Source organism: Schistocerca americana, chromosome 5 (assembly GCF_021461395.2).
Source record: "Schistocerca americana isolate TAMUIC-IGC-003095 chromosome 5, iqSchAmer2.1, whole genome shotgun sequence".
Classification (NCBI taxonomy): Eukaryota; Metazoa; Arthropoda; class Insecta; order Orthoptera; family Acrididae; genus Schistocerca; species Schistocerca americana.
This window is the reverse complement of record NC_060123.1, coordinates 678,108,573-678,389,146: the sequence shown is the minus strand read 5'-3', so window position 1 is coordinate 678,389,146 and position 280,574 is coordinate 678,108,573. Positions and strand designations below refer to the sequence as shown.

At 39.8% G+C, this 280,574-nt stretch overlaps 1 protein-coding gene across 1 annotated transcript; it reads left to right on the top strand.

Moving 5' to 3' along the window:
- Nucleotides 1-115,392: 115,392 nt before the first annotated feature.
- LOC124616052 (mitochondrial potassium channel ATP-binding subunit) lies at nt 115,393-228,766 on the top strand. Its single transcript, XM_047144286.1, has 14 exons — nt 115,393-116,018; nt 132,589-132,910; nt 140,297-140,455; nt 163,331-163,476; nt 170,539-170,614; nt 182,971-183,111; nt 183,188-183,346; nt 201,141-201,344; nt 201,552-201,671; nt 201,771-201,874; nt 210,270-210,444; nt 211,157-211,335; nt 221,309-221,456; nt 228,573-228,766. The coding sequence occupies exons 1-14, from the start codon at nt 115,978-115,980 to the stop codon at nt 228,666-228,668; spliced, it is 2,070 nt and encodes a 689-aa protein (XP_047000242.1). The 5' UTR covers nt 115,393-115,977; the 3' UTR covers nt 228,669-228,766.
- Nucleotides 228,767-280,574: the final 51,808 nt, after the last annotated feature.

The window sequence follows — 280,574 nt, the reverse complement described above, 5'->3', positions numbered from 1 at the left end:
AGCTTTACTTCCGCCAGTACTTCGTCTCCTACCTTCCGAACTTCACAGAAGCACTCCTGCGAAACTTGCAGAACTAGCGCTCCTGGAAGAAAGTATATTGCAGAGACATGGCTTTGCCACAGCCTGGGGGATGGTTCCAGAATGAGATTCTCACTCCACAGCGGAGTGAGCGCTGATATGAAATTTCATGACAGATTAAAACTGTGTGCGGGACCGAGGCTCGAACTTGGAACCTTTGCCTTTCGTGAGCAAGTGCTCTACCAACTAAGCTACCCAAGCATGACTCACGCCCTGTCCTCACAGCTTTACTTCCACCAGTCCCTCGGCCCCTACCTTCCAAACTTCACAGAAGCTCTCCTGACAAACTTACAGCACTAGCACTCCTGGAAGAAATAATATTGCAGAGACATGGCTTTGCCTCAGCCTGGGGTATGTTTCCAGAATGAGGTTTTCACTCTGCAGTGGATTGTGCACTGATATGAAACTTCCTTGTAGATTAAAACGGTATGCTGGTCCGAGACTCGAAGTTTGGAAAGTAGGAGACGATGTAGTAGCGGAAGTAAAGCTGTGAAGATGGGGTGTGAGTGGGTGCTTGGGTAGGACGGTTGGTAGAGCATTTGCCCACCAAAGGCATACGTCCCAAGTTCGAGTCTCGGTCTGGCACACAGTTTTAATCGCCTTAAAAGCGTTCTTGACTAACATCAACTCACCACATCCAATCTCAAAGGTAAACAACCTTACGACCTACACATTTTATGTTTAAAGCAAATCTGATTTGCATCCCCATCCATCTCAAGCGACACGCACAAAGTTGAATGTACATCATCTTTTAGATGTAGGAGCACACTTATCAACTTTCGTTTCTGTCGCACAGTTCCTTTCTGGTGATGTGATTTTTTTATGTGTCAGTGTATATCGAACAACGAAATACATAGAACGACGAAATACATCGAAAGCAAGGTGGCGGAAGATATGAAAAGAGCTTAGTGCATTGACAAGTGAACCCAATCACGAACCCGCCCGGCGGATTATTGTCGAGGTCCGGTGTGCCGGCCAGTCTGTGGATGGTTTTTAAGGCGGTTTTCCACATGCCTCGGCGAATGCGGGCTGTTTCCCCTTATTTCGCTTCAGTTATACTATGTCGGCGGTTGCTGCCCAAACACTTTCTCCACATACACGTACACCATAATTCTCTATCACGCAAACATTGGGGCTAAACTCACCTGGTGTGAGACACTCCTGGGGGGGGGGGGGGGGGGGGGTCCACTGTGGGCCAAACCGCACAATAACCCAATAACCCTGGGTTCGGTGTGGGGCGGCGGTCGGGTGAGTGGACTGCTGTCGCCTGTTGTGGGGTTGTGAACCACTGAGGGCTACGGCGGGGACAAAGCCTCTCCATCGCTTCTAGGTCCCCAGTTCCATACAATACAATACAAATCCGCTGCAGTCTCGAATTCCAATACTTTTATCTGTGTAGTTTACAGTCTTGTTTCGACGTCTGTTGGGAATATGGAAGGCAACGAACATCAATTTCAGGAACTGTGGGAATTGGAATGGAGACAGCTGTGTGAAAGTTGGTAAGGAAGGTGTCAGTGCTGATTTCCCATTTCATTTGTGTTGTGTGCAGTGTCATAGAAGGTCTCTTCTAGGGAAAAACACGTGGTTTAATATTGTAAGATGACCATCGAAAAGAGTGTTGCGTTACTCTCGTATTCCTATCGGTGGACAAAAAAAGATAGTTGAAGTAGACGAATTGCATATACAAGAAAGGACGGCAGCTAAAAAACGAAATTTAACACATGTGGAACATCAGTAACGTTGAAAGGGAATCTCAGAACTCATAGTTTAAGCTTATTCGAGCGGCAAGAAAACTTTAGTGTTTCTCGTAAAGTAATTCATCTTGCCTGGGACCAAAATGATAACATATGGCTTTAAGCCCTACAACAACTTGAAGAAAGAAGGATTGAAACATGAATTTGTAAATCATTCTGTGGTATTTGTCTCTTTTGACTATCCACACGGCCACACACAGAATATAGAGCATTTGTGGAAAAAAATGTGGAGTCATCCATTAAAAGAGAGGGCCGATCGGGAGACAAGGACGAACTGTACCTCTTCCAACATCTGCACTTCCACAGTTTGCGGTTACATGGGAGAATTCTAACTTTTGAGACTCACCCAATATTCCTCAGAGACATATCTGGAGTGTACCTAAGTTACGGGAAACAAGGATTTCTTCCAGCGGCATATACAATCGGCGGAATAGTCATTGAAGTTGAAGTGGCTGATGAGTAAAGTAACTGAAATTAGCACTTTCCTTTGTAATTAATATTAACTTAGTAAACGTTCGTATCTTGTCGTCGCTCTTGTAAGCATAATAAACAGTATCTATATCAATATCTTTATCAATGTTGTCAGGTTTTTCAAAAATAATAGAAAGGATAATGTATCATAGACTATACAAATTTCTTACTAAGAATAGAATATTGATTAATGTGCAAAATGGTTTCCATAAACATAAATCAACTGAAACAGCTATCTTCAATTTCTTGCAACTAGTTGTAAATTCAATAAATAGAAAGGAATTAAATTGTGGATTGTTTGTAGACTTATCAAAGGCTTTTGATGTCATCAAACATAAGTTACTGCTAAGGAAGTTATATGACTATGGGATACGTGGAGTTGCCCACAAATGGTTTGAATCATATCTGTCGGACAGGTATCAGAAGGTTGAGATAAGCCATGCAGATATTCATCAAGATTCGAGAGAGTTTTGTACGGAGTACCCCAGGGATCTGTATTAGGGCCATTACTGTTTTTAATATTTATTAATGACCCACCAAGTCAACTATCTCAAGCAGAGGCAGTACTGTTTGCTGATGATACAAGTTTCTTTGTTAAAGCAAATAGTGATGCAGACTTACAGGAAAAAGTCACATTAGCAACAGACGAAGCAGACAGATGGTTTAATGAAAACAGACTCATTGTGAATGCCAAAAAAAATGTGGATCAACTTCAGACACATTACAAATAAAATAAATACTAACCTTACAGTAGAACTGGGTAAGTGTAAGACTGAACAAACATTATCCACTAAATTCTTGGGAGTATGGTTTGATGAACACTTAAGATGGGAAAAGCATGTAATATCATTGAACAAAAAATTAAGTCTAACATGTCATGTACTTAGAATGCTTAAAAGCTCACGTAATATTAAAACAGTGTTATGTGTTTATTTCTCATTCATGCACAGTTTATTAATACACAGTGTACAGTTTTGGGGGAACAACAGTCTAACAAAACATTCATTTAGACTACAAGAGAAGGCAGTCAGAAGAATAAGAGGTATAGGATATAGAGACTCTTGTAGGCATGCTTTCAAAGAATCAAAAATCATGACACTCCCATCCTTATACATATATGGAAGGATATGTTTCTTAAAAGAACACGAGGAATTTTCTACATTAAACAGAGAATTTCACAACAACGAAATGAGGAATAGGAATGACTTCCACAGAGAGATTCATAAAACAGCTATGTATCACAAAAGTGTACTATACCAACCCAAAATCCTCTACAGTGCTCTCCCCAAAGAACTAAAAATAATACCAAAACTGTACATATTCAAAGAGAATTAAAAAACTTGTTATTGAGCAATAGTTTTTACAGTATTGAAGAGTTTACGAATCATTGACAATAAAAGCGCAGTTAACATTTCCCTGACATAATGTATATGTGTAATTGCTCACATTTAAATACTTGCTGTTTCTATGAAAGTGTGAAACAGTGTTAATGTAAGAATGGAAATAATCTTTGATGTGAGAATCACTAGCTCTTTTTTTTGTATGTTGTTATCCTACTTGTATATTTTTATGTTAATATTCTATAGTTCTATTAAAATTGTAATGTCTAAGTGACAAGTAAATTCAATTATAAATTTTCATATACATGGATTTTAAATTGTAATGTTTATTGAGAAGTCCTATGTCATTTTGATGATGTACTAGAAGGACGCTAATAAATAATTGAATCCACCACAAGAGTCGCGCGGTCGATATATATCGTTCGGAGCATGCACATTCGATATGCAGCCTGTCTTGAAAATTATAGTGAAAAGTGTCTAAAGCTGTCAAAATATTATCTAATGATCTATACTTTGTCTCAATTGATAAATAACAGGCTGGCCACAGTGGTCTAGCGGTTCTAGGCGCTCAGTCTGGAACCGCGAGGCTGCTACGGTCGCAGGTTCGAATCCTGCCTCAGGCATGGATGTGTGTGATGTCCTAAGGTTAGTTAGGTTTAAGTAGTTCTAAGTTCTAGGGGACTGATGACCACAGATGTTAAGTCCCATAGCGCTCAGAGCCATTTGAACTATTTTTTTGATAAATAACAGATTTCAGGAGCATTACTTACCTTCAAGAAATCCTCCTTCAGTACAGTATTGTGGGGATGTAATACCATTGGCCCTACTCCCCAATACTATCGCTGCCCTACCTCATCAAGAACAACTGTAACTTTGCCAGAACAGTTCTCTGTAGTATGCACTCTAAGCTACACGCGTTGTGTATATGCTGTGAGAATAAAAGTAGTCATAATAAGTGACAGGAGTGTGAGTGATTAGTAATCGTCGTAATTACCACGCCCCCTCTCCACTACCAACCTTATAAATAGTGTGTTTCAGCCTGTGATACATGCCACAGTGCTTTTAACACTTGCATACAACAACTAATCACTGATACCTTCCTATTTAAATATCCACATATATAGTTTTAACAAGTGCTGAAAATTATAAAATACAAAAATGGAATATTGCGTGAAATACAGAAATCACGTACCATATATCACAGGACGTGTCATATGCTTATACATAAATGCGACACTGAGATTAATATATGTGTACAAGAACAAATCAGTAGCATTTCCATTTAAACGAGCAAGTATGGAATGTTAACAAATGACGGAAAGGGTGATACACCAAAACTAAACACTGTGGAGCTGTCAAGTATAGTGCCTAATATATGGGATGCACATTTTTTTAGTCATCAGTCTTCTGACTGGTTTTATGTAGCCCACCATGAATTGCTCTCCTGTGCCAGCCTCTTCATCTCAGAGTAGCACTTGCAACCAACGTTTCTCTCTGCATTCCAATCTCTGTCCTTCTCTACAGTTTTTGCCCTCTACAGCTCCCTCTAGTACAATGGAAGTCGTTCCCTCACGTCTTAACAGATGTCCTGTCATCCTGTCCCTTTTCCTTATCAGTATTTTCCACATATTCTTTACTCTCCAGAACCTCCCATTCCTTACCTTATCAGTCCACCTAATTTTCAACATTCGTCTGTAGCACAACATCTCAAATGCTTCAATTCTGTACTGTTCCAGTTTTCCCACAGTCCATGTTTCACTACCTTACAATGCTGTATTCCAGACATACATTTTCAGAAATTTCTTCCTCGAATTAAGGCTTATGTTTGATACTAGTAGGCTTCTCTTGGCCAGAAATGCCCTTTTTGTCGTTGCTAGTCTGCTTTTGATGTCCTCCTTGCTCTGTGCGTCTTTGGTTGTTTTACTGCCTAGGTAGCAGTATTCCTTAATTTCATCTGCTTCATGACTATCAATCCTGGTGTTACATTTCTCGCTTTTCTCATTTCTGCTACTTCTTATTGCTTTTGTCTTTCTTCGATTTACTCTCAATCCATATTCTGTACTCAGATTGCTCGTTCCATTCAGCAGATCATTAATTCTTCTTCACTTTCACTCAAGATAGTAATGTCATCAGCGTATCGTATCGTTGATATCCTTTCATCTTGAATTTTTTATTCCACTCCTGAACATTTCTTTTATTTCCATCATTGTTTCTTCGATCTACCTCTTGAACAGTAGGGACGAAAGACTACATCCCTGTCTTAGACCCTTACCAATCCTAGCACTTCTTTGTTGATCATGCACTCTTATTATTCCCTCTTGGCTCTTCTACATATTGCATGTTACCAATCTGTCCCTATAGCTTACCCCTATTTTTCTCAGAATTTCGAACACCTTGCACTATTTTACATTGTCGAATACTTTTTCCAGGCCGACAAATCCTACGAATGTGTCTTGATTTTTCTTTAGTCTTGCTTCCATTAACAACCACAACATCAGAATTGCCTGTCTGTTGCCTTTAACTTTACTAAAGCGAAACTGATCATCCTCTAACACGTCCTCAATTTTCTATTCCATTCTTATGTCTGCAACTATGCTACTATGCATGAGCTGTTAAGCTATTTATGCGATATCTCTTGCAGTCTTCAGAATTGTGTGGATGATAGTTTCAGAAAGTCTGATTGTACATAGCCAGTCTCATACATTCTACACACCAATGTGAATACTCGTTTTTTTACCATTCCCACAATGATTTTAGAAATTCCGATGGAGTCTTCTCATTCATCTTGGTGTTATGGCAATGTTTCTTGAAGGACAGAGTTCAGTCAAGGGTAACATCCAGATATACTGGTGTTGAACAATGCTCCAGTCGTTTGCCTTGCCATGTAATGTCCAGTTCCCGCCGAGATTCTCTATTCTTCAGGTGCAATGCGTTTACCTGAGTCTTGTTGGGATTTGGCTTTAGATGATTGGCTTGTAGTAGGAGCCGAGCGTATCTAACTCTGAAGTCAACTTTTCCTCTAATTCTTCAAACGTCTTTCCTTGAGCAGGAACTGCAGTATCGTCAGCACAGGTGAAAAGCCTGAAATTTTCCGTTATGGGCTAGTTATTACTGTAAACACTGAAGAGCACAGGGACGATCACACTGTCCTGAGGTAAGCCATTCTTTTGTATGTGCCATCTGCTCTTCTTACCATGGAGAGAGACTTGGAATCTTCTGTTCTGCAGGAGAGTACCAATAAGGGATGTTAGTTGGTAATCCTTGGAGAGTTGGTAAATTTTCCTCAGCAATTTCTGGTGGTTGATAGAGCTGTATGCAGCTATTAGGTCGACAAAGGCAACTCCTGTTATCTTACCCTGTTCGAAACAATCTTCGTTGTGTTGAGTGAGGTTCAGTATCTGACTGCAGCACGACTTTCCAGGTGGATAGCCAGCTTGTTGAGGGATTACCTTTTCTCCGAGGATGCCTCTAATTTGGATAAGAATAAGACGCTCGAAGACCTTGAAACAGTGGCATAACAGTGATACTGGGCGAAAGATTTTAGTGTCGTTTGATTCCTTACCAGGCATAAGTAGTGCAACCACACGAGCTGTCCTCCAGAGCTTGGGACTGTATAACCTTATTACACATTCATTAAAGATTCTAAGCAGCCATTGCAGAGTGGTATGGCCAAACTTCTTGATCTGTTCTACTTTGATCTCATCGATGCCAGCAGCTTTGTTCAATTTCAAGGTGGAGATGGCAGAGTCTAGTTCATCCAAGGTGAATGGTTCTAGGAGGTTATGGTTCTCGCATCCTGGGGTTCGTTCCAGTTGCTCCTATGTACTCCGACCTTTAGTCTTCCCATTCATTAGTAACTGTGTTGCAATCTGGTCTGTTGTTATTGCAGAGATCTTCCTAGATTTCGGTGGGTCACCACTCAGGTTTTCCAGGAGATTCCAAGCCCGCCTACTATTTAATTTCATGTCAAGGTTCTCTACCAACGAGGTCCACTTAACTTTGCGATTTGCTGAGATAGTTTGCAGCAATTCCTCACCAACCCCGATAGTGTCATCAGCAAATGGGTCTACCTCGAAAAGGTCTTTGTAGTGGTTCATTAGCTGTTTGCTGTCATCAGTCAGTCCTCGTATGTAACTTGTTCTACATCCTCTTGGGATGGTCCTTCTTGAAACCGTCAGAACGCGCTTGACAAAGACATCATACATCTCAGGTTGCAGTGGAATCTTGGCAATCTCTGTGTTGGCCTCGATGGTGAATCTTTCCCAGTCGGCCTTCTGAAAATTAAATCTTCATATGAAAGGCACCTCCTGTGGCATTATCATGACATTCACTGTTCAGATTGCAGGTCTATGTTGCATGAATGGGATGGGCTTACCCATTATCTTGACACAGTTCCAAGCTACTTTTGATGACAAGAATATATTATCGGGGTTGTAGCCTCTCCTCCACCGACCACTATTGAAGGATGCTGGAAGCTTTGGGTCAAGAATTAGCAGAAGATCATGACTCTCTGCCCAGGTCTCTAGTTTTTCACCATTGGTACCTGAATTTGGGTATCCCCATGATGTGCTTCGGCAGTTGTAATCGCCAAGGATGAAGTTTACGTCCTGGTAGTTAAAGTTGTTAGGTGCTTCAAACGTGAAGTCGACGCTTTGAGGCTTGTATATAGAAGTAGCGCAGAAGTGTGGCATATATACTGAAAGAATCTCGATGTCATCCCTCTCGGTCAGCGAAGTTAATGTGATATTTAGGTTTGGTCTGCTGAAAACGGGACCATTCCAGAACAAGTTCCATGCCTGCAATTTTGGGGCGATGGCTACTGTAGCCTCAGTTAGTCTCTTGTACTAAAAGAATGTCACATTTCTATTCTGCACATAAATCAGCCACAAAGGTCTCTTTGGCACACGAAAATCCCTCAGTATTTATCGAGATCATAACAAGCGATCTTAAAAAAGACCCTTTAGGAAGATTACTACTTCTGTGTTGACTGGTGGTGGAAGAATCAGCCGCTGCCAATGTGCAACGTTGCTGAGGGTGCGCCCGACTGTACTGATTTTTCATTGTGTAATCCATACAATCTTTGGGGAGGCTTCTCGCTTGCACAACAAATGTAAACGATTATGATAAATTGGTATCATGTATTGATGTACAAATTTGTTTGTAATATTACTACGTAATCGCTTAATCCAAAGGAAATTCATTATCTGTTTCATCAGTGCAAACAGTAAAACATAGTGGGATGTCTGAGTTGACAAACAATACTCTTCTGATGAGCTGTTTCGGAAGATTCATTCCAGGAGATTTTAGTTTCATAAGCAGTTACTCAAAGGAAAATCTAAAAAATTACTAGAGGCAGGAAGACATGCACAGTATGATCACAGGTTTCATTTAAGTAACTGTTTTAAATATTTTGTGGTAGTATAAGGTATGTGTCATGTTATTTGAAATTCAAATATACTTCACTTTATGCTGTTTAGTTGTCACATTTTCTTAATAGAAAAACCAACAGGTAAAAATTAACATGACAGTCTGAAAGAATGTGAAAAACATATAAGGGTGTTGCAGGATAGGTTGTGCTGAGAAATACTCATCAAGAAAAAATTGATACAGTGCACCATTTTTGAGTTAATTAGCAACGAAACTAGCGAGTTGGCTGTTTCATGCACAAATTTAACTAGCCCACCAGAGATGGGTCGCCAAATGCGTACATTTGATTTCCTAAAATTGAACAAGAGAGCTATACAAAAATTGAACTCAAGACAGTCGTAAGGATTTAACCCAAGCGAGAGACCGAGCAATCTCATCTATTACCATCTACGCTAGGAGAACAACTGATACTATTTATATCTGATGGGTCACTCGAATCTGTGTGAGCAGTGGCCCAATTGGCTAACTTCAATGCCAATTAACTTGGAAGTAGTGCAACATGTCGAATTCTTTCTTAACATTTATTTCTGAGCACAACCTATCCTGCAACACCCATACAAGCTTTTCAAACTGTTTGTGACACCTTGTATATGAGAGCAAGGTATGAGATTAGTAGAACACAGGTTTATTTGACTTTTATTCAGCTGAACTGTGTAAGGAAATAAAAATTTTACAGCTGTCAACCTTTAATCTAGTTTGAATTTTTGGATTTCCTTCCACTGGTAATCTGTGGTAAGATAATGAATCGTTTATTACCGTATGATACTACTTGTCACTTACTACAATATTATGCACATTTTCACACATGTCAGTAAACCTTTTAATCACAACTTCTGCAAGTCACTCTTCATTTCTCTTACGATGATCTTGATCTTGATCCAGCATTCTTCCATTACGATCTTTCCTTAAGTGAATAACGTGACAGACTGGGGAAAATTCTTCGAATTGCATCTTCACTTCACTTCTTGAAAATGCTTCACATAGACCACATATCTCCTGGATATTATCCAGCCTTTCCTCAGGGTTATTCTGTGTGTGTTTGTATCTGTTGAGAACCAGAATATTACAGTGTATCACCTCTGTAACAACTGTCTGCACATCCTGGGACAACATATTTGAATGGCATCTAAAAAATGCTGTTTAATTACTTATAATACTGATGTACTATAACTAATGCGCAAAATTTTGCTAACCTATTACATCAATGGAGGTGATCTGTGTCCTCACTCTCTCGCATTATCTTTTGATAACTTTTCAACAACAAAAAAATCAGTAAGAGAACTCGCCTTTATAGACAGATCAGCGCTCTTTGGAAGTCTAGGGAAACGTTTTATCAGGCTTTACACATCGTACAACAACAGGAATCAAAACGATCACAATCAGCATTTCGCTAAATACACTACTACATCTGTAATAAGTCGTCTTCACGAGATTGCCACTTGTCATTACTCCAGCTTGGGTACAATCAGCTGACATCATGTGCACACACCACATTTTGAGCGATTTAATGCACACAGAGACATTTCAGCAAATATCTGCAAGGACAGATTGTTGCATATGGACAGACCTCTGTAAGTAATGATTCTTTTATACCATGCTGATTTATTTATTTATTTGTATGTGTTTCCATTTGATTTCATTATGTACAGACTGTACAAATGTAAGATAGGACAAGTCGATATAGTCTAATGTCTTGAAACAGTTAGCCTACATATCACAATATAAAACGTCAAAATGGCAATAATGATCATAACAATGATAGTATTAATGATAGTAATGCTGCATATATTTTTCTCTCAAATTATGTTTTGTTGTTGAAGTTATTTACACACTTTTAACTCAAATGACTACAGGGCAGACATACAAAAACGTATGGTGTATAGAATACATTCAAACGATTACAGTAGATATATACAGGCAACAATATCTTTCCTCATTACTTATGCATATTCTCGTCTACATCATAAAATTCTGTTTCAGATTAAATATTCGTTAAGAGGTGGATGTCTTTTCACTTATACTAGACTCTTAGGAAAGGACTTTACCAATTGGACACCTGGGTAGATGTGTAGGATAGAATTTGAAGCATTACATAGACAGACTCACGTAATTTTATGTAAATGTAACGCCACGAAAACGATGGAAAGCATAAAAATACATACTAATCTTTTTTTACTGTAAATAACCTCATATCCAAATAACGTATCTACATTAATTTTGTGAAATATAGTTATAATTTCATAAATAACATCTCAGGGATATAGTGACAGTCAGCCTGCGGTTGACTGCAAGCGACTATACTTTTTTTTGTTTAAGAAAGTAAGTGAAGAGCGTTCCTACTCGGATCCCTGTCTCTCTTGCCTCTTAGCTTTGATACTGATAGGACGCACTATAGCTGCATTACATGTGTATCAGTATGTATGGACAAATCTGATGTGAACGACATGTATTAACATTGGAAGCATTTGTGATTAAATTATTGTAATTTAGTGAAGTCTCATGAGCTCTCATTTCAATAGTTCTGCCAATAAATGTAAGATACATAAAATACTTTAATGTTTTGTTGTTACAGCCAGTGACTGATACAAGCTTAATGGATCATGGTGTGGAGACGCAATGGCTGAATACAATTAGTATTCTGCCATTTACTCATTTGCAACTTGCTACAGAGTCCCTGAGATTGATTGGTGATCATCTCAAAGCGTTTGCAAACTTGAATGCAAGTGCAGAACTTTAAATGATCTGGTCACAGTTTCCAAGCTAAGGTACCATTTTCCCTGCAAACAACAGGTACCAGCCCCACAAAAATGAGGGGGATATTAAAAGATGTAATCTTCTCTAAATTTTACAACATTTTTCTAGAAGTCTATTTGGCCACCAACAAAAATGCATCGATCATCAACAATGGCCGTCTGCTCAAATTAATTTTAACAGTTTTCTTTCCAGCAATTACCTTCAATTTCTATTTGAAACCAAATTTTAGTAGTGCTGTGTGGTCAGATGCGTCAGGTTGCCGATGCACAGTGACCAATTTTCGTCTAAAGCAATGTGCTGGTTTATTCGTTTGTATCGAACAGGAGGCCAAAAGTGTTTGCCACCTCTCGGCCGGTCGGCGATGACAGAGTCGAGGCGCATGACCTGCAGTTTTTCTCAAACAATTTTAGGTAAACTATCTGGTAAAAATCTCCATTTTTGCGTTACTTTTTGCTTTATATGTCACATTCATTATTTCTCAAAACATCTATTTTCCAAGTCATTAAGAAAAATTTCAGACAAGATGCTTGATAAACTATTACCCATCACTAAGATATCGCCAAATCAGTGAATTTTTCCATTAAAGGTACAGAACCTGAAATTAAGGCTAAATTGCAAGAAGTCTAATAACTCTACAATCTCACTTCCTCCCATTGTTTTACATATTAGTAAATTACATTTAATTATTTGTGATGTTTTGTCAACTGCTATATTCATGAACTTATTTGTCACATCACAGGAAGCGCAAATTGTATCATCTGAGATATCCATATTGCATATCTATATTGGATGCTACTATTAATGTTGAAAATCTTGTAAAATTTTGCTTATGTTTTTTTATCAAGTATGTTATTTAGTTCACCATTGGGAGCATACTCATTGCTATTAATAAGTCTTACTTGTCATATCTGTTTACTTTTACCAAAGCTCTTTCAGTGGGAATTTTTGGCTTCATTAACTTTAATCTACGTTTTTATAATGGGTGAAACAGAAATTAAGAATCATCAATTTATCTGTTTAGCTCCAGTTGGAACTTATTGAATGCATCTTTACTAACTTTGTTTGCCCATTCTGTTTAGAATAATGCATTTTTTGTCAACATAATTTTTCTCAAAGAGTAATATTGTTATGTTACTCTTATCAGCTTTAATACCTAGAGTTTCCAACACCAGCAATTTCCTTTTTATTCAGATGTTTAACGATCTTAAATTCCCACATATTATCACTATTTGCGGTTGATGCTTCATGTATGTCTTTGCTTTCCTCATTTTTGGTTAACGTGGCAGTAGTAGAAACTGCTATTACCTCAGAAATCATTTTTTATCATCTTGCTTGGTTAAATGGTACTTCAAGTTATGTTGAAGTCCTATTTATAATACACCTATCTCTCTCTTTTATTGAGCTATCTATCTCTTAAATTTATATGCTTGCCATAAAATTTGTGTTTCAGACTCAGTTGTGTTATCATTAGTCGAGAATTGACACAGGTTATAAAATTTCTTATGATGAATACTATTACAACTGATACACAGCGCTTTTATCCCTACTTAACACTTCATTAGCCACTGTGCTGCACTGTGCTGGAGTTAGCAACTTACCTAATTGAAAATTTAGATTATACAAAGGGATATTAAGTTCTTTAAGTTTGTTGCTTCTCTGATCTCTGCTTTTATCCAACTTATCTTCACTTAACATGTAATATGATGTTCGACAGGTTCTAGATCTGGACTCCTGCACATCTTGGAATGAGATCAGGTTGTAAGCGATCTTTTAGGGCAAACAGCGACTGGTGAAATTAAGCATGTGGGACAGCTACAAAACGCAGTCAGTATTTTTTATTGATGGATTTTGCTCAGTTTAAAAAGAGCATCCTCAGAAACTACTGGATTTTTTGCCATGGTATTTACAAAATGTTACAATACGGAATACTAAACTGACAAGATAGGAAAAATTCCATTTATAATATTATAACTTACATTCAAAATAATTGGCAGATTATATTACCGACATCAGAGATTAAGTTAGTTATACATCAGTATTTGTAACGTTTAAGATCATGCGCATCCAACAATAGCATAGTACTTTTTACTGAGTGTGTCAAAGTAATACATGAACACTAATGCAAAAAGAAAAACCGCAGCACCAAGAAAGAGTTTTGCAACATTAATGAAAGTTGGTAGGCGTGTTTCTACATCTGAAAGATGTCTGTTTGTGTTTCATGCAAGTCACAGAAGAGTGGCGCTAGTAGCACTACTATGAGGAAGCAAATCAGGTTTGCTATAAACACACACTTTAACTGTTGTGAGTGTTAGTTAACCTTGTGATTGGACGTGGTAAGTTAATGTTAGTCAAGAATGGCTTTAAGGTAACAGAGATGTCACTATCAACACCTCACTGAACTTGAATGAGGTCGTGTAACAGGGCAAGGAGAAGCTAGGTAAGATATTGCAGAAAGAAGTAAGCACAGCTCACAGCCATCTACAATAAGGGTAGCATAAGTGACACACAAAACTACTGTTCAATATCCTTGATATCCATTTGTTGTAGAATCTCAGAACACAGTCTCAACTGAAATGTAATCAGGTACCTCAAACATAATGACCTCCATCTCAAACAGAATGGATTCTGAAAACATCAGTCATGCGAAACTGAACTACTTTTCTCACATCGCATCCTGAAAGCGGTGGAGCAAGGCACTCAGTTAGACGTTTAGTTATATTTTATTTTGATTCCTAAAAGCATTTGCCTCTGTACCATACTTATCAAAAGTATGATCACATGGAGCACCCAGTGAACTTTGCGACTGGACTGAGAATTTCCTGCTAGGGAGGACATATGTTGTCTCGAATGGAGTAATTACACAAGAAGGAGGAGACTTCAAGTGTGACCCTGGCAAGATGGGACCCTTGCTTTTCATGTTGTATATTAATGAAGTTTCAGAAATTATCATCACTAGCAATGTCAGAATTATCAAAGATGATGCAGTCATCTATTATGAAGCTGGAAATAACTGCAAAAAAATACTTCAAATTGGTGCAAAGATTGGAAACTTACTTTAAAAGCACAGAAATGTAAAACTGTACATTTCACAAATGGGAAAAACATAGTAACTGATGGATACAGAATCAATGAATCTGTTAACTCTCACAAATACTTAGGATATGAAGTGGAACAATCACAGTCAGTCATATGTAAAGCCCTGAAAGACTTCAGTCCATTGGTAGAATATTAGGAGAAATGCAATTAATCTACAAATAACACTGCTTACAATATACTCATACAATCTATCCTTGAATACTGTTAAAGTGTGAGGGAACCATACCAAATAGGACGAACAGGGGATATCGATGTATACGAAGTAGGGCTGCATCAATGGTCATATGTTTGTTTGACCCATGGGAGAATGCCACAGAGAGGCTGAGAAACCTGTACTAGCAATCACTTTGAGGACGGAGACTATACGATGAAAATCTGCTACGAATGTATAAAGAACTAACTTCAAGTCGTGAATCATGGACAACAAACATAGCTCTCACAGGGATCGCGAAGACAAGATTTGACTAATTACAGTACAATGAAAGATACCTTTTGCATTGCACTTCCCAGTGTTTGCAGAGTATGGGTGTAGATGCAACTGGTGCTAGACTGTTGACAATAACATAATACAGGCACCTATGTATTCTGACACTAGACCTATCAAGGGAAATTCTGTTGTAACTGTAGAGCAATTATAATATGATAATGCATTCCTGTATAGCTTTATATACACACCAACATATTCGCTGATCATAAATCTTCATAGTCAGATAATGAATACCTAGGCATCCATTTATTAATTCAAGCATGTTGTCAAAACTTACTCTAGGTAGCGTGTTACAAGACATGTTCTTCAATGTGCAATAACCCAAACTGGTGTAAACATGATACAAAAATAGCTGACAGTGACAACCGAAACCGATAATATGCGAAATCTGACAGTAAATTACAAAACAAAAAATTTCATAGCGAGCCAAATAAACCGAACTCCACGCAGCGACATCATAAAATGCTTTCCAAAGATTTGTTCGTTAATTGCTTTTTTCAATAACAACCAAAACACAAACTAAAGTTAAATTGCATTGTTCAACTCACTTCACGTTGTTTTTTCGCTTTTGAAACTCACCCTCTCTTCATCGAGTATTGGACATCCATATACTTCGTCAAAACCATCAAAGCATTCAAATTCCTTCGCAATATTACCTACGTCCAACCATTCAAAACCAGTGCGTTCCTGCAATTGTTGGCAAAGTGTTGACTTTCCAACACCAGGAGTCCCTGTTAAAAACAAAACAAACTGTGTAGTTTCCTAAAAGAGGTCAGTTTTGCTAATATAAGAAAACAGTGACACATACCAGTGACAAGTATATTAGGCATAGCTCTCTTTTCATTAGCCATAGTAATTATCTTTTCGAAGATTTATTGCTATTTCCCTCCAGAACACAAATGCGTCCACATAGAGACACATGTACTAAAACTACATAAAAACAAATCCTCTGTTACGTCACGCAACACGTGCGTGAAACCAATGCAAAGATAGTATAATTAATATACAGATTACTAGAGATAGTGATTGTTCCATGCATAAGGACTTTTTCCTAGCCATTTTGTTATGGTAGCCTCATTGAAAATATTAATTGAGTATCTAGACGCTAGTGCAGATTACGAAGACGCGGAAATACGTAGTCGTTATTTTCAATGGAAATTTACCACCCAACGGTCTGTCTGCATGAATGTCTGCTCAAGCCGCTACGTGTCGTGTGTAAACTTGGAATTGGTTGGTTGAGAAAACTCGCTAAAATCTGTGAGTATCAACGGTATTTGGGCAGATAAATCGGGGCGTGTGAACAGAAAAGGCCGCAAACCTGAAGCACGAAACGTGCCTCTCATATGTAAGCTAATTGTGCGCCGTCGATTTTAAAGTGGCAAATACACGTCAGTGATCTAGAAAGTTAATATGCTGAAATGTTTTGGAGTCATACATGTTTTCGGAACATTAAGAGCAAGGAATACAGCGATCGACGTAAGAAGGCAGCTACTCAAATTTTTTAACAGAGAAAATACGAGTGGTGCACACTACGCCAAACAGGAAATCGCTAATAATAAGAATAAAATTTGTTGCGGACAGTTTAGTGCAAAGGGCTAAGCAAAATAACGAAATCATAATACAGTACGTGATTCCTAACAAGGGCGAATTAGAGTTGAACTGTAGAATGTACTATCACAATACTAGAACTTCCTAGATATTCTATGAATCCATAACGGAGGTGTACATTCTGCAGTAAAAGTTTATAACTGGTTGCTGATTGACTTCAGACAGAGAACTGAAACACCCATCTCACAAACAAATTAAACTATAGTTAATTAACCACACCTCTAACTTCTTAGAATATACTGACTTGCAAATGGGTAATTTCCAAGAAGCGTTGCTTATCGAACGCGCAGGCGCCGACCGGTATACACTGATGGAAAAAAATCGCAACACTAAAAAATTATTAGCGTAGAGTAATGAAATTTCGGAAATACGTTTGTCTACATAATATATTTAAGTGACTAACTTTGCAAGATCACAGGTTAATGCAAGTGCGAGATAAGACACTGCAAACTTGAAATGCTGGTGCATTAATAACCGGTGAAAACGCCAGAACTGGATTCAAGCATGCAAACGTGAATGCATTGCCTTGTAGTGGTGCCGGATGTCAGTTTTTGGGATGGAGTTCCATGCCTGTTGCACTAGGTTGGAGAATAAAGGGACAGTTTATGCCGCTTGTGAATGACACTGGAGTTGTAATCCGATGGTGCCCTTTATGTACTCAACTGTAGACATATTGGTGGTCGAGCAGACTGATGCAACATGCCGAAACTGTGTAGACCATGTTGAGTTACAACAGCGTTATGTGAGCGAGCTTTCACCCTGTGGAATGAAGCTTCCAGGCAGATTAAAACTGTGTGCCGGACCGAGACTCGAAATCAGGACCTTTGCCTTTCGTGAGCAAGTGCTCTACCAACTGAGCTACCCAAGCACGACTCACGCCCTGTCCTCACAGCTTTATTTCCACCAGTCCCTCGGCCCCTACCTTCCAAACTTCACAGAAGCTCTCCTGCGAAACTTACAGCACTAGCACTCCTGGAAGAAATAATATTGCAGAGACATGGCTTTGCCTCAGCCTGGGGTATGTTTCCAGAATGAGGTTTTCACTCTGCAGTGGATTTTGCACTGATATGAAACTTCCTTGTAGATTAAAACGGTATGCTGGTCCGAGACTCGAAGTTTGGAAAGTAGGAGACGATGTACTAGCGGAAGTAAAGCTGTGAAGATGGGGCGTGAGTGGGTGCTTGGGTAGGACGGTTGGTAGAGCATTTGCCCACCAAAGGCATACGTCCCAAGTTCGAGTCTCGGTCTGGCACACAGTTTTAATCGCCTTAAAAGCGTTCTTGACTAACATCAACTCACCACATCCATCTCAAAGGTAAACAACCTTACGACCGACACATTGTATGTTTAAAGCAAATCTGATTTGCATCCCCATCCATCTTAAGCGACACGCACAAAGTTGAATATACATCATCTTTTAGATGTAGGAGCACACTTACCAACTTTCGTTTACGTCGCACAGTTCCTTTCTGGTGATGTGATTTTTTTATCTGTCAGTGTATATCGAACAACGAAATACATAGAACGACGAAATACATCGAAAGCAAGGTGGCGGAAGACATGAAAAGAGCTTAGTGCATTGACAAGTGAACCCAATCACGAACCCGCCCGACGGATTATTGTCGAGGTCCGGTGTGCCGGCCAGTCTGTGGATGGTTTTTAAGGCGGTTTTCCACATGCCTCGGAGAATGCGGGCTGGTTCCCCTTATTTCGCGTCAGTTATACTATGTCGGCGGTTGCTGCGCAAACACTTTCTCCACGTACACATACACCATAATTCTCTATCACGCAAACATTGGGGCTACACTCGCCTGGTGTGAGATACTCCTGGGGGGGGGGGTCCACTGTGGGCCAAACTGCACAATAACACAATAACCCTGGGTTCGGTGTGGGGCGGCGGTCGGGTGAGTGGACTGCTGTCGCCTGTTGTGGGGTTGTGAACCACTGAGGGCTACGTCGGGGACAAAGCCTCTCAATAGTTTCTAGGTCCCCAGTTCCATACAATACAATACAAATCCGCTGCAGTCTCGAATTCCAATACTTTTATCTGTGTAGTTTACAGTCTTGTTTCGACGTCTGTTGGGAATATGGAAGGCAACGAACATCAGTTTCAGGAACTGTGTGAATTGGAATCGAGACAGCTGTGTGAAAGTTGGTAAGGAAGGTGTCAGTGCTGATTTCCCATTTCATTTGTGTTGTGTGCAGTGTCATAGAAGGTCACTTATAGGGAAAAACACGTGGTTTAATATTGTAAGATGACCATCGAAAAGAGTGTTGCGTTACTCTCGTATTCCTATCGGTGGACAAAAAAAGATAGTTGAAGTAGACGAATTGCATATACAAGAAAGGACGGCAGCTAAAAAACGAAATTTAACACATGTGGAACATCAGTAACGTTGAAAGGGAATCTCAGAACTCATAGTTTAAGCTTATTCGAGCGGCAAGAAAACTTTAGTGTTTCTCGTAAAGTAATTCATCTTGCCTGGGACCAAAATGATAACATACGGCTTTAAGCCCTACAACAACTTGAAGAAAGAAGGATTGAAACATGAATTTGTAAATCATTCTGTGGTATTTGTCTCTTTTGACTATCCACACGGCCACACACAGAATATAGAGCATTTGTGGAAAAAAATGTGGAGTCATCCATTAAAAGAGAGGGCCGATCGGGAGACGGGGACGAACTGTACCTCTTCCAACATCTGCACTTCCACAGTTTGCGGTTACATGGGAGAATTCTAACTTTTGAGACTCACCCAATATTCCTCAGAGACATATCTGGAGTGTACCTAAGTTACGGGAAACAAGGATTTCTTCCAGCGGCATATACAATCGGCGGAATAGTCATTGAAGTTGAAGTGGCTGACGAGTAAAGTAACTGAAATTAGCACTTTCCTTTGTAATTAATATTAACTTAGTAAACGTTCGTACCTTGTCGTCGCTCTTGTAAGCATAATAAACAGTATCTATATCAATATCTTTATCAATGTTGTCAGGTTTTTCAAAAATAATAGAAAGGATAATGTATCATAGACTATACAAATTTCTTATTAAGAATAGAATATTGGTTAATGTGCAAAATGGTTTCCATAAACATAAATCAACTGAAACAGCTATCTTCAATTTCTTGCAACTAGTTGTAAATTCAATAAATAGAAAGGAATTAAATTGTGGATTGTTTGTAGACTTATCAAAGGCTTTTGATGTCATCGAATGTAAGTTACTGCTAAGGAAGTTATATGACTATGGGATACGTGGAGTTGCCCACAAATGGTTTGAATCATATTTGTCGGACAGGTATCAGAAGGTTGAGATAAGCCATGCAGATGTTCATCAAGATTCGAGAGAGTTTTGTACGGAGTACCCCAGGGATCTGTATTAGGGCCACTACTGTTTTTAATATTTATTAATGACCTACCAAGTCAACTATCTGAAGCAGAGGCAGTACTGTTTGCTGACGATACAAGTTTCTTTGTTAAAGCAAATAGTGATGCTGACTTACAGGAAAAAGTCACATTAGCAACAGACGAAGCAGACAGATGGTTTAATGAAAACAGACTCATTGTGAATGCCAAAAAAATGTGGATCAACTTCAGACACATTACAAATAAAATAAAAACTAACCTTTCAGTGTAACTGGGTAAGTGTACGACTGAACAAACATTATCCACTAAACTCTTGGGAGTATAGTTTGATGAACACTTAAGATGGGAAAAGCATTTAATATCATTGAACAAAAAATTAAGTCTAACATGTCATGTACTTAGAATGCTTAAAAGCTCATGTAATATTAAAACAGTGTTATGTGTTTATTTCTCATTCATGCACAGTTTATTAATATATGGTGTACAGTTTTGGGGGAACAACAGTCTAACAAAACATTCATTTAGACTACAAGAGAAGGCAGTCAGAAGAATAAGAGGTATAGGATATAGAGACTCTTGTAGGCATGCTTTCAAAGAATTAAAAATCATGACACTCCCATCCTTATACATATATGGAAGGATATGTTTCTTAAAAGAACACGAGGAATTTTCTACATTAAACAGAGAATTTCACAACAACGAAATGAGGAATAGGAATGATTTCCACAGAGAAATTCATAAAACAGCTATATCCCAAAGAACTAAAAATAATACCAAAACTGTACATATTTAAAAGAGAGTTAAAAAACATGTTATTGAGCAATAGTTTTTACAGTATTGAAGAGTTTACGAATCATTGACATTAAAAGCGCAGTTAACATTTCCCTGACATAATATATATGTGTAATTGCTCACATTTAAATACTTGCTGTTTCTATGAAAGTGTGAAACAGTGTTAATGTAAAAATGGAAATAATCTTTGATGTGAGAATCACTAGCTCTTTTTTTTTGTATGTTGTTATCCTACTTGTATATTTTTATGTTAATATTCTTATAGTTCTATTAAAATTGTAATGTCTAAGTGACAAGTAAATTCAATTATAAATTTGCATATACATGTATTTTAAATTGTAATGTTTATTGAGAAGTCCTATGTCATTTTGATGATGTACTAGAAGGACACTAATAAATAATTGAATCCACCACGAGAGTCACGTGGTCGATATATATTGTTCGGAGCATGCACATTCGATATGCAGCCTGTCTTGAAAATTATAGTGAAAAGTGTCTAAAGCTGTCAAAATATTATCTAATGATCTATACTTTGTCTCAATTGATAAATAACAGGCCGGCCGCGGTGGTCTAGCGGTTCTAGGCGCTCAGTCCGGAACCGCAAGGCTGCTACGGTCGCAGGTTCGAATCCTGCCTTGGGCATGGATGTGTGTGATGTCCTAAGGTTAGTTAGATTTAAGTAGTTCTAAGTTCTAGGGGACTGATGACCACAGATGTTAAGTCCCATAGTGCTCAGAGCCATTTGAACTATTTTTTTGATAAATAACAGATTTCAGGAGCATTACTTACCTTCAAGAAATCCTCCTTCAGTACAGTATTGTGGGGATGTAATACCATTGGCCCTACTCCCCAATACTATCGCTGCCCTACCTCATCAAGAACAACTGTAACTTTGCCAGAACAGTTCTCTGTAGTATGCACTCTAAGCTACACGCGTTGTGTATATGCTGTGAGAATAAAAGTAGTCATAATAAGTGACAGGAGTGTGAGTGATTAGTAATCGTCGTAATTACCACGCCCCCTCTCCACTACCAACCTTATAAATAGCTTTGCTTATGCTGGATGTGATTTCACTCAACGCTTGTTTCGAAACTGCAGTAAAGAAATGTAGATTCTCAAACCTTCTTGCTGATCACAGGACTGTTAATGTCACCATCGGTGGCTTATGTGGAAAAATTGCTGTTCTCAGACAGGTATTTTTTCGTATCACACAAAAAGTCATGAGTGTCGAAAGGTAATTATATTTTCAAATCCATTCACAAATAATTACGCCAGTCGTCGGCTTCGCCCTACGCCTCTGGAATTAAATTTAGTTCAAAAACTGCCTTCAATCAAGCAGACATTATCTAGACCATTTTGCCACACTATAGTAGAATATCCTCCATTACAGATTTATGCATAAATGAAATAAAATTTCACGTTGTGAGAGCGCAGTCACTTGCCAATGGAATTTCTTTTGTAGACCAATGGATGGTGGGTAAGCTGTACTCTACACACGGCGGGGCCTTCAATCTGATACCCCTGTGCTGCTGTCAAGTAGATGGCCAGATTCACAGAATGGGAACTCCCTGCACATTAAAAACAAGTGTGTTTCAGCCTGTGATACATGCCACAGTGCTTTTATCACTTGCATACAACAACTAATCACTGATACCTTCCTATTTAAGTATCCACATATATAGTTTTAACAAGTGCTGAAAATTATGAAATACAAAAACGGAATATTGTGTGAAATACAGAAATCACGTACCATATATCACAGGACGTGTCATATGCTTATACATAAATGCGACACTGAGATTAATATATGTGTACGAGAACAAATCAGTAGCATTTCCATTTAAACGAGCAAGTATGGAATGTTAACAAATGACGAAAAGGGTGATACACCAAAACTAAACACTGTGGAGCTGTCAAGTATAGTGCCTAATATATGGGATGCACATTTTTTTAGTCATCAGTCTTCTGACTGGTTTTATGTAGCCCACCATGAATTGCTCTCCTGTGCTAGCCTCTTCATCTCAGAGTAGCACTTGCAACCAACGTTTCTGGCTGCATTCCAATCTCTGTCTTTCTCTACAGTTTTTGCCCTCTATAGCTCCGTCTAGTACAATGGAAGTCGTTCCCTCACGTCTTAACAGATGTCCTGTCATCCTGTCCCTTTTCCTTATCAGTATTTTCCACATATTCTTTACTCTCCAGAACCTCCCACCTTATCAGTCCACCTAATTTACAACATTCGTCTGTAGCACAACATCTCAAATGCTTCAATTCTGTACTGTTCCAGTTTTCCCACAGTCCATGTTTCACTACCTTACAATGCTGTACTCCAGACATACATTTTCAGAAATTTCTTCCTCGAATTAAGGCTTATGTTTGATACTAGTAGGCTTCTCTTGGCCAGAAATGCCCTTTTTGTCGTTGCTAGTCTGCTTTTGATGTCCTCCTTGCTCTGTGCGTCTTTGGTTGTTTTACTGCCTAGGTAGCAGTATTCCTTAATTTCATCTGCTTCATGACTATCAATCCTGGTGTTACATTTCTCGCTTTTCTCATTTATGCTACTTCTTATTGCTTTTGTCTTTCTTCGATTTACTCTCAATCCATATTCTGTAACTCAGATTGCTCGTTCCATTCAGCAGATCATTAATTCTTCTTCACTTTCACTCAAGATAGTAATGTCATCAGCGTATCGTATCGTTGATATCCTTTCATCTTGAATTTTTTATTCCACTCCTGAACATTTCTTTTATTTCCATCATTGTTTCTTCGATCTACCTCTTGAACAGTAGGGACGAAAGACTACATCCCTGTCTTAGACCCTTACCAGTCCTAGCACTTCTTTGTTGATCATGCACTCTTATTATTCCCTCTTGGCTCTTCTACATATTGCATGTTACCAATCTGTCCCTATAGCTTACCCCTATTTTTCTCAGAATTTCGAACACCTTGCACTATTTTACATTGTCGAATACTTTTTCCAGGCCGACAAATCCTACGAATGTGTCTTGATTTTTCTTTAGTCTTGCTTCCATTAACAACCACAACATCAGAATTGCCTGTCTGTTGCCTTTAACTTTACTAAAGCGAAACTGATCATCCTCTAACACGTCCTCAATTTTCTATTCCATTCTTATGTCTGCAACTATGCTACTATGCATGAGCTGTTAAGCTATTTATGCGATATCTCTTGCAGTCTTCAGAATTGTGTGGATGATAGTTTCAGAAAGTCTGATTGTACATAGCCAGTCTCATACATTCTACACACCAATGTGAATACTCGTTTTTTTACCATTCCCACAATGATTTTAGAAACTCCGATGGAGTTTAGACTATTCCTTCTGCCTTACTTGATCTTAAGTCCTCCACAGGTCTCTCATTTTTTGATTCTAATACTGGATTTCCTATTTCTTATAAATCGACTTCTGTTTCTTCTTCTATCACATCAGACAAACGTTCCACCTCATAGAGGCCTTCAATGTACACTTTCCACCTAACTGCTCTCTCCTCTGCATTTAACAGTGAAATACACACTGCACTCTTAATGTTACCACACTTGCTTTTAATGTCACCAAAGATTGTTTTGAATTTCCTATATGCTGAGACATTTCTTCCGACAATGATTTATTTTTCGATTTCTTCACGTTTTCGTCCAGACATTTCGTCATAACTACCTTGCACTTGCTATTTATTTCATTTCTCAGCGATTTGTATCTCTGTATTCCTGAATTACCCAGAATATTTTTGTGCTTCCTTCTTTCATCGATCAGCTGAAGTATTTCTTCTGTTATCTATGGTTTCTTAGCAATTACCTTCTTTGTACCTATTTTTTCTTTCCAACTCCTGTGATTGCCGTTTTCAATTCCTCTCCAGCTGTACTGCCTACTGAGTTATTTCTTATTGCTGTATCTATAGCCTTAGAGAACTTCACGCATACTTAGTAATTCCTTAATACTTCTGTATCCCACTTCCTTGCTACTGATGCTACCTCACTAATCTCTTAAACTTCAGCCTACTTCTCATCACTACTATATTGGGACCTGAGTCTATATCTGCTCCTGAGTACATCTTACAATCCAGTATCTGATTTCGGAATCTCTGATTGACCATTATGAAGTTTTACGGAAATCTTTCCTCATCACCCAGCATTTTCCAAGTATACTTCCTCCTCTTGTGATTCTTGAACAGAGTATTCACTATTACTAACTGAAATTTATTACAGAACTCAATTAGTGTTTCTCCTATCTCATTCCTTGTCCCAAGCCTATATTCTCCTATAACTGCTTCTTTTACTCCTTCCTCTAGAACTGGATTCCATAGTCTGTGCATATATAATATGTTAAAACACTAATTTTCCATGACAACAAATGTTCATCTATTCATTTCCGTGTCCGGTCAGCATTTCCAGAAGGTAGCAACTCCGATGGCCTTGTTGTTTCCCCTGATCAGATCCTGTGTTGTGCAGGGTTGTTCAAGTTAAGGACAAATTACCTGGTGGGTTGGGTTTTGTGTATCTCTATCAGCTGGAAGAATGCCCCATTTTCGCATGTTGGTCTTGCAAAGAGGAACGCCCACCCTAAGACGATTGAGCGATCTCTAGATAGTGTAGGGTAAGTCATTTCCTTCCTTCCTTTACAGGGATATCAGGTGGTAGTTTGCTCTTCCACCTGGTGATGCAGTTAGACTCTGATGTTCCCTCTAGTGGTTGACTTCTGGCGATGAAGCTCTCTCCTGACTTCAGTCGATGGGCTACAGCCTGATGATCATGCAGTGGATGTCAGGGATCATAAGTTTGCTTAGCCCGTCTACATCAGCAGCAACAGCCCTTCTAATAATAGTGGGAGCTATTCCATCAATCGGGTAGATTTTATCGACTGGAGTTGGCTTCATGCATCCCAACTAGATTTGGACGGTCTCATTGATTGCAATATCAACCTGTTAACCTGTTTGGTGCGAGTGGATGCACTCCACACAGCTGTAGCATACTCTGCAGCAGACACACCCAAAGCAAGGGCCGAAATTTTCAGGATGGGTGGACTTACTTTCCAGGTGGTGGATGTGAACTAACTTTCATCTTGGTGTTATGGCAATGTTTCTTGAAGGACAGAGTTCAGTCAAGGGTAAGATCCAGATATACTGGTGTTGAACAATGCTCCAGTCGTTTGCCTTGCCATGTAATGTCCAGTTCCCGCCGAGATTCTCTATTCTTCAGGTGCAATGCGTTTACCTGAGTCTTGTTGGGATTTGGCTTTAGATGATTGGCTTGTAGTAGGAGCTGAGCGTATCTAACTCTGAAGTCAACTTTTCCTCTAATTCTTCAAACGTCTTTCCTTGAGCAGGAACTGCAGTATCGTCAGCACAGGTGAAAAGCCTGAAATTTTCCGTTATGGGCTAGTTATTACTGTAAACACTGAAGAGCACAGGGACGATCACACTGTCCTGAGGTAAGCCATTCTTTTGTATATGCCATCTGCTCTTCTTACCATGGAGAGAGACTTGGAATCTTCTGTTCTGCAGGAGAGTACCAATAAGGGATGTTAGTTGGTAATCCTTGGAGAGTTGCTAAATTTTCCTCAGCAATTTCTGGTGGTTGATAGAGTTGTATGCAGCTATTAGGTCGACAAAGGCAACTCCTGTTATCTTACCCTGTTCGAAACAATCTTCGATGTGTTGAGTGAGGTTCAGTATCTGACTGCAGCACGACTTTCCAGGTGGATAGCCAGCTTGTTGAGGGATTAACTTTTCTCTGAGGATGCCTCTAATTTGGATAAGAATAAGACGCTCAAAGACCTTGAAACAGTGGCATAACAGTGATACTGGGCGAAAGATTTTACTGTCGTTTGATTCCTTACCAGGCATAAGTAGTGCAACCACACGAGTTTCCTCCAGAGCTTGGGAATGTATAACCTTATTACACATTCATTAAAGATTCTAAGCAGCCATTGCAGAGTGGTATGGCCAAACTTCTTGATCTGTTCTACTTTGATCTCATCGATGCCAGCAGCTTTGTTCAATTTCAAGGTGGAGATGGCAGAGTCTAGTTCATCCAAGGTGAATGGTTCTAGGAGGTTATGGTTCTCGCATCCTGGGGTTCGTTCCAGTTGCTCCTATGTACTCCGACCTTTAGTCTTCCCATTCATTAGTAACTGTGTTGCAATCTGGTCTGTTGTTATTGCAGAGATCTTCCTAGATTTCGGTGGGTCACCACTCAGGTTTTCCAGGAGATTCCAAGCCCGCCTACTATTTAATTTCATGTCAAGGTTCTCTACCAACGAGGTCCACTTAACTTTGCGATTTGCTGAGATAGTTTGCAGCAATTCCTCACCAACCCCGATAGTGTCATCAGCAAATGGGTCTACCTCGAAAAGGTCTTTGTAGTGGTTCATTAGCTGTTTGCTGTCATCAGTCAGTCCTCGTATGTAACTTGTTCTACAGCCTTTTGGGATGGTCCTTCTTGAAACCGTCAGAACGCGCTTGACAAAGACATCATACATCTCAGGTTGCAGTGGAATCTTGGCAATCTCTGTGTTGGCCTCGATGGTGAATCTTTCCCAGTCGGCCTTCTGAAAATTAAATCTTCATATGAAAGGCACCTCCTGTGGCATTATCATGACATTCACTGTTCAGATTGCAGGTCTATGTTGCATGAATGGGATGGGCTTACCCATTATCTTGACACAGTTCCAAGCTACTTTTGATGACAAGAATATATTATCGGGGTTGTAGCCTCTCCTCCACGGACCACTGTTGAAGGATGCTGGAAGCTTTGGGTCAAGAATTAGCAGAAGATCATGACTCTCTGCCCAGGTCTCTAGTTTTTCACCATTGGTACCTGAATTTGGGTATCCCCATGATGTGCTTCGGCAGTTGTAATCGCCAAGGATGAAGTTTACGTCCTGGTAGTTAAAGTTGTTAGGTGCTTCAAACGTGAAGTCGACGCTTTGAGGCTTGTATATAGAAATAGCGCAGAAGTGTGGCATACATACTGAAAGAATCTCGATGTCATCCCTCTTGGTCAGCGAAGTTAATGTGATATTTAGGTTTGGTCTGCTGAAAATGGCACTACCATATTTATAATGGGACCATTCCAGAACAAGTTCCATGCCTGCAATTTTGGGGCGATGGCTACTGTAGCCTCAGTTAGTCTCTTGTACTAAAAGAATGTCACATTTCTATTCTGCACATAAATCAGCCACAAAGATCTCTTTGGCACACGAAAATCCCTCAGTATTTATCGAGATCATAACAAGTGATCTTAAAAAAGACCCTTTAGGAAGATTACTACTTCTGTGTTGACCGGTGGTGGAAGAATCAGCCGCTGCCAATGTGCAACGTTGCTGAGGGTGCGCCCGACTGTACTGATTTTTCATTGTGTAATCCATACAATCTTTGGGGAGGCTTCTCGCTTGCACAACAAATGTAAACGATTATGATAAATTGGTATCATGTATTGATGTACAAATTTGTTTGTAATATTACTACGTAATCGCTTAATCCAAAGGAAATTCATTATCTGTTTCGTCAGTGCAAACAGTAAAACATAGTGGGATGTCTGAGTTGACAAACAATACTCTTCTGATGAGCTGTTTCGGAAGATTCATTCCAGGAGATTTTAGTTTCATAAGCAGTTACTCAAAGGAAAATCTAAAAAATTACTAGAGGCAGGAAGACATGCACAGTATGATCACAGGTTTCATTTAAGTAACTGTTTTAAATATTTTGTGGTAGTATAAGGTATGTGTCATGTTATTTGAAATTCAAATATACTTCACTATATGCTGTTTAGTTGTCACATTTTCTTAATAGAAAAACCAACAGGTAAAAATTAACATGACAGTCTGAAAGAATGTGAAAAACATATAAGGGTGTTGCAGGATAGGTTGTGCTGAGAAATACTCATCAAGAAAAAATTGATACAGTGCACCATTTTTGAGTTAATTAGCAACGAAACTAGCGAGTTGGCTGTTTCATGCACAAATTTAACTAGCCCACCAGAGATGGTGTCGCCAAATGCGTACATTTGATTTCCTAAAATTGAACAAGAGAGCTATACAAAAATTGAACTCAAGACAGTCGTAAGGATTTAACCCAAGCGAGAGACCGAGCAATCTCATCTATTACCATCTACGCTAGGAGAACAACTGATACTATTTATATCTGATGGGTCACTCGAATCTGTGTGAGCAGTGGCCCAATTGGCTAACTTCAATGCCAATTAACTTGGAAGTAGTGCAACATGTCGAATTCTTTCTTAACATTTATTTCTGAGCACAACCTATCCTGCAACACCCATACAAGCTTTTCAAGCTGTTTGTGACACCTTGTATATGAGAACAAGGTATGAGATTAGTAGAACACAGGTTTGTTTGACTTTTATTCAGCTGAACTGTGTAAGGAAATAAAAATTTTACAGCTGTCAACCTTTAATCTAGTCTGAATTTTTTGGATTTCCTTCCACTGGTAATCTGTAGTAAGATAATGAATCGTTTATTACCGTATGATACTACTTGTCACTTACTACAATATTATGCACATTTTCACACATGTCAGTAAACCTTTTAATCACAACTTCTGCAAGTCACTCTTCATTTCTCTTGTGATGATCTTGATCTTGATCCAGCATTCTTCCATTACGATCTTTCCTTAAGTGAATAACGTGACAGACCGGGGAAAATTCTTCGAATTGCATCTTCACTTCACTTCTTGAAAATGCTTCACATAGACCACATATCTCCTGGATATTATCCAGCCTTTCCTCAGGGTTATTCTGTGTGTGTTTGTATCTGTTGAGAACCAGAATACTACAGTGTATCACCTCTGTAACAACTGTCTGCACGTCCTGGGACAACATATCTGAATGGCATCTAAAAAATGCTGTTTAATTACTTATAATATTGATGTACTATAACTAATGCGCAAAATTTTGCTAACCTATTACATCAATGGAGGTGATCTGTGTCCTCACTCTCTCGCATTATCTTTTGGTAATTTTTCAACAACAAAAAAATCAGTAAGAGAACTCGCCTTTATAGACAGATCAGCGCTCTTTGGATGTCTAGGGAAACGTTTTATCAGGCTTTACACATCGTACAACAACAGGAATCAAAACGATCACAATCAGCATTTCGCTAAATACACTACTACATCTGTAATAAGTCGTCTTCACGAGATTGCCACTTGTCATTACTCCAGCTTGGGTACAATCAGCTGACATCATGTGAACACACCACATTTTGAGCGATTTAATGCACACAGAGACATTTCAGCAAATATCTGCAAGGACAGATTGTTGCATATGGACAGACCTCTGTAAGTAATGATTCTTTTATACCATGCTGATTTATTTATTTATTTGTATGTGTTTCCATTTGATTTCATTATGTACAGACTGTACAAATGTAAGATAGGACAAGTCGATATAGTCTAATGTCTTGAAACAGTTAGCCTACATATCACAATATAAAACGTCAAAATGGCAATAATGATCATAACAATGATAGTATTAATGATAGTAATGCTGCATATATTTTTCTCTCAAATTATGTTTTGTTGTTGAAGTTATTTACACACATTTAACTCAAATGACTACAGGGCAGACATACAAAAACGTATGGTGTATAGAATACATTCAAACGATTACAGTAGATATATACAGGCAACAATAACTTTCCTCATTACTTATGCATATTCTCCTCTACATCATAAAATTCTGTTTCAGATTAAATATTCGTTAAGAGGTGGATGTCTTTTCACTTATACTAGACTCTTAGGAAAGGACTTTACTAATTGGACACCTGTGTAGATGTGTAGGATACAGTTTGAAGCATTACATAGACAGACTCACGTAATTTTATGCAAATGTAACGCCACGAAAACGATGGAAAGCATAAAAATACATACTAATCTTTTTTTACTGTAAATAACCTCATATCCAAATAACGTATCTACATTAATTTTGTGAAATATAGTTATAATTTCATAAATAACATTTCAGGGGTATAGTGACAGTCAGCCTGCGGTTGACTGCAAGCGACTATACTTTTTTTGTTTAAGAAAGTAAGTGAAGAGCGTTCCTACTCGGATCCCTGTCTCTCTTGCCTCTTAGCTTTGATACTGATAGGACGCACTATAGCTGCATTACATGTGTATCAGTATGTATGGACAAATCTGATGTGAATGACATGTATTAACATTGGAAGCATTTGTGATTAAATTATTGTAATTTAGTTAAGTCTCATGAGCTCTCATTTCAATAGTTCTGCTAATAAATGTAAGATACATAAAATACTTTAATGTTTTGTTGTTACAGCCAGTGACCGATACAAGCTTAATGGATCATGGCGTGGAGACACAATGGCTGAATACGATTAGTATTCTGCCATTTACTCATTTGCAACTTGCTACAGAGTCCCTGAGATTGATTGGTGATCATCTCAAAGCGTTTGCAAACTTGAATGCAAGTGCAGAACTGTAAATGATATGGTCACAGTTTCCAAGCTAAGGTACCATTTTCCCTGCAAACAACAGGTACCAGCCCCACAAAACTGAGGGGGATATTAAAAGATGTAATCTTCTCTAAATTTTACAGCATTTTTCTGGAAGTCTATTTGGCTACCAACAAAAATGCATCGATCATCAACAATGGCCGTCTGCTCAAATTAATTTTAACAGTTTTCTTTCCAGCAATTACCTTCAATTTCTATTTGAAACCAAATTTTAGTAATGCTGTGTGATCAGATGCGTCAGGTTGCCGATGCACAGTGACCAATTTTCGTCTAAAGCAATGTGCTGGTTTATTCGTTTGTATCGAACAGGAGGCCAAAAGTGTTTGCCACCTCTCGGCCGGTCGGCGATGACAGAGTCGAGGCGCATGACCTGCAGTTTTTCTCAAACAATTTTAGGTAAACTATCTGGTAAAAATCTCCATTTTTGCGTTACTTTTTGCTTTATATGTCACATTCATTATTTCTCAAAACATCTATTTTCCAAGTCATTAAGAAAAATTTCAGACAAGATGCTTGATAAACTATTACCCATCACTAAGATATCGCCAAATCAGTGAATTTTTCCATTAAAGGTACAGAACCTGAAATTAAGGCTAAATTGCAAGAAGTCTAATAACTCTACAATCTCACTTCCTCCCATTGTTTTACATATTAGTAAATTACATTTAGTTATTTGTGATGTTTTGTCAACTGCTATATTCATGAACTTATTTGTCACATCACAGGAAGCGCAAATTGTATCATCTGAGATATCCATATTGCATATCTATATTGGATGCTACTATTAATGTTGAAAATCTTGTAAAATTTCGCTTATGTTTTTTTATCAAGTATGTTATTTAGTTCACCATTGGGAGCATACTCATTGCTATTAATAAGTCTTACTTGTCAAGTCTGTTTACTTTTATCTAAGCTCTTTCAATGGGAATTTTTGGCTTCATTAACGTTAATCTACGTTTTTATAATGGGTGAAACAGAAATTAAGAATCATCAATTTATCTGTTTAGCTCCAGTTGGAACTTATTGAATGCATCTTTATTAACTTTGTTTAGCCCAATCTGTTTAGAATAATACATTTTTTTGTCGACATAATTTTTCTCAAAAAGTAATATTGTTATGTTACCCTTATCACCTTTAATACCTAGAGTTTCCAACACCAGCAATTTCCTTTTTATTCAGATGTTTAACGATATTAAATTCCCACATATTATCACTATTTGCGGTTGATGCTTCATGTATGTCTTTGCTTTCCTCATTTTTGGTTAACGTGGCAGTAGTAGAAACTGCTATTACCTCAGAAATCATTTTTTATCATCTTGCTTGGTTAAATGGTACTTCAAGTTATGTTGAAGTCCTATTTATAATACACCTATCTCTCTCTTTTATTAAGCTATCTATCTCTTAAATTTATATGCTTGCCATAAAATTTAATTTGTGTTTCAGACTCAGTTGTGTTATCATTAGTCGAGAATTGACACAGGTTATAGAATTTCTTATGATGAATACTATTACAACTGATACACAGCGCTTTTATCCCTACTTAACACTTCATTAGCCACTGTGCTGCACTGTGCTGGAGTTAGCAACTTACCTAATTGAAAATTTAGATTATACAAAAGGATATTAAGTTCTTTAAGTTTGTTGCTTCTCTGATCTCTGCTTTTATCCAACTTATCTTCACCTAACATGTAATATGATGTGAGACAGGATCTAGATCTGGACTCCTGCACATCTTGGAATGAGATCAGGTTGTAAGCGATCTTTTAGGGCAAACAGCGACTGGTGAAATTAAGCATGTGGGACAGCCACAAAACGCAGTCAGTATTTTTTATTGATGGATTTTGCTCAGTTTAAAAAGAGCATCCTCAGAAACTACTGGATTTTTTGCCGTGGTATTTACAAAATGTTACAATACGGAATATTAAACTGGCATAATAGGAAACATTCCATTTATAATATTATAACTTACATTCAAAATAATTGGCAGATTATATTACCAACATCAGAGATTAAGTTAGTTATACATCAGTATTTGTAACGTTTAAGATCATGCGCATCCAACAATAGCATAGTACTTTTTACTGAGTGTGTCAAAGTAATACATGAACACTAACACAAAAAGAAAAATCGCAGCACCAAGAAAGAGTTTTGCAACATTAATGAAAGTTGGTAGGCGTGTTTCTACATCTGAAAGATGTCTGTTTGTGTTTCATGCAAGTCACAGAAGAGTGGCGCTAGTAGCCCTACTATGAGGAAGCAAATTAGGTTTGCTATAAACACACACTTTAACTGTTGTGAGTGTTAGTTAACCTTGTGATTGGACGTGGTAAGTTAATGTTAGTCAAGAATGGCTTTAAGGTAACAGAGATGTCACTGTCAACACCTCGCTGAACTTGAATGAGGTCGTGTAACAGGGCAAGGAGAAGCTAGGTAAGATATTGCAGAAAGACTTGGAAGGAATGTAGCTGCTGTACACGACTGCTGGCAACAGTACTCATTAGAATGTATGGTCGCAAGAACAGTGGGCTTTGGATGGCTACGTGGCACTACCGAGTGGGAAGATCATCATGTTTGGCTTATGGCTCTGGCTGGCACCACAGGGACACAATGAACTGTTACACATCGGTTACTTCAAGGGAAACTCCGAGCCAGACAACCTCTAGTGTGCATTCCACTAACAACAAAACCAACCGCCATTTATTACTTCAATGGTGTCTGATGAAAGCTGGTTCTGCCTCAGTGCTAGTGATGGCCATATGTTGGTTACAAGGAGACCAATTCAGGGTCTGCAACCAACCTGCCTGATTGCTAGACACACTGGACCTACATCTGGAGTTATGGTCTGGTGAGTGAGTTCATATGAGAGCAGGAATGCTCTCGTGGTTATTCCATGCACCCTGATGGCAAAACGGCATGTAAAACAGGTGATTTGACCTGTTGTGCTGCCTTTCATGCCATGCATTCCACAGGGTGTTTTCCAACACGATGACGCTCGCCCACAGAGCGCTGTTGTAACCCAGCATGCTCTACAGAGAGTCGACATGTTGCCTCTCCCTGTTCGAGCACCATGTCTGTCTCAATCGATCTTATATGGGCCGTTGTCGGATGACAACTCCAGTGTCATCCACAAACAGCATTAGCCGTCCCTGTACTGACTGACCAAGTGCAACAGGCACAGAACTCCATCACACAAACTGACGTCTGGCACCTGTACAACACAATCCACGCACATTTGCGTAATTGCATTCAACATTCTGGCAGTTACACCAGTTTTTAATATGGGTACCAGCACTTCACATTTGCAGTGACTCATCTCACACTTTCATAAAGCTGTGGTATTGAGATGTTAGTTAGATGTGTTACCTAGACAATTGCATTTACGAAATTTCATTACTCTACGTTAATTATCTTTTTAGTGCTGCGATTTTCTACAATCAGTGTGCATTTTAATTTAATTCACAAAAAACAGTTTGATTTAACTACCACATTGTTATCAAACTATGGTAAATAATTGCCATTTGTTAGTAAATACATTTCAATTGATATAGAAAATATAATTTAAATGTGAAATGTCGGTTTTATGGGCATATATATATACAATGAGTTGACACGAGTCATGGGATAGCGATATGCACAATTACAGAAAGTGGTAGTATTGCGTACAAGAGGTATAAAAGGGGAGTGCATTGGTGTAGCTGTCGTTTATGCTTTGGTGATACATCCGAAAATGTTTCGACTTGATTATGGTCACACAACAGGAATTAACAGACTTTGAACGCGGAATGGTAATTGGAGCTAGTAGCATGGGACATTCCATTTCGGAAATCGACAGGGAATTCAGTATTCCGAGATCCACAGTGTCAAGTGTGAGCCGAGGATACCAGATTTCAGGCATTACCTCTCACCACAGACGACACACTGGCCAACGGTCTTCACTGAACGACCAAGAGCAGCAGCGGTTGTGGAGAACTGTCAGCGCTAGCAGACAAGCAACAGTGCGTGAAATAGCCGCGGAAATCAATGTAGGCTGTTTGAGGAACGTATCTGTTAGGACAATGCGGCGAAATCTGGCGTCAGTGGGCTATGGCAGCAGACGACTTTGCTAATAACACGACATGACCTGCAGCAGCTCTCCTGGTCTCAGACGACTGGAAAACTGTGGCCTGGTCAAATGAGTCACTATTTAAGTTGGTAAAATGGGGCTCGAGTGTGGCGCAGACCCCACGAAGGTTGCCAGTAAGGCAGTGTACAAGCTGGTGTTGGCTCCATAATGGTGTGGTTTGCATTTACATAGAACAGACTAGGTCTCTGATCCAACTGAGCTGATCATTGATGGGAAATGGTTATTTCGACTACTTGGATACTGTCTTCAGCCATTCATGAACTCCAAGTTCCCAAACGACGACGGAATTTTTATGGATGACAAAGCGCCATGACACCAGGCCGCAACTGTTCGCAAATTGTTTGAAGAAGATTCTGGACAATTCGAGCGAATGATATGGGCACCCAGAACGCCGGACATGAATCCCTTGAACATTTATGGTATATAACCGAGAAGTCAGTTTGTGTACAAAATCCTGCACCGGCGACATTTTCGTAAATATATAGAGGCAACATGGCTCAGTATATTTGCAGGGGACTTCCAGCGGCTTGTTGAGTCTATGTCACGTCGAGATGCTACATTACGCTGGACAAAAGAAGGTCCAACACGATATTATGAGGTATTTCACGACGTCTGTCACCTCAATGCGGATGCGTCACTCTTGCATTTGCAGTGAACGCCATGTAACATGGCTGGTGAAGTTTGGATGCGCAATAGCACAGGTACTCCACAAGACATGTTGACCAATCGTAATCAGACAGATAGTGTGCGCCAGAGTTTATTCTGTACTGTGCAGAGCGGTTTTACAACTGGTTTTAGCATTCTACGTGTCATCTTCCAAAAGTTATTTTGAAGAATTTGATCAATAAGAGTGGAAAACGCAAATCTCACGCAGTATTACCAAAGCAGGCTAGAGAAACAGTGTTTCGTGTGTATCAGTCCTTAAGAGGGAACTGAAAGCGGTATCCGCGTCTAGTCACGAAGTACCTCCCGGTGTTGCGAAGTGCCAAGAACGAACAGCTGAGGCGAAAGGTATCGGGATGAGAACTGTTCAGCGGACCACGAGTGATGCCAGTGCATCTGCTGAAGCGAACGAATCACCTATTTCTCCTAGTTAGTGCCGAAATCGAAAGTGATCTCGTCGATTTCATCAAGAGTGTCTTACGCTGCAAAAATGTGACATTTATAGCAAAGGTGAATTCCTATGCCAGATAAACTATGTTCGTACATGAAAGAAGCCGACAATTTCAACGGGAGCAGGTCTACCGTGCTCAGCATATTAAGAGAAGTAGGATTTAAATATAGAAAGATCAATGACGGAAAAAACTACTCTTGGAGAGAAGTTACGTTGTAGAAGCAAGAACTGCTTTCTTGAGAAAAATACAGAGATGAAACAACCTAGATGGAATGTACATGAATCAGAACCATTCAACACCAATGTGTTGGAAGACAAGTGAGCATGTTGGAGGGCTGCAGGTTCCTTCGAGCAAAGGGAGACACCTTTTTGCGCATCCCGCTGGTTCTGCAGAGACAGACTTCATACCAGAAAGTAAGTAAATTAATATTTAAAGTATAAAAGTCGACGCATTCAGATGACTACCACTCTGAAATTACTTCCGCTGTCTTCAAGAGGTGGTTCGTACAACAGCTACTTCCATACCTGTCAGGTAATTCTGTTATTGTCTTGGACAAAGCAAGCATGCTTTCTGCTCAAGTTAATAAGGGTCCTACTACATAGGCCATTAAGTATGAAATTATTTCATGGCTGTCTTCACGTCACAAAACAGGGTAGAGTTATTTGTGCTCGTTAATGTTTAAAAGCTGTACTGTTTTTTTTGTGTATATGTGGGTGTTCATATTTTTCTCGCCATGGCTTTTCCTGTCTGGGATTTGAATATCACACAACAGATAAATAATAAAAATTGTTAATAATAGTATGTAATCAGTTTATACAAACTTTGCGCTTTTTATACAAGCTTTACGCTGTTTGCATAAGGTCCAGTCACTGTAAATTGACCATGATTTTATGGTAAATATCGGACTTCGTAGTTTGAATAATTCCAAAGCTTTGGTTCGTACTGGACCTTGATATAATTTGTAACACGAAACCTTTAGCCGTGCCAAGACGCCGTTTAACTGGAACAGTAGCTTGCAACATAAATGAAACACAAGATTAAATAATATTATTTTATTCACAAGATGTTATACTAAATTGGATAACACAGACACTTACATTAATTCTGTTGCTGTTTGCAACTATGAGTACGCCTAGTGAGATTGCGTCTCAATATATATAATAATGGCGGTGTGTCAAAATATTATCGGCTTCCAGAACAAAAAAGGTGCCGTCTTCTCGGCAAGACAACTGAACCGCGTAATTATTCTAATGTTTCAGCGGTTGCACGCCACAATAGATACAACCGCTTATACTAATTAACATCTTATGTATTTTTTAATGTATGTTCTGAACTTACATCTACGTTTTTGCTATATATCCACGCCCATCCTACAAATGTGCCTTTAAATTTCCCCCTGAATTGCGAGGCGAAAGGACGCACCTGCACGCGAGCAATACACCCTAAAGCACATTCAGTAAAGTATTTACATACATATTCAAATACAATTCATGGTATACATCAGGGGTCTCCAAACCTTTTAGTCCGCAGGGCACATTGACTCCTCCACAAAGTCATAAGGGCCAAGATCAAGCACCCTAGCACTCCATGATCACCGTAATGTAAGGCTAAAGGAATGATGGCAAAAATGAAAGGTTGTGGGAATAGCTAGCACTGAAACGAACTACGATGTTTATTTAATTACATAATTTTGATTGGTGGACGTACCTGACCGAAATTCTGGCGAATTTCACCGACAAAACAGTATGCCACTGCACATTCTTCACGAAAGCGTCCTGCAAAGTTAACGAAATCTCAAAGTCATTGTTAGCAACACTATTACTGCAAGACGTAACAGAGGTAGAGTACGTCAACGCATTGTTATTTCAAGCGGCGCAACAATAAGTTTAGTTATGTAGTCTTGTAGCGAGTAGCAGAGCCAATGTCGCGGTGTATTGGTCGCGATAGGCCTCGAAACTCAATTGTTGGCAGTTTAGGTACCACCTCAAATATTTTGCGGGCTGGATACCGGGGATGTCCGACCAGCTAACGCGGGACGATTTGACGGCCCTCGCGGGCCGGTTTCGGCCCGCGGGCCGTAGTTTGGAGACCCCTGGTATACATTATTTGAATGAGACGCGTGCGCCCAGAAGATTTCAATGTTGGTATTGCGGCTGCTGCGCATGCTCAGTCGCGTGTATTTCAGTTTGGCAGAAGCAGTTAGTTGAACTCGCGATATGGTGATCACAGTTTATATATATATAGTTCGTGCGCACAAAGCCCGGTCCACACGCAACGATCTGTCCGCGCAGACATCGATGCAGATGTCTGTACACGTAAAAGATCGCTGCAATTGTGATGTGTTCACACCACACAAACCGCAATCTACTACTCGCCCGCCAACTGTCGGTGTAGAAAAGGAATAGCAGTGGGAAGCGACTACGCTCCCCGTAAACGTCAAATATTTGATTCAGTTATTTTGAAATATAGAAATGGAGGAAGTTCTGTTGTGGTCTGTGTTCGCAACTTGTGATGCAAAAAACATTCACACCGACCGTAGGAAACAGAAAGCGGTCAAAATGGTGTAGACAGTGGCTGCTCAAGCGAAAGCAGTTTTCTCACGTAAATTTACTGCGAGAGTTGCAGGGCGAACCTAACGACTGGCGAAATTATTTGCTGATGGATGTCGAAACTTATAATTATCTCTTAAAGTTTTTAACCCCTCATATTATGAGAAAAAATACTTGTATGAGAAGGGCAATTTCTCCTCATGAACGGCTGGGGGTAACATTAAGCTTCCCAGCAACAGGAAGGGGCTACAAGGATTTGGAATTTTCAACTACAATATCGAAACAAGCGTTGAGTGAAATAATACCCAACACATGTGAAGCTATTTGCGTTGTCCTGAAGGATGAGTTCATGAAAGCAAGTCAAGTAAATTAAGTCTGTCAAGTTACAGATAATATTTTTGGTGTTGTAGGCGTGTTTAAAACACAGTAGGCCTATATTATTAGAGATTATATACCTACATGGCCAATGAGCTATGGTTTACTTTGTTTCTGAGTAGGCATTTTCAGTTCGCTACTGTGTAGAAGCAACCTGTTACAAACTTTTGTTCCAGGATACAAAACTCATACACCAGATCTTCTAGATTTCTGAACTTTGGATAACTCTTTTCGGTAAACAGTTCGCAACGAATTTTTTTTATTACTGTTTCTCTGTTTGCCGAGGCGTCAACTGTCCGCGGTTTTTCAATTAGAGCATTGTATGCTGCTGTCTTTTTGTCTCGGTCACCATATTCTTTACTGTTAATCTTCCACAAACATGGGTGGTTTCTATATATTTCAATGAATTCACTTACAAACTTACAAACTGACGAGTATCAGCTATTTCAATGCACTGTGCGCACAAATACAAACACTAGACTGAGCAAACAGCTGTTTCGCGCCAGATTCGCGGCGATCTCCGGTCCACACGCTCCAACTTGTCTGCACAGATGAGGTTTGAACTCACAGGTTTGAGAGGTTTTGCTCAACCTCCAACTCCAATTTCCAGGTTTGCACACACCTCAGGTTTGTGTAAATCTTCTGTTCACACGCAACGATCTGTCTGCGCAGATGTGATGTGCGCAGACATTTGCGCAGACAGATCGTTGCGTGTGGACGGGCCTCAAGACATCACTGTGACAGGACATTCCAAGAAGTTTTTTTACAAAAAATATGCACTAACATCTGAAACAAGTACAATAATTTTAAAACTACTACATACGTTGAAGCAAAATACATTTCATTATTGGTCATTGTCCCTCATGGAAAGTATAACATTTAAAATGTCTTTCAGTTTCAGATTAGCTGTCGTTGTACGACGTGTCGTCCTTTGCAGTTCATACACGTAATACGTACAATAATAATGCAAAGGTGAGCATTGTTTTAGTAGTTCCCCTAACGTAAATGTTATTGCATATCGACGTCACTGTTCACAGATTTGACAACCGATATGTGGGCATGTTCACTCGTTACACTGTTTATTTTTAGTGATAACACTGTTCTTCCTAGGACTTGCGTCGCATGATTGAAGACCAAGGGATTTCCATTCCACAACATAAGTCTCGTGAAGGCATGGATGTAAGACTTCGGACGGCGAACTGCTGGCATCGATCCTCGATTTGTCCAGGTAAGAGTGGCCGTCGTATTCCGAGAACACTACATTCCCTGAAGTCCCATCCAAAATTCCTCCTACCGTGGAGTTGTCTTCAATGCTTTTGTGCGTCGCGAGCGTAGGTCCAGTGGTTTACCAGTTCCTTATATTGCACAGTTACATCGTGGTAAATGTCATTAATAGGCGGTGCACTATAAATGTTGTTGCACTTTACATGCACAGTTCCATAGCGCTCACAGTTTATTCTGGCGAAGTACAAAGAATGTTTGTTATCAAGTTTTTACATAAATATTTTATCGCGCTCATTCTCATAGCGATATATGAAGAATAGTTTTAACAATTTTGCACACATACTTCATCGCGGTTAAAGGCATTGCGATGTACGTAAAATGTCGTTAAAGCAGTCTATTTCACATAAGTCTCAGGGTTTTACACACTTTGATACATATTGCAAAATCTGATCAGATTTATATACCAACATATTACAGTTTGCTGTTCATCAATACAGATAATTACAAACAAATATATTAATTACATTATCAGTTTATACAGAATACAAATATTTACATAATTTTACAGTCATTACAGATTTTTGAACCAAATTTTGCATTCGCGCAATGATGTCACCTGAAATTGGAAAGATTAGACACAACATCTAGATACATCAGCAAGCAAGTCGAAGCATACATATACCAATGGACAAACGTCTAGATTCTAGAATCAAACCTACGGAATTCTCGCGTTACGAGTGTGTGTAGAGTGTGTATACGGCCTTGGCTCCACATAAACATGTGTTATGCAGTATGAAGTGCATTTAATCCGTTCCTAGGCGATAGCGTTTGGTTGTCGTGTGGTTTTGTGTATACGTCAATCAGTCATGAATAGTTCTTGACTGACGCTACAGTTAGTCAATTATGTAGTCTCAAAAATATTTTCATCGGACGTGCGTAAATGTCGTCATAACATTTGCGTTAAAATTTAGGCTGATGTTGTTTATGTACGTTCGGCGAAGTAGAAATCTCTTCTTTCTTCTTCTGCTGCTGGCTGGATCAGCTGAAATAAAATTTTTATGGTGCCTTATTTCATTGCAGTAGTACTGCGAGGCACGTGTATTTATAAATGTACACTTTATTTAATCATTACTAACAGATATACGTTTACTGCTTAGAATGAAATACTCTGAAGTCTCCATGAGCGTTAAGTTCAATGATTCTATTTGTTTTTGTGTTCTACAACAGGTATGCACCCGGATGCGTTATGTTGACAATTACATATGGACCGTGGTACAGCAGACGCCACTTCGCTTACAGCCGTTTTAGTGCAGAAGATTTTTGGTGAGTACACAATAGTACTTGCATCCCTACCTTGAATTCCTGCTTTCGCTTAATAGTACTAGAGTAGTATCTGTTTCTTGCATTAGCATGCTGCGTCAACGTGTTTAGTACTTCTCTTATCTTTTCATCGTGCGACTGCTGCTGAGGTAATAGCTTCGGCAGCGGATCGCTCCACTCATTTGATTCTTTGCGATCGAACATAAGCTCGTTAGGTGTATAGATTGTGTCGTATATACTCAGGTTGTTGTGAACTTCTTCAAATAGTGACAAATAACTTACCCAATTAGAATGCTGTGTAGGTATACATGTCCTCATGAATCTGTTCAGTTCTCTGAAAATTCGTTTAGTAGAATTAGATTGTGGGCTAAACTTAGAGGTAAATACGCTCTTAATGCTATTGTCCTTTAAGAATTTTCGCCATTTGTACCCTGTGTAGTACATGGCGTTGTTAGATAAAATTGCCTTGGGTTTTCCCAAGTGAGGAATGTAGTCAAGTGAGAATCGTGTGAGGATTGCGTTAGCAGTTCCAAATTTTATCGCGTACAGCTTAATATGTTTATAAAATATGTCATAAAATGCTAAAATATACTTCACACCAGCACTGCTTGCTGGATGTGGACCACTTATGTCCGTACTCAACAGTCTCCAGAGGTTTTCTGGGTAGTTTCTGGGTAGTATGAAATGTAGATCTGTCTTTGAAGATAGGTCCTGAGGCTTAGATTTCTGACAAGATATGCACGTTTTAAGTACAATGTGAATTTTTCGTCTCATATTAGCGAAATAACAATCCGTTCTAAGTTTTGCAAGGCACTTTTTCGTTCCATAAAGTCCCCAAACTAGGTGTGTGTGCCGGATTAACTTGTTTTCCGAGTCCTTGGGAATACATAAGCACCAGTTAGAGCCATCAGGATGACGACGATAGGATAACACGTCATTATATAGAAGATAACGGCTATACAGTGCTGGTCAGGTTGATCTATGACTAAAGTTCTTACCTTGTTTCAGTGTGGATCAGATTTTCGTAAAGCTGCCATATTTCTACACAAATCAATCTAATATTGGTAATACCGTTTATCCTGCATTGGGAGTATTCTGTAGTCATTGACATTACAAAGATCAGTTTTATAATTATCTATATCTTGTGGAAGATGGGACAACGCATCAGCAATGTTGTTGTCTTTATCTTTAATGTATACAATCTCAAATGAATAATTCTGCAGAGATAAAGCCCAGCGTGATAACCTAGGATGAACTAACTTATATGTTAACAAAAATGTCAGATTGCAAATTTTTTATTTATATGACCGGTTTCGGTTCATTCAGAACCATCTTCAGATCTGTAAAAATAATGATACTAATTTACTATTTCACGGAAGCAAACCTTTTTCATCCTATCTAATCAACATCAAATGTACCAGAACGTACCTGATATTTCAGTTACAGGAGTAACCGGTCCAAATCCAGCAACTTTCACATGCTATGTCACATAAAATTGGTTGGCAGGGTGCACGTCATTTGTTACATTCCATTTGCACATACTGTATTCGGTAGATCTTTTTTTATATTAAAAATACTTAATTAAAATATGTAGATGTCAAGGTTAAAATCTATAATGTCAGAATTAAAAAACCTTAAAATTATCATTTCTATACAATCTAAAAAGCATAGGGCGATTTATATATCTATGGTGCTGGTGTGAACTTGTTTTCCTCTACGGCCTGCTTCCGTGGTTCCCGCCATTTCGGTGTTGTGCCGCGGTCCGCTCAGTCGTCTGATGTCCATCGCCGCGGGCAAGAGGGCCGCACAGGAGGGCCCCGTCAACGACGCCAGGCGCAGCTCGCGTCTTCCGGCTTCACCGCGCACCATCTCTCATCCCTCGGCCTGGATCTCCACACGCAACAGTTGTCATCTTAGTAGGTCGACATAAATGGTAAAATAGGCATTATGATTGAATTCTCTTTGCTCGTTGTGTAATAGTGTTATAATTAATATAAATGACGTGCACTCTGCCAACCAATTTTATGTGACGTAGCATGTGAAAGTTGCTCGATTTGGACGGGTTACTCCTGTAACCGAAATATCAGGTACCTTCTGGTACATTTGATGTTGATTAGCTAGGATGAAAAAGATTTGCTTCCGTGAAATAGTAAATTAGTATCATTATTTTTACAGATCTGAAGATGGTTCTGAATGAACCAAAACTGGTCATGTGAATAAAAAATTTACAATCAAGACGGATTTTAAGTAACATTATAAAATCACTGATTGCTGTTATCCCATAAGACATTATGTCTGTTTTTGCAAAAAATGTCAGAGCTTGGTGATCTGTATAAATTTTCGTGTGTTTACGGTACAAGTAATAGTTGAACTAATTCAACAGCTAGACAACAAAAAGAGTTTGAAGTTCAGTGGTTGAATAAGTGCGTTCACAGTCACTTAAAGTACGGCTTGCAAATCCAGTGATTTTTACCTGTTCCTCTTCTCCATTCTTAACTACTTGAAATACGCAACAAGCCCAGTCAATGCATGACGCATCACATGTCACATAAAAATTTAAATTGAAGTCTGGATGGTCTAAAATGTTTGAATTCACCAATGCGAGCTTAATGTTATTTAGACCTTGCTGGCACTGCTCAGACCAGATCCACATCTGATTCTTCTTATGTTAATCTAGGAGATGCTTACTGTTCAATAGTTGTTGTGACAGGAAACGTTGAAAGAAAGAACAGAGTCCTAGAAAAGACTTCAGTAGCTTTTTTGGTGCGAGGACTAGGAAAATTCCTAATAGCGTCCAACTTACCTTGATCAGGGCGTATACCTTGTGCATTAATTATGTGTCCAAGATACCTATTCTCACTACAAGCAAATTTTGATTTCTTTAGGTTAGCTGTTGCACAATCCTGTGCAAATTTAACCAGAATCATTTTAAGGGTGTCAAGTTGTTCATTCCAAGTCTTAGTAGCTATCAAAAGATCGTCGACATACTGTGTAATAATCTCAACTAACTCGTCACCAAGCACAGTATCCAAAGAATAATAAATACGCCTGAACTGACGCTCAATCCGAAAGGAAGAACACAGAATTGATATGTTCGCACCCCGAATATGAAAGCAGTATGTTTCCTGGAATCAGGTGTGATTGCGACTTGCCAAAACGAATTTGTTACGTCGATCGTGGAAAAGTACTTAGCATTTTAGTAATTGTTCCTCTAAATTTTCCGGTTTAGTACGTACAGGCAGTATAATTTTATTTATGGCACGTGCATCCAACACCACTCTAATGTTTCCGGTATGCTTCTTGACAACAAGTAATGGACTACAGTATGGACATGTAGAAGGTTCAATGATTTTCCTCTCTAACATCTGTTAAAGTGCTTGCCACACCGCAGGTCGTTGAGACAGTGGTACATTATAGGTTTTGCGATAGAAAATTCGGCGAGGCTTGTCCTCAATTTCATAAATATATGTGAGCCGTGGTAAAAATTGCTGTTTTGAAGGGCGCGCTGCAGCGCGTAGTGTGAAGCAGTCGTCCTCCGTTTCTGGCGGTGGCGCCGCTGTGGCAAACGCAGCTTTGGTGTCTCCCTCTGGTGGGAAAGGGGAAAGGTTGCCTGTTCACGTGCATTTAAGGGGCGCTATGAGCTCGCCAGTCGGTCAGTCTGGGTCAGTCTTTCGTCCCCAGCTTGCTAGTCTGATTCTCGTCCGCAGTTGTGAGGCAGTTAGTGTCTGTCTGTCGTCCACAGTGCTAGTATGTCTTCCGTTCGGATCAACCATTAAAGCCGGCAAAATGAAAGTCTTTCCACTCCGCCAGTAAGCGCACTCAGCGAGTGGTCGCTCGTTCGGGGCTTTGTTCCTGCATCTGACTCCGCGCGTTAGGCCGCCAGTCTGCTTGAGTTTGCTCAGGCAATGGTCAAGGCGGTTGGATCTAACTGTCGGTCGGTTGCGTACTGAGACACAAGATGACTTGTCCGTCTTGGGCATCGGCGCATGTGAGGTCGCCACTTGAGTCCAGTGAGCCGCGCCATACAGCGAGGGGGTAGTGGCTTCGCGGCCGACACGAGAGCAACAGGAGTCAACCCACGACATCGGTCTGGCCGGTGCGAGCTGCGACGCCGTGAGACTGGAGATCGGCGCGCCTCTCTGCGTTCGTTGAAGCGGCTGGCTGCGGACGGTTTGGGAGAGCGATTTGGGGTGATGCGCCAGGTCTTCTCCAAAATCGCAGTTTATTAGAAGTAATGTAATTGGTGATATGTTGTTTCATTTACTTGTTAAATTCTACTTCTATTCTTGGTGAGGTCACCAGCCGTTTTGTTTTGTGGTCTTGCCACCATACTTCTCCGTTTACCCACCCGTGGGAAGGTGGTTGTTTATGAATTGGGTGGTCCGTTTTTCCTTTGTGGAGTAGGGGCGGGTTAGAGCAACCTACGGTTCGGGTTGTTTGGTAGTCTTCTTATCAATCTACCGTACGTTAGTAGCTGCCTCTGTCATGTTTGTCGGATTTGGTGTGTTAACGAATTTATTGCTTTGAGTGTAACGGCCTAATTCCTGAATTATGTTTTCATCTTGCCTATCATCTTGAGAGGCGGTATCTGTGTACTGTAGAGCATGTTAACTTGTTTCGATGGGCTTTTATTTAAATGGTCATTTTAGTATATAAAGTTGCCATGCTTCCACCGTAAGACTTTTCTTAGAAGTTAAAATCAAGTTGCACCTTCAGTGGCAAAGTTAATATTTTAATTTTAGTGTTTTGTACCATTTCCATCCCTCCTACAGGGTGTATAATTTGTGTGCTTGTGTGAATAGTTAAAACTTTTAGTCTAAAGTTATCTGGTGTGTTGCAGATTTGCGCCAGTGTAGTCTTTCAGAGGTTGTTGTGAGCGGTCGTAACTACGGCCGTGTCAAAAGGAGCGGCAAGGTTCTCAGCCCGAAAGCTCATACAGTCAAAAATTTGTTGCTTTCTGCCTCTGAATAAATTGTAACTTGATATTTAGAGGGTGCTTTCTGATTATAATTTTAAAGCTGTTTCTTTTTTTAAAAAAGGATTTAGGCACCATTAAAGTGAATAAATTACCATTTGTTAAAAAGGAATTTGCTTATGATTTCATCAGTTACTCCCTGGCAACTACTTCTATTCTTACATAGTGTGATTAAATGTGTTAATGTTCTTGATGAACCGCTAGTAAATAAAATAAATTCTTACGAATATTCTTTGAAAATAAAACACCGTTCAATATGTCTTAATGACACCTGGTCGTTTGGTAAAGACCTGCTTATACTTAAATATTGCTTGATAAAGCTCACTGCGTTCATCACCAGTAATAGCAGTAGCTTTACTCAACTTATGGCTAATCAGTGTTTTCAAGTCATCACATTCTTTATCAGGTGCGAGTGCCTGCATGCTTGTTTCGTCGCTCTCTTGGGAAAATTGAATTTTGTACCCTGTACAATACTTGTCATGTTTGAGAGTCCTGGTATCCAAGTCAATCGTATTTTCGCTGCCATTATGTCTAAGGAAACATTTACGTTTCGAGAAGTCAATAATACTGTCCTTCTCACATATTATATCTAAGCCTATAATACAATTAGTAACTAGGTTCTGGACAACGAGGAATGGCCATTGTACTGTTCCATTACCTATCTTAATGGTCACAAAAACCTGTTTCGTAACTCTACTAGACTTATTACTTACAGCAGTTAAAATCTTACACTTTTGAACAGGAACCTCTGGTACAGGTTCAAATTCAGTAATTTTCTTATAGAAATTATACGACAAAATTCTTACAGCCGCTCCTGTGTCCAAAACAATACTGGCTGGAATACCTCCTACTGTATCATTTGTTGTAGCTGAAACTATTTCGTTGCCAGATGAACGACATTGAGTATTTTCTTGCAGTAGTTCATCAGATAAGCTCTCATCATGATTGTAGCGTATAATAACAGTGGTTACTGCTTAAAAATATTTGCTACATAATCATTGTGTTATTCATCTGTGGGTCTATCAAAGAATGATGTGATATTGAAGTCACCCCTCAAACCTTCTTCAGCCACGACCTGGGTCACAGTAGTAACTGTTCTTAGTTTGACATCGTTGTAATTAGTGCAGGTGATGATACAGGCGGAGGTGGAGTTTCACTTGACACTTCTATTATGTTTACATTAGGGTATTGTGTATTCCACTCTCCAATCCGTTGTGGCTTTAGCGGTTGAGCACCTTGACTTACCTGGTGATTGGTGGGAAAAGCCCAGTTTTGATTTCGTACCGGCTGTGGCAGTATTTGCCAAGGACCTGTGTTGATGTTGTACTGAGTTGGTGGACCAGTACTTTGGCGCGTATTACCGTAGCTGCTCTTCCAGTTTTGCTGTTTATTATGTACAGGCTGATAACAGTTTCTGTTTTTGTTCGAGTTTTTGTTGTTTCCGTTTGTGTTATTTCCATTACTATTGTTGTGGCGCTTCTTGTGTGGGTTGTCGCTCGTTGTTTATGATATGTTATGATTATTGTTTATAATGATGTGTGTCTACTGGTGTTGGTACTTGTATTGGTTTGCAGAAGGAAGGTGTTGATTCTGCTGCGCTACGTAACTGTCAGCGGCCGGCGCTAGTATTAGGTTGGCTAGCCTGCGCGTTTTGTATGCCAATGACGTACACATTGTGGTAGTGATGGGCTAAACTGCGATTTTCCGATATCAGTGATTTCTGTGAATGCTACTTTTCAGTATCTGTTATTCTTAACTGTGATTTGTCGCAGTTAAGAGTCGCAGTTAAGGAAAATAGGTCGTGTATCCCTGCGCCACTGCTATTTCTGCTACTTCCGCGATTTCTGCTACTTCTGCGACTTCTGCTACTTCTGCGATTTCTGTTATTCCTGCGATTTCTGCGACTTACCACCGTATGAAAAAGTCACATCTGTCAACACAGAAAATTGCATCTCAACAAACCTGTCATTGGCAAGTATGTTTTACGTTTTTTCTTCCGTTGGCTTTAATTTTGTATTAAAGGAATAACTGTGAAAATATTAATAGTGTAATTAATATGTAAGTAGCCGTACAGTACCGTAATAGTTCTTATTTAGAAAATGAATTCTAACATATTGTTATGTTCGCAGGTACCTGAACTACATTTCATTCACTCGGTAAAGTGATAACTCAAAATATCATTGTCAACAGATCTGAAGAAATTGCCACTGCGTCTTTAGACCGTTTTCGTCAGATGAGAGGTTAGTTTCTAAGCGTTTCGATGGACTTAATTACTTCAGTGAGATCGTTCTTGCAAATGTGATATTCATTATAGCAAATATTAGCAATCTACTCTGTCAATTACATTGCTAGTAATTAATGACAGCAAAAATTGTTTAATAATCCTTGTGTTTTTGCAGACACAGTTCTGACTCTGATTACTGATTGCTGTACGTATCTATCCACATCAAGGCTGTTTTTGAGAGAGACTCGTGAAGATTCAAGACAGCTCTTAGAGGATTTGCAGTTTAAAAGTGAAATAATTGTGAAATAAGTGTGTGAATGATTAAACTGTGTTTTATTGAAGTTGTTGTGCGATTTTAAAGGAATAATAAATGTCAAATACAGTGAGTTAATAATAAAAATCTCATTTTCCACATGTTTAAGCCGTCCTATACCCATAATTTTCCGCCACTTACTTATTGGTAAACACTTGTTGGAGAGTGACATGCCGCCCCACTCCCCCCCCCCCCCCCCTTTCTCCACAATCTTGGTCTTGGTGTGACACTGACCTGTAACATATCCCGAAGTCTACAATATGCATTTTGAGGCTGTTGATATGAAAGTGGGAAGTACAGATCTTCCAGTTAAATCAGGAATAGCTTAAGTGCATTACTTGAAAGTAACACAGGAAAAGCTTACTTATGTAGGTGGTAGTAGTGTCGGCAAAAAGTTCTTGCGTGTGAAGTTGCCATGTAGAACACCAGGTGCAAAACTTTTCTCCCGAGTCTTGAACTGTGTCGGAACAAAAGTGAGGCATTCATATGACTGTTTTCATTTCTCTACACTTATACAGATGTCTGAGTTCTGCTGTGTTAACATTGCAAAGCCCTGTAGGCATGTTGAGTAATTGGAAGCAGAATCAAACACATTTGTTACGTTACTTGATATTTTCAGGAGAAAAAGGCAATGTTGTTTCTTATTAATATAATACATTCACTGTCACAGCAGTATTTGACCAACCATAACTGATGCTGAATGTGCATGTCGTCATATAATATGAAGGGCTTATTTCAATAGTAGTACAAGTCCATTACCTCCACTTTTCTGTCTATAATGCTTCTGAAATTAGTGATCCAAACAAACATAAATAAAGGTTCATCTCTAGCAATGAGCCATATGCTTGAATATTTCTGGTATCTCAAATGCAGATTTGTCAGCGCTCATTTAACTTTACGACTCTGTATCTCAAAATGAACAAAAATGGACTTGTACCACTATTGAAATAAGCCCTTCATATGCACACACAGCACATCGATCTCGTGAGGCACAAGGCTCTCATAACGAAGTACGTACGTCGGTCAATAGATGACACTAGGAAAAGTATGTTAACTGCGCTTTTTAGTTGCTACTTGCGACTCTTAGTTGCGATTTGTCACAGAAATCGCAGTTTGCCTCGGTAGCGAATAGCGTAGTATGAACTTTGCTCAACAGATGGCAGTGCTAACTGCGGTTTTTAGTTGCTACTTGCGACTCTTAGTTGCGACTTGTCACGGAAATCGCAGTTGGACTCAATAGTGTATCGCAGAAATGGGCGTAGTACGAACTTTGACCCACAGATGGCACTGTTAACCGCGCTTTCTAGTTGCTACTTGCGACTCTTACAAGGGAACCATCCCCATCGCACCCCCCTCAGATTTAGTTATAAGTTGGCACAGTGGATAGACCTTGAAAAACTGAACACAGATCAATCGAGAAAACAGGAAGAAGTTGTGTGGAACTATGAAAAAATAAGCAAAATATACAAACTGAGTATGTGCAAGATATGCAACATTTAGGATAGTGTGAGTTCAGATGCGCTGTGGTCCTGTGATTAACGTGAGCAGCTGCAGAGCAAGAGGTCCTTGGTTCAAGTCTCCCCTGGAGTGAAAGTTTTAATTTTTTATTTTCAGACAATTGTCAGAGTTCAGGCACCCACACATAATCAACTTCGCTCTCCAAAATTCCAGAACATGTTCAGATTTGCTTGGACATATACAAGATTTGACGGTCTACACACAGAAAAATTTGAAAACGTTAAAAACTTATGTTTTGACAGAGCACAGAGAAAACTGCGACTGTGAAACTGTAGCATTAATTTGTTGCAGTTTATGTGACACACTCTTATGTTTTCATCACTTTTTTGGGAGTGATTATCACATTCACAAGAAAACCTAAATTGGGCAAGGTAGAAGAATCTTTTTACCCATTCGCCAAGTGTGCAAGTTAGGTGGGTCGACAACATATTCCTGTCATGTGAAGCACATGCCGTCACCAGTGGATATAGAATATATCAGACGTGTTTTCCTGTGGAGGAATCGGTTGACCTATGACCTTGGGATCAGATGTTTTCGGTTCCCATTGGAGAGGCACATCCTTTCGTCTACTAATCGGTTGGTTTTGCAGTGCCGTAGCAAAACACAGACACTAAACTTATTGCAGTTAACAGAGACGTCAATGAACGAACGAACAGATCATAACTTTGCGGGAAAAAAAAGAAAGTAAAGTTTCACTCGAGGGAAGACTTGAACCAAGGACCTCTCGCTACGCAGCCACTCACGCTAACCACGGAACCCCAGCGCTCTTGTATCCATACTATCCATGATGTTGCCTATGTTGGCCATGGACTACTCAGTATGTATATTTTGCTTATTTTTTTCATAGTTCCCCACAACTTCTTCCTGTTTTCTCGATTGATCTGTGTTCAGTCTTTCAAGGCCTATCCACTGTGCCAAATTACTAAATCTGAGGGGGGTGCGATGGGGAGGTTCCCTTGTTAGTTGCGACTTGTCATGGAAATTGCAGTTAGACTCGATACCGTATCGCAGAGATGGACGTAGTACGAACTTTGGCCAACAGATGGCACTGTTAACTGCGCTTTTTAGTTGCTACTTGCGACTGTTAGTTGCGACTTGTCACGGAAATCGCAGTTGGACTCCATAGCGTACCGCAGAGATGGACGTAGTACGAACTTTGGCCAACAGATGCCACTGTTAACCGCGCTTTTTAGTTGCTACTTGCGACTCTTAGTTGCGACTTGTCACTGAAATCGCAGAAAGCAGTGCTAAATTCGACCAATAGATGGCTCACGTCTTTGAATATGAAATACTACTTGCAACTGCTAACTGTGACTGAAATCGCAGTTAGATTCTGTAAAGTTGCTACTGTGATATCTGTGACTTCTCAGTCACTGTGATTTCTAACAGATACGCGATTTCCTGCCCACCACTACATTGTGGCAGCTGTTTTGCCGTGCGGAACGTTCATCCTCATATAACGTATCAACAGAATCAAGCACAGACAGAAAATATTCTGCATCATTGTCTGGAATGTGCAGTAACTTCTCTTTCATGTTAAAAGGCGATCTGGCTTTTAGTGCACGGAGTATACCGTGCGTAGCTATAGGTTCATCAAGAAAGTGGGTCATATTCAAATATTTCTCAAAATACCGGCGCAAATTGCCATGTTTACCATTGAAAGGCTCTTATTCCACGATCTTTGCGTAGACGTTCTTGTACCGACTGCGACCAAAATTTGGCCAAGAAAGCTCTTTCAAATTTCTTAAAAGACATCATAGTCGCCATTGACTGTATAAAATATTTATTTTACTAATGCAATTACGGCCTTATGGCTATTTTCAAGTAACACTGCAAAAGTTACCTAAGCACAAAAATTCAATAGTGAAGCACAGGGTATATATACATAATTAAGAATAACATTTCATTAAGAAAGTAGTTCAATTATAAAAATTGGTGAGAAATGTACATTACTTAAATTCTGTCAGAATATAAAACTACCTGACATGAGTACATATCGGCGTCAAAATGCAGCGTTTTGACTGTGAGAGTCCCACAAGATCCGATGAATACGACACTTATTACATCGTAATATGTTTTTAAATATGTACTGGCGTCAAAATGCAGCGTTTTGACTGTGAGAGTCCCACAAGATCCGATGAGTATGACACTTATTACATCGTAATATGTTGTTAAATATGTACCGAACTGTTGATGTTACCATCGTTCTAATAATCTATCACACATACAAGTTCAGATGCACTGACAACATGTGGAACTAAGTCAATTGGCGCGAAAATACAATTACTAAAGATACTGCCTGTGCACGTAGCAAAGATAGTGCACAACAAGGATACAACTTATAAGCATTATATCTTAAAGTCTTTTCATCTGTGAACATCAACAGCTTTCTAAATAGTGCTATGATTATAACGGACAGTAGGATAGGATGGGAATATTTATTTATAACATAATAGAGGATAATACGTGTGTTATCTGTTAATAAGCTCTCACATTGACTTAAGTGCTCGTAAATGAGATGAAGACAGAGCTCTGATATATAATACTTTGTATGTGTATAAATTTTACGAATATGTATGGCGTAAAACGCTCCCCAGCAATCCAATTCACTGTGCAGCACCACAAATTCTGACAAAACATCACAATGCCTCTACACCTATACAGGATGCTTCCTTCAACCAGGCTCTATTATAGCAAACAGGACTAATTAAATATGTATACTATTCCATCGAAATTGTTTAAAATGTTTTCGATAAGTGTCTAAAATAACAGTACAGTTCTATGAATTACTGTTGAAGTAGATTGATACAATAAATCACATTCTTCGGATACAATAAAATGTCGAAGCTACATTTCATTTATAAAACATACAAAAATAAAATACATTGGAGTATGCTTTTCTTCCCTCGTTATAGTCCATAAACTTTTCTTTACAGTAAAATACACTAGGATTACTGATACAATTTGTTACTTATGATTTAAGACAAAACTGGTCAGATATATCACATAAAAATTGGCTATCTTAAAATACATAAAATAAGAGTTTAGATACATTGCAAGTGGTAGCGGATATGACATTACTCAGTTACTAATATAATTTTGAAGTATTTAAATTTTTTTTTTAAATTTTTTTTTTAAACCTCGTTTACATGCTTGTCTATACAAAATGTCAGGGTGGTAAACTCCCATCAGATGTCAAGGTATTATTTGTACATAAAATGGACTGGAAATTATCTAAAAATCTTTTATTTTTTAAATCAGTTTGATCATTAAGTAGGTCATTGGGACGATTTTTAATACAGTTGTAAATCTCTATTTCTTCTAGAATATTGATGATTCTACTTTTACACACAGTATACAGTATTTATTTTTAAGGGGTGAGTCTGTGTTGTTGACCATATGTTTATTCTCTTTCAAATTGCTCATATGTCAAGCATCTGTCGGCTTCATTATATGCCCAGACAGCTGCGTCACCTTGGATGTAACCTACAACGTAAGACATTCTCTTTTGGTCACTCCATGGTCTTGGGAACGCATTTCTAAATGCTTTCAGAAAAATTGCAGGATATGCAGTACGTTTTCCTGGGATGAAAGGTTGAAATTGCCGATGTTTAATCAGACTTTCTTCTTCTTTGGCACTGTAATGTCGATTGCTTTCACTGTAATTATTGTAGTGATCGACTGGTGAGTGGAAAGGAATGTACTACCCATTAATGTCGCGATTGTAATTAGGTGTCATGTGCACAGGTGTGAACAGTTGTTGCTCTGAGGTGTGTGTTGTGTACGGAGAATACGTGTCATACATATATTTGTTTTCATTACCAAAGCGAGCACTTTGATTATTAGTATTAGTACACTCCAGTCGTATGTCATCGTTTAGTTGTTTCTGTCGTGCTGGGCTGTATTGAGCTGCTGTGACATGTTTGTTATTTTAAACAAATTGCCAGCCGGAGTGGTCGTGCGGTTCTAGGCCCTACAGTCTGGTGCCGAGCGACCGCTACGGTCCCAGGTTCGAATCCTGTCTCGGGCATGGATGTGTGTGATGTCCTTAGGTTAGTTAGGTTTAATTAGTTCTAATTTCTAGGCGACTGATGACCTCTGAAGTTAAGTCGCATAGTGCTCAGAGCCATTTTTAAACGAATTCGGCTATGGTGTCGTGCACAACCGTCGGTAATTTTTGCTCTATATATTGGTCGAACCATTTATTTTTCTGATCGATCCAGTCGTGAAATTTTTTATTTATGTTGGCAAAATGGTTGTCAGTGTGTAGTTGCAGTTTGTCTGTAAGTTTTTTTATCCGTAGTGTTAACTGTGCCTTCAGTTACAGTAATGCGTGTTTTTATTGAGTCATGAACTGAAGGACAAGATTTCACTTGAGTGGCAACAGCTTCGCATGTAGCGCTTAAATGTTTAACTTCAGTCTGAATATCTTTTACGTCTTTAGTAGTTTTTTCTGCTGCAAGTTCAATTCGGAAAATTTTGAGTCAAGTTCGGACACTTGGCCGCTCAGTCTCGCGTTAATCTCGTCTACTCTTACACACAGTGTCGTTACAAGTTTTTAGTGCTCTTAATTCAGCCTTAATCTCGTCATGTCACGTTGTTAAAACTGTCATGTGTTTGTCAACGTCTTTTTTGTTTTCAGTTATTATATACTGATAACATTTTGTGCGTCGGTGTCTTCCTTGTTTTTAGTCATTTGATTATGTATTGATGTCATGTGATTTTTGTTTTCAGTCATTTGCTTGATAATAGTGTCAAACATGCTGGCAATATTTGTCAACTGAAATTGCTCTGCCCCCGCCACGTCGTTTGACATGACGTCACGGACAAGAATGTGCTCTGAGGTGGATTTAGCTATTTGACTAGTGGTCGGTCTATTTACAAGATTTCCATCACTAGGCATATTAACTGCTGATTGTTAATATTGTAGTCACCTCTGGAATTATTGTCACTGTTTTGTCCATATCCAAGTTGGATTCGGTTTGCGTCTGTTGCCTGTCGTGTTCCATTTTTGCTAATTGTTCACGCGTTAACAACATGCTACACGTAATGTATATCGCAAGAAAAATCTTTAAACACGTTTGAGAATGAATTCATGAAATTAATTTCGTATAGCCAGCAATATTGGCTTAACTGAGCAAGAATTACCATCAATGGTGAAAAAATTAACACTCATATCTCCTTGCCATTTTGCATTGCACATGATACAGTTCGTGAAATGGTATGACTGTATTGTTGTCCGCCCCGATAGCTGAATGGTCAGCACGACAGACTGCCGTCCTAAGGGGCCCGGATTTGATTCCAGGCTGGTTCGGGGTTTTTCTCCGGTCAGGGACCGGGTGTTGTGTTGTCTTCTTCATCATTTCATCCCCATCCGGCGCGCAGGTCGCCCAATGTGGCGTCGAATGTAATAAGAACTGCACCAAGGTGGCTGCATCTGCCCCGTAAGAGGCCTCCCGGCCAATGACGCCAAAGGCTCATTTCCATTTCCACTGTATTGTTGCAAGGAACTGTAAGATAAAAATAATTTGGAATATGCGATCTTGCGAAAAATGATTGCTACGGTTACGGAAAAAAGTTGGGAAGCAAACTGGAATTACTGAAAGCGCTTGGACTGCCATGATAATGTAAAAATGCACATTGGATTCAAGTACGCAGTGTAAATTCCAGGTTCCATTATCAATTTCAATGGTTCATCTTTTTGTTTGGTCTTACAAATATTCAATGGCAATGGCTCATCAGATATGATCCCATTATTCATGCAACAAAGAAAAGCAATGTAGCAAATACAATAAAAGAACCAGACACGAAGTCACCAGTTTGATTTTCCTCGCCGTGGCTTTTCCTGTCTTGTTTTCGAATATAAGACAACACATAAATAATAATTATTATTAATAATAGTTTGTGATGAGTTTATATAAACTTTGCACGTTTGACAATGTCTTTTTGCGTAAGGTCCGTTCGTGGTAAATTGACCGTAATTTTATGGTAAATATCGTACATCATAGTTTGAATAATTCCAAAGCTTTAGTTCGTACGGGACCTTGATATAATTTGTAACACGAAACGTTTAGCCTTGCCAAGACGCCGTTTAATTGGAACAGTAGCTTGCAACATAAATGAAACACAAGATTAAATAATATCTCTGTATTCACAAAATATTATACTAAATTGAATAACACAGACACTTACATTAATTCTGTTGCTGTGTGCAACTATGAGTACGCCTAGTGAGATTACGTCTCAATATACAGTTTGTCCCATTTATCTTGACCAACCTAAATAACTGTTCGTCCAGACGCAAATTACAAAATATTTCAAGCAAATGTTCTTTTCCGTCATGGGGACATCAATCAGCATGACTGCCTTCGTTGTAGCTATGTTTTTTTTTACAAAGATATGAACAGCGGTATGATTTTTTTTAAATGGCTCCCTGTATTTTTTATTTGGTAATTCATTTCCTCTCCTAAAGACCTACTGAAATATGTATCACAGTGTATCATTCACTGAAACACAACTTTATGAATTACTTTATTAATTACATAACACGACACTGACTTTGAGCCCGGGATCACAAACTTGTCTACAAATGAAAACCAAGTAAAAACATAACACAAAACTGACTTTGACTCTCCTGTACCATTGCTGAGGAGTAGAACATTCAAAGATGCTCAAACTGGTGACCCTGGACACCAGTTCACTGGTGCACTCGTTTAATGAAAGAATTATTTACTGCTTCCGTTGTTGCCTGCTGAAGAGAATTACAAGCAAGCACGATACGTTCCTGCATGTCCCCTGAAGTTGTTGGAATATCGCGATAGACAACGTCTTTAGTACATACCAAAAGAAAAAAGTCCAGAGGATGAAAATCGGGAGACCTGTTCCTCCTCGACCAATCCATCTGGCAGGATACCTTCGGTTCAGAACACGACGTGCACGCAAGGCATTATGTGCTGGGCATTCATCGTTTTGATACCACATAAGCATTCTGGTTCTTAGCGGCACTTCATCCAGAAGAGGAGGAAGAATCCGTCTGAGGAAGTTGGCATACGCTGTGCCGTTTAGACTACCGATGATGGAATAAGGGCCAATAATTGCAGTAACAAGCATCCCACACCAGACGTTAACTCTCCATTGACGCTGATGTTCCACCTGTGTAAGCCATCATGGGTTATTTCTGGACCAATAATGCATGTTCCTTGTATTTACCTGTCCTTTGTTTGAGAAGGAACATTCATCAGTAAATAGAACATTGGAGAAGAAATTCGAGTTGGCGAGGATTTGCTGCTGTGCCCACTGACAGAACTGTACACGATTCTGGAAATCATTCCCATGCAATTCTTGATCTAAGGATGGAACTGGTAACGTGTAAGAATACGATGTACACTGGTGTGCCAATCTCGTGTCCAAGCTGTAGCGTGCTCACATGTGGATTCATAGCAACGGATATGAGAGCAGTAACTTCGGCAGCTTCGTCTGTGCGAGTGCTACGACAATTGCGTTGCCGTGGGGTGAAACTTCCCGCTTCCTGAAGTGTTGCAACAAGACGAGAAAACATTCAACGGGAAGGGGGGTTCTTGTCAGGATATCGCTTTCTGTACAGGTCCACTGCCCGTGTAGCATTTCGCCTACCTTCAACAAAAGAATGAAAGAAATGTTACGTCGATGCAGTTTGTAGGAAGGACAGCCTTTCTGTCTGCCTACTCTACACAACAGTATCTAAAAGGACTAAACTGCTGTACTAAATGTACCTGTACATAAGAAAACAGTATTGCAATTACTGTTCTGGTAACTTACTATCCCCATAGATGAATAGCATTTTTACCTTCTCTTCGTTGGTGTACTTTCTACTCACTCAGCTCTTCAACTGGTTGACGGAATGACTGGCGTGCATTCTACTTACGTTTGCATTTGTCCTCTGTCAACGTCAGCACGTGGATGTGTACCATTACTCCGAGTACCTGCACTAAGCGCTTGGAGTGTCATTGTCACTGTTGTGTTATGCAACTAATAACGTTGTGTTTCAGTGAATGGTACACTGTGATACATTTTTGAATAGGTCTTTAGGAGAGGAAATGAATTACCAAATAAAAAATACAGGGTGCCATTTAAAAAAGTCATAACGCTGTTCATATCTTTGTAAAAAACAAAGCTACAACGAAGGCAATCATACTGATTGATGTCCCCCTGACGGCTTAAGAACATTTGCTTGAAACATATTATAATTTGCATCTGAACAAACAGTTATATAGGGTGGTCAAGATAAATGGGACACCCTGTATATAATCATGGCGGTGTGCCAAAATATTATCTGCACAATGGCAGATATGCGTCCGACCAGGACGGTCTCCAGAACAAAAAAGGTGCCGTCCTCTCGGCAAGACAACTGAACTGCGTAATTATTCTAATGTTTCAGCGGTTGCACGTAACAATCGATACAACTGCTTATACTAATTAATATCTTATGCAGTTTTTTAATTTATATTGTGAACTTACATCTACGTTTTTGCTATATATCCACGCCCATGCTACAAATGTGCCTCTAAAGTGTGTAGATTCGTTGTAGCGTCAACGTGGTGTATTTTACGTGAGTGTGTGTACGAGTCACTGTACAATATGTGTGAGTACACTTGTGCTGTTAATAATAAATCGTAAGATCACATGAGGCTATGTACAACATATGCTCTACAACTTCATTCTACAGGCAAATAACTTTATCTTTGATACTGTTAAGGCTAACTATATTCAAGTGCCCGATAAATAAATCACATTGGAGTGTCTGTATAGACGTACTCACGACCTTCATGCGGCCCAGTGCATTTTACGCATTTGAGCGGCAATAGTACAGTACCTAGCTACTCGCCCTGCACTTACCGCGAGACTACCCGATCATGGTCTTGCATGAGGAGTCAGAAATCCCCATGATATGGGATCGCATAAAACAGACCGTCCGACGGTCAGTAGCACTGACGGCAGACCACCTGGTGGCCCGACTGTTTCGGCAGTGACATAGGCAGTATACAAACGCGCCAATGTTCCAGACGCAAAGGGAACAAACACAATTATTAGGTCAATAAAACACACTTAGAGGGAATACAGGAACAGTTACACAAAACGTAGCCCGTACAAAAGGAGATAGTAAGGTCGGTCCTTTTAGGGAAAGAGCAGGTGAGCAGGTGTAGACGTAAAGTAAATTACGAGGAGATCTGTGTGAAGCACCTTAATCGTATACTAAGGGTTGCACTGGAATGTCATTTAGAATGAATAATAATTTATAGTTTCGTAGGTTCGCGTGGAGAAACACCTTTTGCATGGTACACTTATTATTATTAATTCAAAGTTTTCGTATCTGTGAAAAATCTCTTCACTTGAACAAGAGATAGCCGTGATACTGCAACTACAATAATCTGTTTTGATATCGATACTATCTTTGCAAAATGAATGAAATTAACTTGACTTAAGTCTGTTTGTCCAAGAAATGAATTGTAAACCATGTACTTTTGGTTTTATGCCACGTAATATGGGAGTAATTTAAAAAACAGAATCTGCCGTCTTCCAAATGGCTGCCAACAATGCTAATTACAGCTCGCGCTGTACTGCGCTTTTTTAATCTCTGAACAATGCACAATTAATTTTTCAGACATGTGGGGATGCTAATGCTACTGAAATAAGTGGTTTGGTTATCAATAAGATCATGTATTTACCAGAAATAAGTTACAAGATACATACTTCTTCATCCACGTCTTTCACATAATAACATTCAAACCAGAGTAAAGTGGTTATGAAAATGTATTTCTATTGTTTGCATTGTTCTCTCTTTTTCACACAGAATAACAGTTCGTTTTATTATGTAAACATTTCATATCAACCATAAATAAATGATTCTCGTTCTAGAGAGCCGGTACAATGGCCCCCTGGAATGACTGGATCACCATTATTTGAAAACTTGCGGAGAGGCATTTCACACGTAATATCCATTGATTACTCACATCACGGTTTGTCACACATTTGTCAATACAAAAAGTAAAGTTGATAACGCTATGTTATGTGAACAGTCTTACATCAGTTGTGGGTTCGTAATTGTACTTGTTTTAACTAGTTATTAATTAATCAGTTCATATATCGTTTACAGATACACAGTTTCACATTTACAGTGGTTTTACATTTGCATCTTCTTTAAGCAGTAATCAACTAATCAGTTCACCAAGCATTGTTAGTTACAAACGATTACATTAGTTGTGTGTTCAAAATTGATTTAAAAAGATCGTCAGTTAGTATTTAACGCCAGGTATTACAGAATGTTTGTGTATTTTTATTTGCTATTACTTGGGAACTATATTAATGACACTATGTTAATAACTCTTGGCCCATTTCTCATTATACTACTGCAACCAATGGAAACAGTCTGGTAAAGTTTAACATTTTCCAGAAGAATACTTGTTAACTCCCCCATTCAAGTTGCAGGCAGCAGGAAAAAAATCGAGGATGACAAAAAAAGTTAAGCCCAGAGTCTGTTTCCATCTGAGCAGTCACACAATAATTGCCAATTTAGTTACCGCACCAAACTAGGATAATAAAGTTGTTAACAATGTTTTCAAAATTCACACTACGAATTTTTTTAAAAAACACGACAAACAAATACATATTTCTTAAGCGAAGTCATTGCAACAGTTTTCATTAGATTATTCTTCGGATCTCAAGAATGCAGATTTGTGCAATAGTCTTTGAGAAAGTAATGGGTAAACAGTTCGTGTCTAACAGGAAATGATGGAGAATTGGTTTTTTACAATGATGCGTCTAAATACATTAAGAGCCTCTCCTTTGGGTATCTGCATTGGCGATGTTGACTCAAGGTACAGGAAAAGACACTCGTAGATCGTCGTGGGTTGGCCGGTGAGCTGCGATGAAGGGAGGACAGGGCCACCACCTCCATCGGTCAGCTGTTGCAGCCGGTTCCGCACCACGAGACAATCAATTCTTTCTGTGGCGCGAGCCAATCTTGTCCCAGGTATTGTTCCCGTGGGAAAATGAGTTGTTACCGACACTGCATTAATACACTTATCAGCACTGTTGATTGAGCTGAAAAGAGTCATGATTAGTTTCCACAGTGAGTCTTGTGTGTGTGGGTAATGTTTTTGTGTATAGTATGAGCAATTGCTCAGTCCAGTATCTCTTACATTTCTGGGTTGTAGTTATTTATTATTTTAATTTACCTACAGAGAGCATTACTTTCTTCCCTGTCACTGCTCTTCATGAGCCTGCACTGTCTGTATACACTATGGTGATCGTTCATTACAGTCGTAAAGGTTTGTAGTGCTTTCAGAATTCACAGTTGGCACACCTGACATTGCAGCGTTCAGGTGACACAATTACAACTATCACTCGTTGCTTGACGAGTAAACACACTCTGTTTCAAATCGTATAGCACAGTTCCAGGTTTCATTTACATTGTACATATCTATAGACGTTTAAACTAAATAAATTCGTGAATTACGAACTGAATATCAGTGATTGGTGCATCAGTCACTCGCATGTTGTTATTACGCAGTTTATGTTCCTCAGCGTCACTCACACTGCAATCACTCGCACAGAGAGTTGTTATAGTCTTAGCACAGGTTCATTCTCACAGTCTTTTTTTTCGTACTTAGAATGTCCTTTTTGATTATAAGTTCATATATCTTACACGATGAAAAGAAACACTATAAGCATTTTGTTCTTCAAAGATCGTTTGCACACACAGAATGTAACCTATATCTGAGATTCACAGTTTTTCATTTACAACATGTTGGCCGGCCACTGTAGTCGAACGGTTCTAGGCGCTTCAGTCCAGAACTACGCGGCTGCTGCGGTCGCAGGTTCGAATCCTGCCTCGGGCTTGGATGTGTGTGATGTCCTTAGGTTAGTCAGGTTTAAGTAGTTCTAAGTTTAGGGGACCTCAGATGTTAAGTCCCATAGTGCTTAGAGTCATTGGAACCATTTGAACAACATGTTGTTTGCCGTTACTTTTGACCACTTCAGAAAGTAACTAAGCATGCATCAATGTTGAAAAGCTGTGGGTTTACAAGCATTCATACAAATAACCTTTCGAAGTCTGGAAACTTCTGACAGGTGTCGGCGATTTCAATCACCCACGATGTTGCGTCGCCAGTTGTGAAAGAAATCACTCCACCTTTCCTCTCTGACAAAGAAGCAGGCAGTATATTCCTAACACTCTTAATGAAAATTACAGGATGTACCGTCTTTTTATCTTCCGAGAACGTCTGGAATTATCTGTGTTTTATAAACGACTCTTCATGCTTTATATTCTCCAAGGCTGGCACCGCAACGGCAGCAGCTGTCGCGCCAGCAATGCGATCGCCACTGCTCGTATTGTATCTGCCAACTTGATTGCGGGTTAAAGTCTCGCAATGTGCAGTGTTAATGGGGCTGTTACCGTACAGTTAACTAGTATTTGGGGTTTCATTAGGTTCTCTAAATCTGTTCTCGTTAGTCTCATGGCCCACCATAACCACAATTTGCTGTGTTTCACGCCTGTCCTGTGGCAGTCGTGCATTAAGGTCATCTTTCTTGCGATTTACTGCAGTGTCGCAGTAACTTCGTTTTCTATTTTCTTGTCTAGATCACTGGACAATTCGTCCATAGCCCTAGTAGTGTTTTTTTACCTGGTCTCCAAGTGTTTGGTGAGCTTCTTCTAGTCTGTTTACTTGCGAATTCAGTTCACTTTCTTTACTAGGCAAATTGTTAATTTGAGTAACTAGTTCTTCCTTTTCTGTTCGTATTCTATCCATTTCCTCCTTTATATGGTGCACAAGCATCGAGAACCTTGTTTAATTGTTCGGTTAGCCAACTATCTCTTTCGAGTTCACATATGCTTTCTCTTTCGTCTCGTTCCTGTTTTATTCTCTCTTTCAAGTCTGGCTTCTGCAGCAACAGGGAGAGGAAACCATTTCGTGTTACCTAAGTAACAGGACCTGTTGCTTCGGCTTGTGGTGTATTAGTGGTAGCGTCAGCTGATCTGGCTCTTGTCTGTTGTTCCGGTGTTCCCACATTGGAATCAGACATCTGATTAACTATTCTATTATTCGGTTTCCGAAGTCTGGAATTCGAGATCTCATTATTCTCTGTTTCGGCATAAACCAACATACGAATGTTATTAGTTTCCTCTAATTCTGTCACGTTATCTCCCTCTAACCTTTGTTTCCCATGTTGGATACTTAAGCATACTATGCACAATACACAAACACAATATGAGAAACAAGGAATATTAACATACTGAAAACACCACAATAATCTAAATCAAAAAATAACTCGAACTACTAATCTCTACTCTATGGTGATCAACTACAAAAGTTTACGAATAGATGGGTGTGAAGCTCTTTAATCGTTTACTCAGGTTTGCAATAGAATTTCTTTTAACATGTATAATAATTTATAGTTTTGTAGGTTCGCGTGGAGAAACACTTTTTGTGTGGTACACTCCTCATTAATTCAAAGCTGAGTACTCTATTAATTGTGAACAATTCGTCGCTTGAACAAGTGATAGGTGAGAAGCGACAGCCACAAGAATCAGTTTTGATATCGATACTACTCTTTTCAAAATAAATTAAATTAATTGACTTTATTCTTTTTGCTCAAGAAATGAATTGTGAACAATGTAGTTTTGGCTTTACGCCACGCTATATTGGAGTAATCTAAAAAACAGAATCTACCGTCTGGCGAATGGCTGACAACAATACTAACTGCAACTCGTGCTATACTGCGTATTATTAATCTCTGATAGATGCACTATTAATTTTTTATACATGTAGGGATGTTAATGCTACTGAAATAAGTAGTTTGGTTATCAATAAGAGCATGTATTTACCAGAAATAAGTTACAAGCTACGTATGTCTCCATCCATGTCTTTCTCATAATAAGAGTCTAACCAGAGTAAAAAGATTATGAAAATCTATTTCTGTTGTAGTCACTGTTGTCAGTACCATTACTACAAAGCATAGATTCATTATCACGAAATATCGATATTGCTTTTCACATACATCGCAGTGATGTAATTAATATTTTTGTGTACTCTTATGCACGCAGAATAACATTTCGTTTCAACCATAAATAAATGTTTCTTGTTCCCAGTGGACCAACAGAAATCCTAAATATCACACTCACAAGAAAGATAAATTTGCAATACAACATGGTCACCGAGAAACCAGGTTACCACCGTATCACTACCACTACAATCCTATTGAGCTGGTATGGACTCAAGTTAAAGCCCATATCGCAGAAAGAGGTAGCACCTTCCAGACTGTTGATGTCGACTCACACTTGAATCAGTGAGCAACGAAACCATTTCTGCATGGGCAAACAGAGTCAGACATTAACAAACGGTACAGGGAAAAGATTGTAAAAACGAAATCTACAGAGACTCAGTGATGGAGCTTTTTGTAATTAATCTTCACAATTATGATTCGTCTGAGTCAGACAACGAGGCTGAAGACGATGTTTTGGGCAGACTTTGTCAGTACTGCTTATTATGGGATTTAAATATGTATCGAATAGCTACAGAGGGGCCGAACGGAGACACCTCTGCATGGGGTCAGGATAGCAGCTGGTAACCTGTGAATCGTCTCTGATGCTAGTAAAACATTGTCAAAGTTAATTATTTATTAACAACGTTTATAGTTGTTTTAATTCACACCGGCCTTGTAGCTGATGCCTCATTCAGCTTCGTATTGGATCCTTACTGACGGCTGCTGAGTCACCTCCTCCTCTGCAGGTATGGGCAAAGAGTGAGTGAACTCGCGCCACAGCACGCTGCCAGCGCGGCTGTGGTCCAGCTGCTGGAGTGTGTTCGACCCCATTCCGAATTCTATGTTGACCGTTGATGACCCATCTGTGATGTGGTGTTGTCGGAAGTCGTGTGGTCGGTCGATCCCCTTCTTACTGGCCAGGGGGGTTTCAGCATTCAGAGGCGCCGACGAATTGAACAGGAACGTGGACTCCAAGAGGCTCTGTTTCTACACTGAAGTTCGGTGCTGTCAGCAATCCTTGATGTTGTGTTGTCGGAGGACAGTCAGTGTCTCCATCAGCAGTGCCAGGCAACGAAGTTCTTTAGGGGAAGACTATCGTGTCAGGTCATCTTTGGCTGCTTAGTAGACTGTTCTGGAGTATCTAGGACATAGATTCGTTACAGTATCGTAATCATGGAATCGAGTGCTACCACTGTGAACCCCATCTATCCCAATGATCAACTCTTTGAGAGCTGGAGATCTCCAATGTTTAAAGGGAGCTGAGTTTATGACGCGATGCTTGGTTCGTAATGACAGCATGTGTCCATCTTATTCTGCTATGTTCGCTTAACAGGCTCTTAACTGCTGTGGAGGTTCTCTGATACTGGCTCTAACGAAACAGGTAAAGTTTCTTTCGACATCTCTTACGAGGTAACGAATATGTGTGTTACATTTCCATTTGTTTTCTGTTGGGTGTGAATTTCTGTTGAGCTCATCCTCTCTCTCTTGACACGGTATTGTAGCGTGTTGAGGCCTGACCCAGTTGCGAAATATCGCTTATTTCCTGGTTCTATCTCTCGAGCCTGGCATGGCTGCACCTTGCTTGTAGCAAGATATTTGACTTTTTATAATTTTTTCTAATTCCCAACCCCTTACTGTTCTGTGCCATAACGCAACTTAAATCTATATTGTGTAACTTGAGACTAGCTTTTCTTTGATGGTAATGGAATCATAAAAATATTTTAATGCCTTATGCAGTTTCGTTGTGGACTTTGTTTAAAATTTGTCTTCAGTCTTCAACAGTTTGTTGTGAACTCTGTTTTAAGTTTGACTTCTAGCAGAAAAATTCTCTTGTATTTATGCTTGTCAGACTACTGTCTTCACTTTTGAAAAATTAATTATTCAATCATTCCACACGATATGTCAGTGATAAATACCCTCTTCAAAAATTTGTGTTGGAAAGTTTATCGAAATCTGTCCTTGGGTTCCTCGTGATTAGTGCCAACAAACAATGAGTGGAAACTTGATTATATTATGTACAGCAATGACTATAGAAGCAATGTCGGTGACAGTTAAAAATTACTTGTTAAAAGTGATGTGTAGAAACAGAAAAGGCCCTTTTTAGACAATGATTTTTAATGTATGACAGACCTTTTAATATTTTCTGAAATCATTAGGGAAAGATAAATAAATGTTCCGCAGTTTTTGCTTATTACAATCAGTATTTTCTTGCACTGATCACGGATATGACAAGCAGTGGGCAGAATTGCCTATTATTGTTGTCACCGTTCATCCTGTTACCATGTGTTGTTATTTTTTTACATCACATGTTTTCTAAAGTCCCCTACTTTATAAGCACATCATTTGATGTGTGACCTTGCTCAAAAAGGCATAAATCATCGCACATGTCAGCTTTCTTGTATACATAGCTAATTTCAACGATGAGCAGTCAGTAGCCAACTGCTGAGTGGAGAGCTGCTAACACACAGTCTTTCTACACTGCAACATACGTTTCCCCCACTACTACTAACTGCTGACTGAGCAGAAGTCTTGAGTCACCTGCGAAGTTATGTGGAGTACACTCTAGGCCAAAATTGCATTGTGTTGTAATATCTATTAAAATACATCTTTAAAAACACCTAAAAATTTATCTTCAAAAATACAAATTTAAAAAGTACATTTTGAAAATACTTCTGTATGGCTAAAATAGCAGGTAGTTAAGATCATGTCTTCCCTGCTTATCTATAGTGCTTTATTGAACAGTTGGATGAATGACTGTAAACTGAATTCGATCTGTTCATTTAATTCATTTTGCAGTTTCTCTTCTTTTTTACAAAAATTTCTAATTCTTCCAAAAAGTTAAAAAAGTACTTTGTGGATATTTTTCTTACAATCTTGAACCTCTGCTAAAATATGAAACAATGGACACTCCTGGTTGCAGTGTCAACAATGGAAATGAAAATGAGCATATGGCATAATTGGCCAGGAGTCCCCATGCAGGGAAGTTCGGCCGCCAAGTGCAAGTCTTATCTCAGTCGACGCCACATTGGGCGTCTTGCGCGCCAGTGATGAGTATGAAATGATGATGAGGACAACACAACACCCAGTCCATAAGAGGAGAAAAATATTCAACACAGCAGGGAATCGAACCTGGGCCCACTGCATGGGAGGCAAGCACGTTACCACCCAGCTAAGCAGTTGGGCAGTGTCAACATTGTACGGAAACGATAGATTGCTATTACCATAAAGACGACATGGTACGTCACAAACAGGCACAATTAAAACGCACATACTCATTAGTTTTTGACCACAGCCTTCATCAGAAAAAGAAAGGGAAACACACACCATTCATTTGCACAAACAAGCACGTCTCACACAGACATGACTGCCAACTTCAGCAGCTCGAACCAGAATGTAACTTTCATGTAGAATGTAAGCAGAAATCTGGAGGTGGCAGGGAACGGGAAAGGACAACAGTTGGAGGGGAGGGGGGGGGGGGAGAGAGGAGAGGAGCACTGTCTGGCAGAGTGTTGTGTGGGGCCTAGACTACGAACAAGAACAGTGTTGGGACGCTATGGGGCAGAGAGGTGGGGAAAACGAAGCAAAAAAGGAGATGAGCGATGAAGGTGGGCAGTTGTGTTATCAGAGGGTGGCGCACAAGGAGGATGGAAGACAAGAATAGAGAGGAGGTGATATACAGAGGGATGGAAACTGTTAGTTGGAGGGTGTAGGAACAGTATGTTACTGTAGGTTGAGGCTGATATAATTTTGGAAGCAGAGAATTTGTTCTAACGACAACTCCTATTTTTACGCTTCAAAACAGCTAGTGGTAGAGGGAATGATCCAGATGATTTGGATAGTGAAGCAGCCATTGAAATCTAAATTGTTACGTTCAATTGCATGTTGTGCCTCAAGATGGTCTAGTTTGCTCTTAGCCACAGTTTGGCAGTGATTGTTCATCCTGGTGGACAGTTGGTTGGTAGTCATACTATAAAAAAAAAGCTGTGCAATAATTGCAACAGAGCTAGTGTATGACATGGCTGCTTCACAGGTGGAATGGCCTCTGCTGGGGTAGGATGAGCCTGTGACAGGACTGGAATAGGAAGTGCTCGGTGGATGGATTGGGCAGTTCTTACACCTGGGAGTTCCACAGGGACATGATGCTTGTGGCAAGGGGATGGGATTGGGAGTGGCATAGTGATGGACTAGGACTGCTGCAATCATTGCACAGCTATTTATACTGGTGTGACTACCAGTCACCTGTCCATCAGGATGTACGGCCACTGCAGAACTGTGGCCAAGAGCAAAGTAGATGACCCTGTGGTACAACATGCAGCTGAGGATAATATGCTTGAGTTCTATGGCTGCTTCACTGCCTAAGCGATCTTGACCCTTCCCTTTACCACCAGCTTTTCTCAACTGTCCAGATATGAGTTATCCCCACAACACATTCTCTGCCCCTGACAATATCTTGGCCTCTACTTACGGTAACATACTGTTCCCACACCCTCCACACAACAGTTTCTACCCCCGTTGTCCATCACCTCCCACATTTTCTCGTCTCCCACCACATTTGTGTGTTGCCTTCTTCCAACACACGTGCCCATCTTTCTGTGTTCCTTGTGTGCTCCATTTTCCCTACTTTCCTGCTCCACAGCCTCCTGAAACTATGCCTGTTGATGGTCTACTCCATGCACCCTCTGCTAGACAGTGTTCCTCTTTCTCCCCACTTGCACACTGCCAGCTGCATTCTGGTCTGAGCTGCCAGAGTTGATAGTCACATATGTGCGAGTTGTGCTTGCTTGTGTGAATGAATGGTGTGTATTTCTCTTCTTTTTCTGATGAAGGCTGTGGTCTCAAGCTAATGTGTAAGTGTCATCTAAACTATGGTTAGGTGTCTTCAAATGTTCACCTAATACTGTATGGTTGGAATTTAAATTGGAATGTTCTTCATAACGTATTTTTAGACAGTATTTTGGTTTGGCCAGTATATGTTCTCTGAGAATTTTGGCAATTTATTTTATAAAGGCCTGCTCCTGAATTAAAACATGAACTCATGCACATTCTCCTTGTGTTTTAGCACATGTCTGAGGGATAGGTTTTTCTTAAAATGAGACATTAACCTACATCTTGGGATCTCACAATATGGGTTTTATAGTACCATTATATGTAAGTCTGATATACCATTTATTTTCTACTGGATTGCCTGTATTCTTCTGTTGCTTTCAGTTAATATTTTTCTTTATAGTATGGCACAATTTCGTTACATCACGTTCATGAAATTGTTCTTTATTATTATCCAACATGCAATGTAAAGAACTTAGATCTTGTTGCCACAAACAGGCCAGATCTTATTGCTGGCGTCATTGTAGGGAAAGACATTATTGATCATGATGTCATCATAGCTGACTATAGTTACAAAAGTTAATAAATGAGTCAAGAAGGCTAGAAGAGTGTTTCTGTTAGAAGGAGCAAATAAGTAGTTGTTATCATCTCACTCAGACAATGAATTGCTACCATTCAGTTCCAGTATGATGGACAAAGAGGAATTATGGACAAAGTTAAAATAGATAATAAAACATGCTCTAGACAAGTATGTGCCTAGTAAGTGGATTAAGCACAGAAAACACCCACCATGATTTAGCAACTAAATTCGAAAAATGCTGAGGAAGTAAAGGCTGTTGCACTCCCAATGCAAAAGAGAATGTGCAAATGATGATAGGTAAAGGCTAGTGGAGACTCAACCGTCCGTGAAAAGATCTTCGTGCGAAAATACAACAACTACCACTGTGATACCTTAGCAAAAGATCTGTCTGAGAACTCAAGAAAATTCTGGTCCTCTGCAAAATCTCTAAGCAGGTCTAAGGCTCCATCGAGTCACTCATTGAGAAGTCTGATGTTGCAATTTAAGATAGCAAAATGAAAGCCGTAGTTTTAAATTCCGCATTGAAGCAGGAAAAACGCACAAACATATCATCATTTGGCCATTGCACGGAGTCTTGAATGGATCACATAATAATTAGCATCCATGGTGTAGAGAAATAACTGAAAGAGTTGATAACAAAGGAGTTGCCAGGTCTAGATGGAATCCCAGTTCGGTTTTACAAAGAGAAGGCTATGGCGTTGCCTCCTTACTTACCTTGATTTATCGTAACTCTCTAGTACAGTGCAAAGTCTCAGGCTACTGGAGAAAGGTGCAGATGATTCCTGTTCATAAGAAGGGTAAAAAACGAACACACAAAATTATAGACGAGAATCCTTAACATTGCTTTTCTGCAAAATTCTAGATCATATTCTGAGTTTGAATATAACAAATTTCCTAGAGGTCAAAAAGCTTATATCCACGAATCAGGGCGGTTTTAGAAAGCATTGCTCATGTGAAACTCAGTTTGCCCTTTTCTCACATGATATACTGTGAACTATGCATGAAGAGCAAAAGGCGGATTGCATATTCGTACATTTCCGAAAAGCATTTGGCACAGTACTCTTAGTATATACTGTTAATGAAGGTACAAGCATGTGGAATAGGCTCTCAGATACATGAGTGGCCTGAAGATCCCAGTATGTTGTCCTTGGCGATTAGTGTTCATCAGAGACAGGGGTATCATCAGGAGTGCACCAGGGAAAAGTGATAGGACCGCTGCTGTTTTCTGTATACAGGAATGGTCTGGTGGACAAGGTTGTCTGCTGATGATGCTGCGGCGTATGGGAAAATGTCAAATATGAGTAACTGTAGGATGACAGAAAATGAGTTGGGAAAAATTCCTAGTTGGTGTGATGGATAGTAGCTGCTTATGAATGTAGAAAAATGTAAGTTAATGTAGGTGAAGAGGAAAAAGAAACCCATAATGTTTGGATACAGCATCAGTAGTACTCTGCTTGATACAGTCACATCGTTTGAACACCTGAGCATAACATTGTGAAGTGATATGAAATGGAACGAGCACGTGAGGATTGGGATAGGGAAGGCGAATGGTCGATTTTCGTATGTTGGGAGAATTTTTGGAAAGTGTGGTTCACTTGTAAAGAAGACAATGTATGGGACACTAGTGCAACATATTCTTGAGGACTGCTTGAGTATTTGGGATACACACCACATCGGATTAAAGGAAAATATTGAAGTAATTCAGAGTTGGTCTGCTAGACTTATTACTGGTAGGTTCAAAGGAAATGCAATTGTTATGGAAATACTTCGGGAACTGAAATGGGAATTCTTGGATGGGAGGTGACGTTCTTTTTGAGGAACACTACCGGAAAAATTGAGAGAACTGGCATTTGAAGCAAACTGCAGAACTTTTCTGCTGCCGCTAACATACATTTCGTGTAACAACCACAAAGATAAGATACAAGAAATTAAGGCTCATACAGAGGAATATAGATAGTCGTTTTTCCCTCGCCTTACCTGCGAGTGGAACAGGAAAGGAAACGACTGGTAGTGGTGCAGGATACCCTCCGCCATGCATTATACAGAAGCTTGTGGAATATGTAGATGTAGATGCAAATGTAGATATTTTCGATTATCTGTAATTCTGTAACTCTTTCTTCCTCGGTGAATGGTATCTGTAACACTCTGTGCAAAGAATGTTTTTTGTGTTGGGTTGGATAAAACATACAAAAAGTCTGAAGAGATTAAAGAATCTAGAATATCTAAAGCATTTAAAAAGTCTGTAGTATAAAGTGAAATTATTTTCAATGTTTAGAAAAATGTACAATAACATAAAACAACATAGGAAAATGAATTTAATTAGCTGTTATAAACACGAATTATATTCTACTGAATTCAATAAAATTGTTTTATGTACTGACAATGATAAAATATTTATATTAGAATGTGGAATAGATATTTTACCTAATGGACATAATAAAATAAAAGAATTTAATCCAAACACTGAAAAATAAAAAAGTTCTGATCAGTTTTTTAATATTTTTGGCGATGAGCTAATTATTGATGTGTTTTCAAATTCATTCTAGAACAAATTTTCTGCAGTAACATTCGACTTCTTCACAAAATTTTCGTTTATATTTTTGATAATCAGCTTCTGTGCACTCTTTACAATGTATATTGTTATAACAAATTAAACATTTTTTCCTTTTTGGGGGAGTAATACTACATTTATGAATATAGTTAGAACAATTTTTTACAAATTTCACGAATATATGTTTTGTTATACCGGTTTTTAACAATCTCTTTCATACATTCTACATTATTATTTATGTTCACTGCCTTTCTTTTTTACACATTCAATGCAGTCCATTTTTGAGGGTATATTCTTTGCTGTTATTTTTGTTTCTTTTTCGTGTTTACACAAGGGGAAAATCACTTTAATTGCACTTTCCATTTATAAATAAAAATATTAAAAAATAATAAAAACATAAAAATAAAAATTTATATTAAAAATTTTTCTAATAACTGAACTTATGCATAGACCTTGTTAACAATATGCTTAAATATAATGATAAATAAGTGTAAAATATTATTGATGATAAACCCATGATTTTATACAAATCAGGTTGCTGATATTTTAGGCTATGAATGTCCTTGGGATGCTATAAAACTTCATGTTAAAGAAAAAATATTGTTCATCATATGGAAATTTCAACAGTGGAAAGACTCCACTATCTAAAAAAAATTCATTGTCTTACCAAATTTATCAATGAGCCTTGAATGTTTTCTTTAGTTATGAGTTCCACATTGCCTTTTGCTGAAAATGTCCAAGATTAGGTTTATGAAGAAGTTTATCTTGAATTCATAAATAGGGTAAAAATAATATGAAGAAAAATATGAAATCAAATACATCATTAAAAAAAATTAAATAATTCAGCTAATACTGCTAAATTTTGAGACAAAATGTGTTTCCACCCGATCCAAATCTACAATTAAAAGCCATCTTTGATTTTTTAAAATTATTTGATAGTAACTATATTTATAATTATTATGTTACTGGATTGAAAGCTAAAAATCTTCAAAAAGAAATAAATACTTTTGAAAACAGTCATTCAAACTGCAAAGTAATGTTATGACTTAATTATGATCCTAACTCGATAAATTTATACCAAAGAATGAAAGAAAGATTGAATATTGTTAGTAGTCGCACTTATTTCAATATTTTGGAAAACTGATTGATGACGTACATTGGCGTCCATAATTAAAGCAACAAAGAGAAATTTTGCAAGGATGTGTTTATTTTGCTACAAAACAGTATAAGCAGGTGATAGTAAAGTAGAAACAATGGAAAGAATATGGCTTGTTAACGACTGCAACATACATAATGGTAGCCAAAAAGTTCTTCATTTTGTAATGGACTTGTACACACAATCTGACAGTTGGTTAACGTGCTCAGTATGGGGTGCAACCAAATCTGGCAGCAATAAATGCCTGATAACCACAGGGCATGCTGTGAATGATGTCATCAACCTCATGTTGAGGCAATAACAACTGGAGCTGCTCACTAATCATGGAGAGTGGTTGATGGATACTGATGTGATGCGACCTGTCTCCCTAGGCATCTCAGATGTACGCTATTGGATTAAAATCAGTACACTGAACATGCCATGCCCTGCAGAAACAACACAGTTCTTCGCCCTTTTTCTCATGTGAAGAATCTGATGGCTGTCTTAAATTTGGTAAATTGTCTTCAAAAAGTTATGTACTAAACTTTTATTTTTTACCTTTACTTGATTTTATTTTGTGCTATTGTATGAGCTTAGTAGTTTTATTAATGACTCTAGAGAAGGTTCTACTAAATCAATAGAATTTTAAAAAATATAATATTTCAAAAGATGAATTTTTGCTAACTAAAGTCAGAAGTACATTTAGTTCTAAATAATAAATGTAAAATTATTCTTTCATATCACATGCTAAGAGATTATTGGATGATGAAGATAAACTGGAGACTCTTATTGGTTTAAAATTTATGTGTAGAGGTAAAAAACAAATTAATATTTGTTCTCAGCATGTTTTCGATTTGCAAAAAGAGATAGGAATTTTTTCTACCTCAATTTCTTGTTTCCTTATTTATAATTTTTTAATTTATCAATTTGTACCATTTGGTATCTCTTAATTTGAATCACATTGTTATTACTGCATTAGGAGTGGGAAGTTTTTTTGGTTTTGAAAAACAACAGATCTAAAAATTGCATTCTTTATGTCTGGGAAAAAATTTTAAATTTGATTTTTGTTTCCTGGTTGTTTCCTGGCTTAGAATCCCCATTGGATAACTACTTAGAATCATGAATAAATTTTCAGTGCATCACAACTGATACCTTCTCAAAGAAGTAAGCTGACTTTCCCCACTGAGGCAGATATTTGTTACAAAACATGCTTTATCTGCACCATATCTCTCTAGCAGCTCTTGCTTCACCCACATCCTGCATCCCCATTTAAAATCAACCAAGTTAAAATGTGAACACTGTACTCAATGTCTCTGAATCACTTGATTTCTGGATGGCCTGCTTGCAAACTTACTGACAGAAATGGGACTACTTTACACTGTGAATGTTTTGTGTCTGAGTGCTACTTCTACTAATAATGAAAATATTAATATGTGAACACTGAAAATTGAAGTAACTATTTGTAATATTAATTATGTAAGGTGGCCAAAGGAAATTACTTGTATAATTGAAAAGGTGCTTTGCCATAGATCTGCACAAAACAATCATGTGTATACATTGGCTTTAAGAGAGGTAGCAGGAAGTAGAGAAACATACATGAGAGAAATTCTCCTCTGCCTCTCACACAGCACCCAACTTGAAACATGAGTACCAGTCTGGTGATATTGCAGAAATGAATCACAAGAGTAACAATGTTTCTTGAACTCGCATCTTGGGGCGTTCATGTTTAATTGTTGCATATGTTTCATTTGCAGTAACACATGTAAACAAAGCAGCTACAATGCCATAACTGCTAAGCAGTTGATGCTCTTAGGAGTTGAACACAAAACATCATAGTAATGAAGCCTACCAGAGCAACAGAGGCTGTACATAATGTTGTTTATTGGCGTCGTTTTCACTTGCTTTTGTCTGAGAGTAAACGAAATTAACTTGATGTTTATTTGCTGCACTTACAACAAAATAAACGGATTTTAAATCTGTGAATACATATGGCATATGCCAGTCCTGTTTCACCTTCTGAGTTTCAAAGAAAACAATTCCCAACTATTCCTGCATTTGGGATTACCATCAACAAATCACAGAGACAAACGTTCGAAAACATTGAGATTTTATTAAGGCAACCATTTTTTAAACATGATGAGTTACATATTGCATCAAGCTGAGTTCAATCTTTCGATGGTTTGAAATTTTTTGTCTGAAAATAGCGAACATGCTCATTTAGCGAATAATGAAACAATATTTACGATGAATTTGGTTTGTACTGAAGTTTTGTGTCATTAAATTGTAAAATTATTGCTCTCACACATCTTCTCCACCCTCTCAGCAAGTAAGAACTAAAAATCTGCATAGTTTGCAGGTAGAACTAAGAATCTGCCCATAAATAAATTACTATTAATTATATAAAATAATTTGACTTTTGGTACTTTTTAAACACAATTGGTCGAATTTCGACCACATGTGAAACTAGTAATAATTCTACAGACTTGGTCCTACAGCAGTATAATAGCAATTATATAGTTGCTGCTGCATTGTGGTGTCAGTTTGGTTATCATTATAAAGTCGATAATGAGGCAATTTCTGTTTCATTGTGGGAGCTACCTACAACTTGGAGAAGGCATTTTTAAGATATATTTAGTCATACATGATGTATATGTCTCCATTTTACTGTGGGAGATGCATGGTAAAAAGTACAAAGTATGTATGTAATGGGTGGGCTGTGGGAAGAATATATTTTTATACAACTATTTTAGAAGCTGTAAGGTCCTCCATATTGTATCACTTGTTAATGATAGTATTTTTAAAGAAAATTATTGGTCTGTTGTTAACTTATGTAATCAGCATTACAATGGGCTGGGTTGTTTGGGGGTAAAGGCCAAATAGCGAGGTCATTGGTCTCATCGGTCTAAGGAAGGATGGGGAAGGAAGTCAGCTGTGCCCTTTCAAAGGAACCGTCCCAGCATTTGCCTAGGGCAATTCAGGGAAATCACGGAAAACCTAAATTAGTATGGGCAGCTGCAGGATTGAACCATCGTACTCCTGAATGTGTGTTAACCACTGTGGCACCTTGCTTGGTAATCAGCATTACAGTCTCATGAAATAGTGATTACAGTAATGATGCTTTAAAAATTATTTCCTTTCATTATCGAAACACAATCGAAGCCTCTTCTTTTTTACCCCACAGAAAATATCATTTTACCCTCATGGGGTTGGGGACTACAATGCTGGAGGAGGAGGCCATAGCACATACCTTTGAAATTAATGACACTGAAGACTGCACAGTAACACATGATGCCATACTTCCTTAAGTGGCCCCTAGACAGTCAACAGCATTGAGAGTGTTTCCCTGATGTGCAACAATATTGAGATTTAGAGGGTGCACAATAATACTGAGAGCATCAAAAACTTTGAAAATATAGTGCACTGCCTGGAAATACAGGGTGGGTCGAAAGGACTACAGCTTTCGAATAATACAGAACTCTATTGAGATAACAGAATCGGTAGAAGTGTCATTTTGTAGAGCTCAAGTTTCACGTAAATGTGCCAAGTTTCATTTTGGTGCGACGTGACTACCATTTGTGATGTGGGGAACATCCCAACAGTTATCAGTTTCTACCTACATTCCTTACAGCAAATCGGGTATAACTTGTGCAACAGCAACATACATTCGATTTCTCAAATTTTCCAGGTTGGCTAAATTGTTTGGTAAGGGATGAACATAAACACGGTCTGTAATGGAACTCCAGAGAAAGATATCTAGTGGTGTCAAGTCTGGGCAGCGAGATAGCCATGCGACTGGCTCCTTGCGGTTAATCTACCGATCTGAAAAGCTATTGTCGAAGAAACCTCGACCTTCTGTGAAGAAATGAGATAGTGCACTGTCTTGTTGTTAGTAAATCAACCCATTATGTCGTCTTTATCGATCAGTGGAATTAAAAAGTTTCAAGCATATCCCTATACACAATATCAGCGACGCTTCTCTCCATGAAGGAGAAACGCCCAACAGACTTTCAGATCGTTAATGGTTGCAAAACACATTTACTCTGGGGCTGCCATGGACATGTTCCAGGATTGCATGCGGATTTGACTCGTTGCTGAAGACTATTGTGTTCAGGAATGTCTCGTCGTTCTCTAACTGATGCAACATTTCCACACTGAAATCCCCACAAGCAGCCATATCTGGATCACTGAAGTGCCGTGCCATTGTGGATCGGTTTAGTTTCAAGTATAAATATCTATGCAGTTCACTCCACAACAGTCTTTTGTCTCATGAGACGTAGATCACACTGATTTTTCTGGACTGCGGGCAAAAATCTCTCACTAACCTGTTCGACATAATCATCAACATGTGGGCGATATGGTGACTTATCATATCACAGTGAACAACCCGTCTCAGCAAAGTCCTTGTGCAAAAAGTAAAATGTACTCCTTCTTGTAGGTTCTTTATCGTATTTGGTGCGATTTTTACGCCGAACAGTTGTTGCAAAGCTCGTTTCATGAAACAGTTGCTCTCTGTACATATGTTAATGTTTGCTGAAGACGAGCTAGATTTGATGATCTGCAAACCAATTTCGATTAGCACAGTTATAATACATGTAAATGTTGGTCCCTCCATGTAGGACGAGTTAGAACAACCCACTCTCGAAGACATATGAGCAACTTTGTTTCCATTCTATATACTGTGCTGGATCGATGCAAGATGCCAATCTCCCTGCAACAGTGAACGAGTTCCGCACCTGGAGGAGCCAGTTGGAGGCAGTGGGAGGGGGAGTAGAGAGACGATGTAAAGACGCACCCAGCAAGCATCACTCAGTCACCAAGAATACTTAAAAATGGCAGAAAGTCGGTTTGCGAAATATTGCATCTTTTAAACGACGTCAACCACCTGAGTATTTGAGAATTTCCTATGCTTCGAAAACCTAAAATCATACACAATTAATATCAATTGATGCTATGAAACTCTTTTACAATGTAAACAAATAAGTTAGCTTATAGGATTACAAGGCCCTCATTCATTGTTAGGTTTGTTGTCCCTATTAACTGAAGTACCATAGATGCTGCGTTTGTTTGCAAAGAATGTTTTTGTTGTTGGTTTTCTGTTTCTTCCATTTCAGATGCAGTGCAACATACTCCTGCAGACAAAGGATTTGCTTTTAACCTAATTGTGATGGTTATAATGTTGGCAGGTTATCCTGTGCTCTTACTTTATACCTTTTAGTGGTGCTATATAATGTGCTCTTGCCTTCTATTTTTATTTTTTGAGGGTCATTTTAGATCAAAGTTTCATTATTCATCTACATCACTGACTGACTTATAGTGCACTTTGTACTTTTTGCAGTGTAATGTAAGTCATTCATGCATTTTACACTTTTTAATACTATTTTTATTTTCAGTATTTTTTGATCCTTAATGTATTTATTGTGCATGCTGCACTCACATTGTTAATAACGTATTTTGTGAATTCCTTTCCAATAATATACCGAGCAAAGTGTCTACTTGAGTCTTAATTTACTGGACTCCAGAGGACTGTGGTTTATTCCACACCCACCCATCCTTACTTGAGTTATCCATGGTTTCCCCTTGTCAGTAAGTTGTATGCTAGAATCGTTGCTTTGATTAGGCCTTATTGTCACCTTATACCGTCCTACTTTGTTAATACTTTTGTGTATATATTATTTCTGTTGCTTCTGAAATCTCAGGTACTACTAAACTAAATGATCTATGCATGAATAATAAGTAAATCTAAATAAATAAGTAGTAAGTGGGTATGCCAAATGCACTTGGCATGTTTTTAATACATTGGAATAGAACGAATAACATCTTCAACTTCAAAAATTTTTATTGACCAGTTAGCTGTATAACCTTTTACAAAATTTCCTTTATGTTCGATGAGTAACTTTATCATCAAAATTATAGTTAGGTTTATTATTAAATACAAAGACAGTTTGGTTATAATTTTTTCATTAACTTCTATTGGCTTCATTTTGAATGTTGAATGCTTTGTATTATTGTTTTTCAACTAGTTCAATCTATTTATAATTATTTTAAAGAGCAAGTATTTTCCATATTTTTCTTTAAGCTTTCTATTAAATCTATACAACAATGCATTTAATTCTGTAAAAGTTGAATAATGATAATATAATATTTTTCATATATTCCTGAAAATCTTTTTTATAGAGTTTATATGATTATCTGTTACCATTATCTTTGCTTAAAATTTTTGCAAAAGTTCCTGAAATATTTTTGCTAGTTTTACGTGTAAGTGGAATAGACCAAGCATATTATGAAAAAACATTGATTACAGTTCATATATATTTATATAAAGTATTTATTTCTGAAATTGCTTTCAATTTAAGAGAATCCATTTTTGATAGATGAGCTTGCTATAAATCATCTATAGCTAGAGAGATTACATTTCTTCTTTTAAAATTTTTTCTCGTCAGTTTATGTAATTCATTAGTAATCTCTTCACGAATATTAGGGGTGAGAGATTTGCTCAGCACTTCACCTACACCATTTCTTAATGAATTTAGTCTTTCTAGTTTTACATATTGCACAAATTCCTTCATTCTTTGTCTTCCATTTCTTGTTGTTCTATTTGAATGTGTCATTAAATTTTTTATATTTTAGATACCAAATATAATCCATTTATATAGATTAAAAATTCACATTAAATTTTACATTATTTCACTAAATAAAATTATATTTATGTGTATAGGTAGTGCTTTAACTATTTTTTTCAGTCCTACAATTAGAAAACTTGATTTATTTTCTATTATTGACTGATTAATATTATTTATCTCACACTGCTTAGCACCTCTTACTGCAATATAAAAGTCATTAAATTGTAGTTTTCTGTCTGCATCTTTTTCAAAAATATATTTTTTTTCAGTGTGAAAACATACTGAAAGCCACATTTTTGTAGTTCATTTCGCAAGTTAAATGTAAATTCAAGTGCTTGACTACCATATACCTTTCTTTCCAGTGCACTCCATTTATCTAAAACATAATTAAGAGTTGTGTTGCTGCTATATATCTTTTTATGATAATCCTCAATAGCACTATCATAAAGTGTATTTCTTTTGTTGAATTGTGTAGAATATTTTCGTATTCAACTTTTGTAGAAAGACTGTTTCGTCGCAGACTAAGTTGCTGACTAGAGTCAGCAATACCTGACACAAAATCTGCTTTAGCTGAAGAAAACTCATTTTCTAGATATTGATTGGTAACTGCACATAACTATTTACAGGATCTATTATATCTACGAGTATTCCACTTTAAAAATCAATATAACTTGTAGATGCTTCAAAAACGTTACTTAATGTTTTGGAAATTGCTTAATTACACTCTATTTTTTCATCTACTACAAATTTTAATTCTGCTTACATATTATAAAAATTAATTAGATTATTGTTGAAGTTTTTAGTTAAATTTTTTGTTTTTTGTTTTTTTTCCTTTTTTAATACTTGATTGAAAACCTTTGGATTCTTATTCCAGTTGTTTTCTGATTTTTTTCTGAGTTTAATTACTCACCGATACTGCAGCTGTCTTTAGACTGTACCTTAGTTCCAAAAATGTCCATTTATTAGATTCAGCACATGGTAAGACAGAGATTTAGGAACCAGGCTGTAAAGGTCGGACGTTATAGAGATGGGACCTGGATAAACTGACTAAACCAGAGGTTGTAGAGAGTTTCAGAGAGAGCATTAGCGAACAATTGACAAGAACAGGGAAAGAGATACATTAGAAGAAGAATGGGTAGTTTTGAGAGATGAAATAGTGAAGCCAGTGGAGTATCAAGTAGGTAAAAAGACGAGGGCTAGTAGAAATACATGGGTAACAGAAGAGATATTGAATTTAATTGATGAAAGGAGAAAGTATAAAAATGCAGAAAATCAAGCAGGTGAAGAGGAATACAAACGTCTCAAAAATGAGATCGTGAGGATGTGGAAAACGGCTAAGCAGGGATGGCTAGAGGTCAAATATAAGGATGTAGAGGCATATGTCACTAGGCGTAAGATAGATACTGCCTACGAGAAAATTAAAGAGACCTTTGGAGAAAAGAGAGCCACTTGTAAGAATATCAATAGCTCAGATGGAAACCCAGTTCTAAGCAAAGAAGAGAAAGCAGAAAGGTGGAAGGAGTATATAGAGGGTCTATACAAGGGCGATGTACTTTGAGCGCCTGAAATGTGGCTGACCAATAGGTAGCATGGTCTTCCCCCACCTCGACAGAGGTGCGAGATGACCTAAAGAACGGCCATGTTTCAGCATTCTGGTGGTGGATCTTGTGTTGGTAAGACATGTCTTAGGTGTGCTCCGTAAAGACAAAAGAGTGGATAGAATGGTATGCATGTGAAATACTTAAGAGTAGTTTGGAATAATAATTTCTCTATTTCAGGAACTTTTGTGGGGAGAATTAAATGTCAGGCAGGTAATATTAAGAGGATCGCAGTAATCTTCGGAAGTGACCAACGGTCACAATGAAACCATGTGTAGCAATAAGTTGAAATACTTCCGAGTGCTTAAGTTAAGCTGAATTACTAGCGTGTGTACTATAAGTCGGAAATATTTAAGAAATGGCATGTGCAGGACTTGACATTAGAGACGAGTACTTCCACGTGGTGAGTACTGTGTGAGTCTCAATCTGTGTATGAGACAAAGGATAAAGAGAAGTACTCGTCCATGGTATCAGTTGAGGACTCGCGTGTGTAATGAATATGTTCTTAATACTACTTTGCGTGTTATGTTTCCGTGTGACGCTTGATTCAAACTATAATACTCTAAGAGAGAAGCAAGGTGAGTCAGCCGTCTATTCAGCAACGCCACTTGGCTTGCATTGCACAGGAAGACGTGCATATATCCTCCAGAGTTCGTAGTAGGAAAGGAAAGTTACAAAGTGGGGCAGTGTCGTGTGAAACTGGGATGAATATTAATTGAAGTGGGAAAGCTGAAAGTGATGGGATTATAACGTTGTGACTATTCTTGGTGTTGTATTGTATGTTGCCAGTGTGATGTATTTCATGTAATTTAAGTATGTGTGGTTTGCATGGGAGAGTAGCAAGATAGGTTCAGAGGTAGTGGGTTATGCATGTTCCCTTTGTACCGCTCAGTCTGGAGGAGATTTTCGTGATGATGGGTGTGAGAGTCGAAGTGTAAGATACAGAAAAAGATCCACCATCCTATCCAGAAAGTGCACTGTAGCGTTAAATAATTACGAGACCATAAGATAGAGAATCACCAATGTAAAGCCATGCCCACTGGGCGGAGTTTCTCATGTGTAATTCTTGTAGAAAATGTAATGGTGTGTTTAGGTTATAGATTTTATCGGAATAAAAAAGATAGTGAAAAGAAAAAGATTGGTGGCCTTTTCCTTTGAACAGTATGTTGTCCTGATATCCAGAATTTATAGTGTGTGCCCCATTCATATTCAGTGCGATGGCCATGTGATGATCAAAGCTGTTGGGTAAGAAAAAAAATGTGGTATTGCCAGTGTGTAGTGAACAGTCAGAGTTGTGTAAATTACTAACAGTCAGAATAGCGTTATCCGTTTCCGTTGTGTAATATGCAAACAGGAGAATAATTTGTAACTTAATTGTGAGTACTAGAGCTCATTTTACTTGATAAATAAGAATGAATCCACTCGCTTGGCAGACCACTCATCTTGCAGGGCTGACTGCTTGATGCCACAGTATGAGCAAGGTATGTGGGTGCCTCTCGTAATTTCGACCCTGCCAAAATTGTACTGTTAGGGTCTGCTGTTAAGATTTTTTTTTTTGATGGGATTTTTCAAGATTTTTACGTATATTGTGATAGCGCTAAGGAGTTTCCAATTTCTTTCTGGATTGGTGAGGATTTTTTATTTTTTTGTGTAATTGATTGCTACGTCGTCCAAGGCTGGAAGATTGTTGTATAAATTTTTTTTTGCGTAATGTCCGTAGTAACTAGGTCACAGTCGAAAAGTGTAGTCACCATGGAGAATAGTGATTTGGGGGTGAACGTAGCTGTGCAGCAGGAAGTAGGTGTCGACCTTGGGTTAATGAGCGAGAATGGCAAACACTCAGAAGGTGCTGAATTGGTCAGTGGACCGCGGCTGGGTGATTCTTTAGGCGGCGGGCCTTGTCCACAATCGGGGGCTTTTCCCGACGACGCGGGCGAGCCAGGACTAGGTCAGGTATGCAGTGAAAGTGTAGCTACCCTTAGTGAAGCTACAGTTTCTCAGGCGAATGAGGTGAGTGCACCGAAAGTAGCAAATGACAATGTGCTACTGCAGTTTTCACAGAAGATGGATAGAGATAATAAGGAAAGATTGGAAGCGATGGATAAAGATAATAAGGAGAGAGACTGAGGAAAGATTGGAAGCGAATAAGGAAAGATTGGAAATGATGGATAAAGATAGTAAGAAAGATTGGAGGCAATGGATAAGGGAAATAAACAGGCAATGAGGAAGCTACACTCAGTTATTGATGAGCGACTGTCCGCAGTTAATAATTGGTCAGATGAGGGGGAGAAGACTCTGGGTGCGTTGAAGCAAGTATGCGACGCCGTGAAAGAAAAAGCCAATAATTTGGAGGTATGAATAATTTTAATAGAGAGTGATATTTCAGAATGTAGGGATGTGTTGCCGGATGAGCGAATCAAAGAGGTAGTGGAGGACTTACTTGCAGATAAACAAGGGGCATTAGACAGCGTGGAAGCTCAAGTCACCCGGCAGGAAGTGGCGCTAAATAAACACAGGGATGAAGTTGCGAAGGTAGTGGTCAGAATGAATACGATTAGCGCAGATGTAGAAAAGATCAGTATAAGAGGCGAAACAGGCTCTGACAGTACGCAGCAAGATGCTTATGCCGACCAGGAGGAGATACAATCACTATTACAGTTTAAAGAGGCACAATTAGAAATGAATAGGAAACATAGGGAGGAACTAGCACAGTTGCAATTAGCGTGCAGTAGCGAAGGTGAAACACCACCAGGTAGATTGCAGAGGGAGAGTGAGATAATTCAAAAAAAGAAAATAGGCAGAAAGAGGAAGACGAACTCTGAGAGTTAGAAGAACGGTTGTGTCGGATAAAACAGGTGGCAAACCCAACTGGCTATAGTCCAAGGTCGGAAAACATAAATGCGGAAGAAGAATGTAGGAGGCACTTCGTGTTGGTACAAATGTACACTTGTTTTCCGGATCCAGATAACCACCAACATCCATGCCTGTGGCTGTCTCAATTTCAAGATTCATTACCTTCATCGTGGGGACCGCTCCTCAAAATGAAGTTTGTGTGTAACCATTTGAGGGACGAGGCTAGAGCGAAAATGCAGGAAGTTATTAAAGACTGCAGTAGCTACAAGAAATTTTGAGACAAGTTTTTAAATGAATTCGAAAAGTAAGCAGGACCAGGTTAAGCAAAGCATATTCATGATGCCAAATTGTAACGAAGGTGGTGTAAGAGATCCAGTGGCGTGCTATCGGGAAATGCTGAGACGAAATAGGTATTTGGATGTGCCATACGAACCTGGGAAGCTCATTAGGATCTGTATAACGAAGTTGCCAGTGAAATTGCGCAGAGATATAGCGACAGCAGGCAGAAGCTTAGACGATTCTGCGTCATTTCAGCACTTGTTCCAGGAACTGGGTAATGAGAGCAACATTGTGAACGAAGACACGACTCATAGGTCAGACAGAGTCGAGGATAGGAACGGCAGAAACTATCAGAGTGACAGGAGAGCATGGAATCAAAGGAATAACGGAAATGGAAGATGGCGAGGAAATAGGGGGCAGAATTCATGGGAATATCGACCGTCAAAGCGGGAAAATAGAAGATGGGACAGAGATGGAAGAAGAAGGGAATGTGAAAATGATGGGTGAAGAGAGGATAGGCAGTCATTCGGTTCACGACAGGATAATCACTGTCACAATGACGGAGGGACAAGAAGGTGACTACATGATAGAGGGGTACAAGCCAGGACTATTAATGATGTAAATATTAGGTATATCGATTATGGAAAACTAAGGGAGAATCTATTAGAGGAGGTAGGAGATGTGGGGAGTGAAGTCCACCCAATAATTAGCGTAGAAATAAATAATATAATCGTACCATGTGTCATCGACACAGGCAGGGTAATGAGTGTTTTGAGGGAAGATGTGTTTAAGTGTTGTAGTCTTGCAAAACCATGGCCAACGTTGCCATTTCAAAGGAAAACAGTGAGAGGGGCAGTTACAGGAAAGGGAATTGAGGTGAAGTTACAAGTACAGGTAGACTTTGTGTGCCAGGCGAAGAGGTTTAGTACAGTGTACATGATTGTGTCGTCTCTAACTATTGAAGGGATATTAGGCGTTAATTTTTTGAATCAATATAAAGCAGTCGTTAACATGAGAAATGGTTCGATGGAGTTGAAACGAGATTCGGAGGAAATTACATTAAGATTCGACGATGGCTTGTGTGCCAAGGATAACGCACACTTAGCATTATGTCTGGCGGTAAACTCCGGTAGACAGGCACAGAATATGGGGTTCGAACAAGAGAAGAAGGAAATTCATAAATGTTTGAAGGAGGAGATCAGGGAGAAAATCTGGCATTTACGAGGGGCCACGGTCTATGGAGAATTGCAGAAAATTTTATACGAGAATAGGAAGGAATTTAAACATGCTGCGGGCACAAGAAGAAATTTTGTGTATAAATCCAAGGTCAAGCCTCATAAACAGTTTAGGGCCCAAGAGTACCCGATACCTGTTGTGCACAAAGAAAGAGTAGACGCTGAGATCGAAAGCATGCTGGAACAAGGGATTATCGAACCAGCATCCAGCCCGTACAACAGCTCCTTAGTCTGTATTGAAAAACAGGATGGGTCAATTAGACTAGTTTTGGATGCAAGAAGGATTAATTAGATAATACAGCCAGAGACAGATCGGCCACTCACACTTGACGAATTGCTGCAAAGGTTTCACGTGATCAGAGTTCTCAGCTCAGTTGATTTGAGAATGAGTTTCTGGCAGGTGGAGTTAGATAGGGGGTGTAGAAAATACACTGCTTTGTTGTGCTACGGGAAATCGTATCAATTCCGGAAACTACCATTTGGGTTAAATGTATCATCCGCGACATTCATCAGAGCGCTAAATACTGTCATTCCTAATGAAATAAAAGATAAGGTAACACAGTACCTGGATGATGTCCTGATAGCAGAAAGAAACTGGGAAGACCACAATAGAACGTTAAGCATATTGCTCAGTGCATTGGAGAGACATAGGGTAACCGTGAATTTGGGAAAGTCAGAATTTGGACGAAAAGAAATCGAGTTTCTAGGTAACATTGTGACACCAGAGGGAATAAGACCAAATCCATACAAACTCGAAGCAGTCAGAGATTTTCCGGTGCCAAGAACAAAACGTCAGCTACAGGGTTATTTAGGATTAATCAATGTTTACAGGAGGTTTATTAAGATTGGGGGTGCAGCGTCACCCAGACTATGTCAGCTGTCTGGAAAGAAAACAGTATGGAATTGGGATCCTGCCGTGCAGGAAGAGTATGAGGAGTTAAAGAAGGCACTGCTATCGGCACCTCTTCCCGGGCATCCAGACCTAGGGAAAGAGTATTGTATGGCCACAGACAGTTCCCGTAGTGGACTTGGGGTAACATTGTTCCAAGAGCAAGAGCAAGGAGGAGAAGTAATGCAACAACCTATTGCATTTGCGAGCCGAGTGCTTAGCAAAGCTGAGAGAAATTACACGGTAACTGAGCTTGAAGCTTTGGCAATAGTATGGGGTTTTAGTAAGTTTAGATACTATTTGTATGGGAGGCATACTAAAATCTATACTTACCACAAGTCACTACAGTTTCTGATGTCGGCCAAACTTAACCATAGACGACTCGCTAGGTGGGCACTCTATTTACAGGAGTTTCAGTTTAGTCATGTATATTCCTGGGCCACAGAATATAGTGGCAGATGCGTTGTCAAGGAGCCCAGTAGGTCATGGTCAATTCTTTGATGAGGAGGTTAACGAGAACAGATATGACGTATTGTATATGTAGGGCGTGCCGTTCGAGGAATACTTAGGGGCGGTACTCACAAATATCGCGAAAGAGCAGGATAAAGATGCGTCATGGAGAATGGTGAAGGACAGAGTTAGAGCGAACTTAGATGCCAATATAGCGCGCTTCTATACAATTCAGAACGGGGTCCTTTTCTACCGTAGAAATCCGAACACACAGGACTGGGTGTTGTGTATACCAAATGAAATAGTCAACAAGCTGATCTGGTACACGCACCTAAGTTACGGGCATTACGGGACAAGGAAATGCTGTAAGAAGTTAAGGGAATCAGTTTATTTCATTAGTATGGAGAGGAGGATCAAAAACGTGCTTGGAAGCTGCAAATTATGCCAGAAGGCAAAATCGTTAACTATCTCATGCAAATCACCGCTTTTTCCGATAGTGCCAGGTAGATTGAGGGAATTCGGAGCAACAGATTTGTTTGGCCTGCTACCTAAGTCAGTGCAGGGATATAGATATGTTTTAGTAGCAGTGGAATTGGTGTCAAAGTATGTGACTTTTACCGCATTGAAACGTGCGACGGGAAGGACAGTAGCAGCAGCGATCGTTAAAAACTTTTTGCGAGAAGTAGGAACTGTAGAAAAGTTCATAGCTGACAATGGACCACAACATAGATCCAGACAATGGGTAACCACACTGAAGAGAAGAAGGATAAAACCGGTGTTCATATCCCGATACCATGCTGCAAGTAACCCCAGTGAAAGAGTGGTAAAATAACTGGGAAAGTTGTGTAAGATCTATTGCCATAGGCAACATAGAAGTTGGAGTATTTTTCTCAAAGATTTTCAGGACATCCTCAATGGATGTCATGGACCATGACCACATGGAGCAACTGGTTTATCACCAATTACGGTACTAAAGAATGAACCACCACCAGATCGAGTCAGGGAGCTGGTAGATTTTCTGCGATCAGGAAAGCAGAGGCACACAGAAATTGTCAAGATTGCGATAGAGCGTATTAAGAAGGCAGCTAAGGATAGGCAGGAGAAGCAGAAAGGAAAGATCCATAAGATCGAATTAGCAGTAGGAGACAAGGTTCTAATTAAAACTCATCGATTATCAAAGAAGCACAGATTCCTAACTAGCAAATTCTTTACTGTGTATAGTGGACCATTCAGAGTGAGGCGGATTGTCCATGAAAATGCTGTACTGATTGAGACGATCAAGGGAAAACAATCTCGTGGGCTTCATCACATTTCTAACATCAAATTATGGAAAAGTTAAGGATAGATCGAAAGTAGGCAAGTTATGGTAGATAGTCAGTGTATTTATTTATGGTGTGTAACGTTGTGCAGGGTCAAATCGAATATAAGAATTTTCAGGCGGGTTGTCAGGAAGTATGACGGAATAGACTGGTCGAATGAGTCATGAACAGGAGTCGACAGAGTGGTGTATGTACGTATTTTTTGTCATATGAATAAGGATCAAGCAGAAACGACGTGGGTGTGAGAGTCGAAGTGTGAGATACAGAAAAAGATCCACCATCCTATCCAGAAAGTGCACTGTAGCGTTAAATAATTACGAGACCATAAGATAGAGAATCACCAATGTAAAGCCATACCCACTGGGTGGAGTTTCTCATGTGTAATTCTTGTAGAAAATGTAATGGTGTGTTTAGGTTATAGATTTTATCGGAATAAAAAAGATAGTGAAAAGAAAAAGATTGGTGGCCTTTTCCTTCGAACATGTTGTCATGATATCCAGAATTTATAGTGTGTGCGCCATTCATATTCAGTGCGATGGCCATGTGTTGATCAAAGCTGTTGGGTAAGAAAGAAAATGTGGTATTGCCAGTGCGTAGTGAACAGTCAGAGTTGTGTAAATTACTAATAGTCAGAATAGCGTTATCCGTTTCCATTGCGTAATATGGAACAGGAGAATAATTTGTAACTTGATTGTGAGTACTAGAGCTCATGTTACTTGATAAATAAGAATGAATCCACTCGCTTGGGAGACCACTTATCTTGCAGGCCTGACTGCTTGATGCCACAGTATGAGCAAGGCATGTGGGGTGCCTCTCAACGGTTGCAAAATACTAACACAAATTCTTGACAGGCGAATGGAAAAACTAGTAGAAGCCAACCTCGGGGAGGGGGGGGGGGGGCGTCAGTTTCGATTCTGTAGAAATATTGGAACACACGAGTCAGTACTAATACTATTACTTATCTTAGAAGATACGGTAGGTATAGGCAAAAGTACATTTCTAGCATTTGTAGATTTAGAGGAAGATTTTGATAATGTTGACTGGTATACTCTCTATCAAATTCTGAAGGTGGCAAGGGTAAAACACAGGCTATCTACAAATTTGTACAGAATCCAGATGGTAGTTATAAGAGTTGAGGGCACAATAGGGAAGCAGTGGTTGAAAGGGGAATGAAATAGGGTTGTAGGCTACCCTGATATTCAATCTGTATATTGAGCAAGCAGTAAAGGAAACAAATGAAAAATTCATAGTAGGAATTAAAATCCATGGAGAAGAAATAAAAACTTTGAGGTTCGCCAATGACATTGTAATTCTATCAGAGACAGTAAAGGACATGGAATAGCAGTTGAACAGAATGGACAGTGTTTTGAAATGATGGTATAAGATGAACATCAACAAAAGCAAAACAAGTATAATGGAATGTAGTCGAATTTGGGAATTAGATTAGGAAATAAGACACTTAAAGTAGTAGATGAGTTTTGCTATTTGGACAGCAAAATAACTGATGACTGTCGAAGTAGCGAAGATATAAAATGTAGACTGGTATGTCAAGGAAAGCGTTTCTGAAGAAGAGAAATTTGTTAACATTGAGCATAGATGTAAGTGTCAGGAAGTCTTCCCTGAAAATATTTGTATGGAGTGTAGCCATGTATGGAAGTGAAACATGGACGATTACTTTAGACAAGAAGAGGATAGAAGTTTTTAAAATGTGGTGCTGCATAAGAATGATGAAAATTAGGTGGGTAGATCATGTAACTAATGAGGAAGTACTGAGTAGAACTGGGGAAAAGAGGTATTTGTGGCACAACTTTACTAGAAGAAGGGATCTGTTGGTAGGACACATTCTGAGGCATCAAGGGATCACCAATTTAGTATTGAACAGGAGGATGGAGGGCAAAAATTGTAGAGGGATTCCAAGAAATGAATACACTAAGCAGATTCAGAAGTATGAAGGTTGCAGTAGTTATTCGGAGATGAAGAGGCTTGTACAGCATAGAGTAGCATGGACTGACGATCACAACAACAACAACATCAACAATAGCATTAACTTATCATTATCTGACAACAGTTTTAAAACGAGTATAGACAAATGATCACAAATTACTTCATAAAAATTTTGTACCCATTGTCTATTACAGTACAACTCACTTGGGCCAAGATGTTTAACTACTTCGTCAGAAATACTTCCTCCAAATGAATCAAACACATTTGTTCTTATAATAACAGAACCAATGTGAACAAGTTTGATCAGATGTACCTAAATTAACTGTTCTGGATTCATATTCTCTAGGATTAACAGGTAATCCGTCAATCATAAAATCACAACGAAAGAATCTGATTTTTAATTGTTTACGAAGTTTTCAAATAAAAAATTACTTAAGTCATTAGGATACATATTAATTCTTTTTTGCACTTTTTTTATTCCAGCACCAGCATTCTTGTCCATTGCTAAATTATGTCTTCTTTGTTCTTCTAATTCTTAAACACCTTTCTTGTCCATTACTGCATTTGCAATACCAGGTGCTCCATCTACTAGTGAACCAATAGATGTTAAATATATCAATGGTGCCAATAACAAAGAAATACATCTTTCCTCATGGTTTGTTAGTCCCAAACTTTCTTTCTTTTTTGCTAGGTTTTCGATAGTAACTTAAACAACAAGTATACCTAATGTTATGAGTAATTTACAATCAGCTTTTTATCTCTCTTTCCTTTTCTGCACCACTTAAAAATTATTAGTACTACCTAAGTGGCCATTATTGAATTTAATTTTGATTGATTTTGTCTTAGTTTACCACAAGGTAGTAAGGTATAATCAAAGGTGAAGTTATCCATTTGTATAGATCAAAGTTTTGTAAGGATTAATACTTTTATAGTTCCCAAACATTATCATGAAGAACCAGGCCCACACCTAATTATCTTTTTCCGTACATTATTCCTCTGACTGCTGTAAAGGCTAATTTTTCTTCAATTGGTGCATCAGAAGCATGCATTCTTTATTTTGCAGCTAGCTGAAGTTCTTTGTCTGCTTTGTGTCCTGTTTTTAAATCTGTATTATCTTGTAATGCAAGACCATGTTCTTTGCAAGCTTCATCTAGTGGATTTATTCCTTGATCACCTCTTGCTAAACTTTCTTCTAATATTGTTCCTGGACTGCAACAATTACCAGGGAGATACATTTCGTATAGTAATTTATTAATTATAGTGTTAACTAATCTGTTTTCATACTTCTTATTTTTCCAAAATGTCTCTGGCAAATTATTTAAAAATATAAAAATGTGAAATCCCTTTTGGACTGTTGATGTTTCTGTTATTCCCGCTTTTTTATTACTACGATTTTTATTTCCAGCTAATTCTGCTAATAACTGCTAATTTATGGATTAAATCTCTGACATCAATCATCCAAATGTATTCAATTGGTTTTCCTGTATATTTTTAGTAAATCTTCGCCTAGTTTTTCATCTTCACATACGTGTAATCTACTTCTGTTTTTGAAAATCATCATCTGTATTTGATTGTAATCGTCAGACTATTGCATTTGATACCTGTACTTGATTTGATTTTATTTGGATTCTTTTCAGAACATAATGCATTTGAATGATAAAACATATCTGTGTAATTTGATAAACATCCGATTTTTCATGCATGTGATCAATAGTAATGTGTTTTTTACTTAACAGATTCCTTTGTCCATCTGTACCTTCATATTCCTTTCCATTGACCGATAACTTATCGCCATCAAATTTTACTGATTTATCACCAATATATTTAAATATACCAACAGCCTTCACTATGGTTGATATCCTTGAACATTCTTGCATTTATATTTATTTTTCTAAAATCATTCTCATTTACTTTTTTAACAGCACCCTGAGCTTGAGCTATCTTTTTTCTATCTTTAGCCTCTTCCTCATATTTTGTCAATAGATCTTGTATTTCTGATTCACTTAGCACGTAGTCTCATTGGCGGCTTATAAAATAAATAAAATAAAATAAAATAAAATAAAATATTAATTATTTTTATCTGTATGATTGGCTCTCCTATGAGTCGTCAGGTTTTGATTATTCGGTATCAGACGCTTGACAATGGCTTTTTCGTAAAGGCAATGTTACTCGTACTTGACCGTGAAATAAAACTGAAATAATCGGACTTCGTAATTAAATCCATTCCAAAGACTGCTGCGGTAGGTGCGGACTCATAAACTAAATCTCAATATTACAATAATTTGCCAGCCATGCCAAAACGTCGTACAGAGGTGATTGTCTACTAAACAAAAAAAATTACACAGTTAATTAAATCAGATATATTCAATGAATAAGCCTACAGTTCATAATCCTACTTACTTTTATAAATATAAATTCTTTACAGAATCGAGTGCCTAGTATGGTTGCAACTCGCAGTAATTTTCTATATCATGAAATATGGCGGTGTGCCAGACAATAAACTAAAATACGTGCTTCTCGCACCACTTCAACGAGAGCTCTTCCCTTTTTTTTTAATCAAACATACGACTAACGAAAATGTACTTTTGTTTTATCAGCGACACAGCGCTGCAGTTGTGTGCCATAGGCTTTATTTATTTGTCACTGATTATTTATTTAATTAATATCTCGCGTTTCCGAGGAAACTCACGCTCGGCATGCAAATGTGCCTTTATATTGCCCCCTGAATTGCGAGGCGAAAGGACACACCTGCAGGCGAGCAATTCACCTAAAGGCACAAGAAAATCTAAGTTATCTACAACTATTTACATGACTTACATTATACTGTATATTATACACAAAATTTGAATGACGCGCGTGCGCCGAAAAAGTTCTTATGTTGGCAAAACAGAGTGCGCGCATGCGCAGAAGCGTCTGTGTAACTACGGCACTGCCGTTATTTCGTAAATTTAGATCACGCGGCACAGTATTGCAGTTCATATTGTTCGTGTGCGCGCGCATTTCTTAGTCGTTGCACAAAGAAAATATTCCACCAAGATTACATATGAAGACTACATTCTATGACAGGTAACTTAGTTTTAAAATTACAATATTTGTTATAATACAATACAACTTTAGATTGTTGAATGTTCTTAGTTACATAGCATTGCAATGAAATGCTTCAAAGAAAAATGTCCGTATTTTTCAGGTGCGTTGACCTATACACATGGTGTCGTTATCACAGTTCATATTCATCTGCTGCACAATAATTTTTTACAGGTTAGTATCGTCGTGGTAAAGTTTTTTTGATCACAGTAACATCGTTGTATAACAACGTGATTGATACATAAGCATGTCCATTTCCTATTTCCATTATAGTCGTTGTGATGCAGTTCGTTGTGACAAAAAGCATTGTTTATTACAGATCACACGTGACCCGTCGAGTAATTAGTCCATATGCAGTTCGTTTTCGATATTCCGTGGAAGCTTGGTTGCAGAACCTCGGACGGCACATAGCTGGCGTCGATCCTTGGACAGTCCAGGTAAGCGTGTCCGTCACATTTCGAGAACATTTCATTCCCTGAAGTTCCAACCAAAATTCTTCCACCCGTCGTGTTGTTTTCTGGACAGGCACTTTGTGTCCATTTAATCCAGTTAACATCTTGAAGTTGGGTACTGTAGTAATGTCACTAGACGATGCACGAATTATTCACTTCACATTTTCAGTTTTTTGCTGAATATAGCTCACCTAAATGTTCGTTAATGTCCGTGAACAGAGGTTCACTATGCAATGTCTTTTTGGCACTCGTTTTGTTCAAATTTTTACATGATACATCAGTTTAAAAAATAAGTAATTATACATACACACGTCACATATTTTCTTAGCATAAACATAATACAGTTGCACATAAACATGTTTACATCATCATTACATAGCTATAGGTTATTACATTGTGTCACATTTGATTACATGAATTGCAGATATTTACATCCTCTTTAGCGGTTTTGCTGGGATATTATCGATGTTTTTTGTGATGTCATCTGAAATTAAGATAGGTTAGACACAACATTCATTACCGAGCGAGGTGGCGCAGTGGTTAGCACACTGGACTCGCATTCGGGAGGACGACGGTTCAATCCCGTCTCCGGCCATCCTGATTTAGGTTTTCCGTGATTTCCCTAAATCGTTTCAGGCAAATGCCGGGATGGTTCCTTTGAAAGGGCACGGCCGATTTCCTTCCCAATCCTTCCCTAACCTGAGCTTGCGCTCCGTCTCTAATGACCTCGTTGTCGACGGGACGTTAAACACTAACCACCACCACCACCACACAACATTCATTACATCAGTAGGCAAGACCAGGCGTTTTCACTACTCAATAAATATTCAAAATAGTAAGAGACGGAAAACTGTTCGATTCCTCGCGTTTTTTGTGCGTGTGTGTATAGTGTCTGTGTGGCCTTGACTACTGATAGATGCTTTTCGTGTTGAGAGATGTGCGTCTAATCTATTTCTCAAAGTAAAAGATCGCTTCACAGATGACGTCTGTCAGTTCGTCAGGTGTCATACCAGGTCAGTGGTACCTACAGTCACAAATGTTCCGTGAAAAATTTATATATCATTCACTGCTACGTAATCATAAATTTTACTTTAATATTCAGTCTTCTCGGTGGAGCCGCGGCGTTGAAAGAAAAGTTCTTCTGTCTTCAACTGCGTCACTGGAACCGCTGAAATGAAAATTTCTATACTACTTATAATCTATGTTGTAATTTGTTTTAGTTCTTGCCACACAGCAGGTCGTTGAGATAACGGTACGTTATATGTCTTATGGTAGAAGATCTTGTGAGGCTTAACTTCAATCTTGTACACATACGTGTTGATAACACCTAATCGTTTGGTAAAAACTTGTAAATATTTGGATAACACTTCCTGTAGTTTTATACGTTCATGTACACTGAGAGCTGTAGCTTCACTTATCTTATGATCAAGCAATGTTTTCAAGTCCATTAGCTCTGCGTCAGATGAGTGTGTTTGCATGTCTTGAACGTCTTTGTCAAGTACTAACTGAACCTTGTACCCTGTACAGTGTTTGTCATGCTTTAGAGTTCTCCTGTCCAAATCAATAATAATTACACTGCCTTTATCATTTAAAATACATTTACCTTTGGAGAAGTCTATAATGCAGTCCTTCTCGCTCATAATATCTATTCCTAATATGCAATTTGTCACAAGGTTTTGTACAACCAGGAATGGCCATTGTACGGTTCCATTACCTATTTTAACGTTTACAAAAACTTGCTTCGTAACCCTACATGACTTATTACCTAGTGCAGTAGTTATTTTACAGTTTTGGGCAGGAAACTCAGGCACAGGTTCCAATTCACACATCTTTTTATAAAAATTAAAAGATAAAACGCTCACAGCTGCACCTGTATCTAGGATAATAGTAGTTTGAATCCCACCTACTACACCAGTAGTGGATGCTAAAACAATTTCATTTGTGTTTAAACGACATTGTGTACTGTCTTGTAAAAGTTCATCTGATATATTGTTATTGTGGTTGTATCTTATAAATAAAACAGGTAGTTTTTGTTTAGAATTACTCGGCATATCATTATTCTGTTGTTCAAGTGTGGTGTCAAATAACTGATTAACATTGAAGCCGCCCCCCAAGGATTCTTCAGCCACGACCTGGGGCAAAGTACTGACTGTTTCTAGTTTGTTGGATTATCATTTGTACTAGGTACTGACACAGATTGAGGTTGTGCATCAGGTGTCATTTCTATTATATTCACATTCGGATATTGCCTATTATGATCTCCAAACTTTTGCGGTTGTTGTTGCTGTTGCGCATTATAACTTACCTGTCGGTCGTAAGGTATGCTCCAATTTTGACCTGGTGGCTGCTGTGGTAAAGCAGAGTTTGAATGAAAGTACTGATCGTTACGAGTCCAACCTTGATGCTGTCTTGGCTCGTAGTTATTATCATTTCTATTTCTGTTTGTGTTTTTGTTATTACCTTTGTATCCGTTGTTACCGTTGTAGTTATTACCGCGGTGCCTTTTGTATGGATTGCCGCATGAAATGTTATTACTGTTGTAACTATTGTTCGTATTGGAATACGCGTGTTGATTTTGATTTCCGTACTGAGACGGCATGTGAGTTTGCTGTTTTTGTTGTACCGCGTATCCAACTGTGGGCGCGCCAGAATTGTGTTGGCAAGCCTGCATGTTTTGCATACCACTAGTGTAAACATTGTGGCTGCTGTTTTGCCGCGCGAAGCGCTGATCTTCAAGTAACATGTCAACCGAATCTAAAGCTGTTAAAAAATAATCTGAATCGTCATCCGGGATATGTAGAAGTTTTTTCTTAATGTTGAAAGGCAATTTGGCCTTCAACGCTCGGAGTATATCACGTGTTGCGACTGGTTCGTCTAAAAAATGTCCCATGTTCAAGTATTTTTCAAAATATCTGCGTAAGTTACCATTTTTACTGTTAAAAGTTTCAGGTTCTAAAATTTGTCTCCTGAGTCGCTCCTGGACGGATTGCGACCAGAATTTGTTCAGAAAGGCACGCTCAAACTCTCTGTACGTGGTACATACGTCAGCTTGACTGTATGCCCAGACAGCTGCATCGCCTTGGATGTAACCGACAATATATGAAATCTTTTTCCGGTCACTCCAAGTGCGTGGAAATGCGTTACTAAAAGATTTAAGAAAAATCACCGGATGAATGGTTCGTTTCTCTGGGATAAAAGCCTGAAATTGCCTGTGTTTTATTAAGCTTTCTTCTTCCTTTGCATTATGATATGGATTTGTTCCACTGTAATTACTGCAATGCTCAGTTGGCGAGTAATTACGATAATGTTGCTGTGGTTTACCATGATAAAAGCTTGTGTTTGTGGTTGCACGTCGTGGTATGTGTTGTAGTCGTGGTGTGTTTTGTTCTTGTGTGTTTGTGGTGTGCGGTATGTGTGCGTCATACTCGAATGTATATTGGTTTCTGAACTGTACATTTTGACTGATATTTTCGTTACATTCAGACTGTGGTTGATCGGTGAATTGTCTCATGGGTGCAGTGACGGATTGTACTGCGTCACTAATCAGCTGTTTGTTATTAGTGATGTATTCCGCTACGGAGTCGTGCACAATTGTTGGTAAATTTTCACGTATGCATCTATCAAAATGTTTGTCTTTGTTCTCTACCCAATCATGAAATTCTTTATTAATATTTTGAAAATGAGCTGTGGCATCAGATTGTAAGATGTCAGTCAGGTGTTGTTCAACATCGTCAAATTTATTCTGCACGTCAGTAATTCGTTTTTCAAGGTTGTCGTGTACTGAAGGATATGTTTGAATTTGTTCAGTAAGAGCTTCACACGTGACATTAAGGTTTTTTAATTGTTTCTGTAAAAGTGCTACGTCATTTGTAGTCTTTTCTTGTCTCGTATTAAGCTTGGAAAATTTCGTACTGAGTTCAGTCATCTGTTCGGTCAGTGTGGCGTCTATAAGTTCCACACGTTTACACAAAGTGTCATTACATGCCTTGATTGCTATGAGATCAGATTTAATTTCGTCATTTTGTGTCTTTAACTGTTCATTTTGTGTCTTTAAGGTTGCCATGTTTTCCGCGTTCTGCATCCTTAAGGTTGCCATATTTTCTGCGTTTTGTTTCATTAGCATTTGTAACATGTTGGCAATGTTTACTGTTTGCAAGGTCTCTGCCCCCGCCGCGTCATTAGACGTGACGTCATGTATTAACATGGGCTCTGACTGAGACTTTGAAATTTTTGTGGTGGACGGCCTATTGTCAAAATTTCCGTTGACACTTGCGTCAATATTTGATGTATCGTCACTACCGGTTGCTGTCGTAAAGTCATTTTCTAACATTTGTCTCTCGTCCGAGTCGGATTGCGTCTGAATAGTACGTCTTTGCTGTTCCATTTTTGCGTATTGTTTTCTAGTTATTACCATGCCACACGTGCTATATATTTCAAGAAATTAATGTTTGACACTGGTTTTAAAATAAAATGCAGTTGAGCATGAATCGGTCGTAGCAACAATGGCTGTCTGTTAATTTAAAAATATAAACTGAATTTGAGATTATTGGTAATGGCTGCTGGCCATGTTACATGATATCGTACAGAAGTCGGCCATATTGTACACTCGTGTATTGGTATTGTTGCATACGTTATTGTTTAAGGAAAAATACTGAGAATGGAATTTATCACTGAAACTGTTATGCGGAAAAGAAACACTACAGAATTTTACTGAAAAGCTAATACACTGAATTATACGTCTGGTCAAGCCTGCTAATGCAAAGATGCTGCGTCTTACCTTATTATGCTGGAAGCTTCTTTGCGTCTTCCCGCAAAATTTTATAATTGGCAAATATCTTCTGATTTTTTTTTATTTCTCATATAGTCAAGTCCAGGACCAGAAGGTTGATTTTTCACATGAAACAAAGAGAACAATGTAACAAATGACAAAATAACAAGTCCGACACGCAGTCGCCAATATAAAATAAATAAAATAAAATAAAATATTAATTATTTTTATCTGTATGATTGGCTCTCCTATGAGTCGTCAGGTTTTGATTATTCGGTATCAGACGCTTGACAATGGCTTTTTCGTAAAGGCAATGTTACTCGTACTTGACCGTGAAATAAAACTGAAATAATCGGACTTCGTAATTAAATCCATTCCAAAGACTGCTGCGGTAGGTGCGGACTCATAAACTAAATCTCAATATTACAATAATTTGCCAGCCATGCCAAAACGTCGTACAGAGGTGATTGTCTACTAAACAAAAAAAATTACACAGTTAATTAAATCAGATATATTCAATGAATAAGCCTACAGTTCATAATCCTACTTACTTTTATAAATATAAATTCTTTACAGAATCGAGTGCCTAGTATGGTTGCAACTCGCAGTAATTTTCTATATCATGAAATATGGCGGTGTGCCAGACAATAAACTAAAATACGTGCTTCTCGCACCACTTCAACGAGAGCTCTTCCCTTTTTTTTTAATCAAACATACGACTAACGAAAATGTACTTTTGTTTTATCAGCGACACAGCGCTGCAGTTGTGTGCCATAGGCTTTATTTATTTGTCACTGATTATTTATTTAATTAATATCTCGCGTTTCCGAGGAAACTCACGCTCGGCATGCAAATGTGCCTTTATAGGCTCCCATATTGTTTAATTTGTGGTATATCACCAAATTCTTCCTGCTGATGATGATGTGTGTAAGGAACAATTTGTTTTTCAACTTTTCTGTTTTCTTCAATAGCTTTCAGCACATTATCATCTAATCCTTCAATCCCTTCTTTAACTTTTTCAGTTGCATCAATAACAGGCTGATCTTCCTGTTTATATTCTTCATATTCTGTTCTTGGTTCTTTTTTCCAAAACTTGGATCCTTCGTTCATCCTTCAATATTTTTTCTGTTTAGGTTAGCTTTATTAGCAGCCGCTGGGTCGTATTTCGAAAACATTTACAAAGTGCAAAAAAATTAATAAGATGTATTCTTGTGTATGAACTTATAAAAATTAATAAGATAGTGCATTCTGCTTATACACTTATCAAATAAAATAGCAACAACATGTATCTGGTCAACATTTAGCTTCTTTGCTAGCCCATGAACAATTAGTATAATGTTTACCAATTTTTTCTAATCTTTCATATTCTATTGTAGAGTCAATTAATTCTTTAAATACATTTGTGTGTCTAATTAAAATACTATCATCACGGTCTAATATATATGCAATATCATCCTTTAAATAACTCATTTAATAAGGAAATCCTTTATACAATATCTGTGTTTTCCTTCATTAGGTTTCCTAGACATATCCATTGTAAAAATCCAATCTAATCATTCCAACATTTACTGCACATTTCTTTAAAATCATCAAATTTTAAATCACCACCAACAAACTAATGTTGTATGTGATTTACATTTGTCTCATATTGCTTAAAATATTAAAAAAAATTAGATTATCACTTGCTATTTGTTTTGATATTTTTGAATATCTCTGAGTAAAATAAAAACAATCTGTTACTTTATGTCTTCATCTAGTAAAATATTCTCTAACAACATCTTGATTTTCAAGCATGAAATCATCAAATATTACAAGTGAATTATTTTGGTATTGATCTAGTGATCATTGTTTTCAAGAAACATTGTAACATTTTCATTATTTTTATCTTCAACTTTTTTACACATTTTTTTAAAAAATTCATGTTAATTCGGTTGATCTAAAACATTTGAATAAACATACAAGTGATTTATCTTATTCTAATTCAACCATCCGGGAGCTAGAATATAACTGTCAATCATTGATGTTATCTTTCCAGAACCACATGTGTCTTTTACAACACATTGAACAGAGTTAGATAAAAGAAAAGCATACTGTGTTTATTTCTTGTTTTCTATAGAATTCTTATTTTAGATTCCATCTGAAAAATTTTATTAATATTTAATGAGTTGCCTATTTCACATTAGTGGCAAGTCATCTGTTCTAATAAAAAGACTGACTGTACAATACAAGAAACTCTTAATAATGTTGTACTAGTTGGTTTTATACACCATTTCTAACTCCAAAAATTACACAAAAAAGAATAAACCATATTGTGATGGATAAACTACAGAAATTCCTGTTGACCAATAGTCTGCAAAGCTTGGAAAAATTTATTCATGCAAAGAAATGAGATATTCAGCAGATGAAATTTTAAGTAGCATTATCATTGATATTAAGTTATATATAAATATAAACAAATAATATTGGAAGTGTGTTTGGGTTTAGTAGCCAAATTATTGAAGCTGATGAAAAAGAAGTTGCTAATGATGTTACTAAACATATTCCATTCAAATTAATCAACATAAATTTTATTTAAAGTGGAGAGGGGAATACAGGAAAGGAAAGGGAGGGTACTGCTGTCAGCTGCATCAGGACATCTGCATCTCGAATGAGTAGCGATGAGTGAAAATGTGCACCAGACTAGGATTCGATCCCAGGACATCCTGCTTACTACGACACAGCCTTATGAACTGCGCATGCCTCATGGCTGATTCCCATTCCCATAGAACATGACCTATCTGCTGTCTCTGTCCATTCCCGCCATGTTTGCTCTCTGATATTCCCACAGGAGGCTGGATGTATTTGTGCATCCACACTGAGGAAGGTGGATCCATTGCCCAACTATGCCAATCAAATTATATGAATCTGTGGTGTCTGTTCTTTCAGACATGTCCCCAACAGGATTCCTTTCTGAAAGTGACAAAAGGTTTCGCTGATATTTTGTCCACTGTATATAAAGGAGTAAATAATGATTCGGAATCTCAAATTCTTTTTTACATTAAAGCTACTGCACTCAAAATACCAATTATTTTCAACTAAAATTGTATTTCATTCTATACAGATTTTAATTAGTGCACTCAAAATTGGCTTGATTTTTATATGTAGTAGTAAGTGGGTATGTCGAGCTCACTTGGCATATTTTTAATACATAACCTTTTTATGATTTAATTAAATTAATTATATTATATTATATTTATAAAGATTTATGTACCAAATTTTTTATCAATATTGTGTAATATAATATAAGTAATTTAATTATTTCATAGAAAATATTAAATAAATAATAATAAAGTTATTGTACAATGTTATTGACAATGTAACTGAGGCAAGGTAGGACATCAATAATATTGCACATTATTATTGTGCAATATTTTTGTCTATCTAGGAGCTGCTTTTAGATGGCAACTGGCACCATCACCATGGCATTGTTTAGGAATTTAAGAGCTCGGATTGGCGCTACTGTGCCCCTCGACACAGTGTGGTCTACGTGCATAGAGTGTCAAGAATGCTCTTTTAGCAGCCTGACCAACAACCTATACAAACAAATTTACCTCTTTGAAGGTGATACAGTTTAGTATGTCGTGACAGAATCGCTAGCTGCTGTGAGCTGATGTACACACGCCAGGTGTCGAATTGTTCACATGCCACCACCAGAACTGCTACCTTTTCTTTGGTTTAACGCTCCTTGATTAATATCATTTTCCTTGACTGTTGTTCTTAGAGCCCAATTCTTTCTAATTTTCTGAGACACTTCAAGTACTGTTGTTAACCTCTCAGCTGCTAAGGAGTACTGATGTCCATATGAGATCAAGTGTGTTCTTCCTTGTGCGTTTCCTTCCTGTGACATCGGAATTTATCTTATGTACACTCCTGGAAATTGAAATAAGAACACCGTGAATTCATTGTCCCAGGAAGGGGAAACTTTATTGACACATTCCTGGGGTTAGATACATCACATGATCACACTGACAGAACCACAGGCTCATAGACACAGGCAACAGAGCATGCACAATGTCGGCAGTAGTACAATGTATATCCACCTTTCGCAGCAATGCAGGCTGCTATTCTCCCATGGAGACGATCGTAGAGATGCTGGATGTAGTCCTGTGGAATGGCTTGCCATGCCATTTCCACCTGGCGCCTCAGTTGGACCAGCGTTCGTGCTGGACGTGCAGACTGCGTGAGACGACGCTTCATCCAGTCGCAAACATGCTCAATGGGGGACAGATCCGGAGATCTTGCTGGTCAGGGTAGTTGACTTACACCTTCTAGAGCACATTGGGTGGCACGGGATACATGCGGACGTGCATTGTCCTGTTGGAACAGCAAGTTCCCTTGCCGGTCTAGGAATGGTAGAACGATGGGTTCAATGACGGTTTGGATGTACCGTGCACTATTCAGTGTCCCCTCGACGATCACCAGTGCTGTTCGGCCAGTGTAGGAGATCGCTCCCCACACCATGATGCCGGGTGTTGGCCCTGTGTGCCTCGGCCGTATGCAGTCCTGATTGTGGCGCTCACCTGCACGGCGCCAAACACGCATACGACCATCATTGACACCAAGGCAGAAGCTACTCTCATCGCTGAAGACGACACGTCTCCATTCGTCCCTCCATTCACGCCTGTCGCGACACCACTGGAGGCGGGCTGCACGATGTTGGGGCGTGAGCGGAAGACGGCCTAACGGTGTGCGGGACCGTAGCCCAGCTTCATGGAGACGGTTGCGAATGGTCCTCGCCGATATCCCAGGAGCAACAGTGTCCCTAATTTGCTGGGAAGTGGCGGTGCGGTCCCCTACGGCACTGCGTAGGATCCTACGGTCTTGGCGTGCATCCGTGCGTCGCTGCGGTCCGGTCCCAGGTCGACGGGCACGTGCACCTTCCGCCGACCACTGGCGACAACATCGATGTACTGTGGAGACCTCACGCCCCACGTGTTGAGCAATTCGGTGGTACGTCCACCCGGCCTCCCGCATGCCCACTATACGCCCTCGCTCAAAGTCCGTCAACTGCACATACGGTTCACGTCCACGCTGTCGCGGCATGCTACCAGTGTTAAAGACTGCGATGGAGCTCCGTATGCCACGGCAAACCGGCTGACACTGACGGCGGCGGTGCACATATGCTGCGCAGCTAGCGCCATTCGACGGCCAACGCCGCGGTTCCTGGTGTGTCCGCTGTGCCGTGCGTGTGATCATTGCTTGTACAGCCCTCTCGCAGTGTCCGGAGCAAGTATGGTGGGTCTGACACACCGGTGTCAATGTGTTCTTTTTTCCATTTCCAGGAGTGTATTATGGCTAACTTCCAAGAACATCCAAGTGTATTTGTCAGAAGGCTAATCTTATAGAAGTTTAACGGCACAATACATTGGGAGAAAGACCAAGTCACTGATAGAAACAGTACCTTTGCTTTCTCAGCTCCCTGTGTATTTACTGTCAATGTGGCCGCAGAAGCCAGTGCTGTAGTTCACCCAAGTGGATACCATCTTTCTCTAGGCAGTAATTACGGAGGGCTCTACTATATTCGTGACTGTGGTAACCCAGCTAGACTAAAAATTTGTTGCAGAAATTAAAGATGTAATCACAAATCCACTTGTGAGAGATGTTTATGAAAAACTAAAGACAAAACTGATCTGCAGAGTGTCCCCGTTGCAAGAGGAACATATTTGCCAAGTTTTAATGCGAGAAGACGTAGGTGACAGGAGCATCTATCGAGAAAAGCTGATATTGGTACAGTGCCTGATAGCGTACTACATGATTTGTGAAGCAGCCAACTACCTTCTCAGGTGACAGCCTATTGCATGACAAACTTACATGGCCGTGGACGTAGGGGCTAAATTAATGGACAAGAGATTTGATGTGATAATTCCTGCATCAGTTAGCCTAGTGAGGGTGTAAAGTAACAACTTGTCGTCACCAGGGGTTTCGCGCACAGATTATAATGTTCTAGCTGACAAGGTCGATATGCTGATGAGACAAACTGGTGAACTGTTGGCCAGTCAGGACCACAGCAAAGACAGAAACTTCTACTGGAGGCACTTGACAAGCCACTCTTCTACTGCTTCCTCAACCTCTGGGGCTGACCACCATATTGTCTGTTAGTAACACAGAAAATTTGGGAATCAACTGTGTAAACTACAATGTTGTGTGCTCACCAAAATGCCAGCAGCAGTCGGACTTGGGTGCATCGACCGGTTGCACAATTATGTTGTGGCACTTATTTATCAGTAACCATGAGTCGGGGCAAAGATACATAGTGGACATTGGATCAGACCTACACATATGTTTATTTCAGCACATACTGCTACACTGCAAGCGACTACCAACCGTTTTCTGCCTGAGTGCAGTTAATAATTCAAGACAATGACATACGGAATGCTGCATATCAAGCTTGACCCTGGACTACGACATGACCTAGCATGGGATTTTACGATCCTTCATGTGTCGGAACCAACAACAGGAACAGTTTTCCTGGCATATTACGAGCGGTTGCGAGACATCGCGAACGCAAAAGTCGTAGACGGCGTCAGCATCTTGTCATCGTTGGGTTTTCGAAGGAACACAGATACATAAATGGCCAGGCTCATAAGAGCCACAAGCGGCATGTACACGCACTTACTGCAGAAATTTCCTGGCTTGACATGACAAGCTTGGAGCGCCAAAACAGTTGTGTCACGACACACTGCACTACATTAAAACTATTGACGGTCCACCTGTATCCTGTTGACCTAGACGTTTGACTCCAGACCGCCTGCCATAGAAAAAGCAGAGTTCGATGGTATGTAGTGTGAAAGTGTTACGCAATCGTTGAGTAGTCCTGGTCATCCCCACTTTATTTGGTACCCAAGAACTGCGGTGCATGGAGGCTGTGTGGAGGAGATTATCGAGCCCTCAATGCCAGAACGGTGCCAGATCGTTACCCTGTACCCTTGCTAATATATTATAAGTACTCACTGACAGGTGCGATCTTATTCAGCGTCATAGATTGTGCCAAGATGTACGCTCATGCTCCTGTAGCCGATGAAGACATACCGAACACGACTATAATCAGTCCGTTTGACCTATTTGTGGGTTGTTTCATGATGTTTGGGCTTCATAATACAGAACAAACACAGCAAAGGTTTGTAAAACCTGTGCTACAAGGACTCCTACATTGTTTTGCATGCCTGGACGACATTCCGGTTTCCTCAGACTGACCAGAACAACATCAATGGCATCTAACTGAGGTGTTTCAATGATTAAAGCAGTACAGCATAGTCTTGAACACCACTAAGTGCATTTCTGGTGAGACAGAGATCAGCTTTCTGGGCGATAAAACCTCATGGTCAGGTTCACTAGCGTTGCCTGAGAAAGTTGAAGCTATGTTAAAACTCCCATGACCAAGCACTTTTAAAGCATTGCATCAGTTCTTTGGTATGCTTCATTTTTACTACCGACATCTGCCACATGCAGCTGAGTTGTAGGAACCATTAACAACTGCGCTCCCTGATCCAAAAAGCAAAGGCAACTCTACATATACACCGCAAGCCATTGGACGGTGCATGGCGAAGGGTACCCTGAACTACTGCTAGTCGTTTCCTTTCCTGTTCCACTCGCAGATAGAGTGAGGGAAAATCGACTGTCTGTATGCCTTCATATGAGCCCTCAATTCTCGCATCTTATCTTCATGGTTACTTATGCAAAATGTATGTTGGCAGCAGTAGGATTGTTCTGCAATACAGCTTCAAATGCTGGTTCTCTAATTTTTCTCAATACTGTTCCTCAAAAAAAAAAAAAAGTTGCCTTCCCTCCAGGGATTCTCATTTGAATTCTCAAAGCATTTCCATAACACTTGTATGTTGTTCAAACCATCCAGTAACAAATCTAGCAGCCTGCCTCTGAAATGCCCTTGTCTTAATTCACCTTGTGTCATCCTTCAGTCACTCATCTTCGACACCTTCCTGTTCACTATTGTATCATCAGCAAACAACCACAGATTGCTGCCCACCCTGTCCATCAGATCTTTTATGTATATAGAAAATAACATCTGTCCTATAACAGTTCCCTGGGGCACTTCTCACTATAACTTTGTCTTGGTGCTCCTGACGATAACCTTGTCTTCGATGAACACTCGGTGTTGAAGATAACATGCTGGGTTCTCTTACTTAAGAAGTTTTCGAGCCATTCGCATGTCTGGGAGACTATTCAGTATGCTCACATCTTCGTGAACAGCTTGCAGTGGGGTACCATACCAAATACTTTCCAGAAATCTAGAAATTTTGAATCTGCCTGTTGCCCTACCTCCATAGTATATAATCTATCGTGTGAGAAACGGACAAGCTGAGTTTCACATGAGTGATGCTTTCTAAAACCATGCTGATTCACAGACATAAGTCCACAGCTCGTGGACGTGCCGTAGCGTTCTCGCTTCCCGCGCCCGGATTCCAGGGTTCGATTCCCGGCGGGGTCAGGGATTTTCTCTGCCTCGTGATGACTGGGTGTTGTGTGTTGTCCTTAGGTTAGTTAGGTTTAAGTAGTTCTAAGTTCTAGGGGACTGATGACCATAGATGTTAAGTCCCATAGTGCTCAGAGCCATTTGAACCATTTGAACCACAGACATAAACTTTTCGTTCTCTAGGAAAGTAATTATACCTGAACTCAGAATATTTTCTGCAATTCTGCAGCAAACCGATGGTAAAGATGTTAGTCTGTAATTTTGCAGGTCCTTCTTATATGCAGGGGTCACCTGTGCTTTTTTCCACTCACTTGGGACTTTGCACTGCGCGAGAGATTCGCGATAAGTGCAAGCTAAGTAAGTGGCCTATGTTGTAGAGTGCTCTCTGTAAAACGGAATTTGGGATTCCATACAGACCTACGACTTATTTATTTTCAACTCCTTCAGCCTGTTTCTCTATGTCAGCAATACCTATTACTATGTCCTCCATATAGAAGTCTGTGCTACTTTCAAACGATAGTATGTTTGTACGATCCATCTGAGTACTTAAACACAGAATTTCAAACGTTGCCTTTCTTTTTGCTGTCTTGTATTCCAATGCCAGACTGGTCGGTGAGTGACTGAATAGAAGCCTTCGACCCACTTAGAGATGTTATGCAGGATCAGAATTTTCTCGGGTTCTTGGAAGGAGTTTTCACTAAGGTATGACAGTGTAGTTACTGTATGCTCCGCATAAAACTGTTTACTGTATTCGAGCCTCGTTCAGCCTTTACAATCCTTCCCCCTCCCCCAACACTTCCTTCCATTATCAAAGTGACGATCCCTTGATCCCTCAGGATTTTTCGTCAGTTGATCTTTTCTTTTAGGCAAGTTACGCCACAAAGTTATTCTATCAACCCGTGAAATCTTCAGCATTCTTTTCTAGCACCAAAAACTCTGTTATTCACTTCTTATCTGAAGTGTTTATTGCCCATGATTTACTTCTGTACAAGGCCACACTCTATACAAATACTTTCAATTGGGACTTTCAAATTTTTAAACTTTTATTCGATGTTAACCAATACCTCTGTTTAGCAAGACTTTTATTGCTATTGCCAGTTTGCATTTTGCATCCTCTCTACTTCCTTGGTCCTCAACTTTCTTTGTTGATTTGCGGACAGAAGATTTTCTACCTCAAGGAAATTTCTTGTATTCGAACTGAGAATATCTTCAAGAATTCTGCAGCACACCGATGTTAAGGATGTTGGTCTGTAATTCCTTTTCCTGTAATGCCTTTTCGTATGTGGGAGTTACGTGTGCTTTTTTCCAATCGCTTGGGACTCTGCGCTAGCTGATAGACTTACGACAAATCCAAGGTAAGTAACTGGCCAATGCCGCAGAGTACTCTTTGTAGAGCCGAACTGGAATTCCATCCGGACCTGGCAACTTATTTGTTTTCAACTCCTTCAGTTGTTTCTCTACACCAGGGATGCTTATTGCTATGTCGTTCGTAAAGAACTATGTGCTACTTCAAACCAGGGTATGTTTGTATGAATCTCTTGCGTAAACGATTTCTTAAATGCGAAATTTAAAACTTCGGCTTCCCTTTTACCATCTTCAACTGCTACACCGGTCTGGTTAATGAATGACTGGATGGAACCCTCAGACTCACTAGTGACTTTACATAGGACTAAAATCTCCTCGGGTTCTTGGCCTGGTCTTTCGCTAAAGTATGATGGTGGTAGTTGTTGCATGCTTTGCACATAGATCTTTTCACAGACGCACAAATCTGTAATAACTGTTCCTTGTCGTCATTTGTGCATTCTCTTTTGAACCTAGAGTGCATCAGCCATTGGTTTCTCAGCTTTTTCCGAATTTCGTTGCTGAACCACTGTGGGCCTTCTCCATCCTTAATCCACTTATGAGGCACACATTTGTCCAGAGCACAATGTACAGTATGTTTAAACTTTGTTCATAATCTCTCTATGGCCACCATACTGGAACTAAATGATTGCAGATCATTATCTAAGTGAGATACTAACAAGTGCTTATCTGATCTTTCTAGTAGAAACACTCTCGTAGCCTTCTTGACTGACTTATTAACTTTCACAACCGTAGTTGCTATGATGACATTATGGTCACTAATGCCCATCTCTATCACAGCACCATTACTAAGGTCCGACGTATTTATAGCTACAAGGTTTAAGACATTTACATTGTGTGTGGACTGCTGAACTAGCTGTTCAAAACAGTTTATGGAAAACGTGTTCAAAAGTACTTCACACAACTGTCTGTCTGCACCCCCTGCAGTGAATCCATAGATGTTCTAGTCTATACTCTTGAGGTTAAACTCACCTCCAACCGGTACTGCATGATGTGGGCATTTAGGTACTAGGGACTGTAGGCTTTCTTGGAATGACTCCAGAACTGTCACAGAGGAATCGAGTGACCAGTAAAAACATCCAACAATTAACTTGGTTTCACCTAGACCTGTTACATGCTACCGAATAACTTGACTGTCACACTCAATTTGAACCTCAATAGACACGACATTTTTGTTAACTACAGTGAAAACTGCCACTCCTATGGCGTCTAATCTGCCCTTCCAATAAATGTTCCTTGAATTGCTAAATACCTCAGAGCTTTGTATTTCGGGTTTTAGCCAGCTCTCGGTCCCAAGAATAATTTCAGCGTGAGAACTTCCCTAGAGGGCAGTGAATTTGGGACCTTTGCTACAAATACATCAACAATTTACTGATGTAATTTTCATCATCGAAATGTCTTTAGTCTGAATATGGTCTGATGTCCCCATCAGTGTATTGCCTGGCGAGTACTTTTTTTACAGTATCTCGGACTACTGCCTAGCCTAAAAAACCCTCATGTGCACTCCACAAGTGCTCTGCTACTCAACCATTCCTTGCTTAGATAGCAAGATCTCCACTTTCAAGGCAGTCAAAGAAAGCATAGCAGATACTGCACTACTAGCTCATCTTAATCCAAATGCTCCCTTGACATTAGTGTTCAACACGACCCAGACAATGACTGATGCAACACTGCAACAGTGTTGTGATGATGCATGGCAGCTGCTACTTTTCTTCTCACAAAACTATTGCCATCACAACGAAAATGAAGAGCCTGCAATAGAGAGCTTCTGGCAAGCTATGAGGCCATTAAATACTTCAGACATCAACTTTAAGCCAGAAAGTTCAATATTTTTACTAAACATAAGCCAATGGCGTATGCCTTTCGCCAACACAACATCAATTGTTCATCTCAGCACTACAATCAGCTGGTCTACATAGCCCAGTTTAGCACAAATGTGAGGCACGTCTCTGGGCTAAAAAACATCATAGCTGACTACCTTTCCTGTGTTAACAGTTGTTACAGTCACTGCTGATCAACTTCACTCAAGATGCGGCAACACAAAGGACGAACGAAGAACTACACAGTCTGCATGAGGATTCATCTTTGGCATTAGACATCCACTTAGTCGTTGTTCCAGTAGCTGAGTCAAGCTGTATTGGGACATGTCCAATGGTAAAACCTGTCCTTTCCTGCCTCAGAAATTTCTAAGATGTATGTTTGGGAGCTCACATAATCTGTGCCACCCTGGGGTCTGACCAACAACTCGCCTAGTCTCTAACCATTATGTGTGGCCGGGCATCTATAAAGACTGCCGGGAATGGACACTAATGTGCGTCAAGTGTCAACCCAGCGAAGTTAACCACCATGTGCATGCACCAATATGAGACTTTCTGGATACAACTGCTCACTTTACGCACATCCATACTGATAAAGTAGGCCCTTTGCCTCCATCCAATGGCCAATGCTATATATTAATGATGATCGATTGCTTCACCAAATAGCTGGAAACGATAACGTTTCAGCAGCCTCTTTAACTTCCGCCTTCATATCCATGTGAACAGCGCATTTTGGATGTCCTCTGCATGACACAATGGACCGCAGATGCCAATTCGACTAGACATATTTACACAGTTTAACAAATTCTGTGACACTGTACACCATAAAACCACAAGCTACCACCTTGCCAGCAACAGGATGATAGAACGCTGGCAGTGTTCGCTGAAGGCTATGTTCATGTGTCATAATTCAAACTTGACCAGCGTTACCACTGATCTTGCTTGGCCTGCGAAGCACGTACGAACTGACCTGGTCTCGTCATCAGTTCAGCTAGTTTATGGAGAAACACTACAACTACCAGACGAATTTATCGATCCACAGGCAGTCCACATTGTTGAAATCAAACACAGAGATTTCGTTGCTCACCACAGGAAACGAATCATTCAAATCCAATCGAGGCATGGCACTTCACCCCCCTATGTGCACCATGAGCTACAATCGTGCACACACATCATACTACATGCATATGGAGTGAAACCAGCATTGACACCTCCATCCACACACAAGCCCTCACCACATAATTGGCAGAGGCGAAAGAACCTTCAGTGTTCTTGTCAACAACAAGCTCTATGCTGCATATGTATTCCAAGAAGAACCTGCTGCTGTACTATGGCATCCATCTACTGCAACATCTGCACCAGCACCAGTATCAATACCAGCACCATCATCAACACTGGCGACACCACCAGCCAGCACAAGCAACCATATGACAAGATCGAGACAAGAGGTCTATTTTCCAGCGCGCTACTTCTATGATGCTCTGCTTTCCCAGAGGGAACTACTGTAGTGAAAAAAATCGCTAGTTGCTGTCAGCTGATCTGCACACACAAACTGTCAAAGAGTTTACGCACCGTCCGCCAGAGTTACTGTGTTGTCGTTGGTTAACTGCTCCTTTGTTAATATGACTTTTCATGACTATTGTTTTTATAGACCAATTCTTTCTAGTTCTTTGAAACAGTTCGTATACTGCTGTTGACTTCTCAGTCGCTAAGAAATACTAATTTCCATACGTGGTTAATTGTGCTCTTGCTTGTCTGTCAAATAAATTCTTTCCTTCCTTTGACGTCGAAATTTGTGTTTCATATTGCAGCTAAATTTCAAGAATATGCGCGAGTATATGTCAAATGGATAGTCTGCCAGTAGTTTTGAAGAATATATCTTTTCAATGGCGTATAAAGTGCAAAGCACTGAACAAGATATTGTACTCGATTTTCTGTACATCAGTGGCAGCTAAATCTAGCAGTACAAATTAATACACAGCACTGCTCTATATATTGTTCAAAAAATAGTGGGGCATGTAGCTGCCAGCAGGCACACTGCGCCAAGCGTGAGCCTCTGCTGTGTCCACGGGCAGGCTCATGGCAGCCAACATGTTAAGCGACCTCTAACTGAAGCGAGAATTCTCTATGGTGTAAACACTAGTTGCATGTGAGCAAATGGCATTCGGGCATGTGCAGTTCGCATTCACTCCTGTTCACTCATATTCCACCGATTGTCTGCTTTCAGAAAGCTTTCATCAGCTATTTATCTACATTTGTTGTTGTAGATATGACCTGTGCAAGCGATGGGTTGGTCTGAGGAGAATGTAATGTTGCTGATAGAGGCATATAGATATCATGCGTGCTTCTGAGATCTTCAGCACAAATGCCGATACAAAAGAAATATGACAGGTAGAAAACTGCCAAATCACTCAAAGATCTTACTGGTGTTGTGAGGAAGATGATAAATTCATTAGTTGGTTACAGTAGATGGGAATGGAGAGAATAAGAATTAATTTTGTAATTCTTTTCACTAAAAAGGAACAGCACAATCAATTTCCTTGAAAGTTAACAAGTACAAAAATTTATCTACTATGCTGACTAAAAATTAAAAATATATAGAAGACCTGGTAATTCTCATTACTTGTATTAGTGGTATTTGTTAATTACATGGATGATGCATCAGTGCTATGTTAGAGATTTTTCGTGATATATAAAATTAGTTTATATGGGATGACACTATTGCTCCCCTAACAAACCACTGTACTTACTAGTAGCAGATTTTATCAAATGGACTGACAGATGGTATGTATTTTCACATTTTAGTAATCGCGTTTTGTTGGCATTGTCTTTCTTACAGGTATTTTAATAAAATCCTTGAAGTGCTTCGCATATGTCACTGTAGATATTAAAAACTATCTTTTATATAGCAGCTATTGCAATGTACTAATGTGAATGCCTCTGCTTGCTAATAACCTGAGTGTAACTGTTCGACTTTCGTCAGGTTATGTTGATCGTCGGTAATTTGGGTTCTTTGTTTAAATTGCCTCCTCAATAGTGAAAGGAAGCTAGCTGATGTCCTCAACCGACATACGAGCAAAGTTTTGGACTAATGCTAACGCAAGCTAGAGTTCTAAATTCAATGTTACACAGGGTACCTCCAAGAAGTACACATTTATGTATAAATCGAGACACCTAAATTCTTATTTTCCTACGTCATTTTGCGTACTTCGTAAAAAACAGCGCTTTCGGCTGGCAAAATAATATTCCCTAAAAATCAAAATTTTGCATCGTAGCTTTAGTTACATAATGTTGTGTCACAGTCTTGGTTGTATACTATGTGCCAACTGTTAACACCAAAAATTGACAACACAATGTTTGTAGACTATGTTCATCATCTTGTGTTCTCTTCCGGTTCCTCTAGTGTAAATGCTTGTCCACAGATACAAGCAAATGCTGTTGAAAATTGGCGAACTGTCTGCCAACGCCCTTTCGCTTGAGTTCGCTTCCATTCGCTCCGATGTAAAGGGCTATAAACTAAGTGTGCACTCAAAGACGAGAAACAGGAGACTGAGCAAACAACTGTTACAGATACGTTTCGCTCGCCAGATTGGCGGGGATTTTCAGTCCAGTCGCTACGATCTGATTTACAACTATAGATTTGAGCAATTTTGTTCTAAACTTCAGTTCCTGTCTCCAGCATTGCGCAAATGACGTATGTTGTGCATTCTGATCCACATGTTGTTATTTCTTTGCGCAGATGTGATGTGCACAGACAGTACGAGTACTGGCGCCAATACCTGAACAACAATTTTTCGCACGAAATTTATCCACACAATAGCTAGTACTTATTGTCTGCTGGTTTGATGGTTTTTCGATTATGTTACTTTTGCTGTATGTTGCATAGGATTTAAGCCTTGCTAGTTGCCGTGTATAGTCCCTAATTCGCCCCTTTTTTGACTACCTGTTAACAGAAAGAAATTCGTTATTCCGTCTGAGCGCATTTCAAAGCAGCCGATTTTCTCAAATTTCCAGTTTCAGCCCGTTGGCAGTTCATTTCTATTAATCATTTGTTGAATAGCGGTACGTTGGTATTTGTGACTGGATGCCAATTGTATCGCGTTACGAAAGAGTTCGTAGTGTAGGGTATCAGTATGCAAATACTTTTTAGTAACGGTTATGATAGAAGAGGCAGCTGAGTCACGTATAACAGTTCTGCACTCGTAGATAAGAGACTCGTTTTTCTATGTAGAACTGTATTATTCACTGAAAGGAACTTCAACAAAACCAGGAGAGCTTTTACGTTTTCGAGTAACTTGCTCACTATACAGAAATCATGCTGTGGCGGCTGGGGATAGGTACATTCTGTTATTACAGGTAAGACTTACTGGTAGCAGGCACGATAAAAATACTAAAAAGCTTAATAAGAAACATTTGCCTTCGTTTGCGCCAAAACATGCTAAATAATTGTTACATTAAGTCAGTCCTATGTATATTGGATTTTTTTGCGCATCTGTGGTTCCACAGTAGTATCGTAGCCTCTGATAAGTTAAAATACAACATATATATCAGTGACTTCGCGTACCGTAATCAAAAAGTCAAAGAAACAACAGGTCTGTTACTATGTGCGATTACCCGTTGCTTCCTTCCACGCTGTAGGCTTATCATCAAGAAATTCAGACAACTGTAACACACACACCAGTACTCAAATTTTGACGCAGTGAATTAATTTATTGAGGCTGTCATACATTGAGATTAGTGTTGTAGGTAGCCCTCTCCTCTATTTTCCAGTTTCGTTTGTTTAGTGAAATGTTTGTTTATTTATGCGTTGATCCAAAAACTTTCCATGTTGTGGGATACAGTACTGCACAAATATTGTGTGTGTGCACTACCATTGCAGAGCTTGCACCGTCTTCTTTCAAGTGTCTTGTATTTCACATGTTCTAAAAACTGTGCTGAAGAATAGAGGCAGTGATCTAATAAGGATACCCTTAGGGTTTAGAAAGCTGAGACTGATGAGATAATGTTTACCTTATGCAGAAGACTGTTGTAAATTTGTATCACACTAAATGTAGTCGAAGTTTTAAAAACTGATGTTGTTACTGAGTGAGTGAACATGAAAGTACTTTTTTGGCCTTTCATCATGCTCACAGATATTAAGTTTTTTCTTTATGTATTATAATTTCTTTCTAATGTACTGACAAAATTTTAGCTTATACATACAGGGGAACGAGAGGATTGGTGGTTTTTGAAAGCCAGGTTTGCGAGAGTTTTTGTCGAACATCTTGGTTTGCCTCTGCATCTCTTTCCTCAGCTACCTACCATAAATACACAACACACAAGTCATCATAATTACTATACAATAAAACTAAAGAAAAAAATTAGTTACTAACAAAAGTCAGCACAACCAGTTATTAAAAAAGTTAGAGTTCTTTCCGCACAACAAACACCAAACTAATCAGACCTAACAAAAACGCCAAACACGTAAACAAAAAAGCACCTTAATCACTCACTGAAAACACTTCCGCAATCAACATTACCACACCAACTACCTAAAATCAAAACTCAATGAACCCAGTATCACAAGATAAACTCAGCACGCCCACATCCACCACCAGAGGGCACCATCAAATACAACACAACATCTACAAACACAATAAAGTCGAAAACTGCTCGCCGATGTCACACACCACACTATTATGTCATGGTTCGAAGGAGACAGGTGGAATAGGACGCTTCCATTGACCCATCCCAGAATATAATTCAATACAGTAAGATGCTGTGAAAGTAGGCAATTCAGACAGTGTTAAAACTTGTTTCATCAGAAAGTAGTATACCATATTTTATTTACACCAATAATGGAAATTTGTGGATGGAACATTATATAAAATAAGGAAAAGGCAACAACTCACCTGTAGGGGACTTGTGTGGAGCATACCGTAGGAACACACAACTGAAAACAGTAATGACACTCTTTTGAGCTCGTGTTCTAATAAAAGTACCTACAATCACATAGGCACCCAAATACACACTGCTATGGCTATGGGGAGACTCACCATAGGCAGTGGAGTGTATGTGATTGGATATCTGTGTGGTCGTGTGTTTGAATATGTGTACTTTTACTAGAAAAACCATTATATATACACACACACACACGCACGTCTATTGTAGATGAAGGCCTTAATGATCGAAGACAGTCTTTTTGTTGTACCTATCTACGACTCAGCATCTCCACTATATGGTGAGAAGCAACTTTCCTTTTCATAATATTGTTACATTCCATCCTGGATTTTCCATTATTTGTGTGTGTATGCCATTTGAAGTCGATGTGAAGCCAAATGTCTAAAAACTTTGTAGCCAAGGAATTTTGTTGGAGTTTGCATGCTTTAACTATTAAAAAGAAATTTAGAAACATTGTTTTGTTGTGTGACTGTTTACTTGGGCTGTAGTTTTATTTACAGCTGCTTATAGTTAACTTGAGTTGTGTAATAAAGATCCCCTAATGCTTTTAGTTATTTTAAAAATGATTTCATGTAACTTGTGGAGTGACTTCATAAAGTAACTGTAGCCATTTCCATACTCATTCTTTGGCTTTAATGAAAAAATGACTGTATACTCACAACCATCAAAGTACTTCCTCTGAAAGCTGAACCAGTGAGAACAAAAAGGTAAAAGTAACATCCTCTAAAAACTTTGGCACCTCCAATAATCTGTTACATGTTTGGTGCACCAGCAACGTCAATAAGGTTCTGTACACAGCAATATAATGCCAATGAAGTGAAGTGCATTATGTCTCCTTGCCATTGCGGAGGCCTGTAAACTTAGGAAAAGTACATAAATAAAAATATATTATCACCATTAATCTTTTTCTCTTCTTGTGAGGATAGTTAGTGGATTGTACGCTGATACTGTTTCATATGAATTCTTCTGAGAGAATTACGTTTTCCCCTGATATTCCAATTGTCTTCCTCTTTTTAACAATTATAAAATATAAACCCTTCAAACAAAAGACTGTGCCCAGTATTTGATGGAAACACAAGTGACATCTATCTGCAAGAAGGTTAGCAAAATTGATCTGCAAAATTGCAACCCAATATCTTTGGCATCCATTGGTTGTAGAATTACATAACATATTAGCAGTTAAAACGTAATGAGATCTTGAACAGAATGACTACGTCCATGCCAGCCAGTGTGGATTCTAAAAACAGCCCAACCCAACTGAAAATTTTCTCAGGTGACATCTTGAAAGTCACTGGTCAAGGCAGACAGGTAGATCTGATATTTCTTGATGTCCAAAAAGCATTTGATATGGTACCATAGGAAAGCTTATTTACGAATGTACTATCGTATGCAATATCAAGTGAAAATTGTGCTGAATTGACGAGTTCACGGTAGGGAGGATGTGACATGTTGGCTATGATAGAAGTTGGAGATTAATATAGGAGTAATTTCAGATGTGTCCTAGGGAAGTGCGTTTGTACCCTTGCATGTGTGTTGTATATTAATGAACTTGCAGATGATAGTAATAGGGTCATTCCATGTCAGTTCAACCAGGAGCGTGCGGTAGCGATCTCGCTTCCCACGCCCGAGTTCGATTCCCAGCGGGGTCAGGGATTTTCTCTGCCTTGTGATGACTGGGTGTTGTGTGCTGTCCTTAGGTTAGTTAGGTTTAAGTAGTTCTAAGTTCTAGGGGACTGATGACCATAGATGTTAAGTCCCATAGTGCTCAGAGCCATTTGAACCAATCAACCAGGGGCTCCAGCTCATAGTCTCAGATTTGACTGAAATTGAGTATACTAATTCTACCATGTACGGAACACTCATGTACAAAGTATTAGTTTCCCCTGCCAATTAGTTCCAGAATTATGACTTGTGAAAGAAGGTTGCGTGACCCGGAAATTGCAACCTGCATGTGGCAATCTATCTTCAGACCCAACTTCAGGTCTTAATAACTTTGGAACCATTCCACACAGTCCAGTGAAATTTTTACAACACAGTAACATCCATTTAAAGAACACACTCCATGAATCAAAACACCAACAACATATTTCTGAGGGAAAATAAAAAATTCCAAAATGCGATTAAAAAATGTAATACGTTAAAAGGTACATATTGTAGGTGCCCTCTACGCCAAATATAATTCACTCAAAAAGGGTATAAATTTTTTTGTGGTAAGCTTAATGTGGCCTAAACACACGCAGAACTCATCATGCCCATATCAGTCACAAAAACTGAGTTACATGCACATGAAAATACAAAAATTTGAAAAATCACCCGAAAAACATGGATTTTGGAAGTGTGGTAGCACAAAAGGGACAAGTGGTATCCAAGCCAAATTTCACACACTGCATAAGTAGACCATAATGATGTATATATCAAAATTTCAGCATGTTATTGCAAGACATTTGTGTACAATGGAAGTTGACAGATATATTTGGTGATGTGGCCATTGTTCCACAACTCAATTTTGTAAAAACATATCGTAAACTGTTCTGCCTGCTCTTATCCTCACCCACAACTGTTTAATCACTAAGCAACAACATATAGACAGATTAACACAACCTATCATTAATGTTTACTGCACCTCAACTGCTAGAAACCAGTCGATTGTGCTTCGAACAGAATTTCTCCCACACTTTAGCTACTGTACTCTGTACATTGAGTGGCAAATTCTACTGTCTTCCTGACACTGTGGTAGGAACTGGAACTGTCATAAGAATATGTTCAAAAGGAATCCAACACCTGTCTGCTAAACATGGCCAATGAAATGATCTTGCTGATGCCATGAAGTTCACCAATACATCACCTTCTCCTTCACAGCACTCTGCAACACATCCTAAGTACCATTTGTCATTATAAACAGCAATAACATAGCAACCTGGTTGTATGGCGCTTCTTTTGCTTCTGAATCGTGAGTCAGACACACTGTGAAGACACATGTTGTGCGTGAACCTATAGTTATAACCGGACAGTCTGCTCATCTGCACATTGTCAGAGTCTGCTGGAGAGAAGTGATGATGACTCCTAGTGGCTGCAACAGTTTTAACGTGTTCTTGTCTGCTTTTTAGCAACTCTTCGACTCATTTCACCTCATCTTTGGAATCTTAGAATAATTGTTTGCCAGAGATATTTTTCTGTACCCAGGTAAATAATTGAAGAGGTGTTAGAATGTGACCTTCTGTAGGGTGCTGCAGACTAGCTCGTGATGCCATGCGCTTAATGGCAGCACCAATACCATCACATACATTTTTACCATAACTTGTTGCAAAAAATTCCATTCTGCGTGAATCTTAAAATCATGGTAATGCATGCATACATTTTTGAGATGGTTTTTGTACTGACTAGCTGCCCCATCACTGAAGTATTTCGTAAAATGTATGTGAGGCAGCTTGTTTTTCACATATGTCATGACAGTGCGAATGTGGGCATGAACTGCAATGGCATCATGAATTAAACAGTCATTAAAAACGCACAGGTTCATGACGGACACATCACCTGATTCACCTCTATAGTAAATCACAAATAGCTGGAGAGTTGCTTGACTGTTGTCCCAATGATATCCTTGGATGGCATCTTGAACTATAAATGCATACTGCACGAACAGTCCACGGGTATACTGCCGGTTCATAGTGTCCAACGGGCACAATATTTCGGTGATCAGACATGTTGCAATCGTCAGGTGCGCTGACGAACTGAGCTCCTGAGGCCGGGCGGCCGATTTAAATCCCCTCCCCCCGCGGGCCGCTCTCTTTGCCGTTCGCGCCCGCCCTCAGGAGCTCAGTTCGTCAGCGCACCTGACAACGGCGACATGTCTGATCGCCGAAATATTGTCTCCATTGGACACTATGAACCGGCAGTATACCTGTGGACTGTTCGAGCTACAAATACGCCGGGAGAAACTGAAGAATCATATAAACGCATATTTTCAGAAAAGTCTAATATTACTATAATTTCATCTTGTTTCAAATTATCCTTACAAAACTGGAGATAAGCCGATTGTGCTGTTACTGTGAAGCTGTGTGTGGCCAGTTTGTCCGTTTTTTGACAACACATTTCAACAAAATCTTCCACTGTACTTTACTTTGTTTCAAGACTTGTGCGATCCATGTGTGTCCATTGTTTATAAGAAACAAGTTCATCGTCATCCATAAGGAGTTCACCATACAGTTTGTTATTTATGTGTTCTGTAAGATTTGCCTTACCAGGACACTTTTCACACCTGTGTGTCATGCACTGGTAGGAACTGATGTCACACTCTAGCAGCTTCATTGCACCTTTGTAATCCAGACCAGAATCCTTTATAGCAGCAAACATCAGCTTAGCATTTCGATGGGTCTCACATACATAAACATTGTGTGTGCCCCTTGCACTTACAGGCACAACACATTTTGGCCGAAGATTGAAAAAAGATGATAAACCTACTTTGGTATTGGGATACTTTTCCTTGAATTCTGCATATAGTTCTGATATGTTGCATAGCAACAGTCTTTTTTTGCATCTGTTCGCGTACATTTCCCATTTTCACCGTTGCATAGTCTTTTTTTTCCAGGCATTATTCGGCTGTAGTCACTATTTTCATAAAACTCCGACACTAGCACCTTTATTTCTGAAGTCAATTGCTTACACTGAGCCTGTGGAAGTTGTGGAAGCACTCCTTGGGTAGCTTTTATTTTCCTAGCTTGCTTTACCATATATGTAGAAACATTGAATTCCTTTGCAGTGTAGTCAATAGACCAGCTGGAAGGTGCAAGGGTAAGAATAGCTACTTTTTTCTGGCGTGTGGATATGGCACATTTTTCTTTCAAATCATGCACAATTTTGTCCAAATCAGAGCATTTCTGGCATGATTTCTGTTCCTTTGGAGCAGACAGTTCTTCCTCTTCCAGCATAAATGTGTCAGCTATTTTGTGTTTTAATTCCATTTGAGCTTCTTGTAGTTTACTTCTACCATAGCTGGGCATATCTCTTTTCCCAACTTTGTGTGTCATCGTGGGAGACAAACCAAGGGCAGTCACTGAAGTATTTAATTGCTCATCCGCTGTGGTTGTAGGTGGCTGATACTCTTCGTCACTGTCATTTAAATTATCAGAATATTCTTCATTTTCTAGCAGTGTAACACACCTGGAACATAACTTTTGTCCTGGTTTCATGTTAAGTCCCATGCACTGGTTCACTTTCAATACTGATTTTATATCAATTTCTCTGAGGCTACACTTCACTGTCTTCTTATGAATCCGAAATGAATCAGAACAACTTCTTTGTAGGAAAGAATACTTATCCAGAAACACTTTCATATGATGATAACAAACACTAAAATTTCCTGGAACTGTACTGCTTGTGCCCACAGTGTGTGTCCCGGATCTCCATAGCAACAAATATTGGCCCGATTCATCCAGATTATACAGTACAAAGCGACTACCACATTTTGTTCCATATATTGTTTTATGACATTCAGATGCTTGTGCTCTACCAATACTGCAACTTGTTTGAACAAAAACACCACTAGTACACTCATCTGTCTCCATACTGACTTTCCACAACAGTACTGACCAGTCTGAACTAGAATCTTCAAAACATGAGTAACCTGTAATTGTTGCTAATTTCCTTTGTTGTTCCAGCCTAACAATGACTCATTCTGTCCCTGAAAACTACCATTGTTTAACTTTCTGTTGCCTAATGGTTCCAAACAATTGCTGCAGCTTTATCTGAAACAAGCTGTCTGCATCATTGCTATTACTTGCTAAATCGTGTTAAAAGAAACGTAACCAAATACATCTCTGTCAACTTTTATTGTACGCAAATGCCTTACAATAACAACTTGAAATTTTGCCACATATTATATTATGGTCTACTTATGCAGTGTTAGAAATTTGGCTTGGATATCATTTGTCCCTTTTGTGCTACCACACTTCGAAAATCCACATTTTTCGGGTAATTTTTAAAATTTTTGTATTTTCATGTGCATGTAACTCTGTTTGTGTGACTGATATGGGCAAGATGAGTTCTGTGTGTGTTTAGGCTACATTAAGCTTACCACAAAAAAATTTATACCCTTTTTGAGTGAATTATATTTGGCATAGAGGACACCTACAATATGTACCTTCTAACGTATTACATTTTTTTAATCACATTTTGGAATTTTTTATTTTCCCTCAGAAATATGTTGTTGGTGTTTTGATTCATGGAGTGTGCTCTCTAAATGGATGTTACTGTGTTGTAAAAATTTCACCGGGCTGTGCGGAATAGTTTCAAAGTTATTAAAACCTAAAGTTGGATCTGAAGATAGATTGCCAGATGCGGGTTGCAATTTCCGGGTTACGTCACCTTCTTTCACAAGCCATAATTCTGGAACTAATTGGCAGTGGAACTTAAAATTTTGTAATGAGTGTTCCACGCTTGGTAGCAATGGTGTGCTACATTTCAGCCAAATCTGAGACTATCAGCTGAAACATTTTCTCAAATAGCCTGAATTGACATGGAATGACCCAATAGCAACATCAGATCTTTTGCAGGTGAATAGGTTACCTACAATGAAGTATTGTTTGAAAAAAGCTGCGTAAATATTCAGTCAGATCTTGATAATATTTGAGAATGGTGCAGTGGTGGTCAGCTTACAGTATCAGTCTGAAAAGTATTTTACTCAATATCATACACTTATTAACGAAAATACAATCGTGTGGAATGTGAAGTGAAATTTGTTGCTAGACTGAGGAGTTCTTGGATGGAGAGTCATTTACAGATGTAAGTGTAACTTGAGGTGTGCACTAGATAAGATAACTGTGTTCTACACGTACATTCAGATTTACGAGGAGTGTTTTTTAATTAAGTACCATTTTGAAATTAAAAAAAGACATGCTAGGATATCTCAATAATTTTATTTTTACATGAAAGCATGTACCTTAATCTACTTTTCTACATAATTTCCGTCAGTATTGAGGCACTTGTCATAACGTTGTACCAGTTTTTGAATAACCTCCTCATAGAAGTCTGCCGCCTGACTTGTTAACCACTGCTTCACCACTGTTTTGACTTTGTCATCGTCTTGAAGACGCTGACCAACCAGGTGTTTCTTCAAGTGCAGGAACAGATGGTAGTCACTGGGCACAAGATCGGGGCTGTACGGAGGATGATTTCGAGTTTCCCATCGAAAAGATGTGATGAGATCTTTGGTCTGATTCACCACATGTGGACAGTCATTGTCTTGCAGCAAAACGATGCTGTTGCTCAACTTCCATGGACTGTTGCTTTGATTCTAGTGTGACGTAGGCCACCCATGTTTCATTGCCCATAACAATTTGGCTTAAGAAATCATCACCGTCGTTCTGGTACCGCTCAAGGAAAGTCAATGCACTGTCTATACGTATGGTTTTGTGCACATCCATCAACATTTTTGATACCCAACGTGTGCACAATTTTCGGTAATTCAAGTGCTCGTTCACAGTGCCATACAAAACACTACGAGAAACATTAGGAAACTCATCTCGCAAGGAGGAAATCATAAAGCATCTGTTTTCTCTCAACTTATTGTCCACTTCCTGCACCAAACTTTCATTAACGACTGAAGGATGCCCACTCCATTATTCATCATGCACATCTTTAAATGCTCTCACCTACTTTCTTACCATTCAATTACTCATAATATTTTCTCCGTAAACTGCACAGATCTCACAATGAATATCGATCACTTTTAGGCCTTTAGCATTAAGAAATCTTATAACAGCTCGTACTTCACAGTCAGCGGGACTCAGGATTATCGGAGACATCTTAAACACTCAGTACACAACATAAACAAGAAGAATCAGACTGTAATGGCGTCAGTGCGTAGATTAAGGACAGGCTTTCATGTAAAAATAAAATTATTGAGATATCTTAGCACATCTTTTTTTAATTTCAAAACGTTACTTACTTAAAAAACATATCTTGTACATAGATTCTCCGCAAGCCACTGTACGGTGCATGGCAGAGTGTACCCTGTACCACTACTAATAATTTCATTTTCTGTCCCACTCACAAATAGAGCGAGGGAAAGTGCCTTCATATGAGCTCTAATGTCTTGTAGCCTATCTTATCTTTGTGGTCCTTATGTGCAGTAGATGTTGGTGGCAGTAGAATCATTTGGCAGTGAGCTACAGATGCCAATTCTCTAAACTTTCTCAATAGTTTTTCTCGAAAAGAATGTCATCTGCCCTCAAGGGGTTCCCATTTGTGTTCTCGAAGCATCTCCATAATGCTTACATATTGTTCAAACCTACAGGCAACAAATCTAGCAGTCAGCCTCTTAATTGTTTCGACATACTCATTCAAACTGACCTAGTGTGGATTCCAAACCCTCAAACAGTATTCAAGAATAAGTCAAACCAGTGCCCTATATGCTGTCTCCTTTACAGATGAACCATACTTTTCTAAAACTTTCCCAACAAACTAAGGTCAAACATTTGCTTTCCCTACCACAGTTCTCGCATGCTCATTGCATTTGATATTGATTTGCTACATTGTGCCCAGATATGTCAAGCAGTACACCACTAATGCAGCATCTGAATATTACATGTTTGTTTTTCCTACTCAGCTGCATAACTTACATTTTTCCACATTGAGAGCCACCTGCTCAGCTGCTTGTGTTCTGTATCAGTAACCTTGCTGACAACATTCATATCACCTGAGATTTTTCGCAGATGATGTCGCTATCTGTAATGCAATACCCTCTCAAGAAACTGCAGAAATATTCAGTAAGATGTTGATAAAATTTCAAAGTTGTGTAAGGATTGGCAACTACTTTAAAGTTTCATAAATGTAAAATTGTGCACTTCACAAAATGAAAGAAAAAAAAAATATTGTTAGCAATATTACTAAACTACAGTTGGTCAACTCAACAATTGCCGGTGTGTTACAATTTTTGGAGGTATTTTTGTAGATAAGAGAGACTTTGATGAGAAACTTTGGTTCAAAGATGTAATATTTGGGAAATTTAATCAGTCTGCAAAGGAGATGGCTTACTAAACACTCGCATGATCCATTCTCAAATATTACTCAAGTGTTTGGGGCCTGTACCAAACAAGACAAATAGGGGATATGCATTGTATACAAAGAAGAGCAGCATGAATAGTCACAGGGCTGTTTCACCCATTTGAGAGTGACAGGGATGACCAAAAACCTGAACCTGGTGGACACTTACAGATATATGCAAACTATCCTGAGAAAGCATACTTACAAAGTTGCAAGAACTAGCTGTAAGTGATGAATTTCGTAATGTACTACAGTACCCTACATAATGAACCCTGTAGTGACCTATGTGATTAGACTAATTACAGCACCCACAGATCGATTGAAGTACCCATTCAGTTGGAACACTAAGAAATCCTAGAATGTGGTAGAATAGCAAGTACCCTTTGCAGGTGCTTCACAGTGATTTGCAGAGTATGTATGTAGGTGCAGAAGAGAGGCAGCAACCTTAACAGTAGATGCAGTGACAACAGTCCAGGTGTTTGACTGAAGTGGCATTGTAAAATTAACCAACATGACATTGTTATGTTGGTGCTGCAGTTACTGAAAAAAAAAAAAGGAGAAACATATTTCCCCAAGGACTTTAACTCTTCTCAGTGGTTTAATGACGGTGGAATCCAACTGGATAAACACTTCAGTTGGAAATTACTCCCTCATTCCTATGTTTGGGTTTGGATACTTACATTGGTAAGAAAGCGGATTTCACATTCTAAGATGTTGGAGTTTGAAATATTGGATCCTTTATACTTATAGGTATGTTATAGAACTTAAGGGAAATGCAGGTTACATATTGTGGGAACTGGTGAAATGAGATGGCAGGAAGAACAGCATTTCACACCAGGTGAGTCCAGCAGGAGGGGGCAGAGGAGATGCACATGGAAAACAGGAAGGAGGTGATGGACAGAGAGAGAGGGAAGGAGGAGGAGGTGGACAAAGAATGGGGTTGGGAGAGATGGAGAGAGACAGGTGAGAGGCAGAGATTAAAATGTATATCCAACTCCCATACACATTAGAAATATGTGCTTGTTTCATTTCTTTCTTTTTGATTTAAGCGACGGGCACAGCAAAGTGGGGTCAGGTACAGGTAGGTGTTTATAAAATTGGCTGAGCACACAAATGGACACAGAAAAGTTTTCTGTCATGGGGACACACAGTGCCCAGTTGCTGAGCATGCTCTGCAGCATGGCTCAAATGGACGGAATGCCTCCTAGACCATATGGGTACTTGAATCCTCCCACCTGGTGTTAGCTTCTCTGAACTGTGGAGATGGCATTTGGTCTTCTACGTATCCTCACATCCCGCAACTCTCATACTCTCATGGACTTGAACTCTATTTTCTTCTATTTATTTTTATTGTACTTACCTGTCTCCTTTTGTGATTTGCTCCAAGTTCTTGATCATTTTACTTATCATTTATCTCTTCTTAATGTATATTTATGCTGCTCGCCATTAAAATTACAGTACCTTGAACGTAGCATGTGACAATAGTCAAATTTGCTTGGATATGGAAGTTGTTAGCATTCCAGTGTGCCTGTACAAAGTAGGTAGCAGTAATGCCATCTGCACTTTGTATACAGGGTGACCCAAAAGTCAATTAACATTTGACAGTGCACTAATTCACAGAATAATATAGGTAGAAAGATAAAACTTGACACACGTGCTTGAAATGATGTGAGGTTTTACTGAAACCAAAGTAGAGTGCAAAAAGTGGCCAACAATTGATACTGGACAGGAACACGTCAGTGATGCCACACGAGAATTGTGCATGAAATGTTTAGCACATCGTTTGGTGGGGATAACATGCTGAGTCACCACTTAAGTCACGCTTGACCTCGCACATCCCCAGACCTCAATGTGTGTGGTTATTGGTTGTTTCCATTACCTGAAGTCGGAAGTCTCCGGCAATTGCGTTACCTCATTATGAATGCTAAAAGACTACATCCGACGGGAATTTCTCACCGTACCTGCCGATATGCTGTATGGTGCTGCTCTCAACATTGTCCCTTTACTACAGGTATTGTTGATAGATGACGACCGACACAATGCGAATTTGTTATAAGTTACCTTGTCTTTTCTACAAATCAATTGTTATCCTAATTATTGCTTTTGTGTTATATGAAGCACAATTTGTTGGTTGTTTCATGCACTTATTTGGTTTCAGTAAAACCTCTTGTCATTTCAAGCATATGTGTCAATTTTTACCTTTTCACTTGCATTATTCTGCAAACCAGAAAAAAAGCACATGTCACACCTCTCTAGAAGGATGGTGGTAGAAGTGATCCACAAACCTACCATCCAATATCCTAGACACTGTTATGTTGTAGAATCTTAGAACATATTCTGAGCTCAAACATAGTGAGGTATCTTGAACAGAACAACCTTCTCAATGCCAACCAGCATGGATTCCAAAAGCATCAGTCATGTGAAACCCAACTTGCACTTTGCTCATGTGACAGACTGGAAGCTGTGGATTTACAGCAGTCAGGTAGATGCAGTATTTATTGATTTTCAAGTGTGCTCCAGGGGAGTTTGTTGAGACTCTTGCTGTTCATGTTGTATATTAATGACCTTTCAGACGATATTAATAACAACCTCAGAATGTAGTTATCTACAATGAAGTATTATCTGAAAGAAGCTGCATAAATATTCAATCTTGATAAGATTTCAAAGTGGTGAAAAGATTGGCAGCTTGCTTTAAATGCTCTGAAATGTGAAATTGTGGACCTCACAAAATAAAAAAATGAAAAAATAGTATTATGTGACTATAATATCAGTGAATCACTGTTGGAATTGGCCAACTCCTACAGCTACCTGGGTGGAACACTGTAGGGATATGAAATGGAATGATCACATAGGCTCATTCATTGGTAAAGCAGGTAGTGGCCTCCAGTTTATTGGTAGAATACTGGGGAAGTGCAATCAGTCTACAAAGGAGATTTCTTAAAAATCACTTGTGCTATCCATCCGAGAATATTGCTCAAGTGTGTGGGACCCCTTCCAAACAGGACTAACAGAGGATATTGAACTTATTCAGAGATGAGCAGCGCGAATGGTCGCAGGTTTGTTTAATCTGTGGGAGAATGTCACAGAGATACTGAAGAACTGAACTGGGAGACCCTTGAAGATAGACGTAAACTATCCCAAGAAAGTCTATTAACAAAGTTTCAAGAGCTGGCTTTAAATGATTACTCTAGGAATATACTATAATCCCCTATGTATCACTCACATAGGGATCATGAGGATAAGATTAGAACAGTTACAGCACACACAGAGGCAGTCAATCATTCTTCTCATATGTGAATGGACTGGGAAGAAACCCCAGTAACTGGTAAAATGGGTTGCACCCTGTGCATGCACCTCATGGTGATTTGCAGAGTATGAATGTACATGGAGAACTATTTAATTTTCAAATGTTAATGAACTTTCGGGTCACACTGTCTAAAGCAATCTTACAAACCTGGTTTCTCAGTCAGCTATTGTATTTGAATGTTGGTCTTTTATGAGAAGTCTATTTTATGCCTCATGTAAAGAGCAACATCACCCAGTATGTGGTGGAATTTAACAGTGGCAGGATTGTGGCCCATGATGACAGCATTTTATTGCAGTATTGCTCATAGGGCTTTTCAGGATCATAAGACTGCCATGTGAAAATAGAATGAATGAAGTCAGAAGGATCACACTTAATGCTATGTGGGATCTCAGCAGCCTCGTGTGACTAGTGGCTGAGGGGAGACATTGTTCATTCATTGTGCAGGAGTGTACAGCTATATCATGTACCTCGAGTGTTGTTCTCATTTGCAGTAAGAACAGTATACACACAGTAGCATCTGCATTATTACAGACTGTCAGCATAGCAACCATTGTTGTGACTTCTCTTGGCACAGAAACAGAGGGGGTGTACTGAGAATGGTGCACCCAGTAACAGCAGAGGCAAAATAGTGGCACAGAGTAATGTTATCAGTCAATACCCAGTTCTGTGTCACAGTGGACATATCCTTATGAGAAGGATGCAAGGAGAGTGAATATTGCCAAATAGCATTCCTCATTATCATGCATATCCAGCACCAGGTGTAATGATATGGGATGCTGATTGGGTACATGACACAACCGCCTCTGGTTTGGATAGCCAGTAATTTGGACAGCAGTTGTTATGTTTGACTTCTAAGGCCAGAGGCTGTGCCTTAGTCCCTGTGATGTTATATTTCAATGAGATAATGTGAGGCCATGTGTTGCCTGTGCTGTCCTGACATACTTAGATACAGAGGTTGCCAGACTGTTGCACAGGTCAAAACATTCTCCAGATTTTGCACCCACTGAAACATCTATCACATGTCGCTGAGAAAAACGTGTGCCACAACTCGCCAGCCACTGTTTGATGAAATGTGGCATCAAGTTTAAGCAGCCTGGAATGACATCCCCGTATCTGCTACCCAAGTTAGTTTGACCCATTGCCTAGCCAGGTTAGTGCTATTTTTCCTGGCAGAGTTGACAGTGCTGTGTACTAGATTTCGGACTCTGCGTAGTACCAGATCACCTGCAAATTCAATCCTGCATTCTTCCCACTGCAATTTATATGCAAAATTTCATTATTTGTTGTTCTTCCTATTTTAACCCTTTCATGGTTAAAAATTTGTTTTGCATGTATTTGAAAAATAAAAGATCATAAACTATCTTCGTTTCTGATAAATGTTTCAGTTTCACTATCAAAAAAATTTTAAGGTGATCAATCTTGAAAGTCAGTGAAGTGGGACACATATGTCCTACAAACCTTACTATATCCATGTTTTCATGTGAACCAAAGATTTTCAGAGTTATAGTTGTAATTTTAGAATGATTGTATCAGGATGGCAAATATGGAAAGAAGTGTAACAAATTAGTACCAAAACGCATTTATTCTTCTGACAGTAAAAAACATGAGTTTTCAACAGAACATTTGAAGATGGATGTGACATAACACAAACCAGTATTTTCTACATTGTTCCAAGTTTTCTGGTGCATGTATGTCCCACTACATACAAACTATGTACAAACCAGCAGAATGACAGATGTGTAGTGATGTTTCAGAACAGTGTTTATTATGTATAAGTAAACACTATTAGTCACTTCAGACATTCCTGGGAATGGTGAAGATGGTGACTTGATCTGATTTCCGTGAAGCAAACACTCACAGCCTTCTATATATCCCTCCCATGGTGCTTAGTATATGTCTCCAAGTTTCAGAAGCACCTAGCTACATGGTAGCAGTAAACAGATATGAAAGACAGGTGTCCCATGACTCAGATCTGTGTGTATTACTTTAGTACCACAAAAGGGTTGACTGAAGCTGGCACAGTGTTCACAAGTGTACTATAATTGACGTCTTACTCTCTGATGCCTTTCCCTTTATCTCTTCTCCCCTTGTCATTGCAACATCCTGAATCCTGAGGTCAGAGATACCTGCACCTTCCCCTAATCTGTCCCTCTTTACACCCTTTGAAGAAAAAATAAAAAGGGAAAAAAAAACTATTCCAAAAGCTGGAATAATGTGTGTGTGTGTGTGTGTGTGTGTGTGTGTGTGTGTGTGTGTGTAATTTAATTTTAGTTAAATCTGTTTATTGGCTTGTCTTTCACACCAACACAAACTACTGTTTCCCACCTTCTGCTTCACTATGTGTGACCTTTTTATAATCAGGCTGTTGTGTTTCCTTTTTCCTTCTACTGGTGGCACTTCCTTTATATATTGAGCTACTATTCCTGTACATGATCCATGCTTATAATTATTATAAATTGTTGATAAGGGAAGGACAGTTTTAAATTATATGAATTGGAACTGGTTTACAAAACCACCTAGTTTTTAGTTACTTGCACTAGTAACTCAAAATTATTAGGTTTTCTAAACCAGTTTCAAGTTAGAAATATTGCAGTGTTTACCTGGCATGTAATTGCAAGTCTGTTTTCTTTGCTTCAGGAACATCACCACTCCTAGATATGGTCTTCAGATGCAGAAATCACTTGTCAAGAAACCTGTTCTACAGAAGCAAGGGCATATTCAGCAGAAAGCATTTAGTCATCAATCAACCCCTAAAGTGTCACTGAAACTGAGCCTCGGTTTTATAACTGCTCTTGGAATAAGGCACTGGGCAGGCAATTTGAAAGTTCTATGTCAAGCTAGCAATGAAGGCACCAGGCTTGTTGGAGTAGACAGCCAAATTCCCGAGCCCAGTTTCGACTGGAAGAAGTTCTTGGGGATGCTGTGGCCACACGTTTGGTACCTCTTGGCAGCTGTGGCGGTGTGTGTAACTCCTCATCATACCTAAAGGTTCATTCAGGATATTTCTCCCTAAATTTCAGCATACTGCATTGGTTTCAAAATTAATTACTTTATTAGATTATACTTGTCAGTGTGTTGTTTGACCTTTTGGTAAATCTTAAGAGTTATTTATGTGGATTCTACCTTGATTTCACATTTTTATTGTACTTAATCACGTAGTTTTAACATCTTTTGTGTCTGATTAATCACAATAAAAATGTGATATATACTACTACTACTACTACTACTAGTATTACTACTGCATATCAAACAAAACTGTAGGAGACATAAATTTCTGTTACATCACACTTGAATTAAACTTTCTGTAGGTAATATTTTTCAACAAAGATAAATGTTATGTTAGGTTGGGGAATGTCATCTTTACAAGGTAAAGCATTTTTAGTCTTATGGTATTCTCGGAACTGCATATGTACATGTGTGGCTTTGTGCTCCTCTTGTCCAGTGCAGAGTACTAGGTGTACGGGTTATTAGAAGTGGAAAATCTTGTTCCTCATTAAGAGACACATGCTGTTGGGAAGTGGAATACCTGACAGATTCATTTGATTGAATTTGACACAGAGATGGCAGCTTCTATCTATTGGTAATGAGGTGCATGTAATATTTGAAGCAAGTATTGTCTCGTAATTGTGGTTATCTTCAAGAGGTTAAGTTGTTGCTGTGACCTCCAGTCAAAGACTGATTTGATGCAGCTCTCACTCTAGTCTGTCCTATGCAAGCCTCGTCATCTCCAAATCACCACTGCAACCTTCCATTTGAATCTACCTACTGTATTACTGCCTAAGTCTCCTCCTCCCCTCCGACCAAGTTGCCATATTGACTATTCCTCACTGTCTTTGGGCATGTCCCTTCTTTTCATAGGTGTTCACACTGCAACAAGTGGGATACAGTTCTCTCTCTCTCTCTCTCTCTCTCTCTCTCTCCCTCCAGAATTATCATGCATTTGTAGAAGCAATTCCTTGTGATTCTGCTAAACATCTCATGTAGCCCTATAAAATTTAGCTCTTGTGGCATGACACACCTCAAAACTAACCAACTCATTTATATGAAAAATGGCAAAATTAGAGTCTTGCAGCCCATGCATAAATTTCTGGTGTCCCATTTGCTTCTTTTAGTCAGATTCTGCCATAAGTTTATTTTCTTCCCAGTTTTATTCAGTAACACCTCATCCATTATTCAATCTGCCCATATAGTCTGCAGCATTTTTCTGTAGCACCACATTCGAAAGGCTTCTATTCTCTTCTTGTCTGAACTTTTTATCACCTAGATTTCACTTCTGTACAAGGCTACACTCCAGACATTTACCTTCATAATAGACTTCCTAACATTCAAACAGGTATTAGATGTTAATAAATTCCCCCTTTTCAGAAATGCTTTTCTTGCTATCGTCGGTTTGCATTTTTATCCTCTCTACTTTGGTCTTCAGTAGTTACTATGCTGCCTAAATAGCAAAACTCGTCTAATGCTTTCTGTGTCATTTCCTAATCTAATTCCATCAGTGTTACCTTATTTAATTTGACTGCATCTCATTACCCTTTTTTTGTTTGTTCATCTTATAATCTCTTTTCAAGACACTATCCAGTCCATTCAACTGCTCTTCCAAGTCCTTTGCTTTCTCTGGAAGAATTACAATGTCATCAGTAACCCTCAATGCTTTTTTTTCTTCCTGAACTTTAATTCCCTTACAAATCTCTCCTTGGTTTCCTGTATTGTTTGCTCAAGGTACAAACTGCATAACTGAGGGACAAGGTACAACCCTGCCTCACCCTCTTCTCAACCACTACTCTCTTTGACCTTCGACTCCTCTGACTGCAGTCAATTTTCTGTACATGTTGTAAGCAGAGATATGCTCCCTGTGTTTTTTCCCTGCTACATTCAACATTTCAAAGAGTGTAGTCCAGTTAAAAACTTACTAATGCTATAAACAAAGGTTTGCCTTGCTTCAACGTATCTTCTAAGCTATGATATAGGTTCAGGGCTAAATATCGCAGAATGCTCCAAATTTTTAGGTACGCATATTGATGAAAACTTGAACTGGAAGAAGTGTGTTACTGAGCTTCACTAACAATTAAGTTCAGAACTTTTAACATTGTAGTGCATCAGCAAATAATTTAATGATTATAAAGAATCCGCCTCAATTGCAAATAGAAACCAGATGTTGACCTACGTTTCAGCGTGGATAACCACGCCTTCTTCAGAACACACTAAAACTACAAACTGCCTAAAGAGGCATGGTCCAACATTAATACAGAACACCCAGTGTTGGACCATGCCTCTTTAGGCAGTTTGTAGTTTTAGTATGTTTCAGAGAAAGCATGGTTATCTGTGCTGAAACTTAGGTCAGCATTCAGTTTCTGTTTGCAATCAAGGTGGATTCTTTATAATCATTAAATTAAGTTCAGCTTCTTTTGGTCTTCATATAATTGCTAGTCTTGGAAACAAACAAATCATCCTTTGGCTTATTTAGCATATTTCTGCTCAGTAATTTTTTATGGAACAATTTTCTGAGCTAACTCATCACTTAGCAAGAAAGTATTGATTTCATGTAGACACAACTTCAAGGAGTTGGACGTTTTAACTGCACCATCACAATACCTATCCACAAATAGTTCTGCTGTACCATATATGCATGTGCTTTCTTATTCTCCAACCACATCCACCAACCAGCAGCAAATGAGCACCCTCCCCTTCATTACCTACTGTATGCTGGAGTGCCACAGCATTTTCATAACATCTACCAGGGCTTTTACTACCCTCTATTATACTCTGAAATGAAGACCATCTTGCCCAAATGAAATAATCCATCACAATTTGAGAAAAATAGTGATACCCATATCTACAACATTAGAGGAAAAAATCACGTTTATCATCAATTATCAAAGCTGCCAATAGCTCAGAAGGGAGTTTAGTATGCAGCAACAAAATTTTTTGATCGTTTGCCCAATACCATAAAATGTCTGATAGGTAGCAAAGCAAGGTAGCAAATATAATCTAAAATCATTTCTCCTGGATAGCTCCTTGTACATGGACAAACTTTGTTTAAAAGTTGGTAGCCTGTTTTGGGGAGGGGGGATGGGACGAGTTTTTAAGTGTAGTGGCATAAGAAGAACTAAAAAAAGTGTTAATATTAATAAACTTAATCATGTATATGTGTAAACTGACGCATTCCAAATCATTCTGACAAAAGAATCATTCAAATGATTTGTGGAACATATAGCTAACTCTATCTCAACACAGCCCTTTCTCATGGATGGGACTGACTGGCATCAGAGCTCTTATTGCACATTGTAGGGGACATTCCACATCACTGCTAAGCTCACATGAAAGCTAGGATTTGCCATATTGTCAGTACCTGTTTTGTTCTTTTGTAGGAGAGTTGCTAGCTTTGTTACATTTTTTTCATATTTTGTGTTTGCGTGGGGATGTGCCTGTGCGAGTGCGTGTGTTTGCGTGTGCATGTGTGCATTTGCGTGCGTGCACGAGAGAGAGAGAGAGAGAGAATTACAAAGTTATCAGGTACCAAATACCTCAAGTTTTTATTTATTCTCCCTGAACTGTAATTCTATTTCTCCTTGGTTTCCTTTACTGTCTGCTCAATGTGAAGATTGGAAAGCATGGGTGATAAGCTACAACCTTGGGAGAGCCAGCCATGACAAAACTCTTTCATCTGTTGAGCAAGATGTACAAGACTGGTGAAACACCCTCGGACTTCAAGAATGATGTAATAATACCAATTCCAAAGAAAGCAGTTGCTGATAGGTGCAAACAATTACTAAACCATCAGTTTAATAAGTAATGGTTGCAAAATACTAACACGAATTCTTTACAGAAGAATGGAAAAACTGGTGGAAGCCGATCTTGGGGAAGATCACTTTGGATTCCAGAGAAATGTAGGAACACACAAGGCAATATTGACCCTATGACTTCTCTTAGAAAATAGGTTAAGGAAAGGCAAAGCATCATTTTATAGCATTTGTAGACTTAGAGAATGATTTTGACAAAGTTGAGTGGAATACTCACTGTGAAATTCTGAAGGTAGCAGGGGTAAAATACAGGTAGCGAAAGGCTATTTACAACTTGCATAGAAACCAGACAGCAGGTGTAAGAGTCGACGAGCATGAAAGGGAGGCAGCGGTTGAGAAGGAAGTGAGACAGAGTTGAAACATGTCCCCAGTGTTATTCAGTCTGTACATTGAGCAAGCATTAAAGGAATCAAAAAAATTCTGGTGTAGGAATTAACAGTCCAGGGAGAAGTAAAAAAAAATATTTGAGGTCTGCCAGTGACATTTTAATTCAGTCAGAGATAGCAAAGGCCTTGGAAGAACAGCCGAATGGAATGTACAGTATCTTGAAAGAAGGGTATAAGATGAACATCAACAAAAGCAAAACAAGGACAATGGAATGTAGTCAAATTAAATCAGGTGACAGTGTGGGCAGCAATCTGCAGTTATTCATTGATGATGATGTACTGTACAGGAAGGTGTTGAGGATAAGTGATTGTAGGTTGATACGAGATGACATAGACAAAATTTTTAATTGGTGTTGTGAATGGCACCTGGCTCTTAATGTGGAAAAATGTAAATTAATGCAGATGCGTAGGAAAAGCAAATGCTTAATGTTCAGATACAGCATTAGTTGTGCCCTGTTTTACCCAGTCACACCATTTAAATATCTGGGCGTAACAATATGAAACGGAAGCTCAGGTGGGAATGCCCGGAGGGATTCATTTTGAAGAACGGTGTTGAGAAAGTTTAGAGAACTGGAATTTGAAGCTGACTGCAGAACGATCCTACTGCCACCAACATTCATTTTTTGTATGGACCACAAAGATAAAATACGATAAATTGGGGCTCTTATGGAGGCACATAGACAGTCGTTATTCCCTTGCTCTATCTACGAATGGAACAGGAAAGGAAGTGACTAGTTGTGGTATAGGGTACCCTCCGCCATGCACCGTATGGTGGGTTGTGCAGTATGTATGTAGATGTAGATGCTGAGGGAATTAGGAATATGAGTTTTGTTATTTGGACAGCAAAATATTGGAAGATGGCTGAAGTAGAGAGGATATGAAATATAGACTAGTAGTGGCGAGAAAACCGTTTATGAAGAAGAGAAATTTGTTAACATCGAATATAGATTTAGTTGTTAGGAAGTCTTTTCTGAAAATATTTGTGTGGAGTTTAGCTGTGTAGGAAAGTGAAACATGGATGACAAACAGTTTAGACAAGAAAAGAATAGAGGCTTTTGAAATGGAATCTTCAGAAGAAAGCTGAAGATTAGATGATAGATCACATAACTAATGAGGAGACACTGAATAGGCCTGGGGAGAAAAGAAATATGTGGCACAACCTGACTGAAAGGGCTCGCTTGATGGGACACATTCTGAGACATCAAGAGATCACCAAATACCATTGGAGGGAAATATGGGGGCTAAATGTTATAGAGGGAGACTAAGAGATTTAGAAGGATGTTGGTTGCATTAGTTATTTGGAGATGAAGAGACTTGCACAGCATAATGTAGCATGGAGAGCTCTACCAAACCAGTCTTTGGACTGAAGACTGCAACAGCAATGGGCTACAACCTTTGCTTCTGCCCTTGACTCTTAAAATTGCAATCTACTTTCTATACAAGTTGTAGATGACCTCTCATTCCCTGTCTTTCATCGCTGCTACCTTTAGAATTTCATGGAGCATGTTCTAGTCAACATAGTTAAAAGCTTTCTTTAAGCCTGCAAATGCAGTAAATGTACGTTTACTTTTCTTTTGTCTATTGACCCAGATACAGTAAATTGTAGGTTCAGTAATTCCTTGGATATTCCTACATTTATCCAGAACCTGAAGTGATCGTCCCCAAGTTCAATTTATGCCGGTCTTTCCATTCTTATGCAGTTAACTTCTCTCAAACCCTGTTTTAGTATTTATTTTTGTCAGTGAGTTTTGAACTGTGTGGCTTTTAAAAAATTTCCATGTGCACGTTGTTGCAAAACATGATCACCCCCTGCTTTCAAAAATTTCATTTCTGGTAAAAAAGTTTTTAATAGTTGCTCTTTGTTTCTTATGGACACACACTCTCTGTTTATACTTAAATGATCTTCAAGCTAGGTTCATTTTCAGTTTGCTATTGTTTTTATTGATCTAATGTGTGTTATTTGCCATTCTCCGACAACTGATTTTGTTCCTTCCTATTCATGGCATCTAGTGCAGTAAACTCTTTTAATCTAGTTTATTCTTTGCTTGTATGCTGGGCAACGTATATGTCAAGAGGGCAGGAACACATGGAAACTAAACATTCCAAAAATTATTTTATATAAAGACCATGAAATTTAATGGTAAACACTCACTGTATAGTTGAGACATTGAGTGGAATGCTGCATCTGAAGCGATGAACAATCGTCTTCCCAATATCTTTAAGGTCTTACTAATGCCTTCACAGACTGACAGCACTCCCTTAAATGTAGTCAACAGGTAGTTTTCCTGTAGCATATCCATACGTGCTCCTAACACTGCAACCACTCACACAAACCAGCAGCAAACAAGCACCTCACCTTCATTACCTACTGAACTCTGGAGTGGAACAGTGTAAGCACATTGTCTGCCACAGGTCTGACTGCCTTTCTTTGTGGTCTGAAATGACCAAGCTCCTTCCTATTGCTCCCAAAACTGCCTTCTATTTGGTGAAAATAATATCATGGTCCATTCTTATGCCATGTCTACCTCCCAACCCCTTACTGTAATGGTCATATCTCTGTGAAAGATCCGGATGCAACACTTGTCCTGTGCACCCACGCAGCACATCATGTTGCAGTCCCCTCCCCAGCATATCCAAACACATCACAGAAAGGGCTACTTGTGGAAGAAGCTGTCATATACTGTCTGCCTCTTCTGCACAGCCTTTTTTGTGGACATAACTACCAACCAACTGGTCACCGTAAAGATTGGCCATTGTCAAATCATGGGCAAGAGCAGAGTGGGCCATCCAATTGCAGAGCATGCTACAGAGCACAAGTTCAGTGGTGCCTGCTGCTACTGCTTCACAATCCATACACTTTGGATTCATGACCCCCTTCCATCCATTATACAAGTTTCTCTAAAGTGCATAAATGGTGCATTGTCTTTTAAAACAAAGTATGTTGTCTGAAACATAGGCATGAGGTTAATCTTGTTATTGTGTCTGTCTTCTGCTCAACGTCTCAACTATACAGTGAGTGGCTGTCTTTGCTCCAATGCTCATCTTTCATCCAGAACTTTCCAATATCATAATTGCGGTTTTATGTTTTTGTAATAATCTGTGCCTGCTTTTACGAGTGACATATGAATGCACTACTTAATTGGTTCTTTCTTCTTGCAGAGTGCTCTGGTTGTGGCTGTGCTGAATATACAAATCCCTCAGCTGCTGGGTGGGGTGATCAATGTGATGGCAACATTCATACAGGGGAAGGAAGGAAGGCAGTTCAGCAGTGATATGAGAGCCCCTGTTGTAAGGCTTCTTGGCATGTATTCATTGCAGGTGAGTAATTGTCAATAACATTCTCAGTGGATGTTGCTGAATTTTTAAAATATTTAGCCAACTTTTTTGTTTCTTTTTCTCCCACTTCATTCTTCCTTTTGAAGGAACTTTATGTAGCTACATCTATACTCTGCAAGCCATCTTACATTGTGTGGATGAGGGTACCTGTGGTGTATCACCATCATTGCCCCTTTTCCTTGTACCATCACAGATGGTGAATGGGAATAATTACTGTCAATAAGCATGATGCATCCTTCTCATTGTCTTTTAAACTCTCTTCTTCTCAGTATCTGTCTACGTTTGTGGTAGCACAACAGTGCAAACTCTTCTGTGTTGTTTTCTGTCGTGCTGCCACACAATTTTTTCTCTTTCATACAGTTTTGTTTTTGTCTGTGACATTTTGAATTTGTATCATTTCTCTGTTACTGTTTTTCCATCCACAATTTTTAGAAAACTTAAGGAGAGAGTCTTGCAGTGGAAATAACTTTCAACAATTTTAGATGTATTACCTGCAGAGAAATGAACAAGGTATTTTTTCGACAATTAATCCCAAATAACGCAATTTCAGGGGCTTGAATGACTTTAGGTAATCCCTGCTTCTTCTGGAGGCAGGTCAGTAGTAATGGAGAGCTATATTCTACCAATTGTTCAATTTAGTGGAATATATTGTCACTTGCAGTCCAAGAATTTCTAAGAAATTGGTAATGTAATCATCTTTAGTTGCCTACTCAGTTTGTGCTATTGGATCTGAAAGAACTTTTGGCAGGGGGGCTTGTAACCATCTTCAGTTGCTAAATGATAAACTGATCAAAGCATCTGTTTATGTCCTCATTGGTAGTCGTATGCAAGGGTGATGGGATCCTTCTCTGTTAACTCAGTTGATGCTGTACTACCACTGGATTCATACACTACTTCATGCTGTATCTTCACTGTGCCAACCACTGGGTTCTATTTCTTGCTTCATAAAGCAAGAAATTGGAAATCCCTACCAAATCAAAAGAAAATTAAAATTATACACCTCATTACCCACTCTTTATACAAATTATTTGAATATCTATAATCAGGAATTGAAAGGTTCCTTTAATTACATGGCAAGTAGCAGTGTTTGTTATAAAGCTGCCTGACACATTGTAATGAACTGTAAACAGAACCCGGTATTTACAAATGCAATAAAATATTTCATTTGAAAAGTACTATTGTAATCTAGTTACTGACAGCTGATAAACAGCAGCTATATAATAAAACGGAGGAGGAAGCACCTTTCTTTCTTGACTTGATAAAATTTAGCTGTAATAAACATGAATGGTATTAAGCAGCGCAGTGGTAATCAGCTGTTAATACAGTATACAGTTTAAGTTTGTGACTTCTGTGTCTTTCACATACTTTGACTCATTCCACATCCCTGAAGGTTCCTCTTGGTGGGATCAATGGGAATTAAGTGAATGTTTATGTGAACAGAATCCACTGTATTTTTCTGTATTCCGTCTTTATACACTTACTTCTTCTTCTGATTGTTTTCTCTGTCTGTCTGTCTGTCTCCGAAGAAAAACAGTAGAGGTTTTGTGGGCCTTCCTTGATGCAAATACTTTTTTCTTTCATTCTCCCTAAACTAGTTTCTGTGAAGGCTAATCATTACCAATGTAGTTTTTTAATTAAAAAAAAATATTCTTCAACTTGTGAATTACAGCATTTTTATATGGTGAAACAAGTTAATTTTCTAAATGTCCTTTTGAGTTAATTTTTGTTAAATAAAATACTTCGTAGTTTTATCTCCCCTACGCACTACTGCTTGAATAGTTTGTTATACATTTCTCGTACAGCATGCCATCTGCAGTGTGAGTGCTTATTATGAATGAAATTTAATTTGACTTGACTTAATGTTTAGGGATGGATGGCTGAAAGGTGTGGATGAGTACTGGACCACAATGAACTCAGTAAGATGGTGTGGAAGCAGGACTAGATGGCAAGGCTGATGTTCCAAACAGACCCAGTCTGGGGCTGGAAACTGTTGGCGACGATAATGATGATGACATAATGTTTACATTCCCAAACTGTGAAAATAAGGCTGCAATATGGAGATTTGTTGATTAAACAAATGTTTGCATTACAGTCTTATTTTCAGTATTAGAATGTAAAGTCACAATTATTATTAACGACAGGCACTCATACTGCAGATACCATGCTGTAGGAGAAATGCACAAAAAATGACAATGTAGGAAAGATAAAAAGTGGAAGTTATTGTATGTAATGTTAACAGGAAAACTAGATCAAAACAACATTTAAAATTTAACATGTTCCACTATGTAAGAATTCCATATTTCACACATTATAGAATAAAAGAAAACCCACCAATGATGGCAAGCAATCAACTAAACTAGTTTTGTGGAGAATAAACGGTTTCCATTGAGGCAAGGCCCATATGTTTGCTTTACAAGGTTATGCTAATGTCATTCCTGTCACTTCTTCATACACTGTGCACAGTTACAGAAGGAAGAAAACTGTCATAGGATCATTGTGTTTTTGGATACAATGGTGTGGCCAGAGTACTGGTTGAACTCATGCCACGGGCTACGAAAAACAGAAAGTACTCAAGCACTCTTGTTATTCCTTCAACTGTATACTTAACTATGAAAATGTTAGTTGATTGGACCATGGCAGATATAGTGCACGCTGTTCTGACAAGATGGGGGGCATTGCACTTGTCATACTCAGGGATGCATTGTGTGAAAATGACGACAGTGAGACAGCTGTCAGATTACCAGTGAATGTGCTTCTCTACCCTCCCTCACCACATCACAACTGTGGTGCCTGCCACATGTAGTTTTGGGTACCAATAATAATAGGGAAGGTCACCCTGCTCGACAATCTCATCCTTAATCAGCAGGCATCTGAACATGGTGATAAGTCTAATTGCCTAAAATTCACAAAGAACTGGTGATTGAACCCGTCAGAAAATCCTACAAGAATGGAAATTATTTTGTCACTTTTTCCTTCTGAAGGACATTAAATTGATTGGGTTGTTATTTTAGACCAAACCCTTTTTCATAGACCATTTAAAACATACCATAATTGTTCATCAGTTTTTTCTCCATAACTGGTTTCTTTCGAAGAGTTTTGAAATGTTTCATATATATCTGGATTTTATTGAACTACATACACACTACTTGTGTTTCCAGTATAAATAACAAGAACACAAGACCACAAAGAGCTGATAGTTACTAATTAGAAGCAGTGTTGGAGCTGTCACTTATGAAAACATTGATACTGGTCATAAAGTATGTAATGCATACTTTTGTCTCAGTTTGTCATTAAACATTGCTGTCCAGGTTTCCATATTCAGTAGTTGGCTACAAGGACAGGAATAAATTACTTTGATGTGCAGGATATTTTTCCTGCCGCAGTGATGTCGGAGATTTGATGTTTTACTGGATTCCTGATATTCACGGCACACTCGTTAAGTGGTCATTTGGGAAAATCCCCACTTCAACGCTACCTCGGAGATGCTGTGTCCCATCACTCATGTGACGACTAGAACACCGTGTTCAAACTCACTTAAATCTTGATAACCTGCCATTGTAGCACCACTAACCCATCTAACAACTGCACCAGACACACATTGTCTTATATGGGCATTGCTGATTGCAGCATTGTATTCTGCGTGTTTACATTTGAATACGCATGCTTATTCCAGTGTCTGTACAGCTGCCCACATTCACTGCCTCCTTTTCTTCCATTTTCAAACAGCCAGTCCAGAAAACCGATGCCACCACATGAACAGAGGTTGCTAGGTCAGCACTAGCTCCTGCGTTTATCAGTGCACATTTGCTGCTGCAGTTCCTTTGGAGCTTGCCCTCTCCCTAGAACTTCAGAAAAGGCTGTGGTTGCTTACATCGTAGAACTTCCTGCCCTCCCAAGGTCAAGTCTTGCCCACCGCCCAGTGCTGCCACTGCCACGGTAACTCCTCTGCTCTTCCCCTGGCTACATACCTGCAACCAATAGCTGTTGAAGATCATGTCTGTCGGAGGATCACTGTGTGCTCTCTCCATAAGGTGCAATCGACTCTGAGGCTCCCCTAGATCTTGTGTAACAACTCCCATGACCAGTTTTTCCTACTGGGAGACTTCAATACCCACCGTGTCTTGTGGGATGTGACCTCTGCTTGCCCATGGGGTCGGGTTTTGGAGAGCCTCATGATGTCTCATAAGCTGTGCATCCCCAATGTGGGTGTTGACACTCATTTCTGTACTGCTAGTAGGTCATTCACAGCCATCGACCTTTCTTTCTGCTCTCCAGCCCTCGCAGACTCTGTTCAATGGGAGGTCATTGGCAACCTTCATTCTACGACCATTTTCCATTCCACATTCATCTGCTGGATGGAGCCATCTGCACCTTGGTGGTTAGATGAGTGCCAGTCAGCAATCCGGAACAGATGTGCAGCTCTTAGACAGTTTAAATGCCACATGACAGCAGACAACTTTGTAGTCTTCAGAGCCACAAGAGCCAAGGCTTGACACTTAATTAAGGAGAACAAGAAAAGATCATGCTAAGTGCTCCGGGACTCTATCAGTCATTCCACTTGTTCTATGAATGTTTGGGAAGTGATCCAGAGGATTTCCGGTAAACACAGTCATTTAGCAATAGCATCAGTGCTGAAATAGAGGTGTCTACAAACAACATCTGGACATGTCATTCAGATTCCGGCAGAGCATTTTGCGAAAACTACAGCCAGTGCCAGCCAAGATCCACCATTTCACCATTACTGTGCGACTGTAGATAGGGGCAAGAGGACTTAAGGTACCATGATTCTGAGTCTTACAACTGCCCTTTCTCCATGTGGGAGCTGGAATCGGCACTCTGAAACTTGTTATACTGAACCTGGTCATGATCAAATCCGGTACTGCACGCTCCCACATTTGCCACCTGTGTCAAAGGAAATCCTCCTCAAATGTTCTAATCTTATATGGCAGTCAATTTCCCAACTCGTGGATAGAGGCACTTGTGGTACCTCTCCTCAAACCAGGAAAGGAAGGCACATCTCCCAGTAGTTATCGGAGTATCGCCTTAACGAGCTGTTTTGGAAAGACCATGTAGCAAATGGTTAACAGTCGTCTGGTCTGGTCGCTAGAGACCAGGCAACTCCTTAGCCACTATCGAGGTGGATTCCGGGAACTTTGGTCCACTGTTGACAACCTGACCCTGCTATTCAGCAGGCTTTCCTATGTAAATATCACTGTGTCAGCATATTCTTCAGTATCAGTGAGGTGTAAGATACTACTTGGAGACAGCATTCTCACACAACTGCATCAGTGGGGCTTTCATGGCCACCTCCCATTCTTCATATGGTCTTCCCGTCTCAGCGGTCTTTTAGGGCATGTGTTGATGACATGCTGTTAGATTGTTTTGAGCAGAACAGTGTCCCTCAGGATGGTATTTTAAGTGTTACCCTTTTTTGCCACATCCACAAACAGTATCACATCTACGGACCAATCCCATATCCAGTCTCTGCGCTGAGAGTGGCGAACTGCCACTCACCATCCAGTGGCAGCTCCTCGTGGTGTGTCAGCCATGTAAGTTTCTTGCAGCTTGCCTTCATCCACATACACTACTGTTGCTTGTCCACCTCTGAAATGCCTTTTCTCAACCCATCCACAATCCACAATGCCATTTGGGATCTGTGTGCAATGTGTGCTGGAGTCACTTGGTTTGGTGTATGTACGACCGCAACCCCAGGCTTTTAATTGTCAGCATTCCTGGTTAGTGCTTTGACTCAGGATAATTTTAGAATTGGTGCAGTACAGGAGAGATTGCACCCCTGCTTCAGTTGTTAATGACATTTTATATGAGCACCACAACTATGTAGATGGGTCTAAACAGGGGGCCTCAGTTGGTTACTCTGTCATTTTTCCGGATTGTATCCTCAAGTTCCAACTGCCTCAAGAATTTACTGTCTCCAATGCAGAATTATATGGGATCTTGTGGGCCATAGGGCAGATGAGACGTTCTTCCAGTACTAAATTTCTTGTCCATTCTGATTCTCTGACTGCGGTTCACTCTCTGAAACATTTGTACCCAGCAGATAAAATAGTCCAGAATATCCAGGATGCCCTCCTTCAGCTATGACAACTGTTGGGAAGGAGGTGTTTTTTTTGCCAGGTACCAGAGTACATGTGACTTGTGGGGAATGAACGGATGGATCTAGCAGCTAAGGAGGGTGTTGTGATCCTCATGTATTTCAGTGTGCCATCCCCCTGCATGCCATAACCTTGCCGTTGAGATCCAGAGTCTTGTGTCGGTGGGAGGATGAGTGGCTGGAAGTGACGGACAATAAGCTCTGTCTAATAAAGCCCACAACGCGACCGTGATATACCTCCTGCCAGCCACGTCGATGGGACGAAGTCATCCTTTCCCATCTTCACATAGGCCACAGCCCTGTGATGCATGGCTTCTTGCTCCTGCAAGAAGACCCTCAAATTTGTGGTGCTTGGGGCATACAGATAACTGCAGTAAATTTTATTGGACGGCATTTTATTTTCTGTCTAGTGAGCCACAGCAGATTTGCCAATGGATCTGCCCTCTCTTTTAAGTAATGTTCAAATGAATGTAGTTCAAGTTTTAAGGTTTTGTGAATTGTCCAACATTTTTCCCAAGATTTTAGGGTGATGATTTTAATGTGTTAACAGGGTGACTGGCTCATTCATATATTTGTAATTGATTTGTCAATCACATTTGCCTGTGCGTTTTGTTTAGCTCATTTGTCGTTTTACTTTTATTTTAATGTTATGTATAGCTACTATTCTCCATTGTTTTAGGGCTTGTAAGATGGAATGATTGTATGCTCAATTTTGAGTACATGAGTATGGAGCAATTTTCAGTGTGTTAGCCACATTCATTTGTTTTAATAAGTGTAGTGACACTGGAAACCTCCCCATTGAGTGCCCATAAGCTCCAATCATCATCATCATCATCTTCTTCTTCTTCTTCTTCTTCTTCTTCTTCTGCTTCTTTTTGAAAGGGAGCACTGACCTGCAGTTCTATCTTTAAAACATCAGGTGAAGCCATCACACTGGACAAATCGGCAGTCGTGGATTGCCCAGAAGTAGTGACATTGCTTTATTGTACTGGCCACTTTGGGCACTGAGTGACTTAGCAATTGAGATAAAAGGATACCGTATTTACTCGAATCTAAGCTGCACTCGAATCTAAGCCACACCTGAAAAATGAGACTCGAAATAAAAGAAAAAAAAAAAAAAAATTCCCGAATCTAAGCCGCACCTGAAATTTGAGACTCGAAATTCAAGGGGAGAGAAAAGTTTTAGGCCGCACCTCCAAATCAAAACAAAGTTGGTCCATTGTAATACGAGACACAATTTAGGTCGAATGAATGACGATACAGCTACAGTAGTTTGGTTCAAGTCGTAAGCTTAGCAGTTAAGCTTTACCAGGTAGCCATTGCTATGCGTCAGGCGCTCCGTCCGTATTTATACGGGTACCCTTCCTTTTTCACGTGCTTCGTCTGGTTTGAATCGATTGCTTATTTTCCTTTGATCTGATAAGTGCCGTCTTCTTTGTTATAGGTGTTTACGTCACTCTAAGCTGAAAATGCATTACTATACTGTGTCATGCATTGTTTGTCGCATTCTGATAGTGCGTGTTTACGGCCTGTCGCCGCTCGCGGGATGGCTAGCTTTTGTGCGCGCTACCGCCGCTTACAATTTGTTTTTAAAAAGAGATAGGAATCGTCTCATTAGCGAAACAATGGCAAGAGACTGCTGTTTGTTGTTACTTACACTGTTGCTTTCTTTGATAATGATCAACAAGAACCAAATAATAGACTGCGTATGATAGAACATGTTCTGAACGAGAGTTAGGCGAAAATTTTTCACCGTTTGAAAATCTTTGCGGCCGCTTCTTTAGTACATCAAATTCTGCATAGAAATTAGAGTCATCTTAGATTTAAAAATCTAGTTAGTTGCTGTGCTTCATTTCTGACTGTATCACTATTACGCATAAGAATAATACGAATATAAACATGACACGATACGTATATTCTTCCGCGTTTGCTGTTGTCTTGCTCTAGTTTCGTAGTTTATTAGGCAGACAGGATTTAAATGAGATAGCAACAAACACGCAAGAATACATGGCAAAATGTTTATATTCGTATTATTCTTATGGTGAAGAGAATACTGCATGTGATTCACATTTCATCAGGTTCCCATTAGCAACCATCTCTTCTCACTGGTAGGAAAAAATTCAGAACGTAGAGTTGGCCATATTGACAAATATCCCAAACAATCTCGCCAGTCGGATTTTCGTAGTACATTGAAATTCTGCTACATTCTAAGATGAGCAATACGGAATTTGTATTTACTTCGTTGGATAATGTATGAAAATGCAGTGGTCGAAACTCGGGGCGGAGAAAAAAAAGCTCGTCTTCTACCTTTTCTTTTAAATTTATTTACTGACGCAGAGGTTTTGGCGCCAGTATTTATCTTTGTGCCTACAAAGCATGCCTGTGTAGTGCTACATATATTTGACGGCAGAAGTTAGTTGTGGTGGGACCTACCAACATTTTTCAGAACTTCCGCTTGCATTGCACTCGATTCTAAGCCGCAGGCGGGTTTTTGGATTACAAAAACCGGAAAAAAAGTGCGGCTTAGATTCGAGTAAATGCGGTAACTACATTCTATTTTCAATAAAATGTTTTTGGGTGTGTGACTTTGTTTTCATGTTGTTTTATAGATGAGTGTTTTAGCCACTGTTAAATAATGTCATCAGGGTGCTTCCTGTATTCTGTTGAAAACCAGTTGTCAGCAGTGCCTGAAATGATCATCTATAAAACAGGATGACATGGTCAATAAAAATAATGACATTAACAGCAAGTTATCACAGCTTCTCATGAAGGTATTTTATACAATCACCTCATGGTCACTATCAATGTGTGCACTGCGAGGTAACAACACGTGTTACTTTGAATCAAAACGTACTGTACCCATTCTTGCCACCAACTTAGTTCCCATTACAGCAGGATTGCCAGTTTGCCATGCTGAGTAATAAGGACCTATGTTGCAATGTCAATGTGCTAGAAACGTGTATCTGTGAATTTCTTTCTTTTGTGTAATATGAAGTAACACTCTTATGTTCATCGTACCAACTTTTCAAAGCTCTTTCAAAACTGTATATGTTGAGTGTATGGCAGCTACTTCATTGTGGTATCATATGTAAAAGAATAAATAATTTCTAGCATGTTGTCACCTCAGTTATGGTCCATACATAATAACTGAATTTCTGATGTTGCTGTGGTCTTAAAATGTGCACTGGCATAGTAAAACCACTATATGAAAAGCCAGTATATGTAATCTTTTATTATGTAGAATCGTGTTTGAAAGAACAGACATTGTTGACGATCCACAGCTGTGCAAAATACTTTGAAAGTAATTTGCTGATTGCTAATTCTGTGATATCAGCTGTATTTGGTATATACATCTACTACCCAAGAATGACATTTGAAAATCTGCACTGGACTGGGACTCAAGCCTGGATTTCCCTCTTACTGTGAGTGGTTGCCTTAACCGCTTCACCTATCTGTGCGTGTACCATGGACCACTGAGCCAAACTTCTGCAAGTCACACTTTCTACATCCTTATATAATTGTCGTCCACTATATGTCACAGGCCAGCACAAATTCTCATATGTCACTATTGGGTTGTAGCCTCTACATGTCCATCTTTTCAGATAATGTTGCGGGTCTCGGCTGTTTAGTAGGGAATTTGGTCTGGGCTGTTTAGTAGGGAATTTCAGATCAAACACCCTTCAGCCATCTAATTTCCAAACTGTTATTTTATGGCAGATGATGGTTGAAGTGACTGCTGTATCAAGAAGAATTCTGTTTAGACAGGAACCAAGGTTGTAATCTTCTACATATTGGTCAGGGGGCCTGGAGATGGTGCAGTACATCGCCGAAACTGGTAGCCAAAAAAATAACAGTTTGGCAATTAGATGGCTGAAGGGTGTTTGATTTGACAATCTGTTGGGTAGTAGACCTATGCCTAATACAGCTGATGTTAAGGAATTGACAGTCACCGAATTAATTTCAAAATCTTTTATTAAGCTTTCCATTCCCTCCTCAGTTTGTCAGGGATAGCCACTGTGGCTAGAGTGAAGAAAGACAAAAAGAGCAGAAAACTGAATATATTTCACCTCTTGTATCTTGCAATGTGAATCAGTGAAAATTCCGAGAGCTGCATTTCATATTAATATTAGAATCCCGAAGCTGAAAAGCAGTCTGTGTGGATATGTTTTTAGCAAACTACATATTCAAGGGAAGTCTCTTGTTCCCACTGAATTTAGTATTCACCAAAACTAGAAGAAACATTTCTATAATGATATTTCCAGAAACCAATACCTGTTGAGATATGGGCTGATCTGTCCTGTGATTCCCATCTGTTCATTATGTAGAAGAAGATGCTATAAACAGTGCTGCATGTAGTTATCACACATCCTCACATATTCTTCAGCCCTTCTTCGCCGTGAATCACCCACTCCTTCAGATACACTTGGCTCCATTTTGGTTGCATGTCACACGCACCTGTAATGTCTGCACATTGTCAGAGGTACACGCCAATGCCTTTAAATGTCCCCAAATTCAATGGATTCGGATGAACACGATATTTGTATGCTACCACACCACCTCAACCAAGCCATCATCCATACATGGTGCTATGAGTCTGACACTAACAATTCATGCCCATGGATACTGAATCACTCGTGTGTGTGTGTGTGTGTGTGTGTGTGTGTGTGTGTGTGTGTGACTCACTGTGAAGAAGGGCTGAACCACGTGCAGCACCTATAATGTGCAATTGTATGCAGCAGACAGATGGTGATGAGATGTCAGACTGGCCCATATCTCAACAGGTATTTGTTTCCAAACATATCATTGTAAGAACTTTTGTGCTTGTTTTGACCAATATTATTTACCTCTTGTAGGAATAGGACACTTTTTAAACACCTTTTGTATTACTAATGGGGACTGAAACTTCCTGGCAGATTAAAACTGTTTTAATCTGCCAGGAAGTTTCATATCAGTGCACACTCCACTGCGGAGTGAAAATCTCATTCAGGAAACATCCCCCAGGCTATGGATAAGCCATGTCTCCGCAATATCCTTTCTTCCAGGAGTGCTAGTTCAGCAAGGGTCGCAGGAGAGCTTCTGTGAAGTTTGGAAAGTAGAAGACAAGGTACTGGAGGAAGTAAAGCTGCGAGGATGGGGCGTGAGTCATGCATGGGTAGTTCAGATGGTAGAGCACTTGCCTGCGAAAGGCAAAGGTCCCGAGTTCGAGTCACGGTCCGGCACACAGTTTTAATCTGCCAGGAAGTTTCATATCGGTGCACATTCCACTGCAGAGTGAAAATCTCAGTCTGGAAACTAATGGGGATTACCTTCCAAAATTTTAATGGAAAAAATAGAAACCGCCGTGATGTTGTCAACGCTGCACCAAGATGGTGGCTTGTGAACATCCAAGTGGAGAGGCACTGCAAAATACTTCCTGCAAAAACTCCTACATGATGATGATGATGATGATGATGATGATAGCACAGATGCACTGATACACAACACCCTACAAACAGAACTATAACTTGACTGCAGAACTGAATCTGTCACTTGACTTTTTACATGAGAGGATGTTGCCTGAACAAGAACAGGACTAAAAAGAAGAATAGCTCCTGGGTCCAGTGGCATAAAAGAGGAAGTTCTACAACACATTGCACCACTCATTATCTCCTTTCTAACCATGGCCCTAAATGAGGTCCTATGGCTGGGAAGAATACCCATAGCATGGAAAATAGCAAAAACTGTAATTCCCAAGAAAGCCACGGACAAAGACCACAAATAATCAAAAATTGTACTGGCCAATTTGTGTGCTGAACATGCTTGCTAAGGTCCACAAACGCATTCTGTATGACTGACTACAGTCATGCAGAGAGATTTAGCCCGTATCAGTATAGATTTTGGAAAAACAAATCAGTTGATGACACAATAAACCAAGCCCTCCACATTGTAGAAAACACAGATCGTAATAGCGATAATGATAGACATCACAGGTGCATATGACACTCTCTGGTGACCTGCAATGTTTGTACATCTTAGCAAGCTGCACAGCCTGTGGGAATACTATAGGAACAGGGTTGCTGAGTGTTGAGCAGGGAACCGGAAAGTGATCGAAAAACTCAGTAAGAGATGCCCACAAGGATCGATCTGTGGGGCCATCTTCTGGTACCTAGCAGTAGAACCTCCATTCCTTCTTGTGGAGAGCCTTGACTGTGGTGACAGAATTGCAGTGTATGCTGCCAACAACTTGCTGGTGGTAGTGTCAGCAAACTTCCAAGCACAAATGGAGGATCAAGCTGTTGATATACTACAACACATGCACAACTGGTGTGTGTATAGTAAACCGATGATAGCTATGAACAATATTCTTCACATTCTATTTACTTAAAGGGAAACCCACTGGTAAAACTTGAAAACTGACAACAGGATATGTGGGAATTTCAGTTGATGAAGGATTCTCCTGAACAGCCACATAAAAAGCATAGCAGGCAAAGCTGCAAAACTGCTTCAAAAACTGCCAAAAATAAACATTGCAGACTTCCACTGACATATGTGGGAATATAGCACTGTGCAATATTTGAATCCGTTATGTGTGTATGCTAAGCACATGGACACACAAACTCCACCTGTGAGGTGCAGGCATTTGGTTATTCTCCTGTGGCTATCAGATACCTTTAGAACTACATCTCTGGAAGCCCTTTGTGTAGTCTTGTGCATCTTTATAGGTACTGTGCTGCAACATATTGGATGAAGATGGGCTTAAGGCTCAGAATAAGAGCAATCACAGAAGAAGATATCACTGATATTTACCACATTAAAAGATTACAGGTGAATACATGGCAAAGGGCACATGCAAAAGGGGCTGGAGCATGGAATGACAAATTCTATAACCAGATATAATCCATATCTAACATGCTTATGTTGGATGAACACCCATGCAAACGAAGAATGCACATGTAGGGAAACTGCTTCCCCTAAAAATGTAATACTGCACTGCCTCACGCATACATAGGCCAAACAAAAACTGATGATATGTGACAACATACACAACTCCCTCAGGAACTCAGACCAATCTGCAGACCTAGACATAACAGCAGATACTGTTTCAAGAGTATTATAAGAAAAATACACAAGAGAGAGGCCATATAGATCCGCACCCAAACCAAACACAGCACTAAATGACAACAGTGATGACTGAGGATATGAATCATCATACAGTGATTCAGGAAAAAAAATGAACCAGACATGCATGGAGTCATGGTAACACATAATACAAACATAGCTAAAAAACTACATACACACATACATAAAATAATATTAGAAATCGAAATACATACAAACACAGCTACATAGAAACTTACCATAGTTATCCGATTGTAAGGTGAGATTTTTTTCCCAAATTTGTCATTCGTAAAATAAAAGACCATCTTATATTTGCCGATTAAACTATTGCTGCTGAATGTATATTGAGGTTGTCTTACATTTACAGATCAAGCTTTGACTATTGAGATCACATGAAGATTTATTTTGAAGAATTCGGAAGGGCAGAGATGGTCAAATAATGCTGTTGTTTGAACGGTCTGCACTGAAGCGCTTGTTTAAACAATATCATGGCATTTGACTCGCTTGATGCAAGTGCAAGGGATATGTGAGAAACTGTGAACTAACCACCACAACCATCTATTGCTCTGCCTAAAATTTGACAATTTTTTGAAGCACAGGAAGAAATAGCACTAAATTCTGTCATCTTACAAACCTTGTTGTAAGAAGTTTGCAGTAAAACTTCTCAAACATGTATGGGTGCATGCTGGGACTCACACCTCGGGAACCCGAGCTGAGTCCTGGCATTGCTTCCACTTATTTATGCCAGGCTCCTCACTTTTATCTTTCCTATCTGGCCAACCTCAGCCAACTCTAGTTCTTTTCCGACCCTGATGCTATTAGGTTTCGAGGGCTAGGGGTCTTTCATTTTTCAACCTGTTCTTCTCATGTAGCTTCTGACCCGGAGTGGGCAGCTGTGAAAGGTATCTGTATCGCATGTTAAAGGCAACAGAATACCCTGACAGATTATCTTCCCTGCATAATGCAGTCTCCATTTCATGTACAAAAATGGCTTCCTCTCATGTTAAATCAGTATCCAAAGGCATTTCAGATACTGGATACAACATACAGCACCCTTAAGAAGGAAGCAATGAATCACAGAAAATGGAGAGGCAAAGAACCTGCTATGTGTGTGGATACCATATACAAACATTATTGCTGCTTTTTAAATAAAGATAGCAATCTAAAGTGGAAATATTGACCTTCAGAAAACATTACTTGATTCAGAACCCAGACCAAAATTTTATCTGCTTATGAGAAACTGTAATGATGTACTAAGTGGGTTCCAAATGAGAAATTCAGTCACTGTTCACATTATTAAAATATGATTTACTAAGTGGGCTCCGAATGAGAAATTCAGTCACTGTTCACATTATTAAAATACCAAGCTAAAACATTACTAGCTTTTAATCAGCTTTAGAACATGATGGTGACATCCAGAAGTAACAAAAGGAAAATTATTCCAGAATGAAATTGCAACATTCAAAATAAATCGTGTTAAACGAATGGTACAAATAAAGAAAATGCTGGTCGGAAATACAAAACCTAATGACTTCATTCGTAGATCTGTGTTCCTGGTGAGCCCCATAAAGCACAGCTACTATAATCATTGTTGTTGAAATGTATTTCATAATACTCTGTAAAAAGAGACTGGCCATTGTTGCCTAAGCCCGAGCGTCCACTGGAACCACATTTCTTCAGTTAAAAAGCAAATATTCAGTCTCGGTTATTAAATAATAATAATGTTCTGCCAGTCATAAAAGGCGACGAAAAGAACAAACCTTTAATAGGGCTAACCCCTTGTTTTAGTGTGATTAGTTGGTTCAGGACAGAACTAATGAAGCCTCAGACAAGCGCTGTCATGGTTGGGGACGACGCTTGAACCCTATGCCCGTCCACAACGGTAACGACACTGCTAGCCACACGGCAAATGATTTAAATCCAAATAGAGGTGTTTTGCAGGATATGCTTCCTGCAACCACTCTAGAAGGAAAACAATGACGGAGGATGAGATATCAGATGAAGTTAACCGACACCTCATGTTCTGTTATTACCAAGCAACAAACTTATGAACCAACACAACTGGATACAGATCACAAGTACACACAACATTTATTACCAGATACCCGGAATTAAAATTTCTAACAGAACAACGACTAGCTGATCAGATTCGTGTAATAATAAAAAATAACAGGATACCCCAGTCAGAATTAGAAAACATCAAACAACAAGTACAACAAATACTGGAACAAAATAATGTGCAATCAGAAGAAGAAGAAAATACAGTAATGGACTCAAACATCCCAGAGCAAACAAACAAAGAACAACACACATCAATTAAACAATCAGAGGAAAACGAAATCTTAAGACAGCCACCAGAACAAGCACAAATAGAACATGAAGTGACACACATGGTAGATATAGAAGAAAAATTTCAGTTGTCATATATAGAATACAAAGACACAAATACAGACATTAGACCATTCTTGCATAGACCACCAAATAACCCACGTGTCGAAACAACAATAACAACCATCAACACAATCATACACAACAAAATCAATGAAAATACAACTATGGAAGAGTTACAATTACTGGTTTATGTAGGAGCACTCACTACACTAAATATACACACTAGGCACAGATCAGAACCAACCAACCGAGCGAGGTGGCGCAGTGGTTAGCACACTGGACTCGCATTCGGGAGGACGATGGTTCAATCCCGTCTCCGGCCATCCAGATTTAGGTTTTCCGTGATTTCCCTAAATCGTTTCAGGCAAATGCCGGGATGGTTCCTTTGAAAGGGCACGGCCGATTTCCTTCCCGATCCTTCCCTAAACCCGAGCTTGCGCTCCGTCTCTAATGACCTCGTTGTCGACGGGACGTTAAACACTAACCACCACCACCACCATCAGAACCAACCAACACACTGAAGAAACCCACAAAACCAGAATGGCAACACAGGCTACAGATTAGAATAGGAAAACTGAGAAAAGACATCGGACAGCTAACACAATTTATAAGAAATGAAATATCAGACAAAAAACGAAAAAGGTTAGGTAAAATCTCACAACAAGAAGCGATAGAACAATTAGATGAAAAGAAGCAGAAATTACAAGCATTGGCCAAATGACTTAGAAGATACAAAAAAAGTGAAAATAGAAGCAAACAAAACCAAACATTCAACACAAACCAAAAGAAATTTTACCAGACCATAGATAACACACACATTAAAATAGACAATCCACCAAACATAACAGACATGGAACACTTCTGGAGCAACATATGGTCAAACCCGGTACAACATAACAGACATGCATGGTGGATACAAGCAGAAACAGACACATACAAGATGATACCACAAATGCCTGAAGTGATAATTTTGCAACATGATGTCACCCGAGCAATTAATTCTACGCACAATTGGAAAGCCCCTGGAAATGATAAAGTAGCAAATTTCTGGCTAAAGAAGTTCACCTCAACACATTCACATCTAACTAAATTATTTAACAATTACATTGCAGACCGATACACAGTCCCTGATACACAAGGAATAACTTATCTGAAACCTAAAGATCAAGCAGACACAGCAAACCCAGCAAAATATCGCCCCATAACATGTTTACCAACAATATACAAAATATTAACTTCAGTCATTACATAGAAATTAATGACACATACGACACAGAACAAAATTATAAATGAAGAACAAAAAGGCTTCTGCAAAGGAGCACGAGGTTGTGAAGAGCAACTGATAATAGATACAGAGGTGACGTGTCAAGCTAAAACTAAACAAAGGTCGCTACACTACTTATACATTGATTACCAAAAAGCTTTTGATAGTGTACTCCACTCGTGGTTGCTACAGATATTGGAAATATACAAAGTAGATCCTAAATAGATACAGTTCCTAAACATAGTAATGAAAAATTGGAAAACCACACTTAATATCCAAACAAATTCAAATAATATCTCATCACAGCCAATACAGATTAAGTGTGGAATATACCAAGGAGACTCATTAAGTCCTTTCTGGTTCTGCCTTGCTCTGAACCCCCTATCCAACATGCTAAATAATACAAACTATGGATATAATATTACTGGAACATACCCACACAAAATCACACATTTGCTATACATGGATGATCTAAAACGACTGGCAGCAACAAACCAACAACTCAACCAATTACTAAAGATTACAGAAGTATTCAGCAATGATATAAATATGGCTTTTGGAACAGACAAATGTAAGAAAAATAGCATAGTCAAGGGAAAACACACTAAACAAGAAGATTACATATTGGATAACCACAGCGACTGCATAGAAGTGATAGAAAAAACAGATGCCTATAAATATCTAGGATACAGACAAAAAATAGGAATAGATAATACAAATATTAAAGAAGAACTAAAAGAAAAATATAGACGAAGACTAACAAAAATACTGAAAACAGAATTGACAGCAAGAAACAAGTTGTTGTTGTTGTGGTCTTCAGTCCTGAGACTGGTTTGATGCAGCTCTCTATGCTACTCTATCCTGTGCAAGCTTCTTCATCTCCCAGTACCTACTGCAATCTACATCCTTCTGAATCTGCTTAGTGTATTCATCTCTTGGTCTCCCTCTACGATTTTTACCCTCCACGCTGCCCTCCAATACTAAATTGGTGATCCCTTGATGCCTCAGAACATGTCCTACCAACCGATCCCGTCTTCTGGTCAAGTTGTTCCACAGACTTCTCTTCTCCCCAATCCTATTCAATACTTCCTCATTAGTTATGTGATCTACCCATCTAATCTTCAGCATTCTTCTGTAGCACCACATTTCGAATGCTTCTGTTCTCTTCTTGTCCAAACTATTTATCGTCCATGTTTCACTTCCATACATGGCTACACTCCATACAAATGCTTTCAGAAATGACTTCCTGACACTTAAATCTATACTCGATGTTAACAAATTTCTCTTCTTCAGAAACGCTTTCCTTGCCATTGCGAGTCTACATTTTATATCCTCTCTACTTCGACCATCATCAGTTATTTTGCTCCCCAAATAGCAAAACTCCTTTACTACTTTAAGTGTCTCATTTCCTAATCTAATTCCCTCAGCATCACCCGACTTAATTCGACTACATTCCATTATCTTCGTTTTGCTTTTGTTGATGTTCATCTTATATCCTCCTTTCAAGACGCTGTCCATTCCATTCAACTGCTCTTCCAAGTCCTTTGCTGTCTCTGACAGAATTACAATGTCATCAGCGAACCTCAAAGTTTTTATTTCTTCTCCGTGGATTTTAATACCTACTCCGAATTTTTCTTTTGTTTCCTTTACTGCTTGCTCAATATACAGATTGAACAACATCGGGGAGAGGCTACAACCCTGTCTTACTCCCTTCCCAACCACTGCTTCCCTTTCATACCCCTCGACTCTTATAACTGCCATCTGGTTTCTGTACAAATTGTAAATAGCCTTTCGCTCCCTGTATTTTACCCCTGCCACCTTTAGAATTTGAAAGACAGTATTCCAGTCAACATTGTCAAAAGCTTTCTCTAAGTCTACAAATGCTAGAAACGTAGGTTTGCCTTTCCTTAATCTTTCTTCTAAGATAAGTCGTAAGGTCAGTATTGCCTCACACAAAAGCTATAAATACCTGTGCTATACCAATATTGACCTACTCATTTGGAGTAGTGAAATGGAGTAACACAGACCTAGAAGCACTCAATACACTTACACGATCACAATGCCACAAATATAGAATACATCACATACATTCAGCAACAGAAAGATTCACATTAAGCAGAAAGGAAGGAGGAAGGGGATTTATCAACATGAAAACCCTACATTATGGACAGGTAGACAATTTAAGAAAATTCTTTATAGAACGAGCAGAAACCAGCAAAATACACAAAGCAATTAGTCATATAAATACATCGGCTACACCATTGCAATTTCATAACCACTTCTACAACCCTTTAGATCACATAACATCAACAGATACGAAGAAGGTAAATTGGAAAAAGAAAACACTACATGGCAAGCACCCGTATCATCTAACACAGCCACACATCGATCAAGACGCATCCAATACATGGCTAAGAAAAGGCAATATATACAGTGAGACGGAAGGATTCATGATTGCAATACAGGATCAAACAATAAACACCAGACATTACAGCAAGCATATTATTAAAGATCCCAATACCACAACATATAAATGCAGACAACAAATAGAAACAGTAGATCACATCACAAGCGGGTGTACAATACTAGCAAACACAGAATACATAAGAAGACATGGCAGTGTAGCAAAAATAATACATCAACAACTTGCCATACAACATAAACTAATGAAACAACATGTTCCCACATAGAAGTGTGCACCACAAAATGTACTGGAGAATTATGAATACAAATTATACTGGAACAGAACCATTATAACAGATAAAACAACAACACATAACAAACTTGACATCATACTCACCAATAAAAAGAAGAAATTAACACAACTAATCGAAATATCCATACCCAATACAACAAATATACAGAAGAAAACAGGAGAAAAAATTGAAAAATACATCCAACTGGCTGAGGAAGTCAAGGACATGTGGCATCAGGATAAAGTTGACATTATACCAATTATACTATCAACTACAGGAGTCATACCACACAACATCCACCAGTACATCAACGCAATACAGCTACATCCAAACGTATATATACAACTACAGAAATCTGTAATTATTTATACATGTTCAATTACCCGAAAGTTCCTAAATGCAATGTAACATATACCACACAATTAAAAGGAAGTCACGCTTGATCAAGGTCCACGTTACTTTCCATTTTTAACCAGACATAACGTCTGAGAAAGGAAAGAAATAATGATAAATACATCCCTGCAACGAAGACTGACTGTTTCTTCATTGCATATTACTGGGTGTTGTGTGACCGTGCCATGTCTTGGAAAATGGTTGTTCTTTTAGTTGGATGGTCATATGTGGCCACAAATGGCCAACTGATCCCAAGACAGGTAATGGCTCTGATGCGCATCCACTGCACCCGACCAAGTCAGCGGCATATTGCTGGCTGATGAGGGTTCTCAGTGAAATAGGATTGGTTGGATGTAGTCAGTGAAAGTGAATGCTTGTTGCTGTTTGTTTCTGGGTGTGTTTCATTCTTAAATATTAGTTATAGAATTATGGACATGGAGCAGCTTATAAATTTTGTGAATGAGAATAGGCCACTGTGGTATACGCAAGAGACAAGGCATCAGCACTGCAACTTACAGAGGAATCTATGATTGATAGTTGCAGAGGACATGAGTGTGGAATATATATGGAAACACTAATCATAATTTGACAAAAAATGCATTGTGCGGTCAGATTTATTGAATATGTGACATGTTTTTACTTGTATCATTTTTTTTAAGACAATGAGAAGAATATCTTCAACCATATGTCCACCCTTTGTATCTTGTATTCTGTGAAATACTTAAACTGCTTCATGTGTACATTTCCCCTTTACAAAAGAAAATCATAAATTTCCCTCGAATTGAATCAGGCTGCAGTGACACCATGGCTCTCGATTGCAGAAACGCATGTCTCTTGATGACTGAAACATATCTTATTGTTGATTTAGTTAGCTGGCAAGTGAATGCAGCTGCTGATTCTTCCCCCTCATTGTCAGTTACAGTGCTGTGTAACAAGCATATATGTTTGAAAAGCCTGGTAATGTCAATATTATAGTCAATTTCAGTACTTCTTTGCAGCAATCTTCATTTACTAGTCATTATTCCAAACACACATTCTACCACTTGTTGAGCCTAAGAGGGACGTTTGTTGAAAATCGTTTCCACTTGTCTACATTTCAACACTTGAATGGTCTTGGTAGATACACAAGTCTTTAGTGGATAGCCTTCATCAGGCAAGAGAATGTCGGGTATCATAATGTTTGTTGCTGAAAGAGTGCAGTGACGTCCAACACCTCCAAGATTCTGAGAAAGGCTCCAGTGTGAGAAAACTCCACCTTCGCTCTGTTTGGTGTATTACTAGAAACTTACAGTTAGGACCAACTACAGCTCATAAGAAAATTAAAAAAAAATGCTTACCCCACACAATTCGGAAAGAGCTGTTTCTCTCAAAAACTTTCTACTGTTGGCTTGACATTGTCTTCTGCAGGGAAAGGTATGTACAAAGAGTGCAAATTATTACAAATTGCTTTGCAATTTTTCTTCACTATTTTCCCAGCTGTGGTGTCTCTATTGACAATTCAGCATAAACTGTAACAAGAACAACAAATTGCTGTGCCTATCACCAAGAACAACAAATTGCTGTGCCTATCACAGTACTATCCTACAGAATATCCCAGTTAACAAGCAGTCAATGATTGGGATACATGCCGCCTGGGAAAACTTTGTTTTCAATATACAGAAATAAAAATGCACAGACATCCACTCGATTGATGTAAATGAAATGATTTTTATACAGGTGGCAGCAATCTACCTGTCAAATATCACAGGGAACAGTACAGGCTCATAAACGAAATATTTTATCTTTTCCTTGCACTATATATGTAGATACTACAATAAACTTGCTATTGTTGCATATTTTTTGTAAACCATTTTGTAATTCATTTTGGGAATATTGTTATAAGGACAATACTGTACAGTACCTTTTCATTTGTGAGCATTAAATGTTTGTGCACTTAATTCAGTGTTAAAGCCAAATGTTCCTCATGTTATATAGTTTCCCTGAAATTTGACCATTTCGGATTTGAATGCTGAATAGCTGTAAGGATAAACTGGAATATTTCCATGTTCATCCTGCAGTAGTTGAAAAATTTTCCTTTCCTCTTCAGTTCTTATGTAGGTGTAGAAATTCTCCTATTCTGCTCAGTACAGGAATGACCAAGAACATTGTTTGCTTCAGCTTGGTTCATTCCCTTATGAGATGTGCATTTTTTACCAATTAAAAATCAGTCTCTTGTCCAATCAAGCATTACAGTTGCCTCACGACTGACTGGTGGCTGGCCGTGTGACAAATGTTACTTGGCTGCAGTGGACAAGTCTCAACTGTCGACCATAGTCATACGACCATGTGGACAACCTGTTAGTTGGACAGACACGGCCTCAGTGTACACTCAGACTAAGGGCCACTTAAAGTGTTTCATTAATTTAGGAAACTAACTATTAATATGCAATCAAATTATGTATACAAAAGTTATGTCAGATTGAAAGAAAAAGCTCAGTGCAATTCTGCAACTTCTCCTTTCAATCACTGGCAGTGATGGGCAACCTTCTTATCAATACTTTCCTATCCTCCATTTATTCTCTTCTATGTTACTAAAATTTTTACTTAACACTCTCTGTTTCCCTTAACATACGTTATTATTATTATTATTATTATTTGCTTCCTTCTCTTTTTAGTTGTAACTAATTATTGTTACTTTAATTTTTCTTTGCTGAAAATGATGTTTGTTCATGTAACGGAAAAATTATATTTTTATAGGGTGAAAATAGTAAAATGTGTGACCAATTTAAAATACGAGGTAATAGTCTTTAAATATGCAATAAATGAAAAAAATATTGGTAGTAATAACAAATTGATTTGACAGTTTCACTTCCAGTATTTTCCATGACTGATGTACCTCCATGAATTATGATTCTTGTTTCCAGTCGGTATTTACATTCATCTACATTTATCTTCTATCAAGTGTTGGTGAACGAATTGCTGCCTCAATGCGGAAAAATTTATTTGCATCCATAATGCGTCAGGATATGTCTTTCTTTGACAGGCACAGGACTGGAGAAATTGTTAACAGGTACATCATTTCCTAAATGCTTGAATACAGATTACTTTCTAGTGGCTAAGATTGTATAATTAAAAATTGGCGTTTACAGTCACCGTAATGCTATCATGTTCTGCATCCAATTTCTTTCCTTGTAAACAAGAAATATCCACATCATTGTTTTCTGCCCTTTGTTTCCTTTTTCTCAATTAAATACTTTTCATACTAATTTTCAAATTAATTTGTCTTTCAGTTTATATCCCTGTTAACAAGTGTTTCAAAGATGAGTGTTGCACGACATTAATGTTTTAGAGACTGACTCAGTTTGAAGATCATGAGTAAGTGGAACATGTTGAAATGATAATGGGTGAAACATACCATAATGAACACCACATTATATATTTATATTACTGATGGTGTCAGCTATCAGCCGTCAATTCTAGTAGTAATGTATGTAATTGGATAGATGAAAAATCTTCTCACCAAGCAGCAGTAGGAGCACACAGTTATAAAGTTATTTGAGTTTGTAAGCTTTTGGAGCCTGTGGCTCCTTCTTCTGGTAGAAGGGTTGAAGGGGAAGGAAGAGTGGAAAGGAAAAGAGCTGGTGAGGTTTAGGAAATGGGGAGAGGTCAGAAAAGTCGGCCAGAACCCTGGGCCAGGGGAGACTTACTGGATGGGATCCTTCTCATACTGTCCAGTAAGTCTCTCCTGACCCGGGGTTTTAAGTGGCTTTTCTCAACTCTCCCCATTTTCTAAACCTCACAAATCCTTTTTCTTCACCACTCTTCCTTCCCTCTCAATTCTTCCCAGAATAAGGAGCCACTGGCTTCAAAAACTTGTGAATTTAAATACCTTTATAAGTGTGTTCTTCTTCTTCTTCTTCTTCTGCTGCTGCTGCTGCTTGGTGAGTAGATTTTTTATCTATCCAGTTAGTTTGTATTATCAAAGCTTAATTTTAGTAGTAAAGCTCTAAATGGTTATTACAAAAGACTTGGGCAGCATAATTAATGGATACCAGAACAGTGTGCATTACATTTCCGCAAACTATTTTATCACTGTGGTATGATGTCATTGCTTGATGTATTGGAATGTAATTTTTGAGCAGAAGTTCTTGGGTTTCATTAAGGACTATACTACATTGTATGTTTCGAGTGAGCATGATGATGCCTTATTCTTGTATGTTAAGAGTGAGCAAAATGATGCCTTATTCTTAATATGCATGCATTATATCAATGGTGTATGACGAATGGCAACTGTTAATACTTACATTTTATGGGGAGCCTGCAGTGTCTTGAACCTAGTTAATGGTACAATAAAAACAGTAATGTAATAATTGTATAGATAAAAAGATCTACTCACCAAGTGGCAGAAGAACGTACATGTAAAAGAAGGTTATAATTAGGCAAGCTCATGGAGCCAGTGGCTCTTACTTCAGGCAGAAGGATTGAAGGGGAAGGAAGAGAGGGGTGAAGCAAAAGATCTGGAGAGATCTAGACCAAGGGGTAGATTTCGGGAGAGTCACCCAGAACCACGGGTCAGGGGAGACTTACTGGATGCTGTGAGAAGGAAAGACTAATTGTTGGGGACTGCAGTGGACGGGATTTATAAACCTGAGAGCTTAAAGGTGGAAAACTAGGCAATATGCAAGACAGAGATTACTGCTTAAACAACATCCACAAGTTACTAAGAGTGAAAAGCTAAGGGCATTGTACATAACAGAGATGGGAGGGGGAGGCGGCGAAAAATGAAAGATGTAGAAAACTAAAACAGAGTGAAGAAATACATAGTTACTGTGAAGAAAGGCTGAGTGGAAGAAATTGATGTAAATTAAGCCCAGGTGGGTGGCGAGAACCAAGAACATGTCATAGTGCTAGTTCCCACCTGTGGAGTACTGAGAAACTGGTGTCTGGGGAAAGAATGAGGTGACATATGGTGAAACTGGCATAAATATTGTAGAGTATGCTCTGCAACAGGACATTGTGTATTGACAGTATACACCTTCTGCCTATGCCCATTCATTCTAACTGATAATTTGGTGGTAGTCATGCCGATGTAAAAGGCTGAACAGTGCTTACATAATATCTGGTCTATGACCTATCGTTTCACAGGTGGGTCTCCCTTTGATAGCATATATTTTGCCAGTTACAGGGCTGATATAGGTGGTGGTAGGAGGGTGCTTAGGGCAAGTCTTGCAGCGGGGATGGTCACAGGGGTAGGAGCCATACAGTAGGAAGATGGGTGCAGAAGGAGAATAAGGTCTGACAAGAATATTAGGAGAGCGGCGAAAAGCTGTTCTAGGTGTGGTGGGCAAAATCTCAGATGGAATGGATCTAATTTCAGGGCATGATTTTAGGAAGTCATGGCCTTGTCGAAGTGGCTGATAATACATTCCAGACCAGGATAACACTGAGTGACCAATGGTGTGCTCCAAAGTTGTTTTTTGGAGGGATCAGCAGTACCAGGATCAGATGTGATGGTCGAGGAAAAACCTGCCTTTGAACTAGGTGGGTATGGTAATTACGTCCAGTGAAGGCTGAGGTGAGAATGGTGGTGTATTATGTAAATAGTCTGCATCCGAACAAATACATTTGCCTCGAATATCAAGGCTGTATGGGAGGGAATGTTTGATATGGAAAGGATGGCAACTGTCAAATATATGTGATGTTGTTTGTTAGTAGGTTTAATGTGGACAGAAGTGTGTAGCTGGCCTTCAGAGAGGACAAGATCAACATCAAGGAAAGTGGTGCAGGATTTGGAATAGGACCATGTGAAATTTAATTGGGAGAAGGTATTCAGAGATCCAAGGAATTTTAACAGGTCACCCTCACAATGAGTCCATATGGTAAAGATGTCATCAATGTGTCTAAACAAAATGACTGAAGATTTTTGAATCCCAGGAAGCCCCCTCCAAGCGAACCATGAAAAGGTTGGCATAAGAGGGAGCCATCCTGGTTCCCATGGCCGTAGCCCTGATCTGTTTGTATGTCTGGCCTTCAAAGATGAAGTAGTTGTTGGTAAGTATAAAGTTGATTAAGGCAAGTAGGAAGACGTCATACGTTTGGAATCAGGTAGGTTTTTACTGAGGAAATGTTTAGCAGCGGACAGACCATGTACATGGGGGATGTTGGTGTAGAGGGAGGTGGCGTCAGTGGTGACAAGCAAGGTGTGTGGTGGGAATGGGACGGGCATGAATTTCAAATGATTTAGGAAATAGTTGGTGCTATAATATAGGAGGCAAGTCTTTGAACTATGGCTTGCAGGCGCTGACCAACTAAGCCGCCCACCTCCACCTCTGTTACATAAATTGCACTTAGCTTTTCACTCTTATTAACTCATGCACGATGTTTAAGCAGTAATCTTTTGTCTTGCATATTGCCCTATCTTCCACCTTTAAGCTGTCAGGTTTTCAAATCTCATCTGGAGCAATTCCCAACAATCAGTTTTTCCTTCTCATCTTGTCTGGTAAGTCTTCCCTGACCCATGGTTCAGGGTGACTTTCCCAAAATCTACCCCTTGTCCTAGACCTCTCTAGTTCTTTTGCTTCACCCCTCTTCCTTCCCCTTCAACCTTTCTGCCCAAAGAAGTAGCCGCTGGCTCCAAAAGCTTGTCTAATAATAGCCTTCTTTTATGTGTGTGTTCTGCTACTGCTTGGTGAGTAGATTTTTTATCTAACCAGTTAAATTATTTTCTCAAAAATAACTGTAGTAAGGAAGGTGCTGCCACAATATAAATAATTTAGGAGTGATTCATTGAAAGGGACTCACAAGAGAGCAACAAAACTTGCTACAGTGGACTAGGGTGGGGTGGGGATGCTGGTCATGTGAAGTGTAGTGGGTAGAGGTAGAGAGAGGCAGGAAGAGAGGTTGGAGTGGGTAGTTAGTGGCTCAGCAGCAGCTGATTGTGCTGCCTATGGATGCAGAAAGGAGGTGTGGCAGATACACAACCTAGGTTGTGATTCATGGGTACCAGAGCTGGTGTAGTGTGGCGCACAAAGATGGTGATGTGGGTTTCAAGAAGTGGGAGGACAGAGTAAGGGGAAACTGTTAGACAGAGGGTGTGGGGCAGTGGATAAACAGAGAGTAAGGCCAGGAGGATTATGGGAGTGTAGGATCACCATTCTTTCTTTTCTGCTTTTGGGCAGGAGGTAGAATGTGCTTCATGCGTAATGCTTGTCCATAATATGGCCAAACTTACCCAAAGAAGTGCCAGTGTAAAGCAGCTAGTGGTGGTATCATGCAGCTTATTTCCTTAATTGTGCCTTCACATCCAGGCCATCCAGGTTGGAATGTGTGGCATGTGGGCCATTATATTCATTTATTCTGGAAAATAGTTTGTATGCCTTCTAGTTTGGCTGCCAAGTTTTAAGCATTCAAAAGTATTTCAAGAACACTGCTTCTCTTCTGTGCACACAGTTGTCTCCCTGTACAAATTAAATTGCTCTTCGACAGTGGACAACATTATCCTAAGCCACTGCATGTCAGGAGTGCTTTGTACCCACCATTTGCCTAAAGGGATTGGTAACACCTCAGACACTGAAGCTCACGGGTTTGCATATGTTCAAGACATTGCTTTCCCAGACTGCATCGATCACAACAAGGATGACAGATGACAGAGGGCAGGAAAAGTGCAGTTAGGGGTCCTCTATGCCAGGGACGTATTTCCTCTGCCGTGTCATGTGTGCGGAACTGGATCAGCATGAATTCCTCTGTGTCCAAAATAATGGGGCGGCACAAGCCAACATGTTGGCAGTGCATTCCACCAGACCTCTGGGCCCATTCATGCATTGGCTCTCAGCAGCCTATCAGTAAATCCCAGTCAGAAGCCATCACAGCGGGACCTATGACTTTTCACCGATATCCTGAGACATACCTGTCGGATGACTATGCTGAACTCTCAGCCTCCACAGTTAGGGATTATCAGTAAGATAATCTTCACGTCCCACTATGTTTACTCACTGTGTGTTCTGGGCGTACACCTGTTAGTGTCTGAGAAGTTGTCTTATGTTGAGAAGATTTTTCCTGTGTTATTAAATCTCCCTACTGTGGTTGTAATAAACCATTGTTCTTGTTTACCTCTATATCAGCAAGGAGAGCATTCAATCTTTTGCAAACACATCTGTCATAAGCCATTTAAATGATCAGAGCAACTACACAGTTTTTAATAATGAAGTTTATCATGTTAGTTTACTTCCATTGTAGTCTTTCAGGCCTACTGTAGTGCTACAGATCTATCATGCATTCTTCTCATCTCTGTTTATAAGATTGTATGTCACTGACTGAGGACAATAGTTTGCTTTGTCTTTACTAATATCAGAAGAAAGCATGCAGTGGAACAGAAAATTACAAATCACTGAAAATCTAGCTTTGATTCTTTCAGCATCAGAGGAGATCTTCAGCTCTTAGTTAATTGTAAATCACTTTTTTGGGATGAATTTCAATTTTGTGTTCCTTGTATTTCTTCCAGATTTTAGTGCAGAAACCATTATGCATTTTGTTACAGTCAGCAGCTTATAATGTAGTGCACAGAACAGTTGTTTTTTTAACACCTCTGAGTTAATAACATTTGATTTAACTCTTAAGTGTGGCTCGGTGTCAATGGTGATATTTGGTAATACTTGTTCACTTTGTTTGCTCTTTACTGATAGGCATCTTTTCAATTGTGTAATTTTGCTTGTGGATTGTACCCATTTCTGGTGCTCATACCTGTGTTCTCTACTTGGCTGTACATTCATCTCCTTCCTTTATAATGTAATTTGGATTTTTTCAGCATCCACTTCAGTGGTAGTGAAATCAGATTTGTTGTCATCATAATATTTGCCATTTGATGTCCATAGATGAATAAAAGCCTTCTAGGCTTGCCCATGAATGACTGCCATCAGCTGTATGCAGCCATGTTTCTCCAGCATGTTTTGTAATATAATGTGTCCTCCTTCTGGAAGGCCATCACGTCAGTCTCTTTTTATCTCTTGCAGTCTGCAAAGTCACATCATCTTTGTTTTAGATATATTTTTCCTACGTGGAATATGTCTGCTTGTGTCTGTATATGTGTGGATGGATATGTGTGTGTGTGTGTGTGTGTGTGTGTGTGCGAGTGTATACCCGTCCTTTTTTCCCCCTAAGGTAAGTCTTTCCGCTCCCGGGATTGGAATGACTCCTTACCCTCTCCCTTAAAACCCACTTCCTTTTGTCTTCCCCTCTCCTTCCCTCTTTCCTGATGAGGCAACAGTTTGTTGCGAAAGCTTGAATTTTGTGTGTATGTTTGTGTTTGTTTGTGTGTCTATCGACCTGCCAGCGCTTTCGTTCGGTAAGTCACCTCATCTTTTTTTATATGTATAATCTTGGTTATACAATATTTTAATGTTATCGTAGTTGATTTTCTGGCCTCGTCAAATGATATTATCAGTGAGAAGGTAATTTTTAATTTCCTGTTGAAAAGTCTTAAAAGTAGATTAGTCCCTATATGTTGGGAAGTATCTCACACTTAGGACCTGCTCCATCCATTCCAGTGTCGTCTTACTATTTTGTTGATATGTAACAATATTAAACAATGGAAAATCCAGGATGGAATATATATTGTTACATTCCATCATGGATTTTCCATTGTTTTATTTGGTTGATATTGTAACTAAAGTATCAGATAATGTGTTCTGGGTCTGCAGGCAACATTGGTACCATGGTATGTTTTTTACTAAGTATATAACTAAGAAGCTTTTACTTGACCTGTGAATGGCTTATCTCCAGGAATTCATTTCTGCATATATGTGTGGTGTATGTATGTGCTTGCTTTCTTGTCTGAACAAGTGCTGGGACACACAAATATCATTAAAAGGTTTGCTCCATTAAATTTCGGGAATGCAGCCGCATAAATTCTGCTTCTTCTTCTAATATTTCGGCTGTATATCTTTCAGCCATCTTCAGAGAGATGGCTGAAAGATATACAGCCGAAATATTAGAAGAAGAAGCAGAATTCATGCGGCTGCATTCCCGAAATTTAATGGAGCAGTCTTTGCGCCGTGAAAACCTGAAGATTCACGTCATTAAAAGGTTTGTTTCCCTCTGTCTTAAATTTAATGAATATCACATTGGTGATTTTCAGGTTAACAAGCGACATCCAGGAGTTCAAGAGCTCCTTTAAACTGTGTATCTCACAAGGTCTTCGCAGCACTGCACAGGTATGCTACAGTACCAAGGTTTTCTGTGAATAGTTTTATGTATTTTTGATGGATATTGTTTTTATCTTTCTTTTTATCTCTTGTTGTTGACACAATAGCATTAGGTTGCGTCTCCATAGTTTCACGTTTGGTTGTTTCCCAATAGCTGCTAACAAAACACAAAATATGCTTTAGTACGGCCTAAAATAAAAATTGCGTGTGGTAAGTTACATAATTCACTAGCTTTGGAACTTGGTATTTCTTTGTTTGATAAGAAACAAAAAGGAAGCATTGCAGGGAACAGATCTAGTAAAAGGACTGAAGTAGTTATGGCAGGAGTGAGCAAAAGATAGTATTTACTCCAGGCGTGTGGATGCAGATCATGAGAAAAGAGTTGAATAAGTATTTTGAGTAGGATGACAGAGATTTATTGATTGTCAATAGATGACAATGGAAAGTTACTCTACATTGTTTAGGGAGCATACAATTTGGAAAAAAAGAAAAGAACCAGAAGACCTAAAGTTGTGAAAGTTACTGAATCTTTCATTTCTCTACCTGCATCTATTGAACTGTTATAAATAGGTACACCATCCATCCAAAATGTTCAGAGATGATTTTATTCCTGAATGACATCAATACAGTGACTACAGTGGCAGCTTAAGCTAGCAGGTGTAAACCACAGATGTGCATTCGATAAATCAGTTTGAGCAGTGTTAAGCACTGGATGTGCAGCTGTATTGAGTCAACATTGTTGTGTTACAAATCACAGTGGCTCAATATCTCCAAATCAAATGCTCAAGACAGTTGCAAAAATGTTTTTAAGAAGCAGAAAGTGTGTCAGTTTGTCCCACATACCTTGACTGCCGAACAAAAACGATGATGCATGGATACCTGCTGCGACGTGTCTGAAATGAAAAATCCGGACAGTTCTTTTCTAGAGAAAACCATCATGAGTAAAAAGATCTGCTGTTATCAATGCACATCTACCACAAAATGACAAAGTGCTGAAATTCACATGAAGGGTCAATGCTTTCACAACATAACCGAAATTCAAGCCAGCATGACATGTGGATTGAACAATATTCCAAAGGATGGCTGTCCTGTTAGTTTCACATGGTTCTATGAATGTTCTGTGCATTGTACTGAAGTGTAGAACACTTGCATCATTACAACCACCATCTTAACTTTTCTCAATTTTTTATTATTCCAGTCTCAAAACTTTTTGAACTGATGGAGTTTTTACATAATTTTTATTGTCACCTTTGGAGAAAGTCTTTTAGACTTGCAAAGTAAGATAAAAGTCAGATAACATCATGCATGAAAACAGTAATCATATCCTCATACATAATGTAAGTTTTGTACAGATCACCTGGAAATTGAAACATATTTTTGTCAGATTTGTTAATGACAAAAATTGGCTTGTGGGGGAAGAGTTTAAGATATATGGTTAGAAGGAATTTAATGAGGTGGTAGTTAATATTTATGATGTTGGAAGGAACAACATTTTGGTCGTGCTACAGACATCAGAGATTGTTCAAATGATGGTTTTGAAAATAATCATTTTTCACTGCAGATATACATAATTTCAATAAGAAATCACCAGTTTTTGCCATCACTAGCCATCTTCAGATCATGAGACAGATGCAGTAGTTCAGTTAACCACAGTTCGAGTGAACTGCTGCATTTGTCTTATGATCCGAAGATGGCCAGTGATGCCAAAAACCAGTGATTTCCTATTCAAATTGTGTGTAATTGTACCAGAAAATAGTTCATTTTCAAAACAAGCATTTTTAATGTTGTTGACTTGACAGTCCTGAGTTGCTAGTAATATTATATTTTGAGGTGGAAAAGTGTGTGTCCATTTTGTGTGCTGTGCTGACAAATGGTTGGTGGACTTGCTCATACTTCCTCCCTTCTTGGTGTTAGTCTCTAAATGCTCTTGCATCTTCTGCCAGCTTTAATTTCATCGAAGATCTCCTGTCTGTCATCCTCACAGTCTTTTCCCTTTGTCGTTCCTTCAATCAGGACACTGAACTGGCACGAATGATGAAGTAGGTGACTAAGACCAGTACTACACTATCATGTTTCTATGTTGAAGTTGATATGTCAAATATTTATGTCAAAGAAATTTGATGGTGCAATACGGAATTTTGCCAAATCTCGTCTGTCGTCAATCAAATATGATCAAATCTAGGTTCTCGCCATAGATTTGATCTGTAGTCAAATAGCTGTAGCGACACAAGTGCTCTAAACAGTTACGTTTCACACTGCAGTGAACAGAAGGTGAACAACTTTTATGATCAAATCTGTGCCGAGAACCTAGATTTGTTTGTAAACATGGCTTCAAAGTTGTGTTCCTTCAGCCTACTTTTTTTTTTTATATAATGAAAGTGCTTGACTAGTGCGGGGGTGAACAAGGGGCACATTGCATGCTATTAATTGTGTGTTGGTGGGTAGGTGGAATATGCTGCAGGTGACTTCATTTCCACAATCACCGCTACAGCCATCTACCTCTACATCTGGGAACATCCAGCAGCTTTTCATCAAGCCATAATAGATGATGTGGTGAAACTCTAAAGTAAAAAATTCTTTCTTAGCTTTCCAATCAACTTTGTGTATTTTTGAACTCTGGATGCCACAAGTTAAAAAGGGCTTCACCTGATTCATACTTTCTATTAATTTTGTAGTTGTTGGAACACTAATTCCGTTAATTAAATTATTCAAAAGTAAAAATAGTTCCTATCGCCCATATAGTGTACGAAACATTTATTTTCCTTCACATATTCACTCTTCAGTGATTTATAAATCACTTCACACATTTCTGGAATTATTTTGGTTAATGTGCAATGTGATACTCGAGTGCTATGTTGTAAACCAGAATAGCTCTCTCCAGTATCAAGAAATCGATGTGTCACAGTTTGCCTGGTTTCTGCACATATACCATTTCTGAAGACAGTATTCTGTTTTACTGAGAAAATACTAAAATACACACTCATCCATCTGTAAGTAATTATATATGACTTGAAGTGTTCAACTTGCAGCTCTCGTAACAAATTTTGCTGAGTGCTTTTATCATCTCAACTTAAAACCTATGGCTTCATCCAAGTATATTTCCTTTTTTTCCCGCCACTTTTCTTCCAAATATACACTCCATGCAACTGTGGTACTAGCAACTATAGTTGTTGTTCACCAACTTGAAATTTGATGAAAAATATGACGAAACTGTAATACACAATTTAGGTGCCATGTCAAAGATCTTTGTCAAAGAAATTTTGATGAATATTTGATCATATTTCTTCGTCAAAGAAATATGATAGCGTAATACTGGCCTAACCAAGTTGTTCCTCCTAATGGTTTTTAGTAGACTCTGTCTCTTCTGCCCTCAGCACTTCTTCATTTGAAAATTTGCCAGTTCAAGCAACATCCAAATTTTTCTTCCAAACATCAGTTCTCGAAAGATTGCAGTCTTTTCTTTTTAGCATTCTTCAGAGTCCAAATTTCTGCCCCACACAAGCATAGGTTCCAAATGTAGCTCTTTGAGAATAATTTCCTGTTAGTGAAGAAGATACTGTTTGATGTCAGTAGTGTTCTTTTCTGGGTAAGTGATTCCAAGTCCTCCCCCCTCCCAGGAGTATTTTAGCTTTAACAACCTTTGTACTTCTACCAGTTGCAGTAATGTAGTTTCTGAGGTACCTGAAGATAGTTACTTGTACCAGTTATTTGCTTACATGATTTTTGTTTTGCTAGTTTTTCTCGAATCTGCAACATTTAGACAAATGGTGACCACACTATCTTCTTAAGTATTTTGAGAAATTGTTCAAGGCAGTTGCCAATTATTTCACTGCATTAGGAAATTAAGACTTAAGGTGAGTAATTTGTGTCTTAATAGCTTTAATATTTTTACATGATAAGATTAGTGAATACTTACAAAGTTTCAAATTGTAAGTGGTAATTCAAAAGGGATTATAAGGGCGTTTTGGTAAACAAACATATTGTGCCACAGATAGATAGGTTATAATTAGAGACCGGAGTATACGCATTTGCATATTTGGCTGCTTTTCACTGGTTATTGCATATTTTAACTAAAAACTAGTGACGATGCATATTTTTGCTCTACGTTTACAATATTTTAAAAATTTAGATGGGCGGTTTGTAGCTCAATCTACTTTTCATGTCGCATAGATTAACCGCAATCTGTCCGCAGCTCGTGGTCGTGCGGCAGCGTTCTCGCTTCCTGTGCCCGGGTTCCCGGGTTCGATTCCCACTGGGCTCAGGGATTTTCTCTGCTTTGTGATGACTGGGTGTTGTGTGATGTCCTTAGGTTAGTTAGGTTTAAGTAGTTCTAAGTTCTAGGGGACTGATGACCATAGATGTTAAGTCCCATAGTGCTCAGAGCCAGCCAGCCTTAACCGCAATCTAGATCTGCATGCAATCACTAACTGATAGGCGTGCTGCCTAGTGAAATCAGTACAGATGAGGAACAGGAACAGGCAGCAGAGTCATTGCTTCTGCGCCCGCGCCCCCGGTTAATCCCCTCCGCTGTCATACCATACACGTCGGCAACAATTAAATTAAACTACACAGGGTTTTAGTTGCATGTCCATTGTTTCAGTTTAGCTTTCTATTTACTTGTGCACAGTGGAACATGTTTACGACGTGTCGTGTAACGTGTTGTGCACCGTGCCACCCAAAAAAAGAATGTTGTTTCGTGGATAGCTGGCCATCCTGGAACATTTACACATGATGGAATTGTTTTATATTGTTGAGTTTGCAAGAAAAATGTTTTGTGCAAAAAAAGTTTCAAATAGATCAGCATATCAAGACAAGTCTTCATATCACAGGAATACAGAATAAAGTACTATGACAACCCAAATTCTGACAACAGAAGTTGCAGTAGCAGAGATTTGTCCAAAGATAAACAAAAAAGTTGGTTTAACAAGGATCTGTGTGAAGCATTCATTGCAAGCAATATTCCTCTTCACAAACTTACAAACCCTCCCCTCAAAGGCTTCCTGCACAAATATTCCTTAAATCAAAATATACCAGATGAATCAACATTGCGTAAAAATCACGTATTGACAATTTATGTAAGTGTTCTGGAAGAAATAAGCAATGAACTCCACGACAACATTATCTGGATTTCAGTTGATGAAACTGCAGACACTTGTGGCTGTTACATTGCAAATTTAATTGTTAGTGCTTTAAAAGAAGAGCCTTCTTTTTCCTGTTTAGCAGCCTGCAAAGAACGAGAAAAAGTAAATGTATGATCACCAGATATGTGAATGAGGGTATTAGAAAAATATTTCCAGAATCTTCTACAGATGAAAGGGTGTTTGTGTTTATTTCAGATGCTGCTCCCTATGTGATCAAAGCAGGAAAAGTTCTGCGAGTATTTTATCCCAATGTGATTCATGTGACATGCTTTGCGCATGGAGTATTTTGCCTTACTGAAGAAGTGTGTTCCACGTTTGTAAATGTAAATAAACTGATTTCATCCACAAAGAAAGTGTTTCTAAAGGCTCCTGCTCGCATCAAGACCTACCAAGAAAAACTACCAAATGTGCCTTTACCTCCTGAACCAGTGGTAACTCAGTGGGGTATGTGGGTCAAAGTTGTGTTGTTTTACAATGAACATTTTGAGGCCATTAGAGGGGCAGTAAACAACTTCAATAGTGCAGAGGCTTTGGCAGCTTGCCAGTACAAGTAAGCTTTTAATGATTCCGGTATTAAAAAAAGACATTGCTGTGATTAGCATTCATTTTTCCCATATACCTGCAAGTATTAAAAAGCTTGAAACTCAAGGTTTGGCGTTGAATGAATCTATTCAGTTAGTGAATAAAAGTATTCTAGTGAACTCCTCATTGCCAGAGGTATTCCCAAGAAAACTTAAACAAAAGTTTGAAAACATTTTAAATAATAACCCAGGCTTTGAGCCCTTGTGCCAAATTGATAGTTTTATTAATGGGATGGGTGAACTTTTACCAGAAACAATAAGTGCGAACATAGCACCCAAATTCAGATACTGCCTAGTTGCCTCGGCTGATGTAGAATGGTCCTGCCCTGCTTTTAAAAATGTTTTGAGTGATCAAAGACTCAATCTTACTACCGAACATTTGGAACAGTACTTGGTCGTTTATGTTTACAATAGTAGAAAAAATGTAAAATAAATTGTAAATGGTGCTTTGGTGCAATAGTATAAATTAAAAGTTAACGCTGTTCATAAAAATTCATGATTGTATTTTGTTTTTGTAAATAAAACATTATGGAGTTTTTGAGCGTGCCCCTCTGCGTGCAATATATCTTTCAGTTGGTTCTGTACATATCAATTGTTTTACTGCGAGTCACTCTTATCACATCTGCTTGTTACCGACAACAGCAGCAAAGAAAGAACAATTATTGAAACACTGTATGTGTCCACATTTTGCAAATTTTTAGAAAATAATCCTAGAAAGGCCCTCTTCCTGACCTATACCAGAAAGTATTCAGAAAATGATATCAGCGTTCTAAATATACCGATTTTTTTGTATGGTCTGATTGATATGCACAGATTTGACTTTGAGATATAATGCATGCAATGACTACCATGTTTTTTTATTATTTGATCCTGCATATTTCAACACTTTTCATGCATTTTTAAGCATTTCTCATGCATATTTAAGGTTTTCCTTATGCATACAATCCAGTCTCTAGTTATAATATTTCACAATAGTTGTCATCGGCACAGTAAAGAGCATCTTTGTAGTGTAACCTATCAGCATGCTCTTTGAAATTTGTTCAACGGTGAAGCTCATAGTATAGATAAAGAATTGAAATGACAGTCACATGAATGGCATAATTAACCTTTAGCAAGGTAAAGAAAGTTGAAAATGATGATTGTACTATGAAATGAGGAATTACATTTTTGCACAGTGTTTGGTAGAGGAGAATGAAGAACAGTATATACTTTGATCAACACCTAGAAGTCTGTCTGGCCTCTGTTGTTAAGTGAGAGAGAGAGTGCATCTGAAATTAAGAAAATTGATTTCCATTGGCTGTCACAATTATGCCAAAGGGCATGTGTCACTTGAGTTGTATAATGTTCTACAAATAAGATGTTAAAGCTTTCTCTCTTAGTCACCTGAATCGTTGTAATAATGATTTGTCTCTGATAACACTAGTTGGCAAATTTAAACTTTTTTCTGCATCTGCTTTGTAAATAAGTGGATTTACCTAATTTTGGGATGCTGAATACACTGGTAAAATTAGTTTTTCTCTACGATGTCACATTTCTTAGATACACAGCAGAATAAAAAATGGTAATAGGAAAAATTGACACAATTAAGTTAAACAAAAATACACATTCAGAATGTTTGAAAGCAATACTATTTCGTATGTATATATGGGCATGATGCCAATAAAAGGTCCAAATTAGTTCAGAAGATATTTTCACGTTTAATCGTCTTTGGTTTTTGAAAAAATGCGACGACAGAGCTCTTATTTTGTTTGCTGTTTCATCACTCTTCGTAACAAGACCCTAGCAGTAGTCACCCATCATCGAAGGGTTCCAGTAGCCATGGTAACGGTGTTCCATGGTAAGAATGTCGTGGTGAAAGTGTCCACCATGCTCATTGCTTACAGCTCCCAAATTTTTGGAGAAGAAATCAAGGTGAGAATGTAAAAAGTGAATTTTAAGTGACATTCTACACCGCGTGTTCTTACAGTTGTCCAACAGATCATTCACAGTGGTAACATAGTTTTTGTCTTTTCTGTTACATAAAAAGCCCTTCACAATTGCTTTAAAAGAAGACCAAGCAGATAATTGGATATCTGTGAGTTTGGTATCAAAGGTTGGCTCTTTCAGCAATTTCCTTATTTGTAGTCCAACAGGTATACCCTCTTTCAGCTTTGCCTCTATTAATTTGGGAAACTTTTCTTTTAAGTGATTGAAGGCCTCATCATCTTTATCCAGAGCTTTTACAAAGTTCTTGATAAGGCACAACTTGATATGAAGGGGAGGCAAAATGATTTTATTGGGGTCAACCAATGGGATATTGTTCACATTTACGTTTCCAGGAACAAATGGCTTCCTTATAGGCCATTCCTTGACTGTACAGTGATTCTTGGTGTTACAGCTGCCCCAAAGGCACAAAAAGCAGCAATATTTTGTGAATCCAGCCTGTAAAACCTGTAAGGAGTGCAACAACGTTTTAATCACAGTAAAGCTGCCAGTCATGTTCCTTATATTTGACTACCTTTAGCAGCAAAGCCATGGTTTCATAAGTTTCTTTCATGTCTACTGTGTAAGCCATAGGTATTGATGGAAATGCATTGCCATTATGCAGTACTGCTGCTTTCAAGCTGGTTTTACTGGAGTCAATAAATAGTTGCCACTCCTGTGGATTATGTTGTACACCTAGCAGCATCATCAGATCATTGCCATCTCTACATACATTGAATTCTGCATATCAAAATATTGAGTGAAGGAAGCACCTCTTGATTGAAACAGGCAATTTTTGTCCCTGGAGCTAGAAGGTTCCGTTGTTGCAGTCTCGACTCCAAGAGTTCAGCCTGCTGTTTCGAAAATTGTAGATTGTGAACCAAATCATACAATTCCTTTTGATTAAAGAGCTGAGGTGAAGTGTCATGATATTGAGGACAGTACTCTTCTGTATGTTCAATATTTTCTGTTTCACTTGACATGGTGTCTAGTTACATCGCTTTCAAGATACAGACAGGAGCAGGCAACCCCTCATCATGGGGCACAGGCAAATGCACTGAAGATACATTTGGATACTTTATTTCATGTCTAGTTTTGCTTGAATGTCCCGAAATATTTGTAAGAAAGAAGTAACAGTCTGAATAATGGTCTTTAGGCTTACACCACACCATCGGAACAGTGAATGGCATGGCTCGTGTTTTCCTTTCAACCACTCGGGTAAGGTTGTAGTACAGGTTATGCAGCCAATATGAGGTGCAAAATTTTTATCTTGATCACCAACAGGGCACTCAAAATACAATTTATATGCCTTCTTAAACAAATTAGTGATTGGTTTTCTTTGGTCTTTTGGAGTGAATTTCCCACACACATAACAAAAATTATCGGGGTTGTTTGGACAGCAACGAGATTTACTAGTTGCCATTTTTCTTAGTGTAAGTTTTAAACACAAAAAGTTTGCATTATCTTTCACAGGAAACACGTAGTGAGGATCTCTTTCACACCACTGGACTACCACACCACCCATTTACTGACAATTTGTAGATCTTTTAGTTCTCCTCTGCAGATCAAAAACAAACAATTAAACATCAAAACAGAAGAACAGCAAAAAGCAAAATACCGAATACAAAAAATGAGACCTTTAAAAACTCAAAACTGATACATGCTAGAACATTTTGAAAGGTGTATTCAGATTCTACACACCAAAATACATACTAGTTGATGTATCACATGCCAGATGCAAAATGGCTCTTGACTATAGTTCAATTCTTTTATCTTGGCGGCTCGCGCATGCCCGCCCAGACGCTGGAGATTGCTGCGTTGCCAGTTGCACACGACGCACGCGCCAATAGAAGCAGCGCCATAGTATAGCATAGTTCGCAAGCTTACGTGTAGGGGGGAACGCGCAGTTCATGAAATAAAGCCACCACGGCCGCATATACCCTTTCGCTGCTATAAAGACGTGCTCCCTGCATTCCGCGCTGTGGGCGATTTTGTCACTGCACTGCTCGCCTGTGCAGACACATTGTGTTTCGACTGCTTTGACACTCTTTATCATTCGATTCCACAAAAACTATTTGGCTCAAAAATTAGATTTTTACCTATCTTCTTGACTGATACCTTCCCCCCATAAATGACTTAATTTTGTTTCGATGTTCAACGCAGTTATTATGCAGCATTAAATATAGTAAACCTCTGCACGAAATTTTGAAGAGTTTGCAGAGGTAAAAGTCCATAGAGTATACTTTCCGTATGGTCGATTTTAGTTGCCACAATGTTGAGAATGAAATGTGGACAAGATACCTATATATTTCATTTAATTTAAGTACCACATAAGTGTCGTATGTAATATTGAGAAATATTCCACCTTTCGTGACTGTAACAAAAGTTTTACTTACACTGGGCACGTTTGGCTTTGTTGTAAAGCACTTCAACCAATCAAAAGGAAGTAGACAAAATACATTAAACAAAACTGTGGACTTACAAAAACATTAGGACTTGAATATACCGTCTGTCAGTGAAGTGCTCAGAGCTATGTCAAATATAATTTATTTGCTAAAACACTGATGAGCTAACACAAACGTTGAATATTGTGCTACCGCAGCACAAAACTACGAAAGGTGACTTGGCAATGGAGGACACAAAATACAGTCCTCTTATGATGCTTCAAAAGAGAGAAACGCGTCTGGTCGCTTATTACAGTTGCAGAAAAGGGATATATTTCAATACCATTGGTAAAACAAGAAATAGAACACGAATACCATTGTGTATGTGCCATACCTTTCACCGATGGAAGTGCTTTAAAATAAAGCCAAACGCGCCGTGTGTATATAAAACTTTTATTACAGTCGCGAAAGACGGAATATTTCTCAATATTACATACGACATCTATGTGGTACTTAAATTAAATGAGATATTGTTATACAATAAATATTGTATGAAATTTAGGTATCTTGTCCACATTTCATTCTCAACATTGTGGCAACTAAAATCGACCATACGGAAAGTATACGCTATGGACTTCTACCTCTGCAAACTCTTCAAAATTTCGTGCAATGGTTTACTACATTTAATGCTTCACATCAAAATAAAATTAAGTCATTTATGGGGGGGAAGGTATCAGGCAAGAAAACGTGTAAAAATCAAATTTTTTTGCCAAATAGTTTTTGTGAAATCGAATGATAAGTGTGTCAAAGCAGTGGGAACACAATGTGTCTGCACAGGCGAGAAGTGCAGCGATGACAAATTCGCGCACAGCGCGGAATGCGGGGAGCACGTGTCTGCAGCAGCGAAAAAGTTAATGAAAAGGCAAAGCACTAGAAATTTCATTCAAACGAATAAAATTCATGAAGTAAGGCACTCCAATATTGTTTTTAAATAAAGAAAATATCAAGCACCGCACAAGGTTTGAATTCATAACATTTCCCTTGGCAGCCAAACACCCTAACCGTTACGCTACCTCAGCTCCTCGAACAGTGTAACACCATAAGGACTCTAACACCTCACGCAACTACTTATAAACACTGTTGGTATGACTATGAATTACTCACGCTTCGTCGAAGTACAATAGGAAATAAACAATTACTGCTGTTCTTCATTGCGAAAAAGCGGTTCGTGAGAATGATACCAACACCTTTCCTTGCTATCGCCTGAACTAGGAGGCTTATTGCTTGTTTGGTTTAATTAATTAATAGAATATGAAGCAATTGGTATAAAGAATGCTTTTTCCAAACTTTCTGTAAAAGAAAATCTGCTATCAAGACATTGCTTTTGTTCTATTACTTTATTTATGACTGAACGTTTCTAAAACTGAAGACACTCGTCCGTGGTCTGCACTGCTGTCGAGATCTGGCAACGTCGTTCTCTGTTCATTGGCTGCCTGTGTTTTGTGACGTCAGATGCGCAGAACGAACCTAAACTCGGCCGCCAAGATATATGACGCGCACTTTAGTGCAATGAAAGACAAACTAAGAGAGAAACTTTTCTGTGAGATGTAGTTTCATTTCTGCAATTGGACACTGTCTTTACGTTGTCCCGTAAAATGTTTCTCAGTGGCATGTACCAGTTGCCAGTTGTGTACCAACTGTTACCTTATCAGCAGGATATTATATCAAGTGATTGTGGTCATTTCTAGAATAATAACTTTTGCATTGTGTGTGTAACAAATGGTGGTCTTATTTCCTCATCTGCATGTGGCAAACCAATAGCATAGTTTTCTTTGTACAGAAAATTTTACGTAACCTCCTCAGGCCTGACTGAACTCATAGTCCCAAATGAAAGAGGACACCTAGTACTGAAATAATTGGATATTTTTAGCACTTTTCTCAGTATTTTTGTAAATTGTATCATGAAATTAATTTTATTAAGTTCTCCAAAAATAGTTCTAACCTATTATTTGATGCAGCAGCAGCAGTTAGCTGTTATATATTAGGTGTCCTAGAGTAACAAGCCAAAGGTATTATAAAAGGTGACAAATACAGTAATTATGGACACTTTCATTCTAGCAGCAACAGCATAACTGCAGCTTTACATTCTAGTTCTGACAAGGACTTTTTTGTTTACCACCTGTTTAACCTTTCATGCTTCATTGGAAAACTTTTATGTTAAGTTGCTGTAATTAGTTAATGCTGCAATCTGTTTGGTTAAAAATACAGAATGTGTTTAGTTATTTGTTTATTTGCAGATAGTTGGCTGTGCTGTCTCTTTGTTCATTATATCTCCCCAAATGACTGCAGGTATGATGGTTGTGATCCCTGCTGTAATTATAACTGGGACATTAATTGGATCTGTTCTGCGTAAGATGTCTAAGCAAGCTCAAGAACAGGCGAGTTTTCTGTTGCTGTTATAATTCACATTTTCATGGAGTATACAGTTTTTAATGTTGGCTTCTCTTCAAACAGGCAGCAAGAGCCACATCTGTAAGTGATGAAGCGATTAGTAATATTAGGACTGTAAGAGCTTTTGCAATGGAGAGAAAAGAATGTGAATTGTTCAATCAACAGATTGAAGAATCTCGCAAACTTAATGAAACACTTGGTCTTGGTATTGGCCTGTTCCAGGTAAGATATAATTGAAAAAAGATACAATAACTAATAAAGTTTGTACTGTCACAATCTATCTAGATTTAATATTTGATCCTGGCGTGTTTTTTTATATCTAAATGATTTTAACATATATAACTTTTTTTACAACAGAAATTCATTCATGTATATTACCACTAAATTCCATCATGAAGGAAAGCCTTCAGAGATGGGGGCGAGTCCAATTACACAATATCAGATAGAAGCAGTTCTAGACTAATTGTATAAAGTATTCTAACAACCAGTTATGAGTAGTGCTAATCTACTCAAAAGGCCAGATATGAGAACTACCTCTACATTACTTACTTTTTGTATGTTTCAAACCAGGATGTGTAGCAAAGCAGCTACTTTGAAAAAAAAGAAAGAAAAGAAAAAAGTCCACTGCTCTTTAACTTACACTACTGAGCTGTTCTTTTAATCAACTACTTCATACTAAGTATTTATATAATGTTATTTCAGAGAATGCTGTTGGCTGCCTATATACCCAAAAAGTTAAAACCTGCTTAATATAGTTACTTTGTTGTGTGTGCCTGTCATCCTGACATAGAAAATAGTCAGTGTGAAACTAGTTCTGTTTGCTGCAATAAATTTAATGAACATTTTTTCTCTCCTTTGTTAGGTACTCTTGAAGTAATTAGTGGTTTTGGTGTCATGGAGAGATATATTTCAGTTTACAAAATACATTTGTAATTCTGAAGATGGTGAACCTGATAACTACAGTATCAGTCAAGAGATGGTGTAAAATGACATTCAGAAGGCATACTATTAAAATGCTACCGAGATTAGGGAAGAACTGATTGGAGTTTAAATAGCCTACTGTGGGTCCTCCAAAGACTATAATCTTTTCTTCACTTAGTCTTGTTGTTGTCTGCAGACTGATCCTGTGCAAGTTTCATCATCTCACCTGAACTTCGCAACCTACATCCACTTGAACCTACTTGGTCTCCCTCTACAATTTTTATCCTTCATACTGTCATCCATTACCAAACTGACATTTCCTTGGTACCTCAGGATGTATCCTGTCAACTGAGCTCTTCTTTCATTCAAGATATGCTGTAAATTTCTTTTCTCCCAAATTTGATTCAGTACTTCTTCATTGGTTACCTGATCTATTCATTTAATATTCAATAAAATCTAGTCACCAAACAGGAAACTCATTAAGAAATGGAAGACCAATTACAAAAAAAGAGTAAAAATACCAGCCTATGAACTGCTAGGTGCTCTGTATCATTCACCACATGGCATAGCAACATACATTAAACAAGATATGCAAATGAGAGCCATTTTCTATCTCTAACAATGACGAAATCCATAATGTTGTAAAAATTGAAAGCATCGCTGTCTCCAACACTTACAAGCCACCAGTCATATCCTTGTCAGCCCAAGTTATCCACCCACATCCTCATCCTGTTGTAAAAGTGGGTAGCTATAATGGCCCCGTAAGCAGTGGAAATATAGAGACTGCAACGACAATGGTAACACAGTAATAAAATGGGCAATGGATGACCACTTTAACTCTTGTGTTCGGTGCTTAAGACTGATCTACTTTCAAGTTGGCAGCATGGAGGCAGGAATACAATCTCGATCTATGTTTCATTCCAGTAGACAACTACGCCCAGACCCTAGCAGTATCACAAAAAGTCCTCTGTGACTTCCTACACAGGCAGCAAAGACCAACAATAACAGAAGTGGGAACACAAATCCCTCTAATCACATCTATCCCCCACCAAAGGTGGAATCTAAAGAAAGCCAACTAGGCCAAGTTCTGTATAGAAACAGACAATCTCTTTGGCTGGATATCCTCTACTAACAGAAACTACAAAAGATATGCCGGCACCATAATTGGGACTGCCAAAGAGTATATACCAAGAGGCTACTGAAAGCAGTAATACATTTCTGGCTGGTCCCAAAACAGTGACCGAGTGATGTGGCGCAGTGGCTAGCACACGGCAATCCGTGTCCGGCCATCCTGATTTAGGTTTTCCATGATTTCCCTAAATCGTTCCAGGCAAATGCCGGGATGGTTCCTTCAAAAGGGCATGCCGACTTCCTTCCCCGTCCTTTCCTAATCCTATGATACCGATGACCTCGCTGTCTGGTCTCCTCCCCCAAAACAACCCAACCCCAAAACAGCGAGGAATTGTACCAGAATTTCCTCAAAAATGCTGACCGAGAAATGGCTGAGGAACTAATACATAGTCTAGATGTGGCAAGGCACCAAAAGTGGGTGAAAACAGTATAAAGCCTGAATTTTCAGACTTTGAGCAGACTTCATTAAGGAAACAAGGAGTGGGGCTTCACATGAAGAAATAAGACAACAGTTGCTCCAAATGCCATTGCTTCACGTCTAGTAGCAACAACCAGAGCATCAATATACAAAGCACGTACAATCATAGTGATACGAAAACTCAGAACACTAAAAGCCTAAAATGCAGATACCAAACTCCTACTTGTGAAGAAAACTCAACAGCACTTAAACATGTTAAGCCATGAAAAGCTCCAGGGTTTGACAGTATACTAGAATGGCTTATCCACAAAAGAATAAGTACAAATTAAATGAGGGAATCTCGCTCAAACACACAGACTTCCAGCCAAAACAAAGCCGTGCTATCACTCACTACTTATGTTGCAGTAGTGAAGTAATTTGTTCATTCTAAGAAAGAGTGTATATTTTGATTGTATGGCTTTTGACATTTTCAGCTTGAAGAGGAAAGATAAGATCTGTAATAATTTGTGAAGTCACGTTAGTGTTTACTTGTATGAAACTTCTAAAGAGAATAAATTGTTATTATGTCATATCACAGGAAAAATAAGAACCACTCTTCTGCAGGTTTCAGCTTGCTTAGTGGTCTGTTACTCTCTCTTACGAAGATGTTTTTGTATGCACCGTGTAAATTAAGTATGTATGCTAAATTAGTTAAATAGTTAGTTAATGTTAATGTCTGATATATTGCCATGTTATTTAGATTCCAGCACCTATCTGAATCTTTCCTTTGCCAACATTACTCACTGCATTTTTAGATCTTTATTTCAGACGTCCTATGAGAGAGGCTGGTGACAAATTGTTGGACGGCAAATGACCAAATGCCAATCATGTTCTCTCATTGTTTATTTCCTTAAATAAAACTAACACATCCCTGAGATACTTCATTCTGATGAGTCTTCATAGCTTTTGCAATATTGTAGTAAATTGATCAGTCACCTGCCATCAAACTAGAGCATCAGCCAATTTGCTCATTGATCTAGCATACAAGTATAAGACGAAGGAGGTTCTGGGGTAAGAGTTGTTAAATGAATGTTATTGGCCTCTTATATGCTGCACTGTAAGTTGTAGTAAATAATATTCTGGCCCCATCCTCAATGAGGCTATCTTTTGTGTTGCAAATGATCAAAAATAAAAAGAGTATCACATCAGTAAGATATATATAAAAAAAAAATTTTTTTTTGAAACACAGCTGCATTCATTGACTTATTGACTTATCAGTGCCCTATAACAGAGAGTGGAGAAAAGCCATGATGTAAAAACTTTTTCACATAAATCCTTGGAAACCAATTGTTTGCTGTTCGACAATATCCTAAATGACTGACTGTTCAAAGTAGTCCTGGGATGCAACATCAGCCCCCCTCCCCAAGAAAATTAAAAAGTGTTCCACCACAGGAATCAGTCCCTCCTCTACTTCTCTTCAGCTCATACATTGCAGACATGCCAAAAACAAAATCAAGGAAGTTTGGTTATGCAGTTGACTGGATACTTGCAACAAGGTGTTCCACAATTGAACAGTCAGAAGAAATCCTTACAGAGGACCTAGATGTAGTGAGAAAGTACTTTCACAATTGTAGACTCCAATTAAATGCTATCGAGCCAGAAGAACATTCAACATACAGTTTGAAAACGCTTTGATAGAACTCTCTCTTTCAGAGAGCATTTAACAAGAACAGCAAAATAATTGAAAACAAGAAACGACGTCATTCAAAAGTTGTGTGGTACAACGTGGGGAGCATAGGCATCCACCCTGCGTTCTTCTGCTCTGGGTCTTGTCGTCTCAGCCACTGAGTATTGTTCCCTAGTTTGGCTAAACAGTTCATATGTACAATATTATATATAAAAACAAAGATGAGGTGACTTACCGAACAAAAGCGCTGGCAGGTCGATAGACACACAAACAAACACAAACATACACACAAAATTCAAGCTTTCGCAACAAACTGTTGCCTCATCAGGAAAGAGGGAAGGAGAGGGGAAGACGAAAGGAAGTGGGTTTTAAGGGAGAGGGTAAGGAGTCATTCCAATCCCGGGATTGGAATGACTCCTTACCCTCTCCCTTAAAACCCACTTCCTTTCGTCTTCCCCTCTCCTTCCCTCTTTCCTGATGAGGCAACAGTTTGTTGCGAAAGCTTGAATTTTGTGTGTATGTTTGTGTTTGTTTGTGTGTCTATCGACCTGCCAGCGCTTTTGTTCGGTAAGTCACCTCATCTTTGTTTTTATATGTAATTTTTCCCACGTGGAATGTTTCCTTCCATTATATTCATATGTACAATAGATAGATATCCAGCTAAATAATGTCATGAAAATGATTGCTTTCGATATCAGATCAACTACTACAGAATGGTTGCCAGTATGGAGCCACATTCCACTCCCGCAACTTGACACATAAATGCTCTCACAAATGAGTACAAAAATATCATGAATAACAAAAATTCACCTATTCACCAAGATGTTGATGATGAAAACTCTAGTACCTTCTGCCGCGGAAGTCAAACACGTGCCAGAACAAATGGACGTGGTCAGCCTATAGAGGGCTCCACCTCCGTGGTGGCTTTTCCGCCCAGCAGCTCTCGCGCAGCGAGGGCGCCACTGCTACGCCACGTGCAGACAGCGGCCAATAGCCGTTCCCTCCGGTTTTGTATATAGGGACCCGCTCTGCCCTAGTCCAGTCAGTCTGGTACTCGCTCTGGATTTCGTTTCTATCTCGGCGGTACTGCGTTCTGGTCGTTGATCGTTGTTGACATTTGCCTGGCTCTGGTTCCAAGTGGATTTACTGTTGGTGTTTGGTGTTGTGTTTTCCACAAGCCTCCGCTGTTTATCTCTTCCTTGTTGTGTCGGTCATAGTCGGTCGTGGTCGGTTGTTGTCAGTTGTCGTTGGTCTGTCGTCCGACTCCTCCTTGTGTTTACCCAGTGGTGGGTGCTCCACCGCCAGCGGCTTCCCCGCCTGGTGGCTCCGATCCGCAGCCCAAGGCGTTCCCGCAGTTGGTTTTGGTTACTACAAAAACAATAACTGATTCTGCACTAGACGACTACCAACTGTAACAGAAATGGTCAGTGTGGAAGATGAGTTCAACATTACAAATGAATGAGCCCAATAATGGACTGGACAACAAAATAATAATATGCTGTATATGACCCAAAAACCCTTGGGATTTGACTTGCCTCTAAAACATGTTAGTGCTAAACAGAATTAGAACCCAACACAGTAGCTATGCATATTTTTTACACAATTGGGCTAGACCATTCTGTGACTGTGTAGGCTACTGATTCCTCGACTTGTGCCACTGGGTAAAGGGGATTCAAATCGGTCATCTACATTTACATGGCTATTCTGCAAATCACACTGAAGTGCCTGGCAATAAGTCTCAAATTCCACTCTTGAACAGTGTGCAGAGAAAATAAATGCCTATATCTTTCTGTGTGTGCTTTGATTTTCCTTACTTTATTATGATGATCATTTCTCCCTAAGTAGGTCAAGTCAACAAAATATTTTTGCATTCAGAGGAGGAAATTGGTGATTGAAATTTCATGAGAAGATCCTGCCACAGTGAGAAATGCCTTTGTTTTAATGATGTCCACCCCAAATCCTGTATTATGTCCGTAACACTCTCTCCCCTAATTTCCATTAATTCAAAATGTCCTGCTCATCTTTGAACTTTCTCGATGTACTCCAATAATCCTATCTGGTAAGGATCCCACACCATGCAGCAGTGTTCCAAAAGAGGACCGACAAGTGTAGTGTAGGCAGTCTCTTCAATAGATCAGTTGCATCGGGTCCATTACATTCAGGTAGCAGCTACGTGGGTAGTGAGGGCTGTGTGGAGTGGACTGGGCAGGTGTATTTTTTTGTAGTTGCAGATTGTTATAGCTGTGTTTTAAAGTAACCTGAACTCCAAGCACTAATAGAAACCACTGAAGCTCAAATTGTTACAGGTATTGAAAGCTGGCTAATGCCGGAGATAAGTATTGCCAAAATTTACACAAAGTACCTAACAGTGTTTGTAAAGAATAAATTAAATACAGTTGATGTAGGAGTGTTTATTGATGTTGAAAGTAGTTTATATTATAGTGACATTGAAGCAGATGGTTTCTGTGAGTTACTATGGGTAGAGGTTATATGTGACGCCCAGAATAAATTAATAATTGGTTACCTTTACTGACCCTCTCCCAACTCTGGAAGATACAATTGTTGAACAGCTTGAAGAAAACTTGAGTCTCATTTCAAATAGGTACCCCACTCACAATTATATTTTATGGTGACTTCAATCTACCCTCATATGTTGGACATGGTTTGAAATCGTACTTGACCTTTTAGTAACAAATAATCCTGGGCAGATAGTGAGCATCATGACAGACACAGGGATTAATGACCACAAAGTAGTTGTATTGAAACTGAGTACTGTAACATCCAAATCCATAAAAAATAAATGCAAAATACGTCTCTTTAAACAGGAAGACAAAAAATTGCTCAACATCTTCCTAAGATGCTGTCGCCAGTCCTTCCAAACTGTGTAAACATAGACTAGATGTGGCTTAAATGCAAAGAAATAGTATCAATGGCAATGGAGAGGTATGTGTGAAATAAATTAATAAGAGAGGGTACTGATCCTCCATGGTGCAGAAGCAGTTCATACCTTAAACAGTATGCAAAATTTAAAATAACACAAAATATTAAAAGATCGGCAATGTTTTACTGAAGTTTGAAACTAAGTGTGGACTTCAATGCAAGATGCTTTTAATAGTTTTCACAGCAAAACTGGCAGAAAATCCATAGAGATTCTTTTCGTATGTAAAGTAAACCAGCATCAAGACACAACCGATATTTCCAGAATGAGATTTTCACTCTGAAGCAGAGTGTGCGCTGATATGAAATTTCCTGGCAGATTAAAACTGTGTGCCGGACCGAGACTCGAACTCGGGACCTTTGCCTTTCGCGGGCAAGTGCTCTACTACTGAGCACACAACCGATACCTTGACTACGCGATAGAATTGTTAATGTTACCAATGACAGTGCCAATATAGTGCAGTTACTAAACATGGTTTTCTGAAATTTGTTTACCATTGAAGACAAAGTAAATATTCATGAATTCAGATCAATAACAGCTGCCAACATGAGTAACTATAGAAGTAGATACCCTCAGTGTAGCAAAGCAACTTATATTGCATAATATATTCAAGTCCTCTGGTGCAGATTGTGTACCAATTAAATTCCTTTCAGTGTATGCTGATATAATAGCTCCATACTTAGCAATCATATGCAACCGCTCACTCAACAAATACAACCATTCACTTGATGAAAGGCTCCTACCTAAAGTATGGAAAACTGCACATATCACACCAATCCCCAAGGAAAGTAAATAGAAGTAATTCACTGATTTACAGACCCATATTACTGATGACGTCATGTTGCAGTAGAAGATTGGAACATGTAGTGTGCTCGAACATTATGAATTGCCTCGAAGAAAACGATCTAGTGACCAATAATCTACATGGATTCAGAAAATGTAATTCTTGTGAAACACAACTAGCTCTTTATTCACATAAAGTAATGATTGCTATCGACAGGGAATCTCAAATTGACTTTATATTTCTAGATTTCCAGAAGGCTTTTGACGCCATTCCTTACAAGTGACTTCCATTTGAATTGGGTGCCTGTAGTAGATTGTCTCAGTTGTGCAGCTGGATTTGAGATTTCCTGTCAGACAGGTCACAGTTAGTAGATATTGACAGAAAGTAATTGAGTAAAACTGACGTGATATCAAGTGTTCTCCAAGGAGGAGTTATAGGCCCTCTGCTGTTCCTAATCTATAAAAAAGATTTAGGAGACAGTCTGAGCAGCCATCATAGATTATTTGCAGATGATATCATTTACTGTCTGGTAAGTCATCAGATTGCCAAAACCAATTACAAAATTATTCTGACAAGATACCTGTATGCAACAAAAATGACAATTGACTCTAAATAATGTAAAGTGTGGTCATCCACATGACTACTAAAAGGAATCTGTTAAATTTCCGTTACACAATAGTTCAGACAAGTCTGTCAATTCAGTTAAATACTTAGGGGTTACAACTACGAATAACTTAAATGAGAGTGATAATGTAGATAATGTTATAGGGAAGGCAAACCAAAGACTGCATTTTATTGGCAGAATACTTAGATGATGCAACAAATCCACTAAGGAACTGCTTTCACTGCACTGGTCCATTCAATTTCTCGAGTATTACTGCATGTTGTGGGATCCACATCAGATGGGGTTTGCGGAGGACATCAAAAAAGTTCAAAAACAAGGCAGCTCTTTTGTATTATTGTGAAATAGGGGAGAGATTGTTACAGATATGATATGCATAGTGGGGTAGCAATCATTGACAGAAAGGCATTTTTCGTTGCGGCAGGATCTTTTCATGCAATCTCAATCACCAACTTTCTCCTCTGAATGCAAATATATTTAGTTAGTGCTCCCCTATATAGGGAGAAATATTTGCCATAATAAAATAAAAGAAACAAGAGCTTGCCCTGGAAGATTTAAGTGTTCATTTTTCCCGCATGCTGTTGGAGAGTGGTGTGGTAGAGAAATAGCTTTAAGGTGGTTTAATGAATACTATGCCCGGCACTTGATTGTTAATTGCAGTGTAGTCGTTTACATGTATACAGATTACATAAATTCTCTACATGTTTGTTTACAAGATTTTATGTAGTACATATTATGCTCTGCACTCTATGTATTATTTTGTTTGTTTTGTTTTCCGTGTGTCTGAAAGCCATACGATATATATATATATATATATATATATATATATATATATATATATATATATATATATATATATATATATATATATATATATATATTGTGTCTGTATATGTGTGGATGGATATGTGTGTGTGTGCGAGTGTATACCCGTCCTTTTTTCCCCCTAAGGTAAGTCTTTCCGCTCCCGGGATTGGAATGACTCCTTACCCTCTCCCTTAAAACCCACATCCTTTCATCTTTCCCTCTCCTTCCTTCTTTCCTGACGAGGCAACAGTTTGTTGCGAAAGCTTGAATTTTGTGTGTATTTTTGTGTTTGTTTGTGTGTCTATTGACGTGCCAGCGCTTTCGTTTGGTAAGTCACATCATCTTTGTTTTTATATATAAAAACAAAGATGAGGTGACTTACCGAACAAAAGCGCTGGCAGGTCGATAGACACACAAACAAACACAAACATACACACAAAATTCAAGCTTTCGCAACAAACTGTTGCCTCATCAGGAAAGAGGGAAGGAGAGGGGAAGACGAAAGGAAGTGGGTTTTAAGGGAGAGGGTAAGAAGTCATTCCAATCCCGGGAGCGGAAAGACTTACCTTAGGGGGAAAAAAGGACAGGTATACACTCGCACACACGCACATATCCATCCACACATACTGACACAAGCAGACATATTTCTTTGTTTTTAGATATATTTTTCCCACGTGGAATGTTTCCCTCTATTATATATACAAAGATGCTATAACTTACCAAATGGAAAAGTGCTGGTAGATAGACACGATAAAGAACACACACACACACACACACACACACACACACACAAATTTCAAGCTTTCGCAACCCAAGGTTGCTTCATCGGGAAAGAGGGAAGGAGAGGGAAAGACGAAAGGATGTGAGTTTTAAGGGAGAGGGTAAGGAGTCATTCCAATCCCGGGAGCGGAAAGACTTACCTTAGGGGGAAAAAAGGACAGGTATACACTCGCTCACACGCACATATCCATCCACACATACAGACACAAGCAGACATATTTCTTTGTTTTTAGATATATTTTTCCCACGTGGAATGTTTCCCTCTATTATATGTACAAAGATGCTATAACTTACCAAATGGAAAAGTGCTGGTAGATAGACACGATAAAGAACACACACACACACACACACACACACACACAAATTTCAAGCTTTCGCAACCCAAGGTTGCTTCATCGGGAAAGAGGGAAGGAGAGGGAAAGACGAAAGGATGTGAGTTTTAAGGGAGAGGGTAAGGAGTCATTCCAATCCCGGGAGCGGAAAGACTTACCTTAGGGGGAAAGGAGGACAGGTATACCTACGCGCGCGTGCGCGCGCGCACACACACACACACACACACACACACACACACACACACACAACCATCCGCACATATACAGATATATACCTGTCCTTTTTTCCCCCTAGGGTAAGTCTTTCCGCTCCTGGGATTGGAATGACTCCTTACCTTCTCCCTTAAAACCCACATCCTTTTGTCTTTCTCTCTCCTTCCCTCTTTCCTGATGAAGCAACCTTGGGTTGCGAAAGCTTGAAATTTGTGTGTGTGTTTGTGTGTTTTTTATTGTGTCTATCTACCAGCGCTTTACCGTTTGGTAAGTTACAGTATCTTTGTTTTTTATATATATTTTTCCCTCTATTATATTCATATCATAAATAAATAAATAAATAGTCTGTACTGTTTATTGTCCATATATGCCTCGCGTATAGGGCAACAATCAGTACAAACCCTTTCAGATAATAGTTCCTTACACTTAAATGTATGTTAAATGATAATGTTATTTCTCTTTTTTAGAAAAACTTTGCTTGCAATTAAAAGTATGAATTTTGTATCCTCTTGACTTCAGCTCTCTGTAGTTATTTTTCTTCCTAAATACCAGAACTCGGCTACTACTTTTAGTGTTTCATTTTTTAATCTAATTCCCTTGACATAAACTGATACTCCAAGTCATTAGCAGTTTCTGACATAATTACTGTGTCATCAGCAAACCTTGAAGCTTTTATTTATTGTCTATGAACTTTAATCCAAACATTTCCTTGGTTTTCTTTACTACTTGCTCATTGTACAGACTGAATAATGTCAGAGAGAGGCTACAACCTAGTCTCATTCTCTTCTCAATTACTACTTTCCTTTCTTTTCCTTCGGTTCTTATAACTGCAACCTGCCTTCTGTACAGATTGTACATAACCCTTCAATGCTTTGTTTATCCCTGCTCCCTTTCAGTATTTCTATATTTACACCTCCATATTTACTCTGCAAGCTACCTTACAGTGCGTGGCAGAGGGTACATTGTGTACCATGGTCACTCCCCCCTTTTCCTGTTCCTCTTGCAAGTGGTACATGGGAGGAATTATTGCAGGTAAGCTTCAGGGTGATCTGAATCTCTCTGATTTTGCCTTCGTGGTCATTTCATGAGATATACATAGGAAGAAGCAATATATTGGTTGACTCTTCTAGGAGCATATGTTCTTGGAATTTTAACACTAAACCACACCTTGATGCAGAATGCCTCTCTTGAAATGTCTGCCACCAGAGTTGGCTGAGAACATCTGTGATGCATTTTGCACTTACTAAATGATCTGTAATAAAACATGCTCTTCTTGTGATCTTCTCTGTTTTCTCTTTTAGTCCTAACTGGTATGGATCCCAGACTGACGAGCAGTATTCAAGTGTTGGTCGAACGAGTGTGTTGTAAGCTGCCTTCTTTGCAGGTGGGCCACATTTCTGGAGGATTCTTCCAATGATTATGTCTGACATGTGCCATTTCTCATTTAGTTTTATGTGTGGTCGTTCCACTTTAAATTGCTCCATTCGCAAACTCCAAGATATTTTATGGATGTAACTGTTGCCAGTGTTTGTTCTGCAATTATGTAAGTATACAGTAATGGGTCTTTCTGCCTATTTATGCATAATATATCATATTTGCTTATGTTGAGGATCAGTTATCATGCCCCCATGCACTGCACCAACCATCAATCATCTGTTGGTCTCTCTGCATTTCACTACAATTTTCTACCACTGTGACTTCTCTTCTATATTATCATCCATGAAAAGGTTCGTGGAACTTCTGACGATTTCTGCTGGTGATTTATATGTATCATGTAACGTAATGGACCTATAACATTCCCTTGCAGTACTCTCAAAGTTACTTTTAATTTTGAAGATTCCGCTCTGTTGAAGATGACGTGCTTTGTTCTGTGTGGTAGAAACTCTTATATCCAGTGACATAGTTGGTCTGATATTCCATATGCTCATATTTCATTCATCGGGCGGCAGTGTGGAACTGTGTCAAATACCTTCCAAAAGTCAAGGAACACAGCATCAGCCTGGGCACCAGTCTCTACTGTTTTCTGTGTTTTGAGCAGAATAAACAGAGTGAGCTCAGTTTCAAATGATTCTTGCTTTCAGATCCCATGTTGATTTCTACAGAGAAGAACTTGTCTCCAGAAATATCACAATATACAAGCATAAAACATGTTACAAAATTCAGGAACAGATGGACGTCAGAGATGTGGGCCTGTAGTTTTGTGCATTTGTTCGACAACCCTTCATGAAAACAAGAATGACCTGCATTTTTTTCCAGTCATTAATAGTTCTTCGCTCCTCCATTGATCTACAGCCCTGTGGCCACAAAGTATGTCTTCTAGTTAGTATTGTCGAAAGCTTTCTCTAGTCTACAAATGCCATAAACAGATGTCTGACTTTCTTAAATCTCTATATAAGTCATAGGCCAGTATTGCTTTGCATGTTCCTACGTTTCTTCTGGACCCCATACTAATCTTCCTCAAGGCTTTCCGTACTTGAAAAAAAGTATTAAAAGTTTTGAAGAACATTGAATTTACAGCGAGTGTGATGTTGTCAAAAAAGTTGCATTTTATGCTCAAGTTTTTATCCATTGAAGAAAATTAGTTTCCCATACAAATTTAAAATCTAATACGAGGAAAACTCAGTGAAGCCATGAATCACTGTAAGCACAGAATTTATTTTTTAAAAATAGAAATATACAAAATAACTAGAATAAAGCAGCAAGTAGAAATGGATTCATTTTATTAGCAGTGTTATAACTTATGAAGAAATTCTGTAAAATAAATTTAGTTTTCATATCTTACCTGAAACACTCAGCTCACAAAGATTAATGAAAACAAAATGAAATATTGTTAAGAGTCAAGGACAGCATGTGTTAGCATATTGTAACTACACTCCTGCACATAAATTAAGGATAACTGCACAATGTTGTGCCACACAACATGGCACTACACAAAACTGGTGCTAATAGCATAGGCACATAGGGAACACACAGAACACAGATCTGTAAGTCCACGGTATTGGTGATAAGTTGAGAAGACTGTCCCGAAACACATGTGCTACAAAACGCCAATGTTTCCTGTGCATGCACCCCGACATCAATATGGGATATGATTACCATGCACACGTACACAGGCCGCACAACGGATTGGCATATGCTGGATCAGGTGGTCGAGCAGCTGCTGGGGTATAGCCTCCCATTCTTGCACCAGTGCCTGTCGGAGCTCCTGAAATGTCGTAGGGGTTTGAAGACGTGCAGCGCTGCGTCGACTAATAGTATCCCAGACCTGCTCGATGGGGTTTAGGTCTGGAGAACAGGCAGGCCACTCCATTCGCCTGATATCTGCTGTTTCAAGGTACTCCTCCACGATAGGAGCTTGGTGGAGCCCTGCGTTATCATCCATCACCCCTGAAAAGGCAGACATACTGGTGCAAAATGATGTCCCGATACACCTGACCTGTTACAGTTCCTCTGTCAAAGACATGCAGGGGTATACGTGCACCAATCATAATCCCACCCCACACCATCAAACCACGACCTCCATACAGGTCCCTTTCAAGGACATTAAGGGGTTGGTATATGTTTCCTGGTTCACACCAGATGAAAACCTGGCGAGAATCACTGTTCAGACTATACCTGGACTCGTCCGTGAACACAACCTGGGACCACTGTTCGAATGACCATGTACTGTGTCCTTGACACCAGGCTTTACGGGCTCTCCTGTGACCAGGGGTCAGTGGAATGCACCTTGCAGGTCTCCAGGTGAATAAACCGTGTCTGTTCAGTTGTCTGTAGACTGTGTGTCTGGAGACAAACTTGTTCCAGTGGCTGCGGTAAGGTCCTGAGCAAGGCTACCTGCAGTACTCCGTGGCCATCTGCGGACACTGGGGGTGAGATATCGGTCTTCTTGTGGTGTTGTACACTGTGGACGTCCCGTACTGTAGTGCCTGGACACATTTCCTGTGTGCTGGAATCGTTACCATAATCTTGAGGTCACACTTTGTGGCACACGGAGGGCCCGTACTACGACCTGCTGTGTTTGACCAGTCTCCAGTTGCCCTAGTATTCTACCCCTCATAATGTCATCAATATGTGTTCTTTGAGCCAATTTCAACACACAGTCACTGTTAGCATGTCTGAAAACGTCTGCACATATACTCGCTGCACCGTACTCTGACATGCACCAACACATCTCTGCATATGTTTATTGCTGCCAGCGCTACCGTGTGATGGCCACAGGTCAGATGCACTGCATGGTCATACCCTGAGGTGATTTAAACCCGAATACCTTCCACCAGAGCATTGTTTTACCATGTATCAGCATTATCCTTAATTTATGAGCATGAGTGTAGATAAGGACCAAATGACCCAAATCGTTTAACACAAGTTACTGCTCAGTGTTACTTTCAAAATTATGGAAAACCTGATGTTGCATTGTATGACAAAAAAACGCTCATTCACGAGCAAGCTACTTGGGATTCATATACTGGCATGATCCTAAATCTGATATAACATATTGAGTTCAGCTTTTAGCAAAAAGACTACTGTGGCACCTATGTCGACCCTACATTTTGAAAGTGTTGATTAAATTTTGTCATCTGAAGAGAGGCCACTGCCAGACAAGCCCGGTTAGCATCTAACTTCATAGGAGTTATCTCTCTGTCAGTCTCTGAGAAGAAAAGAGCATACAGCAGATGGAGGAACCAGAACAATGACTTACCACAAGGAGGTTTTTGTCACAAGCACTGTAGAGTGTACACATATGATCAGCCAATGTCAAATTAATCCATGCAATTTTTATACGCCTATGATATTATACGGCAATAGCAACTGTAGGTTTTGACTTATTCAGTGGTAGAAAAGAAACTGATGCAGACTCTAGACACACTGTTCCTTCTGTACAATGCTAACCACGTGACAATGAACCTATAACACAGAAGTACAGCAAGGCATCTGCAATGTGCCGAGCAAGAGGACTCCTGCACAACCGAGCTGTGTGTACGTGACTTCAGGTCACATTCTGATATTGAGACATTAGCACATCAACACTATAAGTCAAAGTCTCTACTAGAAAAAATGTTATCAGTCCTCCAATGAGTAAGATACTTCTTACCAATGTTACAAATAACAAAATAACTCTTTTTTAATAGGCATACACACGTTTTCCTATGGGACCAGTACAGAAAAGTCCTTAAGAGCAAAGCATATACCAAAGCCTCGATAACAAACAATATTTGAATGCTTATTAAAATGTCACATTGTGCACAAAAAACAAGTCCAACAAATAAGATTTCAGCTCAAATAATTTTCTTGCATGATATACATTAGCTGTGTTGCTTCTGTTAGTGATCTGCTACATGTTTTTGGTGGTCATTGTTGCCAGTATCATTCACGTACTCCTATGAAAATTCTGTGGCCTCAGACTTATCAAGCCAAAATTAATTGCTCCACAGATCAATCAAAGAAACACAGCATTTATCCCTAACAAGTTTTTCTCACTTATCATGAGCTTTAATAATCTCATTAACATGTAAACACATTTTCTTTGCTCTTTCATTCTATGTTTCGTGTTCCCCCACAAAATCTAAATCTATATGGTTTCCTTTTATATTTTAGTATACATATTTATTTCCTCTGGAGAAGAGGAGAACTGAGATGAAGAGCTAGGTGTGGGAATGCAATAGAGGATGACATAATGGAAATTAATAGTGAAATACAACAATATAAAACTGAAGTTCAAACAGTGTCATCGTAGAAAGATCAAGGTTGATGTGAGTTTCATTGCTGAATATATGCTTCTGATTAGGTGAAGATGAATATTTGAAGACATATGGAATGTTTGTATTTGACATCATTGTAGTGACTGTACAGCTCTGCATCAGTGCATCGTTAAGAAGATAACTATCTGTGAAATTACTCTTTTTTTATATAAGAAAGGTAAAATCTTCAGATTATAAATGGAAAAAATGTCCAAAATTTACTAATGGTGTCTTTTAGTTCAGGCTAAGAATAAAAGCGACAAAGAAATTTCAAACATTTGTGGAAAATATTTATGATCAGTTATATCATCAAATGTATACAAAAAAGAGCAGTGTGAATGGTCACTAGCTCGTGGGTCTCACAACAGGGTGTGGCAGAAATGCTGAAAAATCTGAGCTGTAAGACACTTTAAGAAAGATGCCAACTATTTTTCTGAAAATTACAAGAACCAATTTTAAGAACAGAAATTAGAAATATTTCACATTCCCCCCTCCCCTTGCATGTTAATACTCTAGAGACAGTCAAGATAAAATGAAACTAATAACAGGTCACACAGACAAATGTAAGTTATCATGATTTCCAGACTTCACCTGTTAGTGGTAGAGGAATCTTAATATATGACACAGTAAGAAGTACACACTTCAGTAATTTGCAGAGTGTATATGTAGAGCCATTATAAATATTCTTCGTAAACTGGAAGGAGTAAAGAAAACTTGCCATATAGTTGAGACATTAAGTGATCAATGATATGTTTGTAAACCAGGATGAGAAGGTTGCGAAGCTTTCAGACATTTTCCTTCAGTGCTAGATACAGGAAACAGACACACCTGTGTGGCTACACTGCCCTGACCTGTTACATTGGGTGAGGAGAGGGGTTGTATTGTGTGGGGCACTGGAAGAACGTATATCCTTTGCCAGGGCTTAGAGTTTGACTACTTACGGTATCTTCATTTCAGGAAATTAAGAATGTCCTACCTAAAATATATTCTACCGCTCCCCAACTGATACGCAGCTGCCCACCCAATATAAGAAGTATCCTAGTCCATCCTTATGCCACACTTACTACCAACGCCTACCCACATAGAGGAAATCCTTGAGCATAGGACCTGTCTTGTGCACCCACCCAGCACATTCTGTTCCAGTTCCATTCTGTACCATAAGGGACCGAGGGGGTGGGGGGATGAGTGAGATCATATACCAGTTGTGCTGTAACTTTTGCAAATTCCTATCCTGCATGCCTCTCCTTCCCAGCCATCAACTTCCCTTTTCTTGTAACCCTCCCCCCCCCCCCCCCCCCCCCCCCGCCTCCCACCACCACCTCATTTCTCCCCATGTCCATTTCATGGGATACAACCCCTCACCCAAGGAGAGCAGAAGTGCCTGCACACTGTGGTCTGCCAAAACTACTCTGTAGGTGGACATCGTCTTGTTTATGTGCCTGTCAACTGCTCTACACCTCAGTTACATGGTGTAACAGTGTGGGTAAGGGATCCAGTAATCTGCCTTTGAGTATATGAGTAAGTATTTTTCTCATATTGGAAGGAGTAAAGACAATTATTTATATTCCACCAAGAACTTTCCATTCTCATATTTTTCTCATATTAGTAGACGCCTGACCTCATTAGTACTTTTGGGGGACAAGTAAGTTATTGAATTTCATTTCAGGCAGGAACGAACATTTTCCTGAATGGTGTGGTGCTGGCAACCCTATGTGCTGGTGGCTACTTGTTGTCTTTGGGGCAGCTATCCTCTGGAGATCTCATGGCTTTTCTTGTGGCAGCACAAACAATTCAGCGATCTCTGACACAGCTGTCACTGCTGTTTGGCCAAGTGGTTCGTGGGCTAGCTGCTGGAGGCAGAGTTTTTGAGGTTATCTTCTTTTATCTACTGTTCATTTTGGTTTATTCTGTTGTGAAACATTATATTTTCCACATTTGAAATTTGAAAGTAGTAAGAATTTCTGGTAAAATTACATATATGTAATGTACCCAATACTTATTCATCACATAAGCTTTTGCTTTGCTATTCCCATTGCGTTGATTTTTGTTTTCAATGTTAAAATCCATTCTTTTCTAGTACCTGAATATGGAGCCAACAATGCCATTATTTGGAGGTTTGAATATACCCTTCCATTCTCTTCTTGCCAATGTAGTTTTCCGTGATGTTACATTTGCTTATCCTTCAAGACCATCCCAGGTATTTTTTGTGTTGCTGTATTTAAGTGAAAATGTAATAATGAGATGAGTTATTTATTTGGTCCTTAACAACTGTCTGTCATATGTTTTTATTTTTTAGATTGTGCTTCAACATTTCGATTTAGAACTTCCTGCTGGAAAGACTGTTGCCATTGTTGGTTCATCAGGTAGTGGCAAATCCACTGTAGCAGCACTACTAGAAAGGTGAATTTAGTGACTGTGTCAGTTTTCTATTCCTCACTAATATTGGTATTCCATATTATGTAAATTTAAAGAAGGGAGAAAATTCTTGGAAAGGACTTACCTCATAATAGCAACACAGCAAAGCAGCTGTACCTTCTGGTGCATATAAAATGGAATGTTTAGACCATAGTTGCCTTTAGATGATCAAGCAGGCAGACCATTTGAGATTTAAGGAATGTATTGTGGAACTGAGAAACAATAATACTACACTTTGCTACACACTTGCATAAAACAAATCATCATATTGATAATATGAACATTAGTATCCTACATGCCCAACATAAAGGCAAAAAACTAGATGTTGTTCAAACACTTCATATGTGGAGACATCAAACCTGCAACCTAATTGTTTTTCCAACTATGAAGGTGTCAGAATATACAAGGCCTATTTGGAAAGTAAGGTCCGATTGGTCGCAAAATGGAAACCACTGTGAAAATCAAAAATGTTTTATTTGCAACAATTAGTTACACCTTCCAGCTACTTCTCTACATAGCCGCCACTCTGATTTAGACATTTGTCATAGTATTGTACCAACTTTCCAATATGCACATCATAGAAGGCAGTTGCCTGTGCTTCCTGCCTACTCTCTATGCTGGTCTACAGCTCATTGTCTGTGCCAGAACATTGTCTTGATAGTCAGCGACAGCGGTTCATCTGAGCAGAGATGAAACTCAGGGAGAGTCAATTATGGACTCTATTGTGGGTGATCAAACACTTCCCATTGAAAACGGTGCAGGAGCATCTTCATTGCCCCTGCAGTATGCGGCCAAGAATTGTCATGCAGAAGGAAACACATGACAGCTATGTTATGTGGGCTGCATGACATCAGGCGAAATCTCTCACCAGGCCCTCATACTTGGCAGGAGACAGTATTGTTCTAAGCATCTTCACGTGCTCACTGTGTGCTCAGAACTAAAAAGAACAACGCATCATGATCGATGGGCATACTAGAGGCACTGCCCAACGCATTTGTGCAAAGCTTCATCAGATTTTCCCTATATGATTGCCATTTCACAACCCATCAGACCTTACTTTCCGAATTGCCCTCTGAGAGAAATTATGTATAATTCACCACTGTTGATAGCATAATTATGTTATAATAATGAATTAAAGAATTCCTTACAAGAACACAATTTTTGTATCATTTAATCTCGAAACATGTTTCATCACAACTGTGGCATCTTCAGTTTTTTTATTATTATACATTCCTGCATGTGTTGCAGAGCTTTGAGGAAAATGCCTGTTATGGAGGAAAATGGCTGTCATTGTGTTGATATTATCTCAGTAGGATTTTAAACTCTGTTCCTCTTCTTTAATTCATTTTATTTTCTGCAAGTATGGGTACAGAGCTTAAAATTCCATTATGATAAGTTCATTGCCATGCTGGGCATTTCTGTTGACATACACTTGCTGCATTTATAAACATCCCGTTATGATAATGTCATTGGCATGCCAGGTATTTCCATTGACACACACTTGCTGTAGTTATAAACATCACTTACCATACTGCACTTTCATTTGCTGATGATTCGAATTTGTGGTAATGACTCAGGATGGTGTCTGGTGGGTATGGCAGATGTGAAAGTTGTCAGGCATTGCCATGCAGCAAAATGATGCTTGCAGTCAGATGTCCATGTAAGTTTGATCTGAATGCAAGCTTCAACAAATCAGAACATGGCCCACTGGTGATAGTGTTTCCCCTACATGTGTAGTGTTCCAAGATAGTATTTCATTCATCCCAAAACTCTCAGCTTAATTCTCCCTGCTGATGGCTGCACATGGAACTTCTTGGGTTTTGGTTGTGAGGAATGGCACCATTCCTTGTTTGCTCTCATGATTTTGGGTTTTTGATAGTGAACATAGGTTTCATCTCCTGTAATGATTCTTGTAAGGAAGACATGACTTCCTACTTCAGAATGCCACTCAAGTTCTTCAAACATCAACACATTAACCTTTTAGCATTGGAATGAGTTGCCATGGCACGCACCTTGAAGACAATAAGACATGAAGTTCAGATTTGCAGCTATTTCATCCAACACCACACAGCAGTTATCAATCAAAACAGCTTCAGCAGTTATCAATCAAAACGGCTTCAGCAGTTGCAACAAACTCTGGTGTCACAATGCAGTGTGCCTGACCTGTAGTGTGTTTAAAATTAGTTGTGACTTTTGACAGTTCAGTACGGAGTGGGTGGAAGGAAGCATGGTTGCCAGCGTGTGCTGAATGCGTCAGCGGGCGACGATAACGCCGGGTCTGCTGAGCTCGTAACCTGTCAGATGAGTAATCTAGCCGATCTGCGATCTTTCTCAAATGATTTTAAAGAAACTATATGGTAATAAACTCTAAGTCTTGCACATCTTATAGCTTCTTTCGTCAGCTTCATGATGAATTTCCTATCATTTCATTAACTGTCATAGCTATTGTGATATTTCGGTATTGGCTTTAAGTTTGAGTGCAAAATAGGGATCACTGTGAATTTGCGTTAGGTGTGTTTTATGTCATATGTTGCAGCATTTGAAATTTAGATAACATATTAAATTATTTTTTAAACCTCGAAGGATATCGCTGTCTGCCTCCAATGTCGAGAAAATGGAATGTGTGTAAACGGCTCCGCCACAAACGCACTAACCAGTGGAAAAGCCAGAATGAAATATTTATCAATTTTTTTGTATCTCATAAACTATCTGACATATCAAAACAAGATTTTGGTAATGATAGCACGCAAAGTGAATAGTATTTTGCCATATGATTAATATGCTAAACTTCCATATCTGATGATGTTTGGTCTGTGGGGCACTCAACTGCACAGTCATTGGCGTACTTACGAAAGTCCCTATTTTTACACAGTCCAGTTTTTACACAATCCAATCTAGCCACTGTCACGAATGATGATGATGATGATGATGATGATGATGAGGACAGCACAAACACCCAGTCCCCGGGCAGTGAAAATCCCCATCCTGGCCGGGAATTGAACCAGGAACCCCGTGATACTTCCATATCTACGCTATATTCAAGCAACTACAGATTTAGAAAAATTATATAATGTATTTTTTAAGGACCATCAATAGCCTATGAAATGAGAATTCCTATGGGTTCTGCAACAATATAAGTAAAGAAGCTGCACATTTATTTTTGTACTGAGAATGGGTGTTCTCATAACTATTGATATGTCTCACCCTCAGTTGCTAGTTTAATAATACACTAGTTTAGGATTCTTCCACAATTTCAACTGTATTAGAATGTTAGCAAGATGTATTCCTGTATAAACTCTGCTGTGTTTAGGCAAAAGAAGCCATTGTTAAGACAGCAACAAGAGAAGTAAAATATTACTCAAAGCTCGACACCGTCTTTCATGAATCCCTGACTCCTTAATTACATTCATGTTGGGGCTGACAATTTGAGACAGGTCCTTTGATGAAACATTTGCAATGACTTCTTTTATCAGTATTTCAATCGCACTGAGAGTAAATTTCTTGTTGTTTTGCTATATTATTTTTCAGCTAGGCCTATATATTCTCAGTCGGATTTAAATGAGAATGATACAGAGGAAGCCTGATTACACTATGCTCTTTACCTTTAGCTTTGTTGACGACCTTGTAGCGTAGAGTTTTTAGCTTGTACAGTATTACAAGTTCCATTAACTTCGCCTTACGCAAGCTAAATAGCCATTTTCCTCTGCTGCATTGTTGGAGTTTTATCAATCACAACAGAGTGGCATTGCGCATTGTCTGTTACTATTGTCGAATTTGGAGGAATATTTTGCAACAGAACGTTATGTTCACAACTGGTGACTGTGTTCTTGGATGACCACTTTTACTGTGGATCTCTTGTTCAAATGTACTCCACTGTTGTTATTAATGAAGTGCCAACATGAAACACTTGTTTGTGGTACCTGACAATGAAGAACACTTCAACACCAGAAAATATCACTTTACAATGAGAGCTAATGAAGATAGATGCCTCTAATGTGTGGTACTCTTTATGCATGGCGAGGCAACAGTGCCGCGTTACCAGTTGAACTGCTGGCGGCATGGTAGGGAAAACCGGCTCGCCATTGGTGTTACCTGGGCAATGGCGTCATGTCTCCTCCAGTGAGCCAATCATCAAAAGTCGGGACTAATTTTAAATGGACTATAGATGGGGAGCATCTGCCACACAAGTCATCCTCTCTCTGAAATTCCTAATCCACACATACATTTGCTGCAGTGGTAAACATCCGTCACCATACTGGACTTCATTTCGCTAATGGATTTCAATAGGTTTTGTAACATCACTGATTAGAAAATGTAAGACATTTCATGTTGCAAGTGGACTATTTTTTTAAATGGTATTTCTACATCTTCATCTACATCTATACTCCACAAGCCACCCGACAGTGTGTGGCAGAGGGTACTTCTGATACCACTGTCTGATCTTCCCTTTCCTGTTGCATTCACAAATGATTTGTGGGAAGAATGATTTCAGTAAGGCTCTGTATTAGCTCTAATTTCTCATCTTTTCTTATTGTGGTCATTTCACATGTTTATAGGAGGAAGTAATATGTTACCTAACTCTTCCCAGTGTACTCACTGTTACGCACAACGCCTCTCTTGTAGTATCTACTGCTGGAGTTTGATGAGCATCTCTGTAATGCTCTTTAGCTGCCTAGGATCTTGCCTATCTCTTCTATCAGTCCCACCTGGTAAGGGTCCCAGAGTGATGAGCAACACTCAAGAATCATTTGAAAAACCACTTTTTTTGTAGATGGTCAAATTTCCTAAAGATCCTTCCTGTGAATCTGTCTAGCATGTGCTTTTCCTGCTATTTATTTTATGTGCTCATTCCACTTACGGTCTCTCCATATGGTTACTCCTAGACATTTTATGGTACATACTGTTTCCAGCAATTTGCCATCAATGGTGAAGTTATACGGTAGTGGATTTTTTCCTCCTATAGATGCACAGCATGTTAAACTAATTTACATTTAGGCTCAACTGCCTGTCCCTGCACCATTCGTCAATTCTTTGCAGGTCCTTTTGCAAATTGCTACAGTCTTCTTGCGATGCCACCTTCTTGTAGGCACCTGCACCATCTGCGAATAGTCTTATGGACCTTAGGAAATTTTCTGTGATGTCATTTATGTAGCGTAACAGTCCTGGCACACTTAGTTGGGGTACTGCTGAAACTACTTTTACATCTATCAATTTTGTTCTGTTAAGAGCAACATGTTGCGTTCTCTCTGCAAGGAAGTGTTGAACCCAATCACAAATTTTGTCTGATGCTCAGTAAACTAATGTTTTTTCATTAAATGGTAGTGTGGGACAGTGTCAAATGCCTTTCTGAAGTTAAGGGAAGAAACCATCAACCTGTGCACTGATGTCTACAGTGCTGCGGGTCTTGTGGAGGAACAGAGTGAGCTGAGTTTCGCAACATCTCTGTTTGTGAATCCATGTTGATTTTTATGTACAGGTGTTTTTCATTTTCCAAAAAGACATACTAAGTGAGCATAAAACATGTTCCATAATTCTGCAACAGATTAACATCAGTGAGCATAATTATGAGCATCTTTCTTAGAACCTTCTTCAAAATTTGGGAATGACCTGCACTTTTTTCCAGTTGCTAGGTATCTTTCAAAACTCCAGTGACCTGCAGTGGGAGCATTTTGCTTGTCAGCAGTATGAAGCCATACTTTGAAAATTCTTTGAAGCACGGGGAAACTGTACTGCCAACATACAAGCAAAAATCAAGTGCTTATTAGTAGAGACTGGATTATATGCATCATAAAAACCTCAAAATATGCACGAAAATATCCATGAAAAATGCTTAAAAATTTATGAAGAGTGTCGAGGTATGCAGGATCAAATAATAAAAAAATGGTAGTTACTGTGTGCATTACGTCTCAAAGTCAAACCTGTGCATATCAGTTACAAGGAAGAATGCCAGCCACACGAAAAATTGATACATTTAGAACACTGATATCATTTTCTGAATACTTTCTGGTAGAGGTTAGGAAGGGGGCCTTTCTGGGATTATTTTCTAAAAATTTGCAAATTGGGGATGCATACAGTGTTTCAACAATTGTTCATTCATTGCTGTTGTTGTCGGTACGGGTACGGGTGAGTTGCAGCACAACAGTCAATACGTACAGGACCAACTTAGAGATATATCACATGCAGCGGGGCACGCTAAAAAAATTTGTAATATTTTATTTAAAAAACAGCCTACAATCATGATTTTTTTTGAACAGAATTAACTTTTAATTAATACTATTGGCCCAAGGCATCATTTACAATTTATTTTACATTTTTCTACTGTTCCAAATGTTCGGTAGTAAGATTGAGTCTTCGATCACTCAAAACATTTTTTAAAAGCAGAACAGGACCGTTCTACATCAGCTGAGGTAATCGGGCAGTATTTGAATTTGGGTGCTATGTTGGCACTTATTGTTTCTGGTAAAACTTCACCTGTCCCATTAACAAAACTATCATTTTCACACAAGGGCTCAAAGCCTGCGTTATTGTTTAAAATGCTTTCAAACTTTTCCTTGAGTTTTCTTGGGAATATCTCTGGCAATGAGAAGTTCACTAGAATAATTTTATTCATTAGCTGGATAGATTCATTCAACACCAAACCTTGAGTTACAAGCTTTTTAATACTCTCAGGTATATGGGAAAAATGAGTGCTAATTACAGCAATGTCTTTTTTAATACCGGAATCATTAAAAGCTTGCTTGTACTGGCAAGCTATCAAAGCCTCTGCACTATTGAAGTTGTTTACTACCCTTCTAATGGCCTCGAAATGTTCACTGTAAAACACAACCACTTCGACCCACGTACTCCAACAAGTTTCCACTGGCTTGGGAGGTAAAGGCACATTTGGTAGTATTTCTTTGTAGGTCTTGATGCGAGCAGGAGCCTTTAGAAACACTTTCTTTGTGGATGAAATCAGTTTATTTACTTCACAAACGTGGATTGTACTTCTTCAGTAAGGCGAAATACTCCATGAGCAAAGCATGTCACATGAATCAAATTGGGATAAAATACTTGCAGAACTTTTCCTGCTTTGATCATGTAGCGAACAGCATCTGAAATAAAAATAAACACCCTTTCATCTGCAGAAGATTCTGGATATATTGGTCTAATACCCTCATTCACAAATTTGGTGATCGTAGATTTACTTTTTCAAGTTCTCTGCAGACCGCTAAATAGGAAGAAGGAGGCTCTTCTTTTAAAGTACCAACAATTAAATTTTTGATGTAACAGCCACAAGTTTCTGCAGTTTCGACAACTGAAATCCAGATAATGCTGTCCTTGAGTTCATTGTGTATTTCTTCCAGAACATTTACATAAAGTTTCGATACGCAATTTATATGCAATGTTGATTCATCTGGTATATTTTTATTTAAGGAATATTTGTGTAGGAAGCGTTTGAGGATAGGGTTTGTAAGTTTGTGAAGAGGAATATTGCTTGCAATTAATGCTTCACATAGATCCATGTTAAACCAACTTTTTTGTTTATCTTTGGACAAATCCCTGCTACTGCAACTTGCTGTTGTTGAAAGTTGTTGTTGTGGTTCTTTCTTCTTCATTCCTGTGAGATGAAGACTTGTCTTGACGTGCTGGTCTGTTTGAAACTTTTTCTTGCAAACTCAATAATGTAAAACGATTCTGTCATACATAAATGTCCCAGGATGGTCAGCTATCCACAAAACGATGTTCTTTTTTCGGGCGGCATGGCACACAACACCTTACACACTAAATGTTGTAAACACTTTCAGCAGTGTACAAGTAAATGAAAGCTAAACTGGAGCAATGAACATGCAACAAAAATCTTGCTTAGTTTAATTTGTTGCCGATGTGTGCGCAGGAGCATTGACTCTGTCTGCCTGTTCCTGTTCCTTATCTGTAATGATTTCCCTAGGCAGCATTCTATTGGTTAGCAATTGCACACAGTTCTAGGTTGTGGTCAATCTGTGAGACATCAAAACTAGATCGAGCTAGAGACCGCCTGTCAAAATTTTTAAAATATAACAAACATAGTGTGAAAGTATGCATCGTCACTAGTTTTTAGTTAAAATATGCAATAACCAATGAAAAAGAAGCCAAATATGTAAATGTTTATGCAAGATGCAAATGCATACAATCTGGTCTCTACTTATTACATTTTTAAGATTTTCATTTGACTCTTGTTTTCTTTTGACTCCTCATCATGTTGTGTAATAAATTTTTGGGGAGATAAGTGTATTTATTCCGTTCTGTCATTCGTCTCTGTTGTGTGTGTTTTTCCATTTTCTTTTTTCCCTGTCCTCAAAGTCAATTTTGCTGCAATTTGTTTTAAAAATTCAGCTGTAATAATTTACATTTGATTTTCCAGGTTTTACGATGTGGATAAAGGTTGCATTTCAATTGATGGTGTGGACATCCGCAACCTGGATCCTTCTTGGCTGCGTGGTAAAGCTATAGGGTTCATAAACCAAGAGCCTGTGTTGTTTGCAACAAGTGTAATGGAGAACATTCGATATGGACGACCTGATGCAACAGACCATGAGGTTATTTTTAAAAACAGTTCGACTTCTTCACCTAGTGGATAATTTAACTATGGACCTTTCTTTACTACTTATAAAGGAACAGCTTACTTATAATTGGCTGATGTGTGGTGCATAGAAACTCTTCAACAGAATACAGTATCTACATTAGCTTTTGAGTGCTTGGCCTTTTGCTAGCAAAAATATGCACACTTACACACCCAAATGATCACATTGCCCTTCATTACTTCGTATTTTGCATGCCATCATTACAATCATCTTATAAATTAAAGTGAACCAATGATTGTGTAAGAAGTAGAAGAGGCAAAATTATTTCAAAAGTAATGAACTAATTTTGTTAGTAGGTGATTTTGTTTTTACCCTACTTTGTATTAAGCAGAGAACTTAAGGTGATAATAAGTTACTAACTAAAGTGAAAGGAGAAGGGCTCTGAGTGGACTAAGAATAGACATAGGAGATTGACATCGTTTCACCAAGGTTGTAGTGTTATTAGAGGCTGCTGTTGGTCACATGATACACTATTAGTCTCTGGGTACAAAGCTACCTTAGGGTTTAAACCTACATCAACAGCAAGCATGTCATAAATAGCAGGACTTATGCTGTCTCCGTCATACTTACTACCAATAATTAAGAAAATGGCACACTTACATGGGCTTTAGAAGCGTACATTAATTTTTGTTCCCACATACTTATTTATTCTTTTTACATTTTGCAGGTAATTGCTGCAGCAAAGATGGCAAATGCCGATGAATTCATCACTGCCTTCCCAAACGGGTATTCGACTGTAGTTGGAGAAAGAGGTGTCACAGTATCGGGTGGTCAAAAACAGAGAATAGCCATTGCACGGGCTTTGTTGAAGAACCCTTCAATACTGATTCTTGATGAGGCCACAAGGTATGCTGTTCATCACTGAGCTTTTAACCACTGTCGCAGGTAGTTACTGTAGAGCACATAATGTAGTCTGCTTACCATAAAGTAGATAGTTTGTAAAGTAAAATTGCACTTACCACACAGCACATAATACAGACAGCCCATAGTAAAGCACACAAAATTCATAATTTCAATGAGGCAGCTATATATAATCACATTGCAGCTTCATGATGGTGATGCACATAAAATTTCTATTACAAGTCCTTTGTGATGTGATGAAAAGGTTCTTCCCATAATATGACTCTTAAAGACGGACTATCTTGACTTTGTCAACTCTACATCTACATCTACATTGATACTCCGCAAGCCACCCAACGGTGTGTGGCGGAGGGCACTTTACGTGCCACTGTCATTACCTCCCTTTCCTGTTCCAGTCGCGTATGGTTCGCGGGAAGAACGACTGTCTGAAAGCCTCCGTGCGCGCTCTAATCTCTCTAATTTTACATTCGTGATCTCCTCGGGAAGTATAAGTAGGGGGAAGCAATATATTCGATACCTCATCCAGAAACGCACCCTCTCGAAACCTGGCGAGCAAGCTACACCGCGATGCAGAGCGCCTCTCTTGCAGAGTCTGCCACTTGAGTTTATTAAACATCTCCGTAACGCTATCACGGTTACCAAATAACCCAGTGACGAAACGCGCCGCTCTTCTTTGGATCTTCTCTATCTCCTCCGTCAACCCGACCTGGTACGGATCCCACACTGATGAGCAATACTCAAGTATAGGTCGAACGAGTGTTTTGTAAGCCACCTCCTTTGTTGATGGACTACATTTTCTAAGCACTCTCCCAATGAATCTCAACCTGGTACCCGCCTTACCAACAATTAGTTTTATATGATCATTCCACTTCAAATCGTTCCGTACGCATACTCCCAGATATTTTACAGAAGTAACTGCTACCAGTGTTTGTTCCGCTATCATATAAACATACAATAAAGGATCCTTCTTTCTATGTATTCGCAATACATTACATTTGTCTATGTTAAGGGTCAGTTGCCACTCCCTGCACCAAGTGCCTATCCGCTGCAGATCTTCCTGTATTTCGCTACAATTTTCTAATGCAGCAACTTCTCTGTATACTACAGCATCATCCGCGAAAAGCCGCATGGAGCTTCCGACACTATCTACTAAGTCATTTATATATATTGTGAAAAGCAATGGTCCCATAACACTCCCCTGTGGCACGCCAGAGGTTACTTTAACGTCTGTAGACGTCTCTCCATTGATAACAACATGCTGTGTTCTGTTTGCTAAAAACTCTTCAATCCAGCCACACAGCTGGTCTGATATTCCGTAGGCTCTTACTTTGTTTATCAGGCGACAGTGCGGAACTGTATCGAACGCCTTCCGGAAGTCAAGAAAAATAGCATCTACCTGGGAGCCTGTATCTAATATTTTCTGGGTCTCATGAACAAATAAGGCAAGTTGGGTCTCACACGATCGCTGTTTCCGGAATCCGTGTTGATTCCTACATAGTAGATTCTGGGTTTCCAGAAATGACATGATACGCGAGCAAAAAACATGTTCTAAAATTCTACAAGAGATCGACGTAAGAGATATAGGTCTATAGTTTTGCGCATCTGCTCGACGACCCTTCTTGAAGACTGGGACTATCTGTGCTCTTTTCCAATCATTTGGAACCCTCCGTTCCTCTAGAGACTTGCGGTACACGGCTGTTAGAAGGGGGGCAAGTTCTTTCGCGTACTCTGTGTAGAATCGAATTGGTATCCCGTCAGGTCCAGTGGACTTTCCTCTATTGAGTGATTCCAGTTGCTTTTCTATTCCTTGTTTGTAAAGACCTTCTGTGGATTAGACCGCATGTGAAACATCAGTCTGATAATAAGTGAGAACCAGGCTAGAGGTTACAGAATGGCAAAATTTTTCATTTTATTGCTTGTAGCTTTCCTAGTTGTGATTTTGCTAAAGCAGCATTTTGTATTTGTGGTAGAGGTCTGTGAAACTGGAGAAGTATCAGCCCTCTGATCTTGATGTAACTTTAGTTTCTTACGATAAAATGACACATGTAAAGTTAAAAACTATTAGACGGTTTTTATTAAACTGAAACGCGTAACAGAACAACTGAACAAAAATGCCTTTTTTACTCTTTCATGGTGCAGCACTTAGCGCAAATCACACAGAGAATCATTAAAATTGCAATCTTAACACCCATCCTCAATTAAATGATTTTACATTTAACAGTAACAAAAATTAAAGTAAACCCAACAAGCTCCTCAAAGTAATGAGTCTAGGAGCTGGTAAGCCTTTGGTAAAAATATCTGCAATCTGGTCCTCAGAATGTACAAGCTCAGCTGTGATGATCCTGTGGAGGTGAAGTTTACACACAAAACTATATTTAACAGTGACGTGTCTCAACCGTTGATGTTCTCATGTTTTCAGTAACCGTATATAGGACTGATTATACTCAAATATATGAATTGGTAGCTGGAGTGGAATTTGGATATCGCCCAGAAAATATTTGATCCAGAGTAACTCAGCTGCAGCTGTCGCCAGAGCTACATATTCTGCCTCTGTAGAAGACAAAGCAACACTAGTCTGTTCCTTTGTTGCCCAACAGATGGTGTTTACAAAACATTTTAATAGATAACCAGAGGTAGATCTTGCATCTTCTTTTCTATTCCAGTTTGCATCAGCATAGGCCAGAAGAACTACTTCATTCCCCTTTTGATAACGTAGTCTCATATTGACAGTTCCTTTGATATATCTCAAAACTCTTTTTAAGCTTTCGAGAGTTGTTCCGATGGATCGTTTTGATATCTGTTCAAGAAGTTGACCACAGCACACAAATCAGGTCTTGTTGCTGTCATTGCGTACATCAAACATCCAATCAACTCTCTGCAGGACTTATGGATCATTTTTCTTTCCTTGATTTCCAGTTTAACTTCCATAGGCTTCTTGACTGGACTACAATCTTGCATGTTGAATCATTGTAGCAAATTATTCAAATATGATGTTTGGCTCAGATACATTTTTCCGTTGCTCATAGAAATCTCAATTCCCAAGTATAATTGTGGTTCTCCCAGTTCCTTTATTTTAAACTTCTGTTTTAACTTACACTACTGGCCATTAAAATTGCTACACCATGAAGATGACGTGTTACAGACGCGAAATGTAACCGACAGGAAGAAGATGCTTTTATATGCAAATGATTAGCTTTTCAGAGCATTCACACAAGGTTGGTGCCGGTGACGACACCTACAAAGTGCTGACATGAGGAAAGTTTCAAACCGATTTCTCATACACAAACAGCAGTTGACCGGCGTTGTCTGGTGAAACGTTGGTGTGATGCCTCGTGTAAGGAGGAGAAATGCGCACCATCATGTTTCTAACTTTGATAAAGGTCGGATTGTAGCCTATCGCAATTGCGGTTTATCATATCGCGACATTGCTGCTCGCGTTGGTGGAGATCCAATGACTGTTAGCAGAATATGGAATTGGTGGGTTCAGGAGGGTAATACGGAATGCCGTGCTGGATCCCAACGGCCTTGTATCACTAGCAGTCAAGGTGACAGGCATCCGCATGGCTGTAACGGATCGTGCAGCAACGTCTCGATCCCTGAGTCAACAGATGGGGACGTTTGCAAGACAACAACCATCTGCACGAACAGTTTGACGACATTTGCAGCAGCGTGGACTATCAGCTCGGAGACCATGGCTGCGGTTACCCTTGACGCTGCATCACAGACAGGAGTGTCTGCGATGGTGTACTCAATGACGAACCTGGGTGCACGAATGGCAAAACGTCATTTTTTCAGACGAATCCAGGTTCTGTTTATGGCATCATGATGGTCGCATCTGTGTTTGGTCACATTGCGGTGAACGCACATTGGAAGCGTGTGTTCATCATCGCCATACTGGTATATCACCCAGTGTGATGGTATGGGGTGCCATTGTTTACACGTCTCGGTCACCTCTTGTTCACATTGACGACACTTTGAACAGTGGACATTACATTTCAGATGTGTTATGTCCCATGGCTCTACCCTTCATGCAATCCATACGAAACCCTACATTTCAGCAGGATAATGCACAACCGCATATTGCAGGTCCTGTACAGGCCTTTCTGGATACAGAAAATGTTCGACTACTGCCCTGGCCAGCACATCCTCCAGATATCTCACCAATTGAAAACGTCTGGTCAATGGTGGCCGAACAACTGGCTTGTCACAATACGCCAGTCACTACTCTTGATGAACTGTGGTATCGTGTTGAAGCTGCATTGGCAGCTGTACCTGTACTTGCCATCCAGGCTCTGTTTGATTCAATGCCCAGGCGCATCAAGGCCGTTATTATGGCCAGAGGTGGTTGTTCTGGGTAGTGATTTCTCAGGATCTATGCACCAAATTGCGTGAAAATGTAATCACGTCAGTTCTAGTATAATATATTTGTCCAATGAATACCCGTTTATCATCTGCATTTCTTCTTGGTGTAGCAATTTTAATGGCCAGTAGTGTAAATTTCACTCTGTCCATTTCCTCTCTATTATTTCCTGCCATCAAAATGACATCAACATAGAGCACAATATAAATGATAACTTCCATTAAAATCATATAGTAAAGATGTTTATCTGCTTCTGAAAGAGTGAACTGTATAGACATAAGAAAGGTATGAATAGAGTGATTCCATGCTAGTGATGCTTGCTTTAAGCCATTTAAAGATTTATGTAACCTGCAAACCAAACAAGTTGTGTCTTTCAGCTCTTCTGGAATACCCACTCCTTCAGGAATAGTCACGTATATTTCCTCCTTGAGTACTCCATGAAGAAAAGTTTTGTTGACATCAAATTGTTCCAGAACTAGTCCTAGTTGGCTGCAATAACTAGCATTATTCTAACAGTTGCAAGTCGAGCCACTGGTGCATATGTTTCATCGTAGTCAAATCCACTTTTCTGTGAACAACCTTTTGCCACAAGTCTAGCCTTGTGTCTTATATTTCCATCCTTGTCCTTTTTTAATTTGAACACCCACCCACTTACCGCCAATAGTCTTCCTTACAGGTGGTAATTTAACAAAGGTCCAAGTCTTGTTTTCCTTTATGGAGTCAGTTTCATCCTGTACGGCTTTATACCAGTATTCCTTATCTTCACGATTCAAAATTTCCTGGTAACTTTTCGGTACATCATCCACAAAGGAATCAACATTGAGTGCCAGAACAGCATAGTCTTTCAGATATTTAGGAGGGGTTCCTCTTACTGCTAGAACACTGAACAGTTTTCTTTTCTGATAAATTTTCAGCTTCCTCTTTGTCACTGGTCAGTTCTGGTAAGGGAATTCTTTCACGGCGCCCATCACTTGGTTTGGCATCTTCTTCGACGATGTCTTCTTCATTATCATCCTTTTCGGATGATTCCTGTACAGATTCTGGGATCCATTCCTCAGCTGGTTTATTTTCAAAGCCAAATATTCCTTCATAGAAAACAATGTTCCTTCTTGTGACTATTTTTCCTTCCTCTGGACACCTAAGCCTGTAGCCATTAGGATAGTAACCAGTGAAATAGCATTTTAAGGACTTGGCTTCAAATTTCCCTGTTCTCGATTCCTTTGGTACCAGTAGATAAGTAATACATCTGAACACTTTCAGCTTACTCAAATTAGGTTTCTCGTTATACCAAAAAGCTGCAGGCACCTTCCCTTCCAAAGCCGCGGTAGGATTTCTATTAAGCAGGTTCATGGCAATACGAACAGCTTCTGACCAGAACATTTTATCTAATGTATACTGAAGTACCATTAAGTGAGCTTTCTCATAATAGTTCTGTTCATTGGCTCTGAAACACCATTTTGCTGAGGAGTATATCTGATTGTAAACTGAAACTGTATTCCCCGTTCTTCAAAAAACTGTTTCAATTAATTTGACGTGTATTCATGACCACTGTCACAGTGCAATCTGCTAATCTTCAAGTTCAAATGAGCTGTAGCCATGGCGTGAAACGTCTTCAGATAGCGAGTTACCTGACTTCGATTCCAGTACATAGGCCACTGTGAAATGTGTCAAGTCGTCAACGAACATGAGCACATACTTCTCTCCGTTGAACGACTCTGGTGAAATTGGCCCACACAGATCACTGTGGATCAACTGAAGAGATCTGGTGGCATGTTTCCTATTGTGATTGTATGGCAGCTGTTATTGTTTTTCTTCGACACAATTTGAACATTGTTCTATGGGGACTGTTGAAGTGTCCAGTTCCATACCATCAACTTGTGACTGGAGGCATTTAATGTTATCATAACTCAAATGGCCTAATCTGCTAGGCCACAGTTTCACATTAATTGCAGTTGAAGCAGCTGACAAGGCTTTTCGTAGCAAAAAATTTAAAATATATAACTGAGATTCATTCCTATTTGCAATGGCAACAGTTTCTTTTCCACTTTAAATTGAACCTTGAGTCTTTTCAAATGTGATACTAAAACCATTCATTTCCAGTTTTTTAACTGACAGCAAATTATAATTAAGATCGGGCACAAACAAAATGTCTTTAATTGTTATCTGAATTTCCTTTCCTTTTGCCACACTAGTGACTTTAATTTCTCCTTTTACTTTAGCCTCAAGAAAAGTGCCTGACTTAACTACTCTGACTTTAATTGGCTGTTCCAGTTTCCTTAAATTAGAGAGAGATATATTACTGTTAATCAGATGTTCCATTGCTCCAGAGTCCAAGAACCAATTTATGTTGTTCGTTGACTGATCTTCATTTGATGCTGCAAAACAAAACCCATCTTCCTCTTTGACGTTAGCTACGACTACAGAGTTGCTGATTCCTGAGTTCTTGTTTGGTATCTTAACTCTACAATTAGCCCTTTTGTGTCCTGGCTTCCCGCAGTGGTGACAAGTAAAGTTGAAAGAAGTTCCTTGTTGACTTCTTGTTTTACTGGTGTCTGAAGAACCCTTTTTTGGATACCATTGAGTCTGAAACGCTGTAGGAGGTGGTGTATCATCATTTTTGTTTTTCCTGACGACTCCCTTCCGCTTCGAAACTTCGTCCAGTAGCCTATTTTTCACGAAGCTCAGCATCAAGTCTTTCATTGAGAGTGTTTCGATTGCAGTGACCACTACTTTGTATTCTACAGGCATCGTTAAAAGCAAATGGTACACTATGTCCTTTTCTTCGACAGTAGCTCCAGTCGAACGTAAATCACAAATCAGTTTATCAAACTTCAGAAAGTGGTTAACTAGCAAATCATTTGTTGTGTTAAATAATTTTTTTCTCAACAGAAGTTGACCAGCATTTCCTTTTCTCTCGAACATGTTGCACAAATAGGTCCATAAATCAAAAGAAGTTACCTTATCTTTCGTGTATTCCAAGTGACTGTCGGCAATGCATTGAACAAGATGAGACTTTACGATCTTGTTTAGCCATTTCAGCCAGTCGTGTTTCCTTTGTGGCACACTGCGTGTTCTCCTCTCCATCGACAAATTCCACCTTCGTGAGATAATTTGCTTGCACAAATGGTAATAGTTCAGTTCCTCAAGGAGAATTTCCATCCTGAATTTCCAGTTGTTGAAATTCGTTCCGTCGAATGAAGGAATAAGATATTTTTCTGCTTCAGTTGCCATCTCGGCTTAACTGTATGTGAGAGTACACTTGGGGCCAGACATTTATCGCAGATTCTGTTTACTTAAAACAAACCTGGGTCCATAACCTGATGTAATTTTAGTTTCTTATGATAAAATAACATAGGTAAAGCTAAAAACCATTAGATGGTTTTTATTAAACTGAAAGACGTAACAGAACAACTGAACAAAACACCTGTTTTACTCTTTGATGGTACAGCACTTAATGCAAGTCACACAGAGAATCATTAAAATTGCAATCCTAACAGATCTTATAAACATTTCTAATATAACGAAGTACAGGTGCTGAAACACAACCCTCAACGTACAACGGAGCTTAATTAAAATTCATAATACCCCAAAGCATTACAGATAAAAGGTAAAGCTGCCAATAACCCAAATGTTAGTTTAAACACCATAGTGATTTACGACACTATGGTACTATCAGAGGTAGCATGTTTATGGCTTCCTCTGACTTTTAATCCGGTTTACTCAACTAATTAAAGGGCAGAGTACAGTTCAATTCCGAATAATGCACTTTGTGTTTTTCACGTGAAAGACAGTGTCAGACGTGAAAGAAGCGATGAGTGTCAGATATGTTGTTAGACTGACAGATGACAGAATTACAAAAACTGGTATAACTTTCTGAATATCCAAACTGAAAATGGTCCCAAAAAAATCTAAGTTCTAAGTGGCAGTTAATCTATCACATGTTCATAGTACAAAATTCTGTTTTTCAATATAGCTTGGAAAATACTGAAAACATTGATAAATGACATTTAGGGCCAGTTCTTTTTTTTTTTCTTCCATATTGGAACCTATGTACCTTCCTAGATTCAAGTTTGTAGCGTTGTTTACACTGCCAGTAAAATGTACAAAAGAAGTACAATACCTCTAAAAATTCTCTAGGTATTTAATCTCACAAATTCTACATTGAATGTTGTGAAATAATTGTGGGTTATACATCAATTGTTTTGGAGATGTGGTATTGTGTGATTTCTTCCCCCCCCCCCCCTCCCCCCCCCCCCCCCCCCCCACCCAACACCACCACCAACCAACACACTCTGTCCGTTGTGTGACATTACATGCTGGCAAGAAGCAGTTCCCTTACAACGTGCTTAAGCTTGATAAACATCTCCACAACATATCAGAAGCCTTACTTGCTTCTGCACATCTGCTCAGTGTTTTGATAAACGAAGGTCAAATTCATGTTTTGCAGACCTTCTTAGGCACCTACAGCTGTATACAGACAAGGGATTAATTACTTTTGCTTTGTTCATTAGTGTCTAAATTGGAATGCAGAAATGTACAATGACGACAACAACAACAATGATTAGAGACCTACATAGATGAGCAAAATAATATCCACATTTGCAAATGCTTGTGCATTTATGATTCAGATTTCCACATTCTAAAATTTTATAAACCATTTTAACGTGTTTGTGGAACTTCAATATGAATATAGGTGGTGTAGAATGACAAACAGGTGCATTTAAAAATAGATTGTTGAAAACAGTCCATCAGATAACACACACACACACGCACACGCACACGCACACAGAGAGAGAGAGAGAGAGAGAGAGAGAGAGAGTCGCGTGTGTGTGTGTGTGTGTGTTTGTGTGTGTGTTCTCTCTCATATGATTAAGGACTTTGTCTGAAAGCTGTTCCCAACAGTCTACTTTTAAATGTGCATGTCTACCACTCTACACTTCCTCTATGTGGTTGTATGTCCAACAGGGAGTTATTTCCATTTCCTTTGCTGGAATATCTGGGTGCCAGTTAAACCAAATCATTTATAAATTAATTTATTTCTGCTTCCAATTGCGACTTAGTGTAAAATAAGACTGCATAGGCCAATCAAGATCAAATTTTACTGCAGCGAACTCTGCCAATGGACAGACTTTCAAATCCTGCGCCAGTCTTTGTGGAATTAATATTGATTATAGCTTAGAAAATAAATCCTGCAGTTCATAGAGGATATACTGATACTGTACCAAACAGTTTATGCCATTGCCTTAACAAGAATTAATAGTAATGTTTGCTGAAATGATTGACTTACTTTATGTGTCACATCTATGTGGTTGGAAGAAATTTTCACAAATTTAACTTAGGTTGGGAATTCTTTTTGTGCTTCAGTGCTGAACAATAACTTCGGTAGCATCCATATGTAATTGCATATCCTTTGGTGCAGACATCGTGTCATTCTTATTGAATTGTGCTAAAATCATAACAGTATAGGACCTGTGAATTTCTGAAACCACGTATTCTGCTTTGCCTTTATTTATGCTGGATTGTATCCATTCTTGATGTAAATGTGGTATATTATTTCCTATCACATTTAATTGTACATTAACTATCTTTTTCTTTCAGTGCTCTAGATGCAAGTTCAGAGCAACTTGTCCAAAAAGCATTAGATAACGTGACTCGAGGTCGGACTGTGCTGATAATTGCTCACAGGCTGAGCACGGTTCAGAATGCTGATGTTATAGTTGTTCTGAATGATGGTGTCATTGTAGAGGTATGTCTTATTTTGTGGATTGATATAACTTGCCTGTTGTTGCTTTTTTGATTCCATACTCTGATCTGAAACTTTATTAAAGTACAGAAACTGCCTCCTGCATGAATCATGAAAAATCATTTAAATTAATGATGAAATCTTCTGAATCATTAGGGCATGTCATGTTCTTAAAAATTCTTCAATGATTGACACTTCGACCCCTCTGCTGCATCCTGTTCAGCATGCCACTGGTGTCCATAGACAGCTGAACGCTGTCAAAACACAGTGTTGCATTTACTTATAAGAGCCTATTTTCCCCTTTTTTGGAGAAATGGTGTTACTGGGTAAAAATTTTCATTCTGCTATTGGCGAGAGTTCATCTTTGGATAACTACTCAAAGCAGATGCTGAAAGACAGGGGGGATCAAAAATATCATTGTTGTGCTGCCTTGGCTGTTTTCTGGTAGCTGTTACCATATTTACTCGAATTTAAACCACACTCGAATCTAAGCCGCACCTGAAAAATGAGACTCAAAATCAAGGGAAAAAAATTTCCGAAATCTAAGCCACACCTGAAATTTGAGACTCAAAATTCAAGGGGAGAGAAAAGTTTTACACCACACCTCCAAATCGAAATAAAGTTGATCCATTGTAACATGAGACACAATTTAGGTTGAATGGATGAAGATACAGCTACAGTAGTTTGGTTCAAGTCGTAAGCTGAGCAGTTAAGCTTTACCAGGTAGCCATTGCTGTGCGTCAGGTGCTCCATCCATATTTATATGGGTACCCTTGCTTTTTCACGTGCTTCGTCTGGCTATAATCGATTGCTTATTTTGCTTTGATCTGATAATTGCTGTTATCTTTGTTATAGGTGTTTACGTCACTCTAAGCTGAAAATGCATAATTGTACCATGTCATGCACTGTTTGTCATATTCTGATAATGAGTGTTTACAACCTGTTACCACTCGTGGCATGCCTTGCTTTTGTGCGCGCTAGCGCCCCTTGCAATAATAATAATAAAAAAAAAGAGGAAGTGTATCATTAGTGAAATAATGGCAAGAGACTGCTATTTGTTGTTACTTACACTGCTGCTTTCTTTGATAATGATCAACAAGAATCAAATAACAGATTGAATATGTTAGAAAATGTTCTGAACGAGAGTTTCGCGAAAATTTTTCTCCGTTTGAAAATCTTTGCAGACGCCTCTGTAGTACATTACATTCTGCACAGAAATTAGAGTCATCTTAGATTTAAAAATCTGGTCAGTTACCGTGCTTCATTTATGACTGTATCACTATTCAGCATAAGAATAATACAAATATAAACATGATGTGATATGTATATTCTCCCGCATTTGCTGTTGTCTCACTCTAGTTTCGTAGTTTATCCAGCAGCCATGATTTAAATCAGATTGCAGCAAACGAGAAAGAATACATGGCATAATGTTTACATTTGTATTATTCTTATGGTGAAGAGAATACTGCATGTGATTCAGGATTCATAAAAGTTCCTATTAGCAACGATCTCTTGTCACTGGTAGGAAAAAATTCAGAACGTAGAGTTGACCATATTGACATACATCCCAAAATACCCCCCATGAACCATGGACCTTGCCGTTGGTGGGGAGGCTTGCGTGCCTCAGCGATACAGATGGCCGTACCGTAGGTGCAACCACAACGGAGGGGTATCTGTTGAGAGGCCAGACAAACATGTGGTTCCTGAAGAGGGGCAGCAGCCTTTTCAGTAGTTCCAGGGGCAACAGTCCGGATGATTGACTGATCTGGCCTTGTAACATTAACCAAAACGGCCTTGCTGTGCTGGTACTGCGAACGGCTGAAAGCAAGGGGAAACTACAGCCGTAATTTTTCCCGAGGACATGCAGCTTTACTGTATGATTAAATGATGATGGCGTCCTCTTGGGTAAAATATTCCGGAGATAAAATAGTCCCCCATTCGGATCTCCGGGCGGGGACTACTCAAGAGGACGTCGCTATCAGGAGAAAGAAAACTGGCATTCTACGGATCGGAGCATGGAATGTCAGATCCCTTAATTGGGCAGGTAGGTTAGAGAGTTTAAAATGGGAAATGGATAGGTTAAAGTTAGATATAGTGGGAATTAGTGAAGTTCGGTGGCAGGAGGAACAAGACTTTTGGTCAGGTGATTACAGGGTTATAAATACAAAATCAAATAGGGGTAATGCAGGAGTAGGTTTAATAATGAATAAAAAAATAGGAGTGCGGGTTAGCTACTACAAACAGCATAGTGAACGCATTATTGTGGCCAAGATAGACACAAAGCCCACGCCTACTACAGTAGTACAAGTTTATATGCCAACTAGCTCTGCAGATGATGAAGAAATAGATGAAATGTATGATGAGATAAAAGAAATTATTCAGGTAGTGAAGGGAGACGAAAATTTAATAGTCATGGGTGACTGGAATTCGTCAGTAGGAAAAGGGAGAGAAGGAAACATAGTAGGTGAATATGGATTGGGGGGAAGAAATGAAAGAGGAAGCCGCCTTGTAGAATTTTGCACAGAGCATAACTTAATCATAGCTAACACTTGGTTCAAGAATCATGAAAGAAGGTTGTATACCTGGAAGAATCCTGGAGATACTAAAAGGTATCAGATAGATTATATAATAGTAAGACAGAGATTTAGGAACCAGGTTTTAAATTGTAAGACATTTCCAGGGGCAGATGTGGATTCTGACCACAATCTATTGGTTATGAACTGCAGATTGAAACTGAAGAAACTGCAAAAAGGTGGGAATTTAAGGAGATGGGACCTGGATAAACTGAAAGAACCAGAGGTTGTAGAGAGTTTCAGGGAGAGCATAAGGGAACAATTGACAGGAATGGAGGAAAGAAATACAGTAGAAGAAGAATGGGTAGCTCTGAGGGATGAAGTAGTGAAGGCAGCAGAGGATCAAGTAGGTAAAAAGACGAGGGCTAGTAGAAATCCTTGTGTAACAGAAGAAATATTGAATTTAATTGATGAAAGGAGAAAATATAAAAATGCAGTAAATGAAGCAGGCAAAAAGGAATACAAACGTCTCAAAAATGAGATCGACAGGAAGTGCAAAATGGCTAAGCAGGGATGGCTAGAGGACAAATGTAAGGATGTAGAGGCCTGTCTCACTAGGGGTAAGATAGATACTGCCTACAGGAAAATTAAAGAGACCTTTGGAGAGAAGAGAACCACTTGTATGATATCAAGAGCTCAGATGGCAACCCAGTTCTAAGCAAAGAAGGGAAGGCAGAAAGGTGGAAGGAGTATATAGAGGGTTTATACAAGGGCGATGTACTTGAGGACAATATTATGGAAATGGAGGAGGATGTAGATGAAGACGAAATGGGAGATAAGATACTGCGTGAAGAGTTTGACAGAGCACTGAAAGACCTGAGTCGAAACAAGGCCCCGGGAGTAGACAACATTCCATTAGAACTACTGATGGCCTTGGGAGAGCCAGTCATGACAAAACTCTACCATCTGGTGAGCAAGATGTATGAGACAGGCGAAACACCCACAGACTTCAAGAAGAATATAATAATTCCAATCCCAAAGAAAGCAGGTGTTGACAGATGTGAAAATTACCGAACTATCAGTTTAATAAGTCACAGCTGTAAAATACTGACGCGAATTCTTTACAGATGAATGGAAAAGCTGGTAGAAGCGGACCTCGGGGAAGATCAGTTTGGATTCTGTAGAAATGTTGGAACACGTGAGGCAATACTAACCTTACGACTTATCTTAGACGAAAGATTAAGAAAAGGCAAACCTACGTTTCTAGCATTTGTAGACTTAGAGAAAGCTTTTGACAACGTTAACTGGAATACTCTCTTTCAAATTCTGAAGGTGGCAGGCCTGAAATACAGGGAGCGAAAGGCTATTTACAATTTCTACAGAAACCAGATGGCAGTTATAAGAGTGGAGTCACATGAAAGGGAAGCAGTGGTTGGGAAGGGAGTGAGACAGGGTTGTAGCCTATCCCCGATGTTATTAAATCTGTATTTTGAGCAAGCAGTAAAGGAAACAAAAGAAAAATTCGGAGTAGGTATTAAAATTCACGGAGAAGAAGTAAAAACTTTGAGGTTCGCCGATGACATTGTAATTCTGTCAGAGACAGCAAAGGACTTGGAAGAGCAGTTGAACGGAATGGACAGTGTCTTGAAAGGAGGATATAAGATGAACATCAACAAAAGCAAAACGAGGATAATGGAATGTAGTCAAATTAAATCGGGTGATGCTGAGGGGATTAGATTAGGAAATGAGACACTTAAAGTAGTAAAGGAGTTTTGCTATTTAGGGAGTAAAATAACTGATGATGGTCGAAGTAGAGAGGATATAAAATGTAGACTGGCAATGGCAAGGAAATCGTTTCTGAAGAAGAGAAATTTGTTAACATAGAGTATAGATTTAAGTGTCAGGAAGTCATTTCTGAAAGTATTTGTATGGAGTGTAGCCATATATGGAAGTGAAACATGGACGATAACCAGTTTGGACAAGAGGAGAATAGAAGCTTTCGAAATGTGGTGCTACAGAAAAATGCTGAAGATAAGGTGGGTAGATCACGTAACTAATGAGGAGGTATTGAATAGGATTGGGGAGAAGAGAAGTTTGTGGCACAACTTGACTAGAAGAAGGAATCGGTTGGTAGGACATGTTTTGAGGCATCAAGGGATCACAAATTTAGCATTGGAGGGCAGCGTGGAAGGTAAAAATCGTAGAGGGAGACAAAGAGATGAATACACTAAGCAGATTCAGAAGGATGTAGGTTGCAGTAGGTACTGGGAGATGAAGAAGCTTGCACAGGATAGAGTAGCATGGAGAGCTGCATCAAACCAGTCTCAGGACTGAAGACCACAACAACAACCCAAATAGTCTTGCCAGTCGGATTTTTGTAGTAGATTTTTAGTGATGACTTGAAATGCAGAGTGTGTTGTTGTTGTCTTCAGTCCATAGACTGGTTTGATGCAGCTCTCCACGCTTTTCTGTCCTGTGCAATGCAAAGTAGCAACACTTATAAAATAAGAATGAAAAGAACTTAGAAATTAAAGGCTGGAATTTAAAACAATGTTTTATTAGATTTGTAATACATCTTATATGAAATGTTTAAAATATCAGTCATGATTCTGAATCACTATCACTCGATTCTTTGTTGCTCGTTTCTTCATACAGAACATCGTCCTCTGTACCATCTAGTGCACTGGATATCGAAAATGTTTTTAATGCTTGTTGTACAGTCTGATTTGGAACACACTTCCATGCATCATAAATCCATTGGCACACTTGCGACAAACTTCCACATTTTACATGTCCTATTGGTGTCAGTTGTCAGTCGCTTTTCGAAAGCCAGTCTGTGTACATGCGTATAAGCTTGTCTTGTCTTCTACCTTTTTAGTTTATTTACTGACGCAGATATATTGGTGCCAGTATTCATCGTTGTGCGTGCAAATCATGCCTGTGTAGCGCTACATATATTCGACGTCAGAAGTTAGTTGTGGCGGCATCTACCAACATTTTTCAGAACTTCCGCTTACTTTGCACTAGATTCTAAGCCGCAGGCAGTTTTTTCGATTACAAAAAGTGGAAAAAAAGTACAGCTTAGATTCGAGTAAATGTGGTATTGTTCGTCATTTGCCTTGGCTGGGTGTTATTTCAGTGATAGCAAACACCAACGAAGACGGAAGCCCATAACTGTCATCTTTGTTGACAGTGTACTCATGCTTAGATATTTTTACTGTTTCATGGATCTTCCTTCTACAAGTGTCACTTTCTCTGCCTAGCACAATATGTTCTGATAATCGACAACCTGATCACATTAATCTTGGTGCTCCAGTCCGCAGCTTGTGGTCTCGCGGTCGCGCGCGTTCTCACTTCCCGAGCATGGAGTCCCGGGTTCAATTCCTGGTGGGGTCAGTAATTTTCACATGCCTCGAGATGACTGGGTGTTTGTGTTGTCCTTATCATTTCCTCATCATTCGTGAAAGTGGCGAGATTGGACTGTGCAAAGGTTGGGAATTTGTACGGGCGCTGATAACTGCGCAGTTGAGTGCCCCACAAACCAATCATCATCATCATCATCATCCACTACCACTGATTTTACATTTTGTCTTAAATATTGCTCTTCCCGATATATACTTTGCCATGACTGTGTGTCACTTCATGGATTCGTGCAGTGAGGTGGTGGTCAGACACATCCGTTGTAGGTCATAACAAGTCTTATTTTGTATTGACTTGAGAATGTTGCCCTTACAGTATTCTTCTGATTGTAGTAACAAACATGTATCTTCATCTGCTTTTAGTAGTTACTCAATGACAATGGCCCACCAATAGCAGCCTGAAGATTTTTAGCTATTAACTCTCATTCTGTAAAAAAAGTGCTGCAAAACAGCCTTTTATAAATGAATATAACACTGTCTTTTGGTAGTGTTCAGCCATCTAGGGATGCTGGTGGAATTCTGAAGAAGATCCCAGCAGAGGGATCAAAATGGTGGTCATTGAAGAAGTTTGAAGAAGAATATGAAACAGGCTAATGTCTCAGAAGATTTTATCATCAAAACAGTGGCCACGAAAGAGCTTTAATATTTTAACTGTCTGTTTTATTGTGCGTGTCTATGACTGAACACCACCTCTAGATGGTTACTAGCAAACTATCCTTTCCATATTGTTGTTATTAGTTTTGCCTTAGATAATCTGAAGAATTTGTCAGACAGGGATTACCAGAGAAAAATCATTATGTATCTTCAAATTGTCACATAATATTCAGACAAAAGCAGCACATTTATGGGTAGAATTAGTCAAAGCTGTCAATTCCATAGTGTGTGATATCTAGAACTCTAACCTATTTGAAATGTTGTGTGTGGTAACTCTGAAATGTCATATATACGACTGAGTGGGGGTGGGGGAGTGGGAGGAGGATATTTTACTGATGTTTTGGTAAACTGACAGACTTGGAAAGGTAAGAGTACAGAAATTTGTAGTGTTCTCTGTTTGCTGTTAGTCAAGAAATACTTGCATACCAGATCTCATTGTCAAGATACATGTGTTCGCTATGTACTGTGGTAATTTAATATAGATGGAAACTTTCCATTTTTTATATTTATTTATTTATTTTTTATTTTTTCAGACTGGTACTCACAGTTCTCTGGTGAAAAAGAGGGGCTTCTACTGGAATCTGATAAAAGAACAACAAAAGGCTGAGCAGACAAGAGGTACAGCGTAGCCTCTTTTATATGGATTGTTCTGTACCAAATGAAGTACAAATTATGCCCATGACCTTTATATTTACAGCAAATAAAGAAATATATATTTATTGTGCAAGTGGATTTTTTAATGAGAAAGACAACCACTCATCTTTATTTCATCTTAACATAATGATTTGACATGTATAGATAAGCTGTAAGAAAATGAATCTTCAAATGGAAACTACAGTAACAAGAGATTAAAAAAGTCTCATTTACAGCTGGTGGTTGTAGGTATACAGCAGTAAAAAGTGCACACCTAAATGTTCCACGATCTTCCAAAATAGAGAAAATCAGACTAATCAGAGTATGTTGTTCTCAATCTTCTGCTGTTGCTGCAGATCTTGTGACTTAAGGTCACTGTGTAACTTTCATACCTAATTCCTAGTCTAATTTTTACAGACAGTTTGCTGTTTTGTTACATGAAGGGCCCTATGATATAACAGCTAGATGTGTCAACTTTGAAACACCCTGGTGGAATAAAACTGTGTGCCAGACAGGGACTTGAGCCGGTGACCTCTCCCTTTCACCGGCAAGTGCTGTACCAACTCATCTATCTAAATATGACTCAAGACCAGGCCGTACAGCTTTACACCCTCCAGTACCTCTCCTGCTTTACAAACTTCACAATTCTGCATATGTTGTGGAACTTGCACTCTCAGGTGAAGTTTGGCAGGCACAAGAGTTGCCAGCGGATGTAAAGCTGTGAGAGAGGTTTGTGTGTCATGCTTTGATAGCTGTGTCAATAGAGCACTTGGCTACGAAAATCAAAAATTCAGTTTTAATCTGCAAGGAGTTTCAAATCAGTGTACACTCCACTTCAGAATGAAAATTCATTCAGTATCATCTTTGTCTGTCTGTTACCATCTGTTGAGTAGAAGCTTGTTCCTCTTTGATGACAGCAAACAACACATTACACAGAAATATAAAATTTACATTTGAACTTCAAGACAAACTCATCATAAATTTTCTTAACTTAAGTAACTGCTCATTTTTCATTCATAGGAACTCAGCATATTTTGGTATCATGATTCACAAAACATCTTATCAACTGTGATATACATGTTCCTTTTAGGTAAATGTTACAGAAAATGTTACCACATAGTGAGGTGTTTACTGAGCCAAATTGATCTGTAAACTACACTCAAAACCTGAATCAAACTCGAAACTAGCAGAAGTAGTGCATAAACCTGTCAACATGTGCAAGCTTTACTAAACATTCCACTATGCAAACCACATTGCAGCAGCAAACTTTGGTGGGTGTCCGTGAAGACCATAGCTGTGTATACCAGTAAGTTTGACTTGCATGAATGATAATCAGTTGAAGATGTTACTCGTTCAAACTCAGTTTGCACTTTGAAGCTTGGGAATGTGCTCATTCATTTGAACTGATATTATCACTCTAGTGTCATAACATATGTTTAAACACGTCATCCGTGCATTGTTAGCCTAAGGAACTTACCACATAGTTTATCAACATTTATAATTCATTACCATACCTGTATAAGGGAAAATTGAAAAGTTGGAGGAGGTGAAAAAAAGGAAACTGCTGAAAGTTGATTGGAAATCTAAGTGTTAAAACAAATTAGAGCAGATAGACACGGACTCAGGAAAAGAAAAGGGGAAAAAAAAGGGTAGCCAAGTATCAGATGTAGGTATAAAATCAAGTTGCTAGGCTATGGTAACAAATGTTTTTCAATTTTTATGTAACCAAAAACACCTAGATTGCCAAAATCACACTTTGTGGGATCACTGTCCCAAATATATTTAATTAAACACTACACTGTTTTAGAACCCATTTACAAAACAACAGTCTACTTTTACCTTGGTTTAGGTATGGAGGCATTCAGATTACTTAACTGTATGCATTTTGTACCATTTATATTACACATTCTGTTCTGCCAAGAACTGAGCTGCCTCTGTTGGAGATGTATTGTAAAAACCTCCTCTACAATCTTCATATATCATTTTAATGGAGTCTGTGACATTCTCTTTCAGTGCCAGTGGAAGTGGAATCATTTGTTTCTACAGCTAATCATTGGATGCTGTATGAAGCACGTTCATAATCCATGCTTCCATTTGGTGTGTAGTTTGTTCAATATTTACTTCCGAATGCTTGATTGTAACAAAATAAAGAGAGTCCTGGTGCTGTGACCTTCACAGGTACCAGTTTGTCATACCAGCACGTACTGTCACAAATCAAGCACTGAGTCACCAATATCAACATTTTTAGATCCAGATTTATGGCATTGGGCCAATTTTTTTCTCTAGAAGCTGAAGACAAATGCATTTTGCAGAGTGTCCCTAGATCTTCCTAAGTATTTCAGGTGTGTGTGTGCGTGTGTGTGTGTGTGTGTGTGTGTGTGTTTTGCAGACTATACTCAAAACAAGCCAGGACTAAATTTATCCTTAAATCAAATAGAATAAAATAGAGAGTGGTGGCACAAATGTAGTAACATCTCACTGTCTTGCACAGTCCATTAGCTAAACAAGTAGACGCATCTACAGATGGTTGAAAGAATATTTGCAGACATTTTGTTTGAGTCACTTTACAAGTTACATTTTATGTAGAGAAAACAAGAGAAAGAAGATTAGCCTCTTGTAGGAATTTTTAATTCACCACACTTCCTCCAATAACCCTATGACCTGCTTAGTGGGGAAAAATGATATTAAGAAGCAAATATTTGTACTGGTACATTAAATTTTCCTCAAATGGCAGGGAACTGCACAAGGAGGTCATAAGCTGAAAGCCTCTTCTTTACCCACTTGCCAGTCATGTTTTATACCATTGCATGTCAGTTCCGGAATAAATAACGAAAGTAAGTCTTTGCAATCATATTGTTTTTTTACAGCTTTGACATGTTCACCAAGTTTACTAACCGCAAACCAACAAAAAAATCTTACACATGTAATAGCTTTAGTGTTACTATCCTAAGAAAGCATAAAAATAAAGTAATAAAAATGAAGAGGAAGTGTAGTTGCACCTATGGATTTAGATATAAAAATTGATGTATGTGTAATAAAAGTAGTAGTTCAGGCTTTTTTTGTAACAAGGATATACAAGAAATACCTTTTCTACTAGTGTGTCAATTGTGGCAAGCATCTGAAGATGGATTGTACATTACATGATATACTTTGACCGTAATGAAATTTTTTTTGTGATTATCAAGTACTAACCACTCCAGTGGATACAGTCTCCTCTATAGGTAATACAGAATATATCACTATGCGTAAACTTAATTGCAAGTGGCGTATCAGTGGTACCTACCTTGGGAAACTCGGGTGCTGTCCCAAACTGAAATTGAGCCAGTGTGATACATAATTTACCTGCTAGGAAGTTTACTGTGACCAATGTGGGGAGGGGGAAAAGCTGTAAATGGGTAGGTGTATGACAATCATCGGCAGTTTGAACATATGACACATAACAGTATCCATGAGGGAAATGATGGACATGAACGATTCCTTGTGCACTCAGTATACATGGTGTCCCATTTATCTTGACCACCCTAAATAACTGTTTGTCCAGATGCAAATTACAAAATGTTTCAATCAAATGTTCTTTAGCTGTCAGGGGGACATCAATTAGTATGACTGCCTTCTTTGTAGCTTTGTTTTTTACAAAGATATGAACAGCGTTATGACTTTTTAAAATGGCAACCTGTATTTTTTATTTGGTAATTCATTTCCTCTCCTAAAGACCTTTTCAAAATTGTATCACAGTTTACCATTTACTGAAACACAACAAATACAACGTTATTAATTACATAACACAACATTGACTTTGAGCCCTGGATCACAAACTGATCCACATGCTGGAGTTGTCAGAAAACAAATGAAAGCCAAGTAAAAACATAACAGAAAATTGACATTGACTCTCCTGTACCATCGTCCAGGGGTAGAACATTCAAAGGTGCTCAAAGTGGTGACCCTGGACACCGATACACTGGTGCACTCATTGAATGAAAGTATTATTTACTGCTTCCAGTGTTGCCTGCTGCAGAGAATTACAAGCAAGCACGATATGTTGCTGCACGTCTTCTGGAGTTGTTGGAATATTGCAATAGACAACCTCTTTAATGCGTCCCCAAAGAAAAAAGTCCAGAGGATTTAAATCAGGAGACCTAGCAGGCCAAGTAACTGTTACTCCTCAACCAATCCATCTGGCAGGATACCTTCGGTTCAGAACACGACGTGTACACAAGGCATTATGTGCTGGACATCCATCGTGTTGATACCACATAAGCATTCTGGTTCGTAGCGGCACTAGCATCCCACACTAGACGTTAATTCTCCATTGATGCTTTTGTTCCACCTGTCTAAGACAATGTGGGTTGTCACTGGACCAATAATGCCTGTTCCTTGTATTTACCTGTCCTTTCTTTGAGAAGGAACATTCATCGGTAAATGGAAGATTGGAGAAGTAGTTCGGGTTGGTGAGGATTTGCTGCTGTGCTCACTGACAGACCTGTACGCGATTCTGGAAATCATTCTCATGTAATTCTTGATGTAGGTGTTCATGGTAAGGACGGAACTGGTGATGTGTCAGAATATGATGTACACTGGTTTTAGGAATGATAATCTCGTATTCAAGCTGTTGTGTGCTCACATGTGGATTCATAGCAACAGAAGCAAGAACAGTAACTTCAGCAGCTTCGTCTGTGCGAGTGCTTCGACAGTTGCGTTGTCGTGGGTTGAAACTTCCCATTTTCTGAAGCATCGCAACAAGACGAGAAAACATCCATCGGGAAGGTGGGTTCTTGTCAGGATATCGCTCTCTGTACAGTTCCGCTGCCTGTGTAGCATTTCACCTACCTTCAACAACAATAATAAAAGAAACGTTATGTCGATGCAGTCTGTTTGAAGGACAGCCTTTACTGTATGCCTACTGTACACGACAGTATTTAAAAGGACTAAACTACTGTACTAAATGTACCCGTACATAAGAAAACAGTATTGCAATTACTGTTCTGCTAACTTACATTCCCCGTAGATCAGTAGCATTTCTACCTTCTCTTTGTTGGTGTACATTCTCCTCGCACCACTCTTCAGCTGACGATGGTTGACGGAATGATGTGTGTGCATTTTACTAATTTTTACATTTGTGCTCTGTCAACGTCAGCATGTGGATGTGTTCTATTATCCCGAGTACCTACACTAAGCGCTGGGAGTGTCAACGTCAATGTTGTGTTATGTAATTAATAACATTGTGTTTCAGTGAATGGTATATTGTGATACATTCTTGAATATGTCCTTAGGACGGGAAATGAACTACCAAATAAAAAATACAGGGTGCCACTTAAAAAAGGCATACGACTGTTCATATCTTTGTAAAAAAACAAAGCTACAACGAAGGCAATCATGCTGATTGATGTCCCCCTGACAGCTAAAGAACATTTGCTTGAGGTTGAAACATTTTGTAATGAGCATCTGGACAAACAGTTATTTAGAGTGGTTGAGATAAATGGGACACCCTGTATATGCGTGGAAATGACATTCAACTTGTTGAATAAGCTATTCCAGCAACCATTGTGGGAACAGGGAGCAGCCAATTGTATATTGTGGCACACATTGGAATAAGTGATGCCTGTCATCTGGGCACTGAGAGAATATTTTCATCATTCCAGAAACTGGCAGAGAATGTTGAGTAGACCATTAGGGGGGAAAATTCGCTAGTCACAAATTTTTGTACAGTAGTAGGGGAGACTGTCATGAACAACATAGTGAAAATCTTCACCTGTGGGGTGTGAACGTTGGGGTGGGAGACCTTTGAAGGTAACTTTTTACATTTTTCTGGAATAACTAAAAAAAACTGCAGCTTCCAATGAAAATGTTTCCCAATACAAAATTAAACTACTTTAAACTTCCCCCAAAAGTAGATGCTATTCATTTTCTCTCGAGAGCTCATAATTTCTGCAATGTAGGCAATGGAAAAATCACAGATTATTAAAAATAGTGTTTTATAATATTTAAACCCATTAAACTTCAGAAATAATGGAAAATCTGCATTAGTTATTATAAAATAACATCGTATCTTGAATCGGTACATTTCAAAAATCAACAATTGTATCACTATCACCATCTCATTTTGCAGATTAAGTATCGGTGCTCCATTCATACACATACAATGGAATATGTAATTCTGGCTTTTTGGCATCCATATCATCCCCCACACCCAGTAGAATATCAGCAAAAGATGTTGTTCAGTACAGCTTCAGATGCTACTGGGTCTTTGTTGATTATTGCATAGGGGCAATCCATACTCTCCTCGGTTCCATCCCTACCCGCTCTGCAGTAGGGTGTTATTGAGCCATAGTTGCATCTGTAAATAAGTAACCAAACATCTGTAAGTAGCAAGAAATGAAGTTGTAAAATGCATTACATAAAAATAGAAAATTAATGAAATTAATATACCTGTAAATAAATTTTAGAAGAGTGGTGGTGCACAGCTCCTGTGGTTGGTGGCAATGAGGCGAGGTCTGGATTTGGCTTTGTTGATGCTTTTAACAAATGCAGCATACCGGAGTTTATTTAGGTGTTGTTGATATTCAGGTGCTTGGTAAATAGCCTGTGCAACCTTCCATTAAGGAACTGCTGGCACTTGTAGAGTGGATTACATGGATTGGAGCCGCGTACTTCACATCCACAGCACATCTGACTTGGTGGGTTAGTATGTCAGATGAAATGGGACTCATCATTTTCAAATCAAGGACAGCAATCTTCCGTAACACATTGTTTGTCTTATGTCCAAGTACCTGAAATTCCATAACACACAAAGGTGGCCTACTTCTGTGGCAGAGGGAGTCGATTGAAGCTTTTGGATCTCTATACATGGTGGAAGAACTGAGGCTGGTGCAATTTCCCCCAATGCTGTGAAAAGTGCAGATGCTGAAATGAAGATTGTCGAATATACCGTGTATTGACAACATGTTCCACTTGGTGCAGGCATTTCAGCGCAGTATGCAGTTGATAGCTCCAGCTTTTGTGCTTCATAATACATTCCAGTGAATTCCAAACCAGCAAGTGGATTGATCAATGTTTTTGATCCAAACTTCCTGTGAAAGAAGATCAACAGCATATCGTATAGATGATACGAATGATCGAGGGCAAATGGCAGCAATGAGGGCATGGGATGCAGAGGTCAGCTTCTTTCCAATTTTCTGTTTTGCCCTTTTCTTTGCTGAAATGCAGTCCCTGAAGAAACTGAGTGTATGAGGTACCATTTCCTCAGCCCCACTACAGAATTTGTCACAATGTACCATTGGCTGATTGTCTTTCTAGATTATAGTTGCAGCTGCTTTTACAATTCTTTCCCATTCTGCTTGTTCAACTTTGCACTTTGAAGAGTACCAAGTGTCATTCAAAATTTTTTCACCTGAACTACGGAAACACGCAACAGTTTTTCTGATGTGGATCATGCTCAAAAACAACGCAGTACCCATACTTTTCTCTCACTATGCTCTTGACTGTCTTTATATGAGGTAATGTTCTGAAACATGCTCCAGCAACTCGTCTAAAGGCTAAGGTGAACTGTCAGTCATCATTTCCCTCATGTTACTGAATATTTCCTCCATTAACACATTAATTCCTTCAATCTCAGGGCGTCCACTTTTCCTATATTTAGGTGCTGAGCCTATAAAGAACATTTTGTATCAGCCTTCATGATACCTTACATCTCCAGTGTGTAGATCCCAAATAGAGAAGATATGTCTTCGGATGCTGTGTCCCCATTAATTCTTCCTCACCTCTGCACGAACTGTAATTATTTTCTCATAACTGAAGAAACAAACACTGTAAACCTCTCGCCATCATTTTTTTTCCTTCTGTTTATCAAAAAATTCTTCATCAATAGCCTTCACACAAAAAAGGCAGCTAGTTTTAAAATCAAATTTTTCTTCAGCTGAACACGAATGTTTGACTCCAACTAATGTTTGAATGCTGTTCTTTTGAAACAATCTCTCCTATAAATCTTTTAATTGGCTTAGCTCTGGAGTACTCTTTTCTGCAAGATGCATGAATAACACCATGTTTTTTTCCCTGAAACTATCAACTTTCTCATCTTTTCTCAAATAACTGGTATTTACCAATCCATGTATTCCAGTCTCGCCAACATTGCAGCAGTCACTGACAATATCACACTAACAGATTATGCACTTTTCAGCCACTCTCACTCTTAATTAAGGCAAATAAGTACTCACTTAATAAACTGGGTCCCCTCACTATTTACACATGAGCACAGTGAAATTATTTTGTCTACCCACGTAAGAGAATTGGACTGGAAATGCTGGGGTGGGTGTAGTCAATTATTCTGTGTGTATACTTGAAGAGTGAGCAGTTCTGTTGGTGGGAGAACTGACTTTCTGAGAAGAAAGCCACAACAATCATACAGGATGACTAACAATTATTTTCCAAGTAACAGTGCAAGGCGGTGTGTGGATATTTATGTAGATTCTCTTCATGTGTGCAGTTTTATTAGCAACTAATATCTGCATTCCATTTTAGTGTTAACACATTTTGTGGAAAATAAACACACTCCAGTTGTGTCTGTGCACTGCGACAGCAGTGATTTATTTCATTTTTTCATTTAATTTTATTTTTTATTGACCCTTCTAATCATTTGTTGTACAAGGTGCTATGATACTGGACAAGCTGTTGTGATTTACAATACACATTTTTAAAATGTACAAGAATATTTATATTGATTTAGGCTTAAAATTACCACAACTGAAAATTGAGTTTTCATACCTGATGTTTAACACAAGTACTTCAATCAGTTTTTTTACATAAAACTTTTGATTAGCATTTCATTCATTCTTTTTTTAATATTTGACAATAAATTTTTATGTTTCAAGATATTCTCTATACTATAACAACACATTTTCAATAAATATTTATGGACAGCAGTTTTAAATTTCGAAATGTCTATTGTTTTAATGTTATTAGGTAGCTTATTGTATAGTCTGTTTCATGTTTGCAGTGGTCCATTCTGTTTTAGTGCTGTGTATACATGTTGAATGTGTATATACTGCTTTCTGCTTGTGTTGTGCAGATGGGTACCCCAGTTTAGTTGATAAAAGATTGTTGCTATTTTCTACGATTTTCCTAACAAATATTATTACTTGTAAAATATAGAGACATGGTAGTGGAAGGACATGAAGTTTCTTAAATAAGGGCTTTCATGAGCTTCTTGAGGCAGCATTTTCTATGTCTCTTACAATTCTCAAATCAAACAATGGAAAATTCAGGATGGAATGTAACAATATTATGAAAAGATGAAGTTGCTACTCACCTATAGAGTGGAGTCACAGATAGGCACAACAAAAATACTGTCACAAATAACAAATAAAGCTTTCGGCCATTAAGGCCATTGTCAACAATAGACGACACACACCCCTTCTGATAGTAAACAGTTACAGACATTGGCAACGGGATGAGGAGAGCACATTTCTTCAAGGTGTAGTCACTGATATTGTCAGTACCAACAGAGAATTTGGGCTTCAGTTCTTTGATTATAGCAAGTAATTTCCTTTTCATTGGTGGGGTATGGAAAAATAGATTTATTATTTATAGTACATCTGGATTGATTTCTGGGAGTACACTGTAAATTTTGATTTATAAGATGTTCAGCTATTTGTGTAAAGTAGGAATTAAATTCATTTGCCGTTTTTGTACGTTCAGTTATCACAGCTGACTTCTCCACTAGGCTGTTAATATTATGGAAATCTGTCTGCTCTGCTGCAGTTTCCTTCCCTACAATATTCCATATGGCTTTCATCTTATTGGTGGAATTTGCTATGTATGTGCCCTTTGTTATTATTGTTGCTTGTTTGACAACATTTTTGAAGATTTTTTTATAGTTTTTGTAATAAGTACCAAATTCTGATGACAATCTGTGTAGTAATCTTTTTTTTGTTTGAGGATACCAGACTCACAGAAGTGATCCATTATTTTTTGTTTTCCTAGTGTATATTTTCCTCTGTGTTGGAGGGAAGAACAATTCAAAATAGTAGGAAAAATTGTTAATAAGTTATTAAATTTACCATCAGTGTGTTTGCAGTTATGAACCTCTTTCCAGTTTTCTTTGCTCAGGTAATGGAGGAAGTGATTTGTATTTTCATTACTGTAGTTTCTACTGGTGATTGTTAGGCAGTGTTTAAATTGCAACTCAGTTTCCATACTCAGAGAGAGTTTTTGAGCTGTGTGATCCCCAAAGCTCATGTTTAGTGTTTCCATTTTATAGTTCATGTCTACCTTTACAAATATGTAATCAATGGTGGTAGATGAAGTCTTTGTGATATGAGTTGCTGTTTCTGTGGTAGATTTGCAAGAGATTCAGTATTTCATTTTTTTTGTTTGGTGTCCTTTGAAAAGTCAATATTAAAATTACCCCGTAGAATAACTCTTCTGTTTCTTTGTATTAGTCTCTTAAGTGAATATTCCAAACTTTTTAGGAAAGTATTTATGTCATCAGTAGGAGCTCTCTATGAACAAATAATGGCTAGTTTAGTGTCCATTGTCTCAACTCCTCATAGCACTACATCTTTTTCCTTCATTATTTCAACAGGAAATTTTATATTTATAAAGTTTATATTATTTCGTACAGATACACAACTGCCACCATTTCGCTTATTTTACTAGTTAATGATTGCACATTTTGATGAAAAAGAACCAAGTTCATATTTTTGTATTTACCTGTGAGTTTTTATTTTGTGCCCCCACAGAAAATTCTGGCTGTGAGATGGACGTCTGCATTCTCTTGATATTTTCGTCCTCTTGTTGTCCGAAGCTGTGATGTCCACTGTGATGGGGTGGAATCATTTTGTGATCTTGCTATTTCTGCAGGTGCTGCTACTGTTGTTGATGCTGTTGTTCCTGCTAATGTTGGTGAGGGTTCTGCTAGTGTTATCATTTTCTCAGCAGCTGTCTTTGTTTCTCCTGCTGCTGCTGCAATTGTAATGGCTGTCCCAGTTGCCCCACAGTGTAAGACTGTGGTCCTTTCTGTTGCTGTGACTTTTGCTGATTCTGCTGTTGCTTCTGTCAGGCTGCTGCTATTTCTGCTTCTGTTTTGATCCAGTTTCTGCTGCTGCAAGTTCTGACACTGATCCTTCTGATACTAGAGGAATGTGCCCCACAGTCCCATTACACTTGACACAGTTTTCACAAAATCCATGATTTTTTTGGCCCAAATTTATTTTGTCCCTTTTATTTAGGTGCATCCAGCGTTTTGTGAAATGAGCTCTTTCTAAGACGTCTGTGGTGAGAAATAAAGCACTGTTGGTCGATTTGCAAATTTTTTTGTGCATCCTGTTTGCTTTCTGACTGTCTTCATTTACACAGGATGAAACAATTTGGTCGTGCCCGTGGGGAATGCCTGTAACAACAACGGATTGAGTCTTATTCTAAATCAATTACAGAATCAAACTGCGAGTTGTTCCTTTTAATTAATATCTGTAAACATTATTTGCACCACCGAGGATTACAATGCGTTGCTTCTGTGTCGCGCTGTTTTCGTTTATAGGCGTACAATTTTTGACGATTTCTTGCATACGAGCCTCTGATTTTATGAAACCTGTTGCTTAAGTTCATACTGGTAGTGCAAAGTTTCGGTAATTCCTCTGTCGTGGCTGCCAGCATATAACACAATTTCTATTTATTTACGATTTATGACCGCATGCTTAGTTTTGTTTGCGGCATTATTTTCTCGTGCATTCGTTTGAACGGAAACTTTGCTTGCATTCCCGTAGCTTTTTTCCAGCTTGTAGTTCGACTCGGGATTACAGTGTAAGTGATCACTTAACATACTATTTTTTAATGCATTTACAAGGTGTGCTGCAGAATAGTCGGTATGATGTGAAACAATGTGTAATTCTTTCCTGCGACGCAATGGTGTAGAGAAAGTGGGGGACTCGGTTGCTTCGTTTTGCCGTCGAACAAAGGATGGAAGTAAGTGACGTCATTCTGGCCACCTGCCCTCCCTCACACCTCTACCCGCCATCCAGCGCTTCCTCCCGTGGCCACCCGTCCCAGCTCCGCAACACAATTTATCCCTCAATACGGCTCTACTGTAATTGGATAAGGTACAGTCATTAACTATTTGTTCTTAACCCGCATCATATAACAGTCAATTTTTACATCCTCTGCAGCGCAGAAACTAGTACTTCCGAATAAAAAATGAATAGCATCTTTTTTATAGTATATTTAATGCAGATTAATTTTGCACTGGGAAACGTTTTTGCTAGAAGCAGAGGTTTTCGAGTCATTCGAGAAAACGTAAAAAGTGACCTTTAAACGCTCCCTGCTCCCACGCCAAAGCTGATACACCACAGTTGGGCATTTTTAATATGTTCTTCATTACACTCTCCCCTACCACTTCACAATATTTTGCGCCTACTCCAGTTTTTTCCGTTATTCGTCCTTTTTTGGTCTTCGTTGACTGTGTTGTTGATCACAGAGTTTCAACGTAGATCGTAATAAGCAGCATTATTCCCAGAACATAATGTGCGGCATTATCACCAGAAATAATTGAGGCCCCCGGTTTCTGTGCGAACAGGAATGGTTATTAGGTGATCTGGCAAGCTAGGCAATTACTTTCTTGACATGCATCACATCCAAATAATAACTATTACATTTAAATAATTTATATGTTTTATGGTTGTTATTATTATTAAAATCATACACATGTGTGACATGTTAAAAGTGGGTCTGCAACAAGTTATATTTCAGGGGGAAGGGACTAAAAAGAAAGAGAGTAATGAACTGTTATACTTTTCAAAATACTGTTTATATCGTTGCGCTGACAGCCCGGGTTCGATTCCCAGCCAATGCAAACTTTTAGCAAAGGTGAGTAGAGGGGCTAGGCCAGTGCGAATTTTTGTTAGTACAGGTTGCCTACATCGGGAACAGGTACTTCACCGATTGTTCTCCTTTGATTGACAGGTCCTTAGCCTATTGTTCTGTTAAGTGGTTTTCCATGTCGCTGCACTTAACTTATTGTTCCCCCTCCCCCAACCCCCTCCCCCCTTGATGCTACAGGTACACTTTCAGATCTGACTTACCCTATTGTTCTGTTAAGTGCTTTTCCATATCACCCCCATTTCCTTTTGATTGACAGGCACTTAACCTATTGTCCCCCAACCACCCCCTCTCCCTCCCCCAACCCCTTTCCCCCATTGCTGTTACAGGTACACTTACAGGTCTGAGTCATTGGAATAGACACCCTCTCACTCTTATCAATTTGATTGAAAACTTAATTAAATTGATCAATTTATTAACCTCTCTGGTAGTAAAGTGCCACGCCCTCCTCCCCTCCCCTCCACCAGAAAAATGGTGGAAAGTTCAAATTCCTACAGGATAATGCATCGCATCACAGTTATCTCTACTAAGCTAAGAAAATCGTGGGAAGATAGGTCATTTGGGCTACCCCCGCTAACCTAAGTCATCCGGCTGCCACTTCTTCCTATGAACGGGCGTCAAGTTTGAATTTTGGTGGTAAAGAAGAGTCACATGGGGTTTTACTACCAACCTAAGAAAATTGCTACAAAGAAAGTTCAAATCCAATAATCTGTCACCCGACAGCCACCTCTTCTGAGGGATTCAAGGGAAATGGAATCAGCCTGCACTTGGCTGCTGGAGAGAGGAATGAGTGTACTTTATTTGTTTAGGAACAATTTATTTAGGGATGGAGTATATTTATCACACTGGTACAAAACACACGCTGTGACATGCCACACAGCATACAGACCTGCAAACCACTCCTAAATAACTCACCTATAATGCTCAACACACATGCCTGCTAATTGTAAACTGTCAAAATAACGCGTTGAACTGCCTACAGACATGCAAACCACTCGTAAATAATGCAATATATTTACGTTCAGAGACCCAAACAAATCTTACACTGTCAAAATAATAATCCATCTAAAACACTCTACAACATACTTGCTAATTGCCAACTGTCGAAATCATGCACCAGTCTTTATTTAAACAATTACAGACAACACCACCACCCAGTATGCTCGCCAGGAGGTCCACACTCCAAATGACCTACTACTCAGTACCACCACCAGAGAGCGCTGTAGTCCATTCTGTTACATAATCCAAGCTGGTGGGGGGAAATGGCGGGAAAATGACTCTGCCTATGCTGGACATAAGTTTTTACTTTGCAGGCAGTGTCTAAACCACGAGATCTAGACTACAACTGACCTAGTACACAGTACTGCTACCAGAGGGTGCTGTCATCCCTCATGTGATGTAATCGAAGATGGTGGTCTGTAGGGGAAAATGGCGCGAAAGTGACTCAGCCTGCACTGGGCTGCTGGAGAGTGGAATGAGTGTACTTTATTTATTTTTGAACATTTTATTTAGGGCCAGAGTATATTTATCACACTGGTACAAAACACATGCTGGGATTACGCCACACTGCGCACAGACCTGTAAACTACTCCTAAATAATGCTCTGCGGACATGCAAACAACTCCTAATTTTCCGAAATAACTTCAGTGCAGACCTGCAAGCAACTCCTAAATAATGCTGCACAGTGATGTGTAGACACACTCAGTGCTCGTAAAATGTCCAAATAGAGCCTGGCACAGCCTACAGGTCCACTCGTAAAGTAATGCAATCAACGCGTGCATGCACCGCTCCCCCACACCCTGTCCACTGGACAGGAGGGGTGGGGCTTGGGGGGACAATAGGTTAAGTGCCTGTCAATCAAAAGGAAATGGGGATGACATGGAAAAGCACTTAACAGAACAATAGGTTAACTCAGAACTGAAAGTGTACCTGTAGCAGCGATGCGGGAGGGGGTGGGGGCAACAACTGGTTAAGTGCAGCAACATGGAAAACCACTTAACAGAATAATAGGCTAAGGACCTGTCAATCAAAGGAGAACAATAGGTTTGTCCCTGAGTGCATACCTGTTCCTGATGTATGCAATCCGCACTAACATAATGCACTTGCACCAGCCTAGGCCCCCTACTAAGGTGCATTTCCATGAAGTGTTAAATACATATGCGTGAAAAAGAAAGAAAAGAAACTGGTACCAATCGAGACTGTTAATCACTGGTTCAGTCAAAATACCTACAGCATATATGACCCGTTCCTGCGCAAATTCAGCTGGCCTGCCAGGTACAGTTACTGTAGGTTAACTTGATAGTGTAGAACCACATGAGGCTGCTCAGCCGTTGGCTTGAGTTCGATCCTTCATACCAACCCACGTCCAATTTTTGTTCTGCTCATTTGTTTGGTCTCAGGAAACCAAACGAAGAACATGTTTGGCGATACCGCTTGGCAGGTTGTATGAATTTGCGAGTGCAGTAACCCGATTGGCTAACTTCAATGCTAATTAACACGGAAACGGCGCAACGTGTTGAATTCTTTTCTTAACAATTATTTCTCAGCACAACCTACGCTGCAACACCTTTACAAGCTTTTCAGACTACTTCTGACCACCCTGCATATATTGTTATCGTATGAAGAATGAGGTGGTGGAGCATTTTGTGGGTAGGGGAGGGGAGGGCAGTGGTGAAAACTATGATTGAAAACTGAGTCGCGAATACTGAATGGTTGGGAAATGCTGCACTACAGTAATTATTCTCAAGACGTTTTATACCGTCCCTCTTAATAGAACTCATTAAACTCAACATTGCACTCGCCTAATTCAAGACCACTCTATCGAATGAACAAGTAAAATACAACTTTTCTAAAAGTTATTTGCACAAGAAACATGTCAACATTTTCCATTGCTAATGTGCGTGTGAATTCCTAAGAGACCAAACTGTTGAGGTCATCGGTCACTAGACTTACATACTATTTAAACTAACTTAAACTAACATACTCAGAACAGCACACATAGCCATGCCCGAGGGAGGACTTGAACCTCCGGCGGGAGGGGCCGCGCAATCCGTGACACGGCGCCTCAAACCGCGCAGACGTTGCTAATGGACGTCGCATGGAACACGGGATAAGTGACAATTCATCCAGCTCACTACATGGCCTTCCTCCCCTTCCTCTTCTTCATCATCATCTTCTTCTTCTTCTTTGTAATCAGGCTTCTTACTAGTTTCATTCAGCCCACGAAGACTTCCTACCGTGTTCCAGCCTCTTCATCTCAGACTAGCGTTTGCATCCAACGATTTCAAGTATTCCAATCTCTGTCTTCCCGTACAGTTTTTACCCTCTACAACTCCTTCCACTATCCTGGAAGTCTTCCCTGACATTTTAACACGCCTTGTCATCCTGTTTCTCCTTCTAGCAAGTGTTTTTCGCATATTCCTTTCTTCATCTATGCGGAGGAGAACTCATTTCTTATCCGTCTACTTATTTTTTACTCTCTCTCTAACGCTTTGAATAGATTCTTTCCCAATTTACCCACGGTCCAGTATTAACATCCATATGGAACCATTGTCCGGATGTACATTCTCATAAATTCCTCCCTCACATTAAAGCTTATGTTTGAAACTATCAGATTTGTTCTAGCTAGAACTGTCTTCTGTGCCTGTGTCAGTCTGCTTCTTATATCGTCCTTACTTTGTCCGTCCAGCGTCATTGTGCTTCCAGCGCAGTCGAATTCCTTCACCTGGTCGATTACGTGGTTCCCAATTTTTGCGCTAACTTTATGGATAACCTCATTTCTGATTCTCCTGATTACTTTCGTCTTTCATTTGTATACTCTCAGTCCATATTCTCTGTTCATCAGACAGTTCCTTCCATTTTTTATATCGCCCGAAGTAGTTCAATGCACCTCTCAAAAATTCTCGAGAAAATGGACTTTAAAGTTTTCCGACCTAATTTAATTCATTAGAGCTACAGCAATCTTTCCATAAGACACGTAGTTCTGTGACAGAGTGCTCATTTGTCATCGAGGCGGGTCGGGTTAGATTCCTGCCGGACACAAGCTTTTTAACATTTACACGAAGCGTTAAATGCATAAGCATAAAAAAAAAGAAAAGAAAAAGAAACTGGTACCAGTCGAGACTGGTAATCGCTAGTTCAGTCAAAATACCTACACCATTTAAAAATAGAATTCATCAAATATATGCACATTAACACATCTAATTACTTAATGAAAAATACAGTTCATCTTATTTCTAATTACATGCTGCATGAAAGATTCCAGGTTCCATAGCAAATATAAATTTTTAATTCGCGAATTTTATAAAATACTGTTAATAGAGATTGTTTAACTTTTAAAAAAATAAAAATTTTGCGGCGAAAATGAAAATTCAGATACTCTTTATCTGCTATGTGTGCATTGTTTCATACCACAGATGTGATGATACAGTACACCATTTAAAAATAAAATTCATCAAATATATGCACATTAACACATCTAATTACTTAATGAAAAATGCAGATCATCTTATTTCTATTTTCAAGAATCAGAATCATAAACATCGTCAAAACACAGAAAACCATAATTTTCTCAGCATAGACCACACTGTAGAAATGCTGCATTTTTAACACGATTCCACTCAATTTATTGCGGTAAAAACGATATTTAGATGTGTTAATCAGCATACGTTTGATGAATTTCATATTTAAATAATGTAAGTATTCTAATTGAACGAAAAAGAAACGAAAATAATAAGGACTGCAACGAGACTCAGACCAACGACTACCAGTCACGAACGATAGAATGTCTTTCGATTTTTCGTTTTTTATTTTTACGTATTTTTCTCGTGTAATGCTTTTTAAAAAGGTGCACGAGGTGCGAATCTAACCCAAGCCGCCTATATGGCAGGAAAATGTTCTTCGACAGAACCTGCTGTCCTTGGAGAAACTGTTGCTACTTTAGTGAATTAAACTCGCGCGAAAAATTTCAAACTTGATATTCTCGGCAATTTTTGAGAGTTGCCCGAACTGCTTTGGCAGATTTATGGATGACTTCTGAACTTTACGTACTACAAATATAAAAAGATAAATAAGTAAATAAATAATTACGAAAATCCGATTGGCGTGTGGCTTCTTTGGCTATTAGGTTCACGTCAGGCGAGTTTTATGATCAAGACGCCAATATGAGTTCACTGTCACGGTCTTCAAACTACTATAGTACGATTCGGGCCTTGTAACCGGACAGTTACTCTGCTGGAAGATCCATCACTGTCAGGAACGACATCAATCATGAAGGATGGAGGTGGTCCACAATAATCTTGAAGGAAGTCCCCAGCCGTCGTGGTGCCTATAGTACTATACAAGAGTTCCCCCCCCCCCCCCCCTCAACCCCATTGTATAAAACTATCCCCACCGGCCTGCGTCCGTGGCACCGAGCAGGTTCCGAGCGGCCATTCACTAGCATGACGACGTATCAGGACACACACACTACTGTAACACAGATTGTGATTCGTCCGACAAGCCGAAATGTTTTCATTGGTACGCGGTCCAATCTCTATGATCCCGTGCCCATTGCAGTCATAACTGACGATGTCGTTGGAGCAAACTGAGAACACGTGGGGGTCTCCTGCTGCTGAACGGTGTGCTGTGAAACACTTGTGCTATGCCACCATTGTACTCTGTTGTTAGACCTTCCACAGATCTCCGCCTATCCTGTTTTACAGAGTGAACAAGCCTCCATCCTTCATGTTCTGCGAAGTGGCCTGGATGTCCAGTCCTTCATATCTACTCAAGCTCTCACCATCCTTCGACCACTTTCTATAAATGCTGACGACAGTAACTAACAGCCAGCCAATTTCGCTGAGATGCTTGTTCTCCGGCGCTGGGCCGTAAAAATCTGCACTTTGTCAAGGTCCCTTATATTAGTGGATTTGCACATTTTCGGCCTCTAGAATGACTCATCGTTCGACGCTGCTACGCTTATAAACACTGAAGGGCCAAAGAAACTGGTACACCTGTCTAATATCTTGTAGGGGCCCCGTGAGCACGCAGAAGTACTGCAACACGACGTGGCATGGACTCGACTAATGTCTGAAGTAGTGCTGGAGGGAACTGATACCATGAATCCTGCAGGGCTGTCCACAAATCTGTAAGAGTACGAGGGGATGAAGATCTCTTCTGAACAGCTCATTGCAAGGCATCCCAGATTTGCTCAATAATGTTCTTGTGTGGGGAGTTGGTGGCCAGCGAAAGTGTTCAAATTCAGAAGAGTATTCCTGCAGCCACTCTGTAGCAATTATGGACGTGTGGGGTGTCGTATTGTCCTGCTGGAATTGTCCAAATCTGTCAGATGCACAACAGAAATGAATGGATGCAGATGAGACAAGATGTTTACGTAAGTGTCACCTGTCAGTCGTATCTAGATGTATCAGGGGTCACATATCACTCCATCTGCACATGCCCCACATTATTACAGAGCCTCCAGCAGCTTGAACAGTCCCCTGCTCACATGCAGGGTACATGGATTCATGTGGTCTCCATACCCGTTCGTGTCTATCCGCTCTGTAGAATTCGAAACAAGGCTCGTCCGACCAGGCAGTATGTTTCTAGTCACCAATAGTCCAATGTTGGTGTTGGTGAGCCCAGGCGAGGCATAAAGTATTGTGTCGTGCAGTCATCAAGGGTACATGAGTGAGCTTTGGTAGTAGGGTAGATTTTTTGGAGCATGACGTCATCCAAGATGCTGACCGTGACGTCATCTCATGACGCAAGTACCGTAATCCAAGATGGCGGCATTTGGTGGGAAAATGCCACGCCCCCTTGGTGGAAAGTTTGAATTTTGGTGGGAAATTGAATTATGTGCTTCTATGGGTCACCGGGCAGTCCCCAGCCCTCCCTTTCCGACTTTTTGCATGATGGCGCGTTATCCACTTGGAAAACTGGCGGGGAAATTTGAATTTTAGAGGGAATTTTGCTCTAAGATCTTAATACTGCAGCTGAGGGGAGTTAGTATGACGTTGCCTCCCCACTAGAGACTGCTCATGATGTTATTCAGTTCGAATTTGTATAAATTTGTTGAAATTTGTTTAAATTTGATCCAATTTGTTCAAATTTATTATCTACCTATAACATTAGTGGCTTAGTGTGGTGTTACTGTCACAAGAGGTTGAGAGGTCAGTGCTTGTTGAGGTGTTGCTGTGGAAAGAGCATGTGTACAATTAGTGAGATGTTTGTGCCAGATGGGGAGTTTTAATAGCTGTATTACATGCACTCGCCCAGCTGAGGAGTGCATCCACAGCTCACTGCATGAAGAATGGAAGCGAACATTAATGCCTGCACATATGAAGAAGAAGAAGAATACAGTCCTGCAAGTAAATGCTTTGTATCGAGATGCATTAAAGATGCACTACACAACATGTGCAAACATCTGTCTCTGCTGGAACTGTCTATCATTTATGAAACCTACATATAAGCTCCATTCCCACAAGGGACAACTGCCTCTGTTCCAGCAGGCCAAAGAACTGAGCTAGTTTGGGAGTTCACCACTAGAGGGGGCCGCAATAGGTCACGTGATTGTGCAGTTCAGCCAACACTTGAAGCATGGGCTGAAACTCTGCCGCGTGGGGTTCCCCATCCCCTCTCAGTCAGCCCGGCGTCTGAGTGCCGCAGCACTGCTACCTGCTGCCCGTAAGAACAAAAGATTCGCTCGCTCCCAGCCTCGCCGGCGCCACGACAAACACATGCTTGAACTTCATAGCAGATAACAACAAAGAAATGCATGGCTCTTAAGAGTTTTTTTTTCACATGCTGGTCTTTCTGAAAATAGGTTTGCTCTCAACTGCATAAACAGCGGTGCAACAACGCTGGATGTATTCCCCGACACAAACAAACACCATACCTGAGCTGAATGCAGCCACCTGCGGGAGTCTGAGATTGCTTTTATAACAGATAACAATGACAACAAAGGCATCACGAGCTCCTTAAAAGGGTTGAGAAATTTGTGTTTCCCAAAATAGAAATGGTGCAGACAAAGGCAAGATGCTGCTCAGAGTTTTCGCCCTACTGGACAAGCTTTTCATACTGCATGTTCAAACGTGCCACCATAAGCATGTGTTCATTTCATAGCAGCCTTGGACAAAGCTATGGGTCTCTCCCAAAACAGGAATGGTGTAAACAAAGCGATGAACTGCTAGGGAACACATGCAGGTGTTCTTAACAGCAATGAACAAAGCTATTCACATATGGGCCTTTCCCAAAACAGAATCGACGTAAACAAAAGGCGATTCGATGCTAGGGAACACACGCAGGTGTTCTTAACAGCGTTGACAAAGAGTTCCTTCAAAGCTCTTCACATATGGGTCTTCCCCAAAATACACTCCTGGAAATGGAAAAAAGAACACATTGACACCGGTGTGTCAGACCCACCATACTTGCTCCGGACACTGCGAGAGGGCTGTAAAAGCAATGATCACACGCACGGCACAGCTGACACACCAGGAACCGCGGTGTTGGCCGTCGAATGGCGCTAGCTGCGCAGCACTTGTGCACCGCCGCCGTCAGTGTCAGCCAGTTTGCCGTGGCATACGGAGCTCCATCGCAGTCTTTAACACTGGTAGCATGCCGCGACAGTGTGGACGTGAGCTGTATGTGCAGTTGACGGACTTTGAGCGAGGGCGTATAGTGAGCATGCGGGAGGCCGGGTGGACGTACCACCGAATTGCTCAACACGTGGGGCGTGAGGTCTCCACAGTACATCGATGTTGTCGCCAGTGGTCGGCGGAAGGTGCACGTGCCCGTCGACCTGGGACCGGACCGCAGCGACGCACGGATGCACGCCAAGACCGTAGGATCCTACGCAGTGCTGTAGGGGACCGCACCGCCACTTCCCTGCAAATTAGGGACACTGTTGCTCCTGCTCACGCCTCAACATTGTGCAGCCCGCCTCCAGTGGTGTCGCGACAGGCGTGAATGGAGGGACGAATGGAGACGTGTCGTCTTCAGCGATGAGAGTCGCTTCTGCCTTGGTGCCAATGATGGTCGTATGCGTGTTTGGCGCCGTGTAGGTGAGCGCCACAATCAGGACTGCATACGACCGAGGCACACAGGGCCAACACCCGGCATCATGGTGTGGGGAGCGATCTCCTACACTGGCCGTACACCACTGGTGATCGTCGAGGGGACACTGAATTGTGCACGGTACGTCCAAACCGTCATCGAACCCATCGTTCTACCATTCCTAGACCGGCAAGGGAACTTGCTGTTCCAACAGGACAATGCACGTCCGCATGTATCCTGTGCCACCCAACGTGCTCTAGAAGGTGTAAGTCAACTACCCTGGCCAGCAAGATCTCCGGATCTGTCCCCCATTGAGCATGTTTGGGACTGGATGAAGCGTCGTCTCACGCGGTCTGCACGTCCAGCACGAACGCTGGTCCAACTGAGGCGCCAGGTGGAAATGGCATGGCAAGCCGTTCCACAGGACTACATCCAGCATCTCTACGCTCGTCTCCATGGGAGAATAGCAGCCTGCATTGCTGCGAAAGGTGGATATACACTGTACTAGTGCCGACATTGTGCATGCTCTGTTGCCTGTGTCTATGTGCCTGTGGTTCTGTCAGTGTGATAATGTGATGTATCTGACCATAGGAATGTGTCAATAAAGTTTCCCCTTCCTGGGACAATGAATTCACGGTGTTCTTATTTCAATTTCCAGGAGTGTAGAAACAGGACCACCTGCATGAAGAAGGTATCAGGTAGACACTCATTACGCTTCATAACATCGAGAAACATTTCGAGATTTATCAAAGCAATGAAAGACTATGAAAGCATCTATTAAATATGTTAGATGTTTAAATCCAGCACTAAAGAGTTCGAAACATGTAACACTTCAGTACAAAAGTTATAACTCTGCATTTCGAGAAAAATTTTTCCAGCATCATGGTAGAATAATTTACTAAACTTTCAGCGGTCATATAAGCTGTCGATTCCACCGACAGCGCTGCTTGAAATTTGATCTTTTCCACTGTACAACTTTCCTAAATAGTAAAATTCCTTGTTTTATCATCTGAGGAATTTGTAAATCATTTGCTTCAGTGTTTACGAAGCTAAGCTAAATGTAAGAAACACTAGATAAAACAGTCAAAGCTAGTCTTAATACCAGCAACGTAGAATTTCTCATATGTAACATTCACCGTCGAAAATCACGAAGTTTTCAGACTTTGAGTGAGATGCAATACCTCATCAACAACACGATAAGTGTTAAAACATTCTCACATCTAGCAAGGGTGTAACAAATACTCGCTTCCTTCATGGAGCTGCGACTCCAAATATCTGCCACAATATTTCTAAAATGTTCGGATAATGGGAGCTGTAATTGCATTCTCCGCAGCTGAAACTTCTGATGGAAATATCTACTGAATGCACTGAGCTGGTAATACAGTGTGGTTAATTAATGGACTACACATAATGGCTCGAGATGCATCTACATCTACATCCATACTCCGCAAGCCACCTGACGGTATGTGGCGGAGGATACCCCGAGTACCTCTATCAGTTCTCCCTTCTATTCCAGTCTCATATTGTTCGTGGAAAGAAGGATTGTCAGTATGCTTCTGTGTGGGCTCTAATCTCTCTGATTTTATCCTCATGGTCTCTTCGCGAGATATATGTAGGAGGGAGCAATATACTGCTTGACTCTTCGGTGAAGGTATGTTCTGAGGCTGAGTTCAATATCATCCAGCGTGTATTCGAAATAGTATCGTTATGCATAGTATAAATGCTATCGCTGTAAATCCATAAATTATGAGAGACTCAGGTCTCTTCGAGGTTTTGGACGCATCTGGGTAGTTGAGATTCCAGTCGCCAGGGATGCTTGAGGGCTCACCCCATCCCACCTTAAGAAACTCAACACTCATTGGTTAGCGCCTTGGGAGGGGGCCCGGCATCCTTTTTAAACCCCAGCATTCTTGTGTTCTCCCTGATTCTGATACAGTCAGCCAGTCCATCTGTCTGCGTTTCGTTGTCTTATTCAAAAGTATCATGAAAAGATCTTCAGTGCACAGCAGCGGTGATGGAAAGTGCCCTCACCTGAAAGGGGTCCCACGTAAGTTATTACTTTCGTATGAGTGTTATTTAGTGTGTGAAACCCTGTTTAGAATACAGAACTGCTCTGTGCATGTGTGAAAGTGAATTTGTTCTCTCCTCATTTCAGCATTCATTGCTGAGGTGCTGGGCTCACTGGATGATGCGCTGGGAAGGGAGAATCCGATCCTGTCAGCTCAAAAACGTGAGTATGAAATTTGTTTTGTGTTTTCGTAATATCTCAAGTGTGCGATAATACTGTAATATAATGTATACTTCATTGTTGGTGCTGTAGATGAATCACGAGAGGGTGCACCGCAGCCCTGTATTTTAGAGGATGGTGTTGTTCGCCAGGAGGAGGCGTAGCCATCTCTCCTTCGTAAGTTTCCATCCCATCGATATGTAAATACGTTTTTGTGGGCATACAAATTCTCTAATTCTAATCTTCTTTCTTTTGCTACACGTGAAATGGATAGGGTTGACTATTTAAATGCGCGCCTTCAGCACGGGGCAGATCCGGTTGAGGCAGCTATAGCCCAGGAGCGGGCATTTGTCGATGCACAGTCTGTGGCAGGTGGGGACTTCGATACCAAAATACGCAATGAACGGCTGTCTGTTGTGATGAGCCGTGGTCCGGGAATGAAGAAGGTACCTATTATTATAGCTTTCATATTCTTCTTATTATTATTATCATTCATATTTCCATATAAATCTATTTATAATTATTTAAACATGCTCTATAATGTGATGGTTATTATTTTTTCCACAGAGGTGAAACCTCAGATAGCCGTACCGCGTGTGGCAGGAGTCGGGGCTCGGCATACTGTCATTAGAGTCCCAGTACGACGAGCAGAGCCATATGTTGCGCCAATCACCGCAAAGCTATCGGCCGAGGTTCAACCCACCTGGACCTGCACGTCAAAGAGTCAGCCATCACTGGGTCCCCACACCCCTTCCGGCCCGTCCTTGGTCGTCCATAGAGGTGGGCAACAGCAACAGATGACCGCCAATGCCTCTGCAATTGGTTGGCGGACTGGCTAATTCGGGGGGGGGGGGGGGGGGGCGCAGCCACGTCCCAGTATTATTCTCTACACTCCACCCACTGCTAGGCCTGGCTGTTCCAACTGGCTGGACAGTGCTGCCTCACCCTCCTTGACTCCACCCACCCACCACCAGCAGGTACTATGCAACCATAAGCATGTCACTCCCAGGCATTTGACACTGCTGACCGCATCGCCAGCTCAGTTATCCACTGGTTGGACAACACAGCATAGTAGTACTACCAGTAGTATTAATATTAATGATAGTGAACCCATGGATAGTGGTAGCGCTCTGTCCCATCCTGATAGTGAAGGACATCAGATTAGAGGCATCATGACCCCTCTAGAATACTCGGCGCTTGCTAGGGCCTTTGAGGGGTGTAGCTCTTGTAATAGAATGAAAAATCTGGCTGGGAGGTACCATGAACCAGCCAAGTTTCTAGGAGCATGCCTTCTGGTGATAGAGGCAGAGTTCCTGAAAGCCTTAGACAATCTGAGATATATTGCTATTAAATGTAATGAAGTGCTCTGCTGCGAGTTGACTTCTTCCTCCCCCCCCCCCCCAATACAGCAGGGTTCTGCCCAGGAGACAACCTCACATTACATCTGGGGTGATAATGGCGTTATATCTCAGAGTACTTCAATTGCCCAACTGCCGAGTGGTATCGTGAATCCACCTTGGGTGCTATACTGGCCCGGTTTTCCAAGATGGAGGTAAGAGGGCCATCTAAAGCACTCAGCCAAATACCACACCTCGACAGCCATATCCATGTCTATGATCCGTTAAATGGAGGGTCCAGTTATATCTACCTCCCTGAGGATATTAAGAATAAGCATGCTTGCATTATCGTTCAAAACGAAAAAGATAATGCTTGTTTTTCATGGTCAATCCTGGCTGGTGAGAGAAAGTATGCAAAAGATCCGCAGCACACATCTCGATATGGAATACATCTTAACATTCGTGGATGTCTTAACTTTGATGGTATCGAGTTCCCTGTAAAGATTTGGGACTTACCAAAATTTGGGGGACAAAATCCTGGAATATCGGTTCATGTTTATTGCCTGAAGAAGAAGCAGAAAAGCAGGACAGATGAGCAGGACAAGCATACTACAGTTGGACCACTTAATTTTTCGAAATATGCAGGTGAGTGTGATCTTCATGTAAACATGCTACTCTTCTCTGAAGGTGATAATCAGCATTACGTATGGATCAAAGACATGTCACACGTCCTTTGCAGCCAATTGTTGAAAAAGAAACATAAAAAACACATTTTCTTTAGGTGTCTAAATAACTTTTCAGAAGAAAAGTATTTCAAAGGCATCTGGAGGACTCTGAATTCAAGGAACTGGTATGTGTTGTTATGCCTACAGAAGAAAACAAGTTCATTAAATTCAAGAATGCTCACCACCAGGAACAAAATCTGTTTGTTGTATACGTAGACTTCGAATGTCTCCTTGCCACTATTACCCATTGTGAAGGGAACCCCTTAGCCTCACATACCACCTTCATGCAAAAACATGTACCGTATGCGGCAGTGTACCAAATTGCATGTTCCTATGATTCAAGTCTTAACTGCTATCAATCTTATGTCGGGGATAATCCTGTGGTTTGGTTGCTCACTGAGCATGAGAAACTCTCGTGGTATGTTGATAGGCTTTACAGCACCAACATCCCCATGACTGAATCGGATGAGGATAAAAAATGACGCAGTTAACAGTCATATTTGTGGACTGCCTTTAAACAGAAAAGCTGAAATTCCACGTAGAGATCATTGTCATCTTAGGGGGAAGTTCCGTGGTGCAGCTCACAATGCATGCAATTTGATGTATCAGTTACCACTACACAAACCCGTTTTCTTCCACAACTTAAGTGCGTATGAGACTCACTTTCTAGTTCAACAATTGGCTAAATTCGGTTGGAAGAAAAATCATGTAGTGTCCTGCCTGAGAGTCATGAGAAGTATATTTCATTCTCCAAACGAATGTCGCCAAAAATTACGCTCCGCTTCCTTGACACGCTACGTTTTATGCAGGTGCCACTCCAGAAACTCGTTATCAGTATCTTGATAGCAAAGCAAAACTCGCTGAAACCAGGCTATGCAACATTTCTGCATTTACCAGTACTCTCACAAGCGACGCCATAACCAGTGCGGATTATGGGCATGCCGTGAATGTCTTGTGGGAATTCAACATTCCAAATTTGGGCGAATACGCAAGACTATACATGGGCACCGACGTGCACTTCCTTGCGGATGTTTTTGAAAAGTTCTGGAGTGTACGTATGGCCATATATTCTCTTGACCCCGCCTTTTATTGGATGGCACCTGGGTTGCCCTGTGGTGCAATGCTCAAGAGAACGAGGCACAGCGTCGAACTTTTGATTGATGCCTATATGCTTCTTTTCTTTGTGTGTGGGATCCATGGATGAATTTGCCAGTGTGTCCATAGACACACTAAGGCAAATAATCCATGTATGGGTGTGGAGTTTAATACACCTCTCGATTCCAGTTATATTCTATATTTTGATGTGAATAACTTACATGGTCACGCCATGATGCAGCCACTGCCGGTTGGTGGGTTTTAATGGGTGCCTGAAAACGAATTAGAGGGATTAGGTGGAAAAATATTGGGTCTATTGGCTGATTCTGATGTGGGGTATGTGGTGGAGGCAGACCTCATAAACCCTGTTTGTTTGCATGAAGTGACAAGTGACTTGCTGTTATGCCCAGAGCAACAAGTTCCATGAGGAAGCACTATTCCTAAACTGATAACCACTGTTGGACACAAGCAGAGGTATGTAATTCATTATCATAATCTCCAGCAGTGTCTCAGCTTAGGGGTGGAGCTAGGTAGAATCACCCGGGCTGTCTCCTGCAATCAGTCCTCCTGGTTGAAGGAGTATATTGAATCAAATACCGGAAAGAGGGCGATGGCGACTAGTGATTTCGAAAAAGACTTTTACAAATTAATGAATAATTCCATTTTCGGTAAAACCATGCAGAATGTAAGAAATGAACGCGATATTTTGATTAGGACCGAATGGGATAGGCTTTAGGGCGTGAGAAACTGCATCGCCAGATCAAATTTTAAGCAGGTCAAAATTTTCAATGAGAACTTTATTGGTGGAGACGTCGAAGGTTTCAGTAGAGTTTACGAAACCAATCTTTTTGAGTATACATGTACTGGACATCTCCAAACTCCACATGTACTGTTTCCACTATGAGTTCGCTAAAACTCATTTCGTGGAGCCCAAGTTACTTTATATGGATACAGATAGCTTCATCTACTGGGTGAAGAACTGCAATCCATATGAAGTAATTAGGTGTCGTGGTAATGGATTCGTCACATCAGGATAAGCAGCCGATAATCCTTATGGTACTGTTCCTCAAAACAAGAAGGTTATCGGCTTAATGAAAGAGGAGGCGGGTGGATTGCCGATTGTGGAGTTTGTGGGTCTAAGATCCAAAATGTATTCATTTCGTACAATAGATGCAGCCACCCAGAGACAGGCTAAGGGTGTGCGACGTGCGGCATCAAGTGTCCTCATGGTCGAAGACTACTTGCAGTGCCTATACAGCGACGTTCACGGTGCTTCGCCACAACCAACGCATTTGGCACAGCAAACTAGTATTCGATCGCGAGGTGACGAGGTGTGCACTGTGCTGCAATGTGAAGTCGGATTGTCACCTCATGAAGATAATAGAGCCATTTGTGATGGCAGAATCGAAACCCTCCTTTACTCACACTATGTACTTGAAGTAGAGAGGGGGTTGTGGACTCCGACGGTATGAATGAGAAAGAGTGACTGGCTGAATGAGAGCTTGTACCTAATAGTACAGATCTTTTATCATAGTTTGAATATTGTGTGATGTATGGCGTGTCTGAAAGTGAGTGCCTATGGGTGTCTGTTTGTATGCTTGTGAGTGCGGATGAGAGTGGATGTCTGTGTAAATATGTATGCCTGTGTGTGAACATGTATCACCTTAATATCTAGTCAGGACTATATAAGCAGTATATGCTGAGAAAAAATTAAAAATGTGCAATGTATATAAAAAATTTAAGAAATTGAACCAAAATCATCAACAAAAATGTAAATGAAGGTAAAAAATAGTGTACCTTATTATTTCTCGCTTTTGAACTTCATGTGAGTGTGTGAGTGGATGAGTGCATGTGAAATAGATTAGTTTTTAAGTTTCACCTACTGCTAGCTATCGAAGTCATACTAGTTTTAAGTGTGAGTTCCACCCAGTTCATTTTAGTCCAGTCGTTTGGGATGAACATTTTAGGGCCATCCGCTTCATTGTATTATGACTTCAGCTGTTCGTGTTGGAAAATGTTTAGAGCCACCCAGTTCAAAGCATAAATTAAGTCTTCTGTTTGGGTGGAATTTCACTAGTAACAGTATTAATGTAAGAGAAACTAAACATCTCCAATAGCTGTAACCAGTACTGCAATGCAGAGTAAAAAAAAATTCAATCATTAATATTATTTCTAAAAATTATGAACTTTAAACAAAAACATTACAAACAGTTACAAGAACTGTGTATTTAAAAGCAGTATTACTTCGTGTACTGAAAAACACCAAAATTTGTCGATCTAAAGCTGTATTACTACTGTGAGTATTTATGCGTGAATAAGAAATTGTTATTCGTCACAATACATCTTTGTTGTTACTTCACAAATCCCTATCCTTACAAATGAATATAAAGGCTGTGTAAAATGCATAATATATTAGTTTAAAGCATGAGGGAGGTGACGTTTAAGATGGAGGAAAACAAAATATATGCAATCGTTGCATGGGATTTCGCCTATAGTGCTGCACTTATAGGTTTTTGGGAACAGGTGCCGCGTGATCGTGTCCGCTTTCAAAGACATGTGGCAAACATGGGTGAAATTATAGCTCCTGTGCTTGAACAAAGCCACAGACGTAGGGTCTGGGCAAAGCTACGTGCTATCTAAATAGGAGCTAGGTAGAAAGAAAAAAACACATAGAATGTGAGGTAAAAAATTCTTTTATTTTCATTACTTAAAAGTAATTTTACATTTTCATAAGCAGACACAACACTATTTTCACACATCTTCTCCTTCTTGAGCTTATAGATAGCAGGGCACCCGTAGAACTCCAGGTCTTGAATAGATGCAAACTTGAAGATTCGCTGCATCCATGCGATCTTCTCCTCGCCTGTGACGTAGATGATGGTCTCAGGATGATCGAATATTCGAAGTGACGTAATAATTTCTTTACAAGGTATACCAGGATCATCCCAGTGGAGTCCATGAAAGAAACATGTCAGCCACTTTGCGCCTGTCCTTGTTTTAACGCACTTCACATCTTTGAAAGGTTTCGGCGATGCAACGCCTGCTTCGAATGTTTCTATTATTCTATCACTTTGTGTGAAGGCTATTATTGCACAGTCTTTAATTATGAATCGCTTACGTTCGTTGTAATAGAACCCTTGAACGCAAGCCACGATCCTTACACCCTGAGGTAACATCGTGAACTGTGCTGGAGCTGGCAGAGCACCTATTGATTTATACAACTCGCTGCAGACGCCTGTGAGTGGGCAGTGTTTAACAATACGATCATGCAGAACTAGAGCATACGCTGTAGTGCGATCTGGGAAGATTGTTGAAGATTCAAATTCAATCCGTATATCTACCGGTCCTGATTTAATTACCTCACTCTGTTTTGAGCAGTCAGTCACTATTATTGGTGCCAACTTCTTGAAATTCTGTGGACTGAGTAGACATCTCTCATTTTCAACTCCTTCATAGTAAGATGCACGGAATCTCGCATACATGTCCAATGCTGGACTGTATATATTACTGTCCCACTGTAGATGTAAATTCTCGTATGGATATATTCCGAATTCAAGTAGACTCTGGCGTTAGTTAACTTGCAGTAGTCAAATTCGCTTGAGTCTTTTGATACATTCCCTCGCCTTTGAGTTTGAAATGCAAGTATGATGAATCGTGATGTCACCAACTGAACTAATGTTTTAATAGCCCACATATGTGTTGGTGCTGTAGGTAAGACAGGGTATTCAAAAAGCTCCCATGATCGGAAAGTTAACTGCCGATAAGTGTCGGCATTCAGAACTTTTAAAAATTTCAAGCGTTCTTCGTCAGCAACACTGATGTTGTGCATTTTCCATACTACACTATTAATCTTGATTTCAAATTCCTCTGCCTCTGCTTGAGTGTATGAATTGGCATCACTTGCTCTCCGCACCAAAATAAGTTCATGTTTGACGTTCATAATAATTCGTTGCATGTCCTCAGAGTAAACCATAAGCATTTTTAGAGGCACACAAGCAGTAAATCGAGTGTATCCGACATCTGGCGCGTCTATGAACCAGCCCGCATTTTCCAAGCCGTTCGAATCGGAGGTTGAGGTTGAAACGTACGTCTTAAGGGTTGATGCTAGGCCAACATTACGTGTGCGGTCAATTTCTGTTCCATTAACTTCATAACGGATCTCTTGAAACAGGAATCCTAGAGCATTACATGTCAGCTTCGAGAGTGTTACCGTAGCGCCATCAGTTTTCGTAAATGTGCAGTCCAGATATAAGAAACTCTTGCAAGGTAGTGTTAAAGCGTGCTGGTGCTGAATAACAACCCTAATTTCATCATTTTTGTTAAATGTGGTTGAAGCGTAGGGTTTAGGTGAGTGGAACTCATGACGTATAATTCGGTCATCATACTCCACTGACTGCGTTACGTTGAGTGACGTCATCGCACGGCTTGAGAGCAATCGAAACAACGAACTCGTAATTAAGGCGTGTTATCACCTTGTGCTTCTGTGGCACACTGACTGTGAGCTCTGCATGTTAGCCTTATATCTTACCCGCATCTTGTCTTAGATGCAGACATAAAATGATTTCTTTACCCAGGAAGTCGACAAGTCGATTATTCTGATCCACAATACGTAGCTCCAGGTAGTCCAATGTCTGAACTGTCACCGGGATGTATATCGCGTTTGTGGGGGTCTGAACTACACTCCTGGAAATGGAAAAAAAGAACACATTGATGCCGGTGTGTCAGACCCACCATACTTGCTCCGGACACTGCGAGAGGGCTGTACAAGCAATGATCACACGCACGGCACAGCGGACACACCAGGAACCGCGGTGTTGGCCGTCGAATGGCGCTAGCTGCGCAGCATTTGTGCACCGCCGCCGTCAGTGTCAGCCAGTTTGCCGTGGCATACGGAGCTCCATCGCAGTCTTTAACACTGGTAGCATGCCGCGACAGCGTGGACGTGAACCGTATGTGCAGTTGACGGACTTTGAGCGAGGGCATATAGTGGGCATGCGGGAGGCCGGGTGGACGTACCGCCGAATTGCTCAACACGTGGGGCGTGAGGTCTCCACAGTACATCGATGTTGTCGCCAGTGGTCGGCGGAAGGTGCACGTGCCCGTCGACCTGGGACCGGACCGCAGCGACGCACGGATGCAGGCCAAGACCGTAGGATCCTACGCAGTGCCGTAGGGGACCGCACCGCCACTTCCCAGCAAATTAGGGACACTGTTGCTCCTGGGGTATCGGCGAGGACCATTCGCAACCGTCTCCATGAAGCTGGGCTACGGTCCCGCACACCGTTAGGCCGTCTTCCGCTCACGCCCCAACATCGTGCAGCCCGCCTCCAGTGGTGTCGCGACAGGCGTGAATGGAGGGACGAATGGAGACGTGTCGTCTTCAGCGATGAGAGTCGCTTCTGCCTTGGTGCCAATGATGGTCGTATGCGTGTTTGGCGCCGTGCAGGTGAGCGCCACAATCAGGACTGCATACGACCGAGGCACACAGGGCCAACACCCGGCATCATGGTGTGGGGAGCGATCTCCTACACTGGCCGTACACCACTGGTGATCGTCGAGGGGACACTGAATAATGCACGGTACATCCAAACCGTCATCGAACCCATCGTTCTACCATTCCTAGACCGGCAAGGGAACTTGCTGTTCCAACAGGACAATGCACGTCCGCATGTATTCCGTGCCACCCAACGTGCTCTAGAAGGTGTAAGTCAACTACCCTGGCCAGCAAGATCTCCGGATCTGTCCCCCATTGAGCATGTTTGGGACTGGATGAAGCGTCGTCTCACGCGGTCTGCACGTCCAGCACGAACGCTGGTCCAACTGAGGCGCCAGGTGGAAATGGCATGGCAAGCCGTTCCACAGGACTACATCCAGCATCTCTACGATCGTCTCCATGGGAGAATAGCAGCCTGCATTTCTGCGAAAGGTGGATATACACTGTACTAGTGCCGACATTGTGCATGCTCTGTTGCCTGTGTCTATGTGCCTGTGGTTCTGTCAGTGTGATCATGTGATGTATCTGACCCCAGGAATGTGTCAATAAAGTTTCCCCTTCCTGGGACAATGAATTCACGGTGTTCTTATTTCAATTTCCAGGAGTGTATCTTATACCCAGTTCCAACTGTAGGGGAGAATCCGTAAATAGAGTGAATCAACTTATCATTGAGATATGAGTTTGTAGCTATATTACACTCAACGTGGATTGTCCTGACTGGTAGTATGTCCACAGCCTGATCTGATGCTTAAAGTTTATTGGAATCCTTCACCAAAACACGATCCTTCGCAAAACCTAGCAGTGAATCTATTCTATCTTTCTGCCTGACGTCGATCGTCGCCTTCTCTGTTCGTATTTCAGATTTAAGCGTATTGATGTTTGCGCGTAGTTCAATTCCTTTGCCGGAGTGTTTTAAGACTTCGTTTAAATCATCAATGTCTTAGGCATCAGGTTTTATTTCTAGAATCTCCTTCTGACCGTCAATCCAGATGGCCTTTGAAATATTTGGGATGCTGTTATAAGTCTCCAGAGCAATCAGCGCAATACTCCAATCACCAGAACTTTAATCAATCGGCGGAAAGTAATTTGCACGTAATACAGACGCTCGTTCTTTTAACGTCAGAGTGTACTACATCGCATCTAAATCTCAACTGATGGGTGCACGTTCAATGATGGCTCTTATATACATCAACCATAATGGATTTTGAGCATACACTTATCTTTGGTGTACTTTTACATGCTGTTTCATCAAGGATGTGAGGAGGAACATGATGCAGAAATGTCCACACAAGTATGTGTTAAAGCCCTGATACCGCTGAAAATTGTAGAAGACTCGTCTTTTGCTGGTGAAGTATCGTTGCAATTCTTCAGGTCGGTGTAAATCCCCAAATGAATGAAAATAATAAACTGTATTTGCACTTTTCTTGACATATGAGACCCAGTGGGTTCCTGGACCACCTGCAACATCTAAATTCACAATTCTGCATTCATTAGTTCGCCACATGGTCTTTGATAATGTATCTCGCATAAAGACACCACGGAACCCTGGTATGTGGAGTTTTTCTTTAACAACCTTAAGCAGATCTTTATTCGTGAGTGCTAGATCGGGTAGAATAGCTAACAGGCTTTTTTTATTTTTATTTATGAAGAGAGCCAGTCATTTCTGGTACGGTTTCAAGTACAGACCCTTTCCAATGGCTGCAGCTTCCATGAGACGATTATGCCTTCTTGCCTCCTCTAATTGTGCTTGGATGTTTTGAGCATTCTTGACTGTTTTGGCTACAGCTGCAGCCCGTCCTGTGAGTGAGCCTACTGCCAACAGAGCTGCAAGGGCTGGAATGAGGAACGGAATAATTCTACCTGATGTCTTGGGTAAAGGTATAACGCGAGATGGTTTAATTGTACCCTTCTTGTTGTTGTTGTTCTTCTTCTTCTTACTAATCATTGCATGCTTAGCTGCACACATCGATGTGAGAATGCAGCTTTTCAGGCAGCCTGATGTCTTCTTCTTCTTCCCCAAAGCGGACCACACTGCTTTCATAATTCTTTTGAGATTCATCACTCCTAAGCCTAATTTAATTTTACCAAACATGATTTTATTATCAACGAATGCAGCCACACGTTGACCTATACCAAATCTTTTCTTCGTCCTATATCCTTGGCTCTCTCACAAGGGGAAGGCCTCAGACACGGCCTACCGATTCCGCTCAAATTTGGCAGCTCGCTTGTATTCAACCTAAAACGAAGGAATCTAAAATATTTTGGATCAACGCCCCCGCATTTTTGAGAAAATCATCCCTAAAGGTTATGACGAGCAATCGACTCAAAATTGGAGGGATCGATAGGTAATTGCAAATAGAGCATTTTTCATCATCAGGTATGGGGTCCGAAAACGCATACTTTTCCAGAAATTGAAGTACGAAACTTTTGCAACTGCCGCTTCTGTGCCCACATGATAAACGTGTTTCGCCGCCAGCACCGTTAGCACAACGGCTAAGGTAACTGGCTGGGACTCGGAAAACCCGGCTTCGAATCTCGAAGAAAGCTAGTGGGTGTTATTCTTTTCGTTTGTATTTTTCCATATCTCAATTGATAGGGATAGGAGGGCTAATAAGATAAGTAAATCAATAAAGAATGTTAATAATAAGGTAGGCAAACTAATTTCCCAAACGCTGTGAGTTAGTAAATTATTAAACTTTTAAGCGTTGTCACATGAAAACAACTCCGAGTAAGAGTGCTGCAATTCCTCACGAGGGATCACAGATAGCCAGCCGCGCGACGCTTGTTTACAGCGAGGCACGGGACAGAATGCACGCGGGGAGAGTTTGTTGCCCCGGGTGCCTCTTCGACATATCATAGTTGTGAACCTGGAAGAGTGGAGGTGTCCAGCACGAGCCTTATAGAAGGTGATCAGAAAGAGTTGTTTTCCGTCATCAGGCTGCCGCAAACCTCGCGATACATGTAGTGATTTTATGCGCCGAATGAAGTACGTTTTGTGAGTGAATACAGTGTTCTTCCGTAAGTAACACATGACGAGTACTGTATGTAGTTTGTAGTAATTAGCTTTTGTGTTTATGCCGTAGTAACTAGTTATTGTTTGTTGTGTCATATCTTTCAGCTGCATAATCTGAATAATGGAGGATGTACACCCTTCGACTAGCGCTGTAATATATACACTCCTGGAAATGGAAAAAAGAACACATTGACACCGGTGTGTCAGACCCACCATACTTGCTCCGGACAATGCGAGAGGGCTGTACAAGCAATGATCACACGCACGGCACAGCGGACACACCAGGAACCGCGGTGTTGGCCGTCGAATGGCGCTAGCTGCGCAGCATTTGTGCACCGCCGCCGTCAGTGTCAGCCAGTTTGCCGTGGCATACGGAGCTCCATCGCAGTCTTTAACACTGGTAGCATGCCGCGACAGCGTGAACGTGAACCGTATGTGCAGTTGACGGACTTTGAGCGAGGCGGTATAGTGGGCATGCGGGAGGCCGGGTGGACGTACCGCCGAATTGCTCAACACGTGGGGTGTGAGGTCTCCACAGTACATCGATGTTGTCGCCAGTGGTCGACGGAAGGTGCACGTGCCCGTCGACCTAGGACCGGACCGCAGCGACGCACGGATGCACGCCAAGACCGTAGGATCCTACGCAGTGCCGTAGGGGACCGCACCGCCACTTCCCAGCAAATTAGGGACACTGTTGCTCCTGGGGTATCGGCGAGGACCATTCGCAACCGTCTCCATGAAGCTGGGCTACGGTCCCACACACCGTTAGGCCGTCTTCCGCTCACGCCCCAACATGGTGCAGCCCGCCTCCAGTGGTGTCGCGACAGGCGTGAATGGAGGGACGAATGGAGACGTGTCGTCTTCAGCAATGAGAGTCGCTTCTGCCTTGGTGCCAATGATGGTCGTATGTGTGTTTGGCGCCGTGCAGGTGAGCGCCACAATCAGGACTGCATACGACCGAGGCACACAGGGCCAACACCCGGCATCATGGTGTGGGGAGCGATCTCCTACACTGGCCGTACACCACTGGTGATCGTCGAGGGGACACTGAATAGTGCACGGTACATCCAAACCGTCATCGAACCCATCGTTCTACCATTCCTAGACCGGCAAGGGAACTTGCTGATCCAACAGGACAATGCACGTCCGCATGTATCCCGTGCCACCCAACGTGCTCTAGAAGGTGTAAGTAACTATCCTGGCCAGCAAGATCTCCGGATCTGTCCCCCATTGAGCATGTTTGGGACTGGATGAAGCGTCGTCTCCCGCGGTCTGCACGTCCAGCACGAACGCTGGTCCAACTGAGGCGCCAGGTGGAAATGGCATGGCAAGCCGTTCCACAGGACTACATCCAGCATCTCTACGATCGTCTCCATGGGAGAATAGCAGCCTGCATTGCTGCGAAAGGTGGATATACACTGTACTAGTGCCGACATTGTGCATGGCCTGTTGCCTGTGTCTATGTGCCTGTGGTTCTGTCAGTGTGATCATGTGATGTATCTGAGCCCAGGAATGTGTCAATAAAGTTTCCCCTTCCTGGGACAATGAATTCACGGTGTTCTTATTTCAATTTCCAGGAGTGTAGTTCGGAGTCTGTCACAGACGATGGCAAGCGGGAAGTTACCTACGCTGCGTTTTGGTTTGTAAAAGTGTTGCGAGACAGATGCATTATCAATGCACTACCGGAAGCAGGCAGCTCTGTTTCTCGGCATTCGAGATTGATAGGAGCGGCTATCGTCGAGCGATTTTTGTAGCTGACGAACGAAATGACTTTTGTTGATACTGAAGTACTATACCACGAAGACGAAGCAGAAGGTGATTCAGTGGAAGATATCCCGACTAGTGACTCGCAAAATGGTCATAACACTTTGGAAATCTCCACGTCACTGGGAATATGTGCATCATCTGTTCCCAACGAATATTACGAACCGTTTACTAAACGACTGAACTACGGCGCTATACCCCTTGAAGTAAAAGTAAAGGTGGTAGCGCTAGCGAGGAATCATCCAAATTGGAACTTAACAAACACTGCAAAGAGAATGGAGCAGCAATAGCCCCGAAAAGGAAGAAGGACTTGAAATTGTGGAAAAGTGATTTCGTTAAAGAAGGGAGGAGATACGACAAATATCAGGCGATAAATAAGTGGACATACGACCGATTTGTCGAATCTAGTTGTCGTAACGACAATGTAACAACGAGGTTAAAAACTTTATTTCCAGGCTTCAGAATTCCAGTGTGCTTCTGGAAACCCAGCGGGAATGGCACAACCGCACGGATGCGATAACTATTCACAGCATAATTCCTAACCAACTTTCAGCACCGATTTTTCAGGCAATGATATCGTATGCGTGGTACGACTCAAAATTAATTCCCGAAAAAGACATATTTTTAAATGCAAACCAATTTTGTTTTCCGCCGAGTCTTCGAAAGGAACAGTATAGCTGTCGAAAGATTGCATTCATTAGATGTTCTTGGTGCCGTGAGTATATTTGTTTCGAATGTTTATATGACAAGTACCATCCATCTAGTTGTTCGAAGAAACGTGAGGACATGTAATAGTGACTGGAAGAGCCATTGTAAAGTGACCTGGAGTAACATTTTAGTTGTTTACTATCCAAAGAGGTTTGAGAAATTTATTTGCCTACCTTATTATTATCATTCGTTATTAACCCTACTATCCCTATCAATTGGGATATGGAAAAATACAAACGGGAAGAATAACACCCGGAGAGTTTCCTCGAGATTCTAACCCGGGTTCTCCGATTCCCAGCCAATTACCTTGGCCATTTCGCTAACGGCGCTGTCTGGGAAAATGCGTGTGCAATGTGGATACAGAAGCGGCAATTGTAAAAGTTTCTTTCCTTGATTTCTGGAAAAGTTTGCGTTTGCGGACCCCATCCTTGATGATGAAAAATGCTCTATTTACAATTATCTATCGATCCCTCCAATTTTGAGTCGATTGCTCGTCATGACCTTTAGGGATGATTTTTTCAAAATTGCGGGGGTGTTGACCCAAAAATCTTAGATTCCTTCGTTTTAGGTTCTGCACAAGCGACCTGCCAAATTTGAGCCGAATCGGTTGGCCGTGTCTGAGGCCTTCCCCTTGTCAGCTAAAATTCTATCTACGACGTGTCATGCTGGGAGATCTTTATTTGTGGCGTAGGCTTCGTCGAGTAAGCTAATACCACTATCGCCACGTGCCAAGCGTTTATGAAGCTTTGTTCCTGGTCCACAGAAGTTATATCCCGAAATGTGTAATTCAACTGATAATTTGTCGAGAATACCACCTTCACCTCTTATTATGGTGTGTCTCCTGTCATGCATTGTACACTATAGAGGTGATTGAGGTCTACGTATCCTGCTATACACTAATTCGTCAGCATCAATCCAGCTGTTTTCTGATGAAGGAAATCCCAACCATTTAACTAGAGCTCTATTCCCGCGACGTTTATTACATGTTCGATGAGGAATACATCTGGTACAGAGCTCTTATGCAATTCCTATGTGTAAAAGCATCCTGCAATTTCTTCACCCTTGCTATCCTCTAAGACAGGGCCGGCCAAACGCTGCACAGTGTGCAGACGTGCGGAAGTGCTGCACATGTGCGCACGTGTGCGACAGCGACATCTGTTATTAGACATGTGTCCTAAATGCACGGCGGCGGTTCCACTTCCCTGTGGTACAAGCAAGAGCGCAACATATCCAGTCTCGTTTACCACTGGTGACCGTAACCTTAACAGCGAAGTACTGAGAAATTGCAAGTACTGTGAAAAAGCAAAGGACGGGAGATCTATGTTCTCAGTCGTTTAAAAATGACTGGGAACTGCAATTCTTTTTTTTTGCCGTTGGTGAAAACTCACAGTGTTTGCTGTGCCGCCGTATAATAGGCGTCCAGTGTAAGTTTTCAATTGAAAGAAATGGTTCAAATGGCTCTGAGCACTAAGGGACTCAACTGCTGAGGTCATTAGTCCCCTAGAACTTAGAACTAGTTAAACCTAACTAACCTAAGGACATCACAAACATCCATGCCCGAGGCAGGATTCGAACCTGCGACCGTAGCGGTCTTGCGGTTCCAGACTGCAGCGCCTTTAACCGCACGACCACTTCGGCCGGCCAATTGAAAGACATTACAATACATATCACAAAGACGAATGTAGTATACTCAACAGTGAAGAACGGCAAGCAAAATTAAATGTCCTTCAGAAAATGGATGAGACACATCAACTCGATTTTACTGTACGTCAAAGTAACTGATACTTCGTGAACTCTTTGTTTCTTGTGTTACATTTATGTCTGTTTTACTGTACGCTGTACAATGTACTGTTTTCAATTTTCCAGAGTGACAACCACACTAAATCTTCACTGCGAGCAAGTTTTAAAATCGCATTAAGAATTGCACCATCTGGGAAACCCTTTTCCGAAGGGGAGTTTGTGAAAAGGTGTCTGATTGATGCTGCAGAACTTGTGTGTCCCACGAACGTTAGCAGGTTTCAAGAAATCAGTCTATCCAAACAAACAGTGACAAGACATATCAGTGCTATGGCCGGCGATCTGCACAGGCAGCTAATAAATAAGGCTAAATACTTTGTTGCTTTCTCTGTTGCGCTCGATGAAGCAACAGGTCTTACAGATTTTTTTTTTTTCTTTTTCTCTTTATTGTATTTCAATTCCCCATCGGGGCGGGCTGGCAGCAGCATATGCGCTGCTCTTCAGCCGAAAGACATAGAACAAACAATAGAAGACATTTAAAAATAGCAAAGGAGAGAATATGGTGAACATAGATTTAAAAAAGGGGGAACATCATGGAAGGCAATAGACAAAAAAACGGGGTGACTGTAAAATGGAGATAAAACTGTTTAAAAATGTTACAGATACAGCCCAGGTTGTTATATACATACGAGGTGTCGATGACGCACTTTGTGTAAGAGAGGAGCGACATCTGTGCGTAGAAACATGCACTACCTGAACGCTGACGGCTGCGGCGTGCACGCTGTGACCCGGAAGTTGCACATGTGCAAGAGCACTGCACGCGTGCAGAGTTTCTGGCCGGCCCTGCTCTAAGAAATATGCTCGGGGGTTCGTTCTCTGCACTTTGGATACTGTGAATATTTCAGCTGATCAGTTTGGTAAGTACGATTTCTCAAATGTAGTCTTGTGCTTTGGAATACGTAGTAAGTCACCTACATTAAACCTTTGTTTGCGTGGATCCAACATTTTAATACGGAAATGCACCGACTCCATGAGTGAATTGTCATGAACATCAATCGGTCTCTTTTTTTATTGTACTATGTTTGGTTCGACTATACCCTGCTATTATCTGTGGTAGGATATCCGTCCACTTGTACGAACCACGAAGATTAAATCGCTTCCACATTTGAGCTTTCACTGTTCTGTTCAGACGCTCCACAATAGTCGCTTTCAGGTGGGTAAACGTTGAGTAGTGGTGTATTCCGTACCACTCCATAACAGTCTTGAAATGTTCATTGTAAAACTCCCCACCACGATCGGTTTGAAGGTTGTCTGGACATAGATTTGTTCCTCTTTGCAGCAAACGCTCGAACACTGCAGCAACATCTCTCCCTGTCTATTTTTTCACAGGTAATGCCCATGCGGGTTTAGAGTATGTACCAATGACCATTACAATATACTTGAAACCTTTATTCTCACGGTTGTACAGACCCACATCCACAAGATCCACCTGCCATAAGTCATCCAGTCCTTTAGTCATCACATGTCTGCGAGGGTATGTTCTGCTTGCTGGTTTGTGCAGCACCTGAACTACTGTTTCCATAATTACTATTATAATTCGATGATTCTTCATTCTCTAAGTTCTGAAACTTGCTCACTCGTTTATGTTGAATGTCAAGACCTTCCCCAAAGTTTTGGGTTTGCTCATTCAGTAAAGGTTGTATACTGCTAGTGTATTTAGAGTTTTGTGTGCTTTTCAGTGTTTCGTCTGCATTCTTATATACTTCAGTAAACTGTAGTATTTCTCCATACACCTTCCGATCACTGCAGTGAATTTTAAGTTTTTTAAGGCTCTTAGGTAGATGAATGTCATTAAGCCAGGTGTTCTTTTAAACTCTTTATCCCCGATCCGTATTATGCTATCAGTTAAACTTATAGATTGAGAGCCGACTATGTACGGTCTCTCTTGCTGACACCAAATGAGTAGTAGGACAACAACGCCGCCAGCCCATTTTATTAGTGCAGGATGCCTGTATCAAGAGCAAGTATGCACTCAGAGGCAAACCTGTTGTTCTCCTTTGATTGACAGGTACTTAACCTATTACTCTCCTCTGATTGACAAGTACTTAACCTATTGTTCTCCTTTGATTGGTAGGTACTCAACCTATTGTGCTGCTAAAAGGATCCTTCCTTTTGATTGACAGGCACTTAACCTATTGTTCCCCTGCCCCCTCCCCCCATGTTGCATAATGCAAACATGTTGCATAATGTAATGTTTGGCACTGTGCTCTGCATGTCTTAACCTAATGTTTGGGCCTTTGTCAGCACTTAACCTATTGTTCTGTTAAGTGGTTTTCCATTCACCTCCATTTCCTTAAACTATTGTAGCGCCTTTGATGCGTAGTTAAATAATTAGTTATGTCCTCCCACCATTTTCTGGTACACTTTTCGAATTTCACACGCTTTTTTACGCCATTTCTGGCGCATTCTTCTTTGTCACCCATTCCCTTAAACTTTACACAAAAATTATGCAAATTAACCTAGTGTTCTGCACTTAACCTGCTGTTCTGCTCCATGTGACCCACTCACGCACACCCTCCCCTTAACTATTGTACCACTAACACCATAATGATGTAAAAAATTTGTGCAAATTGATTAAATCGAAATTCTTCACATGTATTGGGTAGATTTTCTTAATTTGCAGTATCCTTTTGGTTGGTCAAATCGATGGAATATAGTTTATACAAAAGATCGCTAATAAAAAACACATCCAGCCACCCAACACCCAATGCCGACACTGGAGTCCGGGTGTATCGGCGGGCCCCATGAAGTGGCGAGGTGGCCGCCAGCAGCCTAGCGACGCACAGGTGCCCATTTGGGTCCCTCAAGCATGAGGCGGCAGCATCTCTTTCATACTTGGCACCTGACAAATTCATCTCGAAATATGTGATCATCTAGACACCATTGCTGATGTGACCAGATGGGAGTGATGAGCTATTTGCAGAGAGCAGATGCTCCAAGGGTGCGTGCACATCGACACTGCTGCAAGCCACCATCGGATGCAGGCCAGTGTGAGCCATCGCTCTCACGCCACTGCTACCTACAGTTAAGAGTTCTTCAACTGTTATACTTACGTCACAGAACTCCAAAAAGCGCACTCACGCCAGTCCCATATGCGAGATGCCTCTGGGCAGCACTTGTGTTTACCGTTGCTTATGCGATACCTGCAGATACTGACATCACAGAGTAGCACAGGGTGCATTGTTCCTAGCGATCCTAATGGGACATGCGAGCTGCATCTAACCGTACATGCATACCCAGTGTGGCTGACGCATTGCGCAAAATGTTCATCTTGCTATCAATGTATGTGTCAGAAACGTTAAACGTTCTGTGCACACTCGCGAAAACACCGTTAATCTAAAAGCATTCTTGTTGTTTGGAAAGAGAGCACTCTCTAACCACAGATGGGGGGAAATCAGAACAATTACCCAAACAGTATTCGAAGCACTGTCTTACAGAAGAGAAAAAAATGGTCGGAATTTTCGGTATCCTTCAGGTACAGGTCTGGAAATGTTCTAATGCCACTTTGGCGGAGGAGAGGATGAGTGACAGCATTCCCACCAGAGATGGATGGCCTGCTTCAACTTGTCTTTGAACCCTTGCTTTCTCAGAACTTTCTGTACATACCTTGACTCCGTGTTGTTCGAATCAGTTTGTAGACGCTCCTACGTCCCAGCGCAAAGGATGTCTTGTGAATGAGTAGAGTATTATGATTGTATTTTGTACAGATCACCATATTCCACCGACAATTTAATCCTGCAAAGTGACCTATAGATCGTGAAATATGGAAAGACTCTCATTCAATTACACTGCTCTCCCACTGAGGCTTGGAGCTTGAATATTAGAGTGTGCAACAGATCTCCAACCCAGCAATATTATCACCGCATACCCTGTCGATGTAGTAAACATACAATTTGTATCCTGTGCCATACAAAATCAGCCCTTTTACATAATTCATACATCTGCCACAAAGACAGACAGCACCGTATACACTACTCGCAGCACTGGATATTTCCCTGCAAGGTCGGATGTCATCCACCCTCGACTGGTGACCAGAGCGCCCTCAGCAGACTGAAGTCACTCTCAGAACTGTTCTACAAATTTGGGCTCGTTCCCCCTTGGCACAAACGTGTTACTGTTTCTGGTCCGAAGCTGCTTGCTTGCTTGCTTTTTCTACACCCATCGCCAGACTCTGTGATTACAAGAACACATGTATTTTCGCATGGTTTGCCATAATATTATACCATTTTCGCGGTACTTCTCGATATCAAGCAGTATCCTACCGATCGCTCCCGCAACCTAATTCTGAAGATATAGACTGGAAATTATATCTCTACAGACCTGAAACTTTCAGCTACGCGGGGGGGGGGGGGGGGGGGGGGGTGCTGTAAATCATTGACTAAATAGAAATGTGTCACGTCTGCGAAGACATTTACGGGGAAACTTGAAAAAAATAGAGAAACTGATATTTCCACTCACGAATACCGATGTCATCCCTCTAATTTACAAGGTCAAACAACATGTTTCTCATGTCTAGAGAACCGGCAAACATGTCTTCCACCTGCTAGATGCACACATTACAGTCTATCTTCTCTCAACTAATTACAGACACGAAATCTGCAGAAGCAGTCAACCGAACACTTTACATTGGTGGGAATAATGGTCCAGTGCAAACACATGTCCATATTCAATCTTCACAAATTTCCACACGATCACGAAAGCTATCCAATACAAATTAAATATTATTTGCTATTCAGTCGTATAGAGGACAACACAGTTAAGTCATCTACATTCCTAAACAGGCCTCTCCATTCAGATAGCTCCTACTGTTAATGGGAAATGTGAATCATTCCCGTCACTGGAGCTGCATGCCAAGCATACACAGATAGAATCATCATCCTAAGAAATCGGTCACATATATATTTTATCAGTGTACTTACAACTAAATGTTACGATTGCAGTCTCAGTTGAATGACATTCAACAATGAGCGAAGTATCGGAAATACACCATGTTGACGGCTGTGGCTCTGGAAATAGAAATATCAGATCCATTCTTATGACTTGACATACTCTTCCCTTTGCTATCACAGTACTCGTCGTCAAATCCATACCTTCCTTACGAATGTATATAGCCTTTCCTTTGCACATGTCAGAACACAAACACATACTTTATAAGCCTGATACTCAGGCGAACCTATCATGCATCCCCTACTACTAAGTATAATACTTTGTCAATAACTGATCGCTGGCGATACGAAATAATACTGACCATAAATCAACCATTGGTGGACATGGTTCATAAGTTTTTCTTGCGAGTGGTACCACCGTGTCTTAGAAAGAGAGGTTTAATCATCTTACAAACCGCCCGATGTTAAAAAACCTGATCCCAACAGCTACTGTATGATACTGTCTTGGTTCTACATGTGCATGCAAGTATCCATGTTAAAAGCTATATCGGCTTTATAAATCCACATATGGCATTACCTACAAAACAAGTGGTTTTTCCAGACAAATACTGAGATGGTGATCGCCAGAGTGTATATTATCAGACCACCAGTCAGGTAGCATGTAGCCCATGATACAACCTCATCATAAAATCGCTGAATTTTGAAAGTGATCCTGCTAAGGAATGTGGTATGAAGCCGCTATTTACACCCCCGCATGCCTCCGCCACTAGATATTTCTCATGTATGTTTATCGTATTCTATCTTGATACCATGTCAGAGGTTCTGTGATATATCCACTGACTTATAGGTGATTACTGATTGAGAAGGATCACAAACAGTAGTAGATGGTGTGCAGATTGTGGTCGTAAGAAATGTACACTAGTTTTTCAGATCTCTAGTGCTACGCTATCCACTAGAAATGATGTCTATGATTTGGAATCAAGTCTTCCCATTCCACCACGTACCTGCGTCGGATCCTATGGAGAGGTCTTTTAACGATTATTTCCACAAGTGAATCATATTTCTGGCACTCTCATATCTTGAAACGAGTCACCTTTCTCGAACCTATCTGCTACAGGCTCCATGCTGACATATCTCCAAGACACTCAACACTCAAACCTCTATTAGCTTTAACTCATGCACTGCTGCCACATAACTGTAATCCCACACCCTCACACTGACGATGTGACACAGAAATTGTTTCACGATTGCATACCACAGGCTCCCTGCCAACGTATCTCCAAGAGATTAATATCAACTTTATGACTCTTGTATCTTGTAACTGATGCAACGCTGCAACTTTACTGTAGTCACTGTACCCTCGCACTGATGATGCAACACAGAAACTGGTTCATGATTGCATTCTATAGAATCCCTGCCGACGTACCTCCAAGAGAGTAATACCACATTCAGGTCCCTAGTAGCTTGTAACTGACGCACTGATGCCAGTTTACTGTAGTTGCCGCACCTTATACTGACGATGCCATACAAACATTGCTTCGCGATTGCATGCTACAGGCTCCCTGCTGACGAATCTTCAACAGACTAATACCGACCTCAGGACTCTAGTAACTTGTAACTGATTCGCCGCTGCCACTTTACTGTGATTCCCACGCCTTCAGTCGCGGGGTTGTCGTGAAGGAAAGCGCAGCGGGACCCACGGAGCGGCCGGCGAACAACACAAACGGGAGAGGACGGACACAAAGAACGAATGACAACCGAGCGAGAGCTTACGAACAGCAACAACAAGCAACAAACAAAGGAGTCACAAGAAAATCTCACAAATCAATCACGTTCACTCGTACACCGAACAAAGTAACGTAAATAAGCTGTCTGAGGGAGATGTCGATAGACGCACGCAAAGATTAGACTCACTGGCTGAGCGAGAGGCAGGCGCCTAAATACATTACGGGAGACGCTCCTGTTGGCCGCTTTGACCACGTGTTCCACCGTGGCGCCCTCACATTTAACGTGGGCCAAAGGCGCGCCGCCACGGCTTGCGCTGTGACGGTGCAGAGACCACTAGGGGTCTCCGACACCACGCCCTCTGGCGCGGAAGCAAAATCCGCAGCGCACAGTACCAGACTCACACTGATGACGCAAAAAAGGAATTGCTTGGCGATTGCATATTACAGGCTCCCTGCCGACGTATTTTCAAGAGACTAATACCACCCTCAGGCATCTAGTAGTTGTACCTGATACACCGCTGACACTTAACTGTAGTCCCCGCACTTTGACACTGATGTTGCAACACAGAAATTGCTTCGCGATTGCATACTGCAGGCTCCCTGATGACGTATCTCCAAGAGAATAATACTGCCCTCAGGACTCTTGTATCTTGTAACTGAGAAACCGTTGACACTTTTTTGTGATCACGGCACCCTTATACTTGCCGAAGCGACACAGAAATTGCTTCGCGATTGCATACAACAGGCTGCCCTATAACCTAACTCCAGGAGACTCATAACGCAATCAGGTCAGTAATAGCTTGTAACTGATACACCGCCGCCACCTTACTGTTGTAATAGGATGATCATAGTGGGTGACGTGATCGGGGTTGTAGGGTGTGGCTGGGTAGAAGAAGGTGGCTGTTTTTAGCAATCTTCCTCTTTATTGTTGGTTCTTCCAATACATTTTCTGGTAGCTCAGCCCCACCGCTCGTGTCGTGGTGGAGACGTGCTGATGCACACAGCCCGGGGAACGCGACGCCGGGCTCGGTCAGCTGCTGCGCAGGCGGTAGGAGGTTAGCAGCACAAGGCCCGGCCTAGCGCGCCTCCTGCAGACGTGGCGGCTCGTGACGACGCCAGGAGTCGCCAGTGCAGCAGCAGGCTTTGCCCACCGCCGGCCGGTCCTCGGGGACAGCGTCACTGATGACGACGACGTAAGAGCGGCCGAACGACCGATCGGTCGAACCGCATGCCAACACCCACCTCTGGTGCCCTTAAATAGTGCAGACTGCTGCTGAATCCGCCGGTTACGCGGCGCTGTGTTTATTAGAATGTTCTCGAGGAGTTGGCTAACGCAACCGCGCCACACGCGGCCCGCGCCTGCGTAATTCTCCTAATGCTGCATGCAGGCTATTGATGGCTGCCGTGCACGTACACACATACCGACGCTCGTTGCAAAACTGTGTCACCTGCATAACGCGCCAGCCAGCCTTCGTCTGCCGTCTGCCGTGAGGCTGGCGCATCGCGCACTGAAACACACTAAATCACAATTTCGCACCGCATTTCCTAAAAATAACCCCTTGTCCTCTACACTGTGATCCCCGCAACCTCACACTGGCAATGCGACACAGAAATTGCTTCGTGATTCTGTAGTAGAGGTTCCCTGCTGGTGAATCTCCAAGAGGTCTCTAGTCCCACATGTCTCCAGCAGCTTGTAACTGAGCCACCACTGCCACTTTACTGTAGTCACCACACCCTCACACTGACGATGCGAAACACAAATCGCTTCGCAGCTGCATACTACAGGTACCCTCAGGACGTATCCATAAGTGACTAAATCCTCCATCAAGTCCCTGGTAGATTGTAACTAATATATTGCTGCCACTTAACTGTAGTCACCACACCCTCACACTGACGATGCGACAAAGAAATTACTTCGCGATTGCATACTAAGGCTCTTTGTCAATGTATCTCCAAGAGACTAATAACCCCCCCCCCCCCCCCTCAGGACTATAGTAGTTTGTAACTGAAGCACTGCTGCCACTCTACTGTGATCCCCACACCCTCACACTGACGTTGCAATACAGAAATTGCGTCGCGATTGAAAACTACAGGCTATACACCGACTTCTCTCCAAGCGAAACGAGACTACGGTGACCGGATCAGACTCCTCCTGGGACTCAAGTAGCTTGCTTCCAATGCACATCTGCCAGTCTACAGTAACGTTTGCACCTTCACATTGACGATGTAACACATAAATTGGGTCGCGATTTAATAGTACAGGCTCCATGTCGACTTCTCTCCAAGCGACTAACGCGGCTACAGTCACCGTATGGAATTCCTCCTGGGAGTCAAATAGTTTGTTTCCGATGCACCACTGCCAGTTTACTGTAACCCTCGCACCCTCGCACTGACCATGCAACAGAAATATTGCGTGACGATTGAATACTACAGGCCCCATGCCGACTTCTCTCTAAGCGAATAACGCGGCTACGGTCACCGAGTGGTACTTCTCCTGGGAGTCAAGTGACTTGTTTCCGATGCACCACTGCCAGTTTACTGTAACTGTCGCAACCTCACAATGACAATCCAATACAGAAATTTCGTTGCGAATGAATACTACAGGCTCCATTGTATCTTCTCTCCAAGTGACTTATGTGGCCACGATTACGCTATGGGACTACGCCTGCGAGACAAGTATATTGTTTCCGATGCACCACCGCAATATTACTGCAACCCTCGCGCCCTCACATTGACGATGCAACACAAAAATTGCGTCGCACCTGAAAACTATGGGCTCAATGATGACTTCTCTCCAGGCGACTGGCATGCCAACAGTTTCCGTAAGGAACGTACCCTGAGACTCAAGTAGCGTCTTTCTGACGCACCCTGACAGTTTATTTTAACCCTCACACCCTGCCATTGACCATGCATCACTGAAATTGTTTCGTGATTGAATACTACAGCCGCCATGGCGACTTCTCTGCATGTGACTAACGTGGCTACAGTCTCCTTATGGAATGTCCCCTGGGAGTCAAGTGGCGTCTTATCAGTGCAACACTGCCAGTTTATTGAAACCCTGCACCCTCACATTGACCAGGCAACGCAGAATTTATGTAGGTGTTGAAAACTACAGGCTCCATGCCGACTTCTCTCCAGGTGACCGTCGTGGCTACAGTCTCTGTATGGAACGACCTCTGAAAGTCAAGTAGCTTGTTTCCGATGCAACTCCGCTGTTTATTGTATTCCTCGCACCCTGACATTGACCACGGATCTGAGAAATAGCATCGTCACTGAATTCTACAGGCTCCATGTAGATTTCTCTCAAAGTGTTAACGCGCCTACAGTCTCCGTATGCTTCGTCCTCAGGGATCCAAGTAGCTAGTTTCCGATGCAATACTGCCAGTTTATTGTAAAACTCGCACCCTCACATTGACCATGCAATACAGAAATCGCGTCGCGATTGAAAACTACAGGCTGCAAGCCGTCTTCTCTCCAAGCGAATAATGGGGCTACAGTCTCCGTATGGAACGTCAGCTGGAAATCAAGTAGCGTTTTTCCGATGCAATATTGCCAGTTTATATTAACGTTCGCACCCTATCATTGATTGTGCAACACAGAACTTGCTACTTGATTGAATACTACAGTCTCCATGCCGACTTCTACCCATGAAAATAAAGCATCTACAGTCTCTGTATGGAACGTCCCCTGGATCAAGTAACGATGGAATATCGCCACTTTATTGTAGCCCCAGCACCCTTACATTGACCATGCAGCACAGAAATTGCATCGCGATTGAAGACTATTGACTTCATGCCGACTTCCTCCAAGGCGACTAACAGCTACAGTCTCCATATAAAACGTAGCCTTACACTCAAGTAGCTTCTTTCCGATGCAACTCTGCCACTTTATTTTAACCCTTGCACCCTAACATTGACCATGCAACACAGAAATTGCAACGTGATTGCAAACTACAGTCTCCATGCCAACTTCTCTCAGAACTACTAACGGCTACACCCACCGTACCAAACTAAGCCTGAGACTCAAGTAGCGACGTTCCGATGTAACTCTGCCACTTTATTGTAACCCTCGAAATCTAACAGTGACCATGCAACACAAAAATTGCTTCGCAGTTGAAAACTACTGTCTCCATGCCGAGCTCTCTCAGGGTGACTAGCGGCTACAGCCTCCGTATCGAACAAAGCCTGAGACTCAAGTAGCGACATTCTGATGTAACTCTGACACTTTATTGTAACCCTCGAAATGTAATATTGACCATGCAACACAGAAATTGCATCGTGATTGAAAACTACAGTCTGCATGTCGACTTCTCTCAAGGCGACTAACAGCAACAGTCAAGGTATCGACCTAAGTGTGAGACTCAAGTAGCGTCTTTTCGATGTAACTCTTTCACTTTATTCTAAACCCTGAAATCTAACGTTGACCTTGCAACTCAGAAATTGCATCGCGATTGAAAACTACAGTCTCCATGTCGACTTTTCTCAAAGCGGCTAATGCCTACAGCCTCCGTATTGAACTAAGCCCAACACTCAAGTAGCGACATTCAGATGTAACTCTGTCACTTTATTGTAACCCTCGAAATCTAACATTGAAAATGCAACACATAAATTGCTTAGCAGTTGAAAACTACAGTCTCCATGTCGACTTCTCTCAAGGCGGCTAACGGCCACAGCATTCGTATCGAACTAAGCGAGAGACTCAAGTAGCGTCTTTCCGACGTAACTCTGACACTTCATAGCAACCCCCGAAATCTCACATTGACCATGCCACACAAAAATTGCATCGCGATTGAAAACTATGGTCTCCATTTCGACTTCTTTCAAGATGGCTAACGGCTACAGCCTCCGTATCGAACTAAGCCTGAGACCAATTAGCGTCTTTCCAACGCAACTCTGACACTTTATTGTAACCCTCGAAATCTAACATTGACCATGCAACACCGAAATTGCTTCGTGTTTGGAAAACTACAGTCTCCATGTCGACTTCACTCAAGGTGGCTAACGGCTACAGTCTCCGTATCGAAATAAGCCTGTGACCCAAGTAGCGTCTTTCCGACGTAACGCTGCCACTTTATTCTAACTCTCGAAATCTAACATTGTTTATGCAACAAAGCAATTGCATCACGATTGAGCACTACAGTCCTCATGTCGACTTCTCTCAAGACGTCTAACAGCAACAGTCTCTGTATCGAACTAAGCGAGAGACTCAAGTAGCGTCTTTCCGATGTAACTC

Bases quoted from the DNA above. Each gene is read 5' to 3' on its own strand.
- LOC124616052 (XM_047144286.1), top strand. From the start codon at position 115,978: ATGCTGTGGCGGCTGGGGATAGGTACATTCTGTTATTACAG. The intron at 170,615-182,970 runs GTATGCTACAGT...GTTTATTTGCAG, and splicing joins GTCTTCGCAGCACTGCACAG to ATAGTTGGCTGTGCTGTCTC. The intron at 183,112-183,187 runs GCGAGTTTTCTG...CTCTTCAAACAG, and splicing joins CTAAGCAAGCTCAAGAACAG to GCAGCAAGAGCCACATCTGT.